The sequence below is a fragment of the Talpa occidentalis genome, unplaced genomic scaffold, assembly GCF_014898055.3.
Source record: "Talpa occidentalis isolate TD23 unplaced genomic scaffold, MPIMG_talOcc4v2.1 talOcc4.8, whole genome shotgun sequence".
Classification (NCBI taxonomy): domain Eukaryota; kingdom Metazoa; phylum Chordata; class Mammalia; order Eulipotyphla; family Talpidae; genus Talpa; species Talpa occidentalis.
In genome coordinates, this window is record NW_023605194.1 from 29,514,406 (window position 1) to 29,802,602 (window position 288,197).

Genomic DNA, 288,197 nt, shown 5'->3' on the forward strand with positions numbered 1-288,197 from the left:
TCAGGTGTGTTTATGTATTACAGTTAATAAACCATCCCTAACCTTTTGATTCCTCTTCTTTAGATGCTTCCCTTACTGTGGGTTTTCATCATTAGCTTAAGAAATTCTTCTTTTTTTTTTTGGTTGTTGTTACCAAAATGGGTATTAACAGTGGCAATTTTTGACACAATTACAAAACACAGCAGATTCTTTATTACTACCTTTTGAAAGAATTTCAGCTACTGTAAATTTTGTCTTTCTCAGTGTGTTCTTTTAAAAGGGCCTTGTATTGCTTCAAGACTGTATTTTTAGGGTAGTCCTAGCCTCTTTGAAAATCTTTTGAACCTACAGGTGAAAGAGCCCCGTGCCACTCAAAGAGCGAGAGGCAAGAAGTGTTGGACTTTGTAGTATTTATGGTATTACATCTTTAAGTATGGTATTCGTGCTTGAAATACTATTTTAGGGTTATTGGTGCATCCTGTGTAAATGGAAGCTGAGCTTGACACCTGGTGCTTTTAACTTGGGAAAAAAATGAAATGTTCTTTCACTGCAAGCATCCCATATTCTGTACCTCTAAAAGTTTAATGCAGTGACATTTTGGTGAACAGGCCGTTAGAACACTTACTTGTGCCTTGGGAGTGTTTATTGAAGCTTTATGAAAACTTGGTGTTTTCCCACTATTCTATAAGTCATTCTTTAAGTTTCTCTGTAGGAGAAACGGGACTTAAAATGTTTTAATTTTCTCTAAGATGGGATATCCTAGTTACTTCCCAGGCTTTTAAATTAGTAAGCCACAAAACTTGTCTACAGGTTACTGGAAAATCTTTCAAAGTTTGTGAAGTGGTCAAAGCACTTTCGGGGGAAAACTTCAGTCCCATTGTCATATACAGCTTCATTAGAATTCTTTGAACCACAGCTGAAAAGAGCCTTATTTTTTAGTCTCCCCAGACATTATTTAGAATTTTAATAATAAAGGTGGTGGGTAAAATGGAAACTAGATTTTTGTTGATTACTATGTAGTATATACATACGTTGAAGTATACACCCGAAACTTACACAATGTTGTAAACCAATGTAACCTCAAAACAAAACAAACTTAAGGAGCCTTTCCATTATCTTAGGTTGCAAGAAAATTTGTAGTTTTTTTGAGGTTTAAGTGTATTCTTAAATTTATGTTAATCACTATGCTAGTATATAAGATGTTCTTTTGCATTGATGTATTTTCTACCTTCCTCCATTAAAAGCATAACAGCCATAATTGTCATGTGCATTTATAAAACTACCTTGTCACAAAATGTACTATCACATTACATAAAAGTGAACATTTGTTAATATAGCTGAAACAACCTGAATATATAAAAATTGTTGTCACTTAAATGTGTCAAATGAATGAATGAATCTTGAGTTAGCAAAGAATAGTTATATTATTATAAATTTACATTTTCTCCCCCTACAAACTCTTAATTTCTGTTGCTGACGAAATATATCAACGCCATAGGATTCCTGCTAAGGTTCAGTGCTTTACTGTCAAATTCCTTATTAGATGCACTTAAGAATGCCCTACTTTATTTTTCCCCATCATAAACCACCAGTTGAATCATGTATGAATTATGTAACCTGCAGGGCAGTTGTATTTTCATTTCATAAATGAGAAACATAATAATTTGTTCTTTTCCTGAATCAAATTCATAATTTGCTCTTATTTCCTTAAGCTTCCCAAGGCCACCCTGAAAATCTTTACAGCTCTGTTTCATCTCTTTCTCTGATTATCCCAACTAAGGAGATGACTTAATGTGCACAGAATTATGATTGCTGGACACAGTTCTTAGCACACTGAAGTTTAATGGTTAATCTGAACAGTGTTGAGGTTCAGTGTCAACTCTTGGAAAAAAAATCTTACCCTAGCTATTAGTCACCAGAAGCTAATTTCAACACAAACATGAAAACCTGTTTTAGCTCAGTTGAGATAGAAAAATGCCAAAAATAACTTACTTTAAATCCAGAAAGACACTTTTAAACAGAGACACCCACTGTGTTGATGTTGGAGTAAAGACTTTGGTTCTGTTTTTACCCTTTATTGGGAATACAGGGTAACATAGTTTCAGATCATTAAATGAACAAATATGGTTACAAGTACTGATAGCAAGCACGACCTGAACTTATGGGAGTAAGTGGTTTTCCAGTTCAAGTGTAGGAGATAATAGGTGCAAAATCTCCAGAGAAGAAGAAAACTACATTACTCAGCCACTAAAGGGTGTTTGACTTCAACTCATTAATGGCTGGAAGGAGTGCCCGTCCAGGTCAACCATCCATGATCTTCATCATAGCAAATGAAAATCTCCAATTTCTCAAATTAATTGTAGGTAGAAGATAGAATAACTCCAGGCTCACTTATAAATTAACCTGGATGATTACTAAAGTGTTCTCCATTCATGAGTTGGCAAAATCTTCAAAGTGACTGTTGGAGCAAGGAGCCTTTCATGTGCTCCCAGTTGTTATATAGTGCATAAAGGCTGGTAAGTGTTAGTCCTGCTAGACCACCTCGTGCTACTCCTCGAAGACCACCTAAGAGAGAAAACAAACAGCCTTGTATTACAAGGTATCTTAGCATCAAAATTATATGAGTATCCAAGGATTGAGACATATCATCATTCATGTTTATAAATATTCCACCCTATATAGAAGAATAAAAAATGTAAATGTATGAAAGCAAGACTACAGTTTAGGGAAGGGAAGTTCCCCAAATCACTTGCTTTATATATACACACTTTTCATACTCGCCACCTTCATTTTTCACTTTTAATTTCACAAGTTGTAGCTAAAATCATCAGCATTAATGGCTTCTTGACTTTTCTCAATCTAACTTATTTCTACAATACTTTGGACAAAATCTTAAGCTTAAGGCACAAGCAGAACAATAACTTACTCATTTCATAGTTTAGAACTTTACAGACCTTGCCAATTGACTAAGGCTAGATTGTAAACAAGATGACACCCTTTTTGGAAACACTAGTATTAACAACTTTTGGATTTGGGACAAGTCCTCTACACATTAACTTTGAAAACTCAAGAAATAGTGGTGATAAGATGGTGATTAATCAAGAGTTTTGAGTTAAGCGCCAATGGAACACCCACTTACTTCCCCAACCCCCATTTCTGCACCCATGTGTCAGAGAATATTCTACAATTAATGATCAATGAGATACCTGATGTCACCATACTAGAAAAACATTCAAGGTTATAGGATTAGACTTTGAACTATTCTTCTTGACAGCAAAAGGTCAATTTTTCATGCAGAAAAAGATCTGCAACAGGTATTTCATTGGAAACGCAGAAACAAAAATATCAATGACTTGATAATAGTCCTGACATCTAAAAAGAGGAATGGGGACATCCAAAGAAGCTCTTAAATAGCTGATGTTCCCCAACAGCTGCACATGCAGGAGGGATCATAAACTTCAGGTCACCTGTAATGTGCCTATCGAGTAATCATTCCAAGCCCCATGTTAGGAAAACAAACCACTGTGGCCTAGTGGTTACTTTACTAGAGGTATTTAGCTAAAAGCCAGTAATTCTGTGAAATTCAGTGATCTTGCTGAGTTACAAAACTTCAGACCACTGCTCCAGTGAACGTCCTGCCAGATGACTTCAACTGATAGATGAAAGGGCTACTCCCTCCAGCAGTCTTCCATCTGAAGACTTCTGATAGCAGACCTGCGTAGGTTTCCACAGTGAAATGTCCTAATTATCTCTCTCAAACAGACCCAAAGAGAAACTGTAGACATCATCTATGAAACACCTAACCAATATGTGGGAGAGGGATCAGAAATAGTAATCAAAGTAAATGAAGTCACATCATTTCTTAATATTGTTTTGCCATGTTTAGACTAGATATGGCAGTGGAATTTTGCAACTATTCATGTGGTTGAGAAAAAATAATGTAAACCTGCTAACCAATTTGCTCAGTTCAATAAGGATCTTATGTCTTTTAACAGTAAATCAGGGCCTCCCCGGTGGCGCAGCGGTTGAGCGCTGGGTTGCGAAGCTGCGCGCGGCCTCTGCGGCGCCGGTTCGATCCCCGGCTGCTCCCCGGCCACCAGAGGAGGGTCCCACATGGCGCGCAGACCTCTCCTGCCGCCCGCTGCTCCCCTCAGCAGTGTGCTTCGGTCCTTCTGCCTGCTCTGCTCCCCGCTCTGGCTCTGGTGAATTCTCTCGCCCTCCCGAGCTTCTGACTGTACCCAGTGCATGTATAAACAAAAACAAACAAACAAACCAGCAAACAAAAAACAGTAAATCAATACTAAGTTGAAGAAAAAGAAAAATACTGGATGGTTTCACTTATAGAAGGAATGTGGAGGATCCAAATAAGGGATCAGAGGGAAAAATAGTTATTATAATCAAGTGAAAATCAAAATCGACAAGCAACTATAAATCAGAGACATTCTGCAGTGGGGAAGAAGGGAGCAGGATCAAAACGGGAAGAGCACAAGGGACTATGGTGATGGTACACGGGTGAATCGGTGGTGGGAATTTCACGCGGACTATAACTGAGATGAGAAAGCATACATTGCCAGAAAAAAAAAAAAAAAAGTAAAAAACATATAAAAAAATAAAATTATTGGGCTTCCCCGGTGGCGCAGCGGTTGAGCACTGGGCTGCGAAGCTGCCCGTAGCCTCTGCAGCACTGGTTCGATTCCTGGCCACTGGCGAGGGTCCCACATGGCGCGCAGACCTCTCCTGCCGCGCCCGCTGCTCCCCTCAGGAGTGTACTTCTGTACTTCATCACTCTGCCTGTTCTGTTCCCCGCTCTGGCTCTGGTGAATTCTCTCACCCTCCTGTGCTTCTGACTATACCCAGTGCTTGTATAAATAAATAAACAAATCTTTAAAATAAATAAATAAAAATATAACAATAATAAAATTATTAAAAATTAAAAAAAAATACTAAGTTGTAGGTACTAAAAGTGAACAATGACTAGAACTCCTAAAATGGAAACAATAAGAGACATAGGAGAATGAACGATAAAGTCTGCAACAGCATCATATGCCTCAATTATTAGACCTTATCTTTGAATATAATGAGGATTCTTTCAAGCAGGACATAAAAATACAGTGCTCTAACTCCATTCTGAGCACAAAGCAAAAAAAAAAAAAAAAAAAAGTTGGAGTTTCCTCGCGGTTACTACTCTTAGGAAGGAAAATGGGGGCCTCCCTGGTGGCCAAGGATTTAAGCACCATACTATGAGGCAATCCACAGCCTCTGCAGCATGAATTCCATCCCCGGCCAGCCCTGGAGCTACGCACATGACACAGCAGACCTCTCCTGACTCGCCCGCTGCTCCCCTCAGCAGTGTGTTTCAGTCGATCTGCCCGTTCTGTTCTCCACTCTGTCTCTGGTGAATTCCCTCACCACCCCCATTTCTGGCCTGTACCCCAGCTCTTGTATGCATACTAAATAAATCTTAAAAAAAAAAAAAAAAAAAAAAAAAAAAAAAAAAAAAAGGAAAATGATTGAAGGATGGCAATTGAAAGCATCATTTTACAAATATTATAGTATTTCATGGGACCAAACATTCAACTTCAAACTAACTCCTCTGCAACTTCAGTCATTTGCAGATTTACAGAACTCTATTGACTGGTTTGGAAATAGCTGCAAACTATTCAAGTGCTGTAAGAACATGGTTTCTACTTGGCCCTTTCGGAAAGATTTTCAGTTCTTAGCTATCAAGTAACAAGCCTCTTGGGGATAGGCATTAGGGATAGCAATAAAATTGCTAACTATACGGCTTTAAGATTTTGGGGACATCAGTGTTTATCACCCAGAAAGCTTTCCATTTTCTGATGAAAATGAAAAACAAAACAAAACAAACAAAAAAACCACCAAAAAACCAAAACCAAAAACATAGTTCAAGTCAATTTAAGCAAGTTAACTTTTCTGGTGGCTAGAAAAAGTCATTTCTAGCAAGAAGACAATAAAGATAAGCAGTGTTTGAGTCACCAAGCACGGCAATCCTGACTCAAGCCGTTTATCACGTACCAGCCATGTTTTCATTAACTCAACGATTTTCCACGTGGTTGATTTGTTAAAAGTTTGAGTGCCTCAGCTTCAGGCTTTCTGTAACCAAACAACTTCTGCCAACTAAGCACAGAAAGCTGATTAGCAAATATACTTGCTTTGAACACTGAGTGAGTCAAGAAGGGCAATGGTCACTCTCTATAAAGCAAAACAAACACGAGACTTGGGTTTCACAGTTTTACCTTCTATCTTCTAGATCTTTATGTGATTCTTCCAGAAAGGGCAAAAGTTACCTCCTCTAAACACGAGGAAATAAGGTCTAGAATATTTTAATTACCTTGTTTACAGGTTTAGAGCTGGCTAATGGAAGGCTGACACTGAATTGACAATTATTTTAGAGCAGGGATCAGCAAACTTCAGGCTCTGAGGGCCAAAGGCTTTAAAGCAGATACTATATAACTACTAAAAATTGTAACTACTTAAAAATGCAAAACACACTCTAAGCCTGCAGGCAGTGAATAAGTCAGGTAACTGGCCAGCAGTTGATAGCTTCTGACAGGAACACCTTACATAGAGGTGGCCCCTAAACACAATTTAAAAAGTGTACAATTCAGTAGTATTAAGTGTGTTGGCACTGTTGTACTACCTACCATCACCACCATCCAAGTGAACTTTTTCCTTTTGCAAAACCAAAACTTGTGCACCCAATTAAATAATAACCCCCACTCCCTTCTTTCAAACTATGGCCCAATTAAATTTTTATGATATGGTTACATCTTTGCTAACTTTTTTTTTTTAAAAAAAGATTTATTTATTTATTATTCAAGCACTGGGTACAGTCAGAAGCACAGGAGGGTGAGAGAATTCACCAGAGTGGGGAACAGAACAGACAGACTGACGAAATGCACTGCTGAGGGGAGCAGCGGGTGGCAGGAGAGGTGTGCGTGTGGGACCCTCCTCCGGTGGCCGGGGAGCAGCCGGGAATTGAACTGGTGCTGCAGAGGCTGCGGGCAGCTTCACAGCCCAGCGCTCAACCGCTGCGCCACCAGGGGAGGCCCTCTTTGCTAACTTTTTAAAAATTTCTATCAAAGTAGTCCATTAACATCATTTAAGTCAAGAAAATATATGCTGCACATGCAGCAAATTATAAAAGGGAATGTATTTCAAACTTTATGGGGTACTAAATTATTTAATAAAATTTCATTGAATTTTAACACTGATTTATAAAAAAATAAATTTCAGGGGTACATCTTAAGCCCCACTATATATTTTACCCCCCACCAAAGTATGAGTGCCATTCCTGCTGTCAATGTTAACATCCTATTCTCCCCCACCCCTTTTACTCCTTCTGGTAACCACTATATATTTTTGCAGAGTTTAAGAGTTATTTTTAAAGTTTGTTTGCCTTGGTTATTTGTATTCCACAAAAACCATCCAATAATTGTCTCACTTTCTGACTTATTTCACTGTTAATAAACCCCTTCAGTTCCGTCTGTTGTTGCAAAAAGCAAGGTTTCAGCTTTTTTATTAGTCCAGTAGTATTCCACTGAACATATGCACAACTTCCTCAGTAGCTGTCAAGGTGCATTTAGGTTGTTTCCATGAGGCAATTACTTTAATTCTTTGCTTTTTACTTTCATGTTTCTAGATAACATAATAATCTTACTATTTCTCAATTTTTTAATCTCAGTCTATGGAAGGAGGAGAGGTTCCCTTGTTTTATAGGCAAAACAAAAAAACAAAAAACCCACAACCCACTATTTCAGACAAATTACTCTCTTGTTCACACAGTTTTTTAGTGAGCTAGCATTAGTCAAACTCATCGTACGCCCATCCCATTATCTTTGTCATCATCCCAAACTGACTTGAGGACAGAGAAAGGAGTGATAACAACTGATCTGGGTCTTAAGGAAGGACTGGATTTCAAATATATCTGCTTAGTCACATACAGTGTATATGGAAGGTATAGGGGAGAAGTCCTGAAAGAAAAATTAGGATTACAGCATGGGAGGTTAGAGAAGTTTAAATTTAGCATGAAAGGCAGTGATATGTCATCATCAAAGGTTTTTGGACAGGGAATATTAGAATTAGATCCATCCTTAAAAGATTAAGCCAGAACTAAAGTGCAGATAAGACTAAAGATAGGGGGCCTCCTCAGGCACAGCGCTGTGAAGCTGTTTGCAGTCTCCATGGCACCGGTTCGATTCCCACCCAGCTGGGGAGATTCCCACATGGGGGGCAGACCTCTCCTGTCTCCCTCAGCAGTGTATTTCGGTCCTTCTGCTTATTCTGCTCCCTGCTCTGCCTCTGGTGGATTCTCTCACCTTCCCGCGCCCCTGGTCTGTACCCCAGTGCTTGTATAAATAAATAAATCTTTTTTTTTTCCTAATTTATACAAGAGCTGGGGTACAGTCCAGAGTCGTGGGAGGGTGAGTGGATTTACCAGAGACAGAGGTCTGCCTCACCATGTGGGACAGAGGTCTGCCTCGCCATGTGGGATTCTCCCTGGCCAGCCAGGAATTGAACTGGCACTGCAGAGGCTGCGGACAGCTTCACAGCACTGTGCTCAACTCGCTGCGCCAGCAGGGAGGCCCAAAATAAGTAAATCTTAAAAAAAAAAAAGACTAGCGGTAGAGGCCTCAAGTCAAAGTGGTAAGGACATGGACGAACCTTGACCTATGCTTATTAATTATCCTTTAAGTCTAATGGTTCCTTATTGATTTTCTGTCTGAAGGATCTATGCATTTTAGTAAGTAGGATATTAAAAGTCCTTTATAATTATTGTGTTGCATTAACTTCTCCTTTAAGAGTTATTAATATTTGTTATTTTGGTGTCTGTTGGGTGCATACATACTGATGATTGTTTCATGTTCCTGATGGATTTCCCCTTCAATGTTACATAATCTCTATGTTTTTTTATTCAGTTTTTGTTTCAAAGTTTATTTTAGTTGATATGAATATATAGTCCTAGCTTTCTTTTCAACTCCATTTGCATGGAATATTTTTCCCATCCCTTCACTTTCAATTCATGAGTGTCCTCATCACTGAAGTGACTCTCTCTCTCTTTTTAAAGATTTATTTATTTATGCATACAAGAGCTGGGGTACAGGCCAGAGATGCAGGGAGGTGAGAGGATTCACCAGAGGCAGAGTAGGGAAGAGAATAGGCGGATTGACTGAAATATACTGCTGAGGGGAGCAGCAGGCGAGACAGGAGAGGTCTGCTGAGCCATGTGGGCTAGCTCCCTGGCCAGGGATAGAACTTGTGCTGCAGTTGCTGTGGATAACTTCATAGTGCTGAGATTTAACCCCCTGCGCCACCAAGGAGGCCCTGAAGTGAATCTCTTATAGGCAACATATAGTTGGGTTTTGTTTTTCAAGTCATTCAAGATGCCTTCTGATTGAATACTTAAGTCTGTTTACATTTAAGGTGGTAACTGATAAGGAGGTATGCATCCCTATTTTGCTAATTAATTTCTGGTTGTATTTGTAGTTCTTTTCTGTTTGAGGAAATTATACTATCTACTTATATAAGGTACCTAAAATAGTCAAATTGACAGAGACATAAGGTAGAATGGTGTCTGCCAGATGCTAAAAGAAGGGGGAAATGAGAAGTTGTTTTAAGGCAGTTTCAGTTTTGCAAGATGAAAAAAGTTCTGGAGATTGGTTGCACAACAATGTAGACATTACTTAACCATGGTCAATTTTATGCTATGTGTCTTTTACTAAAATTAAAAACAAAGAACAAAAAAACCCCAAAGCAATCAGTTTCAGAGAATAGATTATACTACCAAAACACCCCCAAAAGATACAAAATTTCTTTTGAAAACTACAGATGAAAAGCATAATTCAAGTGTATTAAGAGATGTATTAGGGGGCCTCCCCGGTGGCGCAGCGGTTGAGTGCAGGGTTGCGAAGTTGGCCGCAGCCTCTGCAGCGCCGGTTCCATCCCCGGCTGCTCCCCGGCCACTGGAGGAGGGTCCCACATGGCGCGCAGACCTCTCCTGCCGCCCGCTGCTCCCCTCAGCAGTGTACTTCGGTCCTTCTGCCTGCTCTGCTCCCCGCTCTGGCTCTGGTGAATTCTCTCACCCTCCCGCGCTTCTGACTGTACCCAGTGCTTGTATAAATAAATAAATAAATCTTAAAAAAAAAAAAAAAGAATATCATTTAAAAAAAAAAAAAAAGATGTATTAGGAATGCAATGTACAGCATGGTGAGTGTAATAAATAATATTACACCATTTACAAAGTTGAGAATAGATCTTTAAGTTCTGATAGAAAAGCTTTGATCTCAATAGTACCTACCTGTAGATTTATACAACATGCCTGTCATGGTTCCAGCTGCTACTGTGTTGAGGTCATCTTCTGCACCTCTTGTTTTCTCAATGATGACACCAAATGCACTATACAGCAAAGCTTCAGGGGAAACGGAACTGATCAGCAATTAAAGTGTGACTGAAACTCAGCAATGTAATTTTAATTGTATTGTATTCTACAGAGGTAAATGTATTCTACAGAGACCATTCTAAAGTACTCATAGATACATAAAAAAGAACCACTGAAATACTGTAATAGTAAATAAAGCCTGGCAATAAAATGCCCATCAGGAGGGGACAGACCCAGAAAGGGACTTTCCATATAATAGAATACTATATATTAATTTAAAACAAAATAAGGAAAAGTTCTATTCATTAAAATGTAAACGTGTAGATGACTCTGAATATGCAAAGAAGTGTGGCAGATTAGAAGAAAGATTAATGTAGCTCTTTATGGAAAGTACCACTTGGGAGTCCCAGGAAGAACATCTTTAATTTTCTCCTATTTCATAATAGCTGTACTTTCGATTTGGAAACAAAAACACATCTATTTCCATTGTAAAAAAATATGTAACTTAAAAAAAATGTGGCTTGGTTCCCACACAAGAAAAACTATAACACTAGCATTATTCAGTTTTAATAAGATCTTCCTCCAAACCACCCTTTTCCTATGCCTGTAAAGATTCCTATCAGCCATGAATGCAGTAATCCTGTTTCCTTAACCTTTCTCAAACTTGTAGCCACATCTGACCCATCAGTATTAAACCATGCTAAGTCTTACAACTCCCCCAGTATTACAGTAGTTTTTATACTCCCAGGGCTCTTCTTACTGTTATATTTTATTTAACTGAAACTAAACTGGAATAGAACATGGTGAGTGATCATACTGTAAGGGGAACACACAGCATGACCGGAATCCAGTTTGTCCAGGACTGAGCAGAACATGGGACTTCAAGGATAAAACTAAGAAATCCAGGGCATAACAGGACAGTTAATTGCTCTGGGTATATAAGCAATCAAACAAGGGAAAAGGAGATGAATGTGTATCGGGTGGTGGCAATGCATATAAGCAACATACAAAGCCATTTTACTAGAACTTCAAATTTGACTCTTGCTTCATGGTGTGAAAATGTACTGCTTCTAAGTCTGATGAGAAGGCTATGATCATACCTGGTCACACAGAGACTTCTTCTAGGTTTTCAAAGAGATGTCTGCACTTCTCCTTACTTAATCTGCCACAATTAAGGCTTTAATTAAGTCACAAAGAAAACCTTAGGACATGAGGGCATAAGGGCCACAAATAAGTCTACTGTAAGTAGTAAGTAATCAACAGAGTCAATGTGGTCCTAAGTACTAATTACCCCTTACTTAGAACTGCAAATATTTCCATTATCTACAAAGCCCTACTGCAACTCTGGCAATTAAGTCAGGGAAATCTACTCAGATAAATAGAACGCTGAACAGGCTATAAGGAAAACACAGAAAGAGGGTTGGATTAATCTTTCATGTTTAACTTTAGGACCATGAACCTTTCCTAACATACAAAGTCATTTACCTTGGACCCATATTATCTGGACTTCTTGTAGTTGAAACATGCCTTTATTTGATGCCCTGCCTGCCTTGCCTGTGACAAGAGAGTATACAGTACTTAAAAAGATTTAAAATATTAAGAAATGGTATTTAGAAGAGTATTCGCACCTGGGATTATTTTGTTATATAGCTCATGGTCTTTCCTACGTAATAGCTACCTACTCTTCAGAGTGGATTTAAGCATAAACAAATCTTTTAAAAGGGCTAGAGTTTTGGCTGACCAAACTGTTCATGATACAATGTTTTTGCACTAATAATTTATTACCAAGTGAGATTTCTACTTACCCAGAGAACCTAGAGTATTAGCCCAAAGTGCCCCTTGCCTAGTCACCATATTCAAAATCCTACCAAGGCAGAAAGAGAAAAGAATCTGTAATTAGAATCACTGGTTATCTTGTAATTTGGAGAGCCACAATAGTAGCTGTTTAAAAATGTTTAAACCTAATACCCAAAGTTGTTTAATCTTATTTTAATTTATTTTTAATTTAAAGATTTATTTATTTATGCATACAAGAGCTGTGGTATAGGCCAGAGGTGCGGGGTGGGGGAGAGGGGTGTGTGTGTGTGTGTGTGTGTGTGTGTGTGTGTGTGTGAGAGAGAGAGAGAGAGAGAGAGAGAGAGAGAGAGAGAGAGAGAATTCATCAGAGACAGAGCGGGGAACAGAACAGGCAGATTGACTGAAATACATTGCTGAGGGCAGCAGCGGATGAGTCAGAAGAGGTCTGCTGTGCCACGTGGGTTGCTCCCTGGCTGGCGGGGGACTGAACTTGTGCTGCAGAGGCTGTGGATTGCTTCTCAGTGCTCTGCTTATTAACCCCTTGCGCCATCAGGGAGGCCCCCAAAGTTGTTTAATTTAAAATTTACCTTAATACTGCCTCAGAATTTAATAACAATGACTTTTACTGTTTATAGATATGAATGAAGGTTAGGTTAGAATCTCCAACTTCTTTTGGCAATGATTAAGGAAAGATCTTATTATTAAATACATAAAATGTGACATTAATATATAAAGGCTTTGAATGACAATTTGGAAAGTATTTTACTAAAATTACAGAAGGTGATCTACATTAAAAAATGCCAATATAAGGGACTTATAAACTTAAGTTTTTTTATAAACTTAAAAGTTTTTTCTTGGAGGGGGACATGGAGGAGCAAATACTTAAAATATTAAGTACAATCAAAACACGGACCATTACAGAATATAGATCACAATTAAAGTACCCAAAGACAAGGAAAAAACTGTTGAATTACAACACATGAAAGAAACACATTTTGTGTCTGCTTCCAGACTAGAACTAAGCAGCCAAAGTGCATGCTCAGCACACTCTCAAGGAAGCACAGTTCTGCCTTGCACCAGTGCCAGATGCCACCAGAACAGCGACAGAGGCAACTGGAGGAAAAAAACAGGACATTCCTCTCCCAGCAGTGTAACACCATCACAGGAATGGTTCTGTCCGGACAGCTGACTACTGCTGGAAATTATGGAATCACAAAGAGTAAAATACTTCATGTAATTTAATCAGACAACACATTTAAGTCAATGCTCTATAATAACAAAATTTTGTATTACTTCTAAAAGGCGGTTTAGAAAAATAAATTAGTCATTTAATAAAAAAATCATTCATTAGAAAAAATAAATGATTGCAGAAAATATTGTAAACTTAATAGGTTTTCAGGTTTCTGAATTTCTAATCCCAGCACACCTGCTGCCACCTGCTGGCTAAATGAAAGGTGGAGTTGAAAAAGTGCTCATAAAGAAAACCAGGAGCCACTGGCTACTGTATGTATGCTTCTGATCACACAAAGTAGAAAATCATGCAAAACTACACATTGTTTAGGGAATTATCAACAGCAACTGGTCATGTATGTTTCTTAAGCAGGATGAAAATACACATTATATAATCTTTCTGACCTTTTAAATTGTACTTTACCTTACCTGAAATTGAAGTTTTTCAATTTCCTGGGAGAGAAGATTGCCTTATACCTTTTGGAATTATCTCTACATTCTAAGAATTTCATTTATACTTTTAGTAGCTTTCAGAAATGGACTAAAATCAAAAAGAAGTTCAAGACAAACGACAGATTTAGTAATCACTCTCACACATTTTTATTTCTTTACTACCATGTCCTATGGCTCTGCATGCCCCTGAACAAGCCAAATAATAGGCTAGTAATTCAACAATCTGAAAAACACGTCATATATAGGCCTGTAAAAACAGAACCAAGAAGTTAAGGCTAGGGTATCACCAGCTGATTAAAGGACACTGATTCAAAAATCCTTTCATTATAAGATTGTACTCAGTAACCTGATTCCTTATTTGAGGGAAAAAAAGAAAAATCAACCAAGGGTATATATATAGTCTAAACATATGTTATCTCAGTGGTGTGCCTATGAAGCCAACAAAGTATTACTCAAACATCACTATATCACATAACTACATTAGACTTACTGTACGTTTCTTGGCTTGGACCAGGCCATGTTCTGGGTTTCCTTCAATCCTAGTCGAAGACCATTGATTGCCCCAAATGCAGCCCCTAGTAATCATCCAAATAACATAGCTTTATGTTAACAAACAATCTGTAGTTCTTATTCCTTCATATTTTTATTTAACAGAAAAAGATAAAAAATATGAATAGTGATATTTTGAAACCAGTATTTTAATTGTTTTTGATTTCAAGCACCCTTGATTACTTGGATTGAGTACATAAAGAAAAATTATTATGCCCACCTGTCATACAACATCCTCCAATGGTGAAGAAGGCCAGTTCAAATCTTCCCCGGGTTTTATTAGCTCCAGTTGGTAAAATAAACTCATCTGTATCCTAAAGGGATTATAACAAAAACCAAGTTCAGCTTCACTTAAGCCTAAAATGTGTTTTTAATTTTTCCAAGTAGTTTTCTCACAGAAAATAAAACTTTAAACTCAAGCATACTTAAAACAAAAACCAAAAAACCACAAGAACTTTATGCAATAATAGCACACCCAAATAAAAATGAAACATGACACAAATAGAGCTAAGCTCATTAGTAGATGGTGGAAGATAAGTTCTTTGGTGGGAACTTTTTCAATGTAAGTTTGATAGATTTTTCTATAATTTTCCTTATTTAAATAATGATACACTTGAGGCACAGTGCAAGAGAGTTTCTCTAGAGAAAGGCAACGCAGTCATGAGAAGTAACAGCTGATACACTAGCGTTGCAGAAAATAATTTTCCTGCTGTAGCTACTATTTATAGAGCACTGTAAGGGCAAAGGATCATTTTAAAAAATGAGTTAAAACTATAAAAGTGCAATAGTTTGGGTCAGTTAAGCAAGGGGCTTTACCTTTATATTCAAGAGGGTTTACCTTCATTATTAACTCAATGGGAGCATAGATTCCTTTCATAACCTTAGAAAACTACGGACCCTCTTTCCAGTAAATGCATAATCAAAATTTGGTATGAACTCCTTGCAGGTCATTCAAGAATCTTAGGTTGAGAAATGCTACTGTAACAGCAAAGTATGATTGCTTTTGCACCACAATTACTTTTATGAGGAACACACTCAAAACATTTTTTGCCAAGCATTTCATACAAAAACGGTTAAAATAAGACCCCAGAGGGGAGCACAAAGCCTTGGCAAGAACCACCGTAAGAAGAAAATAGCCCTGGCCTCCCCTGCTGGCGCAGAGGTTGAGCGCTGGGCTGCGAGGCTGCCCGCAGCCTCTGCAGCGCCTGTTTGTTCCCCTGCCACTGGTAAGGGTCCCACATGGCGTGCAGACCTCTCCTGCAGCCCACTGCTCCCCTCAGCAGTGTATTTCTTCGTCAGTCTGCCTGTTCTGTTCCCTGCTTTGGCTCTGGTGAATTCTCTCACCCTCCCATGCTTCTGACTGTACCCAGTGCTTGTATAAGTAAATAAATAAATAAATCTTTAAAAAAAAAAAAAAAAAAAAAAAAAAAAAAGAAGTAAATAGCCCTTTGGCACTCTGGTAAATGCAGTCCTGATTAGGAAAACTAGCTTTGCACTGGCTTTTAAATTTTGGCTTGTGCATACATTCCACCAAAAATTATACAAGTAAACAAGCACATCAATTCTCATAACACAAAAATACTCTGTTGGACAATAAGCAAACTCCAGAGAGATTTCATGTCATGACATTTACTGTGTAATATAGTTTTGTAAATTCTGGGTGCTTCCCTAGTTTTATTTTTTTATTACTTTTTAAAAGTTATTTATTTATGCATACAAGAACTGGGGTATAGGCCAGAGGTGCGGAGGGTGAGAGGATTCACCAGAGACAGAGTGGGGAACATAACAGGCAGACTCACTGACATACACTGCTGAGGGGAGCAGGGGAGCAGTGCGCAAGACAGGAGAGGTCTTTTGCGCCATGTGGGTATCTCTCTGGCTGGGGATCAAACTCGTGCTGCAGAGGTTGCGGATAGCGTCATAGGTTGTGTCTTAACCCCTTGAGCCACCAGGGAGGCTCTGCTTCCCTATTTTTAAATGAATGACTTGGTACAAAACCATGCTTTTTGCTTGAAACTTTTAGAAATGCTGCATTTGATTTAATGAGATAAATAATTATCTTTCTATTCATGAATGGACCACTAAGTACAAATAGAAAATTAAAGAAAAAGATTACTGTGATGAGCACCAAGTAAGCACACATATCAGTATATGCCATCCATCACTCAACTCACTCTTCAACTAGAGTCAACCATAACAAAAATACTGTAAAAGTTGAAAGCAAACATTAAGATGTTAATACTACCCAAAGTGATCAATAGATTCCAAGCAAGCCCTATCAAAATACCAAGTGTTTTTGCAGAAACAGAAAAACCCATCCTCTTGATGAACCCCAACCAGTAAAAACAATCTTGAAAGGAACCATGCTGGAGCATCACAGGTCTAATTTCTTTACTATAAAGTAACAGTAATCAAAATAGTGTTGTACTGGCATAAAGACAGACAGACTAATGAAACAGAATGGAGAACCCAGAAAATCTCCTTGGTATGTATGGTCAAATTATCTCAAGAAGAAAGCCAAGATCATTCCAGAAGGAAAAGATTGCCTTTTCATCAAATGGTGCTGTGAAAACTAGATAGATAACCACATGGAAAAGAGTTAAGTTGGACCCTTATCTAACACCATATACAAAAACTCCTAAAATCCAGCAACAGAAAACCAAAAAATCTAAAAAAAAAAAAAAAAAAAGACAAGGATTATGATGAGTAGAGAAATAAAAGGGGCAGACAAAACCAAACCTATATTGTCAAAATACTAGGAAAGGATATAAAACAATGGTACTTCAATAATAATCATTTTTTAAAAAAACCTTGTACTTTAAATACAAAAACAGAAAAATAACCTACAATGAACCACTACCTCATAACCATCAGAATAGTCATTACCAAAATGCCCCAGAAAATAAAAGGTTTTGGCAAAGATGTGGAGAAACTGGAACCCTTGTGAATTGTTGGTAGGAATGTAACATGATACAGCTGCTGTGGAAAACAGTGTGTCAGTTCCTCAGAAAAGTAAAAATAGAATTACCATATGATCCAGCAATTCTACTTCTGCATATATAACCAAAAGACTGAAAGGGAGTCTGGTATATTAATCTATGTAATAATTTTCTTGGCAGCATTATTCACAATAGCTAAAACATGGAAGCAAGTTAAGTGTGCATCAACAGATAAACAAAATGTAGTATTATTCAATGGAATAATATTCAATCTTAAAGAGGAATAAAATTCTTTAATGTATATATTTATTATATCATCCTTCATTTTGTACTATGTATGATTTCCCTGTGAAATTCCCACTACACATTCACCCGTGTACCATCACCATAGTCCCTTGTGCTCTTCCCACCCCTGTCCTGATCCTTCTCCTTAAGAGGAAGAAAATTCTGACCCATGCTATCATATAGATGAATCTTGAGGGCATTACTCTAAATGAAAAAAGTCAGTCACAAAAAGACAAAATGCTGTTATGATTCCAATTATTTTAGGTACGTAAGAGTATCTGGTATTAAAGAAAGCAGAAGCATGGCTGCCAGGAGCTGGGGGAGGAGTTATTATTTAACCGCGATAGTTAGTTATTGGAGATTAAAAATTTATGGCAAATAGGTGGTGATGGTTGTAAAATATTATGAATGTCTTTAATACCACTGAACACTTAAAAATGGTTAAGGTAGTAAATTTTTATTTGTATTTTTCACAACATAAAAAAAAAGGAAAACAAAACAAAAAAACCCACAACAAACCCAAACCCCTTTCAAGGGAGTTAACAGGCCAGTGTCAGGGAAAGATGCAAGCCAAATCCCCAGAGTTGTGAGGAAAAAAAAAGAAAAAAAAAAAAAGAAAAGAAAAGATGGAGACCAGAGATTCAGTGCCTCCAGATGGACATCTCACAGATCAAGTCTGCATTAACCGCTTGGCATTTTTTTAAAATGGTAAGCTAAAGTAGCAAACTGATAAAATCATAAAGGGGCCTCCCTGGTGGCGCAAGGGGTTAAGCACACACCATGAATCAATCTGAAGCCTCAGCAACACGAGTTTGATCTCTGGCCGGCCAGAGAGGAACCCACATGGCACAGCCGACCTCTGGAGTCTCGCCTGCTGTTCCCCTCAGCAGTGTTTCAGTCTGCCTGTTCTGTTCCCCGCTGTCTCTGGTGGATCCTCTCACCCCCCACATCTCTGGCCTTTACCCCCGCTCTTGTATGCATAAATAAATCAATCTTTGGGATTCCCTGGTGGCGCAAGGGGTTAAGACACAACCTATGAAACTGTATGCAGCCTCTGAAACATGAGTTTGATCTCCGGCCAGGGAGCTACCCACATGGTGCAGCAGACCTCTCCTGACTTGCCCATTGCTCCCCTCAGCAGTGTACTTCGGTCAATCTGCCTGTTCTGTTCCCTACTCTGTCTCTGGTGAATCTTCTCACTCCCTGCATCTCTGGCCTGTACCCCAGCTCTTGTATGCATAAATAATTAAAAAAAAATCTTAAAAAAAAAAAAATCATAAAGGACTAGTGTTAATCTTACCTGCACAAGATATCGTGGATCCACATTTAAATAAGGAGACAGAGGGTTCATACCAGTTACTAGAGAAAAAAAGAAAGCACAATATTTCAACAAAATTTTTATTTCCTGTAGTGTTACTTCCGATTTTGCTTATTTCATGTGCTTCCCAATTTCCATTTGCAGGCTCACTGAATGTGAAATTTTCTCCCATTTTTCTGTGCGTATCCTTCTTGTTGGCAGTGGGGACTGCGTAAAGAGTAGACAGCTACCGACAAGAGTTTACTCTGGAAGGGCAGATAATTCTTGGGTCCTCGCCATACAGATTAGAGTTAAAAACAAAAGAAGAGAAAAAACTAAGTAGGAAAATCAACTTTCTCACATTTTTAAATTTAATCTTTGGATCCTTCTGCATCTCAGCTGATTATTCACAAAGCTATCCACTATCCATAACTCTGATATTTTCATCAATCAGAAGTCCTATTATTCTACATCTAATACCTAGTCTGAATTGTATTATTTATCATTATCTTTATTGCTACTATCCTAGTCCAGCTACTAAAATCACTTTACTACAGTAAACCAACTTAACTGGGATCCTTTTTGCTCAGTTCCTTCAATTCATTTTCTACTTAGCAACCAGTTACTTTTTAGGTAAAGGAAGCAGCTTTTCCCTTTATACTTATAATCAAAATCCAAGCTCCTTACCATGGTTTTAGAAAACCCTACCATTGGCTATCATTCCTTACCTATCTGATGTCATTATGTCCTACCATTCCAACTCCCTCGGCAATTCTGTAGACACAAGGCTTAACAACTGTTCCTCAAACATGAAAGTCAACCCCCCCCCCATTTATACTTGCTGTTTTCCTTGGAACACCTGCCCTCCACCCCCCACATCTGTCCTGTATTCAGATCACAGCTCAAATGCCAACACCTCTGACCCATTCTAAAATGGCTTCTTGCTTCTATCACAATGTTATGATCCTGTTTTAGTGCCTTTACAGCACGCATCACTAAGTGCAATGTTTTTATTTATATTACTTGGCTCACTTTAACTCAGATGTAAATGCCACAAAGCCAGCAGTCATCTTTTCCTAACTGCTGTAACCCTGTACCCTAAACATTTGTTGGCTCATTGTAGGTGATCAATGAATGATGCTCACGCCTATCTCTCAATTTACCTGTAAAAATCAAATAAATCTAACTGTCACATTAAGGCAAATAGCCTTTATGCCCAGAAATTCAAAAGTTTTTAAGACCTATGAACTGTTCCCTAGATTCAGTTTTGACACAGGTGAGCTTAGGAAAGGGCTTTTGTTGTTGTTGTTGTTCCTGACAGTTAAGGATCTAGAGAAATAGTACAAGGATTTCTAAAAAAAGGAAAGTATATGTAAAGAGCTTATCCACCACGACCATCTTCCCTGTATCTTTAAGTCCAGGCTGTATTCATCCAGTTGAATACCTACTGTTACAACGTCCCAAAGATCTGGAATTCATTGGATTGAGGAGCGGGCACTGGTAAGAGTATTAAAGCTTCTGCACCCTCAATCTTTTCTATTTCCTTTCCTAAAATTCTTACCTGGTTTCTTTCTTCGCGTCTATAAAAAACCTTTAATTTAAATGTTCAGGTCACTTCCCACCTCCTCTAAGTAGTTTCCTGCCTTGTTCCGATTCATACATCTTTTCCGTCTACAGACATTATTCTTGTGTGCCTTGCTCTGACGACGTCTTTGTGGTTCAGACTATAAGCCTTTGTGCTAAAAAGTTCTATCTAAAGCTCCTTATTTGGAATACATTTACTTGCACAGCCGGACTCGCCTCCAAACCTAGGGCCAAACACACGGTTCAGCACACAGGAATGTGCGGGGGCAAGAAAAGGCACGAGGCTTGACTTTCGTAAAAGGAAGAAAAAACATACATCCCAGGGGCGCAGGCCCACCACAGAGAGCTTTGAGGGGATCCATGGCTACAAAAAAATGTGCTGCATCTGGAAAGGGCGTCCGCACAGACACACTAACCCCCACCACCCGTTCTGAGTCCTGGGCCCCGCCGCTGAAAAAAAGCACCTCACGGCTGGCGTGGTCGCAGAAACCAGTCAGCCGTGCGGCCAGCCAGGCCGATACTTACGCGGGACGCCGGCCAAATCCGCGTGCGAGTAACCTGCTCCGCCGGCTCCGAAAAAGCCGGCCAAGCCCCCGGTGGTTTTGTTGCCGCTGCCCCCGCCGCCCTCCATACTTTTGCAGCAAAATGCCCGCGTGCTTCTCACTGAAGCGTCAGGCCGTGGCTGCCTGCTCGGCCGTTAGGCCTCAGTAGCAGCGGGGACACCCGCGTTACCACCGCCTCCTTCACACGCTGACCTTCCGGGCGCCGGCGGCCGCAAAGCGCCGCACTTCCTCTTTGCGACGTCGCACGCCCGGAAGCCGGACGCGCTTGACGGCAGCTTTCCGGTGGTGGGAAAGTGAACGAAGCCAGAATCAAAGCGGCGCAACCTCAGGCAGGTGGGCTGCCTGTGGAAGAGGGAAGGAAGGCGGCTGGCTCGGGCCTGGCTCGGAGGCCAGCGGAGCAGCATCTGCAGGAGCAGGCAGCGGCAGAGAGGGAATGGTGCCCGGAGGCGCCAAGGAGGAGGCGCGGTCCGTCCCTCTCAGGGTTAGTGAATGAGGCTCTCCGTCCGGGCCGGCCCGGGCACTGTGCGCTGCGGGTCTCAGCATGAGTGCGGGCCCCGGCTGTGAGCCCTGCACCAAGCGACCCCGCTGGGGCGCCGCTGCGACTTCGCCTGCCGCCTCGGACTCCCGGAGCTTCCCCGGCAGGCAGAGGCGCGTCCTCGACCCCAAGGACGCTCCCGTGCAGTTCAGGGTCCCACGGTCCTCAGCAGGCTGCATCCCGGGGCGGGCGGGACCGCACCGAGGCAGCGCCACCTCGCTTGGTACGTGGGGAAATAAAGATCTTTGTACTTCACCTCGGACGAAACCTTTTCTTGGTCTCCGAAGACCCAGGGATTCCCACTCACCTCTGTCTGATCTTGTGTGCAGCACTACGATGAGGTTCCCTTTTTGAGCGACCAGGTCTACTAGTGGAGTAGTATGGCCGCATGTTCTCTGTTACGTTCATGGTGTCAGAAACCCTGATGAGCAGTTACTCACAGGGCGGGGAATCGCGTAATACTCCACTGTTCGCTTTCCTGGGAAATTATCGGAGGGCTAATTGTATATGTGAGGCTTTGACCTCTAGATGTAAGGAAAGCTACAAAGGAGGTCACAATGTCTCTTAGATCAGATTCTGGGGCGGAGAGTGCAGAGCTATTCGTCTTAATTGGCATTATACTTGTCTCTGGCATACAGTGTTGACCAAGAGTAACCTGGCCACTTGACTTCAGACTCTAAAATCTATCAGGAGAGACAATTATAGAAGTCAACATAATATAGGGAAATAGATATTCTCATAGGTCATAGACATATCTTTACCGTATGAATCAGGAGTACCTAACCCAGTTTGTGGGATCAAAGATAATTCTCCAGAAACTGAGATGCTTATTCTGAGAGCTGGAGAATGAGGAGGAAAGAGATACTAGATGAAGAGGATATAAGAAGGTATTTCTGGAGTGCAGCTGATGATAACTGTCAACAGGGGGAGCAATCAGAGGTGGGGATGCAGAGAGGTAAGCAAAGATCAGATCATATTGGGACATATAATGCTAAGGGTTTTGGACGTTTATCTCTAAGGGCAATGAGAAACCATTAAAGAATTTTCCACTGGAGAGTGACTTGTCAGATATATATAGATTAAGATCTATTTATGTACACGTATATGTATATCTTGCTTTTTTATTGCAAGATTTCTGTGGGTGGTGTGTGGAAAATGGAGAATAGATTGAAAGGGAGCAGAAGTGGAGTTCCAAGTCTAGTTCAGGAGTTCGTTTAGGTGGGAGATGATGATGTCTTATACCTGTGGTGGGCAGTAGGGAAGAGAAGTGGATTGATTCAGGAGAAATGGGTACTTGGGTTTGTACCTCATAAGATATATGTCTGTGTTTGAGATAAAGATTTGTGAGTTCTTGGCATAAACATGATAAATGATGCTATGAGAATAGAGTAAATGGCCTCCCTGGTGGTGCAGGGGGTTGAGCGCAGCACTGTGAAGCTGTTCGCATCCTCTGCAGCGTGGGTTTGATCCCAGTAGGGGAGATACCCACATGGCGTGGCAGACCTCTCCTGTCTCGCCTGCTGCTTCCCTCAGCAGCGTATTCAGCCATTCTGCCTGTTCTGTTCCCCACTCTGTCTCTGGTGGATCCTGTCACCCTCCCGCACGTACCCAGGTTCTTGTATGCATGAATAAATAAATCTTTTTAAAAAGAGGGAGAGAGTAGAGTAAATCAACTTGTTGAGAAAATAAAGCTAACTGGAAGGAAGCTAACTGAAAGGAAGCTGTTCGCATCCTCTGCAGCGTGGGTTTGATCCCAGTAGGGGAGATACCCACATGGCGTGGCAGACCTCTCCTGTCTCGCCTGCTGCTTCCCTCAGCAGCGTATTCAGCCATTCTGCCTGTTCTGTTCCCCACTCTGTCTCTGGTGGATCCTGTCACCCTCCCGCACGTACCCAGGTTCTTGTATGCATGAATAAATAAATCTTTTTAAAAAGAGGGAGAGAGTAGAGTAAATCAACTTGTTGAGAAAATAAAGCTAACTTAATAAAGAAATTTAAGGAACCCCAGTATTTAAGAGTAGACTGAAGAGAAGCAGAAGCAGCCACAGGTAGGAAGAAAGTCTGGCTTTTGTGTCATGCAGGGAAAAGAACATTTCAAAAACAACTCTGTAGGGTCAGAGGCCAGGGAGAGGACAAGCAGGCCACTGGTGAATAGTACACTTAATTTTCTCAGGAGTTAGAGACAGTGGGGAGCAAAGCTAAAGTAAATATTGAAAGATGAGGAGGATTTGTTGTATAAATTAAGGGAGGAAAGAATTGTATTCTCAAAAGCAATGGAGTGTGCAAAAGTTGGTAGACAAGAACACAGAATGACAGACATGTCAGCTTTGGCTGGGAAGTGGGATAAGGGCTTATGGGTAAACTGAAGTGCCATTTTAAGGACTTTGGACTTCATTCTGTGGTGAATGGAGAGCCACTATAAAGCTTGTAATCAGGGGAATACCATTTGAGTAATATTTTAGAAAAGATGGCTTTAGACAGTGGACTTTGGATTTTCTGACCGCAATGCACAGTACAAATTTCACCTGATACATGACAAGAAATATATTTAACCTGGTAAAAATGCAAGATTTATAAAGGAAACAAATGTTTCATAAAATAATACCCTTGTATGTCCTCACTGGTTGTATTTTCTGATTTTATGCAGAAGAGGAACTCAATTAATAATGGGCTATACTTCATATGTGTAAATGTTTTCTGTATACCTGGCACAGGACACAAATTAAAATGTTCAAATTTGTGTCAAGTATTGTTTCAAATTTTGGAGCATTTTTTGGGAACTTGGTATTTAAATTTTTATGTATAGTTATCCTAGGAGAAACAGGGAAAGGTATTTACTTTAAAATTTGTATTATTTATTTTCCTGGGCATATTTATTAAATTGATTGCAATTTGAAAATCTGCAAATAGGCAAAACTTAGCATGATAGTTACATCCTGATGGGGAATTTCTGGCGGGGTATGGTTTATCCATTTGTGGTGCTAGAGTTGCTCCCCTTTCCGCCTGTTTTAACTGCCTAGAATTTCTCTCCACACTCCAAAAATGGTCCCTGCATAGGTCAGTGGTAGACAGTGGGAGACTGGGGCTGGCTTGTCACCCATCTCCTTTACTGTTCTTTCAGTAACTGGGCTATCAAATACATCTTCAGACCATTTTTCTCATCGCAAAACTCCAGTTGCCCATTGCGCTTTGATCTCACAACATCCTTCACACACTTTATCTTACTGTTGGAAGAAAAAGATTTTCTTCTGGAAGTGAGATTTTCCTTTGAAGTACAGGTGAAATTTACTGCATTTTGTGCCTTTTGCCTATATCTGTAGTGCCTAATTGAATGATTTGTTCCTTACTGAGTGATACTACTGATAAGGTTATATGTAAATGATGTAACATCAAAATTAAGTAGAACTATTGATCTTAGGAGAGAATACTGTTGTTGAGTTTCTGTTTTGTGAGATAGGAGACTTAATATCTTCTCCCATTGAGCTGCAAAACCGTTGGAAGTAGATACTGTGAACCCTACTTTATAAGCAAGGAAATAGGCTCAAAAAGGTGAAGTACTAGTAAAATGGGTAATCATCATTTTATGCTTATTTCAGGAGCAAGGGGTAAACACTGAGCATCTTGTGATGTGAAGGAAATCTTTAAAAGCCTGAATTAATGGTGTTGGTAAGAAAATTAGGTCACCTTTTCTCTAAGGCCCCCAGAAAGACCAAGGAATATATTTTTTTAAAGATTTATTGATTGATTGATTGATTTTTTCATACATACAAGCACTGGGTACAGTCAGAAGTGCGGGAGGGTGAGAGAATTCACCAGAGTCAGAGCCGGGAGCAGAGCAGGCAGAAGGACCAAAGTACACCGCTGAGGGGAACAGCGGGCCGCAGGAGAGGTCTGCGCACCATGTGGGATCCTCCTCCGGTGGCCGGGGAGCAGCTGGGGATTGAACTGGCGCCACAGAGGCTGCGGGCAGCTTCGCAACCCAGCGCTCAACTGCTGCGCCACCGGGGAAGTCCAAGAGGAATATTTTTTTGCAGGAAGTATTTATCAATTCCTCCCCTTTTTGCTTCTCCTCTTTCATCCCTTTCTCGGGCTTTAGAAAGTATAGTAGGAAGCCTGAAGCTGGACAGAGAATACATTGTCAGAGCTGTAGGAGAGACCTTTCTTCTTCAACTGTTAGGAAACTCTTTGTAGTCTTCTATGAAATGATTTAAACAGCTTATAGGTTCTATAGACTTGCCAACATACTCCATGTGTTTTATAGGAACCTAATTATTGCATACCATTTAATCCTTACACTTATGGAAAAAGTGTTTTAAATTCTGTACTGATTAAAAAATATTTTTTTTTTTGTTCATTTGCTGGTTTGTAATCTGAGGATTTTTGATATTTGCTGTATTTGATATGAAATGGATAAGGTGGAACTGTAGAAAACATCTAAGAATGAAGTAGTTCTGACTAAGCTAACTTTTTCTCTGAAAACCAATTTGTTTTATAAGTAGTAATGGTATAAAATCGCTAGAGTAGTGTTGTTTAACAAGAATTATCAAATATGTAATAACTTTTTTGTGAGAGAAATTATGAAAAATGATAATCAGATTTTTAAATTATATGGCAGTTAAATACAGTAAATTATATGGCAGTTAAATACAGTCATAAATAAACTATTGATTTGCATGTATTTGGGACAGCAACTGTTTTGCTCCTATTACAGTGTTTGAGGAGACATAGGTAAATAAGAATATGTGTATGATTTAAGGTGCCTACATTCTGGAATCACAACTCTTGAGTGTGACTTGACATTTTTTGTTACTCAAGGTTATTCAGTAACCTCTGTGATGTGGTACTAGATTCCTTTAACTATATCTTCTGTTGCATTCTTTTAAAATTCTTTGTATTTCCTTGCCACTGGTACATTTGCTTATTGTTTCCCTTTATGTAATTACATGTTTATTTTTCAAGGCATTATTTAAATACCACTTATCAGATTATTCCACTCATTTGCCTAAAGTAGTCCTTTCCTGGAAAATACCTTATTTCTTTATTAGGTTCTCTTTTAATACTAAAACATAATTAAGAACTCATATTTACTGGGCTTATACTTGGCAGGGCTTTAGAGAATTTGCATGGATTATTATTTAATTTAAATCTCATAATAGTCACAGGAAAGGTACTGTTAATTTTTGTTTATATTTGCATGAGATAGAGAAATGACCCTTCAGAAAATCACTTAGGAATTCCGTTGGAGAGCCAGGATTCAAATCCAGATGGTCTGATTCTAGAACCTGTACTCTCGTCCATTTTTAGGCCATACTGACTCTTAGGGACCATTCACTTCTTACTATATTCCAAATGTGTTCTTATTTATATTCCTGTTATATTGCTTGAGTGTTGGAGTGATAATATGTTTAACCCACAGAACCTACATTCATGTATATGCTGCTATAGCTATTTTCTTTTTGAAGGTACGTGTGCATCTTCATTAATGTTTTTGGGTTTGTTTTTGTTTTCTTTTACAGTTTTCAAACAAAAGACTATTACCAGTTGGATGGACACTAAAGGAATCAAGACAACTGAGTCAGAAAGGTATAGAGATATGCCCTCATAGAGAAATTAATAGCATGATATATGGATGTTTTATCTTGCTTCATGCTGTTTTCTATTCTTACTTTCCTATTTTTCTTTATCTACATTAATTCATTCTTTCAGTTTATAAATAACAATTTTTCAGAGGCTCCTATGTGTCAGGGACTGCCTTGTTATTTGAGATAGAGAGATGAAAGAGGAGTTGTTTCTGTCTTTAAGATACTTATAGTATCATATGTAATAATAATCACAAAAAATTAGATTATTATATAATGAGATAGATGCAGCAGTAAAGGTGCAAACAAGGTGAAATGATGTTATTACATTATATAGATTGATATATCAATCAGCTTTACCTTTGTAGGAAAATTTGCATAGGAGGTAAGTGAAGATTAATACTTATAGGGAGGGCAGGTGTTTACCAGGCATACACTTGGGGAAAGGGCATTTTAGGTATGTGTGCAAAGACATAGAGTTATGAAAAAGCATGCTATATACTCAGGTAACCACAAGTAATTTAATTATCGCTGTGTCAGTATGAAAGTGTGGTTGTATGATTTTTTTTTTTTTGGTATCATGTTCTCTTTCTATTATATCATTAGTTCTTTTTATTCTCTTATAGTTTGCATAGTAAAGAAAACAACAATACAAGAGTAGAATCTATGATGAGTTCTGTACAAAAAGATAACTTTTATCAACATAACATGGAAAAATTAGAAAATGTTTCTCAGCTAAGTCTTGATAAATCACCAGTTGAAAAAGGTACACAGTATTTGAACCAGCATCAGACTACAGCTATGTGTAAGTGGCAAAATGAAGAGAAACATACAGAACAGCTTTTGGAAAGTGAACCTCCAGTAGTAACTCTGGTACCAGAGCAGTTCAGTAATGCTAATGTTGATCAGTCACCCCAAAATGATGAGCACAGTGACACAGACAGTGAAGAAAGCAGAGATAATCAACAGTTTTTGATACCTGTAAAGCTTGCTAATGCAAAGCAGGCTACGGAAGATGAACAGGCCAGAGAAACCAGAAGTCACCAGAAATGCAGCAAGCCTTGCCATCTTGTTGAAGACTGTGCAGATTGTCAGCCAGAAGAGACAGATGTGGTGCCAGAGAGTCCTTTGTCAGACATTGGGTCTGAGGATGTTGCTACTGGACTGAAAAATGCTAACAAATTGAGTAGACAAGAAAGTAATACAGGAAATTCTCCTCCTTTTGAGAAAGAAAGTGAACCCGAGTCACCAATGGATGTAGATAATTCCAAAAATAGTTGTCAGGACTCAGAAGCAGATGAAGAGACAAGTCCAGGTTTTGATGAACAAGAAGATAGCAATTCTTCCCAGACAGCAAATAAATCTTTGAGATTCCAAGCAAGAGAAACTGACAATGAATTGAGGAAACGATCTTCTGCTAAGGGAAGTGAAATTAGATTACATTTCCAATTTGAAGGAGGAGAGAGTCGAACTGGTATAAATGATTTAAATGCCAGACTGCCTGGAAGTACTTCAAGTCTGAATGTAGAATGCAGAATTTCCAAACAACATGGGAAAAAGGATTCTAAAATCACAGATCATTTCATGAGAATACCCAAAGTAGAGGACAAAAGGTAATTTTTTTCTATCAGGAATTCTCTCCAATAGTGTAATAAGTTTTATAATTTTGTAAGAGAGTTTAACAAAGTTATGTTTTACACTGAAGCACAGAAATAGTTGTGTCTCTTACGAAGTATTTATGCTAAATTAAAACCTAGACTCAAAATTTTAAACTCTAAAAAGATTAGAAACAGAAAATAAGGAGTAAGTTAATATTGTTAAAATTTTTAGTTTCATAAACTTCTTTCTGAAGTTTATGGGAATTATCAGAACCCAAAAGCAGGTTGATAATGACTAGTGTTTATTTAGCCATTTTCCTACGCCATTGTGTCCTGCATTTTCTCTAAGGCTCTGATGGATGGTTAGTGATATTGTAATCATTTCACAAATGAGAAAACCGAGATTTAGCTTAGTGAATTCACTGAAATTACATAAATGAGTGATAATGCTGGGATTTAAATCATAGTCTGATTATAGTTATTCCATATGGAATCTTAAAGTCCATTCTCTCTGATTTCTGTTATCTTTAGTTTTCTAGCACGTCTGTCATAATAAGTTTGCTTCATTGGAAATTAACTGTCTAGAGATCTGAGAAGTACCTTATACAGACACACCTTGGAGATATTGTAGGTTTTGGTCTAGACCACTGCAACAAAGCAAATATCACAATAAAACAAGACACATGCATTTTTGTTTCCCAGCACATATAAAACTTATGTTTACACTATATTGTAGTTTATGAGTGTGCATAGCATTATGTCTTAAAGAACAATTTATGTAACTTAATTCAAAATTACTTTATTTCTAAAAAATGATAGCCATCACCTGAGCCTTCAGTTGTGATCCTTTTGCTGGTGGATCTTGCCTTGATGCTGTTGGCTGTTGACTGATCAGGGTGATGGTTGTTGAAAATTGGGGCGGTGGTGGCAATTTCTTCAAATGAGACACAGTAAAGTTTGCCACATTGGTTTACTTTTATGAAATATTTCTCTGTAGCTTGCTTTGCTGTTTGAATAGCATTTTACCCATAGTAGAACTTTTAAAATTGGAGTCATTCCTCTCAAACCCTGCTGCTGTTTTATCAACTAAATCTATGTTATATTCTAAATTTTTTGTTGTCATTTCAACAGTATTTATAGCATTTTCACCAGTAATAGATTCCATCTTAAGATAACTGCTTTCTTTGCTGATCCATAAGAACTTCTCATCCCTCTAAGTTTTATCATGACATCAGCAATTCAGCCATATCCTCTGGTTCCACTTCTAATTCTAGTTTTCTTTGCTATTTCTACCACATCTGCAGTTATTTCCTCCACTGAAGTTTTTCACCCCCTCAAAGTCATGCATGAGGGCTGGAATCAACTTCTTCCAAACTCAAGTTAATATTTTGGCCTCTTCCCATGAATCATGCATGTTCTTAAAAACATCTGGAATTATGAATACACAGAATTTTTAGTTTACTTTATCTAGACACATCAGAGGAATCATTATGGCAACTATAGTCTTACAAAATGTATTTCTTAAATAACAAAACTTGAAAGTTGAAACTACTCCTTCATTCATGGGCAACAGAACAGACAATGTATTAGCAGGCATCAAAGCAACATTAATCTCCTGGTACATCTCATCAGAGCTCTTGGGTAACCATGTTGATTGTCAATGATAAGTAATATTTTGAAAGGAATCTTTTTTTCTTAGGTGTTAGTGGTGGACTTCAAAAATTCAGTAAACCATGATATAAACAGATATGCTGTCATCCAAACTTCTCTGTTCCATTTATAGATCACAGGCAGAGTAAGTTTACTCTAATTCTTAAGGAACCTAGGATTTTTGGAATGATAAATGAACATTGTCTTCAACTTAAATCCACTGGCTACATTAGCCCTAACAAAAGAGTCTGTCATTTGACACTTTATTATTTTTTTTAAAGATTTATTTATTTATCCATTCATTTATTTAATTATACAAGCACTGGGTACAGTCAGAAGTGCGGGAGGGTGAGAGAATTCACCACAGCCAGAGTGGGGAGCAGAGCAGGCAGAAGGACCGAAGTACACTGCTGAGGGGAGCAGCGGGCTGCAGGAGAGGTCTACGCGCCATGTGGGACCCTCCTCCAGTGGCCGGGGAGCGGCCGGGGATTGAACCGGCGCTGCAGAGGCTGCGGGCAGCTTCGCAACCCAGTGCTCAACCGCTGCGCCACTGGGGAGGCCCTCATTTGACACTTTAAACCATGGCATTGACTTCTCATCTTTAGCTATGAAAGTCCTAGATGGCAGCTTCTTCCAACAGAAGGCTGTATACAGTGAAAGTTTATTGTTCATTATAGTCACCTTCATCAGTTATCTCAACTAGATCTTCTGCATAACTTACTGCAGTTTCTATATCAGCACCTGCTACTTTATCTTGTACTTTTGTATATGAGGAAGGCTTCTTAAATCCCATGAATCAACCTCTACTAGTGTCAAAGTTTTCTTTATTATTTTTCTCACCTTTTTTTTTTTTTTTTAAATTTTTTTATTTTATTTTATTTTATTTTTTAATAGGGGCATGTTTTATTTATTTATTTGTTTGTTTGTTTGTTTGTTTGTTTTGTTTATACATGCACTGGGTACAGTCAGAAGTGCGGGAGGGTGAGAGAATTCACCAGAGCCAGAGCGGGGAGCAGAGCAGGCAGAAGGACCGAAGTACACTGCTGAGGGGAGCAGCGGGCGGCAGGAGAGGTCTGCACGCCATGTGGGACCCTCCTCTGGTGGCCGGGGAGCAGCCGGGGATCGAACCGGCGTCGCAGAGGCTTCGGCAGCTTCGCAACCCAGAGCTTAACCGCTGTGCCACCGGGGAGGCCCTCCTCACCTTTTTTAATCTTGATAGAATTATCAAGAGTTGAAGGCCTTGCTCTGTATTAGATTTTGGCTTAAGGGATTATTGTGGCTGGTTTGATGTTTATTCAGAGCATACTTTCTCTGTATCAATAATAAGTCTGTTTCCCTTTCTTATCTTTTGTATGTTTCCTGGAGTAACACTTTTAATTTTCTTCAAGAACTTTTCATTTTTTTTTCACAACTTGGTTGTTTAGTGCAAGAGGCCTACCTTTTGGCCTGTTTTAGCTTTTGACATGCATTCCTCCTCACGAAAGCTTAATCATTTCTAGCTTTTGATTTAAAGTAAGAGATGTGAGTCTTCCTTTCACTTGAACAATTAGAAGCTATTGTGGGGTTATGAACTGACATAATTTTATTATCGTCATGTCTTAGAATAGGGGGGCCTGAAGAGAGGGAGAGAGATGGGGGTGCAAACAGTTAGTGGAACAGACAGAACACACATATCATTTATCAGTTAAGTTCACTGTCTTTTACTGGTGCAGTTAATGGTGTCCCAAAACAATTAGAATAGTAACATCAAAGATCACTGCTTCACAGATCACCATGATACATCTAATATAAGGAAAAGATTTGAAATTTTGTGACACAGAGACATGAAATGAGCACATGCTGTTGGAAAAATTGTGTTATACTTGTTCAAAATAGAAGTGCCAAAAAACTTTTAATTGGTAAAAATGCAATATCTGCAAAGGACAATAATTGGGTAAAATATGCTCCTTTTTTTCAGATGGTGATTTACATGTGTTTAGAGATACTAAAAACAGGCTCTTGGGTTTTACTATAAGCTTTGTTAAGTTTTTCTTTTAATTGTAAATACCAAGTAGGAAAGGAAAAGTTTAATAAGATTCTGGGTAAGTTTTGTATTTGTGTATACAAAGGAATATAAGTAGTGATTTTTTTTTTTTTGACCTTAGAAAAGAACAATGTGAAATCAAACATCAAAGAACAGAAAGGAAGATCCCTAAATACGTTCCACCTCACCTTTCTCCAGATAAGAAATGGCTTGGAACTCCTATTGAAGAAATGAGAAGAATGCCTCGGTGTGGAATTCGGCTGCCTCTCTTGAGACCATCTGCTAATCACACAGTAACTATTCGGGTAGGTTTTACCTCTCATAAAGAGAAGTTGCTTGATTTATTATGATACTTTTTAGTGTGAAAAATAGATTTTCATACAAAAATCCTGTCCTGCATATGTAAAGTAATAAGAAGTCTACAGATGGAGGAATGTAATATTAACTTACTTCATATAGTACTTAATAAATCTGTAAGATGAATCATTGTCAGCTGATGAGAAAATTGACTTTTTCAGTATTTTTAGGGCCACTTACTAATTAATCGACAGTATTACTAAGCACTCACTATGGGATTAGTCCCTAAAATTTAAGTTGCATATGGTTCAGTATCCTCAAATTGTTCTCCAGTATTGCCTTCTTTTCTGAACTTCAGATTCTTTTAGACATCTCCATCACTGTCCCACAGGTATCTGAAATATAGCATTTCTAAAACAAGTCTCTTTTTTGGTAAAATATACATAATAACTATTTAGGTGTGTGAATAGAATTTTCATAATATTGTGTGAGAGAGAAACCTTATATAAATATTAGATTGATGTAAACTTTCACATCCCTAACTCTTATATAAATATTCATAGTTAATGTAGTTATTAGTCTCAAGAAGTTTAGAGTTTATTGGGAAAAAGAAAATGTATGCTTGATGGTAACGTATGATAATGATCTAATAAAACAAGAGGGAATAAACTAACTGAATATTAAAAAGTTTCTGAAAACTCCTCAGAGGAAATGAAAATTGAGCTGAGAGTTGCATCAGAAGGGATGTTTAATCAGATAGTGTTAGTGTAAGATAGGTTGTTAAACATCATTTGGAATCAGTGTAGGCAGAGGAGGGAACCATCATAGGATGAGACTCCTATGAATACTTTAGAAAGATAATGTTATTCCCAAGTAGGGACAGGATTTTATGGGGCATGAATGTGTCTGGTAGTAGTTGGAGTTAGGAAGGGGTAGAAGACTCTTGGCAGAAATTGAGGTAAGCAATAATAAAGATCATGGGTCTAGCTGGGATACAGGTAGAATGTACAGGACATGGTGAACTGAAGACTGATTAAATGTAAATAGGGAGTGGGACTAGATGAAGAAGACATCTGAGATTTCTTAGCTAGGAGCTGGGCTGTATTTTATAGCATTTGCTGTATTTTATAGCATTTTTCTTCTCTTTTTGTTTTGTTTTGTTGTTTTTTTTTTACATTTTAAAAGGACAGGTTTATTAGGGAAAGGAGAAAGAAAAAGAGAGTTACCTACATAGTCACAGGTAGGCAGGAAATCTGCTGCTGCTGCTTTGCAAAGGAAAAGTTTGTGAAAAGAAACACCTCCATAGTCATCAGTGGGAAGGAGAGCTGCATGCTTTGGCTGCTTTCTTTGGATTGTTATGTGGAAGATACACCCTTTTTATTATGTACTTACAGTTTTCTTGTTTATCTCTATTTCAGGTAGACCTTTTGCGAGCAGGAGAAGTTCCTAAACCTTTTCCAACACATTTTAAGGATTTGTGGGACAACAAGCATGTAAAGATGCCTTGTTCAGAGCAAAACTTGTACCCTGTGGAAGATGAAGTAAGACCATATTTATGAAGCTGTCCTCCTAAAACTTACATAATGTTATAAACAAGTGGTAAATCAATTAAAACAAAAAAGGATTGGATGATGAGTAAGACATTGCTAGTATTCAGCTGTCTGCTTTTCTTCTCCATTTTGGGCATAGGATTGGTCTTCTCAGTGTTCTTATAGTTAGATTAATTCTATTTTATATAAGATTAATTCTATCTTATGGACAATAAATAATCAGGAATAGTACATATCACATCTTTGTCAAAGCGTAGAAGGACTTGTTTTAAGATCCTTATATGAGTATTGTTTTAAGAAGGTATTGTTTTAAGATCCTTATATGAGTTTTTTTTTTTTTTTTTTTTTTTTCAAATTTTTCTTTATCAGTTATTTACAGATCTCTGTAATTTTGGGGTTATGTTCCAACACCATACTGTTTTAATTACAGTTGCTGTGTAGTAGAGTTTGAAAGTCATGCAGTTTGGTACCTCTGTTTTTCTCTTGAGATTGTTTTGGCTATTAGGGGCCTTTGTGGTTCCATACAAGTGTTAAGATTATTTGTTCTATTTCCTGGAAAAGAAGTCATGGGATTTTGAAAGGTTTTCTGTTGAATCTGTAAATTGCTTTTAGGTAATATGTTAACAGTGTTTTGTTAAAACATTCTAACAATGTTTCTTCCAGTCAGTAAACATGGGATGTTTTTCCATTTCTTGGTTTCTTCTTTTGTTTTCTTTAGCACAGTCTTATAGTTTTCAGTATATAAGACCTTCATCCCCTTTGTTAGTTTACTTACAGGTATTATAATGAAATACATTATATACATTATTGCAATGACTTGTATGACATGCATACATTATTGTAATAAATTGTAAATGGGATTTAAAAAAAAATCCCCTTCTAATTCATTATTTACATATAGATATGAACCGATTTTTGTGTATTGATTTTGTGTCCTACCACTTTACTGTATTAATTTGTTATTTCTAGTACATTTTTTGTACAGTCCTTTGGGTTTTCTGTTTATATAATTGTGTCATCTATGAAAAGTGACAGCTTCACATCTTCTTTTTCAATTTGGATTCATTTTATGTTTTTTTTCTTACCTGTGTGCTTCAGCTAAGACTTTCAATACTATGTTGAACAGTAATAGTAAAATTGGACACCCTTAACTTTTCCTAATCTATGAGATATGTTTTCAGTTTTCACCACTGAGTATGATGTTGGTTGTGTAGTTGTTGTATATGGCTTTTATTATGTTCATATAAGTCCAGTTCCTGTTTTACTTAGTTTTTTTCATAAATGGATATTGAATTTTGTTGAATGTTTTTTTAATGTCTATTGAAATGATCCTATGTTTTTTTTTCTCCCTTTTTGTTGATTTTGTGAATGATCTTGCTTGATTTGCATTGTTGAAATAGCCTTGCATCCCTGGGATGAAAACTACTTGATCATCATGAATGATACTCTACTCTTAACATATTATTGTATTTGGTTTTCTAGAATTTGGATAAGGATATTTTGCATCTATGTTTATCAAGATATCAACCTGTAGTTTTCCCTTTTTTGTGTAGTTTTCCCTTGTTTGTTTTTGGGATCAAGGTAGTGTAGGCCTCATAGGATGTGTTGGAGAGCTCTCCGCCTCTTCAGGTTTTTTTGAAAAGTTTGAGTAGCATTAATATTAGGTCAACAGGTTACATATTCTGCTTGGGCACCACATGACTATCAAACCCAACTGAGTCCTGTAGCATGAGCCTTATGAACTAGAGCTAGTTCCCCTCACCATGAGGCTCAGCCTTCATAGATTATGACCTGTGTAGAAAGGAGTAGCAGGGAGTTGGGTCAGAAGTTAAGACAACTAAAGCACCGATCAGAACTTGCCATGGAAAGAAAGGAGAGGAGGGGAAGGTGACCATTTTCACTCTTCAGATGGAGATGAGTATTTAAGCCCCAAACTGCCCTACTGCTCCACCTCATGCCAAAGTAAACTAAGAAGAGAAACCATACAAAGCTAACCTGCTAGCACTCCAACTACAAAAATAAATAAAAAGAAAATAAGCACACACATGTCTAGGAAGCAAGGACCACCTGAACCCAAAATGGAAGAGCAAAATGAGAAAAACACAAGTTCTGGGATAAACATAAAGGATACAGAAATAGAGGACCTCTCAGACAAAGACTTCAATATAACAATATTAAAAATGCTAAAAGAGCTACTGGAATGTCAGTCAAAGGCAGACAGGCAGGTGCAAAATCTTAGAAAGGAGATCGAGAAACAAAGAGATTTCTTCAACACAGAGATTGAAAAGATTAAAAGAACACAAAACAGACCCTGAATGAAATGATGACAAATATTGAAAGCATTTTAAATAGAATTTGCAAAATAAAGAATTTCAGAAACGGAAGACCCAAATGTACACTCACTCAATTAGAAAAAGAGGAAACAAGAAGACATAGGAAAAATTAGGAAACTTTAGGAGCTAGGTTTATGAAGAAGAGAGAAAACCCTAATAAATAATATCAGAAATGACTTAGGCAAAATTACAACGGATGCTGCAGAAATTCACAGGATTATAAGAACCTACAACAAATGTCTCAACAAACAAACTGGTCAAAATCCAGAAGAAATAGACAAATTTTTAGATTCATACAACCTTCCAAGACTGAATCAGGATGAAGTAGATAGCTTAAACAGTATAGTCACAGGATAGAAATTGAAGGTGTAATGAAAAGTCTCCCTAAGAACAAAAGCCCAGGATCAGACAGCTTCCCCAGTAAAATCTACCACATGTTCAAGAGGATCTAATATTTATCCTCAAATTCCTCAAAAAAAAAAAAAAATCAGAGTGGCAAACTCCCAACCAACACATTCTATGAGGCCAACACTTACCCTAATCCCAAAACCAAAGAGAGTCCAGAAAAAAAGAAAAGAAAATTATACACTAATATTCCTAATGAATATAGATGCAGAAATCCAAAGACAGTCCAAAGAAAAAGAAAATTATAGTGCGATATCCCTGATGAATGTGAGATGCAGAAATCCTCAAAATCCTAGCAAACCAAATACAGCAATGTATGTGTGTGTATATATAAATGTATATATTTTAATATTTATTTTGTTGAAAAACTAGGGTGTAGGCCAGAGGTGCGGGGCAGGGGTGAGAGGAATCACTAGAGACAGAGTGGGGAGCAGAACAAGTAGATTTACTGAAATACACTGTTAAGGGAGGCAGTGGGCAAAATAGGAGAGGTCTGCTGTGCCTTATGTGGGTTAGCTCCATGGCTGGGAATTGAACTCAGGTTTCAACAGTGATTGTGCTGAGACTTAACCCCTACGCCACTGGGAAGGCCCCCAGCAATATATTAACAGAAGCACCCACCATTATTATCAAGTAGGCTTCATCTCAGGGATGCAAGGCTGGTTCAACATTGGGAAATCAATCATTGTCATTGAAGACCAAAGGAAGCTTGATAGCTTCCCATATGGTTAGTATTACCCATATGGTTAGTGTTTCAGTGGAATAAACTTGCTATCTTAAATTATTGGGAGGGGGGAAGAACTATATTGATGTCCTTTTTGTCTTTGAAAGACTTGTTTGACTGCTGATTCTATGACACAAAAGGACTTAACATCATTACTTCATATGTTTTTTCTTTTTCTTAAAGAATGGTGAGCGAACTGCAGGGAGCCGCTGGGAGCTGATTCAAACTGCACTTCTCAACAAGTTAACAAGACCCCAAAACCTGAAGGTATGTTCTTTTTGCTCTTGTCTCTTTGCTGTTGTCTGTTACAAGTAGTTCTTAGAAAAGGCCCTGTGTCTCCTCTCTGAAAGACATTTTTTGATCTCTAATAAATTCAGGTAAAAACATTATTTATATGCAAAGCACTTGCTTTCTAAGGAACTCTCTATAGAGACATTCTAGATTCCCTTGCTGTCAGTAGGAAATGAGTAGAAGAATTGAAGGTTGTAAATGACTTGCCTGAAGCTACACAGAATAATTTGGAGAACTAGGAATAAGACCTTTGTTTCTTGATTCCCCATCCAATTTCTTTCACTTCAAGCTCTCTTTTATTTTTGTTTTAGAATTATCATGTTTCTCAAATGCCTTTAAAAGTAAATTAGGAAAAAATTATGGCTTTACCAGTATTTGCCCAAAGGGAAGCCAAGTTTCCTAATGGTTAAAGTATACATTAAGCATTTTGTTTTTTATTGCTTTTTATATAGCTTTTAGCAGTTTATTAATCTTTTAGTAATAATTTACTTTTTGATTTTTGAATATTTAAGACAGGAAGGGCAACCATTAAATTGTTTTTCTAATCTATAAAATATGGGTGAGTGTGGGTTTTTTGGTTTTGTAAACTTTCAAAGTTTTGAAACTACAAGCAGTAACCGATTTCCCATACTTCTGGAAAAATGGCTTTCATTTTCTTTGAAATTTTGTTGTATACAGTTTCTTAGTTTTTATTTTTATTTTGGGAGTTACATTTTTGCTTTTCTATACATGCACGTGTTCCCCTCACCCTCACCAAACCACCTGTGCCAATATCCCCTGTGCCTCCTTCCTCCATCCCCTCAGTTTCTCAGATTTCATACTGTTTCCATTTATACTTGCAAGTTGTTCATAAACATTCTATACCTTTCTATAACTCCCATAATTTTTTTTACATGAAAAGCATAGATATGTTGTACCATAATTTTTTGGAAATTTCATTTCTTAGGGAGTTTTATTTAATCTTGTAATGTACTCCTTTTAATTGGCAAAAATTCTCAGGTTCCTCCAGGGCTTACTTTTTCTTAGTATAGTGTTAATTGCATATGTACAAATATAAAACTAAATATAAACTATACTTACAGGGCTGACATAGGAGTATCAGTTTGATTTTTTTTCCCATTTAAGCATTATGAACTATCATTGGATTTATGCTTATTATCATAGTGAAAACAAATTGTAGTCAGTATATCCTTTTTTGCATCTTTTTAACCACTTATTCAACTCCAAAGTATTACACTCAGAAACTTTTTAAAAATACTGTATGGGCCTCCCTGGTGGCGCAGCAGTTGAGCGCTGGGTTTCAAAGCTGCCCGCAGCCTCTGCAGTGCCGGTTCGATCCCTGGCTGCTCCCCGGCCACCGGAGGAGGGTCCCACATAGCGCGCAGACCTCTTCTGCCGCCCACTGCTCCCCTCAGCAGTGTACTTCGGTCCTTCTGCCTGCTCTGGCTCTGGTGAATTCTCTCACCCCGCCCCCCCACGCTTCTGACTGTACCCAATGCTTGTATAAATAAATAAATAAATAAATCTTTAAAAAAAAATAAAAAATACTGTATAAAGACAGAATTCATCATTTTATATAGTGAACTCTTTGATCAGCTTCTTTAGAATTCTACTTTCCTATACTATAGTGTATCTTAGAATTGTTCCATCTTTCTACCATTTTTATTTGTTTGAGGTACCAGCCATCATCTTATAGTAGTATGCTGTCATTTGACCTTTATATTCCAAAACCACAGTTATCAACTCCCAAACACAGAAGCAGGCCACAGAAGAATACTTCCCAAGCTTCTGTTAAGAAACAGTGTCTCTTGGGCCTCCCCGGTGGCACAGCGGTTGAGCGCTGGGTTACGAAGCTGCCCGCGGCCTCTGCGGCGCCGGTTCGATCCCCGGCTGCTCCCCGGCCACCGGAGGAGGGTCCCACATGGCGCGCAGACCTCTCCTGCCGCCCGCTGCTCCCCTCAGCAGTGTACTTCGGTCCTTCCGCCTGCTCTGCTCCCCGCTCTGGCTCTGGTGAATTCTCTCACCCTCCCGCGCTTCTGACTGTACCCAGTGCATGTATAAACAAAAACAAACACAAACAAACAAATAAATAAATAAAACATGCCTCTATTAAAAAAAAAAAAAAGAAACAGTGTCTTAAGATCTTTGTGACCTTATAAACAGAGCTATTTTAAAGAACTTTCATTTTTTTTCTTTAAATGTAAATCATGGTGTTCTGAATTACATTGTCTCCTCACCTCTTGAACAATTCCTTCGTGTGCCATGATTGCTTTCAAAAGGAGTAATTGCTTTGTAATGAATTTCCCTTTCTTGTTTATTTTATAGTAGATTCACAGACTAATCTATCAAGATTTTCTTCTATCTGCTTCTGGTAATTGTTTCCTTTGCAGAAAAAAACACTGAGAAGGAGGGGGAAATATTCAATCCCTTTTATTGCCTAGATTCTTTGTAATTTTTTTTTTTTAAAGATTTATTTATTCATGCATACAAGAACCAGGGTACAGGCCAGATACGTGGGAGGGTGAGAGGATTCACCAGAGACAAAGCGGGGAGGCAGACTGACTAAAATACACTGCTGAGGGGAGCAGCAGGCGAGACAGGAGAGGTCTGCCATGCCATGTGGGATTCTTGCCTGCTGGCTGGGATTAAACCCGCATTGTAGAGCCTGGGGACAGCTTCACAGCACTGCGCTCAACCTCCTGCGCCACCAGGGGAGGCCCCTCTTTGTACTGTTTTTATGCCATTTGATATTGAATTACTTTAAGTGAAGCATCTGATAACTTGCAAAGAGTGGACGTCTTTGTGTTTTAACTAATTATGCTTATAATGAACAATGAACTTAAAAAAAAACCCCTCAATAATTGACAGTTAGGAATATGGAATAGCATCTAGCTTTTCTAATGCGTGGAGGCCTCATGGTAGACTATTTTTGAAGCCTGAAGACTAAAGTCAAGCTAGTTAATAGTAATGCCAATTAAAATGTTTTTCCTTATCAACTTTGAAGAGCAATTTGCACATAAGGGAGTGCATACTTAAACGTATCTAATTTGATGAGGTTCCATTTGCATATATTCTTTTGCCCCTACAACAACCAGGAAACAGAACATGCCTTTCATCCCCAAAGACTCCTCTTACTCCTTTATGGTTGATTCCTTTCTGCATGACCCAGGAAACTAATCATTGAGTTGCTTTTTAAAATATAGGTTGGTTTACCTTTTATGTGAGTGGAATGCATAATATCTATGCCAGTGTCTCTGACTTTTTTTCACTCAAAATGAAGATCTTCGGGATTCATCCTTGCTCCAGTATACTCTTAGTTTGACAATTCACCTGTTGATATACATTACTACTTAATGCTTTGTGTGAGATTCTGAAGTCAGATCCAGTGATTAGAAAAGAAAATCCTTAAAGTCTATTCTTTCTTCATTGAAAATCTTATTTTATGACAGAGAAAAATAAAAACCTTTTCTTGCCATATGTTTTACGATTGATTTTTTTTTTTTTTCTTTTTGAAGGAATGTGATTCCAAGTAAATAACATACGTTTTGTTTCTCATTTTTAGCCTAGATGCTTGGTGATTATATGGCATGAAGTATTTCTTAGGAAACTCTTTGAACATAGTATTAGTTTCTTAAAACTTCTTCAATGAGGAAATTTGGAAGATTTATAGTAGTAACATGTTTGAAAGATTTACTATGCGTTCATTAAAAAAAAGTTTATAAATTCTTATATTTTTATTTTATTAATATAATATGTATTACTTATAATGCATATATTATGAAATATAATCAGAATAGAAAATTTAAAGGATAAGATACAATGTAATTGTAAATAACTAGATATAATTTCTGCGGAACTAATGAATTGTCCAAATGCATACCCATCTCTGGTAAACAGGTACGCAGTACTACCTATTCAGAGTTATGTTACACCAGTAGGTGGCATACTACTACTTGGACTTTTCACTGTGTAAATGAGTCATTTCTGTTAAATGCTGGTGGAAGATAAACATTTATATGTAGTTTATAAAAATAGCTAATATTAAAAGGGAAAAAAACATTTCAGGCTGTAAGGCAGTGTTTTCTCAATCTTTTCTTCATTATTTTCCTGCCCTCCAGTGATCCTGCTTAGACATGTTTTTCATGATTGGCCCTCCCCACCGAAATTATAATGCTACAGATACAGTATGTATCTGTATATGTAATAGATTCGTAATATGATTCTATTGAGGCCAATAATTATTATATTATTAAAAAAATTCCCCAATTTTTGTCCATTTGGAGTATATCATCTGTTTAGAATGCATGCTTTAGGTTAATTATGTTTTTAGCCCTATTGCTTCACCTTTTTTTTTTTTTTGCCTGTGTCTACTTTTTCTATTTTTTTTTAAAAGATTTTAATTATTTATTTATACAAGCACTGGGTATAGTCAGAAACGCGGGAGGGTGAGAGAATTCACCAGAGCCAAAGCGGGGAGAAGAACAGGCAGACTGACAAAATACACTGCTGAGGGGAGCAGTGAGCACGGCAGGAGAGGTCTGTCGCACCATGTGGGACCCTCGCCGGCGGCCGGGGATCGAACTGGCACCGTGGAGGCTACAGGCAGCTTCGGGAAGCTTCGCAACCCAGCGCTCAACCGCTGTGCCACCGGGAGGCCCTTGCTTGACCTTTCTAATCACATTTTTTCTAAAGTGAATAATAAGTTAGTATGCATTATATTTATTTATGACCAGTGATGTAGAGTAGTTAGTGACAGGAAGAAGCTTATCTAGCACTAAGAAATTTACTGGAAATGGCTCATAAAAAGGACAAGCTTTTCATGGACACTTCAACTGCCTATATCATGAGGTTTGTCTGTGCTTTTTCCATAGGATGCTATTCTGAAATACAATGTGGCATATTCTAAGAAATGGGACTTTACAGCTTTGGTTGATTTCTCAGATAAGGTAAAGCTGCTTATTCTTATGCTTATTTCTTTAATTATGAAATTAATATGACAACCCTATAAAAAGTTTAACTGCTCATAATATTCAATAATATAATTACCATCTTTCATTTTTGTGAAATATATTTCCTGATATTTTATGTGCATTGTTAGGAGCTAATTTTTTTAATTAAATATACTTATTTAAATATATATATTTTACATTATTGTTCATTTTGTATGTTTGATTTTTCCTCTCATATGTTATCCCCATAAAATTCCCATCACCAAATCACCTGTGAACCATCACCATAATCTCTTGTGCTTTTCTCTCCCCTGTTTTGATCCCTCTCCTCTCCACTCCCCTGCTGTGTGTCTCCAATTTATAGTTTTCCTGCTAGTTTTGTCTTTTTCTTTTTCTCTCCCTACCCCTTGTTTGGTTTCCCTATATACCTCCTATAAGTGAATTCATGCAATAGTTTTCTTTTTCCTTCTGACTTATTTCACTGAGCATAATCCCTTTCAGCTCCATCCATGTTACTGCAAATGGGGTGAGTTCATCTTTTTTGATTGCTGAATAGTATTCCATTGTGTATATATATGTCACATCTTCTTGATCCAGTCATCTGCTTTTGTATATTTAGGTTGTTTCCGTATCTTAGCTATTATAAATAATGCTGTAATGAACATAGGAGTGCAGGTTTCTTTTGAATTACTGATTTTGTGTCCTTTGGGTAGATTCCTGGGAGTGAAATTGCTGGGTATTATGGTAGATCTAGTTTTAGTGATTTGAGGGTCCCCCCCACAGTTTTACATAGTGGTTGGCCAGTTTACATTCCCACCAGCTGGCATTTGTTGTAGTTAGTTTTTTTAATGTGGGCCATTCCTACTAGTGTGAGGTGATACCTCATTGTGGTTTTGATTTGCATTTCCCTGATTGTAAGTGATGTTGAGCATTTTTTCACGAGCCTGTTGGCCATCTGCCTTTGTCTTTGCAGAAGAGTATTTTTAGTTCTTCTGCTCATTTTGGCCTGGATTTTTTTTTTTTAGTATTTTTTTTTTAAAAAGATTTATTTATTTATTTATATAAGCACTGGGTACAGTCAGAAGCGCGGGAGAGTGAGAGAATTCACCAGAGCCAGAGCGGGAAACAGAACAGGCAGACTGACGAAATACACTGCTGAGGGGAGCAGTGAGTGGCAAGAGATGTCTGCACACCGTGTGGGACCCTCACCTGGCAGGCGGGGATTGAACTGGAGCTGCAGAGGCTGTGGGCATCTTTGCAACCCAGTGCTCAACCGCTGTGCCACCAGGAGAGGCCCTGGACTGGATTCTTTATTTTGTTTTTTCTCTTGAGTCACATAAACTCTTTTTAGATCTTTGATATTAGTTCCTTATCAGTTATATGGAGTGCAGATATTTTCTCCCAATCTGTAAGTTATGGCTTCATCGTGGTTATTGTCTCCTTTGCCGCACAGAAGCTTTTTAGTTTGATACAGTCCTAGCTATTTTATCTTTTCTTTCATTTTCTTTGCTTTGGGGTATGATTCTTTAAAGGTGTTTCTGAGATGTATGTCATGGAGTGTTTTGCCTGTTTTCTTCTGTATGTTACATGGTTTCAGGTTTTACAGTCCGGGCTCCTATCCATTTTGAGTTGGTTTTTGTGTATTGTGTGCGGTAGTAGTCCAGTTTCATTCTTTTGCATGTAGCAGTCCAGTTTTCCCAGCACTGTCTATTGAAGACACTGTCCTTGTTACAGTGCATGTTCTTTGCTCCTTTGTCATAGATTAGTTGTCCTTATGTGTGGCTTTATGTCTGGGTTTTCAATTTGATTCCATTAATGTGCATGTCTGGTTTTGTTCCAGTACCATGCTGTTTTAGCTACTATGGCTTTGTAGTATAGTTTGAAGTCAGGATGTATACTACCTGTTAGGTGCTAATTTTGAATTTTGCTTTAATCTCTCGTAATATGCATTTTCTGTTTATCAACATAATGAATGGCTATATAATATTCCATGACTAGATTTTGAGGGTTTGATGATTACCATATTCTCAAACATCTGTGTTGCATTTAGTTTCTCTGTTCTCAGTTACACTGTAGTAACATCTTTATAGATATGTGTGTTTATATGTATCTTTTCCCCCCAGCATTTATTAATTGTTTCTTTAGGTTATTCCTAGAAATTAGATGGCTAAGTCTAAGGGTCAAAACTTTTGTGATCTTACCTTGATTTGTGCTATAAAATAATAATTTTCCACTAGCAATTTAACGTCATCAGCAGTGGGTAAAACCACTTTCATAGTGCTATTAGAAGAATGTTCCATCACCCAAGGGTTCACTGGTGCTTCTCACTGAACCACGCCAAATCCCTTCTAACTTATGGTAACCAATAATTTGTTCTCCATCCCTATAAATTTATTTTAGCAAAATTGCATCATGTAACCTTTTCATATTGCCTTTTCTCTCAAAATTCCCTTGATCCACCAAATTCCCTTTGCTTCTTTTTATTGCTGCATAGTGTTTCATGATACAGATATATCATAATTTGTTGACGTATAAATGCATTTTGGGACTCCCTTGAATTGTCTTGGCACCCTTTCAAAAACTAATTGACCCTAAGTATGAATGTTTATTTATAGTGTCCCTTCTGTTCCACTAATCTATACGTCTGTTTTTGTACCACACACAGTCTTGACTACTATAGCTTTGTAATAAGTTTTAAAACTGGAAATTGTGAGCCCTCCAACTTTGCTCTTTTTCTAGTGTGTTTTGGTAATTTTGTATCCTTTGTATTTTTGTGTGAATTTTAGAGTCAACTTGTTACTACTGGGAAAAGCTAGACATGAAGGGCAGTGTTTATAATCATATTTAATAGAGTCCGAACTAATTCTGCATCTTATGATAGCATCAGTAATTTCAGGGTTACCTTCTCAAACTTTTGACCCATATGATATTTAAAGACCAGTATAAAATAAGAAATAGAAACCTATGTCTTTGTCAGAAAATCCTTGAATCTGGATGTCTGTCACTCTTACAGAGATGCAATTTTTGGTGCAATAGAAAGTTAAACTGATAAATCTTTTTTGTCACATAAATTATAACATGGTTTATTTGTGTTTTGTAAATTACTGGGCTTAAATTGGACACAGTGGTTAATTTTAGTAAGAGGTAATGTTAAATTTGATACTTTGTGATGGCAGTAAAACATGTTATTGGTTACAATATCTCTGTCATCTTGCTATGAAGTAGTCATTTTCCCCTCTCTTAATGAAATGCTTTTTTCCCCTCTATCTGGTGACCTTGCCCAGAAGCATTTCTGTAAGGACAATATATAACAAGTTTTGGTGTTCAATATAGATCATAAATATGAGGTGATTACCATGGTGCTGGTGATATTTTTATAGTTCTTTCAGAGGAAGCATTGCATTTTTGACCTTCAATATTTATTTACTTTGTAATCAGAAAGAATTGGAGGAATCTCCACAGTGGTACCAAATCTTCATTTTTTATTGTTTTCTTCAAATATAGGTATATAAATATATATAATATTTGTTATTTTTATATATAATTGTATATTTTAAATATTTTATGATTTAATCTAAAATCTATGTGTATGGCTTTATTGTTTTTATTACTTTTTATCTTAATGTTTGTTTACTACTCTGTTGTCAGTTACTAACAGAAGATATTGGATGTTTATTTATTTTTTTTAAATAAATTTTATTTTTATATTCCCCATACAATTGCAACCCCCTTATTTTGACCCCAATCCCTCCCCTCCCCGCTCCTCACCCCCCATAGAGTGTCTCTGGTTCATAGTTTTTTGTTGATTTTGATTTTCACTTTCTTATAGTTATTCATTTTCCTGGTCCCTTATTTAAGTTTTCTAGATTCCTGCTATGAGTGAGACCATCCGGTATTTTTCTTTTTCTTTCTGGCTTATTTTGCTGAGCATGATCCCTTCTAGCGCCATCCATGTTGCTGCAAATTGCATGTGTTTATCTTTTTTGAATGCTGAGTAATATTCCATGGTGTATATGTACCACATCTTCTTGATCCAGTCATCTATTTTGGGGCATTTGGGTTGTAGATATTGGATGTTTAATACAGTTGCATGTTTTCATGAAATCTCCAAAAATATTTAGAACTTTACTACATCATGGCCCAAGTGGATAACATTGCCTAGGTTGCAGTGGTTAGTGAGAAGCAGCATTGGACGCATATGTGGGTGGGGTTGGAGAAGGAAACATTCATTTGTATAAGGGAAACAACTTGTTTGGCTGGGTTTTAAATTATAAATATATTTGTTTTGTATTATCCATGTCCACATTTTGGAGTAAGATTCCTTCATTTTAAAGGATTCTTTAAAAGTGTTGCTTATTAACAGTATTTGGACATTCTTTACCTAAATTTCTCATCAAATTCTGAGTGGCTTGCTTTGCTAAGGAAAACATCAACTTCAAATTTAATATATCGACTTTAATATTTTACAATTAAGTTGATTTGGAAGCTGTTAATATTTACCGTCTTAAAACCTTGCTTTGGCTAATTCTATAGTAGATTTTGTAACTCAAATTACCCGAGCACAGAAGGCATTAATATCAACAGTCATTTGGTGTGATTCCATATTACAGTTATTACCTAAACTCGTATTTGGTGCAAGAAGCAAAAGACCTAGAATCCTGCTAATCCTATTGTGTGAACATCTTTATATGGGATGGAAGTAAGGAGTATTGTCCAAGTTTTTATTTATTTTGTGAGTCTAGCAAACATCACAGGGATCAATCAGTTATTTATTAATTTGTAGTAAAATATTTAGGTGCTAGTAAATCAAGATGACTTTTATTTAGTGTTTTTGCATCTTGAGTGTTAATATTGGTCTTCCTCATTGCCAGCTGTTGAAAGTGGTAGGAACAAATAATCTGTGTTTTATGGCCCTCCTGTGGGGTGTTCCACAAAATTAAATTCAAACCTTCTATAATTTATATGCTAAATGAATTGATATACTTATTGCTGGTATTTTTCATAGGAAAATTTAACAAATTGTCCTAGATGTTAGAAAAGGTTCTCTATTAATGCTTTTACTTCCATATTATGACATCTGTGACACTGTTTTCATTCTTAGTGATTTAATTTGTGAAATTTATGTAGCACATTAATGTTACAATGGTTGAAGAATGTTGGGGGGGTATGTTTAAGAGTGATTACCTCTGTTTCTGTTATGTGGCTACTATTTCTGAATTTGGATGGTAGTTTAAAAAAATAGATGTTTGCTCACTAACTGGTTATTAGATCATACATACATATTTCATGTTAAATGTAAATGTTAATTTATTCAACATAAGGAGCTTTAAGTTCTAAAATTGATTTGTATAGCAAACTTGTTTGACAAATTGATTAGTTTTTGAAAGGAAACCTAAGATTTTTAGTGGCTCTTGCATCTTCCTTTCCATATTTAGTTTTCTGTCTGGAATAGATACAATAGGAATGAAGAGGTGTTTTATTTTCACGTTTCTGTTGGCTTTGCTATAAAGGTAGCCATAAATAATAAAAATATTTATTAATAAATAATAAAATTTATTATTAAATAAATAATATATATTATTTAATATATTATTAATAATAAATAATAAATTTATAATAAATTATAAAATAAATAATAAAATTATGGTTTTCCTTTTGAATTGCACCTATGACTGCTAAACATGGGGAGTGAGAAATAAGAATATAGGAATGAAAGGACATTTGAAAATAAAAAACAGAAAAAATTAGAATTTAGTGTAAAAAGGTTTTGTTATGATTGGGCTATGATATATTCCTCTTCGGCTATCACAACTTAAAAAAATACAGCATAAGGGCCTCCCCGGTGGCGCAGCGGTTGAGCGCTGGGTTGCGAAGCTGCCCACGGCTTCTGCGGCGCAGGTTCGATCCCCGGCTGCTCCCCGGCCACCGGAGGAGGGTCCCACATGGCGTGCAGACCTCTCCTGCCGTCCGCTGCTCCCCTCAGCAGTGTACTTCTGCCTGCTCTGCTCCCCGCTCTGGCTCTGGTGAATTCTCTCACCCTCCCGCACTTCTGACTATACCCAGTGCGTGCATAAATAAATAAATAAATAAAACCTTAAAAAAAAAAAAATAAATAAAGGGCACCAAACCATTATTAAAAAAAAAAAATACAGCATAAAATCTATCTCTCAAATCATATATGCACAGTACGTGTATTGCATCTTAGAAGTTGTGTGACTTTTACCTTAGTTATTCAAATATTGAGCATGTGTTCTCATGCCAGTTATTGTCCTGTGACTTGTCAGGGAAAGGGTGGTTAAAACCTCTTTCCCATAATTAAGGTTATGTAAATCTATCAATAATGAACTTGCAATCTTGCTTATGTGCTACTTAACTTCACAGGGTAAATGAGAGGTCCTACAGAGTTTTGAAAGATAAATTAAAATTAAGTAGGACAAATTACTTTGCAGAGTTCGTCTTTTCCCTCAGTTTTTTTTGTGTAGCTTTTAAGTTAGCTTTTAAATTAAAAACAGGTGCTTCAGAATTTATTGTCTCAAAATTTGAGACATATCCTATTATACCTATATTTCACAAAAATAGCATTTTTTGAACTCATGTCACCATAAGAAACCTTAAAAATTATAAAGTAGAATTCCAGTAGAAACTCAGAAAAAAGCCAGTACAAGCTTGTCTCACATATATAAAGCAATGGCTAGAACACATTAAGTTTTGATTCATATCCTTATGTGATAAAAGTTAATATATAATGTGTTGAAATTGAGGCAGAATCACAGCATAAATAAATAACCTGTCATTAAGTAGTATAAAACACAATAGTTGTATGCCTGTGTGTCACTTTAGCATCAGTGTATACATGCAGTAAACGGTATCTGGCGCACTCACTTACCTTTTGGGGTGTAGCATACTATTATGGGCAGCTTACCTAATGATAAATATATCAGAGATACTTAGTATTTTCATATATTTATATATTTTAGGACAAAAATATTAGAGGGTTTTTTCTTTTTTCTCTATCTACCACTTCTCCTTCGACCTCCTCGCTGCTCCACCCCACCCCAGACCCATAATATATATATATATATAAATTTTTCATGGGATATTAGTGTTTTATATAATAGTTTGTAAAAAGTTGAGGTCAGTGGACAGATTGTTGTAACCATGGATTCAAATCAGAAAAAATTTATTTAACCAGTAAACAGTAAAGATTGTGACTTTCCACAGTAGCCTTTTATTTTTTTGGTAATGTACAGTAAGTTTCTGAATTTATATCAGTGCACTGCTCCTTAACTTCCAATTCCAAATGGAATCCTTCATTGCTAATCTATTTTCTAGATCTTTCTTCAAAGCTTAAAAGATTTAAAGTGTCCTTGTTATATTTGTCATAAAGAGCCTGTAGCAAACTCCTAATCAAATGAAAGCAGCCTTGAATGTTTCATAAGACTACAACTAATGTCTTTATCTCTCTAGCTTTCAAACCTCTGATTTGTAGTTCATTGGAAATTTAACCTTTTTGGACTTCTTCCCTTGATGACTCACAGTCTCTAGAATCAATAAGGTCTGCATTGCTTTACAGCTTGACTTAATTCATGAGAAATGGAGGAGCCAAAAACTACCTAATCAGAGTCACTAAAATATTAAATTTTAGATTTGTATTAAATATGTGGATCCCCCACTCCCACCCCCGGGGCAGGTTTGGCTAATGTGTGCTTTTGGATTGGAGCATATTGTTGAGGGTCTCATATTCATGATTCCTTTAAAATAGTGCATGTCCCACAGGACAAATTGCTCCAATTGGAGCTAGGCACATGGCCTTATAAATTTGCTGGTTTATTATGGATGATTAATCTTACTCTTAGTTCTACTAGATCACTGATAGTTACTGTTTTGTATTTGTGAAACACTATGTTATATTTATATGCATTTAGGATGGGGAGAGCGGAACTTATAATTACCAAAACATGAAACCCATTCAGTAGAATTCTTCCTGTATTCTAATTATGAAATTAAGCTAGTGCCTTAATGTCCTTTAACTCCATCTCTATTCATTGCCTCAAACAGCTAGGGAAAGCATTAGTTTTAAATGTTGCTGTGGTATTGATTTCATTATCCAGGAATCTCAGTTAAAAAGGTGATAATAGTTCTTTTTATAATCTCATGATTTATTTCTCTCTCATCTAGCTCTAAGGTTGATCTTATTTTACACAATTTGACGTGATGTCTTGATTTATAATTTCTGCTAAATTAATTTACATTGACTCTTCTTATGCTCCTACTCATTAAAAAACAGATTTTATATTCTTTTTGTGTAAGCTTCTAAACATGTTTGTCTACATGAAAGGTTTCACATTTAACATTAGAAGGATTTTTGTAGTATATGTTATCTGAAGTTAAAAATAATAAGAGGAAATAAAAACAATGTAAACCTATTTTTTAAATTTACATATTTTCAGTGTGTGGCCTATTTACACATGTATAAACTCAGTCAGTCATTATGGCTACATCAGTCCATTGTTCTGATACTGGGAGTATATCATTACCACCAAAGTGGCTATTTGGCTTCTGTGTCCACTGAGAACTACCCCAATAGTTTTCTACATGTTTACTGTTGGTACTAGTTGTGAAAAGTACTTACCCATAATGTATTGCCATGATAGTGACAGTTAATGATTTGCTACAATAAACTGATTCTAAAGTGTCTGAGCAGTTATTCTTTATACTGTTGAAGTTTTCATTAACTTGAGTGACATGGTGCCTTGTTGCCTCAGATGCTCTTTGATTGCATGAAAAACTATAGATATTTTTTTCTTCAAGAATCATCCAGAAAATGTGGAATATTTGCAAACGAACTCCCCAAATGATGCAGTTGTTCTAATTTGTGTCAGCACTGGGGAACCTGACTTAGAGAAATATCTTAATTCATTCAGGTTGCTGTAACAGAATATGATAGACTCCGTGTTTTATAAACAACACACTTATTTCTCACAGCTCTAGAGGTTGGTAAGTCTAATATCAAGACATCGGCAGATTCAGTGTCTGTTAAGGACCTGTTCTCTGCTTCATAAGTATCCGTCTTCTTGCCATGTCCTCATAAGGTAAAAGGAGCAAGGATGATCTCTGAGGTCTCTTTATTAAAGTCATTTTCCCATTCATGACCTAATCAGTTCTCAAAGACCCCACCCACCTCCAAATACCATCACACTGTAGGAAGAGATCTTAACATGGATGGGGACAGGGTAAGGTAATACAGTCATTCTGTATTTAGTACAAGGGCATCTTCCATTGGGAATGAAATATTAAAGTTGCTTACTGTGTTACAGTTTACTGTGTTCAATAGCATTCCCGTATACAGCTGTTTTCCCTCTGACTCTGTCTTCCTTTATAATCCTTTCTTTCTTCCTTGCCTACTACTTAAGTTGCAGATCATTTCAGCTTTAGTTAACTTATAGATTTGTTTTGGGCCTAGCTCTATCTTCTTCAAGACTTACCTCTTTTACAAAGTCACACTTGTAGGTAGTTTCCTCATTGTTTGCTGAGACATCCTATTAGGTTATCTGTGGTAGAGCAGTGGTGTTGTTTATTATTGGGAGATTTATTATGTACCATGTGTAGTGTAAGCAATGTGTTTATCTCACTTGATTCTCAGAACTACCCTATTAGATAGACACTATTAATATTTCCATTTTGAAAAGTTAACTGAAAATCAGGCTTGGGGAATTTAAGTAGCTTGCTCAGGATTTCAACCCAGGTGCTTTTTTACTGCAGAGCCTTAGCTCTTAACTACTGTGATCTGTAGTGGTAATTCTCATCTATGAGTGATTCTGCTTCCCAGTGGACATTTGGCAACATGCTTGGAGACATTTTTGGTTCTAACAACTGGCAGGGAAGTGCTCCTGGCTTCTGGAAACCATTTACAATGAATAGGATGACACTGCTATAACAAAGCATTATCCAGCCCAAGATAAGATTGCCTAGATAAGAAACCCAGCTCTTGAGGTGTGAATCCCTGTGAACCTGCAGGACAGCTTCACCTGGTTCTGTACATTTTACTAAGGGTCAGCCATTTTTAATGATGTCAAATGACCAAACCTGCCTTTGGAGTGTTCTCTGTCCTACTTCTGACTTTACTTGTGGTGTGACCATGTTTATTAAAATCTCAAAGGAGAAAATAAGGCCCCCTCTTTTTTTTAAAAAAAAAAAAAGCAAAAACAGGGCCTCCCCTGGTGGCGCAGAGGTTGAGTGCTGGGCTGCAAAGCTGCCCGCAGCCTCTGCAGTGCCAGTTTGATCCCCGGCCACCGACGAGGGTCTCACATGGTGCGACAGACCTCTCCTGCCGTGCCCGCTGCTCCCCTCAGCAGTATATTTCATCAGTCTGCCTATTCTGTTCCCCGCTCTGGCTCTGGTGAATTCTCTCACCCTCCCGTGCTTCTGACTGTACCCAGTGCTTGTATAAATAAATAAATAAATATTAAAAAAAACAAACAAAACAAAAACAGTTTAAAAATTTTTAAAAATTAAAAAAGCAAAAACAATCCAAAATCTTATTTTGAGCATTAAAGTAACTTTGTGTTTGTACTTCCCTGTGCTATAAGTAGTTGGTTTGTATGAGGTAGTTAAAAAAAACCCTTTTTTGTCTATGAAGTTGTTTGTTTTTGTTTTTGTCCTGTTTAATGTGTATGTGAAACATGCTGTCCAACAACAAATAGGATTTTATTTTGCTGAATTGGTCTAACAAAACTAAGAAAAAAAAAACCAACTTCAATTAGGAACTTGTTGCTCCACCCTAGATCTACTGAATTAAAAACTTTTTTCGGTTTCATAAGCCCCCAGTGTTCTATTCTATCATCTTTCTCCTATTTGCAGTTTTTCCTTCTTGCCAGGATGAAGAGTTGTTTTTCTCCTCAGCCCTGCTTGCTGATTTCCTGTCCATTGTTAAATTGTTTAACTCTGCTTTAAGTCGATGAAAACCCATCACCTTAGGTTTGGGCTGAGGTGGGTCTTGTCTTTTGTCTGTATTCTATGGTCTGTGCCATAGAGCTGACCTTTTACTTACACCTAGAGAGAAACTGGGTCAGTCAAACATATTGCCCTAGCATTATGATAGCTGGAAACGGCTATGGAAAGGGGCAGAATCATCACAAAAACCAACTGAATAAAGGTAGGGAGACCCGGTAAATATAAGAGTTGAATTATAAGTAGAAAGAACTGGAACATAGAAAAGTCCTTTGGAAGATGGTGTCTTTAGTAGCCTGTGGGCTTAGATCTTACATCATGAAATTAGTACAGACTTAGGGAGGATATCTACCTAACAACCTTGTTACTTTAATCTTTGCTATCTAGTTCTATCCTCTCTTGCCATTCTTTTTGTTTGCCCATCTTTGACACCTGTTCTCTTTTCCTCTTAACCCTGTTACCTGGTGTTAACTTGGGCAACTTTAGTTGATACTCAGGTTGATGACCCATGTTCTATTAGTCTATTCAAGTCGGTAAATGAAACCTTCTGTTGCATTAACTGAGTGATCACATTTGATCATAGATTGGACCTAGATATTCCTTGCCATTTCATTCTCTAAGATCCTGTGTTCCAATTTTTCCCCTATAAACCTCGTAGTTTTCTAGTTTTGATTAAGTAAACACTTTTCCCAAATTTATTTGTAAACAGAATAGTTTCTATTTAACAGTTTATGATTTCCCTTATAGTCAGTGTCCCATGTAACACACTTTGTAAAATAGTTGTAATATATTGGCACTCTCTGCCTTCTTATCTCTTCCTACCCAACCTAGCTATAATCTGCTTTTTCACCTAGATCTTCCTTGACCTTTGGTGTCTGCTAGTTTCCAGCTCTGATAGCATCCAGCTACCTGTTTGCTTTGCTCTTAACATGTAGAGGGTTATACTAAAAAAGGAGGAGGGAGATACAGTGTAATGAAATAAGTCACAATTTTCCCATACATCTCACTGAGAGTTCATGTTATTGAGTCTTGACTTGATCTTTGGTTCATTTTGCCATCTTATTACTCTTTGGTTCTGAATTTTATCATTGTTTCTACAGTCCGCTTCATACCTTATTGAAAGATTTGAGATCATTGAAAAGGTAAAATCTCTCAGTTCTTTCATTTAGGTTTTCAATATTTTTATTCATTTCTTATTTCTTAACATCTTTCTTATTTCAGTCATCAAACTTAACATGTCCAAAATAGCTTTATATTTCAGGATACATGTCATGGTATCTCTTCTGGATTCTTCCCCCAAGGCCTGCTTAATAATTGCTTGCCTGGCCTTCCTAGTGAACTGGGGGTTAAGTCTCAGCACTGTCATCACTATGGCCTCATTTGATCCCCAGTCAGGGAGATGACCCACATATAGCACAGCAGACCTCTCCTATCTCACCTGCTGCTCCCCTTAGCAGTGTATTTCAGAAAATCCACCTGTTCTGCTCCCCAGTCTGTCTCTGGTGAATCACCCCCCTCCTCTGCACCTCTGCTCCCAGTTCTTCTATGTACCAAAAAAAAAATAATTGCTTGTCTTTTAAGTGTTCAGCATAGTTGTCACTTCTGTTACTGATTTTTTTATTTGTCTATCTCCCATGGACATCTCTTTCCTGAAGGAGCCTGTGATTTGTTCTTTGTTATGTTCTATCACTTAATGTAGTACCAAAAGCTTTAAATATCACTTAATGCTGGTGACACTGAAGTCTTTATCTTTAGCTCTTTCTTTCTGTCAGTTTCTTAGATTAAGACATAATAATTTTCTTCCCTAAGCACTTCTTACGTCTCACCTCTATTTCTGTTATACTTGTCTAATCCATGCCGTCAGCATGACTCAGATGGTGTATTGCTAAAGTCAACTGACTGACCCTTTTGTGCGGCTTTGCCCCCTTCAAATCCATCCTTCATGCTGTTCACACACAGTGAACTATCTGAAACATATATCTTTAAGCCTTATGTGACAGCTTATCTATTTTCAGCTCTATTGGGTAATATTTATGGTATTTATGGCCTTGCCTCTGTCCACCTCTCTAGCATCATTTCTTGCTACTTTCCTGCTCAAAACCAGATAGTCTAATGATTCTGAATTACTTGTGATTCTCTGTCATGCTGTTTACGTGTTTTAATCCATCCTTCTGAGCATCTTCTGCTCAATTTTTATCTCCTCCAGAAACTTTTTCTGTCCTCCCAACCTCTACTATAGACTCCTCTTTGTGTTTACAATAGTCCTATATACTCCTCCATGCACTTGCCAGATAATACATGACCTGTGAAATTTTTGCATCTTTCGTGAAGCTGAACTTCTCCAAGTCATCTTACTGTTTTCTGTCTTGTGGCTGCTAAATATTTCTTGAACTTACTTTAAGATATTCAAGGAGACTAGACCAGCACACAGAAGTGTGGATCTTGAGGCACAATTTCTTTACTGAAAGATATAGAAATTATATGTGCAAAGTGCTGGTTGACCATTTGAAATTAGCAGTTGGTAGAGAGAAAAGGTGAGGCTTGTTATCTTGAACCCTTTGGGCTGTTCCTATTTTTATTTTTTATCATAAAAGAGTATTAAGTTTCTAGAGGACATAGACCTTACATTGCTTACCTTTGTGTTTATTCCTCACAGTGCTCAATATGATGTGGTTAAATGCTATACCAGTTCTCACATGTTTTCAACATTATATAGAATATAAAGCCAATATTATTTTCAATGGACTATTTGAACATTTCAAACTCATCTGTATTTTAAGATAATTGCAATTACCAAGCCTAATGCTATTATTTACATGCTTTTAAAAACCTACAACAAAACTATTCAGATTTAGTTTTATGTATTTATACCATCCAGGTCTGTTTATATCTGGGACCCTTAGAATCTCCCTTGGATTGCCCTGATGACTTTTTTATTGGCATAGATTAGCAATAAAAGACTAGAACTATCTTGTCCAAATAGTAGCCACTAGCCATATATGGGTATTTAAGTTGAAAATAATCAAAATGAAATAAAATTTGAAGTTCAGTTAGTCACATACTAGCTGCATTTCAATGCTCAATTAGAATGTGTGGGTGGTGCCTACCATCTTGGACAATGCAGAAGTTCTCTTCTGCACTGGACTAAATCTTCTCTAAGGTTCCTTCTGCACCTGACATCTTGATAGTCTTGTTACCTAGACTGCAGCTGTGGTCATATCTCACAGAGAACTTCAGTGGTTACTCAGTATTCCTTGGTAAAATTTTTGAATTTTTTCTGGATTTGATTCTGCCTAAAATAATTGAGTTGCAGAGTAGAAGTTGGTCAGTTTTTTTTAAACAGATATTTTTATTGTAATAGCATTTGCTAAACTCATGAATTTGTATTTTTTTGTCTTCCAAAGAATCTGCCACCAGGGGGCTCCTCAGACCTTTTGCGAAAATTATGTTTGTTTCAACCTTAATGAATGCAGTTTGGGCTATAACTTGATTAGTAATTCATATTGGATAATTTAAGTATTAAAATTAAGGATTAAGCATTGTGATCTGTATGGTTGCAAATCACTGATATGTATGGCAAATTATTTTCCAAGGTGTTTGATTGTGAGAAGCTCTCATTGAACCATCTTGAAAATTATTTCAAAGTAAAAATGGGTAAGTAAAAATGGGTAAAATTTAGTAAGAATATTTTTGAAGTATTTCTTATAGTTCAAAAATATTCTTGCTAAATTTAAAAGTGTAAACTATTATAAAAGACTGATGTTAATTACTTATATTTCTTGGACAAATTAGTCCATTTTGCTTCCAGGTCTTGAAAACTTATCTTACCATTAGTTATTTCTCTGAAGCCTTGTCATGTTGCGTTTGATTGCCTGTCTATAAAAGATGGATAGTAGCATGATTATATGGTATTGAAAGTATCTGTTGGCTAGTATGTAATAACATTGTGGTTTGGTGGTGTTTGTTGAAATGATTGATGGATATGGCCATGTAGTCATACAGTAATAGAAAATGAGAGATGAGAGAGACCTATCAGAACATCTTGTTCTACTATGGGGTTATTCCCTAAAGAATAATTATTTTCCGTAACAGTGTTGAACAGCAGTTCTTCTTTGGAGACAGAGGATAATGAGAGTATGTTATTATGTTTTGCCCTTTCTATGGTAAGAATAATCTGTGTGTTTTTATTATTAGCATGAAAAAAAAGTGATCATCAGTAAATATTATTTAGAAAAGAGCTTCCTTAATGTTTCATAAACCTACACAATTCTATTCCTCATGTTTAATCTAATGAAATTTGTGTAGGAAATAGTGTGGCTGTTTTTGATTAGAAGCATATTTTGTTTCAAGAGCTAGATGAAGGTATTCTTCCTAAATTGGTGTGTTTCCAGTTTAGTTGTTAAATTATTTGGACTTCGGAGTACCTAATGATAAAATTTCCACAGAATTCTTTCATAAGAAATAGAACAATGATTGGGAGAGATTGGGAATGGAGTTGTGAGGATTAGCAGGAAAGACTCTTTCTCTCTTTATTCCTTCTTCCTCTTGCCTGAACTGGCTAGTCAGAGCTTGGCTATGAGATTGGAGAGGAAGCGTTAAAGGAAACTCCATTGCTTAGCACTCTTTTTCTTTTTTTTTCTCCTCCCCACAACCAGTGACAGGGAGGAAAAGGAAGCATGTATAGCAGTTTGATTTATCCCATATTAAAAATTGTCACGTTAATGTGATGACAAATACAGATTATTTCTAGTGTAAATTACAGGATAAATGCGGTAATAGCTTTTTTGTTCTATCCTTTAACTAAATCATTTTAACTGCTTATATTGAACTGGGTTTTTTTTTAATCAGTGCTTCCCAGATTTAATTCATAGCACTTTGAAAATTCATGGGATACCCTTCTAACTTTGTAGGGGAAAACCAAACCTAACCAAAGATGGTTCAGAGGCAGAGTGGCTTCTCAGCACAGTCCTTTTCCCGGCTGCTCCTGTTAATGCTCAGCCTTTCTTATTATCACCTTGCCCTCTGCCACTATACTAATTTTGTACTTATTCTGATGCCATAAAATAAAATTCTTGAACAGCCTTATTTTGGCCAACAAATTAGTTCACGTTTGTGGCTTCTTAAATATGAAAACATTAGGACAGCTATTTCTGCAAATCAAATGGACTTTATTAAAAATTGGAGAACATTTTTACTGAGCCCATAATTGTCGTGGTGATACACATGAGAGAGCACCCTATGGTTGGCCTGTCAGCCTTGTGTGAGTCTTCGGAAATTAAGGGGAATGAGTGAGTTTGTTTTCTTGTAAGCTGTCAGGTTCTTCTCTTCAAAGTGTCAGCCTGAGTTGTGCACAAATAAATATTAGAAAAATTCCCTTTTTCCAGTTGATTTTTTACCATTACATAACTTAGTGCTACAATTGGGTTTTCTTTCCTCTAGTATTTAGTTTTTGTACTCTAAAAAGCATACCTGAAAAATAGGTGGATTTGAAAGATCTAAATTCTCTTTTTTGATGTTTCTTTTTAATTTATGAAATATGGACCTGTCTCATGGTGACGTTCTAGAGGTCGTTCCAATAAGTTTTAGGTATATTATAGAAAGCTCAGTTCATAAGCAGCTTAACTTTACTTTTCTTTAAAAATAAAACTCTAGTTTTGCCTTATACAACAGAGATTCTGAATGGTAGTTTAGAGAAGAGGAAGGAATTTCGTGAAATTACCTAACTGAGATAAAAAGTGGTAGTTCATTTAACAAATTTTTTTTTTATAATATTACATATGAATATCCCTGTTCTAGGCATAGTGTCAACCATAAATCTTGTCTTAAAGGTACTTGCATGTCCATAAATAACTATAGCACAAAGCAGGAAGTCTTATGTGTTTTATGAAGAGAAGTACAGATAAATTACAAGAAAGAGAGTAATCTTCTAACTTCTGAGTCCAATTTGGATAGACCTTGAATCAAAGTATTGTTTGAATAAGACATTAAAGGATAGGTAAATTTTAGAATTGAGTGGGAAATATATTCCAGGCATAGCATAAATTTTATAGAAGTACAGGTAAGAGCTAGAGAAGAGTAAATTGCTGAGTGTGTTTGCATACATGGACGTGCATAAGACTAGATAAACATAGATGGGCGAATAGCTTGATTTACTAGTTCAAGGAGTTTGAACTGTATTGAGACTGTGAAAACCGACTGAAAGCTTTCAAATGGAGCAGGTACACACCTGGGTGTGCTGAAGCACAAACTGAAGGTGAGCTAGCAGCAGGGCCAGCAGTTAGATTATTGTAGTAATCTTGATGAGTCTGGATGAGGGACTGAGTCAGAGTAGTTTAGAGGTAATTAAAAGGAGGTAGTGAATATGTAAAGTCCTGCTGAATCAATCAGTAGAACTTGGCAGTTAATTGATGTGGGAGTAAAAGGAGGAGGAGGCTCCAGAAAGATTGTGAATTACTGGTGCATTAGGTAATAATACTTTGCATTTGTATATGGGGCTTTAGAATTCATAAAGCAATATTATATCCGAGACTTCATAGCTCTAAGTTAAACAGTATTAAAATTATCCTTATTATGTATGAGGAAAAAAAGAATTAAGGGATTTTTTTCCCCCCCTATATTAATCCAGAGAGTGAAAGCAGATCTGGGCCTATAACTGTAATCTTCCAGTTTTTTGGCCAGTGCTCCTTTCTCTAAAATCCCTTTCCTTGTGAACCAGGGAAGAAAAGCTCTGATATCTAGTCTCCATGTATGCCACTAATTTTAAATGTGAGAAATTACCTTTGTGTTTTAATTTCTTCATATTTCCTTTTGCTTTCTATCTTGCAGGGATACTTTCAGAATAATTTTTGTTCATTATCATCAACACTTTATTCAGCAAATAATGAGTACCGAATACAATGTTTGTTACTGGAATACAAAATGTATAAATTACAATTTCTGCTTTTGTAGTGTTCACAGATTAAAGGAGAGAATAAGACATGTAAATATAAACAATTATAGCATGTAATAAATGCAGTAGTACCCACGTGTGTGGGTGACAGAAGTCAAAAAGGAAGGAGCAATTAGGAAAGTCAGAGAATGTTGTCCCAGGAGATGTAAACTCAGTCTTGACACATAATTAGTGGTTTAACTGTAGTAAAATTAAGCTGCCTTGTACTTAAACAAAGCAGAGGATAAAATATGCATCATTATCATCATGATAATAACTACTATCTGTTGAAAACTTCTGAAAGCCAGGGAACCCAAAGATTGTTGGTAGACACCAGACGCTAGGAAGAGGCAAGGGAAGATTCTTCTCTAAACTCTTCAGAGGGAGCATGACCCTGTCAGCATCTTGATTTTTGAACTTCTGGCCACTGGGACTATGAGAGAATAAGTTTTTATTGTTTTAAGCTGTCTAGTTTGTGGTATTGGCATAAGAAACTAACTGATCAATGGAAAAATTAGAAAAGCACAGACATGGATCCCTGCTTATATATCATTTGATTTTTCAACAAAAGTGTCAGAGCAATCCTATGTAGGAAAGAAATGTCTTTTGAACATATGGGGAATGAACTTCAGCTCTGTATATACACAGCATATGTAGAAAATAACTCTAAATGCAAAAGCTAAAACAAATTAAGATTCTAGAAGAAAACATGTGTGACTTAGGGGTAGACAAAGATTTCTTAGAAAAAAATTAATAAATACTTTTCAAAGTATTTGACATTAAGAGAATGAATAGGTAAGCTGAGGTCAGGGAGAAAATATTTGCAACATGTTTATCTGACTTAGGATCTGTATTTAGAATACATAAATAATTCAAAAATAAAAAGACGAACAACCCCATTAAAAGTGAGCAAAAGAATGTCTCAGAGAATATATGCAAAAGATCAATTAGCACATTAAAAAGTGCTCAGTATCATTTTTGTGAGGAAATGCCAATTAAAACATAAGTGTGAGATATTAATACACAGACACTAAAATGGCTAAAACTAAAATGAACAAATGTAGTTAAAGATATGAAGTAACTGCAACTCTAATACTTTGTTGTTGGGTGTGTAATATAATATTACCACATTGGCAGAAGTTCTGGCATTTCTTTACAAAACTAAACATATACCTACAGTATGACCCATTAATTCTATTCCTTTCTATATCTACCCGAGAGAAATTAAAATATGTATACACAAAAACTGTGTTTGTAGCAGCTTTATTTATATTGGCCAATGCCTGGAAATAGCATATTTGTCTATGAACAAGAGAATGAATAAACAAATTGTGATATATTTATATAATGAAATAAAACCATAAAAGGGTTTTATGATAACATACATAATGTAGATGCATCTCAAAAACATTGTGCTGAGGAAAAGAAACCCCACACAAAACAATATGTCTTATGTTTCCGAAATATGAAGTTTTGTAAGAGGTGAGATTAATCTGTGGTAGAAAAAAATTTAGAACCAGTGGTAGTTTCATAGGTGTGGGGGCAGAAGTTAATGAGGAGCAGGAATGAGGGAACTTTCTAAGGTGATGTTAATGACCTGTATCTTGATAGGGATTTGGGTTATGCAGGTGTATATATATTTGTAAAGTCTCATTTGTATGGTACATGTAAGATTAGTTTATTTCATTAAATGTCAATTTCAATTTCACCTCAAAAGAAAACAAAATCTGTAAATAAATATTAAATTCCAGTTATTGATATGTATGCTGAAACGATCAAGGTGAAATGGGTTGATAAATGGATAAATAAGTCACAAAAGTAAATATATTAAAATTAAATATAGAAACTAGTGAACATGTAGATGTTCAGAGTATAGTTATTTTAACATTGCTGTATGTCAGTTTTTTTCATAGTATTGGGAATAATGATTACCATCACTAGAGAATGGCTTAAAATATTGTACATTCATGGGGCCTTCCTGGTGGTGCAAGGGGTTAAGACGCAGCATGATGAAGCTATCTGCAGCCACTGCAGCACGAGTTCGATCCCCCACTAGGGAGGTGACCCACATGGCACAGCAGACCTCTCCTGTCTCACACGCTGCTCCACTCAGCAGTGTATTTCAGTTGGCCTGCCTGTTCTGTTCCCTGTTCTGTCTCTGGTGAATACTCTCATCCCCCATACCTCTGGTCTGTACCCCAGTTCTTGTATGCATAAATAAATAAATCTTTAAAAAAATATTGTACACTCATACTGTAGAATTCTGTGCAGCTGAAAAACATAGTATATCATTTAGTTAAAAAATTATCTTACATAAAATTTAGTTTCTGTACACACACATGCACATAAATAATTAGAAGTTTAGGAAGGAAACATGCATCTGTTGATAGTTTGGAATTGGGAATTTGTGATCAAGAAGAGCTTTGACTTCATCTGAATTGTTTGGTACTTTTAAGGCAAAAAGTCATTCACACATTACTTAGAAATTAATAGAAAAGAATAATACTCATCACACAAGGAATAAAAAGTTCAACATCATTAGTAATCAAAGAAGCAGAGAATGAAGTGTCGTTTTAACCTGTCAAATTACAAGTATAACAACAATGTGAGATACTCAGTGTAAGCAAAGTATGGACTTGAGTACTTGTTACACAGTACCAGAATATAAATTCACAAAATCTTTCTAGAAGGCAGTTGGTCAGCATATATAAAAATTCTTAAAAAAAAAAAAAAAAAAGCGTTTTTGAGTCAGCACTTTTACTTTTAGAGTTTTTCAAATAGATGCACCAAAGATGTTTGTACAAGGATATTCATTGCAGTGGTAATTATGATAGTGGAAAATGGACAAGCTATAAACCTATCATAAGAAAACTGGGGGAATAAATTATGATGTGTCCAAATAGTTGAATAACACCTAACTATTAAAGATGGTGATGTAGGGTTGCATTTACTTAGGAAAAAGTTTACTAATGTAAATGAAAGCAAAATATAAACTTCACTAGACAGTAGGAAGGATATATACCCAAAATGTTAGTAATGGTGATTTTTTTTTTGTTATTTCTATATGTTAATTTTGTACAGTAAAAGTGCATGACTAAAAAAAAAACATTTCTGTTGGTGGAAGATTGTATAGCAAGATGGAAAATGATTTTTTCTCTGTAGATTCCAAGTGCTATGCTTTTTATATTGAAAAATTATTTACTGGAATTTAATGGTCTTGACATTTTACATTTATTTTTGAAAGAATTTCATTAAAGAAGAGTTATTAGCAACTTTTCAGAATTTTATTAGGCTCTAAGTTTATACCAATAGATGAGATAGAGTAACTTAATATGTTTATTGTATTTGTTCATTTGTTATTGGTCACTTTTTAAGTGGTGTTTTTTAAGAGGTGTTTGCTATGAACTACTTGAAGAAGTAGATCTGTAGAAATTTTCTGTTTATTAAAATAACACTAGTTTTCTGATTTTACCAGCTGCAGATTTCACTTACTCACAGTTCAATAATTGATATTTACTTAGTACTTTGTGTGCGCAGCATATACTTCATCATGTATGGATGTCTTTAGTTATTAGAGCACAGTTTACCGATTTAGTTTTGTGTGTTTTTTTTTTTTAAAGATTATTTATTTACGTATACAGAACTGGGGTACAGGCCAGAGGTGTGGGAGGTGGTGAGAGGATTCAACAGAGACAGAGTGGGGAATAGAACAGACTGATGGACTGAAATGCATTGCTGAGGGGAGCAGCGGGAGAGTCAGGAGGGGTCTGGTAGGCCATGTGGGTATTTCCCTGGCTGGGGATCGACCTTGTGCTGCAGTGGCTGCGGCTAGCTTCATAGGTTGTGGCTTAACCCCTTGCGCCACCCGGGAGGCCCTACAGATTTAGTTTTAGGGATCATGCTCAGCGAAATAAGCCAGAAAGAAAAAGAAAAATACTGGATGGTCTCACTTATAGCAGGAATCTAGAAAACTTAAATAAGGGACCAGGAAAAAGAATAACTATAAGAAAGAAAATATTAAAATCAACAAACAACTATGAACCAGAGACACTCTATGGGGGGTGAGGGGCGGGGAAAGGAGGGGTTGTGTCTGGGCCAGCCGGGCAGATCAACGTGGTACCCGGGGGAGGAAGCAGGGGCTTGGTATGGGACAGGGGTAAGCGAGGAGTGGAGACAAAGCCAGGATCATCGCCAGTCTCATTTATTCAGGAATGTGTACAATGCTATATAGGGTTCAGAGGGGGGAGGTCTCTCGTTATCTGGAACAAGGAGAGACCACCAATGCAAACAAGCCACAGTAGCTAGCAGGGGGAAAGGTTCAGTCGTCACAATAGGAAACTTGAAACCTTCACTGGAGCTAACATTCAGTACCTGCTTCAGGCAAGAACCCGGATGTTAAGGTCTGGGCCCCAGGTCTGGGCCCTGACAGGGTTGGGGTCAAAATAAGGGGGTTGTAATTGTATGGGGAATATAAAAATAAAATTTAAATAAAAAAATAAAAACCAAAAAAAAAAAGTTAACTGAAAGCAATCTACAGGTAGGTTTCTACTATGAATACATTGACAATGTCCTATTGTGTAATTTGCATTAATTACTTACTCCTTCACATGTGATTAGATATCTAGATTGCTTTCAGTTTTCCCTATCTTAAAGAATACTATGATGTGAATCATCAGTAAATAATGATATTTATTCTTTTAATTTCAATTAAGATTATCTTCATAATGAAGAGCGCAACACTGAAATTCTTCTGTAAAATGTATAATTGTATGTAGATATAGGCTGTGAACTGAATAAACACTTGAGAAATGAAAAATTCAGCAAAGCTGCTTGCTTGGATATTTTATAGATACAAAATGGTTATTTTACTCATTTTCCTACTTTATGTGCTTGATATCCATACCCAGAACAATTTAACTGGGTTGAAATAGTTTTGAATTAAAAAAATCAGCAGTAAGGGCCTCCCTGGTGGCACAGCCAGTTGAGAGCAGCATTGTGAAGCTGTCTGCAGCCTCTGCAGCACCGGTTCAATTTCCAGCCAGGCCGGGGAGATACCCACATAGCACAGCAGACCTCTCCTGTCTCGTCCGCTGCTCCCCTCAGCAGTGTATTTCGGTCCTTTTGCCTGTTTTGCTCCCTGCTCTGTCTCTGGTGAATTCTCTCACCAACCCGTGCCTCTGGCTTGTTACCCCAGTGCTTGCATAAATAAATAAATCTTAAAAAAAAAAAAAAAAGAAGTACAAATTTCTGTCTATGCTTCTAGATACTGAAATCATAATATTTTGACATTTGATAAATTCAGTTACTCTGTTTTAGTGGTTTGTCCATGTTGCTATTTGCTGAAGAAAGAACGATTCCTTGCCGCAGTCACTATGATGGGGTTGCAGTAATTATATCTCAAGGTTACAACTGACATATTGAGGGGCTTTCTGTTATGAGATCGTGTGGTCATTGATCACGTCTGTTTACGGTTCTCTCTATTTGTATTCCTAGCACAATCTGCCACCTAATAGATATTCAAATATTAGTTTATTGGTAACCTGAATGAACAGATATTATAGTTATTGGGACGAGATGGACAAAATAGCCTTATGACTTTCATATTCATTGGATCAATTCTGAATGAAACGTGTATATAATTATTGTGGAACTAGAATAAAAAGACATTATGTACATTCAACATGCATACAGAAACACTTGCTAAAGTTATTATCTATGCAGATTATCCAATAGATGACATCACTTGTGGAAAAATTTAATGAAATTTTCCTTTTTATCATCATAAATGCTTATTTTCCTGACAATTATCATCATTATAAAATAGTATAATATTAAATATGTAATATATTTAAATTATTATTTAAGACTCTTACCTCTTGAAATTAAGAAATGATTTACATTTTTTTTTTTTTTTAAAGATTTATTTATTTATTTATACATGCACTGGGTACAGTCAGAAGCGCGGGAGGGTGAGAGAATTCACCAGAGCCAGAGCGGGGAGCAGAGCAGGCAGAAGGACCGAAGTACACTGCTGAGGGGAGCAGCGGGCGGCAGGAGAGGTCTGCGCGCCATGTGGGACCCTCCTCCGGTGGCCGGGGATCGAACCGGCGCTGCAGAGGCTGCGGGCAGCTTCGCAACCCAGCGCTCAACCGCTGCGCCACCGGGGAGGCCCATGATTTACATTTTAAAATCATTTTACTACTTGTACTTTGGTTGTATGGCACAGATTAATAGATTATAGATTAATAAATAATTTTTAAAAGCTAAGATTTACATAAAGATACTAGTAATATGGAAGAAGGCACAAGATCATGCTAGTTTTTAAATTATGAATTCCATCTCAAACAATAGTTGGGTTGGTTATGTTCTTGAATAATCCATTTATGATGTTCTCATTTATGTTTCCAAAGTAGCATTCAATGTGTATTTGAAATGTTGACAGTTATGAAGAAGTCCAGTGCAATTATACTTCATCAGATAAATAAGTGGTATTTTAAAGCTTCTGTCAGTCAGAAAAGCATGAATGCATTTACTTGTATGTCAATTTTAAAAGACAAGACAGGTACCCAAAGGAGAAGCTGTCAGCCTATTTAGACACTTGAAATGTTTTTTGATTAAAAATGTTTGAATAGAAACTTCTCCTTATACCTCCTGCTAAATACAACTGAAGACCCTGAACATTATCTACGATGTAAGAAGATTCTGAAAAGAATTCTGAAAGAATCTGTAGGAAAGAGGTGGCCCCAGGGTGATATCAGCAGAGGTCTCCTGGGGACTCTGAATCCTCACCCTTTTCCCATAATTTCAAGATGCCTCTTCTCCCTACCTTGAGAGTGAACTAAGGTCCAGTAGAAGATCTAAGTTTCTACTTTCAATCGGTAGTGTGAGGTCACTTCCCCTTCCTCTGTCATAGAAGACATGCCTAAACAAGATTTAAGTAAGATCTAGTCTCATAATCTAGTACCTCAAATAACCAGATTTCAATTAAAAAATCATCACTAAGAATCAAGAAAATACCAACTGAAATAAGAAAAGATAATCAATAGATACCAACCCCGAGATAACAGAGATGTTAGGATTACCTGAGAAGGATTTTAAGCCACAAAAAGACTTCAGTGAACAATTACAAGCTGCTAGAAACAAATGAAAAAAATGACAGTAGCAAAAAAACAAGCTATAAAGAAAAATTAAATGGATTTTTTTTCATTCTTGAAATCCTTCATAAATTTCTTGTGACTGTTTTTAAATACACTGTGGACTTGAGTGTTATTTTTAAGCCAAAATTTGCTTTCACTTACAAAACTATAATTTCAAGAGTATAGCTTCACACTTTGATGTGTGCACATGCTTTACTTGCCCACCACCAAAGCCCCAATGCCACTGTAATATCACACTGACTCCCTCTACCCCAAAATGGAAATTTTTCTGTTGAAAAATATAAAAAATATAATGGATGGGCTCAAAAGAACAACAGAATTATTCAGTCTGAACAATGGAAAGAAAATAGACTCAAGAAATGAGCAGTTTGAAATCTGTGGGGCTATAACAAAATTGTCATTTTAGTACTAAAGAGAGAGGAGAAAGAGGGCAAGGCTGAAAAAATACTCAAAGAAACTGTGACAAAACTAGAAATAATACCTGGAAATTTCCCACATTTGACCAAAGAATGTTTGACAACTTCAAGAAGCTCAGTGAACACCAAATAGGATAAACTGAAAGAAATCTCTGCAAAGACATTTGGTCAAACTCTTTAAAACAAAAAGCAAAGAAAATAACTTGAACGCATCAAGGGAGAAATGATACATTGCTTATAGGGGAAAAGACCTTTGAGTGACAGTGGAGTTCTCATCAGAAAACATGGAGCTAAAAAGAAATGATAACTGTATTTTTGAAGGACTAACAATAGATCAGTCAACTCAGAATTTATATTTAGTGAACTTGTTCTTGAGGAATAAAAAGGGAACCATGACATTCTCAGGTGAATGAAAAAAGAGAATTTTAATATTAGTAGACTTATCCTTTAAAATAACAAGTCTAAAGAAATTTCTTGAAATGATGAAAGATGGAATATGGGAATATGACGGAGGAAGAACACCAGAAAGAGTAAAAATATAGTAACTATAATAGACTGCATCTTGAGTATTCTAAATTGTGTTTGACATTTTCTCTTTCAGTGTTTTAAAAAATCATAGCACTGTTAAATGTGGTTGTCAGTGTACGTTTGGAAATATTGAAAACAGTCAATAATGGTGGCGTGTGAGGGATTTAAAGGAAAGTTTCTATAGCTTACTAGAACTGGTAAAATGTTGATATCAGGAAACAGTGATGATTATATGTAATATAATGCCTAGATCAGTTGAAAAAAAAATCTCTTCAAGGGATATTACTCGAAACCACTTTTTTTAAAGTAAATATTTTTTAATTTTTTTTACATCATTGTTCATTTTTTTTTTTTTTTTATGAGTTCTAATTTTATTTTCAAAACAAAATACAAAAGCCTGGTAGTAAAGTTTACATTCTATTAAATATTCAAGCTAAAGTATTTCAAATTAGATTTAGAAAATTACTTCCTAATCTATTTAATCCACTCAAGAGGTGACTATATTTTAATGTCCCAAGAATATAAAATAATTACTATAAATTCCTCCTAGAAGTTTCCTAAAAAATGATATTTTGTTACCATCCTGAAGGAAACATGAAAAAGCTAAAACACCAACACCACTGCTTGAACGGGTGCTGAACCTACCCGGTGCAGGATGGTTGCATTACAGCATGTTTCTGTATTGTCTACATACTTTATTTTTTTTTTTTTTTAAATATTAAATTTTATTTTTATATTCCCCCATACAATTGCAAACGCCCCATTCTGACATTTATAATTGTCCGTTTTTGCTTTGTTTTGTTTTGTACTGTCAAAACCACTTTAGATAAATGAAAATGAAATTCTAAAATATGTTCAAGTTTCCCCCCACATGAGAAAAGGGAGAAGACAGATAAATCACAATTAAAAATTGAAATAACTGTCCTAACATATCATTGATTAAATGCAGATGGTTTAGATTCATCTAAAATACAGTGATTTTAAGAGTGAATTTTAACACATTATATGTTATTGATAAGAAATCCATTTTGGACATAATGATATAGTTTGAAAGTAGCAACTTTATTTGTAATAGCTACAACCTGAAAATAATCAAAATGCCCCTGTCGGTAAATAGTTAATAAACTGTGGTATATTAATACCATGGAATACTATTCAAGGATTAACTATTGATACTTGCATCAACTGCACAGATCTCAAGGACTGGGTTAAAAAACATCAATCTTGAAAGGATGTGTAAAGTATGATTTTATTTCTTTAATATGACAAAATTATAGACATGAAAAATAGATTAATTGTTCAGGGTTAAGAATAGTTGGAGGAAGGAGGGTATGACTATAAACAAGTAACGGGAGATCTTTGTTGTAGTAGAACATTTCTATATCTTGATGTTGGTAGTGGTTACACAAATGTACTCATCATAAAATAACAGAACCACACACTGCACTTAACCACTAGCAATTTCCTGGTGTTGATCTTGTGCTGTAGTTATATAAAATGTAACCATTAAGGGAAACTGGGTGAAGGGCAAACTGAACTTCTCTGTACTATATTTGCACCTTTCCATGAATCTGTAATTATTTAAAAAAATAACAAATACATTACAAGTAAGTAGAATTTGACTTTTTTAAACAAATGGATTAATGTATGCATTTTCAGGTACAGGAAGACTTACATCTTTAATATGTACCTCTAAAAAAGTAGAAAACCCGTGGATGTATTTTTTTTTTAATTTAGCTTTTATTCTTAGAAGAGTTAAGAGTTTTATTCTTGGGCTTCCCCGGTGGCGCAGTGGTTGAGCGCTGGGCTGCAAAACTGCCCGCAGCCTCTGCAGCACCGGTTCGATCCCTGGCCACCAGGCGAGGGTCCCACATGGCAAGCAGACCTCTCCTGCCACGCCCGCTGCTCCCTCAGCAGTATGCTTCGGTCCTTCTGCCTGTTCTGCTCTCAGCTCTGGCTCTGGTGAATTCTCTCACCCTCCCGCGCTTCTGACTGTACCCAATGCTTGTATAAATAAATAAATAAATATTAAAAAAATAAAGAGTTTTATTCTTAGTAGAGTTTATAAGAAAGAGGCAGCCATGTAACTATGTTGAATTTGAGCTTTTTTTTTAGTGTTAACTTGCCATTATGAAAGATTAAGATTTAGCTATCATTCACTTCCCCCATGACCAGTAACATAGCTTTTTTTTCTGCTTTTCCATTTTCCCACTATAGTTATATTCATTTCACTTAGATTAATATTCTGTATTTTAGTAGGAATAAACACCATTCATATTTGAGACATGAATGCTTTTCCAGTTTTTGTTTTCCCCAGCATAACAGTTGCCTTGTGTTGTTCAGTTGCTCAGTTTTCTAAAAGCCTATGATTAATTGAACCCCAAACTCCCTAATTGCAAATATCTTTCTGTTCATTCTGAACATTAGTTTTCTCATGATCCTGATTTAGAGAGGGAAGTAAGCATGGGTTAAATTTTAGAGCTTTAGATTAAAAAAATTCTTAACGTTACAGTTTGCTTTTAAATACAGAATGAATATATATTACCTTTGTTACTTTTTAAATTTGCACATAACACTATCCAGCTGCAGATAGACCAATGAATATTCCTTTATTTCAACTTAGCACTTGATTAAAAAAAGGAAATTTATAAATAGTATTCTCATCAATCCCAAACGTTGGTCACTAGGGAAGTGGGGAGAGCCATGGAGTTGAGGCATGGACTCTTTGGTTCTAGATTGGGTTTCGTTGCTAATTAACCTTCTCAATCTGGGATGACCAGGTATCTGTATCCTTGACCTCAGTTTTCTTTTCTTTGTTAATTATGACATGATAAGACTGGATTATAATTTAGAATTATTTAGTTTAAATGTGATTTCAAGTAAATAAATGGTTTACTTTAACATTGACTGTATATGTAGTGCCTCTATTATCTTTATTTTTAATGCTTTTAAAGAAATATACTGATGTTTAGAGAGAAATTGGATTAAAAGGATTTAAGTATTTTCTAAAGCCTTATAAAGATGGGGAATTAAAAAAGCAAAAACGGGCACTGAATGTTGTCTTTGTTCTATTTCAAATTATGACATGGGAATTGTAGTTTTCGTGTCCTGTGGGTACCTAGAAAGGGAAAATTCTACGGTCGCCAGAAACCTAGAATATGCTCTGAAATAATTAGTGTTACTTTTATGGTGATTTCTTCAAATAATATACTGTTAAAGCTCGATGGCTCCTTGGACTTCTGAGAGTCCTTGTGTCTAGCAGTTTTTAATCAATAAAACCAAGCAGCATGTACTGTTTTTCATTTGCAGGTGTTTTATTTAATTGTAAATGCTTATATGAGAAGTGTTTGATATTTGTGATCATTTGTTTTTAGAGGGCATTAGGTGATTCCATACATTTGGATATATTTTTAATTTCATTAGTGTACTTTTGTACATTTATTTACATGTGTCTGATTATGCTAATAATGTGCCTTCTGAGATCCAATGAAAAGCAGATATATATTTTAATTTCGTAAAAAAACATTTGCTCATTCGTTATTGTTCACTGATAACACATTTTATTGGTTTTTAGGTTCTTGAAGAAGCAGAAGCTCAACATTTATATCAGTCCATTTTGCCTGATATGGTGAAAATTGCACTCTGTCTGCCAGATATTTGCACACAGGTTGGTGGAAATAACGTCTTCCTTAATAGCTTTCTTGAGATTCACAGTTGAATTTCCTTTAAACTCTGATGGTCCAGGTTAGAGAAGAGAAGTGATGATTTTACTGCATGTGATGATTTTACTACACTAAGGAAGAGGTTATAGGCTAGAGAGAGTGCTGCAAAAGGACATTAAAAATGCAGCATTCAATTTCGGAGCTTCAGTTTACACTGTTGACATGTGCTTACTCAGACTTATCTTTCTCTTTTTATTTATGCAATCTCTCTAAAAAAAATTGTCATTATTTCAAAACTTAGTGGATTTAGAACATTTTGTGTTCAAAATAGCCCACTTCTTTCTCCCCTTTCCCCATAATTGTATATTGTATAATAAACGAGCTCACAGAACTTTAACTTTTAAAAATAAAAGACCAATGTTATTTCATTTTGTTTGTAGTATATTAATTATTTATTGCTACATAACAAGTTACCTATAAATTTAGTGACTTAAAACAACAAACATTTATTGTCTTAGAGTTTCTGCCTGGCGGAAATTCAGGAGTTTAGCTGAGTGTTCTGGCTCAGGGTCTTTTATGGTTGCAGTTAGGATGTCATCAGGGAAGCAGTCGTCTGAAGATTTGACTGAGACTGGAAGAGCCACTTCTAAGTTGGCTCACTTACATGGGTATTGATAGAGACCTCAGTTTCTTGCCATGGGCTCCTTCACAGCTTATTTGTTGCCCTGATGTCATTGTTGCTAACTTCCCCTGAATAAGCAACCGGGAAAGAAAAGAAGTAGTGATGTCTTTTTTGACCTGGTTTCTGAAGGCAATCATAATCATATGTGCTATTTTTCTATTTGTTAGAAGTTAGCCACTAAATCTAACCTGTACTCAAAGAAGAGGAAAATTAGAAGAGAGGAATATCATAGAATTTGTAAATAAGAAATGTTTGTATTTAGAAGTCCCTTAAACTTAAAATCACCATTAATTTTTGTGGATACCTTAGTAAATAGTAAATGAATTAAAAACTGATTTGTTACTAAAACCAAGTAACAATTGCTTTAAATCATTGACACATTGTCACCTTTCCTAAACTCATTGCTTAGTTGTAATTAAATGGGTGGAATGGGAAATGGAAATCAATGGGAGCTCCATTTCCTCATTCTTAGGAATGGTGTTTCCTAAGGCTAAAAAAAGAGAGAATTTTGATATTGTAGCGAAAATATATTCTTTCCCTTTCCCTTGTTTGTTTACCTTTGTGTTTTTCTAAGAGAAATAGTTGAAATGCAAGGTTAACTTTTTCTAGCATATTCTTATTCTAGCAATGATGTGTATTTTCTGTTACTTAGAAAAAAGAATTCACAGAATTGCCTTTTTTTTTTTTGCTTTCATTTCCTCTTTTTCATTATGATTCCTGAGAGAGAATCAGGACAGTTCTCGATGCCTACTGGTTTGAGATTAATGCAGACACATTCAGGATTTTAGTTCTGGGTCTTATTGAAAGGAACAAGAAAAAGCATCTCTAATATGTTGAAGCACTTTGAAACTTAACTAATGGATGTATAATCAGTCTTTGGGTTTACCATCATGTCTAAAAACATATAGTTTATATAAAACCCATTCCACACAACCTCAGCTTCTGTGGATTATACTGAAAATAAAAATACTGAATTTGGGGGCCTCCCCGGTGGCGCAGTGGTTGAGCACTGGGTTGCGAAGCTGCCTGCGGTCTCTGCGGCACCGGTTCGATACCCGGCTGCTCCCCGGCCACCAGAGGAGGGTCCCACATGGCGCGCAGACCTCCCCTGCCGCCCGCTGCTCCCCTCAGCAGTGTACTTCTGTCCTTCTGCCTGCTCTGCTCCCTGCTCTGGCTCTGGTGAATTCTCTCACCCTCCTGCGCTTCTGACTGTACCCAGTGCTTGTACAAACAAACAAATAAATTAATAAATAAATCATGCCTCTATTAAAAAAAAAAAAAAAGAAAAAAAAAATACTGAATTTGGGTTTGGTACCACTTGAACACATTTCAGCATAAAAAATTTGAAAGAAAAATATTCTTTATTTCTTTGACTTGGAATGATTATGTAGGAATTGCCTATTTTTTTTTTTTTTACAAATTACACATAACTTTATTTACACATGTGTACACATGTTCCATTACTTGCTTTAATAAAATCAGATTTGGGTTTCACAAAGAAATTGTAAAGTGTGATTCAGAATTTCAAGGAAAAGACTTCCTTATTGAATTATTTTATTTAGGACTAAAGCTGAAAAATTACTCTCTCCAACTGTCTTTAATAAATATGAAAACAAAATTTAGCATAGCATTGCATTTTTCTGTTTCTTCGTTTATAAAGTACATAATGTATTTTTATTTCTTACTTGATAAAGCAAATGTTGTTTTCCACTAATAAGAAATGTTTGTGTACTCTTCACTATCGTTATTATTGATTAGAAATCTGCTGTTTGTCAAATAAGTCATTTTTCCAACCATCCTTGATAAACTGCTCTTGACTTCAGCAGTATTGTTGATTTAAGGATTCAAGAGTGGCCTGAAATTATTCCTGTGCTAATTTAGCAAATGCAATTTGGTGCCTCTGCTTTTGAAATTGCTAAACTAATTATTGCTCTTCTTGTCTGTATTTTTTGTTTCCTCTCTCAGCCAATACCACTCCTGAAGCAGAAGATGAATCATTCCATCACAATGTCACAGGAACAGATCGCCAGTCTTTTAGCTAATGCTTTCTTCTGCACATTTCCACGGCGAAATGCTAAAATGAAATCGGAGTATTCTAGTTATCCAGACATTAACTTCAATCGGTATGTTTATCAGAGAACACCTCTTTAGCAATGAAATAGAGAAGAGTGGAAGGAGCTAATATTTACGAAGTGATTTGCCTTAAGCCAACCATTTTGTGTATAATTCTAAATTAATCTGTTACAGTACTTTAAGTGATCCTTTTGTTATTTTGTTGTCAAAATAAAGTTCACAGAAGTTGTAGAACTTGATTAGAGTCCAGCACCCAGTAAATCACAGAACTGAGGTTTACTCTCAGGGCTGTTCTACTCCAGAAACCTTCTTTACATTCTATTGAACTGTTGTCCTCCTCTGAGTGACCTGGATTCTTTATACCTTTTTGTTAGATTAATTCATTGGAGCATTTCTTGTATGTTATATTCTTGGTATGCTGAAATAATATTAAAACTGGAGTATATAAGGCATCCTTTCTGTAAAGTGTGAGCTTAAAGTCCTAAGACTGTATTGAGACTTGAAAAATATACTTCAGATAAAAAGCAAAAGCGAAAGTTGACTTTGACTTTTTATAGATTAATTTATCAATGTAATGTTTTAAAAGACTAAAGTCACACATTGTGAAGGTATTGATAAAGTTTTAAATTCTAACCATTTTCACAAATAAGTACCCTATCATCTACACAAACAAAAATATTGTAAAGACTCTTCTTGGCAAATAGGTATAACCTTTTTTCTCTCTCTCACTTCCTCTTTCCATCTCCATTTCTTTCTTTTTCACCTGAAAGTTATGGCATCTGTGATAGAATTTGAGTTTTCTTTGCTAACACATGCTTTCAAAAAATTGTTATTATACATGCTCCTCTTTCTCAATAAGTTTTGTGTAATGTCCTCCTCTGCTGTCTGCCTCTTAACTTTGTTGTCTGCTGAGAGTGGGGCAGTATGAGCAGGGTACAGAAGGGAGGTACATTCATGGGGCAAAGTCATGCTTTTGTTTGACATTCTGTTTTTGTCCTCACAGTTGAGTGGTAAAGTGATGCCACTTATTTTGATTTACCTTTTGGTATAACTTCTTTTAAAAACCTTGTTTTGGACCAATTTTAGACATGTAAAAAAGTTGCAAAAATAGCATTGAGCATGCCTGTATACAACTTACCTAGCTTCACCTTGTGTTAACATTTCTAGGTAACCATATAGTGTAACCCTAGTAAAATTATCAAAACTGGGAAGATAATTTTGGTTTATTACTATGGAGTTGTGGCTATTTTGTTCTATGATTTAAAATTATTTTGCTGTTTAGATTTTTCTAGCTTTTCTTCATGTTGACTTCTGTTTTCTCCTAAGAACTCCCCAACCTTTTTGGAGGGGCATTTTCTTACCGTTCCAGGCTCATGTCTAGAGTCAACTATTTTTCAAGGAATCTGCTTCCTTTTATTGGAGAATGATATTTAGAAACCAAGCTCTAGATGATGGGTGTGCTCATTGTGATTAGAGTATCTTTGCTTATGTTGCTACTCTCTGTGGACAGCATTTGACAGTTTTGCCAGGCAGTGGAAAAATAAACTCACAGTTCTCTAGTGACATGGAATATTAGCCTCAAAGGTATTACTTCTAGTTTCTTGAAATTTATAATAATTGAGCTGCTTAATATCTAATGTACATTTTTATTAAAACCAAGATATTTTAGTATATTTGTTGTGTTTTATTTATATTTTTAGCAAACAAGAGTATAACTGATGATTTGAATATAATAAGAATCATTAGGTTATAATTTTGATGCTTTCAGACATTAAAATATCAATGAAAATATTTGTTACTGTGTACATTTACTCTCTATTATCAATACTAAGGAGGAGTGGGGCAACAAACATGGAACATCTGTGTAAAAGAATTCTTTTAAAATTCCAACAAGATGGTATCCTTTTTAGATCATATCCTCTTTGGCTGTGTAAATACCAGTTGTGCAGGGCATGTTTTTAATCTGTTTTTCCAAATTGGTATATTAGCTGAGTTTGTTTTAAGGGAAAGGTAGTTATCGTTTAGTTCAAATATACAGTGAGCAACTACAATATTAATATGTATATGCCCTGGGGTGAGAAGAAAAGGGGCAAGCCAATTTTTCATTTCCGTGCCCTCCTCTTCTCCACATGACTTTCCTTCCTCCTTCAAGTTACCCATCATTGTTTCTGATAACTTGAATCCTCCTCGGATTCCTATGTACCTCTATTATATAAGAAGTGCATAGCATTATCACACTCTATTAGAGAATATAATTAAAGAAAACCTTTCTTCAGGAAATAACTTTTGGATTAAGTATGAAAGGATGAGTAGGGGTTTGAAGAATTTCATTTGATGTAGCTCATCAGATTTACATTTTCAAGTTTATATTGACTATAACATGTGAACCAAGTGGGGAGGGAGCAGAGCACATGAGTTTATCTGACTGGAAAACTAGTCAAAGCACCAGGAAAGATAGGGATGGTGGCTGGGATTTTGTAGTGTGAGTGGTGGAGTTGTGGAGACTTTAAATGGCAAGTCAGTGTGAGAGTGATGACTGTTTTGGCAGGTGGGCAAAGAGAGGCATTAAGGGTGTTTCTAGGTTTGTATAACCAGACAGCGCCTTGGTCTTCTTTTCCTATGATACCACCCACCCTACTTTGTTACAATTTCTTGTTTAATCCTTTCAGAGGGACAGAGATCTTTCCTATACTGTTCGTTGACGTTTTCACAAAATCTCATGTGTTGCAGACCATCAATAAATCCTTGTTGGCCTGAATGAAAATAAATTTTGAGAAATTCTAGTTAGTTAGTGCAGAATATTAGGACTGCAATTTAGACTCTTCATTATCAGTCTCTATTGCACCTTATTCTTATGAATTATAAATTATTTTGTTTTTAATTTATATAATTAAGCAATTTTTGTCTTTGATTTCTTTAGTATTTGGATAGGATTGAGAGAACAAAGAACATTTGTATCTATGATTCAGTTACGTAAAGAACCTGTTTATTAAATATAATTCATTGATTATTTTAAAAATTATTAAGGAAATTTCTCTGCCGTACAAGTAGACTAACTAGTAGTTAAGTGCTTTGCATCTCTCACAGTTTTTTTTTTTTAATGTAGAAAAAGGAGATAGTTCAATTTTGTATTTAAGTAAACAAACATTTAATTTTGTAGAAATACAGTTTTCTGTTTCCCTAAAGAGTGTTAGTTAAATTAATAATAAAAGATTCTCCAAAGAATAAGTAAGTACTAATTCTGCTTATTAGGAAGAAGTGTTTAATCAGTTGTAGGGTCTGCCAGAGATGCTGTAAATTATAAAATTTCTATTCAGAATTCTGAAGACAATCCCAGTGGTTCTGGGGCTGTTTTTCTGGTTTTAGTTTTGGTAAGTAGCTCCAATTAATAATATTTCAGAGTTAGTGTTTCAGTAGCCACTTAGAATTTGTGGCATGAGTAATCAGCTAGTGCATGTTTCTTGATGGTCTCTAAGATAAATCTTTCCTGTCTTAGTTAGAAGCTTCTTTGGAAGATTGATTCTTTGATTTAATTGTAGACTTTAAAAAGGTGTTTTTTTTTTTCCCCCGGTAAGAACTGTCTACAGGAGTGCTGAGTGATGGATGTATTAGATAGCCTCTTCTGTAAAAATATTTTAAAAAACCAAAAAACTAATATGGGTTTTGTCAAACATACCAAAAAATAGAGAACAGTATATTGAACCCATGTTTTAATCATCCACCTTCAGTACTTAACTAGTATTTTTTAACTTTTTCATCTATCCTACCCCACAATCTCCCCCCTAGAATATATTTTCTTTAAAATTTATTTTATTTATGCATATAAGAGCTGGGTGTAGGCCAGAGGTGTGGGTAGGGGTGTGAGAGAATTCAGAGACAGAGTGGGGAGCAAAACAGGCAGATCTACTGAAATACACGGCTGAGGGGAGCAGCAGGCCAGGCAGGGGAGGTCTGCTGTGCCATTGGGTTTAGCTCCCTGGCGGGGGATCGAACTCTTGCTGCCAATAGCTTCATAGTGCTGAGACTTTAATCCCTTGGCCACCAAGGAGGGCCATCCCCCTAAAACCTTTTAAAGCACATTCTACACATTTAGTTTCGCCCATTAATAATTCCATATTTAGGGCCTCCCCGGTAGTACAGCGGTTGAACGCTGGGTTGCGAAGCTGCCCGCAGTCTCTGCAGTGCCGGTTTGATCCCCAGCTGCTCCCCGGCCACCGGAGGAGGGTCCCACATGGCATGCAGACCTCTCCTGCCACCCGCTGCTCCCCTCAGCAGTGTACTTCTGTCCTTCTGCCTGCTCTGCTCCCCGCTCTGGCTCTGGTGAATTCTCTCACCCTTCCGCGCTTCTGACTGTACCCAGTGCTTGTATGTATAAATAAATAAATAAATAAAGCTTGCCTCTTAAAAAAAAAAAATCCATATTTAAACTTCTTAGATGCCTTTAGTCCTATTTCTTGGATAAATGGTTATAGCACTTTCCTAAGAAAAGGAAAAGGTTCAGGCTCTCCTTCTGTAGTAGGAATTTAAAAATAGTATATAGAAAATGTGCTCAATTACATTAAAATATCTGTACCTATTAAAATACTTTTGTGTTCACATTCATACCTATAGATGTATGAGCATAGGGAATAGGAAAATGAATCAAATTATGATTACCATTGGCTAGTGAGATAATCACTTTTACTTCATCCTTTTCTGTTTTTCTCAAACTGTTTATAATGAGCATATGTTGCTTTTATAATCAAAAGAAAAACAGTTGCCTAGGAGGATAAAGTCTATCAGAAATGGCACAGAAGACAAAGTTAATAAAAAGAGAGGGGATGATTTTTTTTGTCATTCGATTTTGCAGGTGAAATCCCACAGATTTTCTTGAGCTTTTCCCAAACAGCTTATGTGGGTAGCTTCTTCCTTCCTACTTACAGCTCCATAGACACAGTATCATTATCTCCCCTTCAACCTACAATTTTCCATTAGCATGTAAAAAACCACAAGATCACAGGGTCCTCTTTGGACATGGAGCCTTCTTTTCTGAACAGTAAAAGGTTTGAGGTGACTGACAAGTAGACTTCATTAAAGTCCCTGAAGCTTAGTCTTTAGTGACTTCCCATTTCTGCTACCAGATTTTATATTAACATGTCTTTTAAATTTCTTTGGCTTTTTTTCCTTATTGAGATTAACATTGGTTTACAACACTATACATGATTTAGGGGAATAGGTATGTTTTAATTTTGAAACAGCTTTGTTTTTCAGCTTAATTTCTGACGGGAGACTCTGGGACTTCTTATCAACAGCGGCTTATCTTTCATTGTGCCTGGTTGTTTTTCCTCATGTGGGGCTAGTTGGCACTGAGTTTCAGTCTGTTAGGCTTTTTTTTTTTCTTTTAATTTCAGCATGATAGAAAATCTTTAGCTATTCGTCTTTCCTCAGGTTTTCATTTATACTATCCTAATGACTGTGCCTATTGGTCACTCATATATCTTTTGTGAAATTTCAATTTTTGTGTCATTTTTTACTAGGCATATTTTAATTACCAAATTTTAGAAAGTCTGTATAAAATAAAAATCCTTTCATCTATCATAGTGTTTTTATTTAAGTTTCGTAATTTATTTTCAATGAAAAATATAGTGTTATATCATGAAGAAAGCCAGCTTTTCAAAATTTATGCAACTGATTTCATTTGACTTTGACTTTTAAGATTTTAAATATATTTTTACGTTATTTTTTATAGCAGTTAGTCCTGTTTGGCATAATATGATGACATATACATGTATTACCATCTTATATTGAGGTAACATTGTTTTATAACTCTTTATATGATTTAGGGGAGTAGGTTCACACCTCCCTCTCCAGATGTATATTACCGTACCATGAACACCACCAAAGCGTGAATAATCCTTCACCTTAGTCCATTGGCCCCCCTCTTCCTTTTCAGCATGTTAGACTTGATGGGAGAAGAGGCCTAGCCATTTTTCTTAATGAAAAGAATATGGGTTAGAACAATGTAAGCATTTCATGTAAATGAATGCTTTTTTGTTGTTCATTATGTAATGCCTTATTCCATTCCAACTACCTCTGCTTACATAGCATGAAATTTTTTTAGCATGAGAATATGTTTTAGTAGCAATAGGTTAATGTTTATTAAGTACTTAAAAGTACAATCACTGTGTACTATTATATTTTACTTACTCCTTATAACAGTTTTATTAATTTGGTATTGTCTTTCTCATTTTCAAGTGAGGAGATGAAGTCTTAGAAAGGTAGGTTGCTTCACCAAAGTAACTGATACAATTGGAATTAGGATATAGTCAACCTCTAGAAGCTGTGTCCCTTAGCCATTCTGCTTAACAGCCTCCTGTTGAATGAACTGCATTAATGAACTACCCTTGGAAATAATTCTTGATCTATAAAGTGAACCAGAACCATTCTTCAGTCCAGAGTGATCATGAGAGACTTAAGCTTGCAGTATCCCACTGGCATTTTTACCAAATAAGAGTTTATCTAGGTCTGTTGGAGATTTGAAACTAGACATACTGTTCCTGGCTGATGGATGTTCTTTTGGTCACCAGGTCATTGAAAAGCACGGCAGGTATAGGCTGTAGTAGTCTCCACAATTGTTTTAGGAAATCCTCAGCAGCCAGAATCTCTGCACTTGGCTCTCACTGACATGGCATATGTTTTAATTAGCTAAACCAACATACAAGAGAATGATGACTATACATGATCATTGATGTTGTCTGTTGACAACTCATTTGAATTCTAGCTAGGTAAAAAAGCTTCTATACTAATAGGTTTAGTGAGTTGAGAGCAAATGACTTGTCTGCAGAACTGGGTCTTGAACACTGTCTTCTCTTCAAACTTAGTCCTCTTTCATTATGTCTTACTTCCTCTGAGGAGCAAAATGCTTTGAGCACACCAGAAATAGAAAATAATCAAATCTTCCCCTTTATCATGTGGCTTATGAAAAATCAAGTACCCAATTTGATAAGCCATTGGATAAGCTTATTATGGAATATTTTGTTTTCTCTTTTGCATAGTTGCTATTTATGATTATAGTTTTTGGCATGAGGGGGTGTGTGGATTGTGTGTGTGTAGTCTCAAAAGAACTATGGCTAGCTAGTTGATTGAATAAAAATAATGTTAAGAGAATGTGGTAGGAGGTTGACGTCAATAAATTGAATAAGTCTTCTTTTTAAATTTATTGTTGTGTTCTTCCAGCCTTGCTTAGTTATGTTAACTACCCCTGACCTTTTCCCCTGCTTGCCTTTCAGGGCCTAAACATTTATATAAAGGCTTCCAATGTGATTAGCATTGATGCTTCTGAGATTGCTTAGAAACTGATGGTCAGAGATTAATTGTAGGTTGCAGCAGTGGTCAGCCCAGGAGGCTTTTACATCTGTCTCTTCCCTGGATTGAAAATGTTGCTGGGGCCATATGGCAAAGTGCTTCACAGAAAAGCCAAGAGCAACTTTCTGGCTGGGTTCCGGATTAGCACTTGCTTCCATTTTAAAGTAGATGTTATGGTGTTTGGGGTTTGATTTACTGTAACTAATTGGATTAATCCTTAACTTGAAATCACATGGGGGTGTGTGTGTGTCTAGAATCCAATTCCAGTAATGTTATCAATATTCCATTCAGGGAAAAATTTCATTAAACTATGTTTCTCTTTATATGTATGGAAAGGAAAACACCAGTTAGTAAGTATCTGACCCTTTATTAACTTATTCTCTTGAAAATAAAAACAGTTTTGTTAAGAACAAAAGTGAGGTTATCTGGCTGGATTTTTCTGTTTGCCTCTTTTAATTAATCTGTAACTATCATTCAGTTAAATGCCAAAATGCTTTCCTTACATGCAGAGGTGTTATTATGGCCTACTTTATGTGCATGTTTACTGTGCGCCTGCCAACTTAAAATATGCATACCAAGCCATACATCCCCAAGACCTGAAAATCTGAATTAAAAAAAATTTAGTGTTAAGAAGTTAAAAAATTGGATTGTGCTTGATTATTGTGAGAAGGTCTCATTTGCTTTGAGTCTCTCTGTGTTTATCTGAGTATTTGTGTGAGAGTGTTTTTGTCTCTCATATACTCCTTCCCTCTCCAACCCCTTTCTGTCATTCTCTACTATGTTCTCTGTGTCCCCCCCCACCCTCCAGCCCCCAACCCCCATCTTTCTGTCTCACCCTTTCTGGATTCAGTCCTTTGTCTTCCTCCCTCCCACCTCCCACCCCCCACTACCACCAACACTGTCCTTCAGATAATATCTCATTCTGGTGATGACTTTTATTCATGCCGATGGCTGTATTTTTATGTTATTTTTGCTTGCTTTTGTACCAGGGTAATTCTTTTTATTTGTGTGCTTCTATATACTACTTTAAAATTTTACAACAGCCAAGTCTGAGAATTGGCACAAGGGTTTTAAACCTGCTTCATTTCATCTAACTTTCTCTCCACCTTTCATCTTCCTGCTCCATCAGGAAGATGGAAAAGCATATTTGGTTACATAGTGATTTGAAATTAAGCTTGGAGCAATGCATAAACAGAACACTGAGATTCTGCTTGATTTGTGTCTGTAAGATTTGGACCTACAAAATAACTTGCTTGTAGTGGGTAATAATAACAGCCATATAATTTTCCAGGGAAGTCCATATTGCTAGGGTAATAAATCTGTGGTCTCTAGAGGCTCCTATGGTTAATAATTTGTCATCATGGTGGTGAAATATGTGAACTTTTATGTGATTTTACAAACTGACCACGTATAAAAGGTAGAAGATCTTTTTATGTTTTGGGGAATTATTTGTAAAGGACAATTGCTATTTTCTCCTGTGCAACAGTTCTGTGGAAGAGGAACTTTCCCCTTAATTGAGTTGTATTAATCTCTAAGCAAAGCCTAGAAAGGGATTTTGCAATGGAGCTCAAGGTGTTCATTTAATAAATCATATTTATTTGATACAGGATGTTTAATTAAACCCCCAAGTGACTTTTTCATTTGACTATCATTTTGATTTAAAGAAACTGTATTCTGGTTGGCATATTGCAGAAGAAGCCAAGTGGAAGCCTGTACCATCAAAGATTCTTTCAGCACGAAGCTAGATTTTTAAAGTATTTGCATTTAACATTTTAAGAAAATATAAGTTCTTTTAGATGAGTAAAAATTTTCACACAAGTCACTCGAGCTATTTTTAAAAATCGATCTTATTTTAAATTAAGTTAGATTTTGGTGAAAATGTTTTCTGATACTAGTATTCTTTTTAGGAAATATGTGTTCCTATAAATTGTTTATTCAGAAATTGACCCTGAATACAGAATTTCAGATCATTGAAAACAAGATCGTTTGAAATTTGCATTTCCTTTCCTTTTGCTAATTCATTTCAGTCTCAACAGGATTTTCTCGTGAAATTAACTTTTTCCTCTCTGCATTGTTATGTAAGCTTGCTTTTCTGATCATGAAATATTTTACCTATTTCTGCACTTATTAAAGTGAACTTCTATTTGAAAGGTTTCTGCTTTTAAAGTTCAAGTATATGACTAGAGGCAGATGAATAACATCTCAGCATTTATAGCCACAGAATTTCCCTATAATTGTTAGATGCCTTTGGAAAGCTAGACCTTGTGCCCTAAAGCATGCCTTTGTGTTTGAAATCTTTAGTGAACCACTTTCCCAGGTCTATGCTTCCAAAGCCCTGCTTTTCTTTCCTCAGGATAAATTGCATTACATGTTACCAGTAACAATGTCACATCATTTCAAAGAAAACTGAATTAAGTAGTGCAAGTCCAGGTTGCTGGAAACTAGATGGCATAGGGTAGGCCCTGCTTTGGCTACTGTGCAAAGAATATATTTGTTTCATTACCAAGGACTGGTCACTCCTCCAATATCTTGTCATACCCATTTCTGATCGCTGTTGTCCCCCCATCCCAACACAATCATGTACATTTTTTTTTGCTCAATCTCTTTACCTACTAATATTATGAACTATAAACAGTATTTGCCATTGGGAAAATTATAAAGCATTCACTCACTCTCCTAATTGACTTTGGGGGAGCAGATGGTACGTTCTCCCTGGAGGAAGATAGATTGGAGAACTGTGGTGGTTAGAGTGCCGTCTGACTTGAACAACCCAAGAAGCCTGGTTCTAGTGGGTTTCAGTCCTCTCCAGGTATCATATGAGTCCAAACCAGTTTTCTAGTTCTCTTTTGTTATTGCCTTCTGGAAGGATTACCTTTTTTATGTTTGGGTACAATATAGATTTAGTTTTTTGTGAATCATTATAGCATTTTAAATCATCCTTCATTTATTTTTTTGTCTTTTTCAGATTGTTTGAAGGACGTTCATCAAGGAAACCAGAGAAGCTTAAAACACTCTTCTGCTACTTTCGAAGAGTCACAGAGAAAAGTAAATCCCTTTCATTCTTGCTATAATTTTTATCACCAAGGGGACAATTAGATCAACTGACATTTCAAGGACACTTTGTGTTCAAAGTATACTTTTCCTGCCTGAACCACATTGAAACAGTAATAATTCACTCTTAAAATCTATATAATATGCATAAGTATGTATATACATTAATCTGTGTTGTGTGAGATTTTTGTATACTGTGATATCCTAATGGATTTTCATTAATAAAAACAGTAAATTAATATTTTTAAGAGAAAGCATATTGACCAGGAAATGTGTTTTGCATGTTCTTTATTTAAAGAAGCATTGACTGCTTTAATTATTTTAAGTGTATTTGCATAGGTCAGCCAGTTCATTACCTTCCTACCTATCCCGTTATTTTGTCCACCCCCCACCCCAATCTTTTGTAGTGTTCTTATAGAACAGTGTTGTATTTAGAGTCTACAAGTCTTTGTTCCTTTCCTCGAGGCTAGTAATAGCACTCAAGGCAGTAGTCTAGCATTGCTAGCAATGACCAGCTGATAACAGATTGGAATTGTCACTCTTATCCCAGGAGCTGGGTGATCATGGACAATTTTTTAACATCTCTAAGCCTCAGTTTCCTCATTTGTAATATAAAAGAATAATAATTACCTCAGAGGATAATTGTAAATATTAAATGAGAAGTTAGATGCTTAATAAATGTTAGCTCTTATCAGTGACTGACCTTTCTTTCAATTATAAAGAAAAATGGAACTTCTCAAAAGTTGCTTTTGGTGAGCAGGTCAGCTCCAGTCAAGTGAAGTGAGTTCATTTCAGTTCTACCCATCTAGGTTTTGGGGATGTCTTAAAACTTACCACCGAATCATTTTAAGCTCATCTTTCTCCTGTGCTTCCTTTAATAAGTAATCTTGCATTATAGCTTACTTGGCATTTTTCTCCCTTTAATGTTGTTACTGGACTTTGTTTAGCTATTTAGAATGAAGTCAATTACTAGAAATTCAGTATTTAAAGGAAAGAATCATATGCTTCTTTAATACAGAGCTATTTATCTCTTAGTTTATGATTTTTAGTTTTGTGCTCTGTACTGAATGAAATATTAAGGAAAATGAAAGATTATGTGGACTTTATGAGACAAAACTAAATTAGAATTTGTAATAATTTATTAGAAAAATGAGTACTTTTTTGCTATTCTATATCTCAGTTGAATGAATACCATTATTTTACTGACGTTATTCAAAATTTACATTTTTGTCCTTGGAGTCAATAATGTATGACTTCTCTAAAGCCAACTTATTTTCTAAATTTGGGATTTGAAACTGAGGGAAATAGCTAAACTCTGTTTTGTACCAAGTAATTTATAAACCATCATAAGTATTAGGAATTAGGCTCAAAAAAATAAGTTCTAATTAAACATTTTACCTTCTGGCTTTTTCATTGCACATGGTAATTTAGTTCTTTGTGGAATATAGTAAAACATGGTATAGGTTTTCAGGATATGAAGTTACAGGCTTAAGGAGGAAATAAATAAGTGGAATAAAAGATTTGCAGCTGAATGATTAGGTTATATAGAAGTTCTGGAGTCCTGAATAGAAACTGTGGAAACCTATTTATTTAAAGTACCTAGATTTCATTAAATCTAGGACATTATAGATGGTAAGACCTGCCATTATGTTTTGTACTACTAAAAAGGAAAAAACTCTCAGGGTAGAGAGTTGTAGAAGACCTCTCTTATAAAGCTGGTCGATTGAAGGTCTGTACCCTTAGTCTAAGAATTAAGGGACAACAAAGACACAAGTGTCAGCATTGTCACTGAGGGAGAGAGAGAAAACTTCTCCCCTGAGAAGTTTGGGGACTGAAGTCAGAGAACCAGTGTGGTACACAAAAGCCTGCAAGAGGATTTAATTCATACTGATCTCAGATGGGTGGGGCACATTTTCTCTGGAAAAGTTCAACATTAATCCAGACCAACAGCAATGACTAAATACTTATATCAATATTAAAGATGTATCCCAGTTTCAGAAATTAAGTACATGACAAAATGTGCTTTTTAGAATTCACAGAATATAATTCTATCATAACTAACTTTTCCATGTTGTCTTACATCAATATATTTGTAGTGAGGATCTTGAGACTAAAAGCTTTTTTTTTTTTGTGGGACCCTTGCCGGCTGCCGGTTACGAACCTGCGCTGCAGAGGCTGCGGGCAGCCTCGCAGCCCAGTGCTCAACCGCGGCACCACCAGGGGAGGCCAGAGACTAAAAGCTTTTAAAGAACTTTCTGTATTAAATCATTTTCAATATAGCTTTAGATAAAGTATTTTATACAGTATTTAAAAGTTGGTGATTCATGTCGTTTATATTGTGATTTTATTAAGAGAATTATTTGATTAACCCAAATAAAATACTTTGAGAAAAAAGGAGCCTTTTTATGGATTAAAGGTAATAGGCATAATCTCAGTGCTAAAGAGCCAGGTTTCTTGCCTTTTCTTGCTTTACCAGCAATGTTCATTTATGAATTTCTCTTGTTCTCTTTTATGTATGTGGAGGACATTTAATATTTACTGTTGATAGAATAGCTTCTCTCATGTTTGAATTGTTTGACTTCTTACTTGTAAGTTTTAAGTATACTATCCATTTGTTTTAAACTTAGATATCTAAGGAATATTTTAAAATCCATGCTAACAAAATTCTGTTTTCTAAACTACTGCATGTAATTTTTGAGTTGCTTCTGCTTCCGAGAGAAATATGAAATCATCCAAAGGATAACCAAGCTTTCATTGGTACTCTACTACCATTACCACTAATAGTTCCTGACATACTGCTCTTTGCTTAAGAACTTTTATTTTAGCAGAAGAAAACAGAAATGGCCTGGCCTTTTTAGTTTCTTCTTTGATTCGAATCACATAGATTACTTTTAGCCTGCTGATTTATTTGTTGTTTTTGCCACTAGTTTTTTTTTTTTTTTAAACAAAAGAAAGGATCTAAAATTATTGCATTTTGATCCTCTACTATCTATTGCTTTTTGAAAACTGTGTTATCTTTCTTCTCTAACCTCTTAGAACACACTAATTCCTCCTTCCGGCTAATGCTCTTTATAAGTAGAGCAAATGCATATTGTCTGAGCCCTGAATTGAACTCTGTCAACTCCAAAGCTCACACCAGCTATTTCCTTTTTTAATCTTAAACATATTATCTTATTATAAAAGCATGTAAATGTGGACACATTCACCAGTCTTTAGGTGTAGAGTTAAAACCTGACTTTGAGAAGAAGTCTACAGATTAAAATTCACTTTTCTCTTTATCTTATAAGCTACACCCGTTATATATCCTTTTTTTTTTTTTTTTTTTAAAGATTTATTTATTTATTTATTTATTCATACAAGCACTGGGCACAGTCAGAAGCGCGGGAGGGTGAGAGAATTCACCAGAGTCAGAGCAGGATGCAGAACAGGCAGACGGACCGAAGTACACTGCTGAGGGGAGCAGCGGGCGGCAGGAGAGGTCTGAGCGCCATGTGGGACCCTCCTCTGGTGGCCGGGGAGCAGCCGGGGATCGAACCGGCACTGCAGAGGCTGCGGGCAGCTTCGCAACCCCGCGCTCAACCGCTGCGCCACCGGGGAAGCCCCGTTATATATCCTTTTGTTCAGTGATTTGTTTGAAAGAATATTTAGTTTGAAAAACCTCACCAAAAAGTACTAGCACTCAAATTCTGTAGTTGTATTGTTATTTGTATAGTTTTGTTTAGTGAAGGCTTATGGTTTTATTTTTTTTAATTTTTTTAATTTATTTTATTTATTTTTATTTTTTTAAATTTTTTAAAATAAATTTTATTTTTATATTCCCCATACAATTGCAATCCCCTTATTTTGACCCCAATCCCTCCCCTCCCTACCCGCCCCCCCCCATAGAGTGTCTCTGGTTCATAGTTTTTTGTTGATTTTGATTTTCACTTTCTTATAGTTATTCATTTTCCTGGTCCCTTATTTAAGTTTTCTAGATTCCTGCTATGAGTGAGACCATCCGGTATTTTTCTTTTTCTTTCTGACTTATTTCGCTGAGCATGATCCCTTCCAGCGCCATCCATGTTGCTGCAAATTGCATGTGTTTATCTTTTTTGAATGCTGAGTAATATTCCATGGTGTATATGTACCACATCTTCTTGATCCAGTCATCTGTTTTTGGGCATTTGGGTTGTTTCCAAAGCTTAACTATTGTAAACAGTGCTGCAATAAACATAGGGGTGCAGGTGCTCTTTGGAATTGATGTTTCTGTGTCCTTTGGGTAAATACCTAGGAGTGGAATTGCTGGATCATAAAAGTTCCTACTATAAGGATAATGTTATTTTAAATCACACTTCTATTGTATTCCTCTGCTATACTTGGTATTTCCTGATTTGCTTTATAGTCATTGTCAGACCCATTATTATGTGGAACGTATGTAATCTCTTCAGAACTGAAACTTACCTTGGGTATTTTTCATCTATTGCTTTTGTAGAACCTACTGGGTTGGTGACATTTACACGACAGAGTCTTGAAGATTTTCCAGAGTGGGAAAGGTAATAATAAAAAAAAAATCATGGAATCTTAGAATTAAAAGGACTTTTTTTTTTTTCAAATCATGAGAGGATTCTATTTTGTAGCCCCTGGGAAGATGGTTTCCCAACCTCTAAATACCCTAGTATTAGGAAGTTTCATAATTGATCCTTTGATAGCTCTCATTATTAACAAGGTATACCTTTTGAATCAAAGTGTGTAACCTTTTGACTTATACTGTTTTGACTAAGTTTTATCTTCTGACACAAAGGCATATTTAGAATTAAGTTTTATGTATAAAGACACTAAAATTAGTGGACTATCAATATTTAAATGTTCATTTTCACCCTTCTTTTTGGTCAGTATTTGTGTTTTGTGTTTTATGACTTTCTTTCTGAAAGACAAGACTGGGAAAAGTTTTTTTTTTTTTTTTTGTTAAACTAAAATGTAAATATTAATTACCTAGATTCTGATTGGGAAGAATTTTGAAGTTTAACTATCCCATCTCCTAGGTGGCACATTTTGTGAAAATTGCTAATGTACCTTTTTCCCTTACTAATTTATCTGCAAATACTGAGGAGAATAATAGCCAATCTGGGTTCATTCAAATTAGTAAATTTCTTAATGCCCTCAAATAGTTAACACATTTCCTAATCTGAGCAAATCACCAAAGCACTTAAAAAAGAATGGATCTACTTTCTAAACACACTTTGAGGCCATAATTAAGCATACTAAGTTTATATTTTGCATGTGCATTATTATTAAGCAGTGCCACTCATTTTTACCTAATGATAATTTTTATCATAGTTTGTAATTATGTTTGGAGTGAATAATGGAAGAGACTCATTTTTAAGGGAGTTACCTGGAGAAGGCAAATCTGCTTAGGTGACTTTCATCCATTAAAGGTACTTATTTGTGAGGTGAAAGAAAAGCAAACTTACTTTAAGAGTGGAATGCATGACTGAGATGATTATTAGTAGAAGAAAATGGATAAAATTAAATAAACTGAAAAAAAGCAGTAAGAATTGCTTTCTTAGCTCTTGTATTAGTTTGGATGTTTTTATTCATCTTACTTTAGTATAGAAATATGGATGTTTTTGTTCATGTTACTTTAGTATCTATACTTTAGTATAGATTTTATAGACCATTCAGAGGGCTTGTTTTAATTCAGCTCAGAATCTCTACTCTGCATCTGACATTCATTTGGCTCTAATGTTAAAGGACATCCATTTGTACATTGTAATCCAGGAGAGAAGGAATAGGTTGAAATGCAAAGATTGGCGAGGCTACTGTGTCAGTGAGATAAATTTGCTCTTAAGATTGACTTTGATAAGCAGAATTTCACTTGATAACCTTTCTAAGTTTTTTATTTTATTGATCTTTTTTCTTTTATTTGCTTCATAAGTGAATTGGAGAATAAAATTAAAATTGGTGTCTTTAGACTTCACAGAACCACAAACATGCATTCACATAGAATGAAGAAGGTGCATTCACATGAAGAAGAGATGAGGATTATTGATATTCCCAAGAGTAAGGGATTAAGTGGGTGCCAGGAAGTTAGAGGATTTTCTGATTGTCCAGTTTCTAGCACGTTATAGTTAACCCTTTGATTATTAGTAAGTATCTTAGCCAAGCTTAGTTAATCACAGAGTGCTACAATAGACTATGTCTTTCATAGTCTGGCCAGTGGTATAAGGGATTCTCTGGAGTCAAAAGGGGATACCTATCAGCAAGTTGATTTAAAAATACCAGCAAGTTGATTAAAAAAAAAACTAGTTTCTAACCATTTCATAATTTTTTGAGAACTTAACTATAAATTGTCGACTTTAGTCATGGAGAATAGTTGGCAACAGATGAGATTTCTGTTTTGAAATCCTGACTGACATACCAATGATGACTGCATCATGCTGCTTTTCAGTTGTACTCTCACAAGTGGTCTTTGTTTGAATAAAATGGCTAGGAAAATAGGATTCCCCACCCCCCAAAAAAAGGAGGTTTAAAAATATCAAACGTATGGTATTACTTTCAACAGATTTAAAAGTAATTTTTCTAAAAGTATAATATACTGGTTAAGAACTTGGACCATTGACATAGGCTACCAAAGTTCAAATCTCTGTTGCTTCTAGCCATGGACAGATTACTTATATGCTTTCTTTGCTTTGTCTTTCCTTCTATAAAAGCAGTTAGTAATAAGGTCATTGCTAAGTACTGTTAATGATATAGAATTGGTTTATAATATAAACCAAGTAAACTCTATAGTGGAGGAAAAGGTTTACCTTGACCCTCTTAGGGTCTGTGACTGGATCTGAAAATTAAACCGACAAATATTAATAGGAGAAAAATGTATAGATTTATTGTAAGCTTTATTTGATATAGTAGTTTTCATAAGGAACTGAAGGCCCAAAGAAACAGACCTGTGTATTTTTATACTGTCTGATAAAGACTTCTGGAGGAATATGATAGGTTAAGGAGTATGGAAAAGGTGTATTAGACTGAGGAAAGAATAAGACCTACTTATTAAGATTTTTTTTTTTAGATTTATTTATTTATACAAGCACTGGGTACAGTTAGAAGCATGGGTGGGTGAGAGAATTCACTAGAGCCAGAGCGGGGAACAGAACAGACAGATGGACCGAAATACACTGCTGAGGGGAGCAGCGGGCGCGGCAGGAGAGGTCTGCGCGCCATGTGGGACCCTCGCTGGTGCCTGGGTATCGAACCAGTGCTGCCGAAGCTGCGGGCAGCTTTGCAGCCTAGTGCTCAACCGCTGCGCCACCGGGGGAGGCCCATTAGGATTCTTCTTAAAGTCCTTTTGTCCTCAGAGATAAAAGTACCCTCTTCCTCTGGGTATAGGGAGGACATCTTTCATTTAGGTTTCTGTGTCCTGTTCCTGAAAGGAAGTATGAGGTGTGGAGAAAGTCAGAGTGACCTTCTTGTTTCTGTCATTTTCTCAGACTTCTGCAGCTTAAAATACTCAGCATGTCAACAGGCCATATTTTGGAGTAGCATGTTCTATATCTCATCAACACCCCAGTGATCATGATTTATGAAAGAGAAAGAAAACAGTTGTGACTTATAGGTATTAAGTTCATCTGTCAATTTATTATAAAAATACCAGTGATCAGAATTTCTGTGGCATGTGTTTTCATCAGGACACCCATACACACACACACACACATACACACATGCATATGGTTATCAAACAAGTGAAAATAGAGCCCATCTGTGAATCATGATTCAGTACCATTTCTATGTCATTCCTCAGGTTGCCTACTCTAGCATAATACATTTCATACATCTTAATTTTTTTATATTTTGAGAAGTTTTTCAACTCTTAGAAGAAACTTTGTTATGTTATAGGGGAAAGACAGGTTTCAAGACAATATTTTATCTCAATTTAAATACATTATGTATTTGAATAAGAAAAGTTTGGGGGTATCTATACCAAGAATTAACATTAGGCATCTGTTTCTGTTCTCTAGTGTTTTTAATTTTCTTTTGAACTTTTCTGTATTTTCAGATTTTTCTGTAGTGAAATATTTGTCATTAAAAAAATAAAGGAATATCTTTTAATTGTAGATGTGAAAAACCTCTGACTCGATTACATGTCACTTATGAAGGTACTATAGAAGGAAATGGTCAAGGCATGCTACAGGTAGGTGAATCATGGCAGTACGTGGGTGTTTGAGACTTTGTCTTGTCAAATTTCTGACAGCAAAGGAAATTTGAAAAGCTGTTTATTTATCTTCTGCTGATTTAATGCAAAGAAGCGTGATAGAATAGAGAAAAACACCAAACAGATCATTTTGACAGCCTCGGTAATACTGTTATTTGCCAAGTACACTCTCTCTTTCTTACATGTGCCTTTAAAAAAAAAAACCTTTTGACAGAAAATCCTAAGATCTTGACAACATCAGACCTCTTGGTTCAGACATTGATTGTAGATTGACAGTGGAAGAAGTTCCCAGAGTACTGTCTTGAGAAGCTGTCACCAAGCAATTTTGTTCTTTTTTTTTAAAGGCCCTTGCTCTGCCCTAAACGATGACCAGCTGGAGATGTTTTTCTGCCACCAATCTTGTTTAGGTCTAGGAAGCAGACATCTAAAACTGATTGATAAGAAATTCCTCTCTCCCATATGTAACAGTTTCAGGCATGTGAAACAACTATGCTTGCTATTGTTTCCCTGTTTTAGAACAGATAATTTTGTCCATCTTTCAATCCTTATTATTAATCAGTGTTACTGCCTTTACTAGACAAAATATTTTTGGAACAGGGAGTTAACAAAGCTGTATATCTAGCTTTAAATTATAACAAACCTGAGACATGCTTTCTTTTTGCTTTATAGTGACCTTTTCTTTTTAAATCACTAATCAAAGACAATGTTAATGTTAAGTTCTTAGGTCACTTATAAGAGCATTATAAACTTAGTTTCCTTAGAGAGAAGCTTGTGTATTTCATTTTTTGTGGGAATAGCGGATTTTTTTTCTAGATTTTTATTTGATGTTAGAAACTAAGTGAAGCAGTTGCCTGAGAATGAACTAATTTGTTTGAATAACTTAATATTTATTATAAAAGAGCCGACTGGTTTGCATCTGGCTAGTTATTATACACTTTTGCTCTAGTGCCAAATGACCTGCAATTCTTTTTCACAATGGCATTTTATTTTTCAACATATTTTGTAATTTAAATCTTCAAAGAGGGGTCTCCCTGGTGGCACAGTTGGTTGAGCACCTCACTGTGAAGCTGTCCGCAGCCTCTGCAGCGTGGGTTCGATCATGGCTGGCCAGTGAGAGTCCCACATGGCGAAGCAGACCTCTCCTGTTGTGCCCGCTGCTCCCCTCAGCAGTGTATTTCATCAGTCTGCCTGTTCTGTTCCCCACTCTGTCTCTGGTGAATCCTCTCACCCTCCCATGCATCTGGCCTGTACCCTGGTTCTTGTATTTATAAATAGATGAATCTTAAAAAAAAAAAATCTTCAAAGAGGCAAACAATGTTTTATTTTAAATCATTTTCTCCTAATGATTCTTTGAGATTATAAACAAATATACTTAGGATAAGGAATTAACATTTTTCCTATCCTTGAATTTAAAAACTTTTAAAATTGTCTTCAATCAATAGCTTTTTTTCTATTTTAAACCATAATTTTGAAATGTGATTAAAATTTATTTCAAATGAATATCACTTTTTCCTCACATTTCCCGCTCCATGACTTTTTTTCCTACATTAAATTCTTCGATTAACTGAGGGAGTCTTAATACAGAGGAAATAAACAAAGCTACTGCTACTTAGCACCACAGGAATGCTGACCTTTCATTAGAATACAATTCTGCATAGAATTATTTAGCAACATTCAAAGCTGAGATTCTCCCCACCCTGGAATATATTATAGATGAAATGTGAGACCTCAGTCGATTAAAAGAATACAATAAAGGCTTCTAGCACTATTAATTGTACTCCACCCATGCCATGCATCCCCAGGAGATCAGGGAATATTGTATTGCAGTGCTGCAAAACCCTCTGTAGCATATAAATTACATTATGCTGAATGGCAACATAACAAAACTTTCTAGGAGTGTTATCATTTCTTTTCATCAAGTTATAATTCAGAAACTAAGTAATCTGAACAAATAGGTTTAAATTAAAGTGACTTAAAAAATAACTGCTTAAAAATAAAGACACACTCATATGCTCAGTTTTATGTATATTTCTCACCTATAATAGAGAGCCTTTTATTAACTTTTAAGTAGAAATTTTGATTTTCTAAAAGACCCCATGCTTTCAGAGGCATATTACATTTAGTGGATCTTTTGTTGAGGTAACATTGGTTTGCAGTAGTGTATATGATTCAGAGATACAGCTATTCCTTTACCTGAGTGTCAGCTAAATCTAGATAGAATGCCATGTCTCCCCTGTTTTCCCCATGTTCTGATTTTAGTTAATTGTTTCATTTGGAAAATATCAAGTATATACTGTTAGGATCGTTACTGATCATCACTCTGCCTGAATCCCATCTTAGCATGTTTTAGAACTGAAATAATGCCAGCAAGTTTAGTGTGCTTTCTCTTCATCTTATATAACTCATCTTTATTAATTGGCACTTGGGAATCTGATCATAGTGCTCCATGGAATGCTTATATATAGTTTTAAACCAAATTGGAAATACTAATTTAGTTGAATCTTTCTTGCTAAATTGGGTTTTCTGTCTTACTTCATTTTCCTCCATTTATTTATTTATTTGTTTGTTTATTTTTAAAGATTTATTTATGCATACAAGAGCTGGGGCACAGGCCAGAGGTGTGAGGGGTGAGAGGATTCACCAGAGACAGAGTGGGGAGCAGAATAGGCAGACTGACTGAAATACACTGCTGAGGGGAACAGTAGGCGAATCAGGAGAGGTCTGCTGCACCATGTGGTTAGCTCCCTGGCCTGGGATCGAACTCATGCTGCAGTGGCTGTGGACAGCTTCATAGGTTGTGTCTTCACCCTTTGTGCCACCAGGGAGGCCCCCTCCCTATATTTAAAAAAAAAGTTTGCTCATGCAGTTTGGTGTCCGAGGTTGCATTTAGAAGGAAGAAATTCTATCCCTTTACTTTTACACAGAAGAAAAAGGTTACTCAAAAAAGGTCAATCTCTAAACTTTTCAATTCTTTAAGGACAAATATTTAATTGTTATACTATATAAAATACACAAAGGGAAAGTGAATAGTGATTGGTGGGGAAATGACCTTGAAATCTTTCCATGTAAAGACCTCCCTTGACTTGTGGTCATTGGACCACAAATGTTTATAAGCAAGAGGCAATACAAATACATTGAGTCTTTTGCCTAAAAGCTCTATTTTCCAAGTTTCTTTTAAGGTTTTCTAGAATCCATATTGATATGCAGTGATACTAACTACAATGAGGTAAAAAGAATGTAGTCAACCACAATCTTTTTTCCCGGGAAGATTGATTAATAATTTGGGGGATCGATTTATATAGCAAAGAACAGGAAAATGACCACTTAAAAGGAGTACACTTCTTTATCATATATATAGGTATTTTAGACCATCTAACATGTCACATTTTCCCACAAAGGTGGACTTTGCAAACCGTTTTGTTGGTGGTGGTGTAACCAGTGCAGGACTTGTACAAGAAGAAATCCGCTTTTTGATCAATCCTGAATTGATTGTTTCACGACTCTTCACTGAAGTGCTGGATCACAATGAGTGTCTTATCATCACAGGTTAGTTTGGTGAAGTCTGGACAATGGAGTAGTTTCCCTATCTTGAATATCTATCGTGAAGTCTAGAGGCCACCCAGATAAAGCTTTTCTCTACAATGGACACTACCCCCTTATTTTTATTTATAAATTTATACTTGGTTTTTAGAAATTGTAATAGTTTTATTTTCATAATCTTGAATATGAACACTTTATCCCCCATCTTTTCCTTCTTTCTTGGCATTTTAATCTAGGAATAAGGATAAAAACTATTCAATTAGCTTCCAGTTTGGAATTTTACAATATCATACCTTAAAAAGAAGATAGTAATATGTCTTCGAGTGTGTATCCTAGCATTTTTGTTCCATTACATTTCCAAAGTGATCTGTTGTACTGCAGTCTGAAGACAGTATACTTAATTATAAAAAGCACATTTACAGTAATTGAAATCAGTACAACAGTGAACTTTATAGAAGAAAAATAAATCAGTAACCTTATATTCTTCCCAATCTCTATAATCCTAAGAGGAAAAAGTATGTTCATTTTAGTACCTTTCCTAGATTTAAGTTAATATAGAAGGAAGAGAGAAGGAAATGTAATAAATATATACTTTAGGTGTGCTATTAAGATTCAATTTTTTTTTCTTTTTTTTGATTTGATTTATTACTATGCCACAGTATATTCTTATGAATGTACAAATTAATGATTAACTCAAAGTTCTTAAGAAACTGTAAATTAGACACCATGGGAAAGTTAAGCCATTTATTTTTGAGTACCTGAAAGAACATGCCCACATAAAAGCCATAATTAGCCATCTATTGCTGATACTATTTTCTTTCTGCAGAAAGAGGATTTATTTTCTCTGAATTTTTCCTGCTTTGAATTTAGTCTAAGAAACTAAAGATTCAACAGTGTTGAATTTGGTTCAACAGTGTTGGATAATTTGGTCAATTGTTATTACAGTGTATACTCAACTAATTTATGACAAAACTGAAATGCTGAGGTCAAATCTTAAAGATTGCCCCAGATACATTTATAGGCAACCTTCAGGAGAAGATCTAAATTTCATTTCTTATGCTTTGCTTTCAAGTTTATTTCTGTCTTTTAATAATTTGATTATGATGTATGTACGTGTGGATCTCTTTCACTTTATCTTTTTTTTGGAATTCATTGAGCATCTTGAGTATTTAAATAAATTTGGGAAATTGTTGCCATTATTTCTTCAAATAATCTTTCCCTTTCTATCTCTACTTCTACAACTCCCATTATGCACATGTAGGTACATTTGATGGTGTGGTATCCCACTGATTTCTGAAGCTCTGCTTATTTTTCTACATTCTTACGTTCTCAGGCTGGTTAATCTCAATTGACCTGTATTCAAGTCTACTGATTCCCCCTTCGTCTGCTCTAATCTGTTTTTGAATCCCTCCAGTGAAATTTTTATTTTAGTTATTGCAGCAACTTCAGAATGTCTAAAGTTCTTTTTATAATAATACCTTTTATTGAGATTCTTTACTTGTGTTATTTTATTTATTGAGATTCTCTACTTGTGAGGCATTATTTTCATACTTTCATTTAGTTCTAAGACATAGTTTCCTTTAGGTTTTTTACTACATTTAAAATAATTTTTAAAGTATATGTTCTTTTTTATGTATGGTTACTAAAGTTTATGCTTGGTAGGATTAGTAACCATCTAATGATTGGTCAGAGATTTCCTTAGATACCCAGAATGAGTAAGTCTCACAGTCATTTTGCGCTGGCTCCAATGTGATAAAATAAAGCCAGCACTGTCAGGGAGTCAAATGATGACAATTCTCTGAAAATGGACTTTGAAGTAACTGCAGCTCTCCTTTGCCTACTCTTTTTTCACTCTCAGGCTGTTGATTTTTACTATGATTACAGACTGTTGGTGTTTGAGGCTACTTGGAGCTTGAAAGAGTAGAAAAGGAATAGGGCAAATTAAAATGCCACAAAATTTACAGCTTTTTCCAAGAATTAGCCCAATTTTTCTTTAATAAGCATTTCTAAAATTGCTGCAAGTCTTTGGTTAATTTACAAAGTTCAGAAAAAATTGATTCTCATAATTTTTGCTAATCTTACTGTTTTTATGAAGGCGAGAATTTGTTAATTGTTTGAGTTCATATAACAATATAAAAATGGGGACCACCCTGGTGGCCTTGGGGAGCTATCACCTCGATGGCCCACCATGATGGCCCACGACCACAGTCTGAGTTTTACCCCCAGCAGGGAGCTATCTACACGATGTAGCAGACTCTCCTGTCTCGCCTGCTGCTCTCTTTAACAGCATATTTAAGCAGATCCACCTTCTCTGCTCCCCTCTCTGTCTCTGGTGAGTCCTCTCACCCCTTGCACCTCTGGCTACACCCAGTTCTTCTATGCAAAAATAAATAAAATCTTTAAAAAAAGTAAGTAAAAAAGGAACTTTAGCAAAGGAATTTCCACTTGAGTAGAGCCTCAGCTATTTGAAGTTAATAACCTGAAGTATTTGATCCAAGAAGTCTGAGGTTGTCATACAAATTATACTGATATAGAAATAAAAAATTCTTTTATTCTCAGCATTGCCTCAACTCCCATAAGGATCATCTATTTGTATTGTTATTATGTATGCCGATTGGAAGGATGTAGTTGGAAAGGATTTGGGGAGAAGAGAGTACACAGACGTACCAAAAAAAAATTAAACTGTCATAAACCTGTTGTTAGGCAACTAAATACTCTCAATATCGATCTCATATTGTTTTAAGGAAGCTCTGAAGGCCTGAAATGTTACTATCTCCAGCATTTGGACATATCAAATAATACTTTAAAGGGTTTTAAAAGTTTTAGCACTTAACCTGGTTTTGAACTGAAGACTCAAAACAAAATATTCCATCAGTTTTTAAGATGAGGGGCCTCCCTGGTGGCACAGTGGTTGAGCGCTGGGTTGCGAAGCTGCCTGCAGCCTTTGCAGCCGGTTCGATCCCCGGCTGCTCCCCGGCCACCGGAGAAGGGTCCCACATGGCGCGCAGACCTCTCCTGCTGCCCGCTGCTCCCCTCAGCAGTGTACTTCGGTCCTTCTGCCTGCTCTGCTCCCCGTTCTGGCTCTGGTGAGTTCTCTCACCCTCCTGCGCTTCTGACTGTACCCAGTGCTTGTATAAATAAATAAATAAATCTTTTTAAAAAAAAATTTTTTTTAAGATGAATTTACATCCTTGAATTTAAAATGTTGGCAGAAGACTGGGCATTTAAACTCAAAACTAATTTGTTTCATTTGCTTCATTTTCTTGTACTAGGGAAGTAGTAAGTCTCTTGTCATCTACCATTAATGTTACTATAAAGGATATACAGGATATAAATGCCTTGAGAATACTAACAGGAAAACATTAGAATTTTTCTTTTTTTTAAATAGTCTGCCCTCAATCTAAAAGAGTATCCTTACTCTGTGGCTACATCTGGTCTCTAGCTTACCTGCATTCAATGTAAAACTGAATGGGAAAATTGCAGCTCTATGACTCACTTTCAGATCTGTAATTACCTCAGGCTAAGGACATCCGGGGTGACTTTTAACTCAGCATTTTTCCCCACATCCACTTAACTTTATTATAGTGCCTCCTAATTAATATCTGTGATGTGAAGTTCCCTTAATGGAAATGGCCATTTCATCATCTATTTGATGTTGGATTTCTGCCATCTCCCTTCTTTGGACACTCTTAACTATGCACTGCAATCTGTCTGCCTGATCAATTCCATTCCTTCAATGATGCATCTAGGCTCCGTGAGCTAATGGCTGTGACTATGCTGCCTGAATCTGTAGAAGAGTTTGAGAAATTGGAAATAAATTAAATTTATCATCATTGTAGGGCATCTGGTTGGTATCAGACTTTTAAATGAATATGAAACAGGTCATACAAACAGGCAAATACTTTTATCCAGACAGTGTTATTCCTCTATTTGCTGTCATCTTCCCTGGGGTAGCCATGAGTTAAAACCTTTCAGTAAAAGTCTAGATAGAGGGAAAGAATTAAAACTCCAATCTTCCATTTTTTCCCTTTCTGTTCCTCTACAACATCCAGCAAATCACTTCAATACCAAAGTGTGCTGCAGTGGACCTTGGAGATTGTTCTATTGTTTCTGTTTGGTGAGCACATAAAACTAATGCCTGCACATGAAACTTACTGAGCAGAATGTTTGTACATCTCACATATAACCTGCCCTTTACTGAATCAAAACATTCCAGACCATCGATCTTTATATCTTGTGTGAGTGTCCGTAGAACTGATAAAAGGACAAAAGTGTACACCATTATTTCTAGTACTGGGACTGTCTTACAGAGTCACACTATAGGAGCTGCCTGTCACTAACAACACAAACAGCCTATTGCTAACTAAATGACACCAGCTCATTGGGGATGATTTAAATTCATTTGAAGTTTGCCTTTTCTTAATTTTTATTAATCATGGAAATGAAGGCAAGAGTGTTCTGTCTGCTGCACCAATGTGTGAGTGTTAATAATAGAAAGTGGGTGGCTGGTTTTCATATAATCCTTTACAAGGGAACAACTCACTGGTCAATGCAATTTTTTTAAACCTTCAAATATTTTTTCCTGTGTTCATCACAAATTTTCATTTTTATGAAGAGGGTATTAGAATGTTTCTTACTACTAAATCCAAAAACTCATAAAGCTGTCCTTGAAAAGATTTTAATGGGTCTCTTCAAATTTTCGTCCTTTAGTGAAGATTGTCTTTGAACATGTGTCCCTAGACACAAAGTTCATTCAATCTTTTGTCTTGTTATTATTATTTGTTTTTGCATTTTCATCATAGTTTATAAGTGAATTTGAATTTAAAACAATTTAAGACCATCCATTTTTTAGAACTGATGGAGGACATAATTTTGAAAGATGTCTGCTTAGAAAAGGACCTAATTTGATTAGAGTGCAAGCATCTATATGTGCATTTTCTATTTCTCGTTCCTAAAATCTAACTTTGTTCTTCTTGGAAAAGAAGACTGAAACCATCCTAACTTGAAGTAGAATTATGATAATTGATATTTTTCCCAACTACTTTATTTTCAAGAAACAAGTGTTTGTTTTCATACTTAAGAGATCTAAGTAAACAGTAATTTTTTTTGGGGGGGGGATAAACAGGAAGAAATGAGTCTAGTCCACTGCAGGGCAGAAATTAGAAAAGAACAAGACTATTCCTGACATTTTATTTTGATAGACCAGATTGTTCATAAACTCCATATAAATGCAGTCATATATCTTTACCTCCCTTACGTTAAGTTTAATGACCCCAGTACTAGCTACTTTGTGGTTTTGAAAAATTTTAAATTCATCTTACTTGGTTTTCTAAGCAATTCCAGAAGGTAAACAAGATAAGATTTATTAACAGGCTTGATTTATAGATAAGATGAAGTCCAATGAGATTTATTATGTAAGGATTCACTTTGGGTACGTCATGTCTCCTAACATCAGTGTGGTGTTCTTTTTTAAAATCATGCCATACTGTCTTTGTAAATGTGAATTTTTTTATATGTGGCAGTTACATGATACCTTCAGATTAAATTTCTCTGTGCTTCTTAGCTTCAGTTAATATGGTGGTGTTCCTATTGTGCTTATTAACTATTATGCTTATGTGGCATACTTACTCAACTGCTTCCATATTCTTGCATTACAAGATGCAATAGTATAGACATAATATTAATTTATAATCCCTGCCCCGAAAAGCAGACATTGTGGTGAGGGAGTCACATTACATTTTTTAACAGCTTTATTGAGAAACAATTGACATATAATGAACTGTATTATATTTAAAGTATAAAGTTATATAAGTTTAGATACAATGGCTACGTATAATAAACTATCTTTTATGCATGTTTTTAATTTTTTTGTTGATGAGTTTTGAAAGTGCTTTATATATTTTGGATATAAGTCCTTTATCAATTATATGTAGCATATCTTTTCATTATCTTTTGAAGAACAGAAGTTTCTAATTTTTAAATCCAATTTATTAATTTGTTATTTTTGTTTTGATTATTATAACTTTATAATGATTCTTGAAATCATGCAGTGTGAGCCCTTCAACTTTATTCTTCAGAATTATTTTGGTGAATTTTAGAGTCAGTTTGTTAATATTTTAAAAAGCCTGCTGAGGGTCTCCCCGGTGGCGCAGCGGTTGAGCGCTGGGTTGCGAAGCTGCCTGCAGCCTATGCAGCACCGGTTCGATCCCCGGCTGCTCTCTGGCCACTGGAGGAGGGTCCCACATGGCGTGCAGACCTCTCTTGCCGCCCGCTGCTCCCCTCAGCAGTGTACTTCGGTCCTTCTGCCTGTTCTGCTCCTTGCTCTGGCTCTGGTGAATTCTCTCACCCTCCCACGCTTCTGACTGTACCCAGTGCTTGTATAAATAAATAAATAAATAAATAAATAAATAAATAAATAAATAAATAAATAAATAAATACTCTTAAAAAAAAAAAAAGCCTGCTGAATTTTAAGACTGCTTTGAAATCTATAAATCAGTTTGGGGAGAATTGACATATTGACTATGTTTAACTTTTTTTTTTTTTAAGGTTATTTATGCATATAAGAACTGGGGTACAGGCTAGAGGTGTGGGGGTTGAGAGGATTCACCAGAGACAGAGTGGGGAGCAGAACAGGCAGATTGATTGAAATACACTGCTGAGGGGAGCAGCAGGCGAGGTAGGAGAGGTCTGCTGCGCCATGTGCGTTGCTTCCTGGCCGGGGATCGAACTTGTGCTGCAATGGCTGCGGATAGCTTCACAGACTGTGTCTCAACCCCTTGCGCCACCAGGGAGGCCCCTATGTTTAACTTTTAACACATAAATGAGATGTCTCTTAGTCTTAAATTTCTCAGTAATATTTTATCGTTTTCCTCATATACTCTTTTTATATTTTCTCAGCTTTATTCATAAGTATTTCATATTTTTTGTTGCTATTGTAAATATATTTCTGAAATTTCAATTTATGATTGTTCATTGCTACTTTATAGAAGTAGAATTAACTTTCAGATTGCAATTTAATGTTATGTAAAAAAATTACCAATTTTATATCAAAATATTGTGGAACACAGAGAAGTAACAACCAACTCTCCTTATGGTGTCAAGAGAAGCTTCACTCAAGAAACATCATGAATATTGCAGTTGTTTTCTTGATTTGTGGCTAAGTATCTTACTGATAAATTTAGATGAATTTATAGGAATTAAGGTATAAATTATTTTTAAGAAATAGTATGCTAAGTAATGGACTAGAAACTATCACCAAGTCTACATCTTTTATAAGTTATGAAAATTTTTAATCATACACAAAATAGATTAGTATTTTTATAGCTTTACTTAATATTTAAATTATATTTCTGTGTATGAGAAGTTTTGCATTTATAGAGTTGCAAGAATAATACAATGAAGGTCCATATAAACTTACCTAGATTCACCAATTTACAACACATAAAACAGTATGTCTGGGGCCTCCCTGGTGGCGCAGCGGTTGAGCGCTGGGTTGCGAAGCTGCCCGCAGCCTCTGCGCACAGGTTCGATCCCCAGCTGCTCCCCGGCCACCGGAGGAGGGTCCCACATGGCGCGCAGACCTCTCCTGCCGCCTGCTGCTCCCCTCAGCAGTGTACTTCGGTCCTTCTGCCTGCTCTGCTCCCCGCTCTGGCTCTGGTGAATTCTCTCACCCTCCGGCGCTTCTGACTGTACCCAGTGCATGTACAAACGAACAAACAAATAAATAAATAAAAATACATGCCTCTTTAAAAAAAAAAAAAACAGTATGTCTGGTGCTACTAGAAATTCCCTTGCATCTTTTTCTGGTAAATCCCCATGTAAGCCCTAGAAATAATCACAATTTCTTTTTATTGCAAATTAGTTTTGTCTTTTTAAGGAATTTCATGTAAGTACACATAATATGCACTCTTTTACTCAGCATGTGTGATTTTCTTCTACTTTTTTTAGTATATCAGCATATCTTTCCTTTTCATTGCTAAGTAGCACTCCTTTGCATGATCATGCCACATGTTTTGCTTATTTCCTACCGATAGACACTTGGGTGTTTCCACTTTGAAGCTTGTGGTCATCTTTTTTTATATGAAACTTCACTAGGCTAGAGCCCCCAATTTTTCAGTCAAATGCTAATCTTAGGTGTTACTATAGAAATATTCTTTAGATATAATTAAAGTCCATACTGATTGACTTGAAAAAATGTAAGTTATCCTAGATGAGTCTGATTCACTCTCAGGCCTTAAGAGCACACCTGAGGCTGTACTGAAGAAGATATTCCTCTTGTGGGCAGCAGCCTCAGTCGGCCTGAAATGTCCAGTCTTCAGACTTGTCTAGTCAGCCTCCAAAATTTCATAAGTCACATCCTTGCACTGAATCTCTTAATATATATCTCCTAGTGGTTCTGGTTCTCAGCCTATATTCTTACCAATACAAGACAATTATGAATAAAGCTACTGTGAACATTCTTGTATGGTTTTTGTGGACATGCATTTTTAGTTCTGTTGGGTAAGTACCTAGGAGTGAGATTTCTAGGCCAAAGGATGAGTGTATATTTAGTTTTATAAGAAATTGCTAAATTGTTTTCTGAGAAAAAGTAAAGAAGATGTAAAGAAATAGAAAGATAGACAATGCTCATGGGTTAGTAGACTCAATGTTGGTACAATATTGCTTCTAGCAGACTTTTAAAAATAGTAATTGAGGTGACTGTAAAATTTATATGGAAATGCAAAGAACCGAGAATAGCCAAAAACTTTTTAAAAGGACAATTTTTTCCTTTATGTTCTACCAACAATAATGAGAATTCTACTTGTACTTCCTTGCCAACCTTTAGTGTTATTCTTTTCTATTTTACCCATTCTGTTGGCTATGTGATGGTACCTCTGCAGTTTTAAATGACAGCATATTTTGTTTTCTATTTTGAGACATTTAGTCACTAAATGATAAACATTTTGGTGGTGTTTAGAGGTATAACTTTTTTTTCTTTATGGGAAATAGTAGCGGGTCATTAAGACCAGTGGTTCTTTTTTTAATTGATATTTGTACAGTTATGTAAACTAATGGCAAATCAAGAAAACTTGGGGGGAGAATAAATTGGTATTTGCCAATAAGATAATTTCAGAAAGGAGGAATACGTTTATTGATAGACTCTTTTAGAAAGTACAGCTTTTTAAGAAAAAAGTCTTCAGAAAAATAACAGCAGATGATTCGTTTCAGGTACTGAACAGTACAGTGAATACACAGGCTATGCTGAAACATATCGTTGGGCTCGGAGCCATGAAGACAAGAGTGAAAGGTGAGTTCATTTCTTATTCTAGTATTGGCTTGGGCAAGAGCTAGTGGTACATTTTGCCTCCCATCTATATACTCTTATATCAGCGATTTGACTTTTTAAAAAAAATTCAGTAGTACAGGTTCTACTATACTATTTTTATTTATTTATTTTTAGGGTTGTTAGAATTTTCTTTTTCTTTTTTTTTTTTAAAGATTTATTTATTTATTCATACAAACACTGGGTACAGTCAGAAGCGCGGGAGGGTGAGAGAATTCACCAGAGCCAGAGTGGGGAGCAGAGCAGGCAGATGGACCAAAGTACACTGCTGAGGGGAGCAGTGGGCGGCAGGATAGATCTGAGCGCGCCATGTGGGACCCTCCTCCGGTGGCCGGGGAGCAGCTGGGGATCAAACCAGCGTCACGGAGGCTGCGGGCAGCTTCACAACCCAGCGCTCAACAGCTGTGCCACCGGGGAGGCCCTATACTATTTTTAAATACAATAGTATTTAAAAGAATAGCATCATCTCTGTATACCAAAAGGAAGAACCAGAAGTCTAAACCAAGAACTGGAAAAGCAGAAATCTACAATTTTTTACCTATCAGCTGCCATTTGTAAGAAGTCATTGGAGGCTAATTTCCAACTCCAAATTATTTGGAATTGGTTCCAATTAGAGCTTACAGTCTTTAGTATATTTAGTTATCCTTAATTTATCTGTGTTTTTAGGTAGATGGGGGAAACCTGTGTTGGAACAATTTGCCAAATGCCACAAAACAGTTGAATGCAGAGCCTACAGTGAACTTTGCTGCTACTGTTTTCTGTTTCTTACTGAAACATCATTTTGGCATTCTTGCTTCCACACTAAAATGGTTTACCAGAGATAAATTTTAACGAAATGGTGCCTGCAAGCCCTTATGTACATGCATATGTGTGTAGCTATAAAATGTACTCTTTGTAATATCTCCATTCTTTTGTCTCTTTTCCTTTGTTTTGTTAAAACTGTTTGCAACAGTGACCTGTGTGGATGCTTAATTTCTGATTATTATTTATAGGCTAACATGAAGATTTCTGTTTCTCTTTAGTGTGAGAAGTTGCTTTACCCATCAATGTGCAAATTTATAAAGAGATGGGATATTCAGAATTTCTTCTTTCCAAAGCTATCATCTGACCCAGTCCTTCCTGTTTCTACAAGCTATGTGTTATTGTCTGCTTTACTGTTGTCTTTTTAAAAATAGTTTTGTACCGTCAGTAATTGAGCACAGTAGGTAGAATGTTGTATTTAGTCATTACACATTTTTTATATAATGCTTCTGAAGATTATTTCCTTTTTTATTATATTACATTTTCTTTTTTATTATATTATATTTTCCTTGATAATATGTGGTAATGTTTCAAACCCAGTAACTTAGCACAGATCTTTCAAAGCAAAGGAGAAGTGAACATTTGTTGAGATACAAACACCATGTCTTTAGTATTTGAGGAAAACAAAGAAGTAAGTTCCTTTTGTTTACCCCCAAATCCTTTAATTTCTGAGACTGCCTGCAAATGGTATACCTGTTTAGACTATGTTATACTGTTGTTTGTCTTGATAGTTTTTAATTTTACTGTAATGCTTGGAATTCCACAATGTGTATGCCTTAGAATCTGAAACTAAAACGGTATTTTCTGCCCTCCTGTTTTGCTGAGACCTGTAACTACTGGATTGTTTGTTTTAATATTTTAGCCCCACCAAAGTCTAAGAAACCCGAACCCACAAGGGCTTTATTTTGTGAATGGCTTTCCCAGTTACTCATCTTCACCCCACCTCTGTCCTGCCCCAGGGATGACTGGCAGCGGCGCGGCACTGAAATCGTCGCCATTGATGCTCTTCACTTCAGACGCTACCTCGACCAGTTTGTGCCTGAGAAAATCAGACGCGAGCTCAACAAGGCCAGTAACCTTATTTCTTAGTTCATCTGCCAACTGTCATCTATTTACTGCCATTTTATTAATGCTGAAATTAATGCTTTCTGGTAATTCTTGCAGTGTCAGTATGTCTGCCCACAGCTTTCCTGATTTAATGGCTCTGTCAGCTTGTACAAGATGTACTTTCCATTTCGTAATTGTTTGATTACCGATGCCAGAGAGACTGTTTCTTGATATTAAGCTCCACACATGCATTTATCTCATCAAGTACTTATAACTGCCTTGAAACATTATTAGTGTAAAGCCATATAGAATTGAATAAGCCCTCAAAATTTTTTTCAGACTTGCCCAGTGACATTTTTTCTACAAAGTAGGTTATCAGGATTAAAACAAATAAATAATAAAAAAGTCAAATTAATATTGTTTTATTACAGTAAGAGTCACATGTAAATTGTTTATTGATTTGGTAATTTGACACATTTATGATGAAATCTGATTTTCTGTGATGCTTAGTGCTATCTTCTAGAATCATTTTCTTTTTTATTATATTACAAAAATATAAAAATAAACAATATCCATTGCTAGTTCAAATTTTCACTACTGTTAAGCGTAAGTAATTTCTATCATACAGTAGAGTGCTGAATCTACTCTCTAAATTTAGAGCCTTTCTAAAACAATAAAGATTGTCTTTAGTTCCTCAAATTATTCTCATAGCTGAGAAGACTAACTTAATTCTTTAACTCCCATGAGTAGGATTTGGTTATGAGATTGTTTATTAAGATAATGAGGTTTGTAGTTTTGAATGGCTGCACATGTGCCAATGCCTACAAGACTTTCCATAATGACAGAAAGCTGAGTATACCATTGCAGGGGGGTATACCATTCAGGAGGGCTCTTAGATTGGCAAGTTTGTCATCTTCCTATCTTTTCCCTGGGTCTAACCACAGGAATGGTCTCTCTGTGGTGCTCGTCTTAGCTCAGATTAACTGACTTGCCTTTCATATTGTTAGTAAAATAAACAACCAAATTATACAGAAAGGCTTTTACTACATTTACAACTTAGTAGATATTTTGAATATAATCATATATATTATCTAATACCCTAATCTGTTTGGCAATTAATAGATTATATAATTGTGGGTTTTTTTTAATGTTTAGGGTTCTCAAAGGAATCTCAATGAGAGTTTGAAGAGTAAATGCACTCTTTTCCAAAGTTGAGCTTATGTAAGAAATATCGTGTGGTGGTGGTGGTGTTTTTTAAATAATTCTTCAGAAAATAAAACTGGTTTTCATTTTGTTTTGGTATATCAACAAAGAATATCTTTTTATATTATATATTCTATTTATATTTTGTATTCTTTTCTCCTTAATTTTACAAACACTGTATGTGATTCAGAGGTAAAGGGGTGAGAGGATTCACCAAAGACAAAGTGGGGGGCAGAAAAGGCAGACTGACTGAAATACACTGCTGAGGGGAGCAGCGGGCTAAACAGGAGAAGTCTGCTGAACCATGTGGGTCAGCTCCCTGGCCTGGCATCAAACTCGTGCTGCTGTGACTGCAGGTAGATTCATAGTGCTGAGACTTAACCCTTTGCGCCACCAGGGAGGCCCAGGAATCTTAATTCTACAGACAGATTTCTAGGGTTACTGATTTGGTTTTGATAACCCTTCATTTTGTTTCTTTATATTCCATGTATAAGTGAAACCATGCAATATATGTCTTTATCCTCCTGATTTACTTTGTTTAGCACACTGCCTTGTTATTCTGAAAAATATTTGTAAAATAAATTGGTCAATGACTGATGAAATTTCTTAAATACTATTATATTTTTATCATAAATATACTATCTGATATATTTATAAATATAGATATAAATATACTATCTGAAATCACCCAAAATGCTATAAATTTATGTACATTCTCTAAATATATGAAAGTGCTAAATAAAGTCCATTAAGTTCAGTGTCAAATCAGATGTGGAGCAAATGAAACCATATGAAGAAGATGGGTTGAGTTTTAATGGTTAGTAATATAATTATATATTTGTTTTCAATTTGCCATTATTTATGTCAATGTGCAATAAAGTCTAATTTATATTTCATAAAGATTCTTTTCAGTCAAATGCTGGTAGAATTTTTTTAGTTATACAAGTAACAATAATAAATTAGTATTAAAAATTATTGGTTTCTATAAGCTAGGCACCTAGCATTTTTAATGGGATATCTGGTTTAAACTTAACCACCCCAGGGCTGCTAGATAATGTCAAACCTCAATTTAGAGATAGTGAACTGAGCCTCAGGAAGCTCAGTAACTTGACCCAGGTCACACAGATAGGTAGTGACAAAGTTAGGACTTGAATTCAGGTTCCCCTGACTTTATATAACTTTTTAGAAATATAAATCTTCCCCCATAGAGGCTACTATAACTAGATCTGTCTTTCCACACTTTTTACCTGTTGCAATCTGAAATCATTAAAAACATTCCCTGCATTTGGTTTACACATTATCTCCTACAAGCATGTGCCTGTGTTACCTCTCCTCTTTCTTTCTTTAATCAGTCTGAAACCATGAGCAAGCTGCCGGTTGAATGCTTTTCTCAATATCCTTTTCTTGATAGACTTTTTCAAGGAAAATGGAGGATTTTCCTCCCAATGTATTTATTAAATTCAGGAGACAAGGAAATATCACAGATTCCTACCACAGACAAGGAAATAGCCCAACACATGGGCTAACATTGAGAAAGCATCTACTTCGGTGCCTGGTACAAAGGAACACATTAGGTAAATGTGTGTTCTTTTAGATCACTGCAGTATTCTAAAACATTTGCTCTAATTCTTTCATTGAAAAAGAAGAAAGCAGTAAATGATGTTGTTAAATGTCATTGAAAACTTAATTAGAAACTATTCTAAATAACTTTGGACTTTTTAAATTAAAACATTCCATCATTTATTAGATACATTTGCCTTTTTAAAAAGTTATACATTTTAGTAAAAGCAACAGGGAATTTTACATAAACTGACAGCACAACTTGGAGAGAATATTAAGTTAAATGTTTTACATCTCATTGTGTTTTATAACCATGGGTTCAAAGCCAAAGTCTATACTAAATCACATTAGAGATGACTTGCACAATTCTATCATTTTTTAATGCCAGAAAGAAAGTAGGCAAGAATAGAAAAACTCTATTTTTCTAAATGAAACAATAGAGCATAAGACCTATTTCACCATTGGAATTCAATGTGAATCTCTGAACTCTAGGGGCCTGTATGCAAGGTTTTTTTTTTTTTTTTTTTTTTTTTTTGTGGGACCCTCGCTGGTGGCCAGGGATCGAACTGGTGCTGCAGAGACTGCAGAGGCTGCGGGCAGCCTCGCAACGCAGCGCTCAACCACTGCGCCACCAGGGGAGGCCCCCTGTTTGCTACTTTTAAGTATTACTTACCAGATAATAATTAAAAGGGCAGCCCCACATAGTGCTTTATTAGCTTTGGAAACTATGTCATCCATGCTTCACCTATCATTTTTGAACCCACATTGTGACTTGCAAGTGGAGTTGGTTTTTTAAAGGAAGAAATCAGTCCCCCTTTATGTAACTAATACTGTGAAACAGTATTTAATCCTGTGAGAGATTATCTGGGTGACATTTTAGAGGAAAATTACCTTTGTGGTCGAAAAGATTTATCACTCTAGCTTGCAAAAGTGGCAGATAGCTCAGCAATGGAAGAAGAAAGAAGTCATCTGTGAAAAGTTGTATTTAGCCATGTTAGACTCACTCAGGTAAGGTAAGTAATGAATATGTTTTGTAGACGCTTCTGGATCAGAAACTTTAACAGTGAGGAGACTACCCCAGCAAGAAATCATTTAGCTTTTAAAAAATTGATTTGTTTATTGTTTCTTTATTGTTAACCATTACCAATTTTGGAGGGTGTTTATTATGAAACCAGATTAACAAAGCCAATCAATACTTGCTATTTATGTTTCTTAGTCTGGTGTCTGATCATTTATAATCTTAAAATACGTATCACTTTACTTTTCAGGAATAGTAGTTCAAAATATATCATAGTAGTTTTTCCCTACAGTCTCTCAGTAGATAGAATCAGAATAACTTTAGCGATACCTAATCGAATCTTTGATTTCATACATGAGGAAACTAAGGTCTTTCATTTCATATTACATTTTTAAAAAGCAAAATCAATTTACTACTTTTACCATTATTTTAAAGACAAAGGTGCCATGTAATACACTACCTTTCAAATGTTTGTTTTCATTTTGTAGGCCTTTCCACAGGAATAGTTTCATATAAATGTGTTTAAAGTTACCTATAATTTTCTATTTTACCTATTTAATGTATCCATTAAATAATGTATCCAATATTTTTCATACTTTCTAATTATCTTCATAATAAAATAGTTAATGGCTATAAAATTGGTTGGATTGATATAATTTGACTTAACTACTATTTTTGAACAACTATAGCTTTGTACAATTGCTATTTAACCAATAATAAGAAATTTACAAAGGAAGAAATTTCACAAAATTATTAGGAAGTCTAAGATAGTTTCCAGACAATATTATTTTATTCTCTTCCAAATGATTCTTAAGAACTTTTTTATATTGTTTGTTTTAAAAATGACAATATTCTAAAATCTTGGAAAAATAGTATTAGTACCATCTATGTATTAAGTTGAGTATATTTAAATAAGCAGCTCTTTAGGAACAATAATTGTTAAATTATTGATCTAGCAAATAGTATAATGTATAATTTACATATTAATGAAATATATATTTTAATTATATCTGTTTGGGCCTGCTAAAATTGACAGTGAGGCCTGAGTTCTAACTTAAATGTGTATGTTGTGTACATGTATGCATGGATATTTATGATATACTGTTCCCCTGAGTATTGTGTATTTTCTGGGCCTGTAGGTTTTTACAACTGTTTTCTTTGCAATTTCTTTGCTTCATTCTTTCATATCTATCTTTACCTTTTTACCCGGTTGGGGCTAGTTTTTAACTCTAGATACCAGTATTTCCTCTTGCTTCTCAAAGCTCCTTTATGTAAATATCAGGATTTCAAAAGTACTGTTATCATCCCTCTTCTTCCCTTCCCATCAAAACTTACATTCTGAGATATAAGTAAGCAGTCATTGATATCTTGTACTTACTGTGCTGAGGTGCAAATGCTTCTTCCCTTTTTTCTTCCTTTAAAGTTGTTTATTAGTAACAGTAAATTCCTTTGTCATTGGTGAATGTGAAGTCAGAATGTGGCTAGTAGTTACTTTCTTTTACTCTTACTATTCTGATTAATCTTAGTGCTCTGGCTCTGGATGGAGAAAAGTAAAGTATTTGCCAGTGTGGAACTCTTGAGAACTCCTAGTACCTTCTCTTATGAAGTGAGAACTTGGCAACTCTTTTGAGGTCTCTATCTTTATCTTGTTTTTGTTTTTGTTTTTTAAGATTTATTTATTTATTTATACAAGAACTGGGGTACAGTCCAGATGCACTGGAGGGTGAGAGGATTCACTGGAGATAGAGCGGGGAACAGAACAGGCAGACTGACGAAATACACTGCTGAAGGGAGCAGTGGGCGAGACAGGAGAGGTGTGCCATACCATGTGGGACCCTCGCTGGCCGGCCAGCCAGGATCGAACTGGCACTGCGGAGGCTGTGGACAGCTTCACAGCACTACGCTCAACTGCCTGCTCAAGATAAAGAGGGGAGACCCCTCTTTATCTTGTTTTTTACAAAAGGATTTCAATTTTAACTGTAAAGGAAATGATACCTTGATTAATGGGCCTGCCCTGGTCTCCAGTATTTGAGGGATCTTTCTCCTCACTGGAGAGAGGAAGAACCCTTTAAAGGGGACTCAGAAGAGCTTGCTTCTTCTTCTTCTTCTTTTTTAAAGATTTATTTATTTATGCATACAAGGACTAGGGTGTAAGCCAGAGGTATAGGGGGGTGAGAGGACTCACCAGAGAGAGTGGGGAGCAGAACAGGCAGATCCACTGAAATACAGTGCTGAGAGGAGCAGTGGGCGAGGCAGGAGAGGTCTGCTGTACCATGTGGATTGCTCCCTCGCAGGGATCTATCTCATGCTGCAGTGGCTGGCGATAACTTGACAGCGCTGTGTTTAATCCCTGAGCCACCAGGGAGACCCGGAGCTTGCTTCTTATTTCGAACCTTGGAAATGCTTGCTTGTATCAGAATAAGAGAATTTAAAAAAAATTTTTTTTTAAGATTTATTTATTTATGCATACAAGAGCTGGGGTATAGGCCAGAGGTGTAGGGGGTGAGAGGACTCACCAGAGACAGAGTGGGGAACAGAAAAGGCAGATTGACTGAAATACACTGCTGAGAGGAACAGCACAGGAGAGGTCTACTTTGCCATGTGGGTTGCTCCCTGGCTGGCCGGGGATTGGACTTGTGCTGCAAAGGTTGCAGATTGCTTCATAGTGTGGTGCTTAACCCCTTGTGCCACCAGGGAGGCCCCAGAATAACAGAATTTTGTATTTGATCAGTGTAAGCATATGCTTTACACTAATTGTATTCATTTTTTAAAGTTTCATTTGATTTTATTTAATCCAAACATCAAGTGTAGATTAAATTGAGTTTTGTAGTTTGGTTTTATTATGGTTGTTTTTCAAGATAGGTTTTTTTAAAATTAATACTTTACATTAGATTTTGTTTTAAATTCTAATATTAGGCTTTAATTTCACTAACCTAGTTTTGCTCACCAAAGTAAAGTTAGCCCAGATATGTAGAGACATTAGTGAGGAAAGACTAGAGCCATTCTGACATAATAAAACAAAGACATGAAATAAAAAACTAAGAAATCTTTCTCTTCATTTAGGCATGTTAGGAGAATTTGACAGGAAGCCAGTGGCCAAATTAATGTCTTTTCTGATAGAGTTTGTTCTTCCTCTTGTTGGCATAAAAGCAGAGACTCTATATCTGTCAAGAACCTGGTCAAAAAAAATTGATCTCTTTGATATTTTTTACCTGAAAGAGATTTTCAGAAGCTCCATACATCTGATTATACAGGTAATTTGTGAGTTCTACTGTAAGCTCTGTACCACAGCATTGAATAATAGTCTGGTACCAATTTATAATTAATATCTGTCAGGATTTACAACCTAGGAGGGGGTGAAAGGAATAGCCTTGTTAATCTATCTAGATATATGTAAAATAAATTTTTATACCTTTATGAAAAGTTCAGAGAGCAATTTACTATATTTCTCTGCTTGAATTTCTTAGAGGTACCTTCCTTTATCCTTGGTTTTTCTCTGGGAACAATTTGTCACAGATCATTATTTTTATTTTATTTACTAGTATATATAAGCTATAATTTAGGCTTTGTTTGGTACTTGAGAGAACCCAGGGGAGATTTGCTTTGCTATTATATCAAACCCCTTAATATAGTGTGATAGTTTCAGAAAACTAAGAACCCTTAGGAGGCAGAAAGACCAACTAGGCTGACAGCAAGGAAATGGAAATCAGAAACTCTGGGACCTTAAACTGCAGCCTTCCCATATGCAAAAGGAGCTGTTCATTTAATTAATACTTAGCTAGCATCCTTGGGATAGATTGTGCTTTTCTCAGGTTACTGGCAAATTTTTCAATATTCTAGCTTAGAGATGTAAAACTAGAGAATCTTAGAACTGGAAGGGATCTTCAAAGTTATTTTGTAACCAGTTGTAGGACTCTCATTTATACATAGTTGCTTGCTCGTTAATAAGCATTTCAGTGCCAAGAAGCATATTTAAAAGTTAATCACAGTTATTAATCTAGTCCTAGTAATTCAGAAAGAAAGAGTGCTGAGGTAACATAATAGTAGTGACTCTTAACTGAAAAAATGGGGATCAAAAGTCTTTAAAGAAAACAGTGCCTTTTCCCCTTTGTTTTTTGGTAGTTTTTAATTGGGATCCCATCAGTTCTTGAAATAAAGCTATATTTCTTTGTTAGTTTGAATCATGAAAAGAATCTGAAATCTGTTTTAGTTTAAGGACTTTGATTTGCCCAGCATCAAAACAAATAAGTATTAGAATTGATTATTTTTTATTTTCTTCCTTGTACAATCCCAGGATTTTCTGTTCTTCCCTCTACTTTGACCCCTAAGACAAAAGAGATAACTATAAGTTATCTATGAGTGTCTGTCCATTCATGTCTGTGATATGTCTTTTGTCCTGCAGGCTTACTGTGGATTTCTCCGTCCTGGAGTTTCTTCAGAAAATCTTTCTGCAGTGGCCACAGGAAATTGGGGCTGTGGTGCTTTTGGGGGTGATGCTAGATTAAAAGGTGAGTGAATGCATTCTTTTAAGTAGGAGAATAACATTCTGATTTGGAGAAAGGTTAGTATTTCAAACCAGGTTTCTAGTGTCCTATTGTTATGGGGCAACCCCGGACATCCTTTTCCCCCTAACACTATCATAATAAGAGACCACAAAGATCTAAGAGAAAAAGAATATTTGAAACCATTTTCTTCTTACTGTTTTTAAAGGAATTTTTGTTTTTGTTTACTACTTACCAACAATGGTTACTTATCTCTTTGATCTACCAGAAATACTTGAATATAAAAAGGGAAGAAAGGGATAAGATTTTCAAACCAAGGAATCCACTCAAACACTTGTCTTCACAGGAGCTGATTTTCATTGACAGAGCTATTTCATTGACTCAGTTGTTCACCAAACTTAGGGGGTATCTGCCTGCCCTGGGCACTGGAGTAGCCTCTGAAAATACAAAGGCAAATAAATGAGATGTGGTTCCTGCTTTTGGAGTTCACAGTCTAGCATATGGGAGAGGGGTACAGACAAATGTAGCACACAATAATGAGTGCTTTAATAGAAGCACACAGTGTGTGGGTGTATAACCTGGGAGAACTACATAATTGTCACAGATAAGGAGACATTTGGATAACCAAGAAAACATATTTCTGATATTTTATTTTTTATGGTAGAAAAAATCATATCTGATCAACAAATCTATTGATTACTTACCAAATTATGATATTTGCTTTACTCTCAAAATTATCAGTTATAGAAAATAGTATTATAACTTAGGCTGGTTACTGTTCTGTGTGAGCCCAATTTGATCCCAGCTAGTGCTGCAGTACAATCCTGACACTAACTTCCTGGAGTTAGTGCAGACCCCACAGGTTAAGGGCAAAGTTCTCCACCTGATAACCTATATACCATCCAGCCTCAATTTTCAGGGTGAAGATTTTTAAGGCTACCCATACCCATACTTTTGACCAACTGGTAACCAACTGGGAGATTCCCACAACCCCCCTCTGGTTTGATAATTCACTAGAAAGACTCACAGAACTCAGGAAAGTGTTACTAGTTTTATTATGAAGGATATTCATCAGGTGGTATCTAGGAAGGGATATAGAGCTTCCATGTCCTCTTCCTATGGTGTCAGGGAACATTAGTTTCCCAGCACATCAATTTGTTTGCTAACCATGAAGCTCCACTGACCTTTGGTATCCAGAGTTTTTACTTTTTGAAAATTTTTAGAAGAACTGGGGTATAGGCTGACAGGGGAGGGATGGTCTGGGCAGTGAGAGGATTCACCAGAGACACAGTGGGGCACAGTGCAGGCAGATTTATTGAAATATACACTGCTGAGGGGAACAAGCAAGTGAGACAGTAGAGATCTGATGCACCATATGTGGGTTAGCTCCTTACTTGGGGATTGAACTCAGGCTGCAGGCGTGTTAGTTCTGAGACTTAACCCCTAGGGAGACTTAACAACTAGGGAGACCCAGTGTCCAGAGTTTTTAATGGGGTCACATTTCATAGACATCATTTATTAAATTATTGGGCAGTTCTTTGAGCTTAACCTCTAGCCCTTCCTCCACTCCCTGTAGGTCAGTGACTAAGAAATTGGGGGTCATTAGCATAACAAAGACAGTACCACTCAGGAAATTCCATGAGTATTTCAAGTGGAAAAAAAAGAAGCTTTTACCTGGAAGCCAGGACATAGACCAGGCAAATTCCTTGTACCAGTTATCAAAGTCATAAGAAAACAATCAAAGTAAACATGAAACAAATAGCTGACCATGATGGCCAAACTAGATATAGATAAAGTCCATCTCAGGAATAGAATAGTTGAATCTCCTAATTTATGAGTGTTATTTTTGTAAAAGTGATTCATTGACAATTGGTTTCTTTATTATATCTGTTATATGTAATTATTTTCTTTGGGTTAAATCCTAGAAGTAAGATGAATGATACAAAGTATACCTGTGCTTTATACTTTATATTTTGGTATTTGTTGCAAATTGTACTTCTGAAAGGCTGTGTCAACTTACATTGTTTTCCTTGCATGAGCAACTTCACTAACTGGTATTTTGTCAGTCTTTAATTTCTCTTAGAGTCAACTGTTTTCATATGTTTATTTACCATTTTTTATTTTATGAATTGCTTTTTCACATCTTCTCCCATTGTATCTCTTAAGAAGGAGTTTTGATTTTTCATTGTCTGGTAGAATCTCTTTATAGATTAACAAATATTATTTAACTGTCATCATTTGCAGATAGTTTTCTCCATCTTAAAAAATGTATTTCAGCCTATTGGGTTATTGTTGTATTTTTTTGTGGCATGCTTAGAAAAGTCTTCCCTGTCTCCTTCATTCTAAAGATTTTCACAGACATTTTCTTCATCTTCAAAGCCAAAAGCTACTTGGTGCTATTTTCAGTGTTTTAAAAGTCTATAGAAGAATTTCTGGGTTTTATTTTATGAAATTCTTTATCATCCTGAATTTGTTTGAGGAAACCTGTTTTTCACTCTGGGCTTATTGATCTTATGACAGACAGTTTTTTTCTGTTTTTCTCTTAAGTAAAATAAATGAGTAGATTTATATCATCAATCCAGAAACCAGGCCTGCCATAAGCCTTGGTCATTTGTGATAGACAATTTGGGAAGCTTTATAAATGTGCTCGTTTCTTTCCTTTTCTTTATGGCATAAAAGCTTTTCAGACTGCAGCTTTGCTTCCTCTGGTGGTTAACTATTAAGAGTAATATTCAAAGATTTTCATTATGTAATTTATTTTCTTAGTTATCAATATTTAAACTTGGGTTGACTTGACTGCCTCCAACCCTTCATTTGCTTGAATAATCATTTAAAAATTAGACGTAATCATAGCATCCTTTAGGACGCTATGGCACATCTACATAATGAAATATTAGGCAGACATTTAAAAACTTGTAGGAGTATATCTGCTGACAAGGAAGATTATTTTAGAATACTATCAAATGGAAGAAATTGTACAATATATACCATAAAAACCATTTTGAAGTTAAATTATGAATATGAACTATCACATGCAAATTTGAGATTCTTTTTGTGTTTATGTGCAAAGATTGACTATGGTTATCCCTACATGAGTGATATTTATGTTCTTTATTTTCTTCATAATCTATATGTTCCTATTGTGAGGATATATTATTTTTGGAACAAAAAAGATCTTATCAAAATTTTTTATAGGAGAATGTGAACATGTATCAATCCTTAAACTTATATTTCCTTTATTAAAAATAGGACTAAATATTTTTAATATATTTGTTGCCCAGTTGTTCCTGAGTTTTGCAATTTATAATAACTTAATTTTGAACTGCTTTCATTTGTACATTATGCTCACAACTATTAAGAGAATATTTTTCTATATTCTTTCAAAAGACTGTTAGATTCTATAACTCTTAGATCAGACTCTATATCCTGCTGATTTTATGTTTATGAACAAAGAAAAACTTATCAAAAATTTTCATATTGGAGAATATGACCATGGTGAAGGAATTGAGTGTACTCAAAAGTTCTTTCTGCTGTGTTTTTATCCATTTCTCCTTGCATTTCTGTCAGTGTTTATTCTTTATACATTTCCATACTGTGTTATGTGACTTATGAAAGATTGTGCCATTGCTAGTTTATCGTAATTAAGAGGTATCTTGATGTTATGTTCCTGTCCTTTTTCTTTTCTAGCCTTATTCTCTACCTAAAAGTGGCTTGTGAATAATATATGCTCAGTTTATTTCTATTTAACAAATATATGCAACAACCCATGTGCCTTTCATTATTCTAGGGTTTTTGCACATTTCTGGCTAATACCTTGTGTTCCTATAAGATACCACTCCAGTACTAATTATTCCTCTAAGGTATTCTTCACTCCACCTCCCCAACCCCAAAATTCTGTACTAGGATTCTTTCAGTTGCACAAAACATTAATGTAGTTTATCACTTAAGCCTGAAAGTAGATTATTGGCTGATGTGGATGAGAACAGTTCGAGTTGGCTTTAGGGAAGACTGGATCCTAGGATCAGATACTCGTGTATATGTGTGTGTTCCTCTCCTTCATGTTTCTCTCAAAATGATGGCCTCATTCTCTAATTCCATATGTTATCTCTGCACTGGAGAAACCAGAACCAAATTGTTTCAGAATTATAGTATTGTAGCTGAGTAATCCTCGAGGAAAGGACTCCTTAAATTCTGAGGAAATAGTCTAATTGGACCAACTTAGATCACTTTCCTATCCCTTGTGCCAAATCATTATATCAAGGAGTCAGTAAACACTGGACATATCCCATCCCCTCATTGAGGCTTACGGGGATTTACAGTTGATTTTTAATGTATATTTCTATCAAGTTAAAGATTTTCTGAGATGTAGAAAATTTTCATAAATTTTTATAAACACCTTTTTTTCATACCTTGTGTCTCGTGTATATCAAATATAAGGTCTTTGCGTTGTTTAACTGTTTTAGAATCAAGATAGCTAAAGTCCAGAAAAAACTCTGATCTAGAAAAGCTTAGAACCTGGACAACACTGATAGATCATGTTCTGTCATGCTATCCTAGGCCTACCCTGTCCCCTTTGACTAGGATTTCTGGGAAAAATGGTCATGAAAGTGGGGAAGGGCTACTATCAACAAAGCATAGAAGGTAGAGGAATATAATTATGGGCCAGATCACCTCAATTTGTCTACTATAAGTTCCTTGTCATTTCTGTATTTCTCTCTAAGCCTTGCTTCTACATAACTTAGTAAGGTTACTCCTTTCTTAACATTTCTACGATATCATACTCTTGTATGGACTCAGTGCCTAGAATGGGGTTGTATGTGATACTGAATATTCAAGTTGTCTGGAGTGAGTGGCTGATTATTATTAGTATCTGGGAGATGCTGCTAAGTTAGTGGGTCTGGAAAATGACTTTGGGGAATTTTTAATAAATTGTCTTAGAGTTGCTGGTAATCAGCCAGATATAAGGATCACAGCATTTTCTCCTTTAGTTTGCATATTCTTCAATTTGTAGCCCCATTTTTTTAAAGATTAATTTATTTATGCATACAAGAACTGGGGTACAGGCCAGATGTGCGGAGGGTGAGAGGATTCACCAGAGACAGAGTGCGGAGCAGAACAGGCAGACGGACTGAAATACAATGCTGAGGGGAGCAGTGGGCGAGACAGAAGTCTGCACCATATGGGTTGCTCCCTGGCCTGCTGGGGGATTGAACCCGTGCTGCAGAGGCTGCAGATTGCTTCATAGTGTGGTGCTTAACTCCTTGCGCCACCAGGGAGGCACTGTAGCCCCATTTTTAAGATGAGGAACCAAGGTTTGTAGAGAGGTTCAAACGCCTGCCCAAAGAAAGAGAAAGCTAGTAAATGTCAGACTCAAACTTGGAAGAAATTCTGGCTGGCATATGAAAAGTTTGCTTGAGTGAAGCAGAATGACTTGGCAAGGCAGCTTTGCCATTGTGACAAAATGGGCCAGGACACATTTCTTTCAGTTAGACTCCAGAATCCATATCTTAGCTCCTCTGCATTTTGGCATTGTGACTTTAGACAAATTATTTAGGCTTTATTTTTTCATTTTCAAAAAGGAAATATTTATTCCGTTTTTATAAGTTAACCCTTATAAACCTTGAGTTAGTGCCTATAAAGCTACTAGAATAGAGTTCAGCACACTGTCAGCCCATTGTTAGTTGTTTCCTGTGGTATAAGTCTTAATCATTTCATTCAGTTTTTGTTGGTTTATTTGTTGCAAGAGGGCACTGTGAACTGTTTTTGATGTTATTCATATTTATTTGTATTTCTTTGTAGCTTAACATTGATGCCAAAAAGATAATTAAAACCAGACTCCCTGAAGGTTAATTTAAGTTATTGTTTTGGAATGTATTTGTGCTTGAAGTTAGAATTTGATGTTTTTATATCATTCTTGGAGTCAGTCCACATACCCTATTAGAATTGTGACTTATTATTTACCTAAGTTTTACTATATGAAGGTTCACTTAAATCATAAGACATAATTCCCTGAATTTGCAAAGGTGTTGGGAATGTTGTAGAGAGTGAGGTCTGTAGATGGTTCTGTTTATATATATTTTTTAATTTTTTAAGATTGATTTATTTATTTATACAAGCACTGGGTACAGTCAGAAGTGCAGGAGGGTGAGAGAATTCACCAGAGCCAGAGCGGGGTGCTGAACAGGCAGAAGGACCGAAGGACACTGCTGAGGGGAGCAGCGGGCGGCAGGAGAGGTCTGCGCGCCATGTGGGACCCTCCTCCTGTGGCCAGGTTTGCAGCCGGGGATTGAACCAGCGCCGCAGAGGCTGCGGGCAGTTTCACAGCCCAGCGCTCAACCGCTGCGCCACCGGGGAGGCCCTGTAGATGGTTCTGTTTAAAATATTTTGTCAGGGGCTTCCCGGTGCCGCAGTGGGTTGAGCGCAGCGCTATGAAGCTGTCCGCAGCCGGGGCGAAACCCACATGGTGCGGCAGACCTCTCCTGTCTTGCCCACTGCTCCCCTCAGCAGTATCTTTGGTCCGTCTGCCTTTTCTGTTCCCCGCTCTGTCTCTGGTGATTCCTCTCACCCTCCTGCATGTCTAGCCTGTACCCCAGTTCTTGTATAAATAAATAAATCTTTTAAAAAAAAATAAAATATTTTGTCAGTGATTACTATGTTTCTATGATCAAGATTTATATTTTTGAAAATTTTATTTGTGTGTTTATAGTCAAATATCCAAAGGAAGGAGAAAAATTATAGCAGAAATAATGAGATTGTATATGCTGAGTCTTTAAGGATGTTCTGAGTCAACTCCTTCATTGCATAGCTGGGGAAAATAAGGGCAAAGGGAGTTCAATGCCTTGGCTAGAGTTAGAGAGCTAGAGAGCTAGTGGAAGGGGAAAGGAGTGAGCTCAGATCTGCTTATCTGACACATGCTGTTTACAATATGCACTCAAACAGAAATGGCTGTGAAATCAAGAATGTTAGTGAATTGGTTTCTTTTGTTAGAATCCAGACTCTTTTTGGTAGTTCTGTCAAGCTTAGCTCCAAGATCCTATCCACAATGATAGAATGGCCTATGAAGCTTTTTCATAATAAATTCTATATGGAGATAAATTTTAAATGTTAAAAAGAATTTATTTTCGTAAGTAAAATTTCATAATGGTATGTGACTAGTATTTCTGTATAAAAGGAGAAAATAGGACTAAAAGGACTTTTCTTTGGGTTTTATTTTTTTTTTTAATAGGAAGTACTTACGCCATATTTTTTTCTCACTGAAAGTAAGAAACGGTACTTCTTGGTACATGAAGATGACAATTCATTTGTTTCTATTTTTATATCTATTTTACTTTAATTAGGAACCTTTTAAAATGGAGTGTATTGAAGCTTTAACGTATGCATAAGTTGGTTGAGCAGTTTTAATTAAAACTTCTCTATTTAGAAATTAATTACTTTCAGCACTTTGAGATTAATGACACCTAGTCATGTACCTCACATGTTGTAAATGCTCCAATAAATATTAGTTTGGAAATTAGGAAAAACTTTGATCTTTTAGAATCTCACATATCAGATTCTTTACCAAATATGTGATACTCAACTGTATCAAATGTAGTAGTTCGACTTAATTTTTTCCTTCTTACGTAATTTTTAGAACTTCTTACTTGAAAATAATTTCAAATTTATAAAACATTACAAAAATAAAAAACAGATTTCTGTATGTATGTACAGAAAAACAGATTTCTGTATTGTATATATACATATATATCCAATGTGTACACATGCACATAATTCTTTTCTGAACCATTTGTGCTTAACTCACATACATTATGCTGTTTTTCCTAAATACTTCAATGTGTGTTTCCTAAGAATAAAATATTCTATTACATAAACACATTACATGTATTAAATTCATAAATGTATTTTGATAGAATATTTTTATTTACTCTGTGTTCCAACTTTGTCAAATGCCCTAATAAAATCTTTTGTAGACTTTTTGCCCTCTAGTCAGGGTCCAGAGTCAGGTATTGTATTTGTTCAACTGCCTAGTGTCCATTTAAATCTTGTATATTTCACAGGCTTTTTAAAATTTTTTTTGTCACATTCACAGTTTTGAAAAATACAAATCCCCATTAATTTTTCCTAGCACTTGTTTATTTTCTGGTGTAATGGTATATTCTGGACTTACCTTTTATCCTGTGTCAACCGTAGAATAAGGTATTTCCCTGAGGAGTCCAATTCTTTTTAGCAGGAATAATATAGAGATCAAGGTCTGGTCACTAGGTATGTTCAGTGCTGCTGAGATGTCTGCTTTTTGACTCTTTCAGTAGACAAAGCTAGGAAATGCATTCTCTCTCTTTCACACACACACAGAACATATTTTAGAAATGATGAGTACACACCAGTGCCTTCCATGCCACCTTACAAACTTATTTTTTGTCTTCCCCCATTTGGTGTTGTGTATCCCATCTTCTGCAAACCTCCATTTCCAATAATATTGATACATTTTCTCATTTGCTCAATTCTGTAATATATTTTAAAATAGTTTCAGGATTACTTTGCTTATACCATTATGATAAGCAAACTTAGTAAAAAGAGTTGGAGATTTTTTGCAACTTTTTTCCTCCTTGCTCAAGTCTCAAGATATTGAATATTGTGTTTATAAGTTACTTGGATTAGTTTTCATCCTTTCCTTCAGTGTAGTTCTTTTTTTTTTTTTTAAATAAAGTTGCACTCATTTGTTTTAGTTTACTTTCAATGTTAAATTACAGGTTCCTCCCCATTCTCATTGTTCTAATGAAATGTCTGAATAACATGTTCAGAAATCAAAACTAAACAGAAATTATCCTCTTTATGTTTCCATTTGATTTCCACCTCTCCTTTTATGAAGGAAAAAATGTAGAAGTAGCAAAGCACATCTATTGCATCTGTGTTCGGTTTTGTTGTTATTGAAAACAAATTTTATCTATTGATATGACTATAAAGAACATAATTTTTGGAAACATGCTTCAGGCTTGGTGGTTTGTAACTTTTGTTCTCAAAGATTTTCCCATTTAAACATACCCTTTTCCCATTTCACTTACTGTTCAGTGTCTTCAAACAGTCACTGCACGCTGCAATGATTGGGTGAAGTTGGAGTACTGTGGGGTGAAGGGGTACCCTTAGCCCATTTTGAGAAAGTTTGCTGTTGGATTAATGAGAGCATTAGAACTGCCTCAGTACATTGGTAAGGGAAAAGTTGCAGAAACTTCTGTAATACAAAATAGCAACAACTATATAATAGGACAAAATAATTAAGTCAAGCAAGCTAACACAAAAATTTTAGGTCCAGATTAATGAGTGAAGAAAATACCACCTTAGTGCCTTGACTGTGCTACCTGAAATGCACCTTCCTTTTTTTGTGGTTCAGAAAAGGTGCTGGTATGAGAATTCTGTAGCTTAATGGTATTCTCAACAGCATGCCTAAAAAGTTACATAACTAGATGATATATGCCCATCCTGTATTTGCCTTTTCTAATAACATACATATTAGGTTTATAAATCTTTAATCTGGGATAAATCTTTGACATACCAACTGTAATTTAGCTGGCTGAGAGAACTAAAGGTGTCTTGATGGAAGTGTCATGGTATAGCTGGGTTTGTTCTCTTTGCTACAGCCTTAATACAGATACTGGCAGCTGCGGCAGCTGAGCGAGATGTGGTTTATTTCACCTTTGGGGATTCAGAATTGATGAGAGACATTTACAGCATGCACACTTTCCTTACTGAAAGAAAACTGACTGTTGGTAAGTAGGAGATTGTCTTGACACTTGGTATCTAGATGGATGGTACACTATCCAAGAGAAATACTTCCTAAATCTGGATGAATCACAGTGGATAAGAAAGAATGAAAATGTGACTTTGAGAGGAGGGAACAAAGTCTTAGAGAGGAAACATTTACAGAATCTTTTTTTCCGGCAAAGTTTCATTTGCATTCTTGAATATGAGTATGTTAGCTCTTAAAATAAGGCTAAAAAACTGGAAATAGTTTCCATTTTTACTTTTGTACATGTAAAGTATTTAAAGAGGGAAGGCATAGGAGGTTAAGTTCACACTTAGGAGATCTCGCTCTGGCTCATATTCATCAAACATACCAGCATGTTTATCTGCTGTGTCAAAGCTGGATATGCAGATCTTGCTGCCTTGAGAGCTGAATGTAGAATTAGAGTTACCATGAGCTCCCAAAAGGAAGCATGATGAGGTGACAGATATGTAACCTGCTTGTAAGCTAATAAGTAGTTTCTTGCAGTAATTAATTTTTTTAATTTTATCTTGGGAACACTTTCCAACATGCTTTTTTTTTTTCACAAGTCCAATTTCAGCATGTTACTTAGATTTAGGAAAAACTAGAGTGTTATTTTAGTAGTTTTATCCATGTACATACCTTACTGTGCTAATTGGTCTGGGCTTTTACTCTCTAGGAGAAGTGTATAAGCTGCTGCTACGATATTACAATGAAGAATGTAGAAACTGTTCTACCCCCGGTCCGGACATCAAGCTTTATCCATTCATCTACCATGCTGTTGAGTCTTGTGCAGAGGCCACCAGTCAGCCAGGACATAGGACTGGGACCTGAAGAATGGAGTAAAATGGTGATACCTTCTACCCATCACCAGAGACTTCCTGTTTGAATTGTCAGGTGTAATATATGAACTGACTCAGTATAAATGTGTATATAGTCCACGTTTGTAGGCAAAGATGCAAATCCCTTTACACACATACAATTGTGAGTTTGTATGTCTAAACCCCCACCATCTTGACTAATTTAGATCTATTTTGCTTCCATTTTCTTTTATGTTAGTTACCATTCTTTGGATTTTTCTTTCACGGATCAAATTTCTGGTGAAATCCCATGAAAGATTATGCTCAGCCTGTGAGGTCTCTTTTTTTTTTGATAACTGTATATTATACAAAATGCTTTTGCAGCTGGTAGATGCTGGTGATGCCAGGGAAGAAGTTGAAATCCAAGAATCTGTTTAACTTGGTCTTCTGAAGATCTCCCTATGAACCTTTCACCTCAACTCTTGTTATGATTACATTGTTTGAGTTTTGAATTTTGAAAATTAAGAGTTGGTCCTTTTCCCCGCCCATGTTTTGTTTCTTAATGCAAATCTCATAGGTTAAAAGTGCTGTTTACTTAAGACAAACTAATTTCTAAAAATAATTCTTTGAGACATCGCCTTTATCTATAATGGATTGTCTGTCCTTTCTCCCTCCTTTCCCCCCCCATCAGTTTTTATTTATACTGCTTTTGGAAACTAACCAAGATAGATGAAAAAGTAGGCTAAAAGTTAATTTACCCTTATGACTGGGGGGGGGGGGAAAGAATCAAAACGGTTGAAGGATATTTTTTTGTTTTTGAGGATTATTTTTTTCTTTTTAAATTAGAATTATTGTTTGTTCCCTGGTGCTTGAAGCATATTCATATAACCAAAGTTTGGGAACTGAGAAATTCATGTTGATACGATGTTTCTCTGGTATTCGAAGGTTACTATAAAGTTATGTAATTAATAAATTTTCATTAACATATCATTTGTCAGAAACTTCCATATCTATATTGCGTGTGTGTATATATATACATATATATATACCTATGTGTTTTTTAAGTATGTCTATGTGCAAGCACATAAATCTAAATAAAACTGGAGTTGTGGAAAATCATTAGGCTTAGGCTTTGTCAGGGGCTCTGCCTTTGAATCCTTTATTTACAATTGTGTCCACTTAAAACATAAATAATAATGTCTTTCATAGGTTAAAGTAAAAAAATCAAAACCATGTCTGTGTTGAGAGCAGAGCTTAGTCATTAAAGCACTTATTCATATTTCTAAAATAATCCTAAACCATACTGTTGAAGTTCTTGTTTATATCCAACTGTCAGGAAAAGGCATTGGAGATCAAATCCTATTAATTAGGCATTTCGGTAGATGGTTCAAACTCCAAGTGTCAGTATTGGCACTTGGGGCCTTGGCCAATGTCTGTAACTCTTTCTGTTCGTATAGAGATTGAGTGGTTAATGGAATTTGGCACCTGGAGGCAGCCTCTTGTCATTGACGAAGTTCTTTACCACGGTGACTAAGATTTTTAATCATTACTCTAAGTCCAAGGCGACTGACTTTTTTCTACTGGTACGAAAATCTTTTTAGTCCATCTGATACTTTAAGAATTCATGGTTGTATCGCCTATTCTTTCCTTCTTACCCAGCCCCAAGACTAAGTGAACAGTTTGGTGAAATGTTACATGAACAGTATAGGATGGTTCTTGTGAAAAATCAATAAGTAAGGTAAGAAGACATTGAATAAGATAAAAAAACTATCCAGCCTAATATACCCAAACTTAGCATCTAACTCTCTACTCTTAGTGCTGAATAGGCTAAGTGACTGGGCTGTCTTTCTCACTGCCTCTCTTGTTGATGAGAAGTTTCCAAGAAAAAAAGCTGCCTCATTCTTTGTTTCAGTGCATTCTGGGGTGGGAACAATTTATTTAGATGGACTGTGAAAAGAACTAATGTCCATTTAGGGTAGGAGGAGGTGAAAATATGATTGCTTTGTTCTTAAAGGCCCTTTGTAAAGAGAAGGGCAAAATCATATCAAATGAACATTTATATCAATTCTAACATTTAATACCACCTTTTTATTTTCTTTCATTTGGAATTTATGTTTTTTTTTCCCTAAGATTTATTTATGCATTCAAGAACTTGGGTACAGGCCAGAGGGTGGGAGGTGAGAGGATTCACCAGAGGCAGGGTGGGGAGCAGAACAGGTGGATTGACTGAAATACACTGCTGAGAGGAGCACCAGAAAAGTCAGGAGAGGTCTGCTGCGCCCTGTGGGTACCTCCCTGGCCAGGGATTGAACTTGTGCTGCAGTGGCAGTGGATAGTTTCATAGGTTGTATCTTAACCCCTTGCGCCACCAGGGAGGCCCCTGAGGTTTATGGTTTTATTTCATGTTACTTTTCTCTCCCTTAATCTACTGAGGTGTAGATTAGGACTCTTAAGTTTTTAAGAGTCCTAAAAAAGCAAGTTTTAAAGCTTGCTTGCTTTTTTCACTTTCAGTCTGTGTCATTCAAATAACGGTTTAAGGAAGCAATGGGAGTAATGGGAAAAGCATAAGATTTTAAATTAGGCAACCTGGGTTCAAATACTAGCCACATCCCCTAGCTAACAATTTAGCTTTCTCTAAATAAACTGATTTTCTGAGACTTACTTAATTCATGTGGAAAATGGACTATTACCATATATGTGTGTGTGTGTATGTGTGTATATATATATATATTTAAAAGGGAGCAGTGATCACAGGTGCTTCCACATGGTTGATCCTCAATTAATATCGAGAAATAGTTGGCGAGGAAAGTTTGGTAACACCTACTGTATATTAGGTACTGTGTTAGTTGCGGTACCTATTTTAACCTTTTTATCCAACGAGCTAACAGATGTCTAGAATCCCACCTCAACCTCCAGGAGTTCATTATGAAAGGAGACTTAATCTGTCATCGCTGTCAGGAATCTAATAGAGCAAAAGTTCTGACTGATACACTTGTTTTCTACCAAGTTCCTCATATAGCTTATTCATCACAAATAACTAGTTTTCAGTGTGGTTCCTAAAGTTTCCTCTGTGAGAATTGTTTCTTGTTGGTTGAGGTGACATTAAAGGCAGGCATACCCAAATCAGTATTTAAAAGGTAGCTTGGAAAGGAAGCCAGCCAAGATCCCTGATTGCTATGCCTGGTACTTATATATTTATATTGCTTTGGAAACTATTAAGCTGTCCCACTCCAAGAATGTGATGGAGCAAAGAATTAATTGGATTGAATTCTTAAAAACTTCAACAGAAAAAGAGGCCATTGCATAGATTTATCCTTTTCTGTATTCTCCAAATCATGGCTGCATAGTGATGGCTTTTTCCTGGTGTAAGGAAGGCTTTATGTTTAGCATGTCTGTTTTAAAGATAAGTAAAGATCTGGAGGGCCTGTAATTCCTTTTCTCAACCCTGCAGATCTGCCTCACACTTTTTTCTAGAGGGAAGGGAAGGAATAGCCATTGTTGGAACTTGAGCTCATAATGTTTAATCTTGTCCTTCCCTGAGATATGAAGGGGACTCCCAATGTGATATTTATTAGAACTATGAAAATCCACCAGCCTACTTCTGCTCTCATGCCAGTAGCAAAATGCCCTTCATCCCCTCTTGTCAGGCCCCACAGAGATCTGCTGAGCCTTCAAAAGAAGATTTCACAAACAAGGCAACCAACACTGCATATGTTCAACTGATATTATTTTCTCTGACTGTTTATTTTAAATGTGCTATTGCTTACATGATTTTTTTTTTTTTTTATAGAGGCATGTTTATTTATTTATTTATTTATTTGTTTGTTTGTTTTTGTTTATACATGCACTGGGTACAGTCAGAAGTGCGGGAGGGTGAGAGAATTCACCAGAGCCAGAGCGGGAAGCAGAGCAGGCAGAAGGACCGAAGTACACTGCTGAGGGGAGCAGCGGGCGGCAGGAGAGGTCTGCGCGCCATGTGGGACCCTCGCTGGTGGCCGGGGAGCAGCCGGGGATCGAACCGGCGCCGCCGAGGCCGCGGGCAGCTTCGCAACCCAGTGCTCAACCGCTGCGCCACCGGGGAGGCCCTTACATGATTTTTGTAGGAAGAGAATAAGGAAATTCAGATCCCCCTGTCAGCCCCTCTTTTCTCAAATAATTGTGCTGCTTTTAACACTTAGTGTTCTTACTCTCATTTAAATGCTTTAGAACCTCAATAAAAAATAAGTAAAAAAAATTAAAATTTAGATTGGGGCCTCCCCTTGTGGCGCAGGCGGTGAGCGCCATGCTGTGAAGCTGTCTGCAGCCTCTCGGCAGGCCAGCGAGGGTCCCACATGGCGCAGCAGACCACTCCTGTGTCACCTGCTGCTCCCCTCAGCAGTGCATTTCAGTCAGGCTTCCTGTTCTGTTCCCTGCTCTTTCTCTGGTGAACCCCCTCACCCTCCCACTCATCTGACCTGTACCCTGGTTCTTGTATAAATAAATAAATAAATCTTTAAAAAAATATAAACAGCCATTTGAAAAAAAATTTAGATTGTGTCTTAGGCATTTGGTGAAAGTTTTTGCAGATAGGTCTATTATTCCATACTAGATAGACAGTAGAGATGGGGCACTGGCTAGCTCAGTCAGTAGAGCAGGGTCCTGGGTCCTACATTGGGTGCAAAGTTAATTTTGTTCTAAAATTCACAAAGATTGCCTATAAGAAACAGCTTCTGGACATTAATGGAAATGACTCTTGTGAAACAGTTGGTTTCTAGACTTGGTCTGGAGGGAAAAAAACCTGTTCTGAAAAAGCAACAGACATGTGGAGATGTCATTCTCTTACCACATGATCAAGCAGTGACATTCCTTAGTATTTACCAAAAGGACTTGAAAATGTTTGTCTACACAAAAACTTGTACTTCGATATTTATAGCAGTTTCATTCATAGTTGTCAAAACTTGGAAGCAACCAAGATGTCCTTCAGTAGGTAAGTATATAAATAAACTGTGGTACATCTAGACGGTGGAATATTATTCACTGCTATAAATAAGTACTAAGTTAAAAAAGTCAATCTGAAAAGTTACACACTGTATGACTCAATTATATGATATTCTCAAAAAAGCATAAGTATGGAGACAGTGCAAGATCACTGGTTGCCAGGGATTAGATGGAAGGGATGGATCAAAAGGCATGGATCAGCTGCCCTAAAAGCACACTAGATTTTTAGCACAGTTGCATTTTCTATATCATACTGTTGGTGGGTATATACCATATACATTTGCCAAAACCCATAGAATGTATAGCATCAAGCATGAACCCTAACGTAACCAAGGATTTTGGGTGATTTATCTTACAGGGGTTGCCTTATGTATAACTCATTTTTCTTTGGATGCTTTCAGTAATCTTATCATTAGTTTTCAGCAGTTTAATTTTAATGTGTCTTGGGGTATGTATGGGTTTGTTTATTTTATTTTGATTAGGCTTCCTAATCAAGATTTTTGTTTCTTTCCCCAAGTTAGGGAGATTATCAGTTATCATATTTTTAAAAATAAAGCTCCTACCCCTTTCTTGTCCTCACTTCCTTCTGGACCCCTGTGATGCAGATATTGTTTCTCTTGAAATTGTCCCATAGGGCTCTTACAGTATTTTCATTCTTTTTTTTGCTGGTCAGTTTGTGTGTTTTCCCTATCATATGTTCAAACCTTGATTCCGTTCACTCCTTTCTTTCTGTCTGTTGTATTTTTTTAGTTGTTATGGAATTCTTTAAATCCATTATTTCCACTTGAAGCATTCTTAATATTTTCTCTATCCTTGTTGCAATTCTTATTTTGTCAATTATTTTTCTTATGTAAATAAGCTTAGTTAGAACCATTGCTCTAAACTCTTCCTCAGGTAAGTTACCTAAGTGTGCTGGATTTACATTTTTCCTATCTTCTTCCTTTGTTCCATCATTTATAGTCTATTCTTTTTTTGGTTTTTATGGATTGACCTAAAGAGCTTTGGTGTGGTAGCCTTATATTATTAAGAATACAGGTTGGGGGCCTCCCTGGTTGTGCAAGGGGTTAAACACCACACTGTGAAACAATCCACAGTCTTTGCAGCATGAGTTCGATCCCCGGCCAGCCAGGGAGCAACCCACATGGCGAAGCTTACCTCTCCTGCCTCGCCTGCTGCTCCCCTCAGCAGTGTGTTTCAGTCGGTCAATCTGTTCTGTTCCCTGCTTTGTCTCTGGTGAATCCTCTCACCCACTACATCTCTGGCCTGTATCCCAGCTCTTATATGGATAAATAAATAAATCCTTAAAAAAAAATACAGGTTGGGCCTCCCTGGTGGCGCAGCGGTTGAGCGCTGGGTTGTGAAGCTGCCCGCAGCCTCTGCAGCGCCGGTTCGATCCCCGGCTGCTCCCCGGCCACCGGAGGAGGGTCCCACATGGCGTGCAGACCTCTCCTGCCGCCCGCTGCTCCCCTCAGCAGTGTACTTCGGTCCTTCTGCCTGCTCTGCTCCCCGCTCTGGCTCTGGTGAATTCTCTCACCCTCCCGTGCTTCTGACTGGACCCAGTGCATGTATAAACAAAACAAACAAACAAACAAATAAATAAATAAACATGCCTCTATAAAATTAAAAAAAAAAAATACAGGTTGCAGAATATAGTCCTACCTTGTTTGCCCAGGATCCTGGGGTGTCTATTATTTTATGGACAGATACCTCTGAGCTGTTTGGATGACTGGAGCTTTAGTGCTGGTAAAGAGGGAGAGCTGGGACAGCAGGGAGCCAAGAAGTTGTTGCTAGAGACTGCCTAAAGTTCAAGCCTCCTAAGGGGCTGCAGATGCCTGTGCTAAGGAGGGAGGGATCTACAACAACCCCCTCCCCTAGAACAGTTTCCTCAGTTGGAGATTCCCTGGTAGTTTTAGGCTAACACTGACCCCTGAGCTGTGGTCCAGTGCTGGTTTGTGGGTTCTCTGATAAGTAAATCATTCTCTTCTTGCCTTTCAACATCTCACTTCTAAACCCAGCAATAAATGTTAGTTCTGCAAAGCTTCCCTTCACCCTCCTGTAGCTGATCTCATTTTTACTTTCTGAGTCTCTATATATAGCATCTGAATATTATTTAGTCCTGTAAAACCTTTATCTCTTTTTTTTCTTACTGTTACTTATTTTTTCAAAAACGCCTCTTTTGCTTAATTCTCTGCTTGTTTGATTTATCTCCCCTGCTGGAGAGATACCTCTATAGAGCAAGGCCTTTGTCCCTCATTGTTTTTCTTCCAAGATTTAGCACAGCTTCTTCAAAGGAATAACTGATCAATAAATGCTTGTTGGTAAACTACTAGTAGTGTCTTAAATGGATCCATAGATTTGCATTTATGTGAAATACTATTTCAACTGTAAAATAGAGACAAAAACTGTGTTTTAGAAAAACTACAAACTATAAACAGATCATCTTAAATGCATTAGAATCTGGCTATATAAAACCTATGTTGAAGTCTTTTGTAAAGTGAAACTTTTTAAACATGAGACAATCATGATTATATATAATCTACAAATGTTATATAATTAAGTCACTTCAGTAATCTTTTATTTCTATTTTGTTTGTTGCTCTGCTGTTATGTTGAGTTTTCCGAAGGCTAAACAAACTTGCAGCAAACTGGTGGGCTCTTAGAGACTTCTGAGTGACAGTGTAGTACACTGCAAAAAGTGTATGTTGGGGGGATGGGTAGTGGGGCTGTGGTCAATCACAAGTCTGACCTGGTCTTGAATCCCAACTCTGAACATCCTGGCTCTGAAGCCCTAACAACCAGCCACCTCCATCCCCGAGTCTCAAGTTCCTCATTTAAAATTGGGTTGATAACAGCTATCTTGTAGGGAACTAATCAGGGGTGAGCACTGTTAAGGCATTTGTCACAGTGCTAGCAGCTAGTGGGGTGCTGGTACTGGAAGTCTCTACTTTCATTTTTGCCATTTCTACACACTATAGCATGATTTAGTCCTGCCTGCTAATGCACTGCTTTTTACTTCTTACACACTTTACCCCCCAGTTAACAGTCCCAAATGGTCCAAAGACTTGCGATAAGGTACCTTCAGATGCCAGAGCGAATTTATCTCTAAAAGTGGGAGCTGTCTGAATTATCCATACTAGATCTATGTACTATCTTATTCCACACACATAGGACCACTTAAGAAATCAATACCCATTGTAATATCAGGGTAGGACAAATGCCTTCTGCCACTTTTAAAAGCCTCATGGCTTTCTCTGGCTCATCATTGAAAGGAACCAGGCAGTTGGAAAATGAAGAAAGTCTGGGCCTGCAAGGAGATGGTAATCCACCCAGAGCCAACATTGTGGGCAAGGAGTCAACAATCCTATTGATCTGGCACAATGATTGACCGTTCTTATCAGAGCAACAGACTTTTGAGCCCTGTGTTAGAACTAAGTTTCAGCTAAAGTGAGGCAAGTGTTATCTATTTGTTTTGGCTTTTCACGAGGCTGTTGAAAAGGATTAAACAGTTGCTACGTTGCCTTTAAGAAAAATTAACTTCCAGTCCCTTGGGACTGTGTTTTAGTTTAAAACCATTTAGAGGAATTGATCACTTCCTTGCCTTTATTGCTTTCAGAAAAAAATATCCTTAGATGGAGATTTTCTGTTTCCTTTAAAATTTATGGACACTGCAACCCTCTGTGAGCAAACCTGGAGGGCACTAATCTTTCCTAATTTTTCCCCTACCTGCACCCCCAAACATTTCCACTGTGAATAAGGTCATTAGCACCTCTAATGTTCATTGAGCACCCTGCACTGATTAAACATCAGCAAGGTGCCTGCAGAATATTCTTCCTCACTTGATTTCCATCCTTAGGAAACAAACAAAAAAAACCCATAAATTTCTAATAGGGCAAATAAGTATCTTCAAAGTCAGATTCCAACCAATGTTTTAGTTTAGCTTTGTCTCTCTCAATGGCTACCTTTAATAGCCAACCCCTTCCTCTACATGGAATTTCATCCCCCCTCTTTTCAAGTCAGTAAGGTCCTACTTATCTGTGTAGCCCAAATTTCACTTTCTCTGGGAAGCCTTCCCTGACTTCTCAGGCAAAATCTGTCCTCCCAACTTCATGCTACACAGAGCCCCTCTCCATAGAGAGTGTTTCTAAAACTTTGGGATTCCTTGAAGATACAGATTCTGATTCTTGAACCCAAGAAGGATTTTTTTTTTTAAAGATTTATTTATTTATTTATACAAGCACTGGGTACAGTCAGAAGCATGAGAGGGTGAGAGAATTCACCAGAGCCAGAGCAAGGAGCAGAGCAGGCAGACTGACAAAACACACTGCTGAAGGGAGCAGTGGGTGCGGCAGGAGAGGTCTGTGTGCCATGTGGGACTCTCACTGGTGACCAGGGATTGAACCGGTGCTGAAGAGGCTGCAGGCAGCTTTGCAGCCCAACAATCAACCGCTGCGCCACTGGGGAGGCCCCCAAGACTGAATTTCTAACAAACTTTGAGGTGATGCGGCTGCTGTTGGTCCATGTAACATTTTGAGTGGTGAGGATATTGAATTCCCAGTGCAGGGTTTGGTTCTTTATGTGTGTGTTTGTTTTAGCAGGACTGCAACTGACTGTTTCATCTCTGAAAGCCCAGAACTAAGCACAGAGCCAACAAGAAAACTCTGAATATTTGTTGATAAGGAAGGAGTCCTCCCTTGTCACACTCACTAAGATCATCTTCCTTTCCTTTTTATAGCTGTTTCATAGAATTTTATTTCTCTTTATGGCAGGTCTTTATTTTTGCTGTTCACTTCATTTTTAAGGCAGAGTCAGGTTGTTGATTTTTTTAAAAGATTTATTTATTTATTTATACATACAAGCACTGGGTACAGTCAGAAGCGCGGGAGGGTGAGAGAATTCACCAGAGCCAGAGCAGGGAGCAGAGCAGGCAGAAGGACCGAAGTACACTGCTGAGGGGAGCAGCGGGCAGCAGGAGAGGTCTGCATGCCATGTGGGACCCTCCTCCGGTGGCTGGGGAGCAGCCAGGGATCAAACCGGCACTGCAGAGGCTGCAGGCAGCTTCGCAACCCAGCGCTCAACCACTGCGCCACTGGGGAGGCCCTGTTGATTGTTTTTTAACTCAGAAAAAAATACAGACTACTCGTTAGGGGGCTATTGCAATAATCCCTGGGAGAATTGATGGTGGTTTGAATATATATGTGTGTGTGTGTGTATATGTGTGTGTGTGTGTGCATGCATATTTATGTATATATATTTTTTAATGAAGAACTCCTATATATTTTAAAGATTTATCTATACATACAAGAGCTGGTGTGTAGGCCAGAGGTGTGGAGAGGTGAGAGACAGAACGGGGAGCAGAACAGGCAGATCTACTGAAATACACTGCTGAAGGGAGCAGCAGGGGAGACAGGAGAGGTCTGCGGCGCCATGTGAGTTAGCTCCCTGGGTGAGGATCTAGGTTAGAACTCCTGCTGCAGTGCCTGCGGATACCTTCATAGTGCTCAGAATTTAACCCCTTGCGCCTCCAGGGAGGCCCCAGAGGAACTCCTGTAATTTAAACGAGAACAAAACCCAATAGAAGTACAAGAAACTCCCCAAACTAACAATGTGTGATGCAAATTATTGATAATCAGAGGAATGCAAAATAAAAGGGTATTATGATATTGCACCTGCTATTCTGGAAAAAAATTACAGAGTTGGACACACTACCAAATTGACAGGGATATGAAGCTCTTGCACTGTTAATGGGAATATAGAATCAAGGAGCAATATGACACTGCTGAGTGAAGTAATGTATATCCCCATGACCCAGAGATTTAGGTCATGCTTATATATTCGAGAGAAAGTTCCACGCAGGTTCAGAAGGAAATGAGTAGGGAGTTCATTGCAACACTGTGGCAACAGGGAGGTAAAAGCAGCCTTGGGGGCAATGGATGGATAAAATGGCTATCACTCCGTGATCAATACTTTATACGCATTGTATCATCTCTCAAAACAATCCTGGGACTTTTAGTAGCATCCGTTTTGCAGAGGATAAAATGAAAACTATCTTCTTAAACACACACGTGACTGCTTATTTTCTGTTACACTTTTCTTAGCGGAAGGTCGAGAACACTGGGCTTCAAGTGCTCAGCAGCCTGCCAGGTCTCTGAGCCATACCTGGTCGCCCTCGGGATCGTCACTCTTTGACTCCCGAGAAGCCTCGGGCCTGGGCCGTCAGCACCGCGGACAGAGTCACCAGGGGGCGGGGGGGGCGGGGGGGCGGGGAGGCGGGGCATCCACAGAGACGTCACGACGCGCGGAGTCTCTGGGAGCGCATTCGCCGGGGGCGGGCGGCGCCGCCGAGTCACGTGACCCGGGTATTTGGCGCGGCGTGCAGCGCACCCCCAACGCGCAGCCCCCCGATCTGCAGCCGCCGGACCGCGCTGCCCCGCTGACTCCCGCCTGCCCGGTGAGCGCGGTGGCCCCTCCTTTCCAGGTCCCTGCGCCTCCTTTCTCCCGCCGTCTTGGGGGGCAGGGCCCCCCAGCTCCAGTGTTCTGAGGCTCAGAACACCCGCAGTCCTGAGCCGGGTCCCGCCGGAGGAGGGAGAAGGGGGGGTGAGCGTGACCTTGGCCCCGCCCTTGGCTGACCGCAGCCTCCCGGGGGACCCCAGCCCTTCGCTCACGTCGGACCCTTGGAGTGCAGTGTTTTTGCGTAAAGGAGCTACGCGCTAACGGTGGGGTTTCCGGCACCAGCGGGGGTTCTCCAGCCCCCAAACTACAGAGAGTTCACGCAGCCTTTAAAGGCCAGGGGAAGGGCCTGCTGCTGCTCTTTGCCCTTGCTGGGGGCCGGGGCAGTGGAGGTGATGGGGCAGGGGAGGGACCAGTGTTATGCGCCTGGCAAGACACTTAGGCAGCTTCGAAGTCTTAGCACCTCGTCAGAGCAGAGCCTTGGTAGATGGTTTTAACCATGGTCTTTGCCCACAAATGGGGAAACTGAGGCCCTGAGAAACAGAACTGGCTTGCGGTCCCAGCCAGCCAGGGAAATCCCTCCCATTCCTAGGGATATGGGGTAATGCATGGGCCTCAGCAGGTGTAGTGGGCGTTAACTGGATCCCAAGGGCCCTGCTCTGACCCCTCTACACCATGGACCCAAGCCCTGCAGCTCCTCCCCACACTTCCCACAGCAGCTGGGAATTGAATGCCTTTGTGCTTTTCCCCCCTCCTGGCTTTAGCTCAGGCTTTTCATCACTGCCAAGGAAATAAGTATATCCCTTCCCTGCTCGCTTCCTACCTCAGCATCTGCCTTGGTGATCTTCTCTTGGGCTCAGCAAGCTAGAGTCAGGGTTTATTCTTGAGAAAAGCCCACCCACTTCTCAGAATGTGGGGCCAGAGTAGGCCTGCCAGTAGCAGGAGGTCAGACTGCTGCCACCCAACTTCAAGGTCTCAGGGAGGCCTGTCCCCTCCTGCATTTTTGTTAACTGATCTCTACACTGGTGAGCAATTCTCACCCTGCAGCCCAGACAGAGCCTAGTTGGGGTGGGGGCTTAGTGACTGGGAATGCCTGCAGTTGTTATGGTTCTGGGCTCAGGCTGGGGGTACTGACCTTGTCACTAGAGAGAATGGCCTGGAGCTGCCTTCGTGTTAGTGTACTGGGGGCTGGCCTGGCTGGGACATGGCAAGGTACTTGACTCTTTGCTCTTGTCTTTGCCTACCTAGGTGGGCAGGACCTGACAGGGCAGGTTGGGCCTCTGGCTCCAAATACTGAGTCTGTTTTGTCCCCAGTCCTCCCTGGTGCCTGGGTACTCAGGTCCTGTTAGGATGGGGGTAGGATAAGCAACTGGCCAGGTCAGGTGAAGGCCACAGCAGTGCCAGCAGCTGCCCCAGACCAGTCAGTGCTTGTAAAACACAGTGTTCCTGTACCCGGCCAGGCTGGACACAAGCAGGCTTTGGCACTGCCCCCCTGAGCAGTACCATTCCTCTGTGGGGGTGGAGGTGGAGGCCAGCAGAGAGAGCATTTCTGGGTGCAGCCATTTGGAAAGTGCTTTGCCATTAAGAGAAATCTGAGTTTATATATTGACTCCCCACTGAGGAGGGCACCGGCTCTGGAACCACACAGAGCCCCATCATTTACCAACTTAGCCTCTCTGTGCCTCGGTTTCCTTCTTGATAAGGTGGGGCTAATCCCTGTGCCCAGCTCATGAAGTGGTTGAGAGAATTAAATGAGCTCAGTACCTGCCCCAGATAAGCATTCATTGATTGTGCTCTTATTTTTATTTGCACAATGGATGGTTTCAGTGTCTGGTTTCATTTGCTACAGAATGGGGACAGTAAATCTTCCTAGGTTGTTTGGATTCTTGTGATGCCCAGACCACTAGCTACTATGCCATCTGGACTGGGGAAGCACATTTGGCCTGGCCTTGGCGGTCAGAGGCTGAGCAGGGGTTGGGGTCCTGGCCCTTTGATCCCAGAGCCCATGGCTCTAGCCCCCTCCCAGCAGCTGGAGGGAGAGAGAGCCAGCTCCTACTGGCCCTCGCTCTAGGGCCTGCATAGCTGACTGATCTGGCTGGGAGTGCGGCCCAAGGCTTCAGAGGCTCACATGTGGGAAGGAAGCTTGGGGGCACTTGGGGCTTGAGGTCCTGCTGATCCCACCTCCTTCCCCCTACAATGGAATGTATTCTTCATTTTTAATTTTCCTCTGTTTAGACTTGCTGCTGGTTGCCTTGAGGACCACACTTTCCCTTGCTTGAGGAGACACCCATCTCCACCCCCAATTTTCCTCATGTGAGTTGGAATGGTGGGAGGGAGGGAGGAGGCAGGCTGGGAGGTCTGTGCCCTGCCCAGCCCTGGGACCTGACCTCTTGTGGAAACTCCAGCCAGATGGTTCTGGTGACTTGGCTGAGCTGAGGAGGGGGAGGGACTCTGTTGGCTGAGCATACCTGACCCCTGGGGCACTGGCTCAGAGCCAGGCCAACAGACCTGGGAGTTGTCACAGAAGGCACATTTTCTGGAAGGTGCTGTGCAAGAGGGAGCAGACCCCTCCTGCTTCTGGTGGGATGGCTGGAATTCTTTGGGGAGTAGGGCATTGGCAGGTATTCAAAGGGAGCTATTCTGTGTCCAGACGGTACTGGGGCAGGGAGGGGGCTCTTATTGTGAGGGTGGGGGAACAGAAGTCCTGTGTAGGATGAGGTGGCAGAGATCTGGAGGAACAGGGACCCCCAGTGTGCCCTGTGAATCCCTAGCCTGCCTGAATAGGGGCCCTTGGGGCTCTCCAGCATTGGAGGAGGCTCTTAGAGCTCCTGTCCTCCAGAGGGTAGCGGGAGTCACCGGTCCTCTACACAGCACTGAAAGCTCATTATTCAGGAATTTTCCCTGGGAAATGGAAGGGGACATGTGAGGGTGAAATAAACTCCCAGTTCTTTCTCTCCAGCCTGGCTGGACTCTCAGCCTATGTGTCCCCCGTGAGCTCTTAGCTGTCCTGAGTGACATTAGTCCTGAGTGTAAGCTCTGGGCAGGGTGCAGGAGACCAAGAGAGCTGTTTCAGACAACAGCTGGGCTGGGCCTGGTGGGTCTGCCTTCTGGTCTGCCCTCTACCACTCCCCAGCGCCCTCCCTTCTCTGAGTCTCAGTCCTCCCTCCTGTGGAGTGGGGCCACTGAGGCCCATGTCACAGTGTCCTGGCCTGGGTGGGCGCTCTGGGTCAGTCAGGAGATCACAGTGACCAGAGTCTCCGCAGTGTTCATGCACTATCCTGAAATATCACGAGGTGGAACATCTTCCTTATCCTCATTCTTCCACTCCTTTGCTCAGCTGTTCTGCTGGTTTCTCCTGACCTTGCACGGTATATCCAGTTCCTGTAAGACCTGCCCTGTCTGAGTTTCAGGGTGACCAGCTGTGTGCTTACCCCTTCTTGGGAATAATGCCTGACCATGCCCATGACCCTGTAAGTGGGCTTCAGGAACTAGGCTGGGTGCTCCCTGAGGCAGGGTCATACTTGCACCTGCATCAGACTTGGGGGACTAGGAAGGGAGCACAGGCTGGGATGGGTAGGGCACAGCAGGTCTGGGGCTCAGAGGCACTCTGTGGTGGTTGTGGAGTTTACTGAACTGGGATCTCTTGCTAGGCAGCAAACCCAGGAGAGCTGGGAGTGGCCCATTCACCAGGTCTCTTCACTGCCTTGTCCAGGTCACCTGCCCAGTAGGACTGACAAATGTCAGATGAGTGAGCAGTGCCTGCCAGAGCTTTCTTCCATCCTAGTCCCGGAGTTTATGCTTTTCCCTCATTGCCTTTTCTAGAATGAGTCAGTTGAGGCTGCTGCCATCCCGGCTTGGGGCACAGGCTGTGAGGCTCCTGGTCCCTCGTGATTTCCAGGTGTTCAGCTGGCGTGGCAGGTCATCTGGGCCACCGGCCACCTTCCCAAGCAGCAGAGGTGGAGGTGGCTCCAATTACATGGAAGAGATGTACTTCGCCTGGTTGGAAAACCCCCAGAGTGTCCACAAGGTCAGCAACCCCACCCTGTCCGCCATGTGGGAGGGATGCTTTTGGGGCTGGGTGTGAAAAGGTGAGTGGAGACAAGCAGTTTGCTGGCTGTGTGATCTTGGGCAACTTTCTTTAACATCTTTAGCCCCTGTTTGTGAAAGAGCCCCATTGGGTGAGGAAAGTCCATTGTGTTCTTGGTGCTGAACCAGTCAGTGGGTGGTGGCCTGCCTTGAGAATACCCTGCTCAGCCACCTCTGGTCTGAGACCTGCCCTGGCCTCCTTTGTCATCTGTGCTGTGTCCTGATGACCCCTTGGTGCACAGTTTCAAGCACACATGTTTGCATTTTTTTTTGAGATGATAAAATAAGTACCACCTGATGGTTAAAACAAAATCAGATGGCAGGGTAAAAAGTGAAAAGGGAAGCTGTTTCCTCTCCCCTTTACTCACATTCTGCAGGGGGAAATCATATGTTCATATGGTCCCAAACCAAACCTTGTGAAACCTTGCACAGTAAAAAGACCCCCTTCTATCCACCCCCTTTCTGCTCAGTTCACCCAATTTATTGTTGTTCTATTGCCTTTCAGAAAATTTCTGTAGGTTAAAAAAAAATAGACTCTGGGTTCCCCCCACCCCCTTACACAAAAGTCAATGTAACATACACTGTTTTGCTCCAGGCTCTTCTCACTTAGCATACATCTCCAAGATATTTCCGTGTCAGGACATCAGAATCCTCATTGTTCTTTTTTCTTGCTTTGTAGTATTCTGTCCCATTGACAGACACCTGGCTCAGTTCTTCTTTCTGGCTGTCGTGCCCAGTCAGTGGTGCATAACCTGGTACATTTGTCCACTTGCAGATGTCCAGTTGTCCATAGGATAATTTTCCCAAGGTGGTGTTATTAGTTCAAAGAATACTTGTGTATATAATTGTGTTGAGCATGGCTGAGTTGCTATCTACAGGCTTGTGCCACCTCATCTTCCCCCCAGTATTGTATGAGGCAAGACCTTTACTTGCGTTCTGTTAGTGAACAAGGAGGTGCTTGTGCATATGCACATCTGCTTTTTGTTTGTCCATGATAGTAAGAAACCACACCTCCTCTTCTGTTTCCTTCACTTCACCACATGTCCTGGTGATATTTCTCATCTACAATAATAAATACACCTTCTTTATTTTTTTTAAAATGTATTTATTTATACATACAAGAACTGGGGTACAGGCCAGAGGTGCAGGGGTTAAGAGGATTCACCAGAGACAGTGGGGAACAGAAAAGGTGGATCTACTGAAACACACTGCTGAGGGGACCAGCAGGCAAGACAGGAGAGGTCTGCTGCGCCATGTGGGTCGTCTCGCTGGCTGGGGATCCAACTTGTGCTGCAGTGGCTGCAGATAGCTTCGTAGTGCTGCAGCTTAGCCCCTTGTGCCACCAGGGAGGCCCACCTTATTTCTTTAAAGACTACATTTTCTTCCAGATTCTAAATGTGCCATTATTTAATTAACTAGTTTCCTATTGTCACCATTTAGATTGTTTTTATGTTGTCATTTTAATAAATGGCCCTGCAGGAAACATCCTTGTACACACATTAGACATCCTTGTACAGATACAGCTCTAGACTCTATTACCAGCAGTGGAATTGGTGGTTTAAGATAGGTACATTGAAAATGCTGAGGGCCTGCCAGCCAGATTGCCCTTCTCAAAGACTTCCACCCTGTCGTGTGTGAGGGCATATTTCCCCAGGAGTAGAAGCTGTCACACACCTGAAGCACCTGGGCCATACCTGATAGCCTCACCCCACTCCCACCCCCACCAAGCTGTATCCAGAGAGCAGGACTCTGGGTGTGGGGCCTGGGCTTGTTTCTCAAGGTCTCCTCAGCCTGGGCCTGGGAAGGCCCTGAGATCTGCAGTGCCCCTGGACTGGGCCCCACTCCTTCCAGCCATGCCCTAGCTGTTTTCTTGCTTCTACCCCTGTCCAGTCCTGGGACAGCTTCTTCCGGAAAGCCAGTGAGGCTCAGCCACGCCCCATCTCTGTGGTATCTGAGAGCAGGCCGGCGGTCTCCAGCCGGACCAAGACCAGCAAGCTGGTGGAGGACCACCTGGCTGTGCAGTCCCTCATCCGGGCCTACCAGGTGAGTGCTGGGACTCCCTCATCCGGGCCTACCAGGTGAGTGCTGGGACTGCACAGGCTGCAAGGGAAGGGGGCTCTCTTGGCTCCTATGTTACCTCAGAGATCCCTTTTCCCAGATCTGTATGGCAGGGGCGGGGGCTTTGCTCCTCCTGCTACGACCAGGGTATATTTTGTTCTCTGGTTTGTTTGAGGTCTTTCACGTGAAGTGTTATCTGTTTCATATACCACTATGCCCCAGGTACCTAGAAGAGTATTTAGTAATCAATTTCAGTAAATGTTGAATGAAATTAGAGTAGATTAACCTTTGTTAATGTCTGTTTTCTCCTCTTGACTGAACATTTCAAGAGGACAGGAACTGATATACAGCAGGTGCTTAATTTGTGTTTATGGAATGAGCAGTTCAGGAAACAGCTCTCCCCCGACCTGCTGCTCTGCTCTGCAGACTTAGGCCCTCCCCTGCTGGGTCCCCAAGCTGGATTTCTGCTCTGTCGGTGTCCTGATGACGTACCATAGTCTTGGTCTTGACCCAACAAGACTAATTGGAGTGCTGCTCCGGGTGTTCACTCCAGAACAAGTATTATCAGTTGGGATCTCTCTGGGAATCAGTGTCAGAAAGTGTTTCACGGGCAAAACTTGTCAGACAGACATGCAGAAGGGAGGCCAAGGGCACCCAGGGCCTTTGGCAGAGAACCCATAGAAGGGAGCAGCAAGCCACAGCAGGAACTGGAGTGGGGGGGACCATAGGAAATGGTGACTGGCCTCTGTCTGAGGTACCTGCGTGGGGTGGCAGCTGCTCACAGTTGTACTGGGATGGAAGAGAGGTGAGCAGGGCTGGCCTTCCTTCATGGCCCAAGGACCCACGGATTGGGGGCCACTGGCAAGCAAACAGTACTAGTTGTAATTATGTTTTTCTTGACTGGGTGAAAGAAGCAGAAAGTGCTTTCATCACTGACTTTGGAAACAGAACAAGGAATATAAAACTCTGTATTAAATACCAGGTAACATATAGAGCTGAGTGAGGGCTTTAGCTTTTAAGCAGTGTTCCTGGCTCTTCAGCTGCTCTTTGGTATATATGTATGTATGTATATATGTATGTATGTATGTATGTATTTATTTTGCATGCATACAAGAACTGGGGTGTAGACCAGAGTTGGGTGGGGTGAGAGGATTCACCAGAGAGAGTAGGGAGCAGAACAGGCAGATCCACTGAAATGTACTGCTGAGGGGAGCAGTGGGCAAAGACAGGAGAGGTCTGCTATGCTATGTGGGTTGCTCCCTGGCCGGCTGGGGATCAAACTCATTCTTCAGTGGCTGGTGATAGCTTGATAGTGCTGTGTCTTAAACCCCTGAGCCGCCTGGGAGGCCCTCTTTGTTTTTTAACTACAGAGACCAAGCTAGAAAGAGAGTCCTTAAGGGCCTTAGGTCCTTGCAGAGTAAGGGCAGTCTCTGGATTCAGGCATGCTGCTCTGTGCTGCATGTAAAAACCTGACATATCAGCTGCCAGCAGGGGTGCTGAAGCCCCTCTCAGGCCTCACAGTAGGGGGCAGGTCTCTGGTTTGACTCATCTGTACACAATACTGAAAAAAACCAAACTGGGGCCTCCCCAGTGGTGCAGCGGGTTGAGCACAGCGCTATGAAGCTGTCCGCAGCCCCTGCAGCACGAGTTCGATTCCCAGCCGGCCAGGGAAATCCCCACATGGTGCGGCAGACTGCTCCTGTCTCACCTGCTGCTCCCCTCAGCAGCGTTTTCGGTCCGCTTGTTCTGCTCCCCGCTCTGTCTCTGGTGAATTCTCTCATCCTCCCGCGCCTCTGACCTGTACCCCAGTTCTTCTATAGATAAATAAATTTTTTAAAAAAGAGTGAAATACTTGTCTGTTTAAAAAAGAAAACCCAAATCTATTATTATGGATATTTTCAAACATGTAGTAGTGATCCTTCAACCCATCAGTATAGGGTGATTCTGGATTCATCTGTTACCCACCTCATAACCCTTTGGAAGTAAACTCCGAGGCATCTATTTCATTCATTGAACATTTCAGCACATATTTCTAGAGATAAAGGCTCTTTAAAAATGTACCATGATAGCATTATCACCCTAAAAATAATAGTGGTAATCCTTAATGTCAGATAATCCAGTTGGTATCCATGTTTCTCTGTGTTGGGATTTGTTTCTACTGTTTGTTTGAATCAGGATCTAAATAAAGCCCCAGGTTGTGATAAGCCCTAGGATGTGGTTCTTAAGTCTCTTTTCCTCTATAGGTTTCTCTCTCTTTGTTTTTGTGTTTTGTGCCATTTTTGTGTTTGTTTCTTTTTTTGTGGAAGAAACCAAGTTGTTTGTCCTGTGACATTTTCCCTGAGTCTCAATTTGGTGATTACATCCCATGGTGTCACCTTATCCGTTGTCCCACGTAATTTCTGTAAATTGATAATTAGATCTAGAAGGTGAATCCAATATAGATTTGATTTTTTTAATCAGTTAAGTAACTAATTCATCCCAGACACATTAATTCATTGGGGGTGGTAAAAGCAGTGATACTCTAATTCAATTTTATTTAAAGATTTATTTATTTATGCATATAAGAACTGGGGTCCAGGCCAGAGGTGTGGGGGGTGAGAAGATTCACCAGAGACAGAGTGGGGAACAGAACAGGCAGACTGAAGAAATACACTGCTGAGGGGAGCAGCGGGTGAGTCAGGAGAGGCCTAATGCGCCTTGTGGGTTGCTCCCTGGCCAGGGATCGAACTGGTGCTGCAGTGGCTGTGGGTAGCTTCATAGTTTGAGTCTTAACCCCTTGTGCCACCAGGGCGGCACCTTCTTATTCAATTTTTATTTTTTTGTTTATTACCTGAAATATTCTTAGGTTCAGATTGTCTAGGAAAGGCAGGATCAGTGATTGATTTTTCCTTTTATTGACTGATTTTTAAAATTATAGGTTGTTCCCTGGCATCCTCCAAAGATGGCCAATGAAGGCTTTTCTTTTTTCAGTATAATAGGAATGCATGAATTTAAACAAATTTTATGAGTTTCAATCTATCACAGCTATTATCCTCATTATTGTTCAAAACGTGTCCTTATTCCTCAAAATGTATCCTTATTCCTAACCCTAGTAAGGGCTGAGCATGCCTTTGCTGTTGTGTGACAGCATGTTACAAGCTCACTGTGCACATTTCTGCCCAGCCCAGGAACCAGCCACTGCTCTAGCTGTTGGTTTTGGTCATGACTTCTAGGCCCTTTTAGTAGTTAGAGCCAAAAAATACATTTTTTAAAAAAGAAAATAATATACTTTATGGCTTTATACTGATGATTCTACATACTTCAACTGCAGGAATTAGACTTTGTCCTTGACCTTCTCAAACTTATGTTACCTTTAAAGGTGCTGAAAACAGAGGTTTTCAAAATCACCAATATGGGCCTCCCCGGTGGTGCAGCGTTTGAGCGCTGGGTTGCGAAGCTGCGCCGGTTCGATCCCTGGCTGCTCCCCTGCCACTGGAGGAGAGTCCCGCATGGCGCGCAGACCTCCTCTGCCGCCCACTGCTCCCCTCAGCAGTGTACTTCGGCCCTTCTGCCTGCTCTGTTCCCCGCTCTGGCTCTGGTGAATTCTCTCACCCTCCCGTGCTTCTGACTGTACCCAGTGCTTGTATAAATAAATAAATAAATCTTTAAAAAAAAAAACAACAAAATCACCAATACAATGACTTATTTCATCTGCCCCACAGTCCAGATACAACAGTCTTAGAATACTGACACTTAATACAACTGACTAGAAATGGAAATATATTTATGAACTACCTCTGCCCCCCACCTGCTTTCTGTTTGTCTTTAGGGAATGTTCTATTCGTCAGTTGGAATAATTCCTTTCTGTGTAGTTATACCACCAAATGAATGCATTAATTCATTTTGTTTTACTTTTAATTATTAAAGCTTAATTTTCTTTATAGAGGTAAAAATTATAAGATTCCAAAGTCAGATCTTCAAAACAGGATATATTCTTGGGCTTCCCCGATGGCGCAGCGGTTGAGCGCTGGTTGTGAAGCTGCCCACAGCCTCTGCAGTGCCGGTTCGATCCCCGGCTGCTCCCCGGCCACCGGAGGAGGGTCCTGCATGGCGCGCAGACCCCTCCTGCCACCCGCTGCTCCCCTTAGCAGTGTACTTCGGTCCTTCTGCCTGCTCTGCTCCCCACTCTGGCTCTGGTGAATTCTCTCACCCTCCCGCGCTTCTGACTGTACCCAGTGCTTGTATATTTAAATAAATAAATAAATAAATAAATAAATAAATAAATCTTTTAAAAAAAAAACAGGATATATTCTTAAAAGTTTAGCTTTTAGCTCTGCCCTTACCCTATTGTATCCTTTCTCCATATGTAATAATTTTTCTTATTTTAAGTTTTGCTTATTATATAATTCATTTTCATTCATTTATTTGTATGCAAATAAATATATTTACATATACAGTTATAAATGTACGCAAATATATGTAAAAGTATATGCAAATACCTACGTAGGCATACCATACATACATTTAGTAATTTATAATACATACATTTCTATAATTTGCTTTTCTGCTTAACAATATTTTGTGGAGACTATCTCATAATAACAGATAGAGGTTTGCCTTGTTCCTTTTAACAACATACAGTACTTCCCTGCACTGATTTCCATATCCATATGGCAGTCCTTTTGATGGACATTTGGAAAGTTTCTAGAATTTTGTGATTACTGATAGTCCTGGAGTGAATGCCTTTGTGTACATGCCCTTTCCTGCATGTTGTACTTTTAAAAAAGAGCTGTGCTCCTGCCATCGCTGTGACTGTGGTGGAGTTTCATAGGCAACTGCACTGTGACCAAGCATTTGAAACATGTGGAAACTGGAAATTCTGAAGCAGGAAATCAGGAGCCCAGAACCTCACTCTTGGTGAGGGTCTGTCCAGCTTCTTCCTAGTCCATCACTGACCTTTCCCTGTTCTTTCAGATCCGGGGCCACCATGTAGCCCAATTGGATCCCCTGGGCATTCTGGATGCAGACCTGGACTCTTTTGTGCCCTCAGATTTAATCACAACTATCGATAAGTTGGGTAAGAATTGGTACTTTTGCCTGTTGCCTTTGCAATGCTGGAGACAGCTGGTGCCTCTGTGGGTTCTGGGGAGGTTTGCTCCAGGCCTTGCCCATCTACTGCATGGCATCCCTGTGATGGATGGGTCCCATTTTCCCTACCTAGTGCACCATCCCCAGCAAGCTCAAGAGGCTTGTCTAAGCCCAATCTCATGGTGGCAAGTTGAGTTCTGACTCTCATCCCTGTTCCCTGAAGAGAGAAAGTCCTTGAGCTTTAGGTTGGACCTAAAGGGTGCTGGGGTTGGGGGATCGTTGGGAGGTCTGTAGATACTGCTGGGCCTCAGCTAGGCCTGACCCCACTCTCCTCCTCTCTGCTGCCCTGGTTTTGCTATGTGTACCTGCTCAGCCTTCTATGACCTACAGGAGACTGATCTAGATAAGGAATTCCAGCTACCCACAACCACCTTCATTGGGGGCTCTGAAAACACCCTCTCTCTGCGGGAGATCATTCGGCGCCTGGAGGTAAGCATGGGCATGTGTGTCGGACATACCTGATGGAGCTCCGGAGCATGCTAGAAGGAGGCAGGGCACTTCCTGTTCTGCTCCAGATGCCCTGGCAGCCTTCCCTCTTCTGGCTCCTCATGGAGTCCCTGCCTCCACTCCCAGAACACATATTGCCAGCACATCGGCCTGGAGTTCATGTTCATCAATGACGTGGAGCAATGCCAGTGGATCCGGCAGAAGTTTGAGACCCCTGGCGTGATGCAGTTCTCTAGCGAGGAGAAGCGGACCCTGCTGGCCCGGCTGGTGCGCTCCATGAGGTCAGGTGGAGTGGCTGGAGAGGACTGCTCCAGGCTGTGTGAGGTGCCCCAGGTCCTGGCTAAGAAATGGGAGGATGCCTGGCGGGGGAAGACAGGACTGGATGGGCACAGCCCTGGCTCAGGGGAGGGACGGCCATGAGAGGAGCATTGGGTCTAGATGCTCAGGCTGAGCTAGACAGTGGGTGTGAGTGGAACTCCAGGAGGACAAGAGAGGACAGGGCCCAGTGAGCCAGGGCAGAGGGGTAAGTAGTATGTAGCTGTGGGGATATTTGGGTGGAAGGAGATCCCTGTGGAGTGAGTGTAGCATCATTCCTGATGATGGGGCATTCGTGGCTCTCTTATTGACCTCTAAGCTGGGTCCACCCAGCTGGGTCCAAAGTGGGTCCCTGAGCAGTGAGACCTAGACTGGAATTTGGGTTGAACATGAGGTATGGTGGCAGAGCCCTGTGCCATGCACCTGCCTGCAGGAGGGCCGAAACTGGGAACAGGGGAGAGCTCTTTGGAGCATCTGTAAAGGGGTTAGGGGGGTAACTGAGAAAGGGTATCAGGAGGGGTCTCTAGTTAAGTTGGGAGGAGCCCCAACCTCCTCCCTGCCTGTGCTCCTCACTGGTGGAAGCATCATGGTGTCTACAGCAGTTCCTAGACAATGTCGAGGGAGGGGACTGCAGCTTCCCGTGTCCTGGGCAGCCAGCTCTGAGCCCTCATGAACATCCACCTGAGGCCCAGCCTCTCCATCCTTTTGCTTCCCCTCTCCCCAAGCAGGTTTGAAGACTTCCTGGCCCGGAAGTGGTCCTCGGAGAAGCGGTTTGGCCTGGAGGGCTGTGAGGTCATGATTCCTGCCCTCAAGACCATCATTGACAAATCCAGTGAGATGGGGATTGAGAACGTCATTCTGGGGATGCCACACAGGTGGGTCCCTTCCTTCCCCTCCGCGTCTGGTGCTTTCTCCTGCAGGAGCATAGATTGAGGAAAAAAGAAAGGCAAGAAAATCAGAGCAGGGGGTGGGCTTACCTTTTGAAAGGAAGTGAGTAGGTCCCTACCTGAGTTTGGGTGGCTCTCTGCTCTTGAGGGTCTGCCTGGGGGACGCTGGCTGGTCAGGTCCACTCAGTGCTTTGTAGATTGGGACAGTAGGAGAGGGCCAGGCCACCCTTGGGCTCCATCTGGCGGGGAGGGCTCTCAGCCCCCAAGCTGCTCCTGATAGTTTCCAGTAGGCAGGCAGCATGACAGTTGGGGCTTGGTGGGGGAGGTGGCCTCTTTGCCAGATGCGAACCCAGCTCCCTCTGTCCCCTCAGGGGTAGGCTGAATGTGCTGGCCAACGTGATCCGCAAGGACCTGGAGCAGATCTTCTGCCAATTTGACCCCAAATTGGAGGCGGCGGATGAGGTGGGTGCCAACCTAAGTTTCCAGAGCCCCTGGATAGCCAGTCATTTGGGAGGTAGACTGGGACGGGCCTGGGACAGGAAGCTCCAGACACAGATCTTGAGATGGATAGAATAAGGAAGAGCAGGAGAGAGGCTGAGGTTATTTGTGCAAGGACGCCGAAGTATTTTGGGGCAAGTGCCCTGGTAGCTGATAACAGGAAGAGCCCTCGGTTAATCTGGGCCAAAGGCCCTGTTTCCTCTAAGGAGTCTTAAGCTCAGAGGGGTGCACGGAAGCACCTGAAAATCTTCATGTTCGCTCCCAAGGCTGTGGCTCTGCTTACAAAGTCCTGTCCACTTGCCTAGCCTTACCCATATGGGGAGGTCAGGATGGCTTTCTGTGCCCGTGGGTGAAGCTCATTTTTCAGCTCACGCCCACTTTCTGGCCATCTGCATGCCTTACAACCCATGCCTTTGCCTATTCTGAACCCTCAGCCCAGACAGCCTTCCTCTCTCCTCGGAGCTCTGACTCACTCTCACGGCTGTCCATCTCCCCTTTTGGTGGCTTTCCCAGCCCATCAGAAGCAAGCCTGTCACTCCATACTCTCTGCCCCTGTCACCTCAGCACTATCATATTCTGTCCTTCTCCAGCCTGTGCATGTGTGTATGTCTGTGTCTGTGTGTCTGTCTGGTAGCAGGATGAAGTCTCAACACTGGTGTAGATGGTAAAGTGAATCACATTGAATGTCTGCTCTAAGGTCACCCAGCACATCAGACCAGAGCAGGAGTAGAATCCATTCTGCTGACTCCCAGCCCAGAAATGTCCCACCATCTTGTTTACTTTACTCAGACTCCTTAATCTCTCAGAGCCTCAATTTACTTTGCTCTAAAATGGGAAATCAAAGCACCTACCCCCAGGAAGATTTTAAGGAATGAAAGGGATGACATATAAAAATTTTAAGAGCTAGCCAAAGCACACTTAGAAAAATTTTTGTGAGGTTTTTCTCCCCACATTGAAAAAGAGATATGAGGACCTCCCTGGTGGCACAAGGGGTTAAGTCTCAGAACTGTGAAGCCTTTGGCAACCACTGTAGCACGAGTTCAATCCCAGGCCAGGGAGCTACCCACATGGTGCAGCATACCTGTCCTGTCTCTCCCACTGCTCCATCAGCAGTGTATTTCAGTCAATCTGCCTGTTCTGCTCCCCACTCTGTCTCTGGTGAATCCTTTCCCTCCCACCCCCCACACACACACCTCTGGGCTATACCCCAGTTCTTGGATACATAAATAAAATAAATATTAAAGAAAAAAGGAAAAAGAAATATGAGCATTTATTTTTAAAGCTTATGCAATGAGAATGAGTTTCTCTCATGGACCCCTCTTCTGCCCACTGGAGGCCTCATTCTGGCCTAGTTATTTGTGGTTAGGTGTATATTTGCAGAAAGTTCCATGCAGGTACCAACACACATATTTGTCCAGAGAGCCTTATTTGTAGAAGGACCAGGGAGCTGTTGCACCTTCATGTTTTCACTTAATGAGTTGACACACTTGCTGTGGCACACAGGAGACCCCTGATCTTCTCATAGCCATGCGTGAGAAGACCTTTGGGTTTTGCTGGCTGCTAGGGGAGGACACTGGCTTGCTGGCATGAGTGTCTATATTGTGTGTGCCTACATGATCAGGGGTGTGAGCTTTGTAGTGACTATATGTAGGAGGCGCGGACTAAATTACCCTCCAGAGAACTTGCAGACATGTTTGTCCTCTAGGAGGGTGCCAGGTCCCAGGCTTCTCAACCCCATCCTCCTTTATTTATTTATTTTTTAAAGATTTATTTATTTTTATTTTATTTTTTTAAACATTGTTTTAAAGATTTATTTATTTATTTATACAAGCACTGGGTACAGTCAGAAGCACAGGAGGGTGGGAGAATTCACCAGAGCCACAGCAGGGAACAGAACAGGCAGACTGATGAAGTACACTGCTGAGGGGAGCAGCGGGCGGCAGGAGAGGTCTGCGCGCCATGTGGGACCCTCGCCCAGCGGCCGGGGATCGAACCGGTGCTGCAGAGGCTGCGGGCAGCTTCTCAGCCCAGTGCTCAAACACTGTGCCACCAGGGGAGGCCCTAAAGATTTATTTTATTTGGTGAGCAGACCTCTCCTGTCTCGCCTGCTGCTCCCCTCAGCAGTGTATTTCAGTCAGTCTGAATGTTCTCTTCCCTTCTCTGTGTCTGGAGAATCCTCTCACCTTCTCGCGCATCTGGCCTGTACCCCAGTTCTTGTGTAAATGAATAAATAAATCTTTAAAAGATTTATTTTATTTATGCATACAAGAACTGGGGTAGAGGCCAGAGGTGTGTGTGTGATGGGGTGAGAGGATTCACCAGAGACAGGGTGGGGAGCAGAACAGGCAGATTGACTGAAATACACTGCTGAGGGGAGCAGTGTTTCTTCCTGGCCAGCTGGGTATCGAACTCATGCTGCAGTGGCTGCCAATTGCTTGATAGTGCTGTCTTTAACCCCTGCGCCACCAGGGAGGCCCCCCCATCTTCCTTTAATATGTCAAATCTTTCCATCTCTGCCAATATGATGTGTGCAAAAATGAATGCATTGTACCATGTTTCTTTGTTGTGAATTTCAGTGAGTATCTCTTCACATATTTTCAAGCCATGTGCTTCTTTTCTGTAAATTTCTCTTCATGGCTTTTGCTTATTTTTTCATGGGTTGTTTGGGATTTATCTTGCTGATTTGTGAAAGTGCTTTATATATTGCAGGAATTAGTCCTTTGCCGGCAGTCATTGTATTTTTCTCAACTTGAGCTTTTCCTCTGCTAACGCTGTGCATGAGTTTGCTTCCCCCATGACAAATTTATTAAATTTTAGCTGTCTTATCTTTCTTGACTTCTAAGGTCTGCACGTTGCTTAGAAAGGCTTTCCCTATTCCAGGATCATAAATTATGTTTTCCTCTGATACTGGGGCTTCATCTGCTGTGTGCATACTTTTCAGCTACCTTGATGTAAGGAGTTGGGTAGAGGCCCAGCTCCAGTGTTTGCCCGGAGGCCTGGCCGATGGTTTTGACACTACTTTTGAGCCTTCCTTCATTTCTGTGCCTTCACTATTGGTGGCTACCCCCTTCTTATTGCCCCCTCACCCTTCTGCCCCTCAGCGGGCATTAATACCGAGATGGTAGACAATACAGGAGGCTCGGAGGAGGAAGTGCTGGTCTGGCCTATCCTGGAAGGCAAGGTGGGGTGATGTGCTGGGGTGGGGAGGGTGGGAGGAAGTTGTAGTAGGGACAGCACAGGCTTCCCAGGGAGCAGAGCCCAGGGAATGTTTCAGCCCTGCTCTGGGCTTGCGAGTCTGTCTGTCTGTCTGTGTACTCAGTTTGGATGGGAAGGGAGAGGTTCATCACAACCCACCTCAACCTCAACCAGGGCTCTGGAGACGTCAAATATCACCTCGGCATGTACCATGAGAGGATCAACCGAGTCACAAACAGGAACATCACTCTGTCGCTTGTAGCCAACCCCTCCCACCTGGAAGCCGTGGACCCCGTGGTGCAGGGGAAGACAAAGGCAGAGCAGTTCTACCGCGGGGATGCCCAGGGCAAGAAGGTGAGCTTTGCCAGGCTCTGATGGGTTCTGGAGGGTTGGCATGGAGGGCAGGCTCTGAGAACTGGCTCATGAGGGATCACCTCTGAGAAACAGACTGAAGGGTGGACTCTTAAGGATTGCCACTGGGGTGAACTCTGAGGGGTAGATACTGGGAGTTGGGTCCTGAGAGGTAGATTTGAGAGGTAGGATCTGAGACAAGGAGTCTGAGGGGTGGGATTTGAGAGATGGGCTCTGAGGCTAGTCTCAGAGAGCTGGTTCCTGAGAACCTGGGCTCTGGGCAACTGGGCTCTGAGTCTCTGTAGTGCACATCTGGGGTGCACAGGCTGGGGCACAGGGGCTCCTCTTGGCTCACATCCTGCCCTGCAGGTCATGTCCATCCTGGTCCATGGAGATGCTGCCTTTGCTGGCCAGGGTGTGGTCTATGAAACCTTCCACCTGAGCGACCTGCCCTCTTACACCACCAACGGGACTGTGCATGTCGTCGTCAACAACCAGGTGAGGTCAGCCTCGCCAGCCCTGAAATCCAGGCAGCAATTTGGGCGAAGAGAAAGCTGACTCTGGTTCTGATCTCCGCCTTTGCCCTATGTGTGACTTCAGGAAGCATGGCTAGTCTCCCCAACCTTGGCTTCCTGGTCTGAGCTTTTGGAATTTAAGTAATTTTCTCAGGATTGTGCTGTTAATAACTTGCGGGACTGAGATTTAGGCCTATGCTCCTTACTCCCACTGTATTAAAATGATTGCAGAAAAGTAAGAGCATGCTCAATCCTCCTGATGTTACTGCCATCCCTGTGGCAGCTGCCATGTGTCTGATTTGGGGGCCATTCACCATTACCCCTTCATGTTCCCTGGGCACACCTGGAGCATCTTAAGGAAAAGACACTCCCCTATCACCCCAGCTCCTTGATTTGCTGGTCTCCCAGGCAGGCACCCCCTGTTTAGCTCTAAGTAAACAGAGAGGCTGCCAGTTCCTCCTGCTTCTGCAGATTGGCTTCACCACGGACCCCCGAATGGCCCGCTCCTCACCATACCCCACCGACGTGGCCCGTGTGGTCAATGCACCCATCTTCCACGTGAATGCGGATGACCCAGAGGCCGTGATATATGTGTGCAGCGTGGCGGCCGAATGGAGGAACACCTTCAATAAAGATGTTGTGGTGGACCTGGTGGGTCAGGGGATGCCAAGGTCTAGGTGGGATATTGGTGGCCTGTCTCTGCTTTGCAGAACAGGGCCAGATCTGCAGCCCTTTTAGTCAGGGCTGGATTGTCATAGCATTTTAAGATGGAAGATTTAGAGCCACCAAGTACAATCTGTGCAAAAGCAATCTGTGCTTGTGGGTGGGCATTCAGTGATAGGTGGTAGTAGGGGCTTTCAGGGCCTTCAAAGGGTGTGCTTTACTGGGTGTGCCCCAATTGTGCAGTGACTATGCCAAATATCTCTGCCCAGGGGCAGAGACTGAACCTCCTTACCCCTGCTGTCTTTGCAGGTCTGTTACCGCCGGCGGGGCCACAATGAGATGGACGAGCCCATGTTCACACAGCCGCTCATGTACAAGCAGATCCACAGACAGGTGCCTGTGCTGAAAAAGTATGCAGACAAGCTCATCGCCGAGGGCACTGTCACCCTGCAGGAGTTTGAGGTGGGTAGGCAAGCCTTATGCGTTATTGGCTTAATTGTTTGTGGACCCAGGGTTGCTGATGCCACTTTAAAGAAGTAGCCAATATGGTCCTTGTCACAAATAGCCCCCAGTGTTCAAGGGGGAAAGAGAAGCAAGGACACATTTACATGAATGCTGCAATGCAGGGAGAGCCCAGCTTCAAGTAGAAGTCCAGAAAGGCTTCCTGCAGGAGGTAGCCCTGAGCCAATTTTGTCCCCAAAGTTATTTATGAATGTACTGGCCTTCCTGTCAAAGGGACCTCTGAGAGCAAGGATCAAGTGTTTCAAGGGTTTCCCCCAAGTCCCTTGCTGAGCACACAGCAGGTTTATCAGGCTTTGGGGTATGTCCAGGATCCACTTGAAGTTGAACTTTGGCCTCTGGCTATGAGGTCCTTGCAGGCAGTAACAGGGAATTCTAGCACATGGTGAGGGAGCCAGAGGGCCTCTAGCTTCCCCAGGCATCTCTGCCTCAATCTACACCTCATCTGATTTTAGGAAGAAATTGCCAAATATGACCGGATCTGTGAGGAGGCTTACGGCAGGTCAAAGGATAAAAAGATACTGCATATAAAGCACTGGCTGGATTCCCCCTGGCCTGGTGAGCAAGCATCGTGTGGCTAAGGGTAATTCGTCTCGCCTTGGCTCTAGCACTGGGACCAAAACTAGATGGCCCTGCATGAGGGTAGTCACTTCCCAGCCCAGAGGCTGCAAGCTCTGTCCCTGAGACCTGTGAGGCTGTGAGGGCTGATGACTGCAGGTGGGCTGGGCTGGGGTAGAAAGGAGATGGTGTTGCCCTCAACATATGTGACCAGCTGCTCTCTGGAAAGGGAGGGTGATCCAGGGTAGCTTGAAAGCAAAGTGGAGAGACCCCTAAGTGGGTGCTTAGAGGGCCTCCAGGGGGTGGAGTGAGATGGCTGTGGCCCTGGGCCCAGGGAAGGATGTTAGGGAGGTGCAGGGGCTGCAGCAGTGACTGTCAGCTTCCCTGGGTCCCAAGAATGGGTTCAGGGTTTGGATGCTGGGGGAGAGGGAGATGGCCAAAGAAGGGCCAGCTGAATAAGTGTGCTAAGACCCCACCACCATCAAAAAGTGCAGTGACTCTGCCCTCCCAGGTTTCTTCAATGTGGACGGGGAGCCCAAGAGCATGACGTGCCCAGCCACGGGCATTCCTGAGGACATGCTGACGCACATTGGCACTGTGGCCAGCTCTGTGCCTTTGGAGGACTTTAAGATCCACACGGGTGAGGTTGCTGTGCGGGCTGCAGCAGGTGCCATGGTCTCGGGCCCAACACTGTGTCCTGGAGATGGCACTAAGGTCCAGGCCCTGTGTCCCCACCTGGCTGTTGGTGGGTCAACTATCAGTGCTTCATTTGTACCCCGGTGAGGTGCCTGTGATGACAGCTCCTCGCAGGGCAATGGGGTGCCAGTGGCCAGGCTTATGTTGAGCACCTTGAATTTTCCCAGTGTCTTTGCCAGGGCTGTGCCTGGGCCAGGCTGAAGGAGAGTAGGAAAGTAAGGGCTTCCTGTGGAAGGGGTAGTAGTGCTGCCCCAGGGATGGTCGTAGGGTGCCTCTGTACCTTCTGACCAGTTTTTGGGGTTTCAAAGAGTTGTCTCCACGATATGCTCAGACACCCAAGTTCCTGGGGCACCCCTGCTCTGTTCCTGTCACAGGGGATCTGGAGGTGGGGCACCAAAGGGAACCTAGCTAGCATGGGCCTGCTGCCTGGGCCGATCCAAGCACCTTTAGAGTTGTATGATCGTGAGTGAATGGCTTCCCTCTTCAGTGCCTGTCTCCTCACCTGGAGAGCAGGGACAATCAGTGCCTCCCCTGTGGGGTTGTGAGAAATTACCAGATGCTCTCTTTTCCTACTGGAAGGCATGCCGAGGGGATGGTAAGCTCAGGTTGGTCCACTGTCGTGGCTGCAGTGAGGTTGCCAGAGAAGGCTACCCAGTGCTGGGTCTCCTGTGGCCTGCCAGTGTGGCATTCACTGAGTCCATACCTGCATGGGTCAGGGCTCCGGTGCTGCCACTGTCCTGGGCAGGGTGGCCAATCTCTGCATTCCTCAGGCTGCCCCTTCTCTCCTGCAGGCCTCTCTCGCATCCTGCGGGGACGTGCAGACATGACCAAGAATCGGATGGTGGACTGGGCGCTGGCAGAATACATGGCCTTTGGCTCCCTGCTCAAGGAGGGCATCCATGTGCGGCTCAGTGGGCAGGATGTGGAGAGGGGCACGTTCAGGTGAGCTGGGGGGGCTCCAGGCCTCAGGCCTCATTGGCTAATGCCTGTCCCCATGGAACTCACAAGGGAGCAGAGAGCTCAGCTGTGCTTGGGGTTTCCCAGAGTCATCCCAGGAGCACTGGAGTGAAGCTGGCCTTTCTTCCTCTCTAAGACCTTGTCTAGAGAGGCCAGGGAGGGTCTTTGTCTGGCTAAAGTAGTCATAGGCCCAAGGGCAGCATTTCCAGTCCCTGCCCTTCGCCCAAGCCTCTCAGACCCCCATCCAGAAATGACTGCTTGGCCCAAACTGTTGATTGGTATCAAGCCTTGTGGTCATCTATGTCCTCAAGATCATTTTCTTTTCTTTTATAAGCTGCTATCCTACTCGTCCTCCCCATCTAGCATGTTTGCCATTGAGTTTTTGAGGTCACATGGACTTTCCACTTGTTGGTTTGGGGTTCCAGAAATTTTGTAGCCCCAGTTAGTCACTGGGGTCATGTGTGGGTCATGATGGTGTGGCTTCCAGAATTTGACAAATCATCTTTCTCATGCCCCACTCAGTCATCACTGCTGGTCCTATTCCAGCCAGGATCATCGGGGCCACTCCATTGCCCCTTGAGCTGCATGTCTGTCCTTACCAGGCTTGGGGTTCAGCCAATGCCTCCCACTAGTGCACAGTAGTTCCTGCCTTCTGTGTACCTGGAGAGAACAGGTGAGGTGGTATAGGACTACAGGATGGGCAGAGCTGCCTCAAGGGTATGGCCTTTGAGGGTCTCAGGCTCTACCCAGCCCAAGGCGTCTCATTGGATCCCTTCTGTAGGTGAGAGCTGAGACTCTCACGTCTGTGCACTGAGTGTGGGCACCACTGGAAGGGAAGGCTAGGTATCTCTGGGGCCAGGTATCTCTGGCTTTCTGGGGCCTTCTCGGTGTTACCATCCTATAGGACTCTATCAGGTTTCCTGGCACAGTGATGAATTCCTGACTGCCTGTCACTCCCCAGATCACTTGCTGTGGGTGAGCAGATGCCAGTCCGCTTGTCCTCTATCCTTTTCTGGTCTGTCTTTCTCCAGTCACCGGCACCACGTTCTTCATGACCAGGATGTTGACCGTAGGACATGTGTCCCCATGAATCACCTTTGGCCTGACCAGGCCCCCTACACCGTGTGCAACAGCTCCCTCTCGGAGTACGGAGTCCTGGGTGGGTCATAACTCTGCCTTCAGTTCAGGTGGCCCTGGGGTGCCTGGGGCCAGAGAAGAGCTTGCACTCAAGAAGTTCTTTTTGTCTTTTTGGTCATGGTCTGGGCCTGGGGCTAAGGAGGAGCCAGGGGCTCCTGGAGGGGCTGGAGAAGCTCAGAGGCCTTTGAAATTGGACATAGATCCTTTAGTTGCCCTGAGAGACAATGGTCAGGCTGTCCCTGTATATGCAAAGTCCTGTCCCATCTGGCCAGTTGAGGGCCCTGCTTGTCTGGATTGGGGCTCTGTGGATACTAGAATCCCAGTGGGCACCCCGAATGTAGCTGGACCAAGACAGACAATCCCACAGATTCCAGCATGGTATGCTGCCATGACTAACCTTGAATCTGGCTGGCCCCCTCCATATTCCTGACCCCCATCTCGCCTCTGCACTGCTCCCGGCAGGCCTGTCTCCAGGTCTCCTTTCTGGGCTTCCTGGACTGCATCCCCTATACTCTTTCTTCCTTGGTTCCACCTTTAGCTGACCCTCTTCCCCTGTCACTACTTCCTGACCCCAGAAGAAGAACCCCCCAGAGACTAGCCACCTGCCCCTTCCCTGCAGCAACCTTGCATGGTTTTGGTGGCTTTTCTTGGCAGAAAACCCCTGCTCCTCCTAGGGCAGCTTAGGACTTGGCTGAGGCTGCCGTACTCCATCCAGGTCAGGACGGCGGTGGCATCTCAGGGCATATTGTCGGGTCCCAGGAAGGGAGATCCTGGCCTTTGGGCCCCAAAGGGCCCCTGGGCTCTCCTGGCCTTCTGGGAAGGATGGTGGGAGCGGGGAGCTTGTATGAGGAAGGGCTGGGTGTGACTTGCTGTGGCAGGTTCGATCTCAGTGTCTTTTGTTTAGGCTTTGAGCTGGGCTACGCCATGGCCAGCCCCAATGCCCTGGTCCTCTGGGAGGCTCAGTTTGGCGACTTCCACAACACAGCCCAGTGCATCATCGACCAGTTCATCAGCACCGGCCAGGCCAAGTGGGTGCGGCACAATGGCATCGTGCTGCTGCTGCCGCATGGCATGGAGGGCATGGTGAGGGCTGGGATGGGGCCTGGGGGCCGGGTGGCCTATGGCAGACTGGGATCGGGTGGGCAGATCCTTTACTGCTTGCCAGCCCCTGGAGCCCCTGAGTATACTCAGGGCAGGGCCTTCGTAGGTCTGCGCACAGGCTACTGAAGATGATGATCCTGCTCTTACCAGCGTAGATGTAGCCGGCCTGCCTGAGAGCTTACTGTGTGCTGTTTAAAAACACTTCCCTCCTTAAAACAACTTAATGACGTAGATTCTCCTCACTTTCTAGAAGAGGAAACTAGTGCTGAGCAAGGTGGGTGGCTTGCCCAAAGTCACACAACCAATAGCTGGATTTGAACCTGTGCTGTGCAGCACTCCTTGTCCTCTGTCCCCTCCTGTTGACCAGCTTGTTCTGCCACCCATGGGGAGAGGAACAAGGAGGAGCAGAGCATCATGGGTTGCCAGCTGAGGAATGCGCGGCCTGAGCAGGTGGGGGATGGGTGAGGCTATGTGAACTGCAGGGGCCCAGGGCAGGCTTGACTACCAGCTGGCTCTGTGACCTGGGGAGAGGCCTCCTATACTCTGGAGATTCAGGCTGCAGCAGAGATCCCTGTGGGCCCGCTTAGCTTGGACCAGCCCCTGTGTAGGGACCGAGCATTCTTGTTACCACTGCAAGGCTTTTGCAGCTGGAACTTGCTATGCAGCTGGGACGACATTGTTGTCATGTCTGATGCTGTGGCATCCCCACAGCTGGGCTGAGCTGTCAGTCTTGTCCAAGTTTCCCATGTGAGGAGGGATGTGGTATGCCTGCCCAAGGTCGCCAGCTAAACAGGTGGTTGTAGAAGTTGAGCCAGGCTGGATAAGGAGGGCTGGACTCACCCGGATCGTGCCTGTGGCACTGGCTCCTTGGGGTGTTCTTGTTAATGAAGGGGCAGGTGGTGACTGTAGAGCAGGTCACCCCTGCCCACCAGGAGCCATTGGAGGCCAGTGTGGGGTGTCGTGCTGCCCTCATGGAGTGGGGCGGTCATGCCTGTGAGGGCAGGAGCAGGAATCAGCTCTGCCTACTGGGGTTCAGAGCCGCCCACTTCTGGCTGAGTCATCTTGGGGTTGCTTTTTAATCTCTGCCTTTCACCTTCTTTTGTACAGTGTCTCTATCATGGGACTGCTTTTAAGATTAGTAAATTATACGTATGGAGTCTGTAGAACTGTCTGGTACTCAGTAACAGTCATGGCTGTCGGTCAGAACATTCTGGAGAAGAAACACCTCAGCCTGGCCTTATTGCTTTTCCTCCTGCCCCACAGTTCATAGTTCATGCCCCTGGTTCTGGCCAAACCCTTCTCTGAGGGTCTCCTCCCTGCTGTCGTCCCACATTCCTGATCCTATGGTGGTTCAGGCACCATAGTGAGGGCACCTCTTCTGAGAAGGCATCCGCACTCTCCTGATCTCAGGTCCTTGAAAGGCCAGTGTCCATCCCTTGTGACAGGACCCCCTTTAGCCCTCCTTGGGCCAGCATGACTGTCTGGCATTTGCTTTCAGGGCCCGGAGCACTCCTCAGCCCGGCCAGAGAGGTTCCTGCAGATGAGCAATGATGACTCAGACGCCTACCCTGTGAGTGCTGTCCACTGCCCCCCCGGGACAGGGAAGCACCCCACCAGGGTGTGGATATCACAGGCGGGCCACCTCCCAGCCACACGCTGTCCCCCAGGCATTCACGCAGGACTTCGAGGTGAGCCAGCTTTACGATTGTAACTGGATCGTGGTCAACTGCTCCACACCGGCCAGCTACTTCCACGTGCTGCGCCGGCAGATCCTGCTGCCCTTCCGCAAGCCGGTAAGCGCCCGCCCTGGTTGTCACCCGAACAGTGACAAATGTGGGGAGCCTGACCAGCTGGGGACAGCTGGAAGCTGGACATGTGTTTCCCTTCCAGCTAATTGTCTTCACACCCAAATCTCTGCTGAGGCACCCAGAGGCCAAGTCCAGCTTTGACCAAATGGTATCCGGTATGTGCCCCTGGGCATGTCAAGAGCGGCCCACTTGTGGTGGTGGCCAGTGTGGGGCCTGGTGGCCCACATGTCACCTCTGTTCCTGTGGCTCTTCCATCCTCGCCTCTGCACTCCATCGACCCCATGCGGCCCTCCCAGCACGGCCCTCCCAGTGGCCGGATTAGGAGGTTGGAGCGATGACCAGCTGCTGGTCACTCAGCTGAGCACCAGCCCAGGGACATGCACTAGTGTCCCCAGCCTCCAGCAGAGAGCTGGCTGTGCCAGGGGAACTTAGCAGCGGTAGGGTGGGTGCAGGTCTGCTGCGTTTGCAGGGCACTGAGTAGCAGTCACTTTTTTTTATTTATGACCAAACAAAAATATTATTGGCCCTGGGAACCTGATCCCTGCTCCAGGAGCTCTAAGCCTCATTTCCCTGGGAATTAGGGGTGAGAGAAAGCACTAGGACAAGGACTAGGTATTGGAATTGAGATGGGACCCAGTTTGGTGGCTGGATGGCTGGAGTGTGCCAAGAGGAGGTGCGGGGAAGGCCGACATGGAGCCCTGAGCTTGGCAGAGCAGCACTGTCTTGGAAACAGACCTGAAGGAGGGCGGGCAGCAGCAGCATGGACAGGTGTTAGTTTTTCACCTGTGTGTCCTGGGCATCCCTTCAGGTGTGGGAGTGACTGAGCCTGCTGCTCAGAGCTCTGCCATTGGGACTCGACCCACTGGTCTGAAAGTCCAGGCTGACTTCTCCCTCTGGGCCCTGGCAGCCTCTACTTTCTGCCAGTGTCCTCACATGGGACTTTCTTGGAGGTTTTTACAGCGTGTTGGTCTGGTGCTTGGCATGTGGCACGAGCTCAGGGAGGCAAAATGGACAGAACTTGGAGATGGGGATTCTGCTGTGGGCCGAGGGAGGGACAGATGTGCAGTGGCCTCCCAAAATAGCTGCTCACCTTCCAGTTTGGTGCTTGGGTGGCTGGAGTGTGTGCAGGAGGTGGGCACAACTAGATGAGGAACAGGGTTGGGACAGACAGTGATGCTTTTGATGGGGGGGGGGGTAGCAACACCTCTGTCCCCTGCAGGGGCTCTCCCCATCATATATCCATCACCTTGCAGGTTGATGCACTCAGGACTCTGCCCTTGATTCCGGCCCTCTCCCAGGGACACCTCAGGGTGTTATCTGTTCCCTGCTCCATTGCTCTGCAGTCAGAGATCTAAGCCTGAGGCTAGTCTCAGTGATCAGGGAGAGCTGGGGATGTGGGCCTGGCTCCCAGGTTACTCTGGTCTCTTGAGGAGCTGATGCCCCTGCCATGCCCTGTTGATCCCCAGGGACCAGCTTCCAGCGAGTGATTCCTGAGGATGGGGCTGCAGCACAGTCACCTAAACAGGTGCGGCGGCTCATCTTTTGCACGGGAAAGGTGTATTATGACCTGGTGAAGGAGCGGAGCAGTCAGGGCCTGGAGGACCAAGTGGCCATCACACGTCTGGAGCAGGTATGCCTGAGCACCAAGCCTGACCAAGCCAAATTGCCAGCCTCCTGGCTCTAGGCAGAGTGCCAGGCAGGGTCAGGGCCTGGACTGGGCCTAAGAGGGACACGGGCTGCTCTCTTGGGGCCAGGCTATGAGTATGCCCCTTATAGGTTCCCCTTTCTCTCTGCCTACTCCAGATCTCTCCATTCCCCTTCGATCTGATCAAGCAAGAGGCAGAGAAGTACCCAGATGCAGAGCTGGTGTGGTGTCAGGAGGAGCATAAGAACATGGGTTACTATGACTACATCAGCCCACGCTTCATGACCATCCTGAGCCGGGTGCGGCCCATATGGTATGAGACTGGGGGAAGCCTGCCACCGGTTACCCCTCACCTCTGGCAGGTGGTAGAGTCCAGAGGACTCTAGGGACCTGAGACCCAGCTTGACTCTGCCCACTCCCTTTGCCATGTAACCCAGAGCTGGCCTCTGCCCTTCTCTGAAAACCAACAGCTTGGACCCTGCTGGTTCTGTGGCCATTGGTGAGAGGTCAGTTGCCCCAGCAGAGACCCTAGTTGGTACTTATAGAGAGTAAACCTTTGTTTCTGTTCTGCAACTAGAACTGTACTGGATACCCTCCTGCATGTCTCAGATCTTCCTCTGATCTTAGGTCAGTCTTTTAGCTGTTGGAACCTCAGCCTCCTCATCTCTGTAACAGGATGATGACAAAGTTTAGATCCGATACAGTCCTGGGGTGGGGTTAGGCGAGGCCCAATCCTCCCCTTCACTTGTCTTTCCTCTCCCAGGTATGTTGGCCGTGACCCAGCAGCTGCACCAGCCACAGGAAATAGGAACACTCACCTGGTGTCTCTGAAGAAGTTTCTGGATACTGCTTTCAACCTTCAGGCCTTTGAGGGCAAGACATTTTAGAGCTGAGCAAGGCCTGCCAAGCTACCTGTGTCTTGCCAGGGAGATTCTGGAGGACATAGCAAACTCACTAGGGGAGGGACAGTTATCCTGTCTAGGATAGGGGTTGTGGGGCCTCAGGATAAAACATGCTAATGTAGTGATTGAGACCAAAGGGTAGGTACTGCAGGTTTGTGTAGATTGTCACTTTGGGACTTCACGTTTTTTCAGAATCTGTTAGGACTGAGCAAGCCAGACGGGTCTGATAGATGGGCTGTGATTCTGGAGTGTTTCCCTAGCTGGCTTGGTCTTTCTGGAATTGTGTGGCTTCTCCATGTGTGTCATTCATGTCTGTGAGACAGCGATCCGGGAGCAGATCTCTCCCCTGCCAGGAGATCTGGCTGCCACTCACCCTATCCTTGTTCATCTGTAGATTCAAAGAATATTCTCTTGTGTGCTTTTAGAAATAGAGATTTCAGCAATAACAACCAGGCGGAGCAGAGCCATGCCAGGTGATTTATACGTGCTCTGTTTTATGGGGCGTGTCATGATGAGATATGTCAGCTCTGCGTGAAATACAGCCACAGCTCATGTGTACCAAAGTAGAAAACCAAATAACAAATAAAAATGCTTATGAGAGATTTTCTGCCTTCATTCAGTGTTGTCAAACTGGGGGAAGAATGGTTTAGAGAGGGTAGAGAATGGGGAGAAATTAAAAAATGAAACACCTAAGGATGAACTATCTGCTCCACTGGACAGGTTTTCCTTTGTGTACCCTGCGGCCTTTGCAGATCTGTTAGCAGCCCCATCTTTAGCCTTTTTTTGTTTGGCTTCCCTGCAAAGATGCTGGGAAACTGCAGTAGAGGAAGGATGTTTTGCGCTGCACAAGTCATTGATTCATTTACCCCCTCCTCAGAGCACTTCCTCTGTGCAAGACCCTGAGGCCTGGGGTGCAACTGTGTGCTGGCTTTGCTCACTCAGGGGTTTTGTTCACTTGCGGTGTGAGTTACCTTCAAGGTAAGTACAGAGGGCTGTGGGAGGCCAGAATCCATGGAGGAGGTGGTGCTTGAAGGAAGAATAGTCCCTACGGGAGAACTGGGAAGAATGAGCCTCTCTTGGAGCAGACCACAGAATCGGGAGGGAAAATTTAAAGAAAAATCAACCTGAAACTGGAGAATGGAGTGTTAAGTTCCATCAACCTCAGAAACAGCTTTTCGGGGGTACACTGAATTGCACCGCAATAGCATTCCAAGTGACATAAATGAAAATAATTGCGACTGCCTTTACAGTGTGTCTGTTGTGTCCTGGGCCCTCTGCTGGGCATTTTACATGTATTACTAAATACTATTTAACCTTCACTATGGCTTTGCATGTTAGGACGATGCTGATTTTACAGATGAGGAAATTGAGGTTCTTTGCCCAGGGTCATTCTCTAGATGGACTTGACTGCTGTTCACAAGACCAAAATCTTTCCCTTGGGAAATAAGTTCTTCCCTTATCATTCACCTCTGGTCCCATGGGCATCGATCCACTGTTTGGGCTCTCCCTGTAGTTGGTCTGTGGCAGTGGTCAGAGATATAGCCAGTGGGGCACCTGGCCTGGATGGTGCCCTCATGCTCTGGAGTTGGAAGGTTGGCACATCCTGCCCGTAGCCCACACTCACTCCTTCCTCACTTTGTGTTGGAAGCTACAGACCTGCTCGTGGGGTCAAATAGAAAGAGTGCATGGAAAACCGACTGCATGCACAGGCCTATAAGCATGACAACGCTGGGAAGGAAAAGAGCTCATGGCTTTCAATGAGCAGCACTAACTTCAGAGGGCAAGGACCATTATTGCTCCTATGAAACAAAAACTTAAAAAAAAATCAGAGATCTAGAGAAGGCCAGATACTGCCAAAATCAAAGCCTCGATGGATGGTTGAATAACAGAAGAAGGACAGCTGAAGTGGAAAATAATAAAATAGGCAGAAAGGCCAAGGAATTCTCCCAAGAGAACAAAAGTTTTCAAATCATTTCTTAAAGACACCTAGAGTACATATAGATCCACAGTTCTGACGGTGCCTCAAACAGGAGTCCCAGGAGGAGAAAATGTAGGGAACGTTTGGTTATGGGAATGTTGTTTTTTGACTGGGTCAATGTCAATGTCCTGGTTGTAGTATAGTTCTGCAAGATCTTATCATTGGGGAAACTGAGTAAAGGCTGCTTGGGATATATTTCTTACAGCTGCGTATAAATTTACATCAACTAAAAGTTTAATTAAATTTGAATTGTTTAAAATATTGAATTGAATTGTTTGTTCCCTTTTATTAAATTGTGAGAGCTCCTTACATAGTCTGAACACAAATCCTTTATCAGATACATGTTTTGCAAATCTTGTCAATCTATGGCTTACATTTTAATTACATCAGCCATTAATGGTCTCAGAAATTTTTTAATTTCCTATTTTTCGTTTTTGCTATGTTGGAATGCAATTTATTTTTAGATAATGTGACTATTTACTAGTTCTAGTGTCTTTAAAAAACAGAAGATCCTCTTGAATCTTCTGCAAATATAACTAAATCAACTGCAAATAGTTCATATCTTCCTTTACAATCTTTATGCTTTCATTTACTTTTCATGCCTTATTGCACTTACTTTACTTGTCTTTTTCTGAGTCACATCTCATCAATTTCTGCCTGCTTTCAGTTGATCTCCAGTGTCTCAAACAGTTGCTCTTTTCATCCAGCATTTGTAAATGTTATGAGCAGGAAGGTTAATCTGCTAAAAGCTCTCTTCATGTTATCAGAAGCTGTTCCCTAAAGCACCATTATTGAAGGACTGTTTGGCAATATCTATTATAAATTTAAATGCCTCTATTTCATGATTTCTAGTCTAGGGCTATTTCTACTCATGGAATAGCAGTGAGTAAAAGATTTTCTCACTTTAGCATAGCTCATAATAGTGCAATAATAGAACTCCTAAATGTTCTATAGCAAGAGTTGGCAAACTTTTTCTGTAAGTAGCCAGATAGTAAGTAATTTAGGTTTTGCAATCCATATGCTCTCTGTAGCAACAACTACAGTGTGCATGGGTGCATTCCAGTAAAACTTTATTTGTGGACTCTGGGATTTGAATTTCACATAATTTTCATCTATCACAAAACATTATTTTAAAAAATAAGTTTTTCCAGCCACTTAAAAATATAAAAATTGGGGGCCTCCCTGGTGGTGCAAGGGGTTAAGTCTCAGCATTATGAAGATATTGACAGCCATTTTAGCATGAGTTTGATCCCTGGCCAGGGAGCTGATCCACGTGGTACAGCAGACCTCTCCTGTCTTTCCTGCTGCTCCCCTGAGAAGTGTATTTCTGTCAGTCCACCTGTTCTGCTCACCACTCTGTCTCTGGTGAATCCTCTCACTCCCCCCACCCTCACACCTCTGGCCTACACCCCAGCTCTTGTATGCAAAAATAAATAAATCTTTAAAATATATATATTTTATATATATATATATAAATTATTCTTAGATTGCATGCCATGTGAAAATAGGTGGTGGATCAGAGTTGGCCTGTGGTTCATGGTTTTCCAACCTCTAGTCTATAGGTTTAACTAGTGATGCACAAGTATGGTATCTAGTTTGCTAAATTTTCATTGTAAAATAATTGCATATTGGTGAGAAGTTGCAAAGATAAGAGAGCCTGTGTAGCCTTCACCCAGTCTTCCCAGTGGTTACATTTTTACATCACCATAATTTAGTATAGAAAACAGGGAACTGGAGTTAGAACAATGTATGCTTTCAATGCTATCTCATCACAGGTGTAAACTTGTGTAACTACCACCACATTCAAGATGCAGAGTTATCCCACCACCGCGATGAACTGCTCTGTGACACCCATTTATAGCCGTGTCCCCCTTCTCCATTAATTTCCTGGCCACCCTGGCAACTATTCATTTCTTTTCCATCCCTATAATTTGTCGTTTTGAGAATGTTATATAAATGGAATCATACAGTTTGGTAGCTTTTGAGTTGGCTTTTTTTCCTTTCAGCAGCATTATGCTCTTGAGATCGCTCCAAGAGGTAAATTCTTTGTAATCAGTGAAAGCTCAGCAACTATGGGCTGAATACTGATTATTGACATGCTTTTTGGCTTTAATTGGAGATGCTGGCTTACCTTGGACTCTCAAGTTGTCTCTTTGGGAGCAACTTCTATAAAATTATATATTTGAAGCTTAAATTCCCTGCAAGTGTAGAATGTGGCCTCTGAAACACCCCATGGCTTGAATGCTACTCCACTTTACTTAGCTTCCTCCAGCCGCCTGCTGAACTGGATTTTTTGTTTTGAAATTCCTAGCCCAAAGGTCCTGAAATGTTGGGGAGTCCTGTGGGGTCAGTGGAAATGGGGCTCAATGGGCAGAAATGACAGCAGTGTCCTTCTGCCCCTGAAGCCCCATGTTGCCGCCAGGGTCCCCTGTTGTTAGACGCCATGTGGACGGCTCAGTGGGAAAGCCACACTAAAGGGGACCGGATTCCCCAGAGCAAAGCCAGCTGGAGGCCCACATCTGCCACCCTTGAGGAATCTTCAGTTCCTTTGGAACAGCGGAAAGAAAGGGAGTTCCTCCAGCAGGGAGGCAAAGATCTCCGCTTTCAGAGCATGTTCTCGAAGCTCCCTTCTTCCACGGAGCTGTCTCCAGGCTCAGGTGAGACCACTTCGGCCATGTCACAGTGAGCCTTGCTCTCTAGGGTGGTGGTTAAGCAAAGATTCGGGAATCAAATGGGCATGTGTTTGATCCTGCAGTTATGGCTCTTTCTAATTCTTAATAAAGGGACTATGAATATTTAAAATACACATGACATTAGAAAGACCGAAAATAGACCTCTTGATCAAATCTTAATGTCGTATGTTCTTTGTGTATTTATAAAACAATAAAACCTAACAAGTACAGTCAAAATTATTTTTTTTCCTAGGAGTTGTTTATAAATTTTGGACTCTAATCTTGCCAGTTATATGTATAACAAAAATCCTTTTCCATCCTGTAGCTTATCTTTCCATTTTACTTATCCCATCTTATGTTGAATAAACATTCAAAATTTTTTTGTAATCCAGTTTAACTTCTGCTGGTTTTTCATAGTATATGTATTCTTTTTTTTTTTAAAGATGTATTTATTTATGCATACAAGGCCTGGGGTACAAGCCAGAAGTTTGGGGGGTATGAGAGGATTCACCAGAGAAAATGGGGGGCAGAACAGGCAGATCTACTGAAATACACTGCCTAGGGGAGCAGTGGGTGAGACAGGAGAGGTCTGCTGCAACATGTGGAATGTTCCCTGGCCAGCCGGGTATCGAACTCCGATCTATCTCATGCTGCGGTGGCTGCTGATAGCTTGATAGTGCTGTCTTTAACCCCTGTGCCACCAGGGAGACCCAGTATATGTATTCTTAAGGGCATACTTTTATTTCAAATACTTGAGTTATTTAGTATTCGTAACCTCTTTCTGCATAAAGGAACTTCGTACAAATTACCCACTGAGTAACTCCCATTTTGGTCTTATCTAAAAAAAATATTGTTAAACACAGAAAGTAGATTGTTTTAATATAACTATAGTAGCATTTTTACTGTTAATTAAATCTAATGACATGTTTTATTTGGCCATGAGCTCAGAGTTGTATTTTGAATCCTACAACATCTCTCTGGGTTCATTTTACTTTGGGCTGAAGTACAAGCTTGCACTAGTCATGTTTTTTATTTTCTGATGTTTTGACATCTGGGCCTCATTCATCCTAGAGAAACTGCCCCTGTCAGGGCTCGCCTATTCCCAGAGACAGTAAAGGACTCCCCTTATCATGACTTTCACGTGCTAACCAACCAATGCAGAGCCCACACTTCCCCCTTCAGTGGGCATTACTCTCTGGACCACTACCTACTTGCCCTAGTCCCCCAGAGCCAGGTAGCAGACAACTAGGGATGACCTTTTGCCCCACAGCCTGCCAAAATTAAATTATTCAAACTAGCCCATCCTGTTACCTTCCCCTGATGTTCCTGCCCACAGAAACCACAATAAAAGCCCTTGCCCATGTTTTCCTCACACTCTGCCTCTTGAATTGCCCCAGTGCTTCCTTGTATGAACACCTCCCCTGATGTGGTGTGCCAAGCCTGTTTCTAGGGATCTGTGATGATAAAAAATATCCTTTATGTCAGTCATTTCCGTGTCTTCATGTCTTACCATATCTGAATAAAACAAACTCCTTGTGGACCTCCCTGGTGGTACAAGGGGTTAAGTCTCAGCACTGTGAAGCTATTGGCAGCCACTGCAGCATGAGTTCGATCCCCAGCCAGGGAGCTGAACCACATGGCACAGCAGACCTCTCCTGTCTTGCCCTCTGCTCCCCTCAGCAGTGTATTTCAGCAGATTTGCCTGTTCTGCTCCCCACTCTGTCTCTGGTGAATCCTCTCACCTCCTCCCACTACCTCTGGCCTACATCCCAGCTCTTATGTGCATAAATAAATAAAATAAATCTTAAAAATAAAAACCTAAAAACCAAACTTCTAGTGTCCTTAAAACAAATGTTTCATAATTACACTAATGAGAGCCATTGCAAGCCCAAGAAATGGCCCCTGTAATTTATATATAAGAAGTCTGGGAAGTGGAGAGATGTGTCCAAAATAGATCTGGGGACCTGGGCATCAGGAACTAATGGGAGGCGTGTATAGTACTTTCTAGTACTTACCATGTGCCAGTCACTGTTGTAGGTCTCTCCCACATGAGAACACCTCAAATCCTTGCTACATCCCATGAGACATATGTTACTTTCATGCCTCTCTATAAGATGTCAAGGCTCAGGGTTTTCCTAAGTCACGTAGCTGGGATTCTCATCTAGTCAATAGGGGTCTAGGGTCCTTGTACTGAGCTACTGAGCCACACTGCCTCTGGACTCAGGTGCTTCTTCATAAGGTTGACTGAAAATTAAGTGAAGTGGCGCTGAGAGAAGCTGACACGGGTCCAACCTATGGTGGTCACTCTGCCTGAGGCTCAGTGTGCATCTGGTAGGGCTCTCTGCATTTTCTTCATAGGTGAAGAATGAGAAGAGATAATGTGAGCTATTTTTTTTCTTTCAGTACCTAAGGGAACTTTCATAATAAGAGGGAATGCTCAAAATTAGAGGCCAGAGTTGAACTGTATTACAAATTATCTTCCTCCCCATGCTGTTTGTCACTTCTCTTTCTAGATGAAGTGCGAAATGAAAATACTCTGTGGTCGCTTCCTTGTCAGAACTGCTGGACCCCAGAAGACAGGCCAAAGAAAACATAGTGCTGCTTAATTGCAGAGGCTCTTAGGAGCCCGACTGCCTGTTTCTCCTGATGGGAAAAGCAATATACGCCCTCTGAGTTGAGACAGAACAATGACATAGCATGAGAATCCTGACACTTACTGATGGCTTAACAATGTGCCACGATCTGGGCTCTGCTCTTCATATTTTTCTATTTTCTCCTCACAATAGTCCCACGAGGATATGGTATTGCTGTCCCCATTTTAAAGGTGAGAAAATTGAAAACTGTGAGAAGCTGAGTCATTTTTGGCCATCTAGATTGTAAGAGAAGGGCTCCATTCACACCCTGGCTCTGACTCAACACCCTAACTGTGCGCCCTGCCGTGATGGCCAAGGAAACTGCAATCTTTCCTTCTCCCTTAACCCCCCCTTAATAAAGTGACATATATGCTTCTGTTTGAATAACCTCCCAAGCCTGTTTCTCAAAGACACACAAGCCCGAGGTTGTCCAGTACAGGAAAGGATTTGAGGACCCTTTTGCTGGCATCCTATAGCTGCTGAAATGTGTGCTTTGAACCACAGAGGCACGCCAGGACAGGCATAACTCATTTAACAAGCATGTAAAACTGTCTGGAAACAGCAACCACCACTGTGACAAACTGAACAACAAATTGGAAATGGAACAATTTTCCCAAACACATCATTGTTACATCATTTTTCTCAGGAATGACTTTACAACATACATTTCTGTCCCTTTGCCAAAAGCCCTAACATGTTCCGACACCTTCTGCTTGTCTAATGAAGTGAATCTGAGTGTTTCCTGCCACCTCTGCTGCCTCTCTCCTTTTATCCATCAGCGTCCAGCTGGCTCACACCGCTCCCTGGGTGGGTTTGGCTCACAGAGGTGGACTGGTTTGAATACTGACTCTGCCCCCAGCCAGCCTGCCATGATTTTCTTGCATTGCGGCCAATAGTCTAGTTTTGCCTGGAATTGAGATAAGGGAGCGAAGGGCCTCATTTCCTATGAAAATAAGAAAGTGTTTGCTTCTGAAAGGGGGAGAGGGCAGAGTATCCGGAGAATGGGGAGACAGGGAGGGCTGTGCTAGGCCAGAGAGGCAAAGATGACTTGGGGAGAACCCACAAATGTGACGAAGACTTCAAAGTCCTTGCTGTGGGGTCTTAATGAAGTCCTCTGCCCTCCCCAAGGAAGTTCTAGAATACTTTGTGCAAGGCTTCCTCTGCCTGAGTGGTTTTATTTGAGATGGCTTATTTGAGAGTACCCTAAATGGAATATGAATTTTTGAGCCACAGTGGTCAACTCCTGCAGGACTGGGTGAGTGATTCAAGTCCCAGATCAGAGCAAGTCGTGCCTGGGTCTGCAAGGAATTGCCACAGGCCCCACAGGAGAGGTGGCTCAAGCTTTGGCCGGTATAATCTTGCAGAGCACGGACACGTAAGTTCTGGTCACTTAGGGATTTACGTGTGGCTAATCTAGTGAAAAACATGTTGGCTTCCAAAATAGTTTCCAAATAGGAAACCTAGCTTGCACTGGCCCAGGAAAGCCAGTTGCTGTGACCTGGGAGTCTGTCATGTGCTGATTAACTGGACATGACCATGGGCTGCAGCAGGGCAAAGGGATGTTGCAGCTGAACCACAGAGACAAAGAGTAAAGAAGAGGTGGATCTGAAACAACAAGGCTGCTCCTGAAGGAAAGTGGAAGAGAAGCCGCAGACGGGAGGAGCCACTGTCCACCACCGTGCCCAAAGGAGAGAGCCACGTCTTCTCAATGCCACAGTCCCTGAGATTTTCCAGCCACCAGGAACCCAGGGAGACAATTTTCTCCAGCATGTCAACTGATCCCCAAAGGGAGATGCTAAGAAATTGTTGGCAACAATTTGTGTTAAGCACTTTCCTCAAGGCACTGAAACACTTTCCAACATGTTTTATTAAGCAAGAATGCCACACTGCCCCGTAAGCAAGTGAGGTTGGAATGTTGATTGCTAGAAGATAAGCTTCTATTTGTTGTCCCACATGTTTGTTAAGGGCTCACTGTGAGGTGCCTACTGTGCCAGGCTCTGGGATAGGAGGCATGAAAATATGGCTGCTGCTTCAAGGAGCTCTGCCACCCTCTTTGGGGACAGACACGCATGGATACAATGTGCCAAATTCGTTCAGAGCCTGTGGTCAGGGAGGGCTGCTGGAGACTAGAGGAAAGTGCTCTGCTCTGTTAGATGAGATGGGGAAAATGGTGACTAGAGGAGCCATTTGAGTTGGGCAGCATTTTACTGGGTAAATTAAGGCATGGCAGGAGGAAGAGGCCTGGTTTGGTCATTCAGGGGTAGGAGTAGACAGTGGGTAAGTGGAGGCGTGAGTGAGGCCTAGATCCTAAAGATTCTCTGATGCCTGGCTGAAGTGTTCTTACTTTATCCTGAAGCCAGGTAGGACTATCCAGTCAGGGTGGTAGCTGTGAGCCCCAGAGCTGACTTAGATAGCTTGAAAAGAATTATATGGAATTGCCAGAAAGGCTGGAGAAACAGACTGGATAAGATATGACAAAAGCTTTGAAGCCAGAGGAACAGCCACAACACAGAACTAGCCTGGGAGGATCTCACGGCCATGGCTGCTGAAAATGGCCACCTGTGCGACCAGCCACAGTGGATATAGGATGTTGTGGCTGGCATGATGGCTTTGGCTGCCCCAAGAAACTGGGTATGGCTGCCATTGCCCCATTATTCATTGTCTACATCCTTGTGCCATGAACACGAGTCAAAGGTCAGGGCAGGTGTAGCAAATTGACCAAGTTTGAGTTCCTTGCTCATGTCAAACTTAACTTCCACCAAGGTCCATAATGTTGGGAGTCCCCAAGCATAAGATGATGGACAAATCTAAATTAGCAAATTGGACCTGGTCATGGGTGAGTCAATATTGTAGGCTGGCACAGAAATGGATTACAACACTTATGAATGACTTCAGAGCACTGAACTGGGACACTAAAGTGCTAATGTTTGTAGCCAATTGAGAAAAGTTTTATTTAAGGCACAAGGCTCAGGTTGTTGGGTTTTGTTTTGTTTTGTTTTTTTGTTTGTTTCTAAAGAAAACCACATGAATACTATTAGATTTTTTTTTTTTTTTTGGTGGGACCCTCACCAGTGGCCTGGGATCGAACTGGCGCTGCAGAGGCTGCGGGCAGCCTTGCAACCCAGTGCTCAACCGCTGAGCCACCAGGGGAGGCCCTACTATTAGATTTTTTAAAAGCATTTTTCAAAACAAGGGAAAATCGATGTCTCACAGAGGAGTTTCCAAGAAGGAAGACTATTCAAATGCCATTTGGCTGCCTGGCTTTGGTGACACACCACTGTTTGCTTCAGAAAGCACAGTAATCAACAAGTAGTTTAGGATATTTTTCCACTGCAAATTGTAGTATTTAGTTCATTTAACTCATTTAACCCATTTCCCCAGTGATGCGGAATCCCTAATGAATATTTAAATGACTGAAACATTTTAAAGACAAGAATCTGTCAAGCCTTGGAGCCTGCTCACCAGCTGCTCTGTGCCTCTGTTGGTGTTATTTTGGCTCTTAATTTTGGTGAACTTTGCAATTTGTTGAACATACCTGGCTTATTTCATATGCAAACTTTAGTTGGATGATTGTTGTCATACGTAGTTGTCAACACAGACTCCAGAAGGTCAGTTTTGGGATAAGTACAAAAACAAGTGGAGTTCCCTTTCAGCAGTGATGGGGAGGTGGGTAGAGCTTGGACTTGGGGTCCCATGGATGAGAGCGCTGCTCCCAGTCTTGGCCACCTCTTACCTCTGTATGAGAGCCTGATGGAGTCCCTCACCTCCACTGAGACACAGTATCCCCAGCCGTTAAGGAGAGAAAATACTTATTGTATAGGGCTATGTAAGGCTCTTTTCAAGATTCGATGAGATCAGGTACATGAGGAGATAAGAATAATGTATGGCACTTAGCAAGACCCCTTAATTCATAGATGTAGAAAAGGAGCTCGATTTTTTGCCTTTTCTCATTTTTTCTCTAGACTAACAAAATAGCAAGTTAAGTGTAAAAAATTCAAACAACATAGAAGGAAGTAAAGTAAAAATGAAAGTTTCTGTTCTACCTGTTCACCTTACCCTCAGGTAACCATGGGCAAGAATATTCTTCCTGACAATTTTATTCGTGCAAATGTGTGTATGCACATGGCACAAACATTACACAATTGTTTACACACATATGAACAAAATGGACCTTTACAAAACCAGCACATTTAGACAGATATAGTATTTCTTTCATTTTAAAGTTGTTCACATAGTTTGGAGGGGAGCAGCAATTAACTTTTTTTAGTAACAGTTTTATGGAGGTGTAATTTACATATATAATTCACCCATTTAAAGTGTACAATTCAGGGCCTCCCTGGTGGCGCAGCAGTTGAACGCTGGGCTGCAAGGCTGCCCACAGCCTCTGCAGTGCGGGTTCGATCCCCGGCCACCGGTGAGGGTCCCACATGGCGCACAGACCTCTTCTGCCGTGCCAGCTGCTCTCCTTAGCGGTGTACTTCGTCAGTCTGCCTGCTCTGCTCCCCGCTCTGTCTCTGGTGAATTTTCTCACTCTCCTGTGCTTCTTTTTTTTTTTTTTAAAGATTTATTTACTTATTTATACAAGCACTGGGTACAGTCAGAAGCGCGGGAGGGTGAGAGAATTCACCAGAGCCAGAGTGGGGAGCAGAGCAGGCAGAAGGACTGAAGTACATTGCTGAGGGGAGCAGCGGGAGGCAGGAGAGGTCTGCGCGCCATGTGGGACCCTCCTCTGGTGGCCGGGGAGCAGCCGGGGATCGAACCAGCGCTACAGAGGCTGTGGGCAGCTTCTCAACCCAGTGCTCAACCACTGCGCCACCGGGGAGGCCCCCTCCCACGCTTCTGACTGTACCCAGTGCTTGTATAAATAAATGGATAAAATCTTTTAAAAAAACAAAGTATTCAATTCAGTAGATTTTAGTATCTTCACAGATTTGTACAGCCATCACCACTATCAATTATAGAACATTTTATCATGTCAAAAAGAAACCCAGACTCTCACCCCAATTCCCTATCCTTTCAGCCCTTTGGAGCCATGAATCTAATTTCTGCCTATAAACTTGCCTATTTGAACATTTCTTAGGAATAGAATCATGTAATACATGGTCTTTTATAACTGGTTTACTTTGTTTCACATGATATTTTCAAGGTTCATTCATAGCATAAGATAAATCAGTACTTCATTTTTTTTGTTACTAAGCCACATTCTACTGTACAGTAAGAACATATTTATCCATCAGTCAGCTGGCAAACATTTGGGTTGTTTCCAACTTTTGGCTATTGTGAACAAATGCTATGGACTTTCATATATAACTTTTTGTGCAACATGTTTTCATTTCTCTTGAGCATAGAACTAGCAGTGAAATTACTGGGTAACTTTGTTTTATATTTTGGGAACTGTAAGATTGTTTTCCACTTCACATTTCCACCAACAGTGTGTAAGAATTTTGATTTCTTTGTGTCTGAATTATAACTTGACTTTTTGATAATTGTCATCCCAATGACTGTGAATAATATCTCATCGTGATTTTGATTTGCACTTCCCTGATGACTAATGATGTTGAGCATCTTTTCATGTCCTTGTTAGCCATTTGTACATCTTCTTGAAGAAATATCTATTCATAAACTTTGTTCATATTTAAATTGGGTTGTCTTTTTATTATTGAGTGATAAATATTTTTAATCATTCTAGATATGAGTGATTTATCAGACACATGACTTAAAATTTCCCCTCCCATTCTGTTATCTTTTCACTTTCTTGATGGTGTCCTTTGAAGGACAAGAGTTTTTAATTTTGATGAAGTTCAATGTACCTATTTTTTTCTTTGGTTTCTTTCCTAGGCTTTTGATGTCATATCTAAGAAACGATTGCCACATCTAGGGTCATGAAAATTTACTGCTGTGTTTTCTCCTAGGAGTATTCTAGTTTTTGCTCTTGTATACAGGTCTTTCATCCATTTTGAGTTACATGTTGTATATGGTATGAAGTAAGGATCATTCTTTTGCATGTGGTTATGCAATTGTCCCAGGACCATTTCTTGAGCCACCTGACTTTTGGATCTTTCTCCAATACTGAATGTGCTCATTATCCCAAACACTCTTTCAGTAGATTGCTACCTAGCATGTCTTCAATAATCCTGCGCTATGCTAGGATCTGTTTTCTCCGTCAATCTAATCTACCCAAAATATTATTTTTGAATAGGTAATGTAAAATATACAAATTTATTTTTTAAGATTTATTTTTATTTATTTATGCATACAAGAATTGGGGTGTAAGCCAGAGTCACAGGGGGTGAGAGAATTCACCAGAGACAGAGTGGGGAACAGAACAGGCAGATTGACTGAAATACGCTGCTGAGGGGAGCAGTGGGCAAGACAGGGAGGTCTGCTGCGCCATGTGGGTAACTCCCTGGCCAGGGATGGAACTCGTGCTGCAGTGGCTGCCAATAGCTTCATAGTGCTGAAACTTAACCCCTTGCACCACCAAGGACTCCCTAAAATATACAAATTTAATGCAAATTAGCATAATAAAAAGGGAGTACAGTGAAAATATCTCTCTCCTACTGCTGCCTCCTGTTTTCCTACCTCTACCTAAAGGCAGATATTTCCTGTTTCTTGGTGTTTTATGCAGTCAGTGACTTTCCATATGTTCTTTCTCCCCTCCCCTCTTTTTCTTTTTTTACAAATTGTAACATAATATATACATTCTCCTGTACCATGCTTCCATCCTTTTTTTGACTTAAACAATCTAGCTTGGAAATCATTCTATGACATTACCCTGAATATCTCCATTATTTTCTTTTGACAGGACATAATAGGAATCTGTTACAAGAAACAAATATGTTTAACCAGTGCCTTCTTAGTGAATATGGGATGTTTCCAATCTTTTGTTATTACAAGCCAGGAGTAAAAATTTTCTTGTACATATAGAAATTTTTATGTGTGGATATATATATGTTTGGGATAGGAGGAATTTATTGAATCAAAAGATAAATGTTTTACATTTTTTGACAAATATTGCCACATGGTTCTGCAGACATTTTATGGCTTTTTATTGCCTCAGCAATGCCTGAATGTCTATCCCAACATCCTTACCGACAAAAGATACTACCTCATTTTTTAATTTAGCATCTCATTTTCAATTTGCATTTATTTTATCATGAGTGAGGTTAAACAGCTTTTTCTATTTAAAGACCATTTGTGTTTTCTTTTTTGTGAATTGCCCTTTCATGTGCTTTGTCTTTTTTTCTATTGGGCTGTGAATCTTTTTCATTTTGGCTTGTGAGAGCTCTGTTGAGATTAAAGATATGAATTAAAATACTTTTCTCTATCTGTATTTCAACTTTTGATGCCATTTGCAGTTTCAAGAACACAAAATCATTTTTATTTCCATGTAGTTGAATTCATTCATTACTTCGTTACTTCTATGTGGTGTTTACTGCCGCTTCTTCAAACATCTCCCTTTCCCAGTACATTTTGGAACGAGGTTTGGCCATGTAAATGAAGGATCATGTGTGGTTTCTGAGAATTCTTCATAGGAAGAGGCAAACCCACCTCTGTGGCCCTTCCTCCTGCAACACAAATTAGATGTTTGTGACTCATTAAGCATCATGAAAGGGAGGTTCCATGCTGGATGGTGGTGCAGTGAGCCAGATGGAGTGGGGTCTCTGCTGACCACAGGTATGGCCAGAGGCTAAACCTCTGTCTTTGTCAGGGTTCTCCCGAAAGCAGAGCCAATAGAATATTTATAGATAGCTCCCATTAGTGTGTGTATATCTGTGTATTTATATATATTTATACTATCTGTGTCTCTATATAATTATATATACAAAGAAAGAAGCTCATTATGTGCAGGAGGAGATATATATATCCCAGTTGAAAAGAGTCAGGAGATAGGGCAATTCTCCCTTACCTTGCCTTTCCTTCTATTCAGACCCTCAGCTGATTGGATGGGGCTGCAGTAGGGAGGGCAATCTTATTTATTCATTCTACAGATTCATATATTAATCTGATTCACAAGTAACCTCATAGACACACCCAAATTAATGTTTAAGCACATCTGGGCATGCAAGTTCAAGTCAAGTTGACATAAAACTACCATCACAACTTCCAACTTCCTGGTTCCAACCACTGTTATTTTGTAGTTTTCTCCAATGCTGCTGAAATTGATCCTGTTCATCCAGAGCACACAGGCAAAGAGCCTCTTCACTGATGAGCTCATCAGGCAGAAGAACAGAAGCCAGCAAGGCAGCATCCTCAGCACAGAATGCCACATGCAAGGAAATGCTGATGCACCTACTGTTGAGAGGTACGGTGGCGTGGGGGCATAGAAGGTTGAGGAAGGCCTGAGAGATGGGTGGATACCTGATGGCTGAGCAAGATTTTGTCAGCCAGATAACCAAATAGGGTAGCAAGGAGGAGAAAGCATCACTGGGGGAAACCAAGAGAAAAAAGAGAGGCATAGTTTCCATTGAGAATTCAGTGTAACCAGATTCTGTGTGTAGTATAAGGTCTAGGTCAGTGGTAGGACTTAAAAGGCATGAAAAGCCATAACAACTCATGGGAACAACTTTTACTACAATAATTAAAATAGTCCTGCAATATAAAAAGTTAATGGGTAAAGAAGCACTTTATTAAAAAATATGTGAATGGGCCTCCCTGGTGGCACAGGGGTTAAAGTCTCAGTTCTATCAGGGTATCACCAGCCACTGAGGCCTGAGCTCCATCCCCAGCCAGGGAACTGATCCATATGGCGCAGCAGACCTCTCCTGTCTTGCTCGCTGCTCCTCTCAGCAGTGTATTTCAGTAGATCTGCCTGTTCTGCTCCCCTCTCTGTCTCTGGTGATTCCTCTCACCCCCCTGCAACTCTGGCCTACACCCCAGTTCTTGTATGCATAAATATAAATCTTTAAAAATAAATAAAAATAAAAAAATGTGAATGTGGTCCTCAACCTAGTTTTCCCCATTCAGTACAAATCCACTTAAGTAATAGAGCTCCCCTTAGCTGCAGCCTCACTCCCTTGGAGGGGGCAGTGTATTATGTAAGTCTCCACAGAAGGTATCTGCGGATTGAACAGTGCTGAAATCTGATCCATCCTTCTGGAGGTAAATCCCAATTCTCAACCATCCTCAGCTGGCCTTGAGAATCACTACCATTCTTTGCTGGAGCATACCTGTTCTGCCAGCTGAGAAGTACTTGTCTGAATTATTATCCAAGGTAAAAAAATCCTACTATTTCAGTATGGGTTTTTAATAAACAGATATTATAGATAGGCAAATACTTTTTCTATGTATAATCCAAATCTTTCTATGTATAATCCAAATCAGTACCCGCAGAAGATTAGCAATAAAAGCCTAAGTTTGCTCAGAAGTGTCCACCTGCTCAGGTTCACCCACTTCAGTGTGCTCCCTTCACTGGGGTACATACACTAAGGTATACCCAATGGGCTCCCACACCAATCTGGGCCTCTGGGAGACTTCCATGCTGCCTGGTGTCATTGCTGGGATGTTCCAGGACTGCTGCCTTGTGTGGCCTCTGTTGCTACTGTGCTCACATTGCGTGTAAACATACCATGCAATGTTTTGAAAAATTACCCCTTCAGACTCTGGCAGATAGGAGAGCAAAAGCATCTGCACAGACTTGAGTCTGAAACAGCTATGCAAAATCTAATGCCTGCAGGGAAAGCCAGTTTCTCACACTCACTGTTGACCAAGGAGCTGGGTAGAGAAGATTTAACAGTGAGTACCCAGGCTTTGCATCTCTAAAAGTGTTCTTTGGAAAAGGTTCCCTCTATGCAGAGAGCACCAGCAAGCTTTAGGTCTAGACAACTTATAACTAGAAGCCCCTGCCCACCGTTAAAAGTAATTACATTTTTAATGTCAACGTCTAACTCTTTCTACATATAGAAACTAAATTCAAACTTGTGTTTGTTGGAAGAGTTTACTTATTTATTTTTCCGATGCATATGGCCTGTTCACCAATTTATTTATTTTTATAATTTAATTTTATTTTATATACATTTTATATCGTTCTTCCTTTTTGTACAATGCATGCTTTCTCCATTCAGGTGTAGTCCCTGCAAAATTCCCATCACCAGTTCACCTGTGCACCATCACCATAGTCCCTTGTGTAAGAAAACATGCTCTCATGGGCCTCCCCGGTGGCGCAGCGGTTGAGCACTGGGTTGCGAAGCCGCCCGCAGCCTCTGCAGCGCCGGTTCGATCCCCGGCTGCTCCCGGGCCTCCGGAGGAGGGTCCCACATGGTGCGCAGACCTCTCCTGCCGCCCGCTGCTCCCCTCAGCAGTGTACTTCGGTCCTTCTGCCTGCTCTGCCCCCTGCTCTGGCTCTGGTGAATTCTCTCACCCTCCCGCCCTTCTGACTGTACCCAGTGCTTGTATAAATGAATGAATAAATAAATAAATAAAATACAAAAAAAAAAAAAAAAAAAAAAGAAATCAAGTCCTTCCTTTGAAAAAAAAAAAAAAAAAAGAAAACATGCTCTCCCATTTTGATCCCTCTTCCTCCCCCTCCCCTGTTTTGTGTCTCTAATAGTTGCCTGTTAATTTTGTTTTTTTATTATAATTTTTTTCCTGGTCCTTTATTTGGGTCACCTACATTCCTCCTATAAGTGAAACCATCCGATGTTTTTCTTTGTCCTTATGGCTTATTTCACTGAGCATGATCCCTTTCAGCTCCATCCATGTTGCTGCAAATGGCATGGGTTTATTTTTTTCATTGCTGAATAGTATTCCATTATATATATATAATATATATATATAATATATATATATATCACATCTCCTTGATCCAGTCATCTCTTTTTGGGCACTTTGGTTATTTCCATATCTTATCTATTGTAAACAGGGCTGCAATAAACATAGGGGTGCAGGTTTCATTTTGTTTTTTTGTTTTTGTTTTTTTTTTTTTTAAATTAATAAATTTTATTTTTATATTCCCCATACAATTGCAATCCCCCCATTCTGACCCCAATCCCTCCCCTCCCGCCCCCTACCCCCCAAAAAGTGTCTCTGGTTCATAGTTTTTGTTGATTTTGATTTTCACTTTCTTATAGTTATTCATTTTCCTGGTCCCTTATTTAAGTTTTCTAGATCCCTGCTATGAGTGAGACCATCCGGTATTTTTCTTTTTCTTTTTGGCTTATTTCACTGAGCATGATCCCTTCCAGCGTCATCCATGTTGCTGCAAATTGCATGTGTTTATCTTTTTTGAATGCTGAGTAATATTCCATGGTATATATGTACCACATCTTCTTGATCCAGTCATCTATTTTTGGGCATTTGGGCTGTTTCCAAAGCTTAGCTATTGTAAACAGTGCTGCTATAAACATAGGGGTGCAGGTGCTCTTTGGAATTGATGTTTCTGTGTTCTTTGGGTAAATACCTAGGAGTGGAATTGCTGGATCCTGTGGAAGCTCTATGTTTAGTAGGTCCAGAAAACTCCACACAGCTCTCCATAGTGGTTGGACCAGTTTGCACTCCCACCAACAGTGCAGAAGAGTTCCTTTTTCTCCACAACCTCGCCAACATTTGTTGTTGCTAGTTTTTTTAATATGTGCCATTCTCACTGGTGTAAGATGGTATCTCATGGTAGTTTTGATTTGCATTTCCCTGATTGCAAGTGATGTTGAACATTTTTTCATATGCCTGTTGGCCATTCGCATTTCCTCTTCAGAGAAGTTTCTTTTTAGTTCCTCTGTCCATTTTTTGACTGGATTATTTTCTTTGTTGTTGTTGAGTCTCATCAGCTCTTTGCAGATTTTTGTGATCAGTCCTTTATCATTAGTGTTGGGTGCAAAAATGTTCTCCCAGTTGGTGGGGTTTCTCTTTGTTTTTGTTATTGTCTCTTTTGCTGTGCAGAAGCTCTTTAATTTGATGTAGTCCCAGCTGTTGATCTTTGCCTTCACTATCACTGCTTTGGGTGATGTGTCTGTAAAGATGTCTTTGATATGCAAATCACGTAGTGTTTCGCCTATATTTCCTTCGATGTATTTTATGGTTTCAGGTCTTATGTCTAGTTCTTTAATCCATTTTGAGTTGATTTTTGTATATGGTGTGAGGTAGTGGTCAAGCTTCATTCTTTTGCATGTAGCGACCCAGTTTTCCCAGCACCATTTATTGAACAAACTTTCTTTGCTCCAATGCATAATATTTGCTCCTTTGTCAAAGATTAGTTGACCATAAATCTGTGGGTTTATTTCTGGATTTTCTATTCGATTCCATTGGTCTGTATGTCTGTTCTTGTTCCAATACCATGCAGTTTTGATGATTATGGCTTTGTAGTAGAGTTTGAAGTCTGGGAGTGTGATGCCTCCATTCCCTTCTTTTTTTTTCAGGAGAGCTTTGGCTATTCGGGGTTTTTTGTGATTCCATATGAATTTCATCAATAATTGTTCTATTTCTTTGAAGAATGACATTGAAATTTTGATTGGAATAGCATTGAATCTGTATATTGCTTTTGGTAGGATGGCCATTTTAATAATGTTTATTCTCCCAATCCATGAGCAGGGGATGTCTTTCCATTTCTTTGTGTCTTCTTCTATTTCTTTTAACAGTGTTTTATAGTTTTCTTTGTATAGGTCCTTTACCTCATTTGTTAGATTTATTCCCAAATATTTGATTTTTTTTGTTTCAATAATAAAAGGGATGGTTTTTTTGATTTCTTCTTCTTCAGATTTATTGTTTGTATATAGGAAGGCTACTGACTTTTGCGTGTTGATTTTGTATCCTGCCACTTTACTGAACTGATTGATGAGTTGAATTAGTTTTCTGTGGAGTTTTTGGGTTCTCTATGTATATTATCATATCATCTGCAAAGAGTGATAGTTTGACTTCTTCTTTTCCTATTTGGATTCCTTGGATGTCTTTCTCTTGTCTTATTGCTCTGGCTAGGACTTCCAGTATTATATTGAAAAGCAGTGGTGAAAGTGGACATCCTTGTCTTGTTCCAGATCTTAATGGAATTGCTTTCAGCTTTTCACCATTGAGAATGATACTGGCTGTTGGCTTGTCATATACGGCCTTTATGATGTTGAGGTACGTTCCTTGTATCCCAAGAATTTCAAGGGCTTTTATCATGAATGGGTGTTGCACTTTGTCGAAAGCTTTCTCAGCATCTATTGATATTATCATATGGTTTTTATATTTCTTTTTGTTGATGTATTGGATAACGTTGATTGATTTTCGGATGTTAAACCATCCTTGTGTCCCTGGAATGAATCCTACTTGGTCGTGGTGAATTACCTTATGGATACACTGTTGGATTCTGATAGCTAAAATTTTATTGAGGATTTTTGCATCAGTGTTCATTAGGGAGATTGGCCTATAGTTTTCTTTTTTTGTGTTGTCCTTGTTCGGTTTTGGTATTAGTGTAATGTTGGCTTCATAGAACGTGTTAGGTATTATACCTTCCTTCTCAATTTTTTGGAAGAGTTTGTGAAGGATAGGTACCAATTCGTCTCTGAATGTTTGGTAGAATTCATTTGTAAATCCATCAGGTCCTGGGCTTTTGTTTTTGGGGAGGTTTTTGATTACCATTTCAATTTCGCTAATTGTAATTGGTCTGTTTAGGTGTTCTATTTCTTCTTTATCTAGCTTTGGGTGATTGTAGAGTTGTAGGAATTTGTCCATCTCCTCTAGATTGTTAAACTTGTTTCCATATAACTGTTCATAGTAGTTATTAATAATTCTTTTGATTTCTGCTGTGTCCGTTGTGATTTCTTCTCTTTCATTTATTATCCTATTTATTTGTGCTTTCTCCCTTTTTGCCCTTGTGAGCCTGGCAAGGGGTTTATCTATTTTATTTATTTTTTCGAAGAACCAGCTCTTGGTTTCATTGATCTTTTGGATTGTTTTTTTAGTTTCGATTTCATTTATTTCTGCTTTGGTTTTTATTATTTCTTTTCTTCTACTGGTTTTGGGGCTTTTTTGTTGTTCTTTTTCTAGATCTTTGAGTTTCGAGATTAGGTTGTTTCTTTGAGTTCTTTCTTGTTTCTTGATGTGAGCATCTATTGCTATATATTTTCCTCTTATTACTGCTTTTGCTGCATCCCATACATTTAGGAAATTGGTGTCCTCCTTGTCATTCAATTCAAAGAATTTTTTAATTTCTTCTTTTATCTCCTCGTTAGTCCAGTGGACTTCCAGTAGTGTGGGTTTCAATCTCCACGAGGTAGGAGAATACCTTGCCTTCTCTTTATGGTTTATTTCTAGTTTGATGCCTTCATGGTCAGAAAAGATGGTTGGTATGATTTCAATCTTGGTGTATCTGTTGATGTTTGTCTTGTGCCCCAGTATATGATCGATCCTAGAGAATGATCCGTGTGCGCTTGAGAAAAATGTATACTCAGATTTTTTTGGGTTTAGTGTTCTATATATGTCTGTTAAGCCTAAGCACTCTAGATCCTTATTTAGAGCTTTAGTGTCTTTACTTATTTTTTGTATTGTTGATCTATCCATTGTTGATAGTGGTGTGTTGAAGTCTCCCACTACATATGTGTTTTCTCTGATGTCTGTTTTCAGAGATGCCAATAGTTGTCTGATATATTTTGGTGCTCCTTCGTTTGGTGAATATATGTTAATGAGTGTTATTTCTTCTTGAAGTATTATCCCCTTGATCATAATGTAATGACCACTGGGGTCTCTTTTTATCTTTTTAAGTTTGAAATCTGTTTTATCTGATATGAGTATAGCTGTTCCTGCCTTCTTTTTTGGTCCATTTGCTTGTAGAATTGTTTTCCATCCTTTAACTTTGAGTCTATTTTTATCTTTTGCAGCTAAATGTGTTTCCTGGAGACAGCAAAAGGTTGGGTTTTGTTTCTTAATCCAGCCTGCAACTCTGTGTCTTTTTATTGGAGAGTTTAGTCCATTTACATTTAGAGTTAGTATTGATATGTTAGCATCTGTATTTGCCATTGTGTTTGTCTTTCCTTTGATTTTATTTATTTATTCTTTTAATAACTTTCTTTGGCCTTCTTTTGTTGTTATTCGTCCCTCTGAGGTTCTGGCTTTAGGACTCCTTGTAGTATTTTTTGGAGTGGGGGTTTAGTCCCAATGAAATTCCGGAGTTTCTGTTTGTCTGGGAAGGTCCATATTCTTTCTTCAAAGAGGAAGGAGAGCTTTGCGGGATAGAGTATTCTTGGTTGGCATCTGTTTTCTTGGAGTCTGTTGACTATGTCCCTCCACTCTCTCCTTGCCCGTAGTGTTTCTTCAGAGAAGTCTGATGTCAGTCTGATTGGTTTCCCTTTGAATGTTATCTGTTTCTTCCCTCTTGTTAGTTTCATTATTTTTCTTTGTCTTGGATTCTTGGGAGCTTTACTATTATGTGTCTTGCTGTATTTTTCCTTTCGTCATGGAAGTTTGGTGTTCTTCTTGCTTCTTGTATATCAATTTTCAGATCCTTCTTAGCGTTTGGGAAGTTCTCTTCAATTATATCCATGAATATTTTCTCTGTTCCTACATCTCTCTCCTCTCCTTCTGGGATTCCTATAACTCTTATATTTCCTTTCCTCATGGAGTCAGATAGTTCCCGAAGTCTTTCTTCGGTCTTTTTCCTTCGTACTTCTCCTTCCTTTTCTGTTTTAGTTCTTTTTATTTCTGTGTCTTCAAGAGTACTTATTCGTTCTTCCATTTCATCTATTCTGCTTTCACTGCTTTTCCCAGAGTTCTTTAGCATCTCCATTAATTCTTTGATCTCCTGCATTTCTTTTACTTCCCTCTTTAGGGACTCAATTTCATTCTTCTGGTCATTAATTATTTTCCCCTTATCATTGTTTTCCTTTATGACTTCTGTCAGTTTTTTAATCACAGCAATTTTAAATTCTCTATCTGGAAGGCTCAGAAGTTCTTCCAAGTTACTGTCGTTGCAATCTGGTAGATGGTTTTCTTTTTGTGGTGTGCTATTTTGCTGAGGAGTTGCTGGGTTGCATGTTGTTTTTCTACTCCCTACTGCCTGTTTTCTAATTTGCCGTATTCCTTGTGACACTGTGTTGCTGGTACTGGCCGGCATCTTGGGCGACCTTCCCAGCTCACCACTGGCTCCTCTGGGGAACTTCTGCTGGGTTCACAAGTCTCCAGCAAAGACAGGTCCCTGCTCTGTCTCCTCAGTGAGCCTTCTGCTGGGTTCACACAGTCTCCAGCAAGAAGGGTCCCTGCTGCAAAATGCCAGAGCCGGGGAAGCGCTCCCATGCACGCCCGGTCTGCCCCAGCGGTGGGTGCTGCTCCCCTCTGGGCTGGAACTGCAGGCTAGAAGGTGTCCGGTGTGGGCAAACTTCCCAGCTTAACCTCTGTCTCCTCGGTGAGCCTTCTGCTGGGTTCACACAGTCTCCAGCAAGAAGGGTCCCTGCTGCAAAATGCCGGTGCCGGCGACGCGCTCCCCTGCACGCCTGGTCTGCCCCAGCGGTGGGTGCTGCTCCCCTCTGGGCTGGAACTGCAGGCTAGAAGGCTCCCAGCATGGGCAAGCCTCCCAGCTTACCTCTGTCTCCTTGGTGAGCCTTCTGCTGGTTCACACAGTCTCCAGCAAGAAAGATCCCTGCTGCAAAATGGCGATGCAGGAACGAGCTCCCCTGCACGCCGGGTCTGCCCCAGCGGTGGGTGCTGCTCCCCTCTGGGCTGGAACTGCAGGCTAGAAGGTGCCCAGTGTGGGCAAGCCTCCCAGCTTAACCTCTGTCTCCTCGGTGAGCCTTCTGCTGGGTTCACACCGTCTCCAGCAAGAAGGGTCCCTGCTGCAAAATGCCGGTGCCGGTGACGCGCTCCCCTGCACACCCGGTCTGCCCCAGCGGTGGGTGCTGCTCCGCAGGTTTCATTTTGAATTAATGTTTTTGTGTCCTTTGGGCAGGTTCCTAGGAATAGAATGGCTGGGTCATATGGTAGCTCCATTTTTAGTAGTTTGAGGAACCTCCACACAGCTTTCCATAGTGGTTGTGTAACAGGGTGGTCCCCAGGAAAGGGGTAGGTTCCCTGCCCCACCCAAGGGAGGGTGGAGCTGAGCAGGAAGAGGAGAAGCTGAAGAAGAGACTGAGGTAGGAAGCAGGATGGAGCCAGGAGACCTGGAGGAGGCGCATGGAGCCTAGAGACACGTGAAGAAACTGCGCTTGTCTTTTGGTCGTGGACTGGGTGACACAGATGTGGGTGAGACCCGTGGGGAGGTGACAATGGCAGCTTTTATCTTGATGTTGATTTTGCTCTTTTCCTTCTGGGCTTGTCTGGTTGTTTCTGACCCTTTGCTGTGGGTCCCCACTGGAAGATGCTTTAGACTTGTGGCAGGCTGTGGGGCCTTGCTCTGGGCCATTCCCATATGGATGGACTTTTACCCAAGAGGGGATGGGTAACTTTGGGTGCTTCATTTAGAAACTAGACTCTGCCTTACCTGTATTGTTTCCTAGTTTTATTAAAGTTCCTTCCCCTTAAAGTCTCATATGTTTTGTGTTGATGCGGCGGATTGCAGAACCCATTTAGAATAGGCAGGTTTGTGGGGTTTGGGCTGCCCCTCTCCCTGTCCTATAACAGTTGGACCAGTTTGCACGCCCACTTAAGGGAGGGTGGCCCTTCTAGGAGGACAGATCCTTTAAGGGCAACTCCAGTTCCTTCATGGAGGAATCCCCATCTCTCCCTGGAGGGATATGGTCTTGCCCTAACAACCTAATGCCTTTTTTTTTCTCCAAGTGCAAATGGCTTACATGCATTGGAATCAGCTGAACAGATTGTTAAAATGCAGATTCTTGGGCCCATCCCAGACTTGTTAAATCTGAGCATGGGAATACGGCCCAGGTACCGTGGTCAGAGGATGGCAATATCAGTGCATCCCTTGAAGAGTCAGAAGTGGTCTTAAATATTATCTAGTGAGGGCATCAGTGATACCAGCTGGACTGGGCTTCACCCAATTTGTTACTGTGATCTGAAATGGGGGTTGGGACTTACCATTCTTCCTTTGTCTTTTGGGTTTCAGCTTTTGACTTCTCCTGAACAGGCATTCAAACAGGAACACACATTTTCAAAAAGACTGCAGGCAAATGTAGTCCAACACCTCATTTGGAGAAGGGGCATTTCCCGGCAGGAAATGTGACCTGGGAGGGGCAGCTTTGCCTGTAACTGGACCCTCTTGAAATCATGGAGAACAATAAGTCTTTTTAGGGGCTCATCTTCTCAAATGCTTTCATTCTAAAGATCTGCAAACAGAATCTTTGCTTTTCATTTGCATAACCAAATGTTTGGGTCATGTGGCATCACTAGAACAAAGAGTCCTGAACACATATTTTGGTAGACAGGCGGGCTATAGGCCTCAGGGGGAGGCTGGCCCATCAAGTGTGTGATAATTACATCTAGACCAAAGGTGTAAAATGAAGTGGCCACAGGCAAACAGGAAGAGATGATCATACTGCTAACCAGCTTTTTTTAAAAAAAATTTAGCTCACACTTTAAAACCAAACATTTCAAATAGAAGTGCAGATTTCTGGCTCATTTTAGAAACATTCAAAAGATCCTCCTGCACTGCTGCAGTGTCACTGGAGTTGAGCTGCATTTGGGCGATTGCTTGCCAAGGTTGTCCCTCCTCCCAGTATTCCTGGTCCCTGGTCTCCCTCCCAGCCATGGAGGCCAGTGGCCATGGGCAGTCTTGCAGTTTGCCCTGCTTTTCCTTTTACCAGCTTAGTGCCACTGAGGTTGAGCTGACCGACTCTGTGGTCTTGGGCGTTGTGGTGGGGGGGAAGGGACAGGTGACTTCTGGCCCACAGGAAGGAGAATTCAGGTCTCCCCTCCTGAGTCAACATCAGCTCACAGCCAGGAATGGAGCATCTGATTACACCACTAGTCAAATAACCAGAATTATACTCTTTTCCATGAAATGTTTAAGCAATTTGGGAAGGAAATGTCTCCATGATAGTAACTGGGGCTAGTGTTTTATCATTTTTTTGTTTTGTTTTTCTTTCATCTGGATTTGGCCAACAGTGAGTTTCTCCTGCAAGCCTGGCACCAGCACAGTGTATATTGTTACCTGAGCAGCTCTCACTGCAAAGCCTATTAGCTGGGGACAAATGTCGAAGTATCAGATCCCAGCGTTACTTTGTCGGGAATTGAGTTCTCCCGAGGGGGTTTTGGGAGCCTCTCCCTCTCGTCACTGTTCAAATGTCCCAGCAGCCTGCCTTGGAACTGCACTTTTTTAAAAAGATTTATTTTATTTATTTTTGCATACAAGAGCAGGGGGTAGGCCAGAGGTGCGGTGCATGAGAAGATTCACCAGAGATAGAATGGGGACCAGAACAGATGGATCTGTTACAGGGCAGGGAGAGGGGCAGCCCAAACCCCGCAAACCTTCCTTTTCTAAATGGGTTCTGCCATCCGCCGCATCAACACAAAACATAGGAGACTTTAATGAAAAGGAACTTTAATAAAACTAGGAAACAATACAGGTAAGGCAAAGAATCTAGTTTACCCGTCCCCTTGTGGGTAAAACTCCATCCAAATGGGATTGGCCCAGAGCAAGGCCTCAAAACCTGCCACAAGTCCAAAGCCTCTTCCAGTGGGGACCCACAGAAAAGGGTCAGAAAAAACCAGACAAGCCCAGAAGGAAAAGAGCAAAATCAAAATCAAGATAAAAGCTGCCATTGTCACCTCCCCATGGGTCTCACCCACATCTGTGTCACCCAGTCCACGACCAAAAGACAAGCGCAGTTTCTTCACATCTCTCCATTCCATGTGCCTCCTCCAGGTCTCTTCCTGGCTCTCCATCCTGCTTCCTTCCTTCTCAGTCTCCTCTGCAGCTTCTTCTCTCTGCTCAGCTCCACCCTCCTTTTGGGTGGGGCAGGAAACCTGGAAACTCCTCCTTTCCTGGGGACCCAGTTATAGATATACTGAAATATGCTGCTGAGGGGAGCAGAGGGTGAGACATGAGAGGTCTGCTGTGCCATGTGGGTCAATTCCCTGGCTGGGGATCAAACTTGAGCTACAGGGCCTGCTGATAGCTTCATAGTGCTGAGACTTAATGCTATGCACCACCAGGGAGGCCCAAATTGCTTTTTTAATCCAGTTCTGCTATGTGTGGGCTTTCCCAAGCAGTTTGTCTGGGTTCTTAAGGGTGAACCCACCAAGAGCAGGTACAGCCAGCAGGCCCCAGGCAGCAGGCCCAAGGAGGTGTCATTTTTCAAAAAATTTTAAATTAGATTTAAAAAAAAAGTGTAGGGTAATGTAAAAGTATCAGGTTTTTCTGTCCTCCCGCCATTAGGATAGATGACTGAACCCTGTGGTCCCGAATGCGTTGCCTGATGGTGGGCACCTGGGGTAGGGTGTGGGCATAGGTAGATGGGATTCACTGGGGCTAAGACTGGGCTTTTACGGGCAGTGTCACGGGGACACCAGAAGCCGAGAGAAGAGAAGCAGCAGGAACAGAGAAGCCGAGAGAGAAGTAGAGCAATGAGAAGAGCAGAGAGAACCTGAGAGAAGGCCGGAGAACCCAGAGTGAAGACTTGCTGGGGGCTGGGAGGCCTGCCAGCCTCTCGGCCCCCCAGCACCCCTACCTGCCATGTACCCGGTAAATCCCAATAAAAGCCTGAAAAGACACTGAGGGCTCCAGGACTCCTCCTTGACCTGGTCCGCTGGATTAGAAAACCTGCCCTGTGTCATTCCTGCCTGTAGGGTAAGGAAAAATGTCAGGCTTTTCTGCCCTCCTGACATCAGGATAGCTGATGGATCCTTGCGGTCCTGAATGCATGCCTGATGGCGGGCACCTGGAGTAGGGTGTGGGCATAGGTGGATGGGATTCACCTGGGCTGAGACTGGGCTTTTAAGGGTGGTGTCATGGGGACGCCAGCAGAAGCCAAAAGAGAAGCCGAGAAAGAAGTAGCAGAAGCAGAGAACACCGAGAGCCCAGATAGAGTGAAGACTTGCTGGGGGCTGGGAGGCCTGCCAGCCTCCCAGCCCCCCAGCCAGCACCCCTGCCTGCCATATGCCTGGTGAACCCCAATAAAAGACCTGCAAAAAACCCACTAAGGACTCTGACTCCTCCTTTACCCGGTCTGCTGGATCAGAAAACCTGCACTGTGGTCCGTTCCTGACCCTACACTGCCCCTACACTTAGATTCCAAATTTCATTAAAAACCAATAAGACAGAGTTAGGCTTGTAATTTTATTCTAAAAAGACAGTTTCTTCACATGTTCCCAAAACAATGAGATTGATTTGACGGCTCATGAAGCTTAACATGTGATTTGAATCACATACAGTATTTAAACCAATGCTACTTCAATTAAAAGAAAAGAGGCCCTTGAATCCTAACTTGTTGAAGACAGGAGCATTTTGCCCTCAATCCTGAGCAAGGCACACTTCCGATTTACCTGCAGAGGGAAGTACCTTCCAGAAGACTTAAGAAAGGAGACAAAAGAAGGATCAAGGCACATCTATTTCTTTAGACTGAGATTGTTAGGGGGAAAAGGATGTCCTAAAGCTAATTCCATACAGGCTTTGTGGACTCCACCCCCACCCCAGGCCAAAGCCAAAGACACTGGGAACTCCAAATCCCATCACCACCAAAGGGAAGGTGGCTGGGACCTGAGGGTGGGGTTAAGCAGCCAGGTGGGTATAAAGCCAGACACGTGGGCTTTGGCGGGGTGGGGGGGGGGGTGCCCCATTTTGGCTCTCCACCAGCTAGCAGCGTCTGGCCAGCTCTGAGAGTGACTTTGGGTTTCCAGGTCGGCGGATCGGGTAGGACGCATTAAAGACTTTATTTCCCTATTTTCTCCCTGAGTTGTACATTTTCCTTATTTCCTTTTCCCTTGTAAATAAACCTTTCATTAACCTTCTGTGTGTGCCTGTAGTGGAGTATTAATAAGTCCCTTCTAAGCGCGCTGGTGAGGACCCACAGCCAGGCAACCCGTTCAATATCGGGGCTGTCCTATAACAAGATGTTACTGCGTTTCCAAAGAGAAGGCTCTCCTTAATCACTGACAGAGAAGGGCCAGTCAGTAGACAGATGACTTCTATGTCAAATTCTTGGTTTTATTTTTAGCATTATTTGAAAAGCTCTCCCATTCCCCAAATACCCACACTCAGGTCACTGAATGCCCGAGACGGGTGATCACCAGCTTGTTTTCATTAAGGGGAGAGGGAAGCTGCAACACATGGGGAAAGAAAAACTATTCATCTTGTTAATGCTAAATAAGGAGAAACTGCAAGAAATGGGGGAAAGACAAACTTGTTAACTGTATCACTCAGACACGAAGAAGAAATGATAGTCCTGCAGTCCTTCTGCCTCATCCATCCCATCCACTTACCCAGAGGTAACCCTGTGATTTTTTCCCTCGTCAGACTGATTCATTCCTCATTTAACTCTGATCTAAACCTGAACACAGCGCTGTGGGCACAGTTAGTTCCCAGAAACTTTATGCATTTCAGCTTTTCTTAGACTCGTGAAATCTCATCTTACCTGCCCTTCTTCCACTCTGGTTATGGAAGGTAGGAGAGAGGTCCTACATAGTGGGAGGTTGCTCTGAGCACTCAAATATGGGCTGGAGTGTTTCAGAGGAGAGCAAGAGGGTTCAATTTTGTCGGGGGCGGGGAGGGGGGGCGCATTGTGGAGCTGAGATTCCACAGCCCTTGGAGCTGAAGTTATTCCCCCTAATGCAGATGGGAAAGCCTGCGGTAGGTAAAAAGTATGAATAACTATAAGAAAGCGAAAATCAAAATCAACAAAAAACTATGAACCAGAGACACTTTTTGGGGGGTGGGGGCGGGAGGGGAGGGGAGGGATTGGGGTCAGAATGGGGGGGGTTGCAATTGTATGGGGAATATAAAAATAAAATTTATTAAAAAAAAAAAGTATCAAGCTTTTCTGCCCTCCCGCCATCAGGATAGATGACAGAACCCTGCAGTCCTGAATGCATGCCTGATGGCTGGCACCTGGAATAGGGTGTGGGCATAGGTAGATGGGATTCACCTGGGCTAAGACTGGGGTTTTTAAGGGTGGCGTCATGGGGACGCCAGCAGAAGAGAAGCAGTAGAAGCAGAGAAACAGAAGCAGAACCACGAGAGAAGCAGAGAGAACATAAGAGAAGGCCGGAGAGCCCAGAGTGAAGACTTGCTGGGGGCTGGGAGGCCTGCCAGCCTCCTGGCCCCCCAGCATCCCTGCCTGCTGTGTGCCTGGTAAATTCCAATAAAAGTCTGAAAAGCCACTGAGGGCTCCAGGATTCTTTCCTCCTTTACCCGGTCTGCTGGATCAGAAAACCTGCTCAGTGGCCTGTCCTGCCCTTACACTTGTGATTTCATTTCTCAGCAGAAAATGTCTTGGCAATGAAGTGGGAATCACTATTCACGGAAGAAAAAAATTCTTGACTCAAGAGAAGAGTCCTTGGACAGTAAAATTTAAGTTGAAAGGGAAGGTACGCAGCATAAAATGTTAAGTTAAAGGGTGTAACTGGGCATGTGTAGGGTAAAGAAAATATCAGGCTTTTCTGCCCTTCCGCCATCAGGATAGATGATGGATCCTTGTCCTGAATGCATGCCTGATGGTGGGCACCTGGAATAGGGTGTGGGCATAGGTAGATGGGATTCAGCTGAGCTAAGACTGTGCTTTTAAGGGCGGCGTCACGGGGGGACGCCAGCAGCACCAGCACCAGCAGCAGCAGCCGCCGCAGCCGAAGCCGAGAAGCAGCAGAACGAACGCTAGAAAGCCCAGATAGAGTGAGGACTTGCTGGGGGCTGGGAGGCCTGCCAGCCTCCCAGCCCCCCAGCCAGCACCCCTGCCTGCCATATGCCTGGTGAACCCCAAATAAAAAACCTGCAAAACTACTGAGGACTCTGACTCCTCCTTTACCCGGTCTGCATGGGATCAGAAAACCTGCACTGTATCCAGTCCTGCCCTTACAGCATGCAATGTGACTTCTAATTGGTGAAGTCAATTTTGATATGCCTATCTCTTGATGCATATCCAGACATCAATAGTAGTAGCCAGAATAGAAATAGACCAGAATGTCATCACATTTATACTTTATTGTATTTTTCCATTTTACTTTAATAAAAATGTATTTATCTTGTAGTAAAATATTTGTATGAAAAAAAAGCCACATCTATACCTGAGACCAGACTTTGAGAGAAAGGGACTAAATCTAGGGCTACTAAATACTTATGAAAACAGAAACAGACACCAGGAGGGAGAAATTTTTTTTTGCTTCAGATTCTCACTAAGGGTGATCAAATATTTCCAGAGTTATAAGTGATTTGTAATCTCTGGCAAAATCTGATAAGTGAAGCTTGGGCTGAAAATGGAAATTATATTCCTTATTTCATACATGCAAGAAAGAACTTGTACAAGTGGTTTTGAGTCCCAGATGCCTTTGAAGTGCTGGGTTTGAGGCTGTTGGGAGCAATGGAAAGGATTGCTCCCCAGGTGCAGGGAAGCACCTGGCCCCGAAGGGGTGTATGCTCAGAGCCAGCTGGTAACCTGTAGAGGCTCTGAAAGCCCGTCTCTTTCAGCACGGAGCCCAGGGTTCCACAGTCTTCTGTGAAGGAATCCATCTTTCTTCTGAACAGAGTGATGTGTTCTAACCATGACCTCATGTTTTACGTCATTAGATCAGTATCTACTTCTCTCTGCTTTACTCTATGACTAAGAATATATATCACAGTTTGGTGAATAGAGCCTGAAAGTAAAAAGATGATTTTGACATAGCTGAGTTTTTACACTGGCCACAACTGAATGCTTTTCCTAACTCCACGGGGCTGTGTTTTCCTCCAGAGAGACAGGGAAGCCTCTTTACCCTTCTGCTGGGGTCTCTCACATGCTCTCTCACAACAGTCTGTTAGAATGACTAAAGCCAAAGAAGGCAGATACTTTTCTTGTTTTGAAGGAGAATAATTGAAGATATGACGAGGTAATTATATTTTAGCATGTATTTTTTCCATTGGGAACAAGAAATACATCTGTAGGGATAGCCTGGTTTCCGAATACTGACATTAACTTTTGGTTTAGGATTTCAAAGGCTACTTCTCTTCCTCCCCCCAACCCCCAACCCTTCCCTCCCAATCTTTAATTTGACCTGTTCTTAGCTCTTTACTCTCTATAGAATGGAATCTCAGATGCTTCTGGCAACTGTGCATTATTAGTAAGGGATCGTGCTTTGTTATTGGATTGCATTTTATTATTCCCTTCAGCTCAATATATACATGATATTGGAGGGTTCTCCCTATGGATTGAGATGGAGAAATGCTGCAAATGATGTGGTTTTGTTAATTTTGCAGCCAGGTGAGAAACCCTGTGCCCTATAGGCTGAAGGACAGGCCAGCCTTGCCTTGTCCAGATGGGTGGAGCCTGGTGTGCATGGCCGGAAATCGCCATTGTTGTTTGCATCACAGAATGGCCAGGGGCAGCTGCTGCTCCATGGACTTGAGATACATGTTCTGAGAAGCTCAGTAGGCTTTTAGCACAGCTTGCCTGGCCTTTTTGCACAGCGGGTCTAGTTTACCATCGCCTCCTAGGGAAATAGAAAACATTTTTGTTTGGCCAGCTTTATAAACACTTTGATATCATAGAAGACATACATCCATCTTCACTAGGAGAACATTTTCAAAGGTCATGACATGTAAGTTGTTAACTAGCTCCAGGCCAGGAGCTTGTCAGGGCAAAGAAATCCTTCAAGCATTGTTGATAACGCCATGCACTGCTGGTATATCCGCTGTCTTAGTCAAACCTAGACTAATCAAAACTGGCTTTTTTTTTTTTTTTTACAACTTTTGAATAATAGAAAATGTTTTGAAGGCAAATAAGAAAACATACATTTTTCAATGCAAGAACCCTCCCCGATCCCCCTAAACAAAGTAATCTATTATTCCTAAATTCCTTTCATATTGCTTTGCTGTCTAGAGCTAAAACTTCATTTTCCTTCTGTCTCTCTTCTGTTTCCAGTGTTCTAAGAAAAAAACCAGAGCACCAAGCCCTTTCCTGTGTGTCGTGTAAGAAGAGTTCATCCATGTGACATAGAACACAGGGCTTTGAGTAGGAATTTAAGAGTCAGAAAGGATCTCAACTCAAACTTGAACAAGAAGGACTCTTGGAGAGGGCAAATCACTGCTTGGAAGGGGTGCTGGAGGGCTTACCAAACTCTAAGTCTTTGATGTTGCACCGGAAGACAATTTCTTCATTCACCATGAGTTCTACCACATTCCAGTCTTCTACCTTCTCTAGGATAACTTGGTGTCCATCTTCTGTCAAGACAGCTAGAAAAGAGGGAGAATGAAATGGGAATGACATAGGGACAGAATCCAGATTAACCCGATATGCAGATGTCCTCATAAATGACAGCAGCTTGTCAGCTCTCCAGTTGCTCAAGGCTGTAACTCTACCCCCCAGGGGACACCTAACTGGTGGTGCCCCAATGTGACCTCACCTTTGCTGGGAAGCACAGCTGGATATCAGAGCAATTCTGAATTGGATTGCAATTTGCCCCAGACCTATATAACCTGTCATATGAGCTTTCTCTACAAAGAGTTTTTGAACTTTTCTTATAAAGGTGATACTCGAAGTTGGAGATTGTGTAGGGAATAGGTAACTTCTTACCTTGATGGAAATGTAAATTGACCATCTTTCTGTGGCACAATTTGCTAGAACATACCAAGAACTTCAAAAGTCTCAAAAAATAGAGTAAAATAATCTTTTGTTGAGAAAATTGCACTTATAAGAACTTTTCTTAAGGAAAAAAATCAGAAACAAAGGCCAATATTTGCAACAAATTGTTCTTTTCTGCAGTATTATAATAGCAAAATACTGTGAATAATTTGCATGCCCAATAATAAGAGGGTGGTCAAGTAAATGGTGATGGGCCATCTGATGAGATTTTATTTGGACATTTCAAAGATGTTTATGAATCCTTTAATAGTAAGAAAAATATTTGTAAGATTAGCAAAAAATCAGGGTACATAAAAATATGTTTTAAAGTGTATTCAATATTAATTGAAATATGTATATATAATAAGAAAAAAGAAGAAAACATCTACTGGTTACATCTTTGTGGTGAGATTATGAGAAACTTTCTCTTTATTCTTCCAGCATTTTCCAGATTTTTTATAATAATCAGAAAAAGGTGTTTTAAAAAACAACGTACTTTTATTTTCACCTTTGGAATCTGCATTTTGGTTATCAATTTAATAGCTCCTTCTGTAGAAATCACTCTCAGAAATATTGCTAGATTTATTCTCTATTGTGGAAATGCAAGAGTTTATGGGTTTAGGAGAAGTGATGGACATTGACAGCCTGGAGCTCCTTATTCTCCAACATATTTCTCTCCAATTTTCTTGATCTGTTTATCTTGTAAGACTGGTGTTAGAATTGGTGTGCTAAATCACCGCCTTTGGCAGTCTTCAAATGTCAGTGAGAATTTTGGTTAGGATGGAACAAAAAGTCAGAGGGGGTAATGTTTTTCAAAGTCTTAGAATTTCAATCAGTCTTATATGGGGAAAAGCAGACAGTTATGTCAGTTAATTACACTTAATTACCGAGACAATTGCTGTTTCAAAATGGTGGTGTGTCCACTTCTTCATCTCTCAATCAGCTCAAGAACATCCAGCCCCAACTGTGAACATTTTAATTGCGTGATTTTAATTTCATTTCTTGATAGGAACTTCAGAAAGCAACTCAGTGAGCATCTCCATTAACTAGATAAGCGCTCCTTGGGCACCCAGTGGTGGCCCCTAATTGACCTGGCGTCAGCTAACACCTCTCTTTACATAACATCCGAGTCTTTGGCATATTTATATTATTGTATCCTTTTTGATTGTCTTGTTCTTAAATTTTTTTTGGAGAAAAAGTACTCAGTTTGGACTTGTTTAAATGAAGTAGTCCCGCTGCCTTAGAATGGCCAGGGAGTCACCTAAGTAGCATAAATGCAGTCTCTAGGCAAAGATTTCAGGGGATCACATACTCCCCCCCCCTCCCCCGAGCAAGAGGGAGGTGCAACAAGGGAAGTCAAAGTTACAAGTGGATAGGTAGGAGGTGCTGGGGCACAAGAGCATCCCATACCCCTCTGGGTTCTTTTTTTTTTTTTTTTAAGATTTATTTATTTATGCATACAAGAACTGGGGTACAGACCAGAGGTGTTGGGGATGAGAGGATTCACCAGAGACAGAGTGGGGAACAGAACAGGCAGATTGACTGAAATACACTGCTGAGGGGAGCAGTGGGCGAGTCAGGAGAGGTTTGCTACGCCATGTAGGTTAGCTCCCTGGCAGGGGATCGAACTAGCGCTGCAGTGGCTGCGGATAGCTTCATAGGTTTGCCCCAAACCTTTGTGCCACCAGGGAGGCCCCCCCTCTGAGTTCTTCTTGAGCTGGATGAGTGTTCAAAAATCATCAGACAGCGTAGCAAAGGAAAAATAATCAGTTTAATAACATATGTGGAGAGTTTACATAGTTGTAAATTATGAAGAATAATGGAGCAGACCAGGAATATTCATCCTGTATTTGGGAGCTGGGATGACAAGGACAGAGGGGGGAGAGGGAGGGGGGAGATTTCACATGACTTACAAGGAGAGGATGACCTCATCCTTAGTCTAAAAGTAAGGATGAGATTCTTCAATAGAACATGTTTATGGAGAAGCCTAGAATTGCATGAAAATTTATCATTCCTCTAGATTATAAAAAGGGGAACAGAGATTGCTTTTACAATTAGGAAATGAGCCAGAAACTTAAGTTGTGATGTTTTCTTCTTCAATTTAGGAAGTGTAAAGGACATAAGCAAGAAAAATACCTTCTCCCAACCTTCAGGGCCCCACTGCTCTCAACCCCAAACAACGTGCATCTTGTAAGTAATGGCAGACTTCCACCACCACCCTCCCGCCCCCAACAAAGGGTCATGGAGCTCCGACCTCTGGTTCCCACACAGTGATAAGAGACCTATTCTGGGCCTATTGAAAAAAGCCTATCTAGGGCCTCCCCGATGGCGCAGCGGTTGAGCGCTGGGTTGCAAAGCTGCCAGCAGCCTCTGCAGAGCCGGTTCAATCCCCGGCTGCTCCCCGGCCACCAGAGGAGGGTCCCACATGGCGCGCAGACCTCTCCTGCTGCCCGCTCCGCCCCTCAGCAGTGTACTTCGGTCCTTCTGCCTGCTCTGCTTCCTGCTCTGGCTCTGGTGAATTCTCTCACCCTCCCGTGCTTCTGACTGTACCCAGTGCTTGTATAAATAAATAAATCTTTAAAAAAAAAAAAAAAAAAGCAAGCCTATCTGAACTTTTTGGGGATTCTCACCCCACAAAGGCAATATGGCCTCCTCAATCTTGGCTTTACATTGTCTGAAGATACTCCTAGCATATGCCCTTCAATTTGAAAAGAGGAGATCAGGTACAAAACAACTTGTCCACCCTCACCTTACACCCCACCTCTGGGGGCTGGTGTTGAGTCCATGGTGGTTGTGGTGGTCTTTGCCTGTTCCTGCTTATCTTGAAAGAATAGCAAAGTAGACTTTCAAACAGTGGGACAAAAACACCCTTACCCATTTTATTTATTTATTTATTTATTTATTTATTTATTTATTTTTTAAAGATTTATTTTTATTTATTTATACAAGCACTGGGTACAGTCAGAAGCGCAGGAGGGTGAGAGAATTCACCAGAGCCAGAGCAGGGAGCAGAGCAGGCAGAAGGACCAAAGTACACTGCTGAGGGGAGCAGCGGGCGGCAGGAGAGGTCTGCACACCATGTGGGACCCTCCTCCGGTAGCTGGGAAGCTGCCGGGGATTGAACCGGTGCTGCAGAGGCTGCGAGCAGCTTCGCAACCCAGCGCTCAACCACTGCGCCACCAGGGAGGCCCCCCTTACCCATTTTAAATGAGGGGAAAAAACCACATTCTTAGAAGTGGACAACTTGTGTCACAGAGCACAGACTCGGAAGAGCGTTGCTGTCCTTCAGGTGACCTGTCATTGCTGGGACCCAAAAATAGCCATGGAAGAGGGAACTAAGATGTCTTGTTCATGGTTACCCAGACAGTATTCAGAAACAAGGGGTGTTTAGTTTTGCTGCAGTTCTGGACCCAACTTTGAATTATACCATGATTCAGCAGGGAGCAGCCAATCTCACTCTATGACAATTTGCATTTTTTAGTATTTTTTCCAATCTCAACCCCACCTCTACTCCCCCAAAACAATATAAATCCCTTCCTCCAGTAGATGGAGAGGCAGACATGGGTATTTTTTTTCCTTCTGCCTCCTTGCTTGCCCACTTGCAATAAATTGATACCAGCAAAACTGCAGGGAACCAAAACTGATACCCTTAAAACCGGGGGTGCCAGGGACCCTAAACTATTGCAGGGGGAAAAACCCATTCTGCCCATTCTAAGGGTTTGTGCCCACCTGTGTGCATAAAAGTGAAGTAATTGATTTCTAGTGTACTTGAAGATTTTTAATCAGTGAGCATTCAAAAAGAATAGAGAGCAGGAGAAGGGGAGTAGGGGACAGGATTTCCTTCTCTTGTCCTGATTCTGAAATCAACCATCCCCTGGTTAGTTCATTCAAACAAGGCAGAGACCAAAGGGAGCTGCCAAGGTCCATGAGCGGAGCTGTCAAAAGAACAAATCCAGGAACCTCCTGCCAGGAAATGTAAGCAAGAGGTTGGGCAGGGTACAAAGGGCTGGGAGAGGAGAGACCCAAAGTTCAAAATGTTACTCCCAAGGTGAATCCACCACAAGGGCAAGGTGGTGGCTGCCATAATCTCTCAAGGAAGATGGATGGTGTTGCCTGCCAAAGAGCTAAAGCCAGAAAAGAGAAGGATCAGGAGAGGCATCTACTATGGGGCTTCCAACCCTTTTTCCCATTCAATATGGCTGCCTAGCTCCTTCCTTCTTCTCAGCAGCCCCCTATTCTGGAAGTCCAGTTCATAGCATGCTAGGAGTTGGAGCTTAAGTCACCTGAGATGTCAGGGGAACAAAGGTGGAGAGGGGAAGGTGGCACTCAGCACTGATCAGGCCTGCCAGTTCACCTAGCCCACACCCACCCTGCTGTCACAATGCATCCCCTGACAGAAATTTCCCTGCTCCAGACACTGCTGTTTTGGTGTCCTGGTCTTAGCTGTGTATTGAATACAACACGAGCTTGTCTTACTAACACCCCCCACCAAACTTGTGAGCACCGGGATTAGTAAGTGTTAAGAAAACTTCCCTGTTGGCCCAGGTCACAGGGCACAGGTCACCCTGTACACAAGCTTCTTGCCCACAAATAAAACCTAGATGAGAAAAGAATCAGGTGTATGACAAACTTTGATGTTTTCCCTAAGGTATGTTTTCAACTGACCTCCCTACCTGAAGATAAGAAATGATCCAGGAGACAGGTTACAAGGAGAGGACGCCAGCACGGGACAGAGGCCTTCCTGAGGGCCCCTCCTGTATAATTTCCCCTCACTCTCTCCTCTAAGGGACAGTTTCTTTGAAACACTAGTTTCCCTGTGTCCTTGTCACAAGAAAATAAGCACCTGTCCTTCGTGCTCTATCTCAGCTGTGTCTTTTATTCAGCCCAGATACCCACCAAGGGAACAGACCCACTGGTTAGAAACTCTCTAAGGTCTGGGGTTTGAGAGAGCAGGGTTAGGCTCTGTCTGGGGCTGGTCACTGTGACTGCATGTGAGAGAGGAGGACCTCGGAGGAGAGGACCCCGGAGGAGGGGACCCCGGAAAGTGTATACCCAGCAGCCTGCCAGGCCCTTTCCCCACAGGGCCCAGTCTGACTTATTGAGCCCCACTTATTGTCTGATTTGGGGTTCGTTTATGAGGTCAGTGGCACTCTTTCATGGCCCAGTATATCTAAGAAACAGAATTTGATCCATTAAATAATCCACCGATGGAGATGGGGGTGGAGGGAAACCTTTTTAAGAGAGCACATCCCTCCTCACTTTACCTTCTGTCTGCTGTGAAACAGGAACGTGTGCTCCCTCACTGACCACAACTTCATCCCCCAGCCCCAAGGTACCCAGTGTTGATACAGCTCATTGAATAAACAGGCTCATAATGGCACTGTGCCCTATAAAGCCTCTTTGGGCCCCCAAATGACCTAAATCAGATTTTTATTAAAGCCATAAGCCACATCGTATATCTACCCTGAGCACACCTGTCCCTTCCTCACCAATCCAGGATGTGCTGAGCCCAGTTGTAGGGTGGCCAGTGCCAGCTTAAGGGATCAAACCCAGAGAAGCCTCAGAATTCCTACAGCTCCTCCAAATGCCACCTCTCTCCACGCAGGACCTGCTTTTTCCGATGAGCTGCTATGGGGTTGTCTATTCAAAGAAAGGTCAGATAAATATACTGCATGCAACAAAGTCTTTGTAAAGGCAGTGGCTAAACTCCAGCATAAATCAGCCAGAAGCTGTAAGGCCACCCACAGAATGCCTGCCTCTTTGAAGTGGCACCTCATTCTTCAAGGGGGATCTGAAGGGACACGGAGAAGCCTCCTTCTTCTCTGTGCTGGCGGAAGCGTGCTCCATCTGTGACTGATTTAAACACTGCTGGCTAGGAAGTTGAGGCAAGTAGGCTGACAGACATCTCCCTGCCTTGGCTTGGACAGATTAAGTGCCTATTAATGTGTGCAGCTAATGCATATCTACAGACAGGAGGGCATAAAATGTCTTAGCGTAATAAGGGCAGCTTCCCTTTTGATGGGTCAGTTTCCATCCTCTTCAGTTCCTTTTAGTTTGTTATTTGGCAGACGTCAGTACAGCTGGTAAGGAGCGACCATGGGCGGGAAATTACTTAGAAGTTTTTTGTTAAGCATTAGTTCCGTTTCATCATTATTGAGGCCATAGTAGAGATGTTTTTGCTGAGCTATTATAATTCATGGGTAATAAAGAAAGAAAAAAATTCAGATTGTTTCAAACATAGTAAATTCCAGAAAAGATTAAGCATATTTCCAACACCAGCAGGACTGTGGGAAATGATAAAAGGCTAGATTTTCGAAGAATACACAGAATTCAGATGCGGAATTTACAGACCAGGATGTGCAAATGCCCCTCTCTGTGCTTGTGTTGATTTTAGTGCTGGGTCTAAAGCCATGGGTGGAGTGTGGGACAGAGTGGGGAGCAGATATTTGCTCTCGGCTTTGCTTCTGTTAACACCCTGACATTTGTCACTGGCCCCCGTGAATGTTGGCTGCAGGTATTATAGGAATTATCATTCAGGGATACACAAAGTTAACTTATAAAATCAACCACCTGCTGATATCTTGCAATACTTAAGTCTCCTTCAACCATAAAAATTCTCTCATAAAAATCATCACAAAACACTCCTTCCCCTCCCCTACTGTGGGAAGAGCTGCCTGCGCTCTGCTTCCTGGTCTGACCTCTCCTTCCCCTCCTGCCAGCAACCCCAGCCCGGCCTCTGAACCTGCCCTTCTTCAGGGGAGGGAGCAGCAGCCCATTCAAACCTCAGTGTGTGTCAGTTTTTCACCCTCTCAGCAAATTCACACTGACTTCGGTCCTTTTTGTGGAACAAGGCATACGTATTCTTAGCTATTGCTTTGTCATTTTGTGTGTAACTGCCATTTTAGAATTTTAGGTTTTGCTGTCCCGGGAATGACGACTGCATTCCAGAGATAGTTTCGACAGTTTCCACCCTCACTCCACCCTCGCCCTCTGGTCACCAATGAGGGCGAACTTGCTGTAATTGGAGCTGCAGGCTGGAGCTGCATCTCAGCCGAGCCTGTCAGCTTAGAATTTTAGCCAGGCAAGTTGAAGAACGCATCCTTGTACCCAATGAGTAACTGCCGGCATGATTTAACCCTATAAAAAACCCCTGCTTCTTTTGTTCGGGGCTCTCGATATCTGCCACTGCCTCGGTAGGTGCCCTGAGCCCGGGCTCAAGTCTGTAATAAACTCCCTTTTGTGTTTGCATTGGCTGTCTTTGGGTTTTTGGAGGCTATGCTCGCTGAGTCTGCTGATCTTGGGCACAACACTTTTTAGCTTCTTTAACAAACTTTTGCTGATTAAAAAAAAATATTTTAAACTCTAAAATGTTGTCAGATTAAAATGTAATTCAGTTCCATGATTTTCAAAACCCTAAAAATTATAGAAAAGGACACATTTTTTTAAATTACCCTAGTTGTACCCCCCAGTCGCTCATTTGTCTTTTTCAGTGGAAGTGGGATCACAGTGGAATTGAGGGACACACTTTATTCCCATAACACTATGCTGCAGTCGTGCAAGCCCTGCCAATACACACAGATCTGTCTCACTGTATTTTATATGATGGATGAACAACAATCCAGCCAACATTTCCTTTTCCTGGTTGTTTCCAACTTTTTACTCCCACCAAAAATGAATACAGAACACATTCATCGGCACGCCTCCTCAGACACAGAAGAGTTTTAAATGCATATATGGTAGAGACTGAGAAATTAAACTGCTGGAGTCCAGAGTATTTGGTTAAACTTAAAGACACTGCCAAGTCTCCCTCCTAAGTTACTGTGCCCATTCACCCTCTCATCCATTGTCTTTGGGAACAATTTTTTAAAAAGTCTTTCATCAACTTGCTTTTTGGTTTGTTTTTAGAGATAACAGTTTGGTGCCCATTGGCTATTTTCTTTTTTGAAAAAACAAAAGCTAATCTTGCTCGCCTTCCATGCCTCCAGGCCCTCTCCTATCTCTCACTCCCCAGCGGACACTGCAAGTGTCCTGTGTCTGCCCAAGTCTTCCTTGCCTCATTGAAGTCCTACCTCCTATGCTCCCAGCATTGGTTTCCATGCAGGTTCTTTTTAATAACTTATTGAGGGTCTCCCTAGTGGCACAGGGGTTAAGTATCTGCGCTATTAAGCTATCACCAGCCACTACAGCCTGAGTTCGATCCCCAGCCAGGGAGCTACACACATGGCACTGCAGACCGTTCCTGTCTCGCCCGCTGCTCCCTTCTGCAGTGTGTTTCAGTAAATCCACCTGTTCTGCTCCCCACTCTGTCTCTGATGAATCCTCTCATCCCTGACACCTCTGGCTTACACCTCAGTTCTTGTATGCATACACAAATAAAACAAATCTCTTTAAAAAAAAACCCTCAATAATATTTATTTATCCTTCAGATATGTCAGGCTCAGTTTCTGACACTGGGACATAGAATAGATCAGAACAGACAAGAATCCTGCTCCCCTGAAGCCTACAGCCCATAGGAGAGAAGGATTATTAGGTAAAAAGGTAAGTAGGTGAAGTCTGTGTTCTGTTGGGCACTGATGAGCAACAAGAAGAAATGGAAGAGGGAAGGAGAATAAGGAAGAGGGAGGCAGAAGAAAGCGCTGACATTTTTGATGGGGATACTCAAGGAAGATCCGCCCATGAAGACAAAAAATCACTGTTTGTTTGCTAATTTTTCCTTTATTGAGGTAACATTGGCATAGGAACACATCCTCAGAGCATCATCCCTGTCATCAAAGCACTGCCATAGTCACATCAGAGTGACTTCTGAGAAAGAATGGAAGGCTGAGAGAGAGGTGTGAAGACTGTGTGCACAATCTGGGGCAAGAACTAATGCTTGATGAGCATTTACTATTGCAGGTATTTTTTTTTTAAAGATTTATTTATTCATGCATACAAGAACCGGGGTACAGGCCAGATGTTCAGGAGGGTGAGAGGATTCACCAGAGACAGAGTGGGGAACAGAGCAGGCAGAAGGACCGAAGTACACTGCTGAGGGGAGCAGTGGGCGGCAGGAGAGTTCTGCTCTGCCATGTGGGATCGAACCCGTGCTGCAGAGGCTGCAGAAAACTTCACAGCACTGTGCTCAACCCACTGCGCCTCCAGGGAGGCCCTATTGCAGGTATTGTGTTCACAGCTCTACATGCATTTTCACTGGAACTTCACTTCAGTAAGGTAGGACTTCTCTCCCATTTTACCAACAAGTAAAGTGAGGCTTAGAAAGGTGAAATAACTCAATGTTGACTTTGGCCACAGAGCTCCACAAATAGTGGCAACTAATTGGACTTCAGAAGGCTTAATGCTTAACCTCTTATCTGCTATCTTTCTGCCAACACTGCCAAGAATGTATGCAAGAGACAAGTGACAGAGAGAGGTTAACCAAGATGACCAGTGAGATGTGACCAATAGGATGATATGATTTGTGGACAAACTCTACAGGGAAGTATTTTCCCCTCAGTATTTGTAAACTCCCATTACTCCATGGAAATATTGAAAAAACAACCAGAAACTGTTAGAATTTTGTTAGAACACTGGAAAATAGACAAAGGTGGCAAACGAGTGCATGTTGAAATGAGAAAAATACAATTTTTTAAAAAAAATTTTTAATTTTTTTATTTAAATTATATTTTTATATTCCCCATACAATTACAACCCCCTTATTTTGACCCCAATCCCACCTTTCCCCACCCCCAAACCCCCCATAGAGTATCTCTGGTTCATAGTTGTTTGTTGATTTTGATATTTTCTTTCTTATAGTTATTCTTTTTCCTGGTCCCTTATTTAAGTTTTCTAGATTCCTACTATGAGTGAGACAACCCGGTATTTTTCTTTGAGAAAAAGACAATTTTGAGATGGTCAGAAAGATTTATGGTATCTTTATTGGCCCTTGCCCTACCTCCTCCCTGGATTAGGTGGTGCTTTTGAAGAGAGCAGCCTCTTTGTCAGTGTGTGAGGTTGTCCCTCTAGACCTGATTTGCAAATTCTTGCATTTGTCTGTTCTAACCTGTCTGGGGCTACCTAAAGGATTGACACGGGCACTTATCTTTTTTCACCTAATTTGGAATTTACACAGGATGGAAAAGCCGTGGGTAGTGCTGGAAAACATTGTAAGGCAAATGAAAAACCCATAGCTGTCTGGGCAAAGGACTGTTAGGACATAAAATAAACGTCACAGAGCCTGGGAGGAAAATCTGGGGAGAGAGTTTCTTTGGGAAATTAGAACATTTAGAAGTGCTCACATGGACTGAAGAATTTAGAAAGTCAAGTGCATGCCCAGAACAGGATGCAAGCTCAGAAGTGATGAAGGAGGATCTTGAGCTTTCACACTGGTTGATTTATAGGCTCAGTGAAAGCAGGAAGTAAAGGCTGAGGCAGAATTGTAAATAACCTGGGTAAGTGTTAAAGTACTGCCTCAATGTAGAGTAAATACATAAAAAATGAGAAGGATTCTTTTATTTATAAACAAAATGAGCATCTACCCAAAGGCTGAGTATATATTCTTCTCAAGTGCACATAGAACATTCTCCAGATTCGGTCATATTTTAAACCACAAAACAAATCTAAATAAACTTTAAAAGAATTAAATCTTACAAAGAATCTTTTCTGCCCACAATGACATAAACTAGAAATCAATAACAGCAGGAAATCTGAAAAAAAAATTACAAATATGTGGAAATTATAGAAGCCACTGTTAAGCAGCCAACAGAGCAAAGAAAAAACTGTAAGTGAAATTAGAAAATATCTTAAGGGAAATGAAAATAAAAACAACAAAGCAAAACCTGAAGGGTGCAGTGACAGCAGTGTTCAGGGGAAATATATTGCTGTAAACACCTACAGCAGAAAAGAAGATCTCAAATTAGTAATCTAACAATGGTATGTTTTTAGAGAAATGGAAAAACTCATCCTAAAATTCATAGGAAATTTCAAGGACCTGAATAACTCCAGCAATCTTGAGAAAGAACAGTTAGAGGACTCACACTTCCTGATTTCAAATTTTATTCAAAGCTACAGTAATCAAAACAATGTGGTACTATTATAGGAACAGATATATAGACTAATAGAATACAATCAAGAATGAAGAAATGTCAGACTGGTTGTCAACTGATTTTTGGCATGAGTGTCAGGGCCATTCAACAGTACAAATGATATTGGAAAAATTAAATATCCACATGAAGAGCATTTGAATGAAGTTAGACCTGTATCTTGTTCCATATATAAAAATGAACTCAAAATGGATCAGATATAAATAGAAAAACTATGAAACACAAGAAAACAGAGTCAAATCTGCATGATCTTGGATTTGGCAATGATTTCTTAAACAATAAATCAAAAACAACAAGAAGGAAAATGGAAAAGTTGAACTTCCTTAAAATTAAAAAGTTTCATGTATCGAAGGACACTAAAAAGAAGTGAGAATACAACCTACAGAATGAGAGAAAATAAGGGCAAATCATATATCTGATAAGGACTTAGTACTTAGAATGTATAAAGAACTCTTCTAACTCAACAACAAAATGAATAATCCAATTAAACAATGGGCAAAGAGGGCCTCACTGGTGGCGCAAGGGGTTAAGACACAACCTATGAGGCTGTCCGCAGCCACTGCAGCACAAGTTTGATCCCTGACCAGGGAGCTACACACATGGCGCAGCAGACCTCTCCTGACTTGCCTGCTGCTCCCCTCAGCAGTGTGTTTCAGTCAATCTGCCTGTTCTGTTCCCCACTCTGTCTCTGTTGAATCCTCTCACCCCCCCCCCATCTCTGGCCTGTACCCCAGCTCTTGTATGCATAAATAAATAAATCTTTAAAAAAATAAAAAATGGGCAAAGAACTTGAATAGACCTTTCTCTAAAGAAGACACACAATGGCCAATAAGCATGTGAAAAGAGGCTCCACATCAATAGTTTTAGGGAAGTACAAACAAAAACCACAATGAGATTCCATTTCACACATACTAGCATGATGATCATTTAAAAGAAAAGAACAAATGTAGGCAAGAATGTGGAGAAACTGGAACCCTCATACATTGTTGGTGGGAATGTAAAATGTAACCACAGCTTGTGGTTAGCTCATGTGATTCAACAATTCTACTCCTAAGTATATACCCCTCAAAAATTGAAAGGAGGGTCTCAGATACTTGCACACCCATAAGTAAAAGGTGGAACAACCCCAAGTGTTTGTCAACAGAAGAATGGATAAACAAAATGTAGCCTATAAATACAAAGGAATATTATTCAACCATTAAAAGGAATGAAGAACTAAAACATGCTACAATATGGATGGATCTTGAAAATATGCTAAGTGAAATAAGCCAGACACAAAAGGACAAATATTATTTGACCTTATATAAAATATTTAGAATGGGCAAATTCATAGAGTAAGTAGGCTACAGCTTACCAGGAGCTGTGGGGGAGGGGAAAGGAGAAATTGCTTAGAGGATACAGAATTTCTGTTTGGGCTTTTGAATCTTTTTGAAAAAGGTAGAGTTGATGGTTGCACAACATTTTGAATGTGATTAGTGTGACCAAATCATACATTTAAAATTGGCTAATACGAATAATTTTATGTTACATACATTTTACCACAAATAGTACCAAAAAAAAAAAAAAAAAGAAAAAAAGCAGTAACTGAACTAAGAAATTGTGAAATGGGCTAGAGAGGAAGAGTCTGTATGTGCTAGGACTGGGGCAAAGAAGAAAAATGTTTGCAAAAGTGTAGAGACATCGGAAATAGGAGGACTCAAAGAATTCTTGAATATAAATTCTTTTCCAACAGCTTGATTCACCTTATTTTTTTTTTTAAAGATTTATTTATTTATTTATACAAGCACTGGGTACAGTCAGAAGCGCGGGAGGGTGAGAGAATTCACCAAAGCCAGAGTGGGGAGCAGAGCAGGCAGAAGGACCGAAGTACACTGCTGAGGGGAGCAGCGGGCGGCAGGAGAGGTCTGCGCGCCATGTGGGACCCTCACCTGGTGACCGGGGATCGAACCAGCGCTGCGGAGACTGTGGGCAGCTTCACAACCCAGCGCTCAACCGCTGCGCCACTGGGGAGGCCCTCACCTTATTTTTAAAAGACATGCTATAGCTGTTCAGTCTAATCATTCAGTGAACATAAACTAATGGTGGGTTATTCAGTGAGAGATAGTTGGGACTCATCAGAGGGGAAAAGAAAATAAGTCAGTTATTTAGGCAGAGTCCTTAGCCAAGACTACATAAAATTTTAAGCATAACCAAATAACAGTGAACTACTTATGACAGAAATTTCTCAGTCAACTTTCTCTGCCCAATGAAGTCCCACCTTCTTTTCAAACTTGAACTCAAATGCCCCTTCCTCCAGGAGACCTTCCCTGATTGCTGGGTCAGAATTGATTTCATGTCCTCTGTAGTCCCATAGCAATTTGCGGGGAAGCATCCAGTGGCCTCATAGTACATGTTTTTCCCATTGAGACAGTGAAAACTAGAAGATGTTAAATCATCTTGGGAGGATGGTGAGGCTCAGGGAAGACTTTCTGGAGAAGGTGGTACTTGGTCTGGGTCCAAAGAAGGAAGGGGGTTGATGTAGAGTGCACAGTCTGCAAGGATGCTCAGAGGCTGGGTTGCACCTGGTCATAAGAAGTTGGGTGGTTGGCGCTCTGGAAATGACTACCTACTATACAGGCCTTCCAGGCGGAAGGTGCGGTGCTCCACGGACAGTCCTACTGCACTGTAAGGTCCATAACGTAAGATGACCACTGCATTCTTGGGCATGGTGGGCCACCTGCCAGGCCAGTGGCACAACACACACTGCTAAGCAACCACTGTTCAAGTCTTGGGGGTGGGTGTGGCCACACATTGGTGGGTGGGGCCAGAGAGGGTGGGGGCAGAGCTCTGGGGTCCTCCATATCCCCCAGGAGAACATTTTAGGAGTAATTTAAAAAAATTGTTTGTTCTTAGAACCTGGAAGGGACTCTTCCCTGCATTTTTACTTGAATGACTCAACAGCCCCCCAATGGGAGCTTCAGAGAAAAGGAGAGAATGGCATTATTTTATATGTTGAGGGTTGCCTAGCCTGTTCATACTCTTCTGTCTATTGTCTACAGCTGGTTATTTTGGAGTCACATGTGATATATGTGATAATTACGAGCACACCTTACTTTGATACTATTCCTTTGTAATCCTTCCATTCCTTCTAGAATATTCTTAGCCATTTTCTTTTTGGATAAATCTGAATCACACAAATTCATACACTTTAAGATTCTTTTTAGGCTTTGATTGGAAAGCAACTGGAAGAATCTCAGTTCTGGTTCTGTGGATTATAGCAGCTACAGAGGGTATCTTGCAGTTTGGAATGTATTTGAGGACTGTGCATGATGAAGGAACCATGCACACATGAGCCTGTGAGCCTGCAATGAGAATGCTGGGTTTCCACGTTACTTCTTATGTTTTCAAACAATGACATCTCATGTCACCTCGCCACAACCCTGCAAGTGGGAAGTGCTGATATCAACAACTGCATTTTACCAATGAGGAAACCAGACGGTAGAGAGTTGAATGACATCCCAAGAGCCAGCAAATTAGAGACAGACCAGCCCTTATAGTGCAGGCATCCCTTCTCCAAGACTGGTGCTTTCCCCTGCACTCTGTTCTCACCATACATATGTGTGCAGGCTTAATTGGAGACACTCTTCTTTACCCTAGATTTCCACCCCACGATGGCAGCCATGCCCTAGCAGAGAATAAGTTCCCTCTCTTTTCTTCTCTCAGCCCCTGTGTCTTATAGACATCCCCACTGCTGCTGAAGGACCTCGGAGAGAGGCAAATGAATTGCTGACCCAGCTCAGAGTTTACAAGAAAATTCTTGTAAAATTTTCGGGTAGAAATAATAACCAACACCATCTTTCTTGGCATGACTTTTTATTGAATACAGACTTACACTCTTTAAATAATTTGAATATAATGCTTTCAATATACATTTCTTTAGTCACACATATATTTCTTTAAAGCACAAAACTATAACTTAAAACTGAAGGACTATAAATACACATGTATATATTGGCATAAATCTAGAACTATTTTTATAAAAATAGAACTCAAATATCAACTTTATAATTTTGGCAACTAGCAGTATTGTCAGGTGGCCACATACATTTTCCGTATGCATCACTGTCCCCAGTGGCTGTTTCAGGTTTTATTCCCACCTCTTTGGGGACCCTTGAAATAGTCTCTTTTACCAGGGTACCCAAAGAGATGGCCATGGCCATGGCTCAGCATCGCCTTTGCATAAAGACTGTGCACTGAGTGCTCTTGGAGGGGGAAGACCAGCTTCCAGTCCATTCCTCAAAGAGAGGAGGGTTTCCCTCCTGCCAAACATCTGCCATGCACACTTCTCAAAGCCCTCACAATGCAAGGCTGGTACCTCAGTATATAGTCAATGTACTCTCCCTATGCTTAGAGAATAATAGATGTGAGCTTCATTCTGTTAGATCGGTGTGAATAGTTTAAAACAAAACCACCCAAACAATGCCCCCTGGGGTCACATCATCCTGATGGTGGGCACCAGTGCCCACCTGCTTGCATTAGGGCTCTTTCATACATGATCCCTAATCCTCACAGGCTTGCAAAGTCAGGACGTTCATGTCCTCATTTGACAATGGAGGAAATTAGTCTCTGGACATTTAAGTCTCTTGGCCAAAGTCAGTGGGGCTCCCTGACCCTAAAACCAGAGCTCTCTGACTGATCAGAAATCCCTGGGCGGGGGAAACCAGGTGAGAACTTTGTGCTACGGTCACTTGGTGAGACAGACATGTGGCTTTAGAGCAACTTACGGCAGGTGAACAGCAGTTCCCCAGACATTCCTGGGACTCTTGAGCAGTGACTTCTTGATGGGACCAAAAAGGTGGGCGTCTGGGGGAGGGAGCATGAGCTGTATAGCCCAAGGGCTTTGAAGGGTAGTGCCAGCATCTCCCAGTTCATTCAATAGAAATCCTCAACCTAATACCAGGGGCTTAGGAACTCACTGCTCAAAACTGTTTTCAAAGAGCTGAGCAAAGGTCAAAATACATGCCACCACCTCAGCCCAGCTGGCATCAATAGAGGTCAAAGTGTGAGGGGACTTGTACAGTGGCCTAGAGGACTGCCCCTGGGCCAGAGGGGAGTGGTCAAAATGCTGGGGAGCAAGTCAGGATGGGGGTGAGGTGGCTTTTTTAGAAGCCCCCTGCAGGGAGCAGAGAGGAACTCACAGCGACGGGACCCAGCTCTGTGCCTCCCCAGACAGAAGCAGGTGGCCTCAGCTACTTGAAATTTTGATTTTTATGACTGCTTTCCCACCCCTTTGTTCTTTTAGACATCCCATAAAGACATGGCCCAGTGGGAAGTGTATCTCCTGGCATCTCTACGATGACAACGTGTAGGACTCTTTCTTCTCCGTTAAGAAGCCGTCCCCCACTGGGGACATGTTTTATGTGAAGGGAGGTGGGACAACAACCAGTAAAAACACAAGCGGCAGGACCCTTGAGGAGGTGAACCTGTCCTCTCGCCCTCCCTAACTCCTCTCCCGGCCAGGTAGTGGAAAGCAGCAAATACTCCAGGGCAATTGCAAATAAATTTTTCCCTTTTCAGAATTACCTGATCAGATTTTCTGAAGCCAACAGAAGGTTGCCCTTGGGGGGTGAAAGGGTGAAAAGTAAAGGTGTCCTTGGGAGGTTTAATTTGGGCTGTGTGTGTGTGCGTGTTTGTGTGTGTGTGTGTGTGTGTGTGAGAGAGAGAGAGAGAGAAAGAGAGAGAGAAAGAGAGAGAGAGGAAGCATGCAGGACTGTATGACTCAGTGCTAGTCATCCTGAACACCATGATCAGACTGCTTAGATTCTGGAGCCAAATCCCTGCTAACCTCCAAAAGAAAAGAGGTAATGATCTGGAGTTAGCTCTTCCTTCATGATTCATTTAGGTACATTGCATGCAACAGGGTCACTCACTTGTCTGACAAAAATCATCACCTGGATACGCTCAGTCCTGCTGGGGAAAGGAATCAGGAATGTTAGACTTCGAGGCCATGGTGGGAAGTCAGTGTGGACTCCCCCATCTCACCCAGGCCGCCCCGGCCAGCTGGGCCTACTTCCTGTGCACACACCAGAGGGCACCTTGATAAAGAATGACAGTTCACATGCATAATGAGGGACACTTTTTTCCTAGCACTCCAACTTTGTGTGATGCCTCCGTGTGGACTGTGTATTGAGTCCTGAGGACAGGGAGCTACAGAAAACTGGGGTGAGATTTGGGAGCAGGGGGTTGGTAGGGTTTGGCAGCTGCGGAAGGCTGGGTTTGGGTAGGTGAAACCTAGTGGTGGGAGTCAAGGTTGGTGCCCCTGGCTAAGCCTTGTTGTTTTTTCTTTTGTGGCCTGTGGCTTGCCTATGGCTGACTGTGGTGGGCTGCAGAGGTCTCTCATTTCAATGAGGCTTTCTTCCACAGCTTTTGCAAACTTGGTAGAAGAGGTCTCTTTGCAGCCGTGAAAGCTGGAGATGCAGAAAAGGATGCTCTCTGGCTGGGGGTTGTAGCAGGCACCATAGCCATTGGGCACCACAGGACCATAGCAGCAGAACATCTCCATGGTTGTGGGCACCTGGAGGAGAGGACAGGGCAAAAGCTGAAAGGCAGCCCGCGGTTCTCTAGAATGCAGGGAGTTCAACAACCTGGGGGCCTTGATGGGATATTTGCTTCTCAATTTTCCACCTGGGTGTGTGACTGAATTAACCAAATCAACCAATTGCTTCAGCATGGATGGCCACAGCCAGAGTCATAAAAACAAAGTCATCTAGCTGCATGCTATCAGAAGGAGAGGCGCTGCAAGGTATTCCCCAGTGTGAAATCTGCTCTACTGGTGGAGTCAGAAGTTCCCAGAGTGAACTGGGGCTGGGTCTTGGGTTGAATCTTTCCTTCACCTGGGGGCTGTTTAAGGCACCAGGCAATCAGGGTAATTTACTAAATGGCACCCCAGTGGCACCCAACAGTTAGATGGCTTCCCAAAGGGAGTAATTTATGAACTGGAGGAAGTCTGGCCCATCTTCTCTGTCGATTTTCCCCACATCCTTAATTACTGTCAGTATTGCTTGACTGGTCTGATTTTCTCCCCACAGCCTGGCCACGCACAATTACCCCGCAGTGGGTGTTTCGAAGACTGCCATCAACTGGAGTTTTAGTTATGCACCTAATGTTTCGAATTCATAGCGCCAAGATTTTGTAATCTTGGATCACAAACCAAGGAAACGTACTTCTGAAGATATTTCAAGCCATAAGAGTTCATTTCTGGTTGGGGAAAAAAAAGCCAGGCACCACACCCCAAATTAATTTTGTTAGTTGATTCTAGGGAGAAAATAGAATGCATTACTGGGCATGTTCAGGACAGGGTTAGCTTTAAACCCACAGGTTCCTGGCCCTGTGTACCCAGGACTTCAGAGATGACACTGGCTATTTTAATGGGGCAGAACAAACCATTAGTCTTGCTAATAGAATCATCTCATTGTCAGATAAATTTGCCGTGCAACAGCCGAAGGCCATAAAGCCGTTCCAAAGCATTTTTTTGCCCATGGATGGTTTCCTGAAGAATTTATGTTGTGTTCTGCCCTCGTTTATTCATGTCTGCAAGCTCACTGCCGTAATGAGAAAATCAAATTACTGAGTGGGCTTTTATCCTCAAACACAACTTTGTCAGCCCCTTTTATTGCCCATGTCCAGCCTTGCTCAGATGAGGAGGAGTTTTAGTAAATTAATGATGGGAAGGAGGGTTTTCTCGCCAAAATTGCTGCCTGCCTCTAATGGATTTCATTCTGTCTTTGTGTCACTGGTCCTACAACAGACTGCGGGAGCACTGGTGAGGAGGTGCTGGCTGGCAGCTCATCTCCTGCCACTGTTCCCATGACCCTTGACCCTTGACCATGACCCTGTGGCCTGTTTGGAGGACTCTATCCACTCCAGGCTCTGGGCTGGGCTTCCCACCAACATCATTGAATCTAGTTGAGCTGGGACTTCACCCTAAGCTTGTCGGGTTTCATCAGAAGACACCAGGGTAGACTACCATGTCCCAGGTGGTGAAAGGCAGTAAACACCATGGTTACAGCACTGGAGTGGGACCTTCCCATCCTGGCTCCGCCTCTGCCAGGTGAAGTCTGTAACTTCTCATTTACAAGATGGGGAAACCAGGCCTCTGAGAGCTTCTAGGTCATGTTGCCAAAGATCATGCAGCTTCTAAGAAGCAGAGCCAGAACTTGGATGACTCCACTCAGTGGAGGCCTCTGGGATGATGGCCATGCTCTGGCTGTACCTGGCTGGTGGAGAGGACAAACTGGTTGCTCATCAGGTATGTTTCATCTGTGAACATTTCGGGTAGCTCCTTGCACACATCCCGGGCCAGCTCCCGAAGTCCCAGCAAATGGTTGTCAATGGCCATCCCTGTTATGGCCTGGGAAAGCAGGGAAACAAGAGGAAATGAGATGTGGGCTCCCACGTACCTCCTCCCTTCCTCTCTAGTCCACATACTAATGGCAATTCCAGTGGCCTTGGCTTGGTGCTTGCTGCTGCTGACATGTATAAGTGGCCACCTAGGACTGACCGCTGTCCACATACTCCTTCGGCAGTTGTGAATTTCAGCATGCACAGGATGAGTGCAGAACAGGTTGGGTTCTAGTGTGAGGACACCATTGTCAAAGGTTTAGAGTCTAAATCCCACCCCTTCCTGCAGTGTTGTCACTACTGACCTGCACCTGCAGAGCCACTCAGTGCTCTAGATGAAGGGGTGGGCTGGCAGGTGACCCCAGTACCTTCTCAGGCAAGTGAGAAGGATGGATGCTGGGTCCTGGGACCAGTGGCTCCATGCAGAGGGCTGTCACTGGGCAGATTCTCCCCTGCACCAACACTTTATCCTCCAGCAGAAGCCCAAGGAACAAAGGATAAAGGGTCTGTTCCTGAATTTTGGCTATGATTTCATGGGCCCAGCATCAATTCAACTAAGCTGTTTTCATAATCTAAGAAATTATTTTGAGACCGGAAGCAAATAACTTGGCAGATGCTCAGCTGAAATTTTCAAGGGGAAAGCTTACTGAATGAAAAAAGGTTTTTTTCTTTTTATCACAAAGTAACTCATCAAAAGATCATAGTAGTGGGGATTCCAGAATTTCTGTGTAGGAGGAGCTCAGGGGTGGTGGTGTGGCAGCAAGTGGGGGCCAGTTCTCTCACTTGCAGCTGCACGCATAGCACGCACAGTGGTTTTGCTTGGATTTCATGTTTATTTGGAGCAACTTTGGAGGCTGATGGAGACAATGGGTTCACCTCTAGCCTATAGTGATAATCTCCAGGTCAACATCAGGGTACCTGTGAGTAACTGCTGGGGATTTCACAGTTACATAAGTTGGCCACTTAGCTGTGAAAACCCCACATGGCAGGAAACCTTCCATCTCAATGACCTTGGTTCAGATTTACAAGGCACCTTTTGGAATCTGACAGCTATTCTCTTTCGGTTGAGAATGAACGCATAAAGATGACTCAGAGACCCTGGTCTCTCCAAATACACCTAATTATAGGCTGGAAAGACATGTTATACAACCACAGTTCACCTTAGATGTGCTCCATTAGGGAAGAACTATGAGCCTATCGATAAAGTAGAGTGCATTTCCAATTTCTGTGATGACTTTTGTTGAATTGCTGGTGTGTGTAGACCTACAGAAGCAACTGCTCTGTGCATCAACCACCCACCCCCGTTTTCATTGTCTCTGAACTCACTATAGCAACAGCGCTTGTTTTAACAGATTGTTTGGATTAAAGCCAGAAATAGTAATGAGTAAAAGGATGCATCATTCAGTCTTTTGTTTGTTCAGGGACTCTTATTGAGTGCCTACTGTGTGCCACAGGCTGCTATGTGCTGGAGCAGCCACAGAGAACAAAGAGGTCACAGACGCAGCCCTTATGAAGCCTTACATACAAATAAACTAGTGATCATAAATTGAGGTGAGTGTAATGAAGAAAAAGCATAATGATCTGTGGCAAAAGCATAATGATCTGTGACAGGAGGTCTAGACCATTTTTACTTCTCTGGAATTTTCTTTTTCCACTCCCACAACCAAATATACCTGCCAGATATCTGGAGGATTCTTCTTTCTCTTGTCTCTTACCCTTTACAGTCAACAGGGCATCAGATTTACTTATTTTTTTTTTTAAATAATAAATTTTATTTTTATATTCCCCCATACAATTGCAAAAGCCCCATTCTGACCCCAATCAGATTTACTTATTAAGCTCTTTGTATCTCTCTTCTCCCCCTTCCTTCTTTATTTGTTTTCATCAACTTAAAAATAGTCATCACAACAGAACCCTATGGCAATACTATGGAGGATATTGTTCTAAAATTTTATTAAAATTCTCAAATTATTATCAAAATTGTATATTTATATAGTTAAAAAACCCAAATAAGCTAAAGCCTTGTGGCACCTTCTAGCACTGATTCCCACTCTATTAAAGTAGCTAGTTGGAACTCTTAGCTATTTTTTTAATATTTACTTTTTAGACTGCGATTTCTGTATTTTTTCAGTTTTACCAATAATCTACTTGTCATAGACGATGAAATTTTGCTTCTTTTATCTCCCAGTTCCTTAAATACACTTCAACTCTCCCATCCTCCTAATAGCTTTATTTTAACTTTCTATTGTTTGATCATCATTCACTGTTTACATGTTATAACTATGCAAATATTCATAGATGAGTCCTGTTGTGTATTATGATTAGATTTCCTTTTGTATTTCATTTATTCCCTAGAATGAACAGTTTTTAAATTATTAAACTGTGGTTTTTCCACTTGCTTAGCTTTCTGTGTCTGTTACTAATTGATTTGTAAACCCTTAGCCAGAATACATTAAAATATATCAGATAAATTATCAGTTTCATATCTCCTTTCACTTCTTGCTCCCCTCTAGGCTGATTGTTTCCCAGGACTGTTGAACAATTTTTAACTTGAGATCTCTCTTTACTATCATCCTCTTTTTCTACTTCTTTCTTGTGTTGAATCTTCTAATTTCGGGGCCTTGTGACTTCCTTTTTTAGGTTTTATTTTCATACTTTAGAAGTCTACATCCTCTAATAACTTTACGAGAATGAGTACTTAATAAGTAAAAAATGTGAGACTTTTAATACATACATGTATGTGTATGTATGTATGTATGCATGCATGCATGTATGTCTTGATAATAGTCTAGCCGGGTATGGAATATATAGTAAAAATCATTTTCCCTCATACTTTTCAGACATTATTACACTATGTTTCACTTTTTGGTGATGCCGCTGAGAAGACCATTTGCATTTTTTTACTCCCGATCTTTGTATTAGATTTTTTTCTCTGAGAAATTTTAGGATCTTCTCTTTGTCCTTAGTGTTGTGAAATATCCTTGGTATGAGTATTTTCCATCCATTATGCAAGGTACATAATGGGTCCTTTCAAAATGGAAACTCGTGTCCTTCCATTTTTGGAAAATTTCTTGAATTATTTTGTTGTCAATCTTCCTTAACCACCCCACCCCTTAAAGTTTGGTCTGTATACCAGCACTCCCTGAATATTATGTAGATTCCTAATTAGAGTCACTTCTTTTTGGTAGACACAGCCCCCCACCCCCCCTTCAACCTGTCCTCCATAGTTACCAGATTAAACTTGGTGACCGGGAACCTCACCAATGAACTTTTCTGCAATTCTGTCCTTTGCAAGCTGCACATACTAAACTACTTTGCTTTTCCTCCAATGTGTTTTATTCATTCAAGACTTGCCTTTGGATATGCTGTTCCCTTCTGGGCCTTTTCTTCCCTTAATGTCCAATTCACAAGCATCTCTTCATCCTTCAAGTCTCATTAAGTACTAGGTCTGGAAGTCTTCCTGGCCTTCCCGCACAGAGAAATGAATTTGCTCCCCTGTGCTCATTGACTACTTCCCTGGGGGATCTTTTCACGGGATTGGATTTGTCATATATGGGCTGCTTCTCCCAACTACTTAGTAAATTCCTTAAGGATAGAACTTCATTTTTCTTATTTCCTAGCACCTTGTACCTAGCATGGCATAAAGCAGGAATACCCATTGACTACATGAGACTGTGCTTGGATTTCCCACAAACCAAACAAACACTGAAATATCTAGGTGACTTTAGGGACTTTGTAGCAAATTTAGAGAAAAGACTACACTGGTTTATTCTAAAATTCAGATATATGTTATACTTGCTTTCAAATATGGAGTGAAGTTCAGTTAGCTCCTATTTATAGATTGTATGTTCCTTAAAAGATTGTATCAGAATGATTTGCAATTAGTGTATTGATCACCAGCCCAAGTAATAGATTATTTTCTGTTGTTTGTATGCAAATGATGGCTTTGCAGTGCTAGCCAATGAATTATTTCCTTAAACCAGGGAAACATTTGCATTACGATTTTAATTTCACTATTAATTTTCAGCAAAGATCTTATTTATTCACAATTTAAAAAACACACAGATAGTAAGAAAGCAAAAACCAGTCTCAGGTAGGAATAGATACCACCTCACCTTCGAGTGTGCAAGGTATGTAAGCCAAGACCAAACATCATCACATTTGACTTTCCTTGTGTATGAAGTGCTGTGCATATTGGTGCTATTACTGTCATAAGTATTTCAAAGACCATTTGTTGTCTTCTTGTAAAGTATGTGCAAAAAACAGGAGTGTGTGCTACCTAGGTCCCAAAAATCAGATAAAGGAGGCTAACAGGGCAGAGTGGCCTTGCCAAGTCCCTGGGCAGATGCGGTTGGTGGCCCAACTCTCACCCAGGGTCTGTGGCTGGAGAGTTCAATTGCAGGCCTGGCTCTGGGCACAGGCCATAGACATGAGCTGAAGCAAGATATGGTGGCATATCACTCACCATGACTGTGTACTGGGTTTGGGCTCCAAGGGCATCCTTCAGGAGCTGCAGCTTTTCCGAATCCTGTGGACAGACGAGAGATAAGGCACGTGGGGCCTGAGGAGTCTACTCAGTGACAGAGTCAAGGAGCTGGTTGTCATGTTGCTGAGCAGACAGGCAGTCCATAGCCTCCTTGCTGGCCAACTCGAGATGCCTCTGATGGAGCAGCACTTACCGGCATGGTGGCCTTGTGGTCAGTGACAGCTTTCACAAAACTCAGAGCCTCTGGAGTTGCTGATCGAATGTTGTCCACCCGCCCCTCCTGGAATCGGCGGATGGAGGCACTCTCATAGGTGGGCACGAGTTTCCTGTGGAGCCTGCGTGTGGTGAAGGAGGAATGGCAGATTCAGGGACTCATAAACACTGGAAGAAAAATAGCCTCAGCAGGCTTTATTTTTACAGTCTCGATTTTACTTGGCATAGTATTTCATTTTAATGTTAATGGAATTCTAGAGGAGATTTCCTGAAGATGAATGTCCGGGAGTCTCTAACATGAGGAGCTGTGTGCATGTTCATACGCTGGTGATACTACGCAGATATAAAATAAAGAAGTGGCTGGTAGCTCTTTAAAAAAAATCCCAATCTGGTGGGGAACCTAGACTTTTCTGCACAGCCCAATGAATATTTGATTAATAGCACAGAATGGAGTAATTGTGTAATTAATCATTCATACCCTGGAGGGAATCCCGTTTTATTTAAAACAATTCAAGTGTAACCTACAGATCAAGGCGGGGCTGGGGGCCCTGGGTGGTGGTGGGTACAGACTGCTGCATGGGTCCACCTGTCCAGGGGCAGCTGGGCGTGCATCAGACCATTGGCACCGTGTCTGTACCCCTCCTCCCTGGCGTCTGTGACAGGACCAGCAACACATCTCCCCACCAGCCAGGGAAAGTCTCTTCCTTAGGATTGTAGGCTGAATGAGCATCCCTAGGCATACTTGGCTGGCACACACCTTCTCACTAGTTAGTCTCATCCCTGGTATTGGAGGTAGGAGGTAAGATAGAACTCAGAGAAGGACAGTAAGCCATGACCCTGCATCTCAGCCTCTTCAGGGTATGTCTCTCTTGCCAGGGTGGGGGTAGAGGGGACTCTGGGAGAGGGGAGTCAAGTTTGATTCAACACAGTGCTTGGCACTGCATTGTTAGGCAAGCAGGTGAATATACTTCCCATTCACTTATGTCTCATTCCCCCAAAACCCTGGCAGGGAGCTCATTTCCTGTTTCTCTAGCACCCCTCCCCACCCCCCAAGGCAAAATTGAAGCTGAGCACAAAAGTCCATGCTGTCACAGGTGGGTCAATGATCACCCCCAAATTAGGTGGCTTCCATTTTAAATCTAGCAGCAGATGGGCCTCCCCGGTGGCGCAGCTGTTGAGCGCTGGGTTGAGAAGCTGCCCACAGCCTCTGCAGCGCCGGTTCGATCCCCGGCTGCTCCCCGGCCACCAGAGGAGGGTCCCACATGGCGAGCAGGCCTCTCCTGCCACCCGCTGCTCCCCTCAGCAGTGTCCTTCGGTCCTTCTGCCTGCTCTGCTCCCCGCTGTGGCTCTGGTGAATTCTCTCACTCTCCTACACTTCTGACTATACCCAGTGCTTGTGGAACTTCTGGCCACACCCATTTCTGGTCATATTCAGTGACAACCAAGATGACTAGAGGGTAGAAGAGGGAAGCTTTGTGCAGCCCCTCTCCACTTGGGGAGGCTTTGAAGTGCTAGCCAGGCAGTGTCCCCAGCCTGACCTCATGGCCCATTTCACCTACATGCCCGTATTAGAAAGGCATGGTCTGAAGTTCCAGGTGCCAGGTGCTGCCACAGCTGGATGCTGGTGTGCACTCGTGTCCAGGTGATAGACGCAGTCCTCATGTGGGGTGACAACAGTCTTCCCCTGTGACAGGACAGACGCTCTTCCCCATGAGCTATGGGCCCTTTGGGGACCCTGAAAGCTGGGATGCTATGTCCACATGGGCGCTGCCTTATCGTAGTGGTGCCTCCTTGCCCAAGGTCACTTCATGACCCTCCTGGATGTTGAAAACCAAAAGTTGGTCCTGGTAGGCATAGTGCCATTTACTGCCCATGCCAATTTATAAGCTATTTCTTCTGGAATGCTGGATTCATCAGTATCCAGTCTGTTTAAGGAAAATCTATTTTGCATTTTAATCTTAGACTCTTATGAAAGACCAGGTGGACTGCTATCCTGCTTCAACCCTTACTTCCCTCTTTGCCCCTTTCCTAGCTCAGCTGCTGCTGGAGAGATTTTTCTAAACCTCAGACATGACTGTGCCATCCTTGGCTAAAAATCCCATATTGTCTCTTCTCACGGCTCTGACTCAGTCCCTGGTGCTGACTTTCTGCCCAGGTGGGCAAGATACCAGAGTCAAGCTTGGGGGAGACAGTTCAGGAAAAAAAGTCAATGAATCTATGAACACGGTGGTTCACATGAATAACACACGAGGTGTTGTCGTGGAGAACTGGGTGGCGAGAGGGCCCGGGGAAGCTGTTTTAAATAGGGAGGTCAGGGGAGGCTCCTGAGGGCTGAGCCCTGGGCTGAGCCTGAGTGGAAGGAACAGTGGTGGGGGGTGTAGGATGGGGGTCAGAGGCAAGTCAGAGCAATGGCACGAGAGAGACTGGGTGGACAGCCCAGGTGAGGCCAGTGCACTGAAAGCCTCTTTCTAAGAATGGACTTTGTTCTAAGTAAGGAGGGAAGCCATCAGGAGGGTTCAATGTGGTAAGTGACCTCATCTGATTTGTATATTTCAAAGTTCACACTTCATGAAACCTGGATTAGCAGGCAGGAGTGGAAGCACAGACCCTTGGGGAAGGCGCTTCAATGCCAAACATGAGATGACAGAGGCCTGGGAGAGGCTGATGGCAGTGGGGATGGAGGGCAGAAGACGTGTTTGAGGGACATCTGGAGAACTGACTCGGGGCTGTGGGAGATGAGAGACAGAGATGAATCAAGGATGAGTTTGAAAGACTTGACCCAACACACAGCAGGGATACTGGTTCCATATCAGGACCGGGGAGGGACAGGTTATAGCTACAGCCAGGTAGGCTAGTAAGATAAAGAGGAAGGGCAACCTCCTTGACCTGGGTGCCATTCCTGCCCTGTGAGCTTTGTGTCCCTGGGCCACCTCTCAGGCAGCTTCCTGACTGACATCCCTCCTTTTCTGAGGTTGGATCATACTTTGAAAGCCAGGTCAGTTGCCACCTCCATACGTGCAGCCTGCCCTAGTCATCCTCATGTCCTCCAAGCCCACAAGAGGTTGTCCCTCCCTCTAGGATGCTTCTAGACTCTGGAGTCAGCAGTACCTTGTCAGTCAACCCACCTGGGCACAGATTCATTCTGTCTGCAGGCTGCGCTCACCTGTAGAAGGCCAGCTGTAGGGCCACCTGAATGAAGGCATCGGGGCTACATTTCTGCTTCTTAATGAACGTCTTCCCGTAGTAGTCAAATTTATAAACAGTGAAGTCGAGATTCTTTACTATTCTGTGGAAGGAAAAGAAAAGACGCTTTTTGCATGCAAAAAGTGACAGAGAGCACGGGGGACCCTGCTTACTCTGAGCTGGACATGAGGCTTGGCCAGACAGGGTGGTGGCCCTACTCTAGGACTGGGGGAGGAAGGCCTGGTTGCTGGGAGGGACATGGAGCATGAGAGACATGTACATGGGCAAGGAGAACACTGCCCATGAGCACAATTCCTAGAAGCCCGTTGCAGACAGAAGGAGGCCTGAAAGAGACCATTCATTTGACTTGTTTAGAAAGGTGTGTCTGGAATCCTACAGATTCTTTTAGCATCCTGGCCATCCTGTCAGACCCAGAAAACCTCCTTCATCCAGGTAAAGCCCATTTCTCATGCAGTTACAAGCAATGTTTCCTCATTGGGACTCATCCCTGTTGCACTGTGGGAAGAAAGGCCTGGTCGGTGGCTGGTCACAGGCACTGCAGCAAGGACTCTTATTCCAGAAACTGTTGCTGCTGAGCCTCCCAAGACACACCCAGGTGTTTCTCCCCAGAAATCATTATCAGTGTAACAGGAAGTCCATGGTGAGATCCTTGAGCACTGGTTCCCACCCCCCTGCACTGACCAGTCTCCCTCATAATGAGTTTGGGGTCTGGGGTGACTGCTCATTGGAATAGCATCTAGCAAGGTCCACACACTCTGCTACCAGCCATGTGTCAGCACAAAGCCCCAGCAGCAACCCTGATCCTCGACTAACACATTCCCTGGATGCTCCCTGCCTGTCCTCCTTGAATTATTCCTTCTGCTTCATGAGAGCTCAGCACTCAAGGGGCCTGTGGAGGTTCTGGGGCCAGGCCAATTCATCCCTCAGTCTGGCCTATTGATCCATTGTCCCTGAGCTCATGGTCACTATGGCCACCTGAAAACCTCTTGCACAAGTTCTCTCCTCTCAGACCCTACCTGCTTCCATGGTAGCTCTGGAACCCGAGGTTCCTCCAGCCACCCCACCCACAGGGCTCCCCTTGCTCTCCTTATACTCCAGAAAGAGGGGCTGGGAACTTGGGATCACATGGGTGCAGGACTGAACATGTACATGTCCACATGATTATGATGTAGGTAGAAGGCAAGGACTGCAAACAATTGTTAAAACAAGTTAGGATAACTGTAAATAATAATTATACATTTAACCCCAGGATTAAATGAAGTATTAGTAACTGTCCACCAGATTTGAGTAGGATACTTATCTCTGCAGGAAATCAGTTAGCAAAATCATTTAATTACTTTACAGAACCAGTTTTTAATCCTGAGGATTGATTAATTCAATGAAAGTTGTGTTCAATTTTTGGAGGCAATCCTTTAGGTGGGTTTTAAAGTTAACTTTCTGTTGTGTAAGCAGTAAGAGGCATCTTTATGGAAAACAGGACCATGAGTATTTACAGTTAAATGCCAAACAACTCCATTCCTCAAATTCTAATCTATTTCCTGTTCAACTTAAAATAGCCAGAATGGTTACCATCCCCAGATCCCTCAAGAGTAGGAAGTGTACAAAATCAAGGGGAGATTTTAAGTGAGGCCAAATTCTTCCAGATCCTAAGAGAACAAGAGAGGAAAAAACTTATCTAAACTTTTCTTGAGACTTGCTTTTACAGACACAGTGGAGGCCAGAGGTTTATAGACTAATCTTAAGCCGAGGTCCAGGGCATGTTCTAGTTGGAGACACAAATGCAGAAGGAGGATAGGCTACCCAAAGGACAGGGGTGCACCAACAGAAATTCAAAACTCCAGAAAATCCTCTTCAGACTTTGTGAATGAACTTCCCTCTAACATAGCCAAGTCCACAGTTCTTTGTCTCAACCTGCTTTTCAGTCAAAAAATGTAACATCTTTGTTCTCAGTCCTGGTCCTCCAAATCTATAGAACCTCATCCCCTTTCTCATTCAGGGAAGTAGATTTCAGTCTAATTCCTGTCTCCTTGTCAGTCGATTAACAATAAAGCTTTTTTTTTTCTTGCTCAGAATCCTGGCGTCATAATCTGGCCTCTGCATAGCGTGGCCATTGCTCTGTAGGAAAAGCACCTGGCCATGATGCCAGCATTGGCCCACCCAGGTGGGCCCACCCTTGCCCCTGGGTCCCGTTAGGGCCTGAACTGCTCCCCTGCCTTCAAAAGAGCTCCCCTGTCAGGTTGCAGTGTAAATTCAAGCATATTGAAATAGCTTGGATTCAAATGACCTATTCAAACCAGTTGTTTATTGCTCCCCCAAAACTCCCCCAAGGTGGGGTGATTTCCCCACCTTGACTCTGCTCAGTCAAGTGAAACCTGTGAAAAAAAAATAGCTACATGTTTTGCATTTTATGGAAATGATAGATACTTCAGCAAGGTTATTTCCCCCAGAATTATAACTCCCCTCTAGTTTGACTGCATTTCCATGAGGGGGTGGGGCAGAGGTGGGCTGTTTGGAGCTGGGGGAGTGAAGGCAGAGGACCTGGAGTCTTTGGGACCTTCCAGGGTACCTCATCAGCCATGGTGGGAGCAGGCTCGAGATGACCCCTGGGTCATCACCCCAAATGAGACTCAGGCTTCTCCTTACTGTTGAAGTTTTTCTGCAGAGGAGGCTAAGAGGCCTTGAATTTCTGGGGAGCATTTCCACCTCAGCCTCCTGGGGGCTGGCAGCTCACTGACGGAGTCTGCTCGGACCAGCTTCTTGCTGCTCTTCATCCTGCAGATACAAAGAGGTGACCGTCTGAGGCCCTGTAAGCTGGAGTCTTTTCCCTTTGCAGTCATCTTAGCTGGTGGAGTTTTAGTGGGAATATGCTGCCCCTGTCAACCTATTGCACAGATGAGTAGACAGAGGCTCAGAAAGGCCACACAAATTAGTAAGTGGCAGAGCCAGCTTTCTATCCAGTCTCACCTGACCCCAAAGCTCAATATTTTTGTCACATTTTCCTGTACGACTACATTATAACACTCATATACTAGGACATAAATTGTAGCAAAATTGTGTTCCATCCACGAGGATTGACTTGGATTTCAATGACCCTAAAAAGTACCTAAATCATGGAAAAAATGTAGAACTCAGATGCAAAGTGAAGATTCTAGAAGGTCTTTAAGAGGAAAATTGTGAATAGAGGAAGGAATCTGGTGTGGTTAAGGGACAGACGAGCCTCCATCTGACCAGCTTGGAAGTTAGGAAGAGAGATCTAGTCAGAATAGGGAAAGTGCAGCTCTGACCCTAGACAAAGCAGAAGTTCCTTTTTAGCTAAAAATTCTTTGCAAGTCTCTCCCTTACTGCCCTAAACCTGTTGCCTGGTCTGCCTCTTCTGTCCATAAAGTGTAGACTGTCACATTCAAGCTGGTTTTTAAATTCATCTTTTGCTAAAAATTTTTAGCTATCTTGACTACACAGCCCCTCAGTGGCCACCCAAATTTTTCCTGACCTCGTTGGAAGGCTACTCTGCAGTCTGGCTTTGCGTCCATGGCTGCCCTGGAGGCCCCGCCCTCCAGACTCACATGTGTTTGAGCAGGTGCTCTGTGCATTGCACCAGGACGATGCCGTCAAATGGGGAGTGTTCACACACCACGCCACAGGTGCCGTCCCGGCCCACCACAAACTGCAATGAGGAAGATAGAGGTGAGCAGATGCCTGGAAGAGTTGCATTTCAGACCAGCCTTTTGGCTCCAAGCCAGGTGCCCTGCAATCTCTCAGGGAAACCCTTCCTCCAATGGCACCAAGGAATGTTATTTCCTGAAAACAACACTGCACACAGCTGCCATGGCCTGAGAAAGTGGGAGTCACCATCAGCTGAAAACTGTGCAACCACCTTCCCAACAATGTTCTGCGCAGGGACAGTGGGCCTCTCAGTTCCCCAGCTGACACAGCCCACTGATTCCTAAGAGCTCAGGCTGAGGCTGTGCACACTCGCCCCAGGCCAGGTCCTCATGCTTCTGTTGGTCCTGGTTCCCGGTCAGTTGTACAGTGGGGCCACTATGCTGTTGTGTAATGTATAATTATGTGCCTGATGGACACTGTGTGTTTGCCCACTATTGACTTTATCACCAGGATCTAGACCGCTGTCCACCTCCTAGTAGGTGCTCAATAATTTTGTTGAACAGGCAAATGAAAATAATGATCCCATTTGGAGGGTGTGCAGATACCTAGAGAGAAATAGAATATCCCTTGGTGGGAGTGAATGGTTTACAAGGGGTCCCCCTTTAACTGCTGCCAGGGCTTTGTTTTAACGACCAGGATTCCCATTCTCCGTTGCCACCTGCCAGCTAGGAGAGCTTCCACCAGACGATTCTCTGGCTGCAGTCTGCTCACATTTAAAATGGATCCAGTAAGTCCCAGTTCACAGGATTGATACGACATAGAATAAGACACATGGAATGTCCACAGGAACTTGGGGATTATCTATGATTTTTTAAAATGACTTTACAAAGGCTGAATTCCATTAACTTGGAAAAAGAAGATTCAATGTACAAAAGTACTAGGAGAAAGTAAAAGAAGGATGAGGTTTAATTCTTAGAATGTAAGTGAGGCTACCTTTAATCCACCTCAGCACAGTATCGTACTCAGGAGGGACCAGCTCACCATCCATAAACAAGCAAGCTATTGAAAGCTCTACTAACGCCTCATCCAGGGACCATAACGCACAGCACACATCTGAGCTGGCTCTCTCGTCTTCCCCAGTCTCTCAGTGTACCAGATTCCTGAATCTACTCTTCCCACAGAGTTTTTCTCAAAACACATCCCTTATAAGCTCTTTTCTCTCTGCCTTTCTGGCCCAAGTCTACCTCTCAACCCTTTCAATTCAGGCTCTAGGGTCCTCTTTGGCTTCTCCACTCACGAAGCGATCAGTCCTCCCTGGAAAGGAGCCCAGAGGTCAGCACAGTCGCCCATGCGAGGCAGGCAGGGAGGGCTGAGCCCACTCATGCATTAGTGCATTTCTGTCCCTATCGCTAAGAGAAAAGGAGGGAAGCGGTGCCTTTTAAAAACCGCTAGTAAAGCTTGCTGTGTTTCAGGTCCTGTACAGCCATTATATCATTTCATTCCTACAGCTGCTCCATGAAAGATTACAAGCCATTAGCACCACTGGTGGAGGGTAAAACAGCCAGCACAGCAGCAAGAGAAGTCATCAGAAATAGCAGAATCAATATGCGAACCAATAAAAAGGATAACCTGCAGATCGTAGGGGACTGAGAAAGAGGAAAATGAGATGTTGCCTGGAAAAGCTTATCCATGTGAGCAATGCTACTCCAAGCAGAAAGCATTCGGCTGCTACTTAATGTGGTCATTGTGAAATCGTGGTGACTTCAAAATGAACAAGATGAGATTCAGGGGTGGCACGCTGGGGTGAAAAGGACAGAGGAGTGGGTCTGAATGACTCAACTGCGACTTCATCCCCACCTGCCTGAGTGTTTTTCTTGAGGTCAGAGTGAATGTCTGCTTTCTGGGCTGACGTCATCGGAATGAAATATATATATGAATTGTTTTGTTTTATGACTTTACGCCTGTGGCGCTGCTGGGCTGCTCTACTTTTGGAATGGGGAAGATGTGTCGAAATGGCTATGTCAGGGTGATGGAAACTCAGAAGATCCTACATCTCTGGGCATCAGATATCATGTTTGCTGAGTGTGTTGAAGGTTTATTCAGTGGAACCCTTGGCATGATTTTTTAAAATGACTTTACAAAGGCTGTATTCCGTTAACTTGTGTGATGGGTTACTGTGTGTTCCGTTACTGTGTGTGATGGGTTTGGGGCGTGAACCCCAGATCTGGCACTGATGACACTCCACTCCAGCCTGGCATAGGTTGTAGTAAGGTTAAGGAGTTTAAGTTGAGTTTGGCCTATCCAGGAGCTGCCACTAGTTGGCCTCAGATGCAGCATGCTGGGCAGCAGAGTGGGCCTGCAGGGCACAAGCCCATGCTCTTGCAGGGCTGCCGACGGGGTGGGGCTTACCTGCAGGGACTTGTCGTACCAGCGGTTCGCCCCATTCTTGCCACAGCCTCCGCCGTGAAGGAGCTGGAGCGCCCTGTTAGTGTCGCTGAGCTCCACGCCTCCTGGGGTGTCCAGACACAGCAGGCAGATGCAGCGCTCGATCATGTCCAGAGAGTCCCGGTTGGTGGAGTCTGCAGGGCAGCAAGCAAGGTCTTCGCATCTGTCCAGCCCAGGCCCGGGGTCCCCTTGCAGAGCCACACACACAAGCAGACAAAACACAAAGACGCCCAGATCTCAAGCCAGGACCGACCTCTCCCTCCACCCCACAGAGTGTGGGCTGTGAAGTCAGTCACTGTCCTGAGTTTCTGTGCTCCCCTCAGGGACCCTGAAGAGCCCTGCCCTCGAGCTGTAGCCAATTCTGTCCCAAATGTGTGGTCACTGGTCCTATCTGCCAGGATGAAGGCAGCCCGTGTGGGGCCTTCTCCATGGACATCAGACCCTCGGGCGCTCCAATCCCCCATCCAGCAGCGCCCCCACTCTGGCATCCTGGTGCACACTTGGCACATAGCATGTTTATGTGCCTGCACTACAGTTTTTAAAGAGGAGTTGATGAAATTTTCAGTTTCATGTGAAAATCTGAAGTAAGGAAGTAAGAGTGTTGTTCTCCCTCACCACTACCATACCAACTATTGTTTCAGTGCTGAAGGCAGCCTGTCCCCAAGCCCATATCCAGCAGATGCATCCTTTGGGGCCATTTCAGGCAAGTGGAACTCATCAGGACAAACAGACTAGAAGCCACTGAGTGTTCAGATGTGTCACCAAAAGGACGTGACTTCTCTGTGGGGGATACTGGGCATGGCATAGATCTTGGCTAGACAGGAAGGCTTTCCCTGCAGCTTCCCCCACTGTACATAGGGAGGTTCTCGAAGTCTGCCCAGCAGGACTTATTGCAGCCGTGCTGGTGCTGCTGTGCACTCATCCCCCAATCAGGAGTCTTTATTGGGAGGACTGTATTCTTCTCCATCCCTCATGGGGTGTGCATCTTCAGGATCCAATGGTGAGGGCTAGACATCACCCAGAGATCCTGACCTTTGAGCTGGAATCTAATAGGATAAGGCCCCAGCCCTCCACCAAGCCCCAGGAAGCTGCAGACATGGAAATTGAGGTTCATGGTATTTGGAGGAAAAGGGACATTGCAGGGCATAGATTGTTAGCTGCATACTCCAATATCTTTCCCCCCTTTAGCCATTGAGTGCCTGCTTGGCACATGGACAACCAGCTACATATCCCAGGCTCCCCAATTCTGTCAACAAGATCCAGAAAGACTATTTGAAAGCTTCCAAGAAATCTAGCAAGTGTTATTTGCTCTTGTTCCCACCTTCCTCCATTCTGCTGCCTGTAACAGTGGGATGTCCAGAGCTGCAGCCTCATTTTGGACCATGAGGATGGAGGCCACATCCTCACAGCGAGATGGAAGGACACTTGCCACCATGCGTCAGCTCTGCATGGCTCACTTTTAATGTACATGAGAGACAGAAACATTTGTTTTCTTTAAGTCACTATTATATTGGGTTTTCTGTCCTGTATGGCAAATTCAAAACCTAACTTATACCATCTACTTGTGTTGGGTTCACATTTTGACACTGCAGGTGTAGTTAGAAGCTGCACCATTGATTTGCCATAATCCTTAGCTTTTACTTGACCTTCCAGGTCTCTGAAAGTATTCAAGTCCAAGGTCCCTATCTAGAAGGCCAGTCTCTTTTTCAGAGAGAAATATTCTGGGGGCTGAGGACCCTTCCAAGATGGCAGTCAAGCTTCTCCTTGCTTCCTTCCTGTCTCAGCATCAAGGCATGGGAGGCCTTGGCCACGCCTGGGTCAGATTCAAATAGGCAGAGAGGAGGGAAGAAACATGTCAAACTGAGAAAACATTGTGGGGAAAGGTTCTGAGAACTGGGGAGTAGACCCCCAGGCTCATGGGTGGAGTTTGTGGGTGAGCAGATATTTCCCACCCCTTGTGGTTTGATCACTTCTATCCCCAGCATATAGGAGTCAGGGCATATAGGATACAGGCAAGGCTGGAAGACTACAGTAAGGTGATGCTATTTGCAAACATTTGTTGAACACATACTATGTGCCCGGTATCAACTAAGTGCTCATGTTGATGAATATGAGCTAGACACTATTATCATCACCATTCACAGGTGAGGAGCAGAGAAGCTAAATGTCTAACCTAAGCATATGGAGTATGCTGTCTTGATCCTAGATACCCCTCTCCTCCAATGCCCATGAATGGTAGACTTGGGAATGTGGATTTCACTTAGCAACAGTAGGGAACCCTAAAGGATCTTGGGCACACACTGTTTCAGTCAAGGTAGACACTCAGATTCCTAACTGCCTGGAAGGGCATGGTCCTAGAAGCCAACCTACGGTCATAAGCACTTAGCACGATAAACACCTTAGCCCTTGTTGGGTTCAGTGGGCTCTGAAAATCCAGTCATGGTAGCTGCCTACAAGGTTTCCTTAGAAATAGCCCCAAGGTCAATGTAGAGTGGGTAATCATAACTCCCCAGGAAACCCACAACAGGCCTGTCCAGCCAGGAGGTTGGAGAGTAGGCCTGTACAATCTGTGGGCTGGTGGGTGGAGGTTTGGCATATTCCTTCCCAGCTGGGCAAGAAGACTGGCCACAAAAAAAGGAGAGTTTCCCAGGCCTCCATGCTCTAGTCACCTCCAGGCAGGACGGTGGGACCCCTGAGGAGGGACCGAGCCATCACCACCATACGCAGGTTGCACAGGGAGCTGGAGCTCAGCGCTAAGTACCAGGAACCAGGTGCTGGCTCATTAGACAGGGTGAAATGGGAGCAGGACAGCAGAGCTGGATGCCAGGTGGCCTTGCAAATGAACTCCCTGCATCCAAGTAGCTGATCGGTCAAATGCTGACAAGTTTATCATGTAAGGCAGAAAATGAACTATACCCCAAATTATCCACTATGACTCTGGCCCCAAATGTAATAGAAACACAGGGTGGTGGGCTGGAGGCACATGGCAGGAGCCGTTTGTCTTGTGACATCCTTGTTGTGCACCATGGAGGTCCCTTTAATGTGGTAAATCAATCTTCCTCAAGGAGGCCCTGCTTAATAGGGAGAAGCCAGAATTGAGTAATAGGAGGAGCTTGCTCTACCACCCGCGCCTAGGTAGTTGACAGCTTCGGCAATGTAGAAATTCCAGGCCTTGAAGGGACCTGGAGCTTCTGTTAGAGGTGGAGAGCTCACTGACTGTGACTAAGGTGAGCAGAGATGGAATGAAACAGCTCCTCTGCCTTTAGAGGCAATGGCGCAGAACTCTCAGGTGCATCCCAACACTCTCACCTGTGCATGTGTGCACATGCACGCACGCACATGCACACACACACACAGAGGCACTTGCTTTCTTTGATCTGTTCCCTGAGAAGCTGGCTCAAGCCAGATTTCTACTGCCTGCCCATCTTCCCTTACGTGGTCCAGGGAGGTGGAGGCACTGTGCTTCTTCTTCAATGTTAGTGCCAGGGTAGGCCATTGTCAATCTCATCTGAGCATCCATCTACCCCAGATGAAAGGGTTGTATCTCCTTTCAGAAGGGAGGTCTGCCATCACACATCCCATATTCTTTCCCATTCTGTGGCCTATAGAGTGATCTTTATGCTCTCAGTCCCCAGAGGCTATGAGAACCCCAACAATGTCCAGCTCAACAATTAAACTTGCCTCTTACACCTTCTCATGGTGTCTGTCTGGCCTTTTCTCTGCACAATATAGAAGTTGCAGGGGGGTGGGGACACCACTCAGCCTATAGCAGCCAGGGAACCCACCGTCATGTTTCTCCATGAGGTTCACACCTGATTTGCCTTCTTGCTCCGTCTTTCAGAACTCTTGTTATGTTTGTTTAAATCTAACGTTGAGGGTTTTTGTGGGGGAAGTAAAAAGTGGTAAGTTTTCTATTCTTTTCAAGAACTGGTAAAATTTCAGTACTAATAGACTGATAAATTGTGTATATATAAGGTAATACCTATAGAAACTACACATTAAATAAAGCCATATAAACAGATACACTAAAAACAAAGACTATAGACCAATCAAGATGGGATTTTTAAAAGAAGTTCACATAACCCATAAGAAGGTAGGAAAAAAAAAACAAGAATTGAAAAACAGAGAAAAAACACAATGGCAGTGTTAAACATCAATGTTTTAATAATTGCAGTGATAGAAATTGACAGTAGATTAAAAAACATGTCCAAGCTGTATGCTATCTATAAGAAAATCACATCAATGTAACGATGCAGAAGTAAAAGCAAGGAAAAAGACATATCAAACAAACATTAGTAAAAAGAAAGCAGGTAAAGTAAACTTCAGAACAACAAAAAATTAACGGAAACATAGGGGACATTACATAAAAATAAAAGTGTCAATCTACTAAGAAGACAGAACTATCCTGAATGTGTGTGTAGCAAACAGACCACAAAATGTAGCAAAAACTGACAAAACTGGAGGGAGAAACAGACAAATCCATAATTGTATTTGGAGACTTCAACACCCTCTCTCAATAATTGATAGAACAGCTAAATAGAAATTCAGCAGGGATAGAGACAAACGCAATGACACCATCCATCAACTGACTATAATGAGTATTTATAGAACATTCTACGCAACAACAGCAGAATGCACCTTATTTGCAGGTGTACATGAGACATATGCCAGGGTAGGCCATGTTCTTGGCCATAACATAACCTCAACAAAATGAAAATAATAGAAAAATCATACAACATTTGTTTTCTGACCACAGGAATCAGAGTAAAAATCAGTAACTGAAAACTAACAGGAAAAGGTATAAACATTTGGAAACCAGGGCCTCTCTGGTGGCCTAGGGGTTAAGTCTCACTACTATCACCTCTATGGATTGAGTTGATCCCTGGCCAGGGAGTTAATCTACATATGTATGGCACAGCAGACATCCCTTGTCTCATTTGCTGCTTCCCCTCAGCAGTGTATTTCAGTAGATCTGCCTGTTCTGCTCCCCACTCTGTCTCTGGTGAATCCTCTCCCCCCCTGTACCTCTGGCCTACACTTCAGGTCTACCTACACCAAAAAACAAAAACAAAAACAAAAACAAAACAAAACAAAACAAAAACCAAAAAACCCATCCATAAACATTTGGAAACCAAACTACAGTCTTAAAAAACAAAAAAGAATCCCTGGGCCAGAAAGTAAGTCTTAAAGAAAATTTTAAAGGGCCTCCATGGTGGCACAAGGGATTAAGGCACAGCACTATGAAGCAATCCCCAGCCACTGCAGCATGAGTTTGATCCCTGGCCAGGTAGGTGACCCACATGGCGCATCAGACCTCTCCTGACTCCCGCTGCTCCCCTCAGCAGTGTATTTCAGTCAGTCTGCCTGTTCTGTTCCTCACTCTGTCTGGTGAATCCTCTAACCCCCACACCTCTGGCCTGTACCCCAATTCTTGTATATATAAATAAATAAATCTTTAAAAAAAAGAAAATTTTAAAGATATAGTGAAATGAATGAGGGCCTCCCCGGTGGCGCAGCGGTAGAGCGCTGGGTTGCGAAGCTGCCCGCGGCCTCTGCAGCGCCGGTTCGATCCCCGGCTGCTCCCCGGCCACCGGAGGAGGGTCCCACATGGCGCGCAGACCTCTCCTGCCGCCCGCTGCTCCCCTCAGCAGTGTACTTCGGTCCTTCTGCCTGCTCTGCTCCCCTCTCTGGCTCTGGTGAATTCTCTCACCCTCCCGCACTTCTGACTGTACCCAGTGCATGTATAAACAAAACAAACAAACAAATAAAGAAAAAACATGCCTCTATAAAAAAAAAAAAAAAGAAATGAATGAAAATAAAAATATACTATAGAACACTAATGAGACATATAGCTGAGACATTGTTGAGAGGGAACCGCATGGCAGTAAATGTTCACACTAGAAAGAGGAAAAGTCTTCAGTGAATAACTAGAAGCTCTCACCTCAAGAATTTAGCAAAAAGAGACCAAAATAAACCCAAAGCAAGCAGATGGAAGGGAATGAAACCAGAAACCAATGAAATTGAAAACAATAAAAAAAGAAACTCAATGAAGGAAACCTGATTCTTTTAAAACATCAATCAAATCTTCAGCAACACTAATGTATAAAAAAAGCAAGAGAGAGGAAAAAGGCACATTACCTGGAATAAAACAAAGGTATCACTATAGATGCTGCAGAAACCCAAAGGATAATAAGGAAATACTATGAACTACTGTACAAACATAAATTTGACAACTTAAATGGACCAACTCCTTGAAAAGTATAAATTACCACTAAATGCACCAAATATGAAACAGATAATTTGAAGAGCCCTTTAATCATTAAAAAAGTTGAATGTGTAAGTTTAAAACTCACTAAAAAGAAATCTCCAGGCACAGATAGTTTCACTGGAAAATTCTGCTAAACATTTAAGAAAGAATTAACACCAAGTCACGCATTTTTTTCCAGAAAATATAAGCAGAGGGAACACTTCTGGATTTATTTTATGAACCACAGCTGTGAAGGATGCCACGAGGTCCCTGTGGCATTGGGACTGTTGTGTATCTTCACTCTACCAATGTCAGCAGCCTGGTGGCCACATGCTCTACAGTTTTGCAAATTGTTAGCATTAAGGAGGAAAAGGTATAAGCTAAATTATTTCTTACAACTGCATGTGCATCCACAATTATCCCTAAATAAGCTTAATCTAATTTTTTTTTTAAAGAAATCAAGAGCCAAGAATTTCTCTTCAGGGATTAACCATCTTTCCCTTTTTTAGTATATGTGCTGCCGAAGCGAGCACTAACCATCTTTCCCTTCAAGGTAAACATAAAGAACTTATCATAGTTTCAGAATTAGGGAAGACGTGGCAAGTTGAGAAGGTCAGGAGATACGAAAACACCTCCTAGCTGCCTTGGGCCCCAAATATTGTTGGGCTCCCCATGAGATGGGAAGTGAGGGCCAGAGCAATGGCAGCCAGGGAGCAATGAAGCAGCATGGCTAGAGTGTGTGCACAGATATGTGCCATGTGGGGATGAGAAGAAAGAAAAGAGCACCCCAGAGTTAATAAGGGTTAGGGTTCCATGGAAGGAGTAGAGGCCATGGCCACTGTCACTGGCCACATGGGTGGTGGTTTTCAGCAAGTGCCATTTTCAGCTCACCGGAATTTTCCAGGGAGGATGTGGACCATGGGCAAAGCAGCATCCCCAGAGTGTTGCCTTCAAATCTAATAAGAGTTATCATTTAACAAACCCTCTGTGCACCAGGCACCAGACCACCTGCCCTTCCACGCCCCCTCAGTCCTATTCACGGGGGTGGGGGGGCCTGCCACCTCCGAATCCAATACTAGGTAGCCAGGACCTGGGCCTCTGCATCTGGGTGCTCTTGTCTATAAAAGCCTCATCTTCTGCTGTGGGAGCGAGGCCTTGGCCCCAACACCACACCCTACCCCCACCCAAAGAGAAAACAACATTTGGTCTTGAGATCCCAGAAGGTATTTCTGGGCCAATTAAATCAGAGATGCTGTTATTGCTAATGTGTAATTGGTTTTAAAATCAGCAGACTTTCCTGGCTCTGGATGACAATATTTAAATAGCAAAATGCCCCACCCCAAGTGGTTCTGGTAAACCATGACCGAGGCCTTCTGCAGACACGGCTGCCTTCTGTCAGTTCCCTCCTTGAAAGCAGTGGCTCAGCTCTAATTGGCTGCTGGGGATAAATATTTACGAGGCTGTGTAAACGGAGGCATCTGCCTCTGAAGTCTGTTCTCAGGATCTCCACAGCAGCACCCAGGAAAGCCGGTGGGCTCAAGGGGGCGGGGGGTGCTCTCTGAGCTGGCTATCCTTTTCCTACAAATTGACAAGCACTGTAGTCTTCCAGACTCAGGGCCGAATGTCTAATTAAATTTTCAGACCAGGAAAGTGGTGTTGGCTCCTCCTGGGTTCAGGAAGGCCACAACTCCGTGGCTACCAGGGAGGGAGGTCCTGAAGGTTGCGCACGGCCCGCTTGAGGCCCACCCTGTCTGCTCGTCCCTGCAGAGCTCAGCCTTGGAAGGTGGATGCCCTTCGGTCTGCTTCAGTGCCACCGCTGACTACCTCTAAGGAGGGGGACCATCTCCACCTGCGCAGGACCTGGACTCTTCTGTTCTTTGGGGATGAAATCCCCACCTCAGAGGCTATATGAAGACTGTAGTAATGAGGAGCAAGGGTCCAGGATGCGGTCAAGCACAAAGGGGACCTCTATGCACAGTGGCTGCTAAGAGCTGAATAAATGGGTCTCAGCCTGGGCTGCACACGAGGGTACTTAAAAAATACAGATTCCTTGGCCTTACTCCTGCCTCCTGGAAAATCACTGGCATCCAGGGAGCTGGTTTGGGGGTTTTTTTAGAGAAATTCTCTGGGTGATCCTGATGTCATTGGTCAGGCCCAGTCTCACTCTGCCCACCTGGGTTTAGCTTCAAGTCCATCTTGGCACAGAAATCCCTCCTGGGCTATGACAGGCAGAGATGAGGTCCCCAAATCCCTCAGGAGTCTTGTGGAAGACCTTCCTTTGATTTTATCCTGTCCATTCTTGTCCTGACAATTCTGCTTACTCTATTCTCCCCAACCAGACTGGTGTGGGGAGGGGGTAGGCAACGACAATCCTGGTGGGTCTTGTCATCCTTAGTACCCACATCTTAAAGCTGCCAACAGAGATGATAATTCACATGCTCTTCCTGCACCCCGTTCTCAGTGACCCTTGTGTGAGAAGCTCGTGGAGTGTGGGGACATGGGGCGCAGAGCAGGGGCATGGGCTTTGTGGCAGACAAAACTGACTACCGCTGATGTTCTGTGCCAGGTTGGTGGTTATTGGACCCTGTTGAGCTCCACCTCATTGCCCAGAGGGTTGGGCTGGGCACTTGGAGAGGTCACGGAAGGGAGCTGTCGTGGCTGAGTTGTGGTGGAGAATCAAAGACCTCTACTAGAAGGAGAGACAATTGATGAAATCAACTGTATCTCTGATCCTCAGTTGACTCTGAGAATTTAGGGGCAGATTTTGTCCGAGTTCATGCTCCTCAGCCCGCACCTCCAGCAGGACAATGGGAGCTCAGCTTGGCCGAAGTCTCCTACAGAGAGCACCTGCCTAGGCCTGGTTTCCACTGGCATTGATTTCTGCCCAGGTCTCAGAGAGCAAGGGGGGACCTTTGGGCTTCAGTTGAGATGCTCTGGACACAGACATGTACACAGGAAATACCACATGAAGACACAGGGAGAAGCCATCCAGCAGCCAAGGAGAGAGGCTTCAGACAAAAGCCTCATCTCCTCTTATCTCCTCTTAATCATGTTGGATTAGGGCCCACCCTCGTGATCTCATTGTATCTCAGTCTCCTTTATAAAGACCCCGCCTCTAAACCTGGTCACATTCAGAGATACTGGGGGTTATTAGGACTTCAACTTAAGAATGTGGGGAGGGGCCTCCCCGGTGGCGCAGCGGTTGAGCGCTGGTTGAGTGCTGGGTTGCGAAGCTGCCCACAGCCTCTGCAGCAAAGGTACGATCCCCGGATGCTCCCCGGCCACCAGAGGAGGGTCCCACATGGCGCGCAGACCTCTCCTGCTGCCCGCTGCTCCCCTCAGCAGTGTACTTCGGTCCTTCTGCCTGCTCTGCTCCCCGCTCTGGCTCCAGTGAATTCTCTCACCCTCCCGTGCTTCTGACTGTACCCAGTGCTTGTATAAATAAATAAATAAATCTTAAAAAAAAAAAAAGAAATTAAGCAGCTGAAAATATTAAAAAAAAAAAAAAAGAATGTGGGGAGGAGGATAAAATTCAGCCCCTAACCCAAGGGAAGTCAAAGAGAGGTGGATGATGGTTGATGGGATAAGGAGTGGATGTCTGGCCTGCAGACTGTGTGGCTGAAGCCTCTTAGTGTGGTGCTCTGTTCTGGCAGCCCAGGCTGGCTAATACATTGCCTCACTCCGGTTAGAACAAGTCATGTGAGCCACAACCTTGTCCCTCTCTCTCCCTTGGTTAGATACCCCAATCTTGGCTGAACCACTGACCTGAGGAGCTAAATCTTGAGGGGTGTGGGGAGTTGTAAAACAATGCTAATTAGTTTCACCTAAAATGTATGACCCCAAGCCTTCAGTTATGAGCTCAAAACAGTCCATAAATCTTACCAAGTTTCCTGAGTAAGTTCTCTTTCTTACTTTCACAGAGGCTGTGTCAAACATTCTCTTTTGCCTTCATAATTCTACCCTTGCCTCTCTCAGCTCCTAGCTGTGGCTCAGCTGATCTGAGGCCGGAAGCCACCCATCAGGAACCTTGTAGTGCTCCTGCCACCACAACCACTGTGGACCTTGGCCCAGGTTTCTGTTTTCCATACCAACAAAAGATATTTTATTCTCTGGGTTCCATCTCCCATTGCCTTTGAAAGAACCCCACCCCTCCATTTATCTCCTCTCTCTTCACAAGCAATTAATTTTATGGAATTATTACCATGCATTGGTTTACATATAACCATGCTCTTTTCTCACCTACTAAAAATACTTCCCTTGACTACCATCTTCTTCCAGCAACTCCTCCATGTTTCTGGGGGGATACATTTCTGAAAGCAATTAGCTATACTTACTGATTCTACCCACTGGCTGTCTCATCAATAATTTCTTCCATCTGCATACAACCATCGTTCTTCTTACCATTCCAGTCTGGTCTTTGTGAAGGTGACTGATGACTTAGGGTTGCCAAGCCCAGAGTCTCCTCTCTGCTGTCCTTCCCTGAGCTCTCAGCAGAATTTTAGGTGGCTGACAGCTCAAACTCAAAGGTCTCTCAGACCTTTGTACTTTTTCTCCTGGTTTCCTCTTGGCTCCCCACACTGGTCTTCACAATTCCTTTTGCATCTTTCTCTACCTGACCTCTAAGGCCTCGTTCTTCTGTTTCTAGATGATCTCACCCACATCCATGACTGTAAATATCACTTATGTGCTGACGGCTCTCAAATTTATTTCTCTGTCCTGACCTCTCTCTTGAGCTCCAGACACATATATCTAACTTGACACTTCCACTCAGATGACTAAGGCATTGCAAACCTAACTTAGAAAGGGTTCCTCTATTCTGTAGGCACTTCCTCAACCTGGCTTCCATCTCAGTGAGCGGTACCATCATCTTCTCAGTTGCTCAAATGAAAAACCTAGAAATGTTTCTCATTTCCTTTCCTTCCTGTTGCTTCTGCTTTGAAACATATCTATCCTTTTTTTCCTTCCTCTCAACTGTAGCCCATGCTGCCGTGACGTCTCACTCTCACACTGAAACCATGTCCTGAGTGGTTTCCCAGCTCCCCTTCTGCGGGCAGGGGCTGCTCTGTGAAGGATGGGTTTCCTGCCACGCAGATGACACAGTGTTAACTGGATTAACTGGACTTCCAAAGGGAAGGCTTGTGGGCCCGCTCCTTTCTGTTGCTCTTTCCTTAGAAACAGCACTGCCATTCAGAAAGCCAGATCAAGTGCCATTAACAAATTAATTTCGATTAGCGCAGCCCGAGCACTTAGACCTCAAGGCAATCCTGGTCGGTCCTGCGGGGAGATGGCTTGGGTCTGGCCTGCTAATAAAGTAGAAACTGTACTGGAAGCAGAGGTGATTATTTTGATGCCTGCCTCTGTCCCTGGAGGGGAGAAGAGTGGGATTTGATTACACCATGGTCTCCTGAGGGAATTAACTCACTTTCAAATGATAAGTTATTAATTCCCCAACTTGGTGGTTAGGTCTGTGAGAGCAGAGCCAGCTCTCACATTTCCCTATGGCCCATGAGGCCTTTGATTTAGGACCAAATATTCTGCAGGTGCTCAATAGTTGAATGAAAGAATAATTAATTAGTAAGTGGGAGATAACTCTGGGGGCTCTGCATCAATAATAACCTTTTATTCTTTTATTCAATAAATATAACTGGCTCCTTCTGTGTTTGGCATGGGAGATTCAGAAGTTAAACCAACGACAAACCCCCTGTTCTCCTGGACCGTATGGACTGGGGGAGGAAGGCAGATAACCATATGAATCAAGCAAATGAAAAGCTGACTTCAAAGAGTGAGAAATGCAATCAAGATGAGGAAACAGGACAAACTGACAGTGTGTGGTAAGAGGGAAGGATGCTCAAGGAAGGACTGAGGTAAAGACACCTGAACTGAGGCCTGGGTGGCACAGGAGGCAGCAGGTCCTGAAGGAGAACTTTCGAGGGAGGGACACCAGAAAGTGCACCACCTCTTCTCTCAGTATGTCCAGGATGGCCATCATCATACGCTGGAGTAGGACAGGCACATCCCTACAGGCCCACGGCCTGGCCCACAGTTGTTCTGCCTGCTTGGATGCCAATGTTCCTGGCTACCCTTCTCCTTCATACCTCAGGGCTTTGCTTAACTCCCACCTCTTCCAATGAAACCTTTCAATGGTCCCCTAATTGGGAGGGCTCTCCCCTCTCTGAAATCCAGGAGCACTTATTTGACCCCTGCTATCTCTACTGCCATTCAGGGGTAAACATAGCATGACTGTGACCTTGAATCTCCTCCACCATATCCTCTCCTCAGGAAATCTGAAAGGACACCTGACTGAATAAAAGCAGATGGAGGCTCCGGGAAGTTTGGCCTGTCCTCCCAGAACGTCTAATGTAGGCAAGAAAGGAAGACTCTCTATCCAGTTCCTGGGGCAAGGGCTGGCTTTAGATTTGAAATGTAGTCTCCAAAAGAATAATTCAAAAATACTTAGACTAGTACCAGCTTTCTTATGAGAAAGCTTGAAAACTTTCATAAGAGCAGAAACCATTCAGAGGGCTAAGATCATCCTGAAGATGAAAAATTTAGGACAGAGAAACCACATGAAAGAGGCACTAACCACCCTCCCAGAAGTAGACTCCATCCCAAATTCCCACCTCACAGCTCTCCCAGAGACTCAGAAGCCTCAGATGAGCACCATCCCTGCCCACCAGTAAAACACAGCAGCTTCATTGCAGCCAGCCTTCCTCCAGTTCCAAACCTTTTCTCCCCCAATTCCCCCAACATCCTGGAATTCCAGTGCTAGTCAGCTTCACTTGGAAAGCTGGAATATTGTCATACAAAATACAAGGGTACAAAAGGTGCCTTAGGCTTCAAGGTGCCTGGCTGACAGGAGGACTCGCAGTCCTGAGGTGGAGGGAGGTCTGAGCTCCCCTCACTATGGCAAATGGGGATGAGACCATGGTGCCATACCCTGGAGGAAGGAAAGCCAATGGCATGAGGATGAGATGGTTGTGGAGATGCACTGGGCACTGCTGCTAACCTTTCACGAGGACCGTCCTGGCCTCAGCCCACTCGCTCCTCCCGTCTGACGTCAGCAGGCCGATTGGAGGCAAGCGTTCATCCTCGTTGGAAGCCATTTTGACTATCTTTCTCAACTGAGTGAACAGATCCCCCTCACTGAGACGGCGGAAATTAATGACAACATCCAAGACAAAGAACTGTGGGGGAAACAGGTCAAATACATCACTCTTGGCAGCTGGCCTAAGGTGCGAGGCCTTCACTGAACCTTCACACATGAACTCAGGACAGGAGAAGCTCATGTCCAAGGTTCCCAAGGTATGTGAAAGTTCTGAATAGCCACAGTTTGGGGACCAACCCAGTGCTGTTGACTGTGCTTGACTCCAACCTGACTCAATGCACAAGGCCAGATAAATTCAGCTAAAAGAAAACTTGTTTTGTGGTCCCTAGTTAAAGTGCAACCATTATGTTGTGGGGAATTGCATATAAATTGGTACAAAGCTGTTGGAGAGCATTGTCTATCAGAACTAAAAATGTGCATACCCAATGGCTCAGCAACCCACTTACATACATGCCTGAGCCTGAGGCTTAGAGAAACATATATCCTTGTGCCCTGGGAGACATATAAAGGAATGTGCACATCAGCCTTGTTTGCAATAGCAAATGGTAGAGAGCCTAAATGTTCTTCAGTAAGGAACCGGCTAAGTCAAATATAGTGTACTCATTCAGAGCACGTCACCCAGCAGTGAAAAGGAATGAACTCGCTCTGATGCAGGGACAGATCTCAAACACAGTGGGGAGTGGAGGAAAAAAAGCAAGTCAGTAAGTAATATGCAGAAGAAAATTAAAATGGAAAACAATCCATACAATGTTCTATGCATACGTGTGCACATACACGTGTTTTGGATGTAAGGCCTGAGCTGTCATTGAAAAGCATTGAAATCCAGAGCCGTGGGCTTTGTAAAGGGTCTTATTCTTAAGTCAAGATCCTTTTTCACGTGGCTGACATGAGTATCTGGTCCCATGCCCTGAGAAACACATGTGCGGCCTTGTTGAGAGCAGGAGTCCTGAGTGTTTCTGGGTGGGATGGGTACAGTGGCGTGTGGGGGCTGGGAGATGCTGGGTTTGACTTTTGAATGAAGATGGGGAAATTTCTCATGTTGAGGCTTGTTGGTCAGGGTGTCAGTGGGCTTCAAATCTGGGGCTCACCATGCTCAGATGGCAGACTTTCCTTGAGCTCCCACCTTAGACTAAAAAGGTGAGATGAACCCAGGAAGAAAATATTGTAGAAAGAATACCAAGGGAGTTCCTGGGGTGCTTGTTAAACTTGGGTTTCAGCAGAAAACAAAATGGTTTTTGTCACATGAAATACATGGTGTCTCATTAAATAGAATATACAGCCTGGTAGGTACCAGTAAGGGGTTGGGAGCCCTGACATTCAGCCTGTCTCCTGTCCACATGGGCCTTTGTTGGTTCCCTGGAACCCAGTTTGAAAACTTGAGCTGCAGGGGCTGGAGCATGGACTTGTGTCATTGGCCAGATCTGTAAGTTCATCCCTTCCCTAAATAAGCCACTTAACTTGACTAAGTCTCATTTCCTCCTCTGTTGAGCAGATTCCAAGCCCTCCTCTGCAGGGTCATTGTTGGACTAGATGAATATGTGCGAGTGCTGAGGCCACAGCCTGAAGAAGGAGGTCCCAGCACGCAGCCCATAAAGCTGTCTGTCTGTGTGTGGTCTCCAGGAGGAGAGCTGGGTGACTGCAGGTGGGGCACAGAGGCCATGCTGGGTCTCATTCATGGCCCTCAGTCCACCCAGGCAATTCTTTCACAGTGACCTTGTTGGTCAGGGCTGAAATGCGAGCCCAGTGAAGGGTTCTCAAAAACCAACCCATGGAGAGACATGGGACCAACTGGGAGTCAGGAGACCTCAGCTCACCACACGGCTCTGAAGGGGCCTGAGCGCCCTTGGAGAAGCAGGGATGGAAGAGCACAGGTGTGCCCCTCTGAGAGCCAGGCAGCAAGGGGCAGCTTACCTGGTTGGCGCAGGCCACGATGACGTGCTCCGGCTCAGGCATGACGCTGCTCTTCTGGGCCACCAGTGTGTCCTGGGTGTGGCCTGGTAGCCGGTAGGAGGAGAAGAGCCCATAGTATTGCTTCATACAGAGGGGCTGCCCTGACAGCTGGCCCTTGGCACAGTCAGTGGGGATGGAGTGGCTGGAGTGGGGTGCAGAGGGGAAGGCAGGGAATCAGAATTGGTTCTACTGTATCTTGATAAGCAAAGCAGGGCACAAAACAATGGCAACTGAAGTGCTCAATTTGCTTAAGTATCAGAGGGCCCATTTTCATGACTCATGGAAAATGAGTCTCCTTACCCCTACCTCATGCACTGCTGGGCAAGTCTTGCCATTTTAACCCTCTGTGCTTCTGTTCACACTGACCTTTCTTTAGCATATCTTCACCCCAACTCCTGCACTCACTCACCTAATTTGTTTAGAAAATTCCTGCTCCAACTTCAAGAATCTATTCCTTCCTTACCTCTTCTAGAAGCCTCCTCAGGTTCGAGACAGAGTGTTCTTTTTCTCCTGAGCTGTCAATAGGCCTTGTGTCCGCCCTCCCCCCCTCCTGTTCTTCTTTGCTCCCCTCCTTTTATTCAGTGCCCAAGACCATGCTGGGTCTCATTATTGCCCCACAGTCCACCCATAACCCCCCCTTTCCTTTCATCTTTGCCCTCTATTTCCTCCTTCTCCCCAACTTTGCCCGCCTCCCTTCCTTTCTTTCCATCAACAAGTGTTTATTAGCACTGCTCGATACCAAGCACCATTCTGGGGTCTGAGAATACAGCATCAAGGAAGACGTGTTTCCTGCTCTAATGGACTGACATCCTAAGATGTGTAGGTGGGGAGTAGCCCACAAGCAAGAAATGGGGAATAGGAGGGTTTCAGGTAGCGAGGCAGGATAACAGTAACTGGCAGGAGCCGGAGGAGGTGGGCAGAGGATAAGAAGCAACATTAAGGGTGGCCTGGGAAGAGGTAGGCCCAGAGGCAGCCGGGGGGCATCCCACAGCCTTGTTACTCAAAGTGCAGCTGTCAGACTGAACTGCAATGACCATGAGGGGGTGAGTGTGGGAATCCAGAGGGAGCTTTCAGAAACTTTTGTAGCAGTTTGGCAGAGGAATGTCCCATCTGTTGACGCTAATAATAAAATGTGGTCTTTTACCTTTGTACCTTTTTACATTTCTGTAGGGTTTTACAGACATTTTACAAATAAAAAATATATTGCTCTTTCACCACAATTCATTTGAAAAACACTGGTCCAAGATGAAAAGGAAGCCAGTGCGGTGGAGGGCAAAGAACCAGAAGGCAGAAGGTGGAGGAGACTGTGGCAGCCTGAGGGGCCCTGCTATTCTCGGGAGGTGCTCGCCTTGAGGGGGGTGATTTGATTTGTTTTACTGTTGTGGTGACCCTGGATGTGTGTGCAGAGGGTTGAAGAGGGTGGTGGGGAGAGCGGGAAGGAGGTTTTGTGGCCAACAGAAGGGAGGTGAATTCTGCCCCTGAGCACAGATTAGACCAGGCAACGTGGCCAGGGAGGAAGAGCCGTGGGCAACGGGACTTGCCAACCTGGAACATGTTGGTGTGACTAGAGATGGCAAGACAAGGTGAAAGGCAAGCTTGGGAGTGGGGCTGGGCCCAAACATCCACTGGGGATGCGTCAGCACTCAACAGCTGGGAGACACCCCAGGTGGCATGTCTGGGTGTAGGATAATTGAGTGTGGGGCTCAGGAGAGGAAACAGTGCTATGTTTTGTGCAGTTAATCTGTATTTTTTTGCACAATAGCCTGAGAACCTTTTGAAAGCAGGGATGAGGGCTTGTTTTCTTTGTTTTCCCAGCATCAGTGACATTGAAAAGTGAATGAATGAGTGAGTTAAGCGTCCAAACCAGGCAGCTTGGGTGAATGTTCTGGCATTATGAAACCCTTCCATTTGGGAACGTTGGGCTCTAGCCTGTCAGTCATGAAATGGCCCAGTGGACTTTCCCCTTTCACTGTCCAGCTGGGGTGTGGGAAGAAATGAAGCTCTTTGAAATCACTGTTGAAGGCCCCACAGGAGTGAGTTCTGGACAGAGTGGAGCACAGCCAGTGAGCAAGTGACACCAAAGTAACACCATGAGGAGAGAGCAACCTGAAGAGCTGGGGGCCCCTTGGGGATATTACGGTTTCCTCAGCATTCAGAGAGGAGCTAAGAGAAAGCAGTCTGAGAGTGTCTGGTTCAGAAATGCATTGTCCGGCCTGCGCTTCACGTATCATCTCACAAGATATTTCAGGAGCCCCATGAGGTGGCTGCTATTATTATTCCCATTTGATGGAAAGGCGAGCAAAGCTAGGAGTGATCACTGTCCCCTGAGGTCAACATATCCTGCACTGTGGGTGTCTGAATTCACACTCAGTTCTGCAGACCCCAGGACCTAAGCCCTGGGTCATTCTGCTCTTTGTGTCTGGGGACGCTGGCCCCTCCTCTCCAAAGGGAGCAGGCCTTCCCTGGAGGGCCGCAGTTAACCCACTAACCTCCTGAGCCTCAGCTACTTCTGCTCTGCAAAGGACACTGCCTTGGACACAGCATCTAATCTGCATCTGATGCTCTTACAGTGTCTGCCTCTGGGAACCTCAGGTCCTCTCACTCTCTCCAAGTTCCTGGGGAAGCTGGGGCTTGGAAAGAGGGGGTTTTCCCCCTAGAATCAGTGCTTACCCACTGTGCTCATGCAGGTCTCTTCCACCTGAACCATGTCATTCCTTGAGCTTAGTGAGATTGAGGAACAGGCTTGGAGTGGAGAGATCATTCCACTCACATAACAAGTAGCACCTCGCTCCACAGCCCTTCCTTCACCTTATGGTATGTTCTCTGGATTCCTGACACACTAATTTACCGCACATGATGCAGGAGGCAGCATTTTAGAGCTATCAAGGAAGGACAGTATTTACCCAAAGAAGAAAAACTGCTAATGTTCAGACTGGCCAGGGCCAAAGTCATCTTGAGGCTGGGGAAGCAGAGGGTGGGGTGGGATGAACTGTTCTGTGACTGGAGTTAAGATCCCTGCCCTCTAGAAGCTCTGTCCAGTGTGGCAGGGAGGCAAGCTGTGCCAGAACCAGGCACTCCCACCACACGCCCCAGGCTGGGCCAGGCCTACCTGTCTAGCAGCATCTTGTAGTTCAGCACACCGGAGATGAGGTTGGCTGCAAACCTGCAGAGAGATGCAGCCTTAGTCTTTCCTCTCAGGGCCCAGATCCACACACCACCCCACCCCTGCCCCACGCTCTCTTCAACTTATTCTCCCACCTTCCCAAACACAGTGATTATCCACCAGATGCCAGGCCCAGGAGTGCTAATCACATGGGGTTCCCGTTGTCCCCTCACATACTGTCAGTCCTTCACAAGCTGGATTTCAAGTGTCCAGTGGAGAGAAGGGGTAGGGGAGGCAGAGAAACTGGAAGGTGAGTGAGGAGAGGTGGGAGGAAGTGAGAGGAGTCCAGGGAGAGGGCTGGATGGTCAGGGGTATGGTTCTTCCCATAAAAGGCAGTGATGCTGGACTGGGCCAGCACCCCTGGGCTTTGGGGAAATCCAGTCTTCTGGGAAAAGTGAGTAATTTGGTTCCCTTACTACTAGTGGAAAGGAAAGCAGGTGTGTGTGGGGGGCAGGGTGTGGTGCCAGAGAACTGTGCCAGAGGACTGTGCCATCCAAACTGTCCATGAATGATAAGTCCTGGCTAATTGCATTGGGAATAAATTGTCTCCTCTGATTCCTCTGGAGAACTGCTGCTCATCCCTCCACTCACTTCCTTCATCCAGGTAGGCCCTGGCTGCAGGGCAGGTTTGATGCCCCAACAAGCAGGTCAGTTGGGTGGGCTTGGTCAGGAAGGAGGGGACTTCCAGGCATAGCTGGGTCCTGCCCATACAGCAAGGTTGGCCCTGATTCTTGTTTTATTTTCCTCCCTGACAAATGTCCCCGCAGTGAACCCCATGTGGGTCTGGGGTCTGGGTTTGATGTTGCAGGGAGACCCTTCCTCCCCACCCGACGCCTGTGTAAATGGCCCTCCAACGTCATAGTGGGCCCGGAGATCATTCCAGCGGCTCAGTGAGCTCTGAAATTGCAGCAGATGGCACAGGCTCTGGCGGCTGTGGCTGATGGGAAGGAGACATTTCCACCCCCTGGAGCCTCCCTTTAGAGCTGGAGCCTCAGAGGCCCCCTCAGCCTGGGGCTGTGTGTCCCAGGGACAAGGACACTGGCCAAAGCAGAGGGAACACCCTCTTCCCAGAGCCTCAGCCAGGTCAAGACTAACATGGGGACACATGGGGGCCTCTTCCCCTGCCCCCTCTGTCCCATTAGTGCCACCCCTTCATTCTGAGGCAGACCTCATGTTTGTCATTCACAGCCTCACCTCCCCTCCCTCTGACCTCATGACCTGAATGGCTGCTGTCTCGGGGCTACTTGGCCTCAGAAAGCTCAGTTAAGGACAGCTGGGCCTGTCCCTCCTGGAGCAGGGGCTGGATCCCCTCCCCAGGATGGACTCCTAAGCTGCGATCCCAGGAGCACTGTGCCTCACCTGAGCTGGTCATTGGTGTCTTGGAAGTGCTGCCGGGTGAAGATCACAGCCGGGCTGGAGTTGACAGGCAGGGCCAGGCGGTTATTGAGATACATGTCATTCAGCCAGTATTCAGATACCTGTGGGCAAGGTAGGGAGGGGGGCCATGACTCCACACTCCAAGCTCCCCACTTCCTTCCCAACAGAGGCACCGTGCCTGCGGAGAGCCCCAGTCCCGAGGGACAACTGGGACACCGCATCAGGTTCCTCTTTTATTCATTCACCCCATAAACACTGAGCCTCGGGGTGGGGGGGGTGCTGGGATCCAAGTGCTCCCCAGTCCACCATGTCTGCCCTTCATCTTTGCACTATACTTTCACCTTTCGTCCACCCCAATTTCCCACTCCAGCTGTTTGGTGCCACATCCCTGTCTCTGCCCCACCTTCCTATGAGTGTCCTGTTCCTGCTTTTCATCCTGCTGTTTCCCTGACCCCCCCCCACCCCATCTGTGCCCATTTTGCCTCCTAACCCTACCTCCCATCCCACATCTGGTCTGCACCCCAGCCTTACCCCTTTCTTTCCTCCTGTGTCTCTCTCGTCCTATGTGCCCATTTGCCCCATCTTTGTTATTTGCCTGCCGCTTTTCTAAATCTCTCTGCCTCCATGTCTACTTCCTACTCCCGCCCAGGGGTTGCTTGCCTGCCTCCTGCCAGCAACTCTTACCCAGTTGGCTGTCTTCTCCTGCCGCTCCAGGAGCTTTCGCTGCAGGGTCTCGCCAAGGCCACCGGGGGCCCCAAACTGCTGCACGATGGCCTGGCTCCTCCTGAACTGCTCCTCAGACACCAGGTGCTGCATGCACCGCAGGTAAGTGGCCAGGGTCTGCTGCAGTGGAGGCACTGGAAGTTTGGGCAGCTCCTGGAAAAGAGGGTGCATAAATCTTTATTGTGTCCCTTCTTATATGTGAGCCGTGCCTATCCCCAAGTGTGTCTCCAGGGTTGCCCCATCCTTGTTTCCTGTTCTGGGACTTAACTGTTTCAGGGCCCAGTTCAGCAGAATTATGAACTTAGGAAGATCCTGCTTGCTTAGACTCCTATCCAAGCCCTGCCCCGGGCTGGGACAAAGTGCAGAGGGAAAGACCCCAGAGCTGGTAGCATGTACTCCTGGGTTTGAGCCCTGACCCTGATGCTGACAAGAGTGTGACCTTGAGCAAATCACCTTTACTTCTGCCTCACTTTACTCTCGTGTAAAATGAGGATAGTAACTACTAACTCTCATAGGAGCAAAGAGATCATGATGTGGATCTCTTTTTATGGTGCTTATAAGCGTAAAAAGGTAAGTCTAAGATAAAATAGCTCCGTTATTGATATTGTTGGCTGCGGGTCACTCTTAATTTAGGAATTGTTCCGAGCTGGGGCTCCAGAATCCAACTGATCTCTGGACCCAAAGAGTGTGACTTTAATGGAGAGATCTGACAGGTGAAGGATGGTTTTGGGTGGGAGGCAGAGTTCATTGCTGCCCTAAAGACTAGAATTCTGCAAGATGTTTTCTGCGATGGTGACTCATGCCCTGGGTTTCTTATTAAATCCCTCCCAGTTATGAAACTCAGGGAGAGTCTTCTGTTCCCAGTGGGCATGGGGTAGGTGGGGGAGAGGGAGAGAGTATGGTGGAAATTCTTCTCTTAACCTCTACAAGCCTCAGCTTCCTCATCATTGGGACATAAATAACAAGTCCTGCCTAAGTGGGGTACAGAGAGGATTAAATGAGAGAAACAACTGGTCCCAAATAGACATATCATAAAATGCCATGCAGTTACTGTTCTTATCCTCCCAGAGGGATTCCTAAGAGGAAACCCATCATCTCTGGGGACCCCCAAATTGTGGACCGTGCCTGAGTAGAATTCCCCATCCAAGTCCTCCTATCTGGGCCCCAGTTTACCAGCTGTGTTCACACAGGGATCTCACCTGTGTAATATGTTAGCCACAGGTTACAGTTAACGTGGGTAGGGATGTTTTAATCCCATTTACAGATGAGGAAATTGAGGCCCAGAGAATGGAAGACAACTCTGGGATCACCCAGTAAATTGGTGGCAGAGCTGAGAGCTGAAAGCAGTCTTCATACAACATCTGTTCTGCTCCTTCCTCCATCATTGTTTTCTCCTTCCCCTTTCTCCATTTCCCAGCCCCTTTCTCTTTTCTTCTTCCTCAAGTAGCTGATGACAGTGGGAAGTCAGGACTTTTCAGGTTATTGTTTAAATTTTGCAAAGTTGCATAGGGACCGCCTTCTTTCAAGGGTGTCTTCTCCCTAGGGTGATGGGGTGCTGAATGTTCACCCCAGTGGGGTGCGGAGTGAAAGCTTTGCTCCTGCTTCTTCCAGGGCTGGAGCTCCCAAGGCAGCCTTGGCCAGACAAACCAGCAAATGTGCTGATGAGCACAGGGAATCCTCTACCTGTTTGAGCCTGTCTCTAGAGCACACTCCCCTAAGGGGAGGGAGGAGGTGTCAGTGCCAACTCTGGGCTCCCCCGCCCTGAGGAACACTTGAGGATGACTCTGGGCAGCACTCCAGGTTGCCCAGACCATTGCCAGGGAACCAGCCCCCTACCCCCCACCCAGCGGCTCTGGTTCCCTCTTCCTTCTCTTGGGCCTAAGAGTCTGTGCGGTGGGTGACAGGACCTGCACCCACAGAAAGCCCAGCCTAACTGGCGGCCCGGGTAAAGAGCGTCAGCTGAGGGCCTCCCCAGTGGCTCGGCGGGTTGAGAGCAGCGCTGTGAAGCTGTCCGCAGCCTTTGCAGCACCAGTTCGATTCCCCGGCCAACCAGGGAGAATCCCACAGGGTGAGGCAGACTTCTCCTGCCTCTCCCGCTGCTCCCTACAGCAGTGCTTTCGGTTCATCTGCTTATTCTATTCCCCACTCTCTCTCTGGTGAATCCTCTCACCCTCTGCCACTCTGGCCTGTACCCCAGCTCTTGTATAAATAAACTATAAAATTACCTTTAAAAAAAAAGGGTGTCAGCAGGTCTGGCTGGGCCCCTGCTACAAATAGACCACCCCTTCCTAGAGCTCTGCCAGTGTGCTGGGACTCAGTCTGGGTCATAACCAGGTGACAGGTAAGAAGGAGCTAGGCAGGAAGGACATTCCCACCCAGATATCTCAGACCTAGGGCTCCTCCCCAGACTCTGGGCCTCTGACCCACGCCTGGGGCCAGAGGAAGGGATTTATGCTAAGGAGGAGAGAGTTTGAACCCCGGGGGTCCCAGATCAGTGCACACTTTCTGGGCAGTTGGTGTGAGTCAGGCTCAGGGCTGAGTTGGGATACAATGGCAACAGGGTGTGCTCTCAAGGAAGCCACAGTCCAAAGGGAGGGACATGCCTTGAGCCAGATGGAACCACAGAAGATCTTGTCAACCGCAGAGGTCTGGACGAAGTGGTGAGCAACTCCATGAGGAAAAGCCATAAAGTTCTGATCAGGGATTCAAATGAAACCCTGAGGTGGGAGGGGCAGGAGTCAGGCCGATGGGAGAAGCAGGTAGCAAAAAGACCAGTGTGGTGGAGAAACCAAAGCACACAAGCTGGGTCAGGTGTGCTGCTCTTCCCACTGGAAGGGGCAGGGGAGAGAGGATGGCCACCCAGGAGGAGGAGTATTGTCTCAAGTCAAGGGGAAGATGGCACCGAAGGCCTCGGGGCTGCATGAATGAGGGAGCTGGAGCTGGAATGTCACAAGGCCAGAGGAGGGAATTCAGCCACGTGCTAGGGCAGAGCTATTGGAAATGGAACTTGGAGCAAGAGGGGCCCCAGAGAAAAGGGAGTACCTGACCCAGGTAAAGGGCTCTCCCTGGCCTTGGGGATAGGAAATGTGTTTGTCAATGTTCCCTCAACATTCTCCCCAAGTCCCCCTTCCAGCTTCCCCAGGCCCTCCTGAGCTCCTCAGCAGGCTTGGGGCAGGGCCTCCTATCCAGGAGAGTGAAAAGCTGGGGTCCAGTCCCCCTCAGGAGTAGTCTGGAAGCAAGGGCATGTGAATGGGGCAAGCAGGAATGCTAGAAAGGGATGCAAAAGTCACTCACGGGCTCCTCCTCACTCCTAGTTTTTGCTGCCATTTTATGGGGCTTTTTGTCCAGGATGGGCATCTTGGTGACTTGTGGCTGGGGACCACGCAGAGGTGCAGACCTGGGGACCAAGAAGTAGGGAGGCATCAACACAACAACCACAGAAACCTGCCACAGACACTTCACCTCCCACAATCTGACATCTCAGCCCAACCCACCCCTGTTGCTCGAGGCCTAGGGGGAGGCCTAAGCTGGATAGTAGTGTACCAGGGCCGCATTGCTGACCTGCTCCCAATCTCCTGCCCTCAGATCAGCCCCCCTCACCACAGTGTCCTCTCTGAGCCCCCAAATGGGAGAGGGTATGGCCTGAAATGGGCCTCTAGCTGGCACCTGCTCTATAGGACTACCATCCCCAGACGCAAATGACCACTGCAGGCAGCATTTGAAGGAGCAGGGCTGGGCTTGCCCACTCAGAATCCACCTAGGATCATTGGCAGAGCACTTGCTCCTTCCGGCCTGGGGCCCGTAGATATGTGCTGGCTGATTAAAATCTCTTTTCCACTAGACAATGAGTTTCTCCAGGGCAAGACCAGACTTCCATATTTGTGTTCACGGCTTCATCTCTGGGACCTAGCCCAGTGGCTAGTATGGAGCAGGATCAGGGTTGGGTATCTCAGGAAAAGGAATGCGTGAGTGTGTGCTGAATACCCACAAGGCCCTCGGAAGCTCTTGTTTGCAGGAAGCTCTGCACTGAGTGGGAACCTGGTCTGTGGACAAGGCAGGGAGAGCAGGCAGTGACCTGGGCAGTGTCTAGTCTGCAGGCTGCCAGTCTAGCTGGCATAGGAATGCTGAGGGAGGTAGAACAGGGAGCTGGGCAGCCCAGGCTCCTAGGGGCCACCTGACTCAGCCTGGAGATTGTTGGATCAATTTTGAAAGTGCATTAGGAGTGGAGCAAGAGAGCCAACAGGGGCAAAGACCAGATTTGAAGGCTAGTAGGACCCTCAGAGGCCCCACAGCCCAAGCCTGCGGGGGCATACACCCATGATATCCCTCACCCATCACCTGTTTTCTCCTAAGAACCTAGAGCTGTTGCTTAGTCCATTCCACTACCCCACCTGATGCTTTCCCCACCTCAAGCAGGCACAGGCCAGCTGGAGGTTAGGCAGGAGGCACAATTGACCCCAGGACAGAACACCCAGAAAGGTGAATGAACCAAGTCCTGAGGTAGAGAGCCTGGGGCTGCCTGGCATTGCTGGACAGAGACTGCAAAGCCATCTCAAGCTCCCAGCCAGGTTGCTCCAAACCAAGCGGTCTCCAGACCCACCTGCACACTGGAGCATAGGGGCTGCCCCTACCTACCACAAAGGGGAAGGGGCGGCCCCCAGGTGAGGGTCCATCCCTGTGTGGGGAGGCTTGAGGAGGCATTGAGGACAAGGGCAGGTGGGTGAAGGTCCCGGAGACAGTGCTGCAGAGGCATCCTCTTGCCCTGGTCCCCGGCCAGGGTCGTAGCAAGAAGACACTAGTTAAGCCTCTGGGACCTCATGTCTTGAAGAGGCACAGAGGACAGCAGTGGGATGGTTTCAGGGAGGTCAAAAGAGAGGGTGTGGCCCCCCACCCCCTGGCCAGCTCCTCTTCCTCCTTGGCTCTTGGGTCAAGTGCCTAAAAGGTGTTATGCATGTCTGCATCTTTCTGCCAGTCTGTAGTAGGTCTGTGACCCTCGGATCCGTGCTCACACTCAGCTCCCACCAGTCTGGCTTCTGAAGGCCGCCTGGAGGGGAATCTGCTCTGCAGGGGAGACCCAAGCCAGCTCAACCTCGGCATCAAAGGTTTTTCCACTCTGCTCCAGGGATTGCCTGGGACCTGGTTCATACTTGCCACTGAAAGCCCCTCCCCACCTCCCACCTCCGCAGAGTCAGAGAGGCAGGTGCTGCGCCCGCACTTGAGGGAAGTCGGGTGGAGTCTGCCGACCCTCTGACGGCACAGAAAGTGCAGACGTTCGCACTTGGGGGTCTCGGAGAAACGAGAAAAAGAACGTGTAGCTCTGGGGCCTGAAGACCAAGCTCTCCCCCGGGCTCTACCCCAACTTCTCATCGTGCAACTCCCCTGTGTCCCTGGCCCCTCTCTAGAAAGGGAAGCACCAGAGCCGCGGAATCCTGCGGTCTCCACACTCTCCCCCTCGACGACGGCTCCCTTCGGGGCTCAGAGGACTCAGCGGATCCTGGAGCCTTTTGGTCCCCGCACGGTCGCTGGACAGATCCTCCCCCATCGCTCTCGGCTCCGCGCGCTCCCCTCCCCGCGCTGCGCTCCCCGCGCTGCGCTGCGCCCGCCCAGCCCTTACCTGCTCTCCAGGGCTGTGCTGCCGGGGCCGCCTGAGCACCGCACCCAGCAGGACCCGGGCGGCTGGCCGGAAGGATGGGGGGGCGGGCGGGTCAGCAGCGCGGGGGTGGGGGCCGCAGCCTCTGTCCGCGGTGGAGCCTCCGACGTCGCGCGGCCCCGGCAGCCTCCCGACTGGCTGCGAGCAGCCCGGCCGCGCCTGTCCTCGCCTTCCTCCTTTTCCTCCCTCCCCCGCCTCTGCTTTTCCTCCCTCCCCCAGCCCCACCCCGTCTCTCTCCCCGCAGGTCCGCTGTCGCCCCCCTCACCCTCACCTCCGCCCCCAACCCCTGCCTTTTTCTGAGGTCCCACCTCCCGGTCTCTGTCTCCGACTCAGACGGCTTCCCAGACCGGCTCTTACCAGGGCAAGGGGATCCGAGCGGGAGAAAGGGGTGCAGAGCGCTGCGCTGCCCATTCCCGTCGCTCCCCCAGCCCATCCGCCCCAGCGCCAACCTTCCTCCAGCCCTAGGATGCCCACCAGGCTGTGGCTGAGAAGACTGGGGAAGGTTAGTTCTGGGGAAATCCGTGCCCGCCCCACCGTCTAAGGCAGCTCAAATCCCACTACAATCTGCAATTCCTTTCAAAAAATAATAATAACAATAGTGATAATAATTTTAAAAAACATGTTTGTTGAGCCCTACAGATCCTCCTTTTCTTTTCCCACCTTTTTCTTGCTGGAACTATGGGGGAGGGGGCTGCAGACCTGGGGATGCTTAGGGACACTCTGCCGAGGCAGACATTCCCCCAGACAAAGGCGCTCTTCTCTGCCCCCATGTAGATCTTACGCAGGCACACACGGACAGCCCCTGCCCAGGCAAACACCCACATGGCCAGACACTCAGACAGAGGACACCCCAGACACACCAGCAGAGCAGACCCCCAAGAGGCTTGTCTCATACTCGGCTGTACACCAACATGGTGGCCTCCTGGAATCCAGCGCACTCAGCGGCTGTCAGCGGGCCCAGGCTCCAGACTGGGAGCGGCACCCAAACATGGGTGTAGGGGACTGGGAACCCACACTCAAGGTGGGGAGACTTTGGTGGTCACACCTGGGTGGTGACGGACAGAGTAGGGCTGGGGGTGGAGGGATGGAGGATTTGGCACTAGCTCCCACACATGCACACTCGTCAGTCCCTACTTACACCAGCACTCAGACCTGCACAGCAGGGACACACCAAACACACCAACAACTGTTCCCCCACTCCTGGTGGGAGAGAACGGTGTTCTCTAAAGAACACACTTTCCAGAGACCCAGAACAGCTCAGCCTCTACTCCTCTTCATAGGCTGCTCAGGGCAGACTGGGCTTGAAGGGAAGCCGGGGCCTGGGAGGCTCGGCATTTGGTGGCTGGTGCTGGCTTATCCTCCAAGGGTGGTGCCTAGAGCATCGGGAAGAGCGGGCTCCCCCGGGTGGCGCCTTGGGGTGCTGCTCTGGCCTGGGAGAAAAGGACTGTGGAGCTTAAGGGCGTGCGTGCACCAGGGTGTCCCGTGGGTGAGCGTCCTTGTTGCGTTTGCTTCTTTTATAAGTCCTTTTCCAGGTAACAAAAGAGCCACAGGCTCCCTGCCTGCCCACCTGCCTCAGACCTGGATTGGAGCTAGACCCAGCTCAATCTCCCTGTCCTGTGCCCCCCACCCACCCTCACCAGTAAAGAGACTCCTCGGTCTCGGACAGATATGGTTTATTAATTCGGGAAGAAGGCACCGCGGTGCAGCGGGCCAAGTTGGCACTGGCAGGAAAGAAAAGGAAGGACAGAAAGGCGCACGACTCTACACAGGGGAGCCCAAGGTATCGCTATCGGCCCGCGCGTCTCTTAGTCTCTGTCAGGAGCGAGCGCATCGCTGTGCGCTCTTCACCGCGCCACGGATCCATGGGACAGAAGGGAGCTGAGCACTGAAGGGGTCTTGGAGAGGGATGGGGCAGGGGACGTCAAGACCAGGGCGGCGCTGGGGAACTCGCTGGAGGAGACGGGCCTTAAACCTGAGCTGGTCAGTGCGCTCACAGAGCAGTCACCTTGACCCCAGGGCTGGGAGACGGTGAGCGGCCTGGAGGAGGAGAGGGACGGCTAGCTTCGGGTGTAGTAGTCGTTGTAGTCGTCCTCACACTCATCAAAGGGACCGGGCGGGCTTCGCGGCCCGCTGTCCAAGCCTGGTGCGTTGCGCTCACGTAGGCGCACAGCGTCGTACAGACCCTGCGGTGGCTCATCTAGCAGCACGTCGCGCTCGGAGTGGGAGCGCGTCAGGAGGCTCACTTTGCGCAGCAGCAGCAAGACTGGCGCATAGAGCAGGTTGGCCAGGCCCATGCCAAGGCTAAGCTGCGCAAAGCCAAGCGAGTGCACGATGTGGCCAGCCACGATGGGCCCTAGCGCGTAGGCTACGGAATAGGAGATGTCGGCTATGGCATAGACGCTGCCGTAGACCGAGACGTGGCGCACGTCCACGAGGAAGGCGAGCGTGGGCAATAGCGCAGTATCCACCAGCGCAATGCCAAAGCAGAGGCCGCAGAGCGAGACCACGAGAGGAGCGAAGGAGCTGCAGGCTGGCACCACGCACGAGCTGGCGCCTATCACTGCCAACCCGAAAGCGCCGTACAACCACTGCAGGTGCGGGTAACGCGCCGCCAGGCGCACGGTGAGGTAGACGCCTAGCACGTGCGGCACAAAGGCCGGCAGCCAGACCATGCCCATCTCCCACTCGGACGCCGCCATAGTGTGCTTCATCCACGTGGCGATGGTGGGCTCAAGGAAGGCAAGGGGGATGTTGCAGGTGGTGAGCGCCCCGGCCACCACTGCAATGTAGGGATCCAGCATGAGACGGTGAATGGGTGTGCCCACGGGCAGGTTGGCCCGCGCCCGCGCCGAGGCGGAGAAGGGCTTGGCCACCGCCAGCAGCAACAGCGCGTCGAACAGCGACACTGCGGCGAGCACCAGAAAGGGCACGCGCTTGCCCGCGAATTCGTAGAGGATGCCCCCGAAGGGCGGCGCCACTAGGCTTCCGAAGCTGATAAAGGCCAGCGCCACACCCAGCGCGCGACTGCGCTCCGGCTCCTCGGGATACTTGTCGGCGATCATGGCAATGCCGGACGTATCCGCGAAGGCCGAGCCCAGGCCCTGCAGGCTGCGCGCGGCGAAGAGCGTGGCGTAGTCCTCGGCAAAGGCGAACAGCACAGTGGAGGCAAACATGACAGCCAGGCCGATCAGCAGCGGCACATCGTAGCTCACTCGGTCGATGAAGGGGCCACTCAGGGGGTTCACCAGCAGTTGCAGGATGGCTTTGGAGGCAAACAGAACCCCGATCTTCATATCCTCACTCTCCGTTGGGTAGCGGGGCCTCAGGGCAGGCCCGGCTGGCCACGCTGCCGTCGGAGACTCCGAGGTGTTGGCTCTGTCGGCACTGGCATTGGCCAGAGTGGGCGACGGCAGGGTGGGCGCCCACACTTCGGGGATCGGGGTGGGGCTCTCGCTGCCCCCGCGCATATGAGCGATGTAGTCGGGCACGATGGGCACGATGACCATGTACAGCATGTTGTCCAAGAAAAGCGCCACGCACACGATGACCAGCACCAGGCGCCGCTGCCGCTGGGGCTCCTGCAGCGCCGCGCCCGCCGCGCCCGCCGCCTCTGACAGCTTGGTGGCCGCTGCCCGGGCCTGGCCCGTGGGCGCCGACGGCTCCATTGCCCCCACCCGGCCGCTCTACCGAGAACGCCTCCACTCGGGGCGGACGCGCTTGCCCTGCGGTGCAGACACTGGGGTGCAGAACTTCGGGGGCGCGGTCCGCCCCGCGCAGCGCCCCCTGTGCCTCAGGTGGCTGCAGGGCTCATGGCCCTGCACCCCGGGAAAAGCGAGGACCCTGTCCGGCGAGACGTCGCGGATGTTTGGAGCCGAGCTGGGGCCCGCCGCCGGGCTCTGGGGCGGTCAGGGGAAGCGCGGGGCCGGAGGGGCCGGAGCCGGAGACCGAGCGCGCTGCGCGGCGGGCGCTCCGGGAGCCGTGCGCGCCGCGCCGAGAGACCGCGGGTGTGGGCGGAGGGGCATGCTGCCGCCGCGCGCCCGGCGCTCCTCACCCCGCCGCTGCGCTCCCCTCCCCTCGCGCCGGCTCTGGCCTCCTCCTCCGTCGCCTCCTCTTTTTTCCCTTGCCACTCGGGGCTGTGACGCGGCGAGTCTCGGCCCCCGAGTGGTGCCCCGGCTACTTGCGTCGCTCATGCTAATACGACGTCGGCGGGGCGGGGGCGGAGGCGGGGCGCGGCCGGGCTGGGGTCCCCCCCCCCCAGTTGCTCCTGGGCTGGAAGGCTCAGGAAGGGGTCTTGGGGCGGAGAGTCCCGACCAAGCCCCTGGAGGTGGGTGCGCCGCGCCAGGCAGGGGCTCTTGTCTGCCCAGTTCTGGGACCCGCGGGGTTCGCCTCTTCTCTTCGCCCCCTGGGGAAGGGGGAGCTCCGAGACCGCTTTCTCCTGGCCGGGAGCGCGAGGGCGACGCGTGAGTTCCAGGTACCTGCCTCTCCCTGGACCTCGGCGTACAGCAGGCAAGAAGCGCCCCCTCCCCTCCCCGAAGTGAGTCCAGCCGACGTCCACCTGTTCTCACAGCTGGAAGGCGAGACGGTAACTGGAGGGGTTCTGGGTACGGAGCCCCCCAATCTTTTCCCTGGCCCCGCCCCTGGCCCCTTCCACCCCGGGAAGGGAGGGGACGTGTAATACTGCTGGGCCGGGTTCCGACCTTTGGGATGTTGTCACGGCAGAGAATTCTTGACCATAGAGGGGCACCCCCACCCAGGGCCCCGAATTTCAACCCTGTCCTTCCAACCCTCTCCTACAGCCTCACCACTCTCTCTGAAGCAGTACCCCCGCTTTCGACTTTCACTGTCCGGCCTCGGCCCTCAGGGCTCCGCCTTCACTCCCTTCCCTCCGCCTCACCCCCTCCCCACTTTAACTCCTCCCAGGTCGTCTTTGAGCCAAGCCCAGCCCTACCTCCTCTGCTCCTAGCAGGCCCCCCGCCCCGCGCCCTTCCCTACCGCCTGCCCCCCCCCCCACACTCTCGCCCATCTCCAGAGCTGCCTCGGAGTCCCGGCTGAGCTCTGGAGGTGATGTGGCCGGGACCCTCTCTTGGGGTTGTAGGAAACCCCGCGTGGGCGCTGCTCCCACTCTCTGAGCAAGACCCAGCAGCTTTGCTCTCATCAGAGGCTCTGGAGGGAGCCTCACCTTGCAAAAGGCGGCCCCAATGGCACTCAGGATTCTAAACAAACAAGCTAGGCCCACACTGGCTGTGAACTGGGACTAATGTGTCCCCCCAAAAGAACGCTGACCCTGAATGGCAGGTGGAGCCCCTGTTTCTGTCAGTGTGTGGTGGGAGATACTTTGTGAGGTGGAGGTGTTGGGAGACTTGTGCTGTTGAGACTACAGTTTGTCTCTCCCAGAGTGAAAAATGTTTCTTTTAGGTCTCAAAAGCAAACTAGTGTAAGGTCCATTTTCTTTCCCTCCCTGTGCTCCTCACCCCAAAGGAGGCAAGATGATGCAGTGCAAAGAACTTGCACTTTAGAGACTCAACTGAGATGGCTCCCAGCTCTGCCATGACTGCTTAGGGTGGGTGAACATGGTGGGTGGAAGGGGACTATTTCATCTCTCTGCCCTTCAGTGTCTTGTCTATGAAACAAGGTAATAATAATACCTGCTGCTTAGGGTGCCTGGCACATAGTAAGAGAGATGTAAGTACTTGCTATTGTTATTATCATCTGTAAAATGTGCTGTTTTTTCCTCATTTCACAATTGTGGGTCTTGTGAAAATCATATAAAAGGTACAGAGGCATCCTAGCTTCCTGGCTTGTCCGTCTGGCTGGGTGAGCATTGGAATTCTGGGCTCTGTCTTCGCTAGTGGGAGGCCAAGACATTGAAAAGTTGGCTTCGGTCCCTGAGATGGCTGTGGGGTGAGAGGCTGGAAACAGGGTGTTAGGTGAGAGGCAGTGGCCTTGACACCTGTGTAATCTCTCCAACCACCCAGATATCCCAGGGAAGGAGGAAAAGCTTTCATTTAAGAAGCTGCCAGTGTGCTCTGCAGTAGCCAAACTGCACTCTGAGAGAAGGAAAAAGCAATATGGGGACAGGCCTGGCTCTGAATGACTGGGTGAGTCACAACCTCTCTCTAGAGTTCAGTCTTGGTCTCTCAATTTAGAGTTTAGAGGAGAGCCCACTCACTGCAGCTTTTGGGCAGAAATGGGTGCTATCAAAAGACAGTGGGGTCAGAGAATTATTTTAAATTTTATAGGAAGTTCTTTAGTCAGTATGCACACATACTCTACCTCATTACAGCTCCCTCCAGCTGGCTTCGTGCATTTATGTTACCTGTCTGGCTCTTTAGTCATTTAGTTTGAGACCTGACCTCTTCTGAGGCTCCCATTATGATGTGGCTCCCATTTTAAAGAGGACAGTCTCACAGACTCCAGAGCAATTGTTATTTACCCATATTTTGTTTTCCTTGCCTGATTCAAAGAGGGAGGTATTTGGTTTAAGGTAGAACCTCTCTATCACTGACTGAAAACAGTGAAATCCTTGAGCTGAGAAGCTTTCCCAGCTCTCAGACCCATATAATTCATGGCTGTTCTTGAGCTTGAAACCATTATCTCTGGGATCATGCCTAACCCTTCAGTCCTCTGTTCCTCTATGGAAGGAAACAGATTCACTTATTAAGCACTTCTCTGTGCCAAGGGTGTTGTGTGTGCTGTTTTATTTAATCCTCACTCAGTCTGAGTGAACTGTAGGTGTTATTCTTCCTGCCTTACTGAATGAGGAAGGTGAACAATGGAGATGCTAGGTCACTTACCCAAGACACCAGCAGTAAAGCCTGTATTTATTTATTTTTTAAAAGATTTATTTATTTATGCATACAAGAGCTGGGGTACAGACCAGAGGTGCAGGGGGGGGGAGAGGATCCACCAGAGACAGAGTGGGGAACAGAAGAGGAGATTGACCAAAGTACACTGCTGAGGGGAGTAGCAGGAGAGTCAGGAGAGGTCTGCTACACCATGTGGGTTGCTCCCTGACCGACCAGAGATCGAACTCGTGCTGCAGAGGCTGCGGATTGCTTCATAATGCGGTGCTTAACCCCTTGTGCCACCAGGGAGACCCCAGTAAAGCCTGTATTTAAACCCAAGCTGTGGGACCTGTTTTGTGGTCCTCCCACTGCCTCCCCATTTCCTGTGTCTCATCGTACCTCTTCTATTCCATCTGCAAGGTAACCACATCCTGGCAACTTAGGGAGTGGGGTAGATGAAGATGGATATGTCCGGAGGAGGAAGGTCCTGAGCTGGCTTACTAAGCCTGAGATTTTAAATGCCTTTGCTGTCTATCTTTGAGGTCAGAAGGAAACTTTCCGTCCATTGCCAACCCCAGGGACTAAGGTGAGGAATTGCAAAGAGCCTAGGAGCCCCTGTCACAGCAAAAGGTTAGGTCCTGAGCCCTGGCATGACTTAGGAAGCGCCTCCATTGCTGCCGCCGGCCTCGAGGTGCTGTCCAGGGTGCTGGCTCGCGGGGAGCTGTCCGGGGTACTGGTCTTTCCACTTCCAATCAGTTTCTCAAAACCGTCCCACCTCTTCATCTTCCTGTACCAAAGGCTTCGTCTTCATTAGAACCCTTGGTGAGTTCTTTTCTGGATACTCCTCTACCTGAGCACAACGTACAGGCAAAAGGGAACTTCCCATCCAATCCTGTCAAAGAATACAGAAACAGTTCCCCCTTCTCCTTTCACAACCAATATAAGAACTGTTGCTATAGAATACGTCTGGTACTCGATGTAAGTTGAATAAGTAAATGCAGGAATTTATTAGACACATAGTAGTGCTTGTAATGTGCCAGGTACCATTGTAAGCATTCACAAACATTGATTAATTTAATGCTCCTACCAACAACCATATTTCCTTTTTATAGTCAGGAATGCAGAAGTACAGAATAGATTCATGGCCAACTCACAAGTGCAGATTATCTAGCTGCAGCATCCAGTTCTCAAATAGCTATGCTGTTCTGCTCCAGGATGGCTGAAGTTTATGAGACAACTTACTTGAAAGTATGTTCCTCAACGCCTGAAAATTTGTAGGAACTTAATAATTATTATTTTGTATGGCTAGAGATATCTTTATTTCTAGATGACAACTTTTATTCTCATTTTATTCACTGGATACAGTGTGGCCTCATTCTGCTAGAATAAAGTCCCTTCTGAACCGGACCAATGCCATACATGGATCTTTTTTTGGAATCTGGGAGTTCTTGTGTGTGTGAAATTGGAAGAGATTGGAAGGATAGCCATCTTGCCTCTGCATCTGGATGAGGTTTAGTGTGTGTGTGGTGGGATGTTTTGGGAGAGTTGTGTGGAGTCCTGGCCTACTTTCTGGGTCCAAATCAGTTCCAGGGCCTTGCCATTTGTTGCTTCACTTAGATATTTAGTCCCAGAGATGTGAAATGACTTTCTGTTCAGAAGCAGGTTCATGGTGATGGTGGCAGCATATGGGCGGGGCACCTGCTTATGATTTATTATTTCTTTGTCTCCCTGGAAGCACTTAAGTGCGGGCTTAATTCCAACAAAGCTCATGAGCCTCTGGATTCCAACACAGGGGGATGGGGTACAGTTTACCCTGGACTTCTTATCCTGCCTCCCTGCCTCTTCTCAAGCCTCAGGATCACTTAATTAATTTAGGCTTCCCTGGCCACATATTCAAAGAAACAGAGCGGCCCCTGTCAGCCATTCCGGGAAGGCTGTGAGTCTGATGGCTGGAAGCCAGAAGGACTACGTGCCTGCCTGCCTGCCTGCCCGCTCTTGGCCAGCCCATCCTTAGGACCCAGACCTGCCTCATGCATATCATAGTTGTATTTCAATGGAAAAAGAAGGGGGCTGCAGGTCCTTCACTGTGGGCAACCACAGAGCTCCTCTCTGTATCTCCCAAAGAAGGAAACATCCGTATCTGCTTTCTTTCTGTCACTCAATTCCTACAAATCATTGGGTCTGAAAAAATCTCTTTGGTTTCTGCTCCCACCACTAACATCTCATTCCAATCCAACATGTCTTTCAGGTTTATCTCCCTCCTCCATTATTACCACTCTTCCCCAAGCTCAGACCCTGAGTCTTCCCCACACCCAAAACTGGGGTTGTCAATCTCTTCCCAACATCTCTTTGTCTCATGACAAAGATCCCTGATGCTTCCAAACCTCACAGGGCCCACTGTTCCCTGGAGCTGGAGTTCAGCCCCTCCTAACATCATGATTTTCCACAGCATGCTACCCCTCATTTTTCCTGTCCTTCCCACCTTCCCACTCCAGGAACTCCCACCTCTGCACTTTTGAACCCCTCTCAGCCAGACCCACCTTTGTCTCTCCTTTAGAAATGTGGTTCTTGAAATACTGTGAAGAACTTCACCGACTCCCTTCATGAACCCCATTACATGTTGTACTCCTCTTCAGGAATTTATCCCACATGGTGTTGGACCTCTTTCCCCATATCAGCCTGAGAGATTCTTGAAGAGGAAATCCACATCCATATGTCTAATAAGATTTTGCTTGTTAGGCATTCTGTACAGCACTGGCCATATAACTTTGCATAGGAACTGATGTGTCAGTGTTTTTTTAAATCCATCTCTACATTTATTAAAATGAAAATTAATCATGTAAGTAGTACATAAATAGAAGTTGCTCATAGAAATCAGAGTTTTGTGAATATTCATTCCTGGCCCCTAGCATTTGGATATCACCATTGTTACTGTTTTAACAAAATGAAAATGGAAATACTATATGATTCAGCAGTACCATTGCTAGGTGTTCACCCAAAGAATATGAAAGCTAGTATGAAAAGGCTGATGCACTCCTATTTTCATAGCAGCATTAGTCACAATAGTCAATTCATGGAACCAACAAAATAGATGACTGAATAAAGAAATCATAGAATATATACTCAATGGATTATCACTCAGCTACTTAAAAAGATGAAATAGTGCCTTTTGGATGGATCTTGAGGTGAATATGCTCAGCAAAATAAGAAAGTAAAGGACAGATAGTGGATGATTTTCACACATATGTGGAACATAAATTATCAAAGAAACCAAACTGCAAAAGCACAGCAAAAATAGTTCTTAGACTCTAAAAAATATATCCCAATCCCTTTTTAAAACCTTTCCAACATATATATGAGTCATAGAAATGTAACATAAACAGTTTCTGTTTAAATATATTTTAACAAAAATGTTATATATGTATCACTCTGCGGCTCTCTCCCACTCAACAATATATCCACTTTATTCTATACAATTTTCTTAGCTGCTGCATAGTACTTTTTGTTGAGAACATATCCCAGAATTTTCAATAGGGGATCTGGACTATTTCAAAGTTTGGGTGTGCCCAAGCTGCACTGAATTTCCTTGTGTTTGTGTGGAGATACTTCCCCAGCAGATATACCAGCAACTTGATCAATTGCAGATCAATGTGCATTTTGCATTTTAAAAGAAATTTCCAGATTGCCCTTTAAAGTGCTGCATAAATGTCTACCCTGAAAGCCCCGTATGAGAAATACATGATCCCCAACACCGCAGCAGCACCTGCTCTTTTCTGTCTCTTTTCCTTTAGTCAATTTGATGGAAGAAAAATCGTGTCCATTGTTGTTTAATTGCTTAATTGTTTAAACTGGGTAAAAGCCTTTTCACATATTTATTGGCCATTTGCATTTTCTTTTTTTTTTTTGTAAACTGCCTGTTATTTTCTTTCTTCTTTTTTTATTAGACTATCTTTTTCTTTCTGAGTTGTAGTTCTTATTGAATATGCTTTCATCATTAAATAGAACATCTTTGCTCTAGATATTAATTTTGGCTTAAAACTGTTGCTCTTTCTTCACTATTAGAATTTATGATTTGGGCCTCCCCTGGTGGCATAGCAGTTGAGCGCTGGGCTGCGAGGCTGCCCGCAGCCTCTGCAGCGCCAGTTCGATCCCCGGTCACTGGCGAGGGTCCCACACACAAAAAAAAATTATGATTTATGCTTATTGAGCAGGATAAATTAGAGTGGATGTGAAGTTGCCACACCAGTAGAAACCCCTCAGAGCCTCTTCATCATCAATAGGAAACCCGTAATTCTCTAGCTCAGGATAAACAGATACATACGCCATCTACCTCGACTGTCTCCGTATGTGCTCAGATTTGTTTCCTGATTCCATCACCTTCTACTATCTAACCTTCAGCAAATTTTCTTAAATGTCTTGGGGTAGGTTCAGTCATTGGAAGACACACACTCAAGTTTCTAACTCTCTGACCTTGTGCAAGCCTTCTCAAGCTTTCCAAACCTTATTTCCACATCCATAAAATGGACATATTGACAATGAAATTGGCATTGATGAAATGAGATACCTTGTGAAGTAAATGGATGATGTTATTAATTATATCCCTTCTTGTCTGTCTAGATGATCCTACTCATCTTTTATGATCAAATCAAGCCTCTTTGTCCCATCCCCCCAACAAAATGGACCTCTCTCCTTTCTTTGTGCCTGGATGCATTTGTCACAATGTGTTACAATGATGTGTTTGTTAAGTGTTTGTTTCCTCTTCCAGAGAGTGTTCCCTGGCAGGTAGGTCAGGGGCAGCTGGGTTGCCTTCAGCTCCCAGTACACAATACCCCCACTAGATGACCATGCAATGGAAGAATTTGCCTGTTTATTAATTTTGAAAAGAACAGGGTTTCTTCATTATGCCAAAACTCTCTTGAGCCTGGAATGGACAAAGGGACATTTGGAGGAAAATTGAAGTGTTCCTGAAAGATGCCCCGATGAACCCAGGGGAGAGCCAGGAGATAGATCTGCTCTAAGGCACATTGACACTGCCACCTCACTGAAAAGCTGCCCTGATTGACTGATCAGGGAGGTAAAAAGGTATTTTAGAGAAACCACCTTTTGTAGTCAGGGGTGCATAGCTACAGGATCAGGATCATTTATTCTGAACACTTTAAAGACAGATTCCCTTTGTTATAGGGCAGGGAGAGGGGCAGCCCAAACCCTGCAAAACTGCCTATTCTAAATGGGTTCTGCCATTTTCCTGGGGACCACCCTGTTACACCTTCAGAGGGGCCCCAGAGCCTGCACATGTGGCCACCCAAGGCTCTGAGTCATTGTGGACGGGACTGAGTGGCCCACAAGGACCTGGAGGGGACAGCAAAGCTACAAAGTCAGCATCCCCCCCCCCCCAACACCACTTCCCCCACCCCTTCCTTGACTTGTGTCTGAGTGGCTAAAAGTGGTCGTCTTCCAGGCTGCCTGCCAGTGACTTCTCCAGGCTGTCTGTGATGTAAGAGCAGCAGCAAGCAGTCCTAGTGTGGGCCCTGGCCCTGTGCCAGACGCAGTGGAAGGCTTTTACTGTTATTAGCTTTCAATCTCATAACACTCCTGTGAATTAAGTCCTCTTCTGGGCCCCATTTTATAAATTGGAAATCAGCTGTGCCAGGGGGTTGTTGAATAATGTTGTAAGGTCACATAACCTTCCGGGTTTACTCACTTGGTCATGTGGATTTTGTGTTTTGGGGGCCTCTGAATTCCTCTGTCGTCTTCAAAGTCCTGCTCTCCCCAGCAGTCTGTATGCAGGGTCACAGTTGCCACTCTCCCATGAATGTTGGGCACCATCTAGCCCCAGGTACAGAAGCTATACATGTCTCTTCTCCAGACATCTGACCTCTGTCCTTATTATCTCATGCTAGGACTATTACAGCAGTCTCTTGGCAGGTTCCCCTGGTGTTGCCACCAGCTCCTGATCCCCCCAAACTGATGGCACAAGTCAAATTTTTAAAAACATACATCTTCCATATAATAGGCACTCAATAGATATTTTCTAAATCAATAATCCTTCATGGTTTAAGTTCCATTGCCTTGGGTCAAGTTCATAAGCTAACCATGGCTTTCAGTACCCTTGGTGTTGGCTCCAGCTTCCCCCAGTGCTGCTTCAGTATTTCCTGACACGTGTGCGTGGCTGCCTGCCCAGGATGTCTGGGTCCTTTCATGCCAGTCCCACTGTTGTCCACGTTCTCTTCCCAAGAGAATGGGTTACTCACTAAGGGCACTTCCTGACCTACATGTACGTACTCTAGCACTGCCAAGAATGGTTCCGGGGCTTAAGTACATGTCCTCTCCTGACATTGGCCTGTATTTGACCCACCTAACATCTCCCAACTCCAAAATAGGGTCACATAGGCAGAACATCTGGGAATGGTTTATGTGACACACATACAGATGTGTGTACTGATCCCTCTGGAGAGAGTTGTGCTCTTGTTTCCACTATATTTATGTTAAATACTGGTCACAACCTAGTAACTTGGTTTCATAATTGATGAACGGTGACCTGAAGCTTAAAAAGTTTGGCACTGGCTTACTTGCTCCTCACAATGATCTTGTTGTGTTTGTACTATTATTCCCTCCCATTTTAGATCTGATGAAATAGAGATACAGAGAGAGGAAATAAACTCACTCCAGTTCACACAGCTAAGAAACACCAGAGCCGGGTTTGAACCACAGCAGGTAGCCCCAGAACTCACACTCCCAACCCCCACAGATGTGGCTGGGTGACTGAATAGGACAGGAAGCCTGATGCAGGGGGTGGTTCCCAGCTCCCAGTAACTCTTGGGAGGGGGCCAGCAGGAAGGAAGGAGCATTCACCCTCCCCTCCAGGGCCGAGCTACAGCTACAGATGTATGCCCAGAATGCTGCTCGTGCCCTGCAGGGCCTTGGGGGTTGTGCTGAGGTGAAGATTATCAGGATCCTGTCCACCCCTTGGGTCTGCACTCAGGGGATGAGGCTGGGACCAGGCAGCTGCAGTGTCAGGGGGGCTGGTGGGTCCATAGGCAGGACTGGGGAGTGGACAGAGGATTGCAGGTCAATGATACCCCTAATCACTGCCCATGATTGTGCACTGATAAAAGCTGATGCTTCTCATACATGGACTGTGACACTTTCAGATCTGGCCCAGGTAGATAAACCAGTGAAAAGCAGTTCTTTGGGGAGTTGTTTGAAGGAGGAAAAATGACTAGAGTTCTGACCCTTTCTTGTGAAGGGTCAGATGTGAAAACATATCTGAAGAAACCTGTGGGCCTGCACTGTGGCTACATGCCCAAATGTGATCCTGAGAGGAGGTCATAATGAGAGAGTTGGGGATCCCAACCTCTAAACTTCTGGTAATGTTTTTGGGGTCTCTTGGAGAAAATGCCTGTATCTCAATAGAAGTAAGTGGCCCCTTGGGACATAGGCAGGTGGCTGGGAACCCCTACCTGTCCCTAACTCCAGCTGTGCTCCCCACATGAGTCAAGTTCTACAGCAAGTCCTGACTCAGAATTGCCTGACAGGGGAGAGGAATCCCCCAGAGAGTCCTGGAGCTCTAGGTGATGACTCGGGGCAGGGACACAGACTTCATAGCCAGAGCACAAGCTGGAGACATGAATGCAGAGAGGGACTGGCCAGCTGAGACAGTGGCGTGCGGAAGATCAATGGGCACTCAACTCAGTTGAAAATGTGATCTTTTATGAGTGTCAAGAATTACCAGAGTATTGTATTCCCATGTAATTAAGATGTTATTAATTAAACTTCATTTAAAGCTAGTTTCAAACTAATTCTTGATGACACATGTGCACATCCCTTACAAAGCCATGAGGCCTGAGTTGGGTGTATGGCCGCCGGCAGGCTCCATGTCTGGTCAGGCTGGCACTAAGTGGACTGGCCATGGGTTTGCAAATGAACAAGTGCCATTTCCTCGCTTGAACTTCTTGGACACCATCTGGTAGCAGACAGCATGACGTGGAAAATTCTTTTGGTCTGACCCCAGATATTAAGCAAATTCCAGCCTCCCTTGTGGAGTGTTTAGTCTGCTTGGTTGATGAGCTCAGAAAGCCTCTGTCCTTCCCCTCGGAACTGGAGGGAGGGAGAAGAGCAGGACCAGACCTCACTCTGAGTGGCCCTTCTTAGTCGCCCCTAGTGAGGGCAGGAGCACTGGGTGCTCTCTGTAGTCTCAAGAAGGGTTCAGGCCATGCCCTGCATAGAGGAGCCCCAGAGAAGACCCTCCATTCATGGTGGGAAGGACTGTCCTTGTAGGCCTTCCCCCCGCCTGATAGGTTCAGCTTCAGAACCCAGAGGAGGGCAACTGGCCAGGGTGTTACTAAGTACAAAAGGGAGAGGATTCTTTCATGGACAAGAGGTGCTCCACCCCTGTTCTGGCTGAGCTGTCCCAGAACAGAAAGCAGGCGGGAAGTGGGGGCAGTGGGGAGAGGTGGGAGGTACACGCTAACCAATGCCCACACTGGAGTAGACAGCCACATCCTGAGACAGATGCTCCAGGTGGGAGACCAGGTCAGTGGGCGGTGTGGAATGGAGAGCTGGGGTGCATGACCCAGGGATTAGAGGGGCAGGGTGTCACGGTCCCTCTGGCTTTTCATGGCTAATTGGAGGAAACAATATAAGGATCCCCATGTTTGGGATTTTTCTCAAGGATTCAGTCCCAGATGTGGAAGGACTGATTCAAGTGGTAGCCATTTTTACATCTCTTAATACATATAGCCAAATAGTTTCTAAAAGGGTGCCAGTTTGCATTCCCACAAGCGAGAAGGGTGCTTATTTCCACTCTGACAGTACCCAGAGCTATTACCTTAAAATTTCAAAAGCTAATAGGGGAACCTTGCCATCTTGTTTAATTACTGCCCTTTGATGATGCAATGTCAGGGTCACACTCCAAGGGACCTCCAGGCATTCTGGTCTAAATTACCTTAAAAACCCAACAAGCCAATAGGGGAACCATGCCATCTTGTTTAATTGTTGCCTTTTGATGTTTAGACATTACTGTCATGCTCTCCAGTGGCCTCCAGCTACACTAGTCTAGACCCCAGTCGCACACCAAATCAGCAAGTCCTTGACATGCCTGCTTACCCATCCATGCCTGCTCGCCCATCCCCCCTGGCTTTTGCAAGTGCTCTCCCCTCTGGCAGGAAAGTAACCCACCTGCACTTCCCACTCCATCTTCCTCTCACTTACACTTTTTAAAAAAAGGTGTATTTTATTTATTTATGCATACAAGAGCTGGGGTGTAGGCCACAGCTGTGGGGGGAGGGGGGAGAGGATTCACCAAAGACAGAGTGGGGAGCAGAATAGGCAGACTGACTGAAATACACTGCTGGGGAGCAGTGGGCCAGACAGGAGCGGTCTGCTTCACCATGTGGGTTGCCCCCTGACCGGTATAGAACTCATGCTGCAGTGGATAGCTTCATAGTACCTAGTGCTGAGACTTAACCCCTTTCACCACAAGGGAGGCCCCTCATCTGCATTTTTTAATGAAGTCCTCTCAGGTTACCTTGCTTGCACTTGCTCCCTGTTGCTTCTTATCCCCTTAGGCACTTCATTTTTTTCAGTGTGTGTACCCATATGTATCTTTACAGGTAATGTTTACTGTCTGTCTCTCCTCCTTGGAATGGATGGATCCCCAATGAGTACAATTGGAAACAGGATAAGATGGAGATGAGAATTGAATGTCAGCTAGAAAGGGGAGAAACTAGCTACCCAGGACCCTACCCTGGCTGCTCAGCTGGACCAGATGGAGGGGCTAAGGATGCTGCTAAGAGGGTGACGAGGAACTGGGGTTACCTCCTGGTGTCTGACCCCTCAGTTGCTCTTGGGGTGAGAGGTGGGAAGGGAAGGGGGATCTCTGTTGGGGAGAATGCCCCCAGCAGATGTTATGCAGGGGACTTCCGAGCCACCATCTACCTCAGCCGCGGTTTGGATGACAGTCTGTGACATGCAACAAAGGCTGAGTACACGATCTCTTGAATGGGTGTTCCCCAGGGGTCCTGTGGAGAGGTCCTGGAGCTGGTGGGGACTGGTATTCCAAGGCCCTTGAAGGACTGTTGAATTAGCCCAGAGAGAGAGTGGGTAAGAGATCGTGGACCTGGAGAAGCCAGAGTTCAAGAAAGCAGAGGTGCAGAGGGTGTTAGAGGAAGGGGTAAGGTGGCAGAGTTGCTGTGTACAGCAGGAGGAGAGGAAGGAAAAGTAAGTTGAGCTGTGTGGTGTGTCTTTGGAAGGGAAACAGGAGGAGAGAAGGTTAATGGGATTGTGAATGTGTCAAGCTACAACCCAAGAGATCTTAGTCATGACCTCTGCCCAGACAGACTCATCTCTGCCTAAGCCCACAGCCACTGGCCTTCCAGAGCTCTTGAGTTTGCTCAGGGTCTCAATAAAGCCATCATGGAGATTGCTCAGTCCAGCCCAACCCCTCAGCCTGAGGGGCCTGTGCCCTTCTCTCTAGGACCTGTGGTTCTCCCTTGATTCCTGAGCTCTTCTCACCCTGCTCAAGAACTCTCGGTAGAGAGCGCGCCTCGATCCTTTAGAAGGGAGTTGGTCAGGGCTTGGGCCCAGCAGAACTGAAAGCTGCCAGGGTATAAAGCCAGGATGGGTTCTGTCTCAGTGAAAATCAGAGACAACCCATAGTGGGAAAAACCCAGCAACCAGCCCCAAGCTTTTTGGAAAGACTGGCTCCACTCTCTTGGTAATGCTCAGTCCTCCAGCAGCTGCCAGGAAGTGAAGGAGGCACAGAGGGTTTCTGAATGGCTTCTTCAGGTGTCTGAAATCCCAGGAAACAGCAGGAGCTACCTTCCAATGTTCAGAGTAACCTAGGTAGCAGGTTCCTTGGGTTACTCTGCTACTGTGTGACAGGAGAGGTGGGACCCAGCATCTCCAGTCCTGCCTGAATCCTGTGCGAGGTCTTCCTTCTAATCATCCCTTCAATATCAAGACTGGGGTGTGCAGGTGGCAGGTGGGAGGGAGAAAGCTGCCAGGCAGAGCTGATTTGGCCTTGTTCCTGAATCTGGAAGGTCAGTCTGAGCGCTCAAGATGAGATGAAAGACAGGATCTGGGGGCATCCTGGTGCAAGGGAGGGCCAGACCTGGTGACGCATCTGTCCTGAGAAGGAAGACTCACCGCCACCGCCCCCCCCCCCACCCCGCCCCGCCAGGAAAGCTGCAGAACTGGCAACACCCAGGGAAGGCCTTCAGGGGTGGGGGAGAGCAGAGTATGAATATTTGCACATTTCTCTGCGGAATATATTGATGCATTTGATTATGGGATGTCCCCTTAGACCGTGCCCAGGAGACATGGAAGATGGACGCCTGGGGAGGGGGAGAAGGGCCCCCACAGCATGCAGCAGGAATTCCAATGCTGGCAATGGGCAATGCTGAGCACTTGGTGTACGCCTCTACTTGAGTGATGTTCCTTATAGCACGTTTCATCCTCTAATCAATGTGTCAGCAACCTCCCAAAGACCAGCAAATCCATACCCAAAACCTTGGGCCTTATAATTTTTGGGGTTGACAATCTTTCATGTTTTAGAAAAAATAAGATAGTACATATACTGTGTGGTTTATACTTTCCCACCATGGCCTAAGGGGGCACCCCATAATCAAATGCATTGATATTTTCTACAGAGAAATGTACAAATATTCCTACTTTGTAGGATCATAGGAACCATAAATAGACTCGTCACTTCAGGCAGGTTTGGCCACCAAAGAAGTTAGGTCAAAACAGGTTTTTCTAAGAAAAATACCGGATGGTCTCACTCATAACAGGAATTCAGAAAACCTAATAAGGGACCAGGAAAAAGACTAATTAATACAAAGTAAAAATCAAAATCAACAAGCAACTATAAGAGCCAGTGACACACTATGGAGGGGGAAGGGTGGAGAGAGGAAGGACTAGGGTCAAAATAAGGGGGGGTGCAATTGTATGAGAAATATAACCAAAATGGAAATGTATACATTGTGCAAAAATGAAAAATGATGTAAGAATTATATAAAATAAAATATTAAAAATGAAACAGGTTTTTCTGCCATATAAATTACCAAAAAAAAAAAAAAAAGAAAAAGAAAAAGAACATAAAAAAAAAGAAAAAAATCTTTTGCTTTCAGTGCTTGGAAGATTCTGAAGTTGCAGATTAGGGATTGTGGGTCCTCAAACTCATTCTAAGAGGCTAAGTGATGAACAAAGCTGACAACGCTCAGGCTCAGTGGTAAGTTTTCTGGTTCTAACAACAGACTCCTACATGTGCAACCAGAAGGGCAACTGTTATTGTCCTTACTTCTTATCTGTAAGAATATCAAAGACATGGTGCTGATAAGTGTGCTCCCTAAAATCATAGATAACCAGCACCTTGGCTGTGTGGAATCATGAATGAGAACAGGACAGCCCAGTCATTGCGGGACGACCTGAGTTAGGGGCTCACTGTGACTCGGGGAACAAGCCCCCATCTCCACTTGCCAGGTGCGGAGTATAAGGTAAGTAAGAGGTTTCGGACACAGCATTCTCCACTGACCTTACCTGTGTGCTTCCTAAGGATACAGGCCCAGGGTGGAGCTCTCAGCAGACTCCTTTGTATACAGCCTTGCTGTCTTACTGTCAAACACTGATTTGTCTAAACTTGGTGCTTTGCTCTGCCCTTCCCCAAATGCCCCATCCTTTCTGTGGCAGGACTCCATGCATGCCCCATGCGCAGTCTCCCTTGTGGCAGAAAGATAACAAACCTAATTTGTCAGACTGTAATGTGCACCCCTGTGCTCTTTACCAGATGAACTTTGTTCTCACAGATGAATGGGAACTTCACCTCACATTCGAGTCTCTAGGTCCTTTTACATATGCCATTTCACTCAACCCCAGTGAAAGGCAGGCAGAGCGGGTGTGTGATAGCTCCACCTTATGGTTGGAGAAGAGGCTCGAGTCGGTCATCATGGTGTACAAGTGCTCATAGTTCTGAGGGTCAAGATGCAAAGCCAGGCCTGCTGATCTGGGACCAGGCGCTTCTCTCGTCTTGGAGCCTCCTGGTAAGACCTCCAAGGCTTTTGCTTGTCACACCTATGAGTGACCAGGGCGTAGATCCCCTCTGCAATAGCCCCCAAGCGGCTGTCATTGCCTCACGTCACATAAACAGATATTTATATCTCCAGTGTCTCTTTAAGAAAGAAAGTCTGTTGATCCATATTCTCCTTTTCACCTGGCAACAGCTTTCAGGCCAAGGAGCAACTTCCGCCTTTAGTCGGGCCATGCAGTACAAGCTTCTCACAGGCCCTTTCAGCTGCTGCACTCACTTCTGCTATCTCCTGTATCCTTTGAGTATCGGGTTTGTCATCTCTGCTTCACACCATCTCCTACAAAATGGGTAATAATCTCTGCTCACATAGGCCACGTGCCAGAAACCGATGGCTTCCTGAGGGAAGGGCAGAAACTGCCAGGCGCTGAGGGCCTGCTAGGCACTGCATACCATGCTGCACATTGACATGCCTGACTGTTAAATGAACCTGTGAAAAATGTTGTTTTAACCCCATTTTATAGAAGTAGAAATTGAGGATTGGCAAGACACGGTGATTTGTATAAACCCTGCTGAAAGTATCAGAGCTGAGACAGAAGCAATCTGTCTTCTTCAAGCCCAAGCTCTTTCAGCTGCTATGTCCAGATCCTAACCCAAGACCCGTGGGCAGTGTCCTCAGCTAACCACATCCCTTCAGTCATGGCTAGAGCCTGCCCTCTCCAGTTGTGACTGTGGGTGTGGCCTAAGCTTTTGAAAGAGAAACCCAGGAAGATCTGTTGGAATATTGAGGAGCAGATCTGGGTTTTCCCTCTACTTTACTAGTTGGAAAAATTTTGGAAAGAGTTTCCTGCTGGGAACTGAAATCTAGCACCAGGGGAGTGGAGGGGCCGGGTCTCAGAAAGGCAGATCCTGTTCCTGGGTTAATCATGGGTTCCTTTCTATGAGGAGACTCAGACAAATGGGAAAATGCCCTTCCAAGTAATCAGTGTGCGCAGCATGGAGGCAGGAGAGCAGTTTGGGGTGGGGTGGGGGAGCTAGACTGAAGACAGGCCAGCCACAGTGCCCAGGAGGACAACAGGCACAAGCCAGCCAGCTTGGGAGCCTGTCTTGTAGAGCCAGAGCTCTGCGCCACCCATCTCTGTTTCAGAACTAGAGATCAGGTTTAACAGGGCAGCCCCCAAGTCTGACATAGGGTCAGTTGCATTTTACTCCTTTCAAAAATAAGCAATTTAGTGGCAAGGAAGAAACTATTTGGAAAAAACAAAGAAAGAAATAATACCTCCTACAGTAGTGCCTGCTGATTTTGGAGAGAATGGACCTATGGTTGGCCACAGGGTACCTGCGTGGGCATCAGAGTCACCTGGAGGGCTTGTTAAAAATCAGAGCCCCACCAGCAGCAGTTTCTGATTCAGTGGGTTTGGGATTTGTATTTCTAGTAAGTTCCCAGCAGGGCTTTGTTTACCCTTGCCTGAAATTATCTTATATCTTCCCTGAATAGGCTGCCCCTCTGGAGCTCACTTTGAGACTTCCAGCGGGATGATTCCACTGCAGATCTTGGCTGCCACTGTCTGGTCATTCTTGAGAATGACAGACTCTCCCTCTGACTTCAATTACCCAACAGCCATTTGGCTAGCATTTACATTTTTATTGCACTGAAATTATCTTTACTGGAATAAATTCTTTTCCTGCTTCAAAAATCCATATACAATTTCACCAGTATAATTCTACCTCTTAATTTTAGGGGTCATTTTTTATTATTAATGTATCCATTTCTTTAGTCAATTAAAAAATTTACCTATGCTTTTTAAATTTTATTTATAATAAATAAAATATTTTATTTAGTTAGTTTTGCATACAAGAGCTGGGGTGTAGGCCGTAGGTGTGGGGGTTGAGAGGATTCGCCAGAGACAGAGTGGGGAGCAGAACAGGCAGATCTACTGAAATACACTGCTGAGGGGAGCAGTGAGAGAAACAGGAGAAATCTGCTGTGCCATGTGGGTCAGCATCCTGGCCTGGAATCGAACTCAGGTCCTGTGGAGAGTCCTAGTGGTAGTGTTATAGAGCAACCCCGATATTAAACGGGTTCCTGGCTGTGGGTCCTCACCCGCGCGCTTTAAAGGGACTTATGAATACTCTACTACAGACACACGCAAAAGGGTTAATAAAAGGTTTATTTACAAGAGAAAAAGAAATAAGGAAAATGTACAACTCAGGGAGAAAATAGGGAAATAAAGTCTTTAATGCGTCCTACCCGATCCGACGACCTGGAAACCCCAAAGTCACTCTCAGAGCTAGACGGACGCCGCAAGCTGGCCGAGGGCCCCAAAATGGAGAGAGCCCCCAAAGCCCACGTGTCTGCCTTTTGTATCCACCTGGCTGCTTAACCCCACCCTCAGGTCCCAGCCACCTTCCCTTTGGTGGTGATGGGATTTGGAGTTCCCAGTGTCTTTGGCTTTGACCTGGGGTGGGGGTGGAGTCCACAAAGCCTGTATGGAATTTGCTTTGGGACTGCCTTTTCCCCCTAACAGTAGTAGCACTGAGACTTAACCCCAAAGCCACCACAGAGGCCCTACCTATGCTATTTCAAATTATGTGTATTGTGTAGACTGTTTTTAGCAAGTTCTCCCTCCCCCATTCCCCAGCCAACTTGGTCAAAATGTTGCTGAAGTTAAAATGGCAGGGTCAAAATGCTATGTCTGGGTCACTTCAGGCTGGTGAAATAAATTTCTAAGAACCCAGAAAACTGCAATCATCAGAGTTGAAAGACCTAGATTTGAATTCAAATTGAAATCATTGTTCTTTGAGGGTGTGATGTTAGGGAAATTACTGGTTTTTCATGCCCTGAGGCATGCCTGGTTTTTCAAGTCCGGAGGACTCACTGAGATAGTGGCTGTAAAGTCCCTGACACTAGTAGGTGGTTTAGATCCTGCAAAGGCCTGGGCTGCATCCCTTTGCAGGACTGTAGGCGGACTGTACTCTCTGATGCTTTAGTCTCCCTGAAAAGGAAATAGCAGGTCACCCAGAGACCGGTGGAGTCTGAGGGTTTCACTCCTTTATTCCCAGTCATGTATGTGTCATGCAACCTCCAAGCCTCATCGGAGACAGCTAGGGATGCCCTCAAGGCTCTGGTCTTGTGGGACTTGCGGGTCAAATGGGTGGGGTGAGGGGACACAGTGGGTGTTCCTGTAGCTTCAGTCAAATTCCTCTAAAGTCAACTGGGCCACTGTTTAAACAAAAAGACTTTCCCCAAATGTTCTGACTTTTATCACCTTCTCTGGGGTAAAATTGTGGGTCCAAAGTGACAGGTAGAAAATATTTCCTTAATTGGGGGCATAAAGAGACAAGAGCTTTAAATTAGTTTATATTTATAAACTTATATTTATGATATAATTATAAATTAAATTATAAATATATATAAATGAAACACATTGATTTTATTTACTTTATTTAAGACATATCAAAAGAGTAAATGGGCAGGATTTTTAAAGAACGGAGCTTTCAAACATCTGTTTATGGCAGAGGATATATGCCCTCCTCCTTAAAGAAGATCTGTACATCAGTTTTTTGGGGGAAGACACATAGCAATAGGGTGTGTCTCCTTCACTGCTCCGAAGGGGGAGAATCACTCCCCAGCTGTGCCCTATTCAAGGGGTTTCCCAGCATCTCTCATGGCAAATAGAATCATATTATTTTATTTGGACTTGGGGAAATGCTAACTGATGCTGAATGCCAAACTGTTTAGTGATGGAAATTTCACTTTGGTTTGCCTGATTTTTTATGCCCCTAATTCTTCAGTTTCTGGCAGTCATCTTCTGAAATGATTTCCGTGGGGTGACCAGTATCTTAGAAACTAAGACTGGGATGCAGGCAGGGCCCTGAACTACACTGAACAAAGTTAAACAGGTTTGGGGAGTTTTGTTACTGTTGTGTTGTATTTTACTGCAGAAATTTGAATAAGCTCACCTAGTGTCTTCTAAACTTATTTGATCATTTGACACTTGTTTGTCTCTTGAGAATCATTTTGAGGGATTAGGTATTTGCAAAGCACTAGGGTGCATTTTAAGAAATGGCTTGGGGAGCAAACTGGCATGTCCCAGTGAGTATTTGCTTTGGGACCTTTCTGTGTTCCAAGGTTTTTGATTTTTTTTCCCCTTTGACCCATGACCATTTATAGATCATCCAAGCCCTGTCTGGGGGTCTGGGGAGCCTGGGGAAGGTCTGACCCTCTGAAAGGTCAGAGGTTGGGCCTCTGAGGATAAATATGTTTGATGGATGTAGCAGTATTCTCTATAAATATACCACAAATAAGAAGTGTACATATGCAAAGAGAGAAAGAGATTAATTTTAAGAAATGGGCTCATGTGATGGTGATGGTGTGTTTAGAAACTTGTGCATCTGTTCTGTCTTGAGAAGTCCAGCTGGAAAGTCTGAAATCTGCAGGACAAGCTGGCAGGCTGGAGGCCAAGGGAAGAGTTGATATTATAGCACGAGTCCAATGGAGGTGGAATTCCTTCTTGCATGGGAACCTCAGTCTTTTTCTCTGAAGACCTTCACCTGCCTATATAAAACCTACTCACATGGAGAGTAATTTGATTTACTCAAAAGTCTACTGATTAAAATGCTAATCTCATCTTTAAAAATACCTTCACAATAACATATATACAGATATTTAACGAAACCCTCTGGGCAACATAGCTTCATCAGTTTGACACATGCAGTTAACCATTGTACTGACGAGGAAGTAAATCTTCAAAATGTCATGCTTGGGTTGGAACCAGAAAGCAGTGTTTTATTTGTCTTTGCCTAAAAGTATCAATAACACTTTCTGAGAAATGCACCGAGCTAGGTGCTGAGGCTGAAGAGCAACAAAAGTATGTGACATGTGGTCTCTTCTTAGAGTCCTGCCATTTAGTGGAGTGGCCAAAACTAGCCCTTAGTTGAATATGGAAATAGACGCTGCTATTTATGCACAACCCGCCCCATGTCCAGTCTTACCACCGTTCATTATGGGAGAAGTGTTCTTCTCTGCCTCTTTTTTGAATTGCCCAGATGTGATATTAGGTTGTTTATTTGGTATTTTTCTTGCTTTTTAATATGGACCTGTATTATAATTATCTTCTTCTTTAGGATCATTTTTGCTGCATCCCATAGATTCTGGTAATTTGTATCATCATTTTGTTCATCCCAAGGTATTTTTTAATTTCTGCTTTGATTCTCCTCTTTTATCCAATGGCTGCTTGGCAAAATGCTGTTTAATCTCCATCTCTCTTGGACAATCACCGAAGTCATTGAAACCATGACCTGCTTTGATGCCATTCCCCACCCCCACCCTAGCCACTGCCACCATTTGCTTATGACATGGCCCACAGACAGTTGAATATGAAAATATTCAACTGAAATCTGATATCATTCTCCTACTGAAAACTCTCCAGTAGTTTTCTGTTACAACTAGAATAACATTCAAGCAGGAAGGACTCATAGCTCACACGGCCCTCTGTGATCCAGCCCTTCTGCCCACATCCTGGACTCATGCCACCCTTACTCCCCCTCACCACTCTCCCTCTGCTCCCCTGTTCCATGAATCTGTGGAATTCATGCTGACTTCAGCCACCTTCCCTCTCTCCTCTCACTTCCTTCTCCACCTCCCATGACTGTCTTCCTCTTGGCTATTAGACCCCAACCCAAAGATCATCGCCTCAGAGCAAACTTCCTGACCACTCCTGTCATCCAGCCCTGTCCCTGTGTCACATCGACTTCTGTTGGCATTCACGCCAGCTGACATGACAGCAATTATTTATTTGCTAACTCATTTATTGCTTGTCTCTCATTACTAAGATGTAAGCTTCAGGAAAGCAGAGGCTGCATCTTGGTTACTGTGGTAGCCTCAGTGCCTGAAGCAGCACAGGTCCATAGCAGGCACAGTAAATTTTGTTCACTGAATGAATAGAAGATGAGGAAATCTAGGTTCTAAGATGTTAATTCACTTGCCAGGGTGCCCCTCAGTGACTGAGCCAGGAAACCAGCCCAAGTGTGTCTCCACATTGCTCTGCAGCTCTTGCCTTTTGAATACTCAATGGCTATCATGAAGAAGAGCCCTAGAAACTCTCCTCCAAGTGCATGCATAGACAGGGAGAATGCCTGACTTTCTCCCCAGCATCCATCCTCAGTTTCCACAGAAGAGACCCCTTGTAGGCCCATAACCTCCAGATGTAGCCTCCTCCAGTCACTGCCTCTCTGCTAGGCCTGATATGCTCAAGAGTGGCCTCAGCTGTGCGCTGGGGCAGCCCCAAGGTGCTGCTTTTGAGAGCGCACAGATCTGGCAGGTCCCAACCTTGTATTTTTCAAGTTTTGTGATGTCAAATATGACTCATTAGGTCGATGCTAGCTTTACTGATTAATCTTACTTATGCACATGTCTTATTTCTCCCTGAAGATTTGCTGGGAGCATTCATTTCTGCTATACTAGGAACAAAATCGCAGGCAGGTCTCTGGAGCATTGCATATTGCAAACTCCATCTCTTTGGCCCTCTACATTAATTTCCTTCAAATGACACCAAGGGGCCAATATGTTGCACACACACCTTTTCTTTGATGAAATTTTTGCTTTCATTTCTAATCATCTGTGTAAAAAGCTCTAGTTTGGGTTTGTTTTGGGCAGGGAATTGATGTCCTCCAAACCATTTCCAAATTGCTTCCACTTTGGAATCTTGCTGAGCCTGGCATTTTCTCCCCTGGACCAAAGTCTCAATTCCTTTATCAGTCAGGAAATAATGGGCAGCACACAGGCTACAATTCCAACCTTTGTCCACAAAAAGGATCTTAAATGTTTTTAATTAAAGCTGTAATCCCAAGGCATTAATTGAGAGGGTTTTGCATTCTATTCTTGAATGTTATTTTATTAAATTGAGATTTTCCCTGGGACCTTTGCTGATTTCTGTACCTTTGCTCCTCACCCCCAACAATCTCTCTTCTGTACTGACTCATAGGTGAGAGCAGCCAGTACACATACCACATTTCTTGAGGGAGATCTATGTCCCAGTGCAACTTCATGAAAAACATTACCACTCACTCCACAATAGTTATTCTGGTGTTCAAGACTGGCTAAGCTCATAGGCGGGAGATGACCAGGAGGTGGCAGGAACTGAAAAGGAAGAAAACATTGGCTAAACCTAGAGTGTTGTACTGAGGGTGAGCCGCTTCCCTGAGTGGGGAGGAGTCAGAAATGTCTCCCTATTGTATAGACCTGAATGTAAACAAAGGTGACGGTGGCTGCCTCTCAGTTTTGGCATATCTGGACTTCTCTTGTTTTCGGTGGTGTGTGAATTTTCTCTAACAAGGCTGTTTGCTCTCGCTCACCTATGGATTTGTGTGTGTGTGTATGATTATGTAGGTATCTACATCTGTGTATATCTATCTATCCATCTGTCTATCCATCTATCCATCTCTCTCTCTCTCATATGTCTATGCCATTTTAAAGAGAACCTTGTTAATGCCAGGGACACCAGGCTGACTCCCATCTCCACTTGGACCCTTCTATGATGATAGCAATGTTCCTGCATCTGGTCTCTGTGCTGTACTTTCCTGTTGCTGTCAGTTCTGGGCTTCAGCTCCTCCATAGATGCTGCTTCTCAGGTCCCTTCCAAATAAGTCACACTGCTATCCTCACGAAAATAGCACCTGTCTGGGGCCTCCCTGGTGTTGCAAGGGGTTAAGCACCGCACTATGTAGCAATCTGCAGCCTCTGCAGCACGAATTCAATCCCTAGCCAGTCAGGGAGCAACCCACATGGCCCAGCAGACCTCTCCTTAACTCATCTGCTGCTCCCCTCAGCAGTGTATTTCAGTCAGTCTGCCTGTTCCGTCCCCTACTCTGTCTCTGGTGAATCCTCTCACCCCTCTGCATTTCTGGCCTGTACCCCAGCTCTTGTATGCATAAATAAATAAATCTTTTTTAAAAACAAAACAAAACAGCACCTGTCTGTATTTTCTATTGTCACCCAACAAATTACATAACATCGTAAAACAACACCCATTTCTTAGCTCCCAGCTAATTTCATCTAGTTTCTATTATTATTAGTCACCTCTTAATGTTACTTGTTCTATAGGTCAGCAGTCTGGAATATAAAGACTGGAAAGAGCATGACTGCTCCGAGTATCACAAGCTGAAGTCAAGGTGTCAGCAAGTCTGCGTCCTGAAGGCCTGGGGGAAACATCAACTTCCAAGTGCATTACTGTTATTGGCAAAATTCAGTTCACTGCAGTTGTAGAATTATAGTTCCTGTTTCCTTGCCGGATGTTAGTTGGAGGCTGCTTTCTGCTCCAAGAAGCCACCTGCATTCCTTGTCATGTGCCCCCTCCATCCTCAGTCCAGCAGTCACACATTGGAACTCTCTGACTTCCTCTTCTGCCACCAGCCAGAGAAAGCTCTCTTCTTTTAAAGGGCTTGGGAGATTAGCACAAGTTCAT

The 288,197-nt window shown here is 42.3% G+C and overlaps 6 protein-coding genes and 1 non-coding gene across 12 annotated transcripts; 2 read left to right on the forward strand and 5 right to left on the reverse strand.

The window, feature by feature from the left end:
* Positions 1-2,020: 2,020 nt before the first annotated feature.
* On the reverse strand, positions 2,021-21,988 carry LOC119234483 (mitochondrial import inner membrane translocase subunit Tim23). 2 transcript variants are annotated; one of them, XM_054690355.1, is made up of 7 exons: positions 21,918-21,988; positions 18,932-18,990; positions 14,628-14,721; positions 14,349-14,433; positions 12,184-12,242; positions 10,298-10,408; positions 2,021-2,544 (listed from the first exon to the last, which is right to left on the reverse strand). In XM_054690355.1, the coding sequence occupies exons 2-7, from the start codon at positions 18,980-18,982 to the stop codon at positions 2,429-2,431; spliced, it is 516 nt and encodes a 171-aa protein (XP_054546330.1). In that variant the 5' UTR covers positions 18,983-18,990; positions 21,918-21,988; the 3' UTR covers positions 2,021-2,428. The 2 variants fall into 2 exon arrangements, with proteins under 2 accessions (XP_054546330.1, XP_037353354.1); XM_037497457.2 differs by lacking the exon at positions 21,918-21,988 and adding an exon at positions 21,038-21,312.
* On the reverse strand, positions 13,172-13,375 carry LOC119234953 (small nucleolar RNA SNORA74). Its single transcript, XR_005122725.1, has one exon. It is a non-coding gene; the product is annotated as a small nucleolar RNA SNORA74 (small nucleolar RNA).
* PARG (poly(ADP-ribose) glycohydrolase) lies at positions 21,336-128,811 on the forward strand. 3 transcript variants are annotated; one of them, XM_037497458.2, is made up of 18 exons: positions 21,336-21,833; positions 27,126-27,192; positions 27,815-28,801; positions 32,581-32,764; positions 34,175-34,297; positions 37,952-38,035; positions 42,931-43,005; positions 72,562-72,654; positions 75,297-75,454; positions 85,714-85,793; positions 90,271-90,331; positions 93,888-93,963; positions 97,383-97,530; positions 106,733-106,811; positions 108,608-108,716; positions 116,879-116,984; positions 126,611-126,739; positions 127,415-128,811. In XM_037497458.2, the coding sequence occupies exons 1-18, from the start codon at positions 21,617-21,619 to the stop codon at positions 127,567-127,569; spliced, it is 2,931 nt and encodes a 976-aa protein (XP_037353355.1). In that variant the 5' UTR covers positions 21,336-21,616; the 3' UTR covers positions 127,570-128,811. The 3 variants fall into 3 exon arrangements, with proteins under 3 accessions (XP_037353355.1, XP_037353357.1, XP_037353356.1); XM_037497460.2 differs by having other exon boundaries at positions 21,356-21,408; positions 127,415-128,809; XM_037497459.2 differs by having other exon boundaries at positions 21,374-21,556; positions 127,415-128,809.
* A 10,088-nt stretch (positions 128,812-138,899) lies between these two features.
* OGDHL (oxoglutarate dehydrogenase L) lies at positions 138,900-167,019 on the forward strand. 3 transcript variants are annotated; one of them, XM_037496402.2, is made up of 24 exons: positions 138,900-138,959; positions 141,194-141,271; positions 142,781-142,985; positions 144,935-145,087; positions 150,056-150,158; positions 150,543-150,658; positions 150,803-150,957; positions 151,720-151,866; positions 152,250-152,340; positions 155,746-155,925; positions 156,292-156,420; positions 156,909-157,088; positions 157,410-157,562; positions 158,075-158,177; positions 158,689-158,817; positions 159,665-159,815; positions 160,862-160,989; positions 161,872-162,050; positions 163,567-163,638; positions 163,718-163,861; positions 163,959-164,031; positions 165,343-165,506; positions 165,680-165,834; positions 166,285-167,019. In XM_037496402.2, exons 3-24 carry the CDS (start codon positions 142,782-142,784, stop codon positions 166,406-166,408), a joined length of 3,033 nt encoding a protein of 1,010 aa, XP_037352299.1. In that variant the 5' UTR covers positions 138,900-138,959; positions 141,194-141,271; position 142,781; the 3' UTR covers positions 166,409-167,019. The 3 variants fall into 3 exon arrangements, with proteins under 3 accessions (XP_037352299.1, XP_037352300.1, XP_037352301.1); XM_037496403.2 differs by having other exon boundaries at positions 163,736-163,861; XM_037496404.1 differs by lacking the exons at positions 138,900-138,959; positions 141,194-141,271; positions 142,781-142,985; positions 144,935-145,087 and adding an exon at positions 145,109-145,122.
* A 31,811-nt stretch (positions 167,020-198,830) lies between these two features.
* On the reverse strand, positions 198,831-214,103 carry CUNH10orf53 (chromosome unknown C10orf53 homolog). Its single transcript, XM_037496810.2, has 3 exons — positions 213,991-214,103; positions 199,796-199,915; positions 198,831-199,173 (listed from the first exon to the last, which is right to left on the reverse strand). Exons 1-3 carry the CDS (start codon positions 214,085-214,087, stop codon positions 199,109-199,111), a joined length of 282 nt encoding a protein of 93 aa, XP_037352707.1. The 5' UTR covers positions 214,088-214,103; the 3' UTR covers positions 198,831-199,108.
* A 3,380-nt stretch (positions 214,104-217,483) lies between these two features.
* Positions 217,484-257,633, reverse strand: CHAT (choline O-acetyltransferase). The gene is made up of 14 exons (XM_037496284.2): positions 257,571-257,633; positions 254,238-254,429; positions 253,536-253,654; positions 252,123-252,176; positions 248,975-249,155; positions 246,965-247,142; positions 233,676-233,845; positions 231,227-231,327; positions 230,307-230,435; positions 227,623-227,745; positions 224,440-224,581; positions 224,226-224,288; positions 219,633-219,770; positions 217,484-217,934 (listed from the first exon to the last, which is right to left on the reverse strand). Exons 1-14 carry the CDS (start codon positions 257,631-257,633, stop codon positions 217,665-217,667), a joined length of 1,923 nt encoding a protein of 640 aa, XP_037352181.1. The 3' UTR covers positions 217,484-217,664.
* A 4,350-nt stretch (positions 257,634-261,983) lies between these two features.
* On the reverse strand, positions 261,984-263,591 carry SLC18A3 (solute carrier family 18 member A3). Its single transcript, XM_037497816.1, has one exon. The coding sequence runs from the start codon at positions 263,589-263,591 to the stop codon at positions 261,984-261,986; it is 1,608 nt and encodes a 535-aa protein (XP_037353713.1).
* Positions 263,592-288,197: the final 24,606 nt, after the last annotated feature.

Excerpts from the sequence above, each read along its gene's own strand:
- OGDHL (XM_037496402.2), top strand. The coding sequence starts at position 142,782 with ATGAGTCAGTTGAGGCTGCTGCCATCCCGGCTTGGGGCACAGGCTGTG. Across the intron at positions 145,088-150,055 it reads CCCTCATCCGGGCCTACCAG|ATCCGGGGCCACCATGTAGC; the intron begins GTGAGTGCTGGG and ends CTGTTCTTTCAG. Across the intron at positions 152,341-155,745 it reads AATTGGAGGCGGCGGATGAG|GGCTCTGGAGACGTCAAATA; the intron begins GTGGGTGCCAAC and ends AACCTCAACCAG.
- CUNH10orf53 (XM_037496810.2), bottom strand. The coding sequence starts at position 214,087 with ATGCCCAAGAATGCAGTGGTCATCTTACGTTATGGACCTTACAGTGCA. Across the intron at positions 199,916-213,990 it reads CCGCCTGGAAGGCCTGTATA|CTGTCTTGACAGAAGATGGA; the intron begins GTAGGTAGTCAT and ends CCTCTTTTCTAG. Across the intron at positions 199,174-199,795 it reads CATCAAAGACTTAGAGTTTG|GAGGCGATGGTAAACTAGAC; the intron begins GTAAGCCCTCCA and ends CTATTTCCCTAG.
- LOC119234483 (XM_037497457.2), bottom strand. The coding sequence starts at position 21,143 with ATGGAGGGCGGCGGGGGCAGCGGCAACAAAACCACCGGGGGCTTGGCC. Across the intron at positions 14,434-14,627 it reads TGGAGGATGTTGTATGACAG|GGGCTGCATTTGGGGCAATC; the intron begins GTGGGCATAATA and ends GATGATTACTAG. Across the intron at positions 10,409-12,183 it reads TAATACTCTAGGTTCTCTGG|CTTTGCTGTATAGTGCATTT; the intron begins GTAAGTAGAAAT and ends TTTCCCCTGAAG.
- PARG (XM_037497458.2), top strand. The coding sequence starts at position 21,617 with ATGAGTGCGGGCCCCGGCTGTGAGCCCTGCACCAAGCGACCCCGCTGG. Across the intron at positions 34,298-37,951 it reads TGTACCCTGTGGAAGATGAA|AATGGTGAGCGAACTGCAGG; the intron begins GTAAGACCATAT and ends TTTTTCTTAAAG. Across the intron at positions 126,740-127,414 it reads TGAAAGAAAACTGACTGTTG|GAGAAGTGTATAAGCTGCTG; the intron begins GTAAGTAGGAGA and ends TTTACTCTCTAG.
- CHAT (XM_037496284.2), bottom strand. The coding sequence starts at position 257,633 with ATGCCCATCCTGGACAAAAAGCCCCATAAAATGGCAGCAAAAACTAGG. Across the intron at positions 254,430-257,570 it reads CTAGGAGTGAGGAGGAGCCC|GAGCTGCCCAAACTTCCAGT; the intron begins GTGAGTGACTTT and ends CCTCTTTTCCAG. Across the intron at positions 224,582-227,622 it reads CTACAGCTGGCCTTCTACAG|GCTCCACAGGAAACTCGTGC; the intron begins GTGAGCGCAGCC and ends CACCACACGCAG.
- SLC18A3 (XM_037497816.1), bottom strand. The coding sequence starts at position 263,591 with ATGGAGCCGTCGGCGCCCACGGGCCAGGCCCGGGCAGCGGCCACCAAG.